This window comes from Chlamydotis macqueenii, chromosome 2, assembly GCF_036417535.1.
Source record: "Chlamydotis macqueenii isolate bChlMac1 chromosome 2, bChlMac1.mat, whole genome shotgun sequence".
NCBI classification, from domain to species: Eukaryota; Metazoa; Chordata; class Aves; order Otidiformes; family Otididae; genus Chlamydotis; species Chlamydotis macqueenii.
This window is the reverse complement of record NC_141557.1, coordinates 53,369,665-53,658,022: the sequence shown is the minus strand read 5'-3', so window position 1 is coordinate 53,658,022 and position 288,358 is coordinate 53,369,665. Positions and strand designations below refer to the sequence as shown.

At 43.0% G+C, this 288,358-nt stretch overlaps 4 protein-coding genes and 1 long non-coding RNA gene across 14 annotated transcripts; 3 read left to right on the top strand and 2 right to left on the bottom strand.

The window, feature by feature from the left end:
• The first annotated feature begins 78,737 nt into the window (after positions 1 to 78,737).
• On the top strand, positions 78,738 to 81,012 carry LOC147601660 (uncharacterized). Its single transcript, XM_086741472.1, has 4 exons — positions 78,738 to 78,782; positions 78,878 to 79,162; positions 80,508 to 80,570; positions 80,681 to 81,012. Exons 1-4 carry the CDS (start codon positions 78,740 to 78,742, stop codon positions 81,010 to 81,012), a joined length of 723 nt encoding a protein of 240 aa, XP_086597598.1. The 5' UTR covers positions 78,738 to 78,739.
• A 6,994-nt stretch (positions 81,013 to 88,006) lies between these two features.
• On the top strand, positions 88,007 to 112,703 carry TARP (TCR gamma alternate reading frame protein). The gene is given in 5 exon segments (XM_086743020.1): positions 88,007 to 88,102; positions 88,105 to 88,378; positions 108,801 to 109,091; positions 110,546 to 110,614; positions 111,571 to 112,703. Coding segments are annotated over 5 exon segments (864 nt in total). The 3' UTR covers positions 111,705 to 112,703.
• A 19,898-nt stretch (positions 112,704 to 132,601) lies between these two features.
• On the bottom strand, positions 132,602 to 190,686 carry LRRFIP2 (LRR binding FLII interacting protein 2). Of its 7 annotated transcripts, XM_086743019.1 has the most exons (27): positions 190,127 to 190,686; positions 181,336 to 181,440; positions 170,610 to 170,696; positions 169,050 to 169,100; positions 166,143 to 166,196; positions 164,479 to 164,544; positions 162,449 to 162,490; positions 161,450 to 161,515; positions 159,919 to 159,993; positions 159,155 to 159,202; positions 159,025 to 159,069; positions 157,563 to 157,610; positions 157,408 to 157,461; positions 153,843 to 153,950; positions 151,484 to 151,528; positions 150,683 to 150,796; positions 150,159 to 150,230; positions 145,553 to 145,723; positions 144,716 to 144,808; positions 142,480 to 142,572; positions 139,074 to 139,175; positions 138,692 to 138,824; positions 138,036 to 138,085; positions 136,634 to 136,754; positions 135,556 to 135,635; positions 134,278 to 134,382; positions 132,602 to 133,523 (listed from the first exon to the last, which is right to left on the bottom strand). In XM_086743019.1, exons 2-27 carry the CDS (start codon positions 181,423 to 181,425, stop codon positions 133,413 to 133,415), a joined length of 2,124 nt encoding a protein of 707 aa, XP_086599145.1. In that variant the 5' UTR covers positions 181,426 to 181,440; positions 190,127 to 190,686; the 3' UTR covers positions 132,602 to 133,412. The 7 variants fall into 7 exon arrangements, with proteins under 7 accessions (XP_086599145.1, XP_086599139.1, XP_086599141.1 ...); XM_086743013.1 differs by lacking the exons at positions 153,843 to 153,950; positions 157,408 to 157,461; positions 157,563 to 157,610; ... (6 more) ...; positions 166,143 to 166,196; positions 169,050 to 169,100 and having other exon boundaries at positions 190,127 to 190,685; XM_086743015.1 differs by lacking the exons at positions 142,480 to 142,572; positions 153,843 to 153,950; positions 157,408 to 157,461; ... (7 more) ...; positions 166,143 to 166,196; positions 169,050 to 169,100 and having other exon boundaries at positions 190,127 to 190,684.
• Positions 190,687 to 192,040: 1,354 nt separating this feature from the next.
• LOC147601659 (uncharacterized) lies at positions 192,041 to 205,942 on the bottom strand. Its single transcript, XR_015257812.1, has 3 exons — positions 205,614 to 205,942; positions 197,299 to 197,378; positions 192,041 to 192,252 (listed from the first exon to the last, which is right to left on the bottom strand). It is a non-coding gene; the product is annotated as an uncharacterized LOC147601659 (long non-coding RNA).
• Positions 205,943 to 210,630: 4,688 nt separating this feature from the next.
• Positions 210,631 to 287,441, top strand: GOLGA4 (golgin A4). 4 transcript variants are annotated; one of them, XM_086743010.1, is made up of 26 exons: positions 210,631 to 210,944; positions 217,934 to 218,029; positions 226,158 to 226,256; positions 230,234 to 230,299; positions 231,471 to 231,779; positions 234,686 to 234,733; positions 235,150 to 235,206; positions 242,003 to 242,101; positions 242,635 to 242,773; positions 244,190 to 244,374; positions 245,499 to 245,582; positions 246,535 to 246,682; positions 255,338 to 255,516; positions 256,573 to 256,704; positions 258,221 to 258,376; positions 259,310 to 263,556; positions 266,927 to 267,048; positions 268,026 to 268,156; positions 272,288 to 272,401; positions 273,746 to 273,766; positions 273,948 to 274,016; positions 274,624 to 274,699; positions 278,137 to 278,240; positions 282,496 to 282,582; positions 285,152 to 285,215; positions 286,697 to 287,441. In XM_086743010.1, the coding sequence occupies exons 1-25, from the start codon at positions 210,858 to 210,860 to the stop codon at positions 285,179 to 285,181; spliced, it is 6,885 nt and encodes a 2,294-aa protein (XP_086599136.1). In that variant the 5' UTR covers positions 210,631 to 210,857; the 3' UTR covers positions 285,182 to 285,215; positions 286,697 to 287,441. The 4 variants fall into 4 exon arrangements, with proteins under 4 accessions (XP_086599136.1, XP_086599135.1, XP_086599138.1 ...); XM_086743009.1 differs by having other exon boundaries at positions 244,187 to 244,374; XM_086743012.1 differs by lacking the exon at positions 226,158 to 226,256 and having other exon boundaries at positions 210,632 to 210,944; positions 244,187 to 244,374.
• Positions 287,442 to 288,358: the final 917 nt, after the last annotated feature.

Genomic DNA, 288,358 nt, shown 5'->3' with positions numbered 1-288,358 from the left:
AGAGAAGAGCCGCGAGGGCTTCGAGTGCGGCCAGCTCGCGTGTGGCCGCGATCATCCGCTGGTCGTCGGTTGGAGGGCTCCTTCCTTCTGTGCGGCTGGTTCCAAGTTGACGGTACCTGCCAGCGTGCTAGCTGTGTAGGACAGCGAAGAGGCTCGACGTTTGTGTGTGCGTAGATCTGCTAGAAAGCGCACGTGAAGAGCAGGAAGGGCTTTCAGAGCAGCCGGTTCTCGTGTTGGACAGTCGCCAGACATCCGCACTTTTAGTGCCTCAGCACCCGGACAGCGTGCAAAACACGGTTGTAACTGTCCCAGCGCAAGCTGTTCAGGAAAGCACAGAGATGCGATGTTGGTGTGCCTTTAGCGCTGCTAGCAAGAAGCCTCCGCAGCAGGCACTTGTCGTGCGGCAACAATCGTGCCTTCTACGATCTTTCTTAGCCTCTTTTCCTCCGGGCAGCAGGCTTTAGCTGATGTGAAGTGTTGGTGGACAAATCCTGCAGAGAAGCGAAGAGTCGCAATGCTTCTGGGCCGTTACCAAGAGCGAGTGAAGAGCAGCAAGAGCTTTCCGTGCTGACCCTTTTCACTTGGGAGATTAGCTAGACATTGGCCGTTTTAGTGCTTTGTTTCTTCTGCGCAGCTTGGACAAAGATCATTGCGGCTTTCGCGGTTCGAGTTGTGCAGCGAAGGCAGAGAGCCTCCTCCCACGGATCCCCGCGGGAAAGAGCGAGAGAAGAGCCGCGAGGGCTTCGAGTGCGGCCAGCTCGCGTGTGGCCTCGATCGTCTGCTGGTCGACGGTTGGAGGGCTCCTTCCTTCTGTGCGGCTGGTTCCAAGTTGACGGTACCTGCCAGCGTGCTAGCTGTGTAGGACAGCGAAGAAGCTCGACGTTTGTGTGTGCGTAGATCTGCTAGAAAGCGCACGTGAAGAGCAGGAAGGGCTTTCAGAGCAGCCGGTTCTCGTGTTGGACAGTCGCCAGACATCCGCACTTTTAGTGCCTCAGCACCCGGACAGCTTGCAAAACACGGTTGTAACTGTCCCAGCGCAAGCTGTTCAGGAAAGCACAGAGATACAATGTTGGTGTGCCTTTAGCGCTGCTAGCAAGAAGCCTCCGCAGCAGGCACTTCTCGTGCGGCAACAATCGTGCCTTCTACGATCTTTCTTAGCCTCGTTTCGTCCGGGCAGCCGGCTTTAGCTGATGTGAAGTGTTGGTGGGCAAATCCTGCAGAGAAGCGAAGAGTCGCAATGCTTCTGGGCCGTTACGAAGAGCGAGTGAAGAGCAGCAAGAGCTTTCCGTGCTGACCCTTTTCACTTGGGAGATTAGCTAGACATTGGCCGTTTTAGTGCTTTGTTTCTTCTGCGCAGCTTGGACAAAGATCATTGCGGCTTTCGCGGTTCGAGTTGTGCAGCGAAGGCAGAGAGCCTCCTCGCCCGGATCTCCGGAGCTCTGAGGAAAGAGCGAGAGATGAGTCGCGAGGGCTTCGAGTGCGACCAGCTCGCGTGTGGCCTCGATCGTCGGCTGGTCGTCGGTTGGAGGGCTCCTTCCTTCTGTGCGGCTGGTTCCAAGTTGACGGTACCTGCCAGCGTGCTAGCTGTGTAGGACAGCGAAGAGGCTCGACGTTTGTGTGTGCGTAGATCTGCTAGAAAGCGCACGTGAAGAGCAGGAAGGGCTTTCAGAGCAGCCGGTTCTCGTGTTGGACAGTCGCCAGACATCCGCACTTTTAGTGCCTCAGCACCCGGACAGCTTGCAAAACACGGTTGTAACTGTCCCAGCGCAAGCTGTTCAGGAAAGCACAGAGATACAATGTTGGTGTGCCTTTAGCGCTGCTAGCAAGAAGCCTCCGCAGCAGGCACTTCTCGTGCGGCAACAATCGTGCCTTCTACGATCTTTCATAGCCTCTTTTCGTCCGGGCAGCCGGCTTTAGCTGATGTGAAGTGTTGGTGGGCAAATCCTGCAGAGAAGCGAAGAGTCGCAATGCTTCTGGGCCGTTACCAAGAGCGAGTGAAGAGCAGCAAGAGCTTTCCGTGCTGACCCTTTTCACTTGGGAGATTAGCTAGACATTGGCCGTTTTAGTGCTTTGTTTCTTCTGCGCAGCTTGGACAAAGATCATTGCGGCTTTCGCGGTTCGAGTTGTGCAGTGAAGCCAGAGAGCCTCCTCCCACGGATCCCCGCGGGAAAGAGCGAGAGAAGAGCCGCGAGGGCTTCGAGTGCGGCCAGCTCGCGTGTGGCCGCGATCGTCTGCTGGTCGTCGGTTGGAGGGCTCCTTCCTTCTGTGCGGCTGGTTCCAAGTTGACGGTACGTGCTAGCTGTGTAGGACAGCGAAGAGGCTCGACTTTTGTGTGTGCGTAGATCTGCTAGAAAGCGCACGTGAAGAGCAGGAAGGGCTTTCAGAGCAGCCGGTTCTCGTGTTGGACAGTCGCCAGACATCCGCACTTTTAGTGCCTCAGCACCCGGACAGCGTGCAAAACACGGTTGTAACTGTCCCAGCGCAAGCTGTTCAGGAAAGCACAGAGATACAATGTTGGTGTGCCTTTAGCGCTGCTAGCAAGAAGCCTCCGCAGCAGGCACTTCTCGTGCGGCAACAATCGTGCCTTCTACGATCTTTCTTAGCCTCTTTTCCTCCGGGCAGCAGGCTTTAGCTGATGTGAAGTGTTGGTGGACAAATCCTGCAGAGAAGCGAAGAGTCGCAATGCTTCTGGGCCGTTACCAAGAGCGAGTGAAGAGCAGCAAGAGCTTTCCGTGCTGACCCTTTTCACTTGGGAGATTAGCTAGACATTAGCCGTTTTAGTGCTTTGTTTCTTCTGCGCAGCTTGGACAAAGATCATTGCGGCTTTCGCGGTTCGAGTTGCGCAGCAAAGGCAGGGAGCCTCCTCGCACGGATCTCGGAGCTCTGCGGAAAGAGCGAGAGATGAGCCGCGAGGGCTTCGAGTGCGACCAGCTCGCGTGTGGCCGCGATCATCCGCTGGTCGTCGGTTGGAGGGCTCCTTCCTTCTGTGCGGCTGCTTCCAAGTTGACGGTACCTGCCAGCGTGCTAGCTGTGTAGGACAGCGAAAAGGCTCGACGTTTGTGTGTGCGTAGATCTGCTAGAAAGCGCACGTGAAGAGCAGGAAGGGCTTTCAGAGCAGCCGGTTCTCGTGTTGGACAGTCGCCAGACATCCGCACTTTTAGTGCCTCAGCACCCGGACAGCTTGCAAAACACGGTTGTAACTGTCCCAGCGCAAGCTGTTCAGGAAAGCACAGAGATACAATGTTGGTGTGCCTTTAGCGCTGCTAGCAAGAAGCCTCCGCAGCAGGCACTTCTCGTGCGGCAACAATCGTGCCTTCTACGATCTTTCTTAGCCTCGTTTCGTCCGGGCAGCCGGCTTTAGCTGATGTGAAGTGTTGGTGGGCAAATCCTGCAGAGAAGCGAAGAGTCGCAATGCTTCTGGGCCGTTACGAAGAGCGAGTGAAGAGCAGCAAGAGCTTTCCGTGCTGACCCTTTTCACTTGGGAGATTAGCTAGACATTGGCCGTTTTAGTGCTTTGTTTCTTCTGCGCAGCTTGGACAAAGATCATTGCGGCTTTCGCGGTTCGAGTTGTGCAGCGAAGGCAGAGAGCCTCCTCGCCCGGATCTCCGGAGCTCTGAGGAAAGAGCGAGAGATGAGTCGCGAGGGCTTCGAGTGCGACCAGCTCGCGTGTGGCCTCGATCGTCGGCTGGTCGTCGGTTGGAGGGCTCCTTCCTTCTGTGCGGCTGGTTCCAAGTTGACGGTACCTGCCAGCGTGCTAGCTGTGTAGGACAGCGAAGAGGCTCGACGTTTGTGTGTGCGTAGATCTGCTAGAAAGCGCACGTGAAGAGCAGGAAGGGCTTTCAGAGCAGCCGGTTCTCGTGTTGGACAGTCGCCAGACATCCGCACTTTTAGTGCCTCAGCACCCGGACAGCTTGCAAAACACGGTTGTAACTGTCCCAGCGCAAGCTGTTCAGGAAAGCACAGAGATACAATGTTGGTGTGCCTTTAGCGCTGCTAGCAAGAAGCCTCCGCAGCAGGCACTTCTCGTGCGGCAACAATCGTGCCTTCTACGATCTTTCATAGCCTCTTTTCGTCCGGGCAGCCGGCTTTAGCTGATGTGAAGTGTTGGTGGGCAAATCCTGCAGAGAAGCGAAGAGTCGCAATGCTTCTGGGCCGTTACCAAGAGCGAGTGAAGAGCAGCAAGAGCTTTCCGTGCTGACCCTTTTCACTTGGGAGATTAGCTAGACATTGGCCGTTTTAGTGCTTTGTTTCTTCTGCGCAGCTTGGACAAAGATCATTGCGGCTTTCGCGGTTCGAGTTGTGCAGCGAAGGCAGAGAGCCTCCTCCCACGGATCCCCGCGGGAAAGAGCGAGAGAAGAGCCGCGAGGGCTTCGAGTGCGGCCAGCTCGCGTGTGGCCGCGATCGTCTGCTGGTCGTCGGTTGGAGGGCTCCTTCCTTCTGTGCGGCTGGTTCCAAGTTGACGGTACGTGCTAGCTGTGTAGGACAGCGAAGAGGCTCGACGTTTGTGTGTGCGTAGATCTGCTAGGAAGCGCACGTGAAGAGCAGGAAGGGCTTTCAGAGCAGCCGGTTCTCGTGTTGGACAGTCGCCAGACATCCGCACTTTTAGTGCCTCAGCACCCGGACAGCGTGCAAAACACGGTTGTAACTGTCCCAGCGCAAGCTGTTCAGGAAAGCACAGAGATACAATGTTGGTGTGCCTTTAGCGCTGCTAGCAAGAAGCCTCCGCAGCAGGCACTTCTCGTGCGGCAACAATCGTGCCTTCTACGATCTTTCTTAGCCTCTTTTCGTCCGGGCAGCCGGCTTTAGCTGATGTGAAGTGTTGGTGGGCAAATCCTGCAGAGAAGCGAAGAGTCGCAATGCTTCTGGGCCGTTACCAAGAGCGAGTGAAGAGCAGCAAGAGCTTTCCGTGCTGACCCTTTTCACTTGGGAGATTAGCTAGACATTGGCCGTTTTAGTGCTTTGTTTCTTCTGCGCAGCTTGGACAAAGATCATTGCGGCTTTCGCGGTTCGAGTTGTGCAGTGAAGCCAGAGAGCCTCCTCCAACGGATCCCCGCGGGAAAGAGCGAGAGAAGAGCCGCGAGGGCTTCGAATGCGGCCAGCTCGCGTGTGGACGCGATCGTCTGCTGGTCGTCGGTTGGAGGGCTCCTTCCTTCTGTGCGGCTGGTTCCAAGTTGACGGTACGTGCTAGCTGTGTAGGACAGCGAAGAGGCTCGACGTTTGTGTGTGCGTAGATCTGCTAGAAAGCGCACGTGAAGAGCAGGAAGGGCTTTCAGAGCAGCCGGTTCTCGTGTTGGACAGTCGCCAGACATCCGCACTTTTAGTGCCTCAGTACCCGGACAGCTTGCAAAACACGGTTGTAACTGTCCCAGCGCAAGCTGTTCAGGAAAGCACAGAGATACAATGTTGGTGTGCCTTTAGCGCTGCTAGCAAGAAGCCTCCGCAGCAGGCACTTGTCGTGCGGCAACAATCGTGCCTTCTACGATCTTTCTTAGCCTCTTTTCGTCCGGGCAGCCGGCTTTAGCTGATGTGAAGTGTTGGTGGGCAAATCCTGCAGAGAAGCGAAGAGTCGCAATGCTTCTGGGCCGTTACCAAGAGCGAGTGAAGAGCAGCAAGAGCTTTCCGTGCTGACCCTTTTCACTTGGGAGATTAGCTAGACATTGGCCGTTTTAGTGCTTTGTTTCTTCTGCGCAGCTTGGACAAAGATCATTGCGGCTTTCGCGGTTCGAGTTGTGCAGCGAAGGCAGAGAGCCTCCTCGCCCGGATCTCCGGAGCTCTGCGGAAAGAGCGAGAGATGAGCCGCGAGGGCTTCGAGTGCGACCAGCTCGCGTGTGGCCTCGATCGTCGGCTGTTCGTCGGTTGGAGGGCTCCTTCCTTCTGTGCGGCTGGTTCCAAGTTGACGGTACGTGCTAGCTGTGTAGGACAGCGAAGAGGCTCGACGTTTGTGTGTGCGTAGATCTGCTAGAAAGCGCACGTGAAGAGCAGGAAGGGCTTTCAGAGCAGCCGGTTCTCGTGTTGGACAGTCGCCACACATCCGCACTTTTAGTGCCTCAGTACCCGGACAGCTTGCAAAACACGGTTGTAACTGTCCCAGCGCAAGCTGTTCAGGAAAGCACAGAGATGCGATGTTGGTGTGCCTTTAGCGCTGCTAGCAAGAAGCCTCCGCAGCAGGCACTTCTCGTGCGGCAACAATCGTGCCTTCTACGATCTTTCTTAGCCTCTTTTCGTCCGGGCAGCCGGCTTTAGCTGATGTGAAGTGTTGGTGGGCAAATCCTGCAGAGAAGCGAAGAGTCGCAATGCTTCTGGGCCGTTACCAAGAGCGAGTGAAGAGCAGCAAGAGCTTTCCGTGCTGACCCTTTTCACTTGGGAGATTAGCTAGACATTGGCCGTTTTAGTGCTTTGTTTCTTCTGCGCAGCTTGGACAAAGATCATTGCGGCTTTCGCGGTTCGAGTTGTGCAGCGAAGGCAGAGAGCCTCCTCCCACGGATCCCCGCGGGAAAGAGCGAGAGAAGAGCCGCGAGGGCTTCGAGTGCGGCCAGCTCGCGTGTGGCCGCGATCATCCGCTGGTCGTCGGTTGGAGGGCTCCTTCCTTCTGTGCGGCTGGTTCCAAGTTGACGGTACCTGCCAGCGTGCTAGCTGTGTAGGACAGCGAAGAGGCTCGACGTTTGTGTGTGCGTAGATCTGCTAGAAAGCGCACGTGAAGAGCAGGAAGGGCTTTCAGAGCAGCCGGTTCTCGTGTTGGACAGTCGCCAGACATCCGCACTTTTAGTGCCTCAGCACCCGGACAGCGTGCAAAACACGGTTGTAACTGTCCCAGCGCAAGCTGTTCAGGAAAGCACAGAGATGCGATGTTGGTGTGCCTTTAGCGCTGCTAGCAAGAAGCCTCCGCAGCAGGCACTTGTCGTGCGGCAACAATCGTGCCTTCTACGATCTTTCTTAGCCTCTTTTCCTCCGGGCAGCAGGCTTTAGCTGATGTGAAGTGTTGGTGGGCAAATCCTGCAGAGAAGCGAAGAGTCGCAATGCTTCTGGGCCGTTACGAAGAGCGAGTGAAGAGCAGCAAGAGCTTTCCGTGCTGACCCTTTTCACTTGGGAGATTAGCTAGACATTGGCCGTTTTAGTGCTTTGTTTCTTCTGCGCAGCTTGGACAAAGATCATTGCGGCTTTCGCGGTTCGAGTTGTGCAGCGAAGGCAGAGAGCCTCCTCGCCCGGATCTCCGGAGCTCTGAGGAAAGAGCGAGAGATGAGTCGCGAGGGCTTCGAGTGCGACCAGCTCGCGTGTGGCCTCGATCGTCGGCTGGTCGTCGGTTGGAGGGCTCCTTCCTTCTGTGCGGCTGGTTCCAAGTTGACGGTACCTGCCAGCGTGCTAGCTGTGTAGGACAGCGAAGAGGCTCGACGTTTGTGTGTGCGTAGATCTGCTAGAAAGCGCACGTGAAGAGCAGGAAGGGCTTTCAGAGCAGCCGGTTCTCGTGTTGGACAGTCGCCAGACATCCGCACTTTTAGTGCCTCAGCACCCGGACAGCTTGCAAAACACGGTTGTAACTGTCCCAGCGCAAGCTGTTCAGGAAAGCACAGAGATACAATGTTGGTGTGCCTTTAGCGCTGCTAGCAAGAAGCCTCCGCAGCAGGCACTTCTCGTGCGGCAACAATCGTGCCTTCTACGATCTTTCATAGCCTCTTTTCGTCCGGGCAGCCGGCTTTAGCTGATGTGAAGTGTTGGTGGGCAAATCCTGCAGAGAAGCGAAGAGTCGCAATGCTTCTGGGCCGTTACCAAGAGCGAGTGAAGAGCAGCAAGAGCTTTCCGTGCTGACCCTTTTCACTTGGGAGATTAGCTAGACATTGGCCGTTTTAGTGCTTTGTTTCTTCTGCGCAGCTTGGACAAAGATCATTGCGGCTTTCGCGGTTCGAGTTGTGCAGTGAAGCCAGAGAGCCTCCTCCCACGGATCCCCGCGGGAAAGAGCGAGAGAAGAGCCGCGAGGGCTTCGAGTGCGGCCAGCTCGCGTGTGGCCGCGATCGTCTGCTGGTCGTCGGTTGGAGGGCTCCTTCCTTCTGTGCGGCTGGTTCCAAGTTGACGGTACGTGCTAGCTGTGTAGGACAGCGAAGAGGCTCGACGTTTGTGTGTGCGTAGATCTGCTAGAAAGCGCACGTGAAGAGCAGGAAGGGCTTTCAGAGCAGCCGGTTCTCGTGTTGGACAGTCGCCAGACATCCGCACTTTTAGTGCCTCAGCACCCGGACAGCGTGCAAAACACGGTTGTAACTGACCCAGCGCAAGCTGTTCAGGAAAGCACAGAGATACAATGTTGGTGTGCCTTTAGCGCTGCTAGCAAGAAGCCTCCGCAGCAGGCACTTCTCGTGCGGCAACAATCGTGCCTTCTACGATCTTTCTTAGCCTCTTTTCCTCCGGGCAGCAGGCTTTAGCTGATGTGAAGTGTTGGTGGACAAATCCTGCAGAGAAGCGAAGAGTCGCAATGCTTCTGGGCCGTTACCAAGAGCGAGTGAAGAGCAGCAAGAGCTTTCCGTGCTGACCCTTTTCACTTGGGAGATTAGCTAGACATTGGCCGTTTTAGTGCTTTGTTTCTTCTGCGCAGCTTGGACAAAGATCATTGCGGCTTTCGCGGTTCGAGTTGTGCAGTGAAGCCAGAGAGCCTCCTCCAACGGATCCCCGCGGGAAAGAGCGAGAGAAGAGCCGCGAGGGCTTCGAATGCGGCCAGCTCGCGTGTGGACGCGATCGTCTGCTGGTCGTCGGTTGGAGGGCTCCTTCCTTCTGTGCGGCTGGTTCCAAGTTGACGGTACGTGCTAGCTGTGTAGGACAGCGAAGAGGCTCGACGTTTGTGTGTGCGTAGATCTGCTAGAAAGCGCACGTGAAGAGCAGGAAGGGCTTTCAGAGCAGCCGGTTCTCGTGTTGGACAGTCGCCAGACATCCGCACTTTTAGTGCCTCAGTACCCGGACAGCTTGCAAAACACGGTTGTAACTGTCCCAGCGCAAGCTGTTCAGGAAAGCACAGAGATACAATGTTGGTGTGCCTTTAGCGCTGCTAGCAAGAAGCCTCCGCAGCAGGCACTTGTCGTGCGGCAACAATCGTGCCTTCTACGATCTTTCTTAGCCTCTTTTCGTCCGGGCAGCCGGCTTTAGCTGATGTGAAGTGTTGGTGGGCAAATCCTGCAGAGAAGCGAAGAGTCGCAATGCTTCTGGGCCGTTACCAAGAGCGAGTGAAGAGCAGCAAGAGCTTTCCGTGCTGACCCTTTTCACTTGGGAGATTAGCTAGACATTGGCCGTTTTAGTGCTTTGTTTCTTCTGCGCAGCTTGGACAAAGATCATTGCGGCTTTCGCGGTTCGAGTTGTGCAGCGAAGGCAGAGAGCCTCCTCGCCCGGATCTCCGGAGCTCTGCGGAAAGAGCGAGAGATGAGCCGCGAGGGCTTCGAGTGCGACCAGCTCGCGTGTGGCCTCGATCGTCGGCTGTTCGTCGGTTGGAGGGCTCCTTCCTTCTGTGCGGCTGGTTCCAAGTTGACGGTACGTGCTAGCTGTGTAGGACAGCGAAGAGGCTCGACGTTTGTGTGTGCGTAGATCTGCTAGAAAGCGCACGTGAAGAGCAGGAAGGGCTTTCAGAGCAGCCGGTTCTCGTGTTGGACAGTCGCCACACATCCGCACTTTTAGTGCCTCAGTACCCGGACAGCTTGCAAAACACGGTTGTAACTGTCCCAGCGCAAGCTGTTCAGGAAAGCACAGAGATGCGATGTTGGTGTGCCTTTAGCGCTGCTAGCAAGAAGCCTCCGCAGCAGGCACTTCTCGTGCGGCAACAATCGTGCCTTCTACGATCTTTCTTAGCCTCTTTTCGTCCGGGCAGCCGGCTTTAGCTGATGTGAAGTGTTGGTGGGCAAATCCTGCAGAGAAGCGAAGAGTCGCAATGCTTCTGGGCCGTTACCAAGAGCGAGTGAAGAGCAGCAAGAGCTTTCCGTGCTGACCCTTTTCACTTGGGAGATTAGCTAGACATTGGCCGTTTTAGTGCTTTGTTTCTTCTGCGCAGCTTGGACAAAGATCATTGCGGCTTTCGCGGTTCGAGTTGTGCAGCGAAGGCAGAGAGCCTCCTCCCACGGATCCCCGCGGGAAAGAGCGAGAGAAGAGCCGCGAGGGCTTCGAGTGCGGCCAGCTCGCGTGTGGCCGCGATCATCCGCTGGTCGTCGGTTGGAGGGCTCCTTCCTTCTGTGCGGCTGGTTCCAAGTTGACGGTACCTGCCAGCGTGCTAGCTGTGTAGGACAGCGAAGAGGCTCGACGTTTGTGTGTGCGTAGATCTGCTAGAAAGCGCACGTGAAGAGCAGGAAGGGCTTTCAGAGCAGCCGGTTCTCGTGTTGGACAGTCGCCAGACATCCGCACTTTTAGTGCCTCAGCACCCGGACAGCGTGCAAAACACGGTTGTAACTGTCCCAGCGCAAGCTGTTCAGGAAAGCACAGAGATGCGATGTTGGTGTGCCTTTAGCGCTGCTAGCAAGAAGCCTCCGCAGCAGGCACTTGTCGTGCGGCAACAATCGTGCCTTCTACGATCTTTCTTAGCCTCTTTTCCTCCGGGCAGCAGGCTTTAGCTGATGTGAAGTGTTGGTGGACAAATCCTGCAGAGAAGCGAAGAGTCGCAATGCTTCTGGGCCGTTACCAAGAGCGAGTGAAGAGCAGCAAGAGCTTTCCGTGCTGACCCTTTTCACTTGGGAGATTAGCTAGACATTGGCCGTTTTAGTGCTTTGTTTCTTCTGCGCAGCTTGGACAAAGATCATTGCGGCTTTCGCGGTTCGAGTTGTGCAGCGAAGGCAGAGAGCCTCCTCCCACGGATCCCCGCGGGAAAGAGCGAGAGAAGAGCCGCGAGGGCTTCGAGTGCGGCCAGCTCGCGTGTGGCCTCGATCGTCTGCTGGTCGACGGTTGGAGGGCTCCTTCCTTCTGTGCGGCTGGTTCCAAGTTGACGGTACCTGCCAGCGTGCTAGCTGTGTAGGACAGCGAAGAAGCTCGACGTTTGTGTGTGCGTAGATCTGCTAGAAAGCGCACGTGAAGAGCAGGAAGGGCTTTCAGAGCAGCCGGTTCTCGTGTTGGACAGTCGCCAGACATCCGCACTTTTAGTGCCTCAGCACCCGGACAGCGTGCAAAACACGGTTGTAACTGTCCCAGCGCAAGCTGTTCAGGAAAGCACAGAGATACAATGTTGGTGTGCCTTTAGCGCTGCTAGCAAGAAGCCTCCGCAGCAGGCACTTCTCGTGCGGCAACAATCGTGCCTTCTACGATCTTTCTTAGCCTCGTTTCGTCCGGGCAGCCGGCTTTAGCTGATGTGAAGTGTTGGTGGGCAAATCCTGCAGAGAAGCGAAGAGTCGCAATGCTTCTGGGCCGTTACCAAGAGCGAGTGAAGAGCAGCAAGAGCTTTCCGTGCTGACCCTTTTCACTTGGGAGATTAGCTAGACATTGGCCGTTTTAGTGCTTTGTTTCTTCTGCGCAGCTTGGACAAAGATCATTGCGGCTTTCGCGGTTCGAGTTGTGCAGCGAAGGCAGAGAGCCTCCTCGCCCGGATCTCCGGAGCTCTGAGGAAAGAGCGAGAGATGAGTCGCGAGGGCTTCGAGTGCGACCAGCTCGCGTGTGGCCTCGATCGTCGGCTGGTCGTCGGTTGGAGGGCTCCTTCCTTCTGTGCGGCTGGTTCCAAGTTGACGGTACCTGCCAGCGTGCTAGCTGTGTAGGACAGCGAAGAGGCTCGACGTTTGTGTGTGCGTAGATCTGCTAGAAAGCGCACGTGAAGAGCAGGAAGGGCTTTCAGAGCAGCCGGTTCTCGTGTTGGACAGTCGCCAGACATCCGCACTTTTAGTGCCTCAGCACCCGGACAGCTTGCAAAACACGGTTGTAACTGTCCCAGCGCAAGCTGTTCAGGAAAGCACAGAGATACAATGTTGGTGTGCCTTTAGCGCTGCTAGCAAGAAGCCTCCGCAGCAGGCACTTCTCGTGCGGCAACAATCGTGCCTTCTACGATCTTTCATAGCCTCTTTTCGTCCGGGCAGCCGGCTTTAGCTGATGTGAAGTGTTGGTGGGCAAATCCTGCAGAGAAGCGAAGAGTCGCAATGCTTCTGGGCCGTTACCAAGAGCGAGTGAAGAGCAGCAAGAGCTTTCCGTGCTGACCCTTTTCACTTGGGAGATTAGCTAGACATTGGCCGTTTTAGTGCTTTGTTTCTTCTGCGCAGCTTGGACAAAGATCATTGCGGCTTTCGCGGTTCGAGTTGTGCAGTGAAGCCAGAGAGCCTCCTCCCACGGATCCCCGCGGGAAAGAGCGAGAGAAGAGCCGCGAGGGCTTCGAGTGCGGCCAGCTCGCGTGTGGCCGCGATCGTCTGCTGGTCGTCGGTTGGAGGGCTCCTTCCTTCTGTGCGGCTGGTTCCAAGTTGACGGTACGTGCTAGCTGTGTAGGACAGCGAAGAGGCTCGACGTTTGTGTGTGCGTAGATCTGCTAGAAAGCGCACGTGAAGAGCAGGAAGGGCTTTCAGAGCAGCCGGTTCTCGTGTTGGACAGTCGCCAGACATCCGCACTTTTAGTGCCTCAGCACCCGGACAGCGTGCAAAACACGGTTGTAACTGTCCCAGCGCAAGCTGTTCAGGAAAGCACAGAGATACAATGTTGGTGTGCCTTTAGCGCTGCTAGCAAGAAGCCTCCGCAGCAGGCACTTCTCGTGCGGCAACAATCGTGCCTTCTACGATCTTTCTTAGCCTCTTTTCCTCCGGGCAGCAGGCTTTAGCTGATGTGAAGTGTTGGTGGACAAATCCTGCAGAGAAGCGAAGAGTCGCAATGCTTCTGGGCCGTTACCAAGAGCGAGTGAAGAGCAGCAAGAGCTTTCCGTGCTGACCCTTTTCACTTGGGAGATTAGCTAGACATTAGCCGTTTTAGTGCTTTGTTTCTTCTGCGCAGCTTGGACAAAGATCATTGCGGCTTTCGCGGTTCGAGTTGCGCAGCAAAGGCAGGGAGCCTCCTCGCACGGATCTCGGAGCTCTGCGGAAAGAGCGAGAGATGAGCCGCGAGGGCTTCGAGTGCGACCAGCTCGCGTGTGGCCGCGATCATCCGCTGGTCGTCGGTTGGAGGGCTCCTTCCTTCTGTGCGGCTGCTTCCAAGTTGACGGTACCTGCCAGCGTGCTAGCTGTGTAGGACAGCGAAAAGGCTCGACGTTTGTGTGTGCGTAGATCTGCTAGAAAGCGCACGTGAAGAGCAGGAAGGGCTTTCAGAGCAGCCGGTTCTCGTGTTGGACAGTCGCCAGACATCCGCACTTTTAGTGCCTCAGCACCCGGACAGCTTGCAAAACACGGTTGTAACTGTCCCAGCGCAAGCTGTTCAGGAAAGCACAGAGATACAATGTTGGTGTGCCTTTAGCGCTGCTAGCAAGAAGCCTCCGCAGCAGGCACTTCTCGTGCGGCAACAATCGTGCCTTCTACGATCTTTCTTAGCCTCGTTTCGTCCGGGCAGCCGGCTTTAGCTGATGTGAAGTGTTGGTGGGCAAATCCTGCAGAGAAGCGAAGAGTCGCAATGCTTCTGGGCCGTTACGAAGAGCGAGTGAAGAGCAGCAAGAGCTTTCCGTGCTGACCCTTTTCACTTGGGAGATTAGCTAGACATTGGCCGTTTTAGTGCTTTGTTTCTTCTGCGCAGCTTGGACAAAGATCATTGCGGCTTTCGCGGTTCGAGTTGTGCAGCGAAGGCAGAGAGCCTCCTCGCCCGGATCTCCGGAGCTCTGAGGAAAGAGCGAGAGATGAGTCGCGAGGGCTTCGAGTGCGACCAGCTCGCGTGTGGCCTCGATCGTCGGCTGGTCGTCGGTTGGAGGGCTCCTTCCTTCTGTGCGGCTGGTTCCAAGTTGACGGTACCTGCCAGCGTGCTAGCTGTGTAGGACAGCGAAGAGGCTCGACGTTTGTGTGTGCGTAGATCTGCTAGAAAGCGCACGTGAAGAGCAGGAAGGGCTTTCAGAGCAGCCGGTTCTCGTGTTGGACAGTCGCCAGACATCCGCACTTTTAGTGCCTCAGCACCCGGACAGCTTGCAAAACACGGTTGTAACTGTCCCAGCGCAAGCTGTTCAGGAAAGCACAGAGATACAATGTTGGTGTGCCTTTAGCGCTGCTAGCAAGAAGCCTCCGCAGCAGGCACTTCTCGTGCGGCAACAATCGTGCCTTCTACGATCTTTCATAGCCTCTTTTCGTCCGGGCAGCCGGCTTTAGCTGATGTGAAGTGTTGGTGGGCAAATCCTGCAGAGAAGCGAAGAGTCGCAATGCTTCTGGGCCGTTACCAAGAGCGAGTGAAGAGCAGCAAGAGCTTTCCGTGCTGACCCTTTTCACTTGGGAGATTAGCTAGACATTGGCCGTTTTAGTGCTTTGTTTCTTCTGCGCAGCTTGGACAAAGATCATTGCGGCTTTCGCGGTTCGAGTTGTGCAGTGAAGCCAGAGAGCCTCCTCCCACGGATCCCCGCGGGAAAGAGCGAGAGAAGAGCCGCGAGGGCTTCGAGTGCGGCCAGCTCGCGTGTGGCCGCGATCGTCTGCTGGTCGTCGGTTGGAGGGCTCCTTCCTTCTGTGCGGCTGGTTCCAAGTTGACGGTACGTGCTAGCTGTGTAGGACAGCGAAGAGGCTCGACGTTTGTGTGTGCGTAGATCTGCTAGAAAGCGCACGTGAAGAGCAGGAAGGGCTTTCAGAGCAGCCGGTTCTCGTGTTGGACAGTCGCCAGACATCCGCACTTTTAGTGCCTCAGCACCCGGACAGCGTGCAAAACACGGTTGTAACTGTCCCAGCGCAAGCTGTTCAGGAAAGCACAGAGATACAATGTTGGTGTGCCTTTAGCGCTGCTAGCAAGAAGCCTCCGCAGCAGGCACTTCTCGTGCGGCAACAATCGTGCCTTCTACGATCTTTCTTAGCCTCTTTTCCTCCGGGCAGCAGGCTTTAGCTGATGTGAAGTGTTGGTGGACAAATCCTGCAGAGAAGCGAAGAGTCGCAATGCTTCTGGGCCGTTACCAAGAGCGAGTGAAGAGCAGCAAGAGCTTTCCGTGCTGACCCTTTTCACTTGGGAGATTAGCTAGACATTAGCCGTTTTAGTGCTTTGTTTCTTCTGCGCAGCTTGGACAAAGATCATTGCGGCTTTCGCGGTTCGAGTTGCGCAGCAAAGGCAGGGAGCCTCCTCGCACGGATCTCGGAGCTCTGCGGAAAGAGCGAGAGATGAGCCGCGAGGGCTTCGAGTGCGACCAGCTCGCGTGTGGCCGCGATCATCCGCTGGTCGTCGGTTGGAGGGCTCCTTCCTTCTGTGCGGCTGCTTCCAAGTTGACGGTACCTGCCAGCGTGCTAGCTGTGTAGGACAGCGAAAAGGCTCGACGTTTGTGTGTGCGTAGATCTGCTAGAAAGCGCACGTGAAGAGCAGGAAGGGCTTTCAGAGCAGCCGGTTCTCGTGTTGGACAGTCGCCAGACATCCGCACTTTTAGTGCCTCAGCACCCGGACAGCTTGCAAAACACGGTTGTAACTGTCCCAGCGCAAGCTGTTCAGGAAAGCACAGAGATACAATGTTGGTGTGCCTTTAGCGCTGCTAGCAAGAAGCCTCCGCAGCAGGCACTTCTCGTGCGGCAACAATCGTGCCTTCTACGATCTTTCTTAGCCTCGTTTCGTCCGGGCAGCCGGCTTTAGCTGATGTGAAGTGTTGGTGGGCAAATCCTGCAGAGAAGCGAAGAGTCGCAATGCTTCTGGGCCGTTACGAAGAGCGAGTGAAGAGCAGCAAGAGCTTTCCGTGCTGACCCTTTTCACTTGGGAGATTAGCTAGACATTGGCCGTTTTAGTGCTTTGTTTCTTCTGCGCAGCTTGGACAAAGATCATTGCGGCTTTCGCGGTTCGAGTTGTGCAGCGAAGGCAGAGAGCCTCCTCGCCCGGATCTCCGGAGCTCTGAGGAAAGAGCGAGAGATGAGTCGCGAGGGCTTCGAGTGCGACCAGCTCGCGTGTGGCCTCGATCGTCGGCTGGTCGTCGGTTGGAGGGCTCCTTCCTTCTGTGCGGCTGGTTCCAAGTTGACGGTACCTGCCAGCGTGCTAGCTGTGTAGGACAGCGAAGAGGCTCGACGTTTGTGTGTGCGTAGATCTGCTAGAAAGCGCACGTGAAGAGCAGGAAGGGCTTTCAGAGCAGCCGGTTCTCGTGTTGGACAGTCGCCAGACATCCGCACTTTTAGTGCCTCAGCACCCGGACAGCTTGCAAAACACGGTTGTAACTGTCCCAGCGCAAGCTGTTCAGGAAAGCACAGAGATACAATGTTGGTGTGCCTTTAGCGCTGCTAGCAAGAAGCCTCCGCAGCAGGCACTTCTCGTGCGGCAACAATCGTGCCTTCTACGATCTTTCATAGCCTCTTTTCGTCCGGGCAGCCGGCTTTAGCTGATGTGAAGTGTTGGTGGGCAAATCCTGCAGAGAAGCGAAGAGTCGCAATGCTTCTGGGCCGTTACCAAGAGCGAGTGAAGAGCAGCAAGAGCTTTCCGTGCTGACCCTTTTCACTTGGGAGATTAGCTAGACATTGGCCGTTTTAGTGCTTTGTTTCTTCTGCGCAGCTTGGACAAAGATCATTGCGGCTTTCGCGGTTCGAGTTGTGCAGTGAAGCCAGAGAGCCTCCTCCCACGGATCCCCGCGGGAAAGAGCGAGAGAAGAGCCGCGAGGGCTTCGAGTGCGGCCAGCTCGCGTGTGGCCGCGATCGTCTGCTGGTCGTCGGTTGGAGGGCTCCTTCCTTCTGTGCGGCTGGTTCCAAGTTGACGGTACGTGCTAGCTGTGTAGGACAGCGAAGAGGCTCGACGTTTGTGTGTGCGTAGATCTGCTAGAAAGCGCACGTGAAGAGCAGGAAGGGCTTTCAGAGCAGCCGGTTCTCGTGTTGGACAGTCGCCAGACATCCGCACTTTTAGTGCCTCAGCACCCGGACAGCGTGCAAAACACGGTTGTAACTGTCCCAGCGCAAGCTGTTCAGGAAAGCACAGAGATACAATGTTGGTGTGCCTTTAGCGCTGCTAGCAAGAAGCCTCCGCAGCAGGCACTTCTCGTGCGGCAACAATCGTGCCTTCTACGATCTTTCTTAGCCTCTTTTCCTCCGGGCAGCAGGCTTTAGCTGATGTGAAGTGTTGGTGGACAAATCCTGCAGAGAAGCGAAGAGTCGCAATGCTTCTGGGCCGTTACCAAGAGCGAGTGAAGAGCAGCAAGAGCTTTCCGTGCTGACCCTTTTCACTTGGGAGATTAGCTAGACATTAGCCGTTTTAGTGCTTTGTTTCTTCTGCGCAGCTTGGACAAAGATCATTGCGGCTTTCGCGGTTCGAGTTGCGCAGCAAAGGCAGGGAGCCTCCTCGCACGGATCTCGGAGCTCTGCGGAAAGAGCGAGAGATGAGCCGCGAGGGCTTCGAGTGCGACCAGCTCGCGTGTGGCCGCGATCATCCGCTGGTCGTCGGTTGGAGGGCTCCTTCCTTCTGTGCGGCTGCTTCCAAGTTGACGGTACCTGCCAGCGTGCTAGCTGTGTAGGACAGCGAAAAGGCTCGACGTTTGTGTGTGCGTAGATCTGCTAGAAAGCGCACGTGAAGAGCAGGAAGGGCTTTCAGAGCAGCCGGTTCTCGTGTTGGACAGTCGCCAGACATCCGCACTTTTAGTGCCTCAGCACCCGGACAGCTTGCAAAACACGGTTGTAACTGTCCCAGCGCAAGCTGTTCAGGAAAGCACAGAGATACAATGTTGGTGTGCCTTTAGCGCTGCTAGCAAGAAGCCTCCGCAGCAGGCACTTCTCGTGCGGCAACAATCGTGCCTTCTACGATCTTTCTTAGCCTCTTTTCGTCCGGGCAGCCGGCTTTAGCTGATGTGAAGTGTTGGTGGGCAAATCCTGCAGAGAAGCGAAGAGTCGCAATGCTTCTGGGCCGTTACCAAGAGCGAGTGAAGAGCAGCAAGAGCTTTCCGTGCTGACCCTTTTCACTTGGGAGATTAGCTAGACATTGGCCGTTTTAGTGCTTTGTTTCTTCTGCGCAGCTTGGACAAAGATCATTGCGGCTTTCGCGGTTCGAGTTGTGCAGTGAAGCCAGAGAGCCTCCTCCAACGGATCCCCGCGGGAAAGAGCGAGAGAAGAGCCGCGAGGGCTTCGAATGCGGCCAGCTCGCGTGTGGACGCGATCGTCTGCTGGTCGTCAGTTGGAGGGCTCCTTCCTTCTGTGCGGCTGGTTCCAAGTTGACGGTACGTGCTAGCTGTGTAGGACAGCGAAGAGGCTCGACGTTTGTGTGTGCGTAGATCTGCTAGAAAGCGCACGTGAAGAGCAGGAAGGGCTTTCAGAGCAGCCGGTTCTCGTGTTGGACAGTCGCCAGACATCCGCACTTTTAGTGCCTCAGCACCCGGACAGCTTGCAAAACACGGTTGTAACTGTCCCAGCGCAAGCTGTTCAGGAAAGCACAGAGATGCGATGTTGGTGTGCCTTTAGCGCTGCTAGCAAGAAGCCTCCGCAGCAGGCACTTGTCGTGCGGCAACAATCGTGCCTTCTACGATCTTTCTTAGCCTCTTTTCCTCCGGGCAGCAGGCTTTAGCTGATGTGAAGTGTTGGTGGACAAATCCTGCAGAGAAGCGAAGAGTCGCAATGCTTCTGGGCCGTTACCAAGAGCGAGTGAAGAGCAGCAAGAGCTTTCCGTGCTGACCCTTTTCACTTGGGAGATTAGCTAGACATTGGCCGTTTTAGTGCTTTGTTTCTTCTGCGCAGCTTGGACAAAGATCATTGCGGCTTTCGCGGTTCGAGTTGTGCAGCGAAGGCAGAGAGCCTCCTCCCACGGATCCCCGCGGGAAAGAGCGAGAGAAGAGCCGCGAGGGCTTCGAGTGCGGCCAGCTCGCGTGTGGCCGCGATCATCCGCTGGTCGTCGTTTGGAGGGCTCCTTCCTTCTGTGCGGCTGGTTCCAAGTTGACGGTACCTGCCAGCGTGCTAGCTGTGTAGGACAGCGAAGAGGCTCGACGTTTGTGTGTGCGTAGATCTGCTAGAAAGCGCACGTGAAGAGCAGGAAGGGCTTTCAGAGCAGCCGGTTCTCGTGTTGGACAGTCGCCAGACATCCGCACTTTTAGTGCCTCAGCACCCGGACAGCGTGCAAAACACGGTTGTAACTGTCCCAGCGCAAGCTGTTCAGGAAAGCACAGAGATACAATGTTGGTGTGCCTTTAGCGCTGCTAGCAAGAAGCCTCCGCAGCAGGCACTTCTCGTGCGGCAACAATCGTGCCTTCTACGATCTTTCTTAGCCTCTTTTCGTCCGGGCAGCCGGCTTTAGCTGATGTGAAGTGTTGGTGGGCAAATCCTGCAGAGAAGCGAAGAGTCGCAATGCTTCTGGGCCGTTACCAAGAGCGAGTGAAGAGCAGCAAGAGCTTTCCGTGCTGACCCTTTTCACTTGGGAGATTAGCTAGACATTGGCCGTTTTAGTGCTTTGTTTCTTCTGCGCAGCTTGGACAAAGATCATTGCGGCTTTCGCGGTTCGAGTTGTGCAGTGAAGCCAGAGAGCCTCCTCCAACGGATCCCCGCGGGAAAGAGCGAGAGAAGAGCCGCGAGGGCTTCGAATGCGGCCAGCTCGCGTGTGGACGCGATCGTCTGCTGGTCGTCGGTTGGAGGGCTCCTTCCTTCTGTGCGGCTGGTTCCAAGTTGACGGTACGTGCTAGCTGTGTAGGACAGCGAAGAGGCTCGACGTTTGTGTGTGCGTAGATCTGCTAGAAAGCGCACGTGAAGAGCAGGAAGGGCTTTCAGAGCAGCCGGTTCTCGTGTTGGACAGTCGCCAGACATCCGCACTTTTAGTGCCTCAGCACCCGGACAGCTTGCAAAACACGGTTGTAACTGTCCCAGCGCAAGCTGTTCAGGAAAGCACAGAGATACAATGTTGGTGTGCCTTTAGCGCTGCTAGCAAGAAGCCTCCGCAGCAGGCACTTCTCGTGCGGCAACAATCGTGCCTTCTACGATCTTTCTTAGCCTCTTTTCGTCCGGGCAGCCGGCTTTAGCTGATGTGAAGTGTTGGTGGGCAAATCCTGCAGAGAAGCGAAGAGTCGCAATGCTTCTGGGCCGTTACCAAGAGCGAGTGAAGAGCAGCAAGAGCTTTCCGTGCTGACCCTTTTCACTTGGGAGATTAGCTAGACATTGGCCGTTTTAGTGCTTTGTTTCTTCTGCGCAGCTTGGACAAAGATCATTGCGGCTTTCGCGGTTCGAGTTGTGCAGCGAAGGCAGAGAGCCTCCTCCAACGGATCCCCGCGGGAAAGAGCGAGAGAAGAGCCGCGAGGGCTTCGAGTGCGGCCAGCTCGCGTGTGGCCGCGATCGTCTGCTGGTCGTCGGTTGGAGGGCTCCTTCCTTCTGTGCGGCTGGTTCCAAGTTGACGGTACGTGCTAGCTGTGTAGGACAGCGAAGAGGCTCGACGTTTGTGTGTGCGTAGATCTGCTAGAAAGCGCACGTGAAGAGCAGGAAGGGCTTTCAGAGCAGCCGGTTCTCGTGTTGGACAGTCGCCAGACATCCGCACTTTTAGTGCCTCAGCACCCGGACAGCGTGCAAAACACGGTTGTAACTGTCCCAGCGCAAGCTGTTCAGGAAAGCACAGAGATACAATGTTGGTGTGCCTTTAGCGCTGCTAGCAAGAAGCCTCCGCAGCAGGCACTTCTCGTGCGGCAACAATCGTGCCTTCTACGATCTTTCTTAGCCTCTTTTCCTCCGGGCAGCAGGCTTTAGCTGATGTGAAGTGTTGGTGGACAAATCCTGCAGAGAAGCGAAGAGTCGCAATGCTTCTGGGCCGTTACCAAGAGCGAGTGAAGAGCAGCAAGAGCTTTCCGTGCTGACCCTTTTCACTTGGGAGATTAGCTAGACATTGGCCGTTTTAGTGCTTTGTTTCTTCTGCGCAGCTTGGACAAAGATCATTGCGGCTTTCGCGGTTCGAGTTGTGCAGCGAAGGCAGAGAGCCTCCTCCCACGGATCCCCGCGGGAAAGAGCGAGAGAAGAGCCGCGAGGGCTTCGAGTGCGGCCAGCTCGCGTGTGGCCGCGATCGTCTGCTGGTCGTCGGTTGGAGGGCTCCTTCCTTCTGTGCGGCTGGTTCCAAGTTGACGGTACGTGCTAGCTGTGTAGGACAGCGAAGAGGCTCGACGTTTGTGTGTGCGTAGATCTGCTAGGAAGCGCACGTGAAGAGCAGGAAGGGCTTTCAGAGCAGCCGGTTCTCGTGTTGGACAGTCGCCAGACATCCGCACTTTTAGTGCCTCAGCACCCGGACAGCGTGCAAAACACGGTTGTAACTGTCCCAGCGCAAGCTGTTCAGGAAAGCACAGAGATACAATGTTGGTGTGCCTTTAGCGCTGCTAGCAAGAAGCCTCCGCAGCAGGCACTTCTCGTGCGGCAACAATCGTGCCTTCTACGATCTTTCTTAGCCTCTTTTCGTCCGGGCAGCCGGCTTTAGCTGATGTGAAGTGTTGGTGGGCAAATCCTGCAGAGAAGCGAAGAGTCGCAATGCTTCTGGGCCGTTACCAAGAGCGAGTGAAGAGCAGCAAGAGCTTTCCGTGCTGACCCTTTTCACTTGGGAGATTAGCTAGACATTGGCCGTTTTAGTGCTTTGTTTCTTCTGCGCAGCTTGGACAAAGATCATTGCGGCTTTCGCGGTTCGAGTTGTGCAGTGAAGCCAGAGAGCCTCCTCCAACGGATCCCCGCGGGAAAGAGCGAGAGAAGAGCCGCGAGGGCTTCGAATGCGGCCAGCTCGCGTGTGGACGCGATCGTCTGCTGGTCGTCGGTTGGAGGGCTCCTTCCTTCTGTGCGGCTGGTTCCAAGTTGACGGTACGTGCTAGCTGTGTAGGACAGCGAAGAGGCTCGACGTTTGTGTGTGCGTAGATCTGCTAGAAAGCGCACGTGAAGAGCAGGAAGGGCTTTCAGAGCAGCCGGTTCTCGTGTTGGACAGTCGCCAGACATCCGCACTTTTAGTGCCTCAGTACCCGGACAGCTTGCAAAACACGGTTGTAACTGTCCCAGCGCAAGCTGTTCAGGAAAGCACAGAGATACAATGTTGGTGTGCCTTTAGCGCTGCTAGCAAGAAGCCTCCGCAGCAGGCACTTGTCGTGCGGCAACAATCGTGCCTTCTACGATCTTTCTTAGCCTCTTTTCGTCCGGGCAGCCGGCTTTAGCTGATGTGAAGTGTTGGTGGGCAAATCCTGCAGAGAAGCGAAGAGTCGCAATGCTTCTGGGCCGTTACCAAGAGCGAGTGAAGAGCAGCAAGAGCTTTCCGTGCTGACCCTTTTCACTTGGGAGATTAGCTAGACATTGGCCGTTTTAGTGCTTTGTTTCTTCTGCGCAGCTTGGACAAAGATCATTGCGGCTTTCGCGGTTCGAGTTGTGCAGCGAAGGCAGAGAGCCTCCTCGCCCGGATCTCCGGAGCTCTGCGGAAAGAGCGAGAGATGAGCCGCGAGGGCTTCGAGTGCGACCAGCTCGCGTGTGGCCTCGATCGTCGGCTGTTCGTCGGTTGGAGGGCTCCTTCCTTCTGTGCGGCTGGTTCCAAGTTGACGGTACGTGCTAGCTGTGTAGGACAGCGAAGAGGCTCGACGTTTGTGTGTGCGTAGATCTGCTAGAAAGCGCACGTGAAGAGCAGGAAGGGCTTTCAGAGCAGCCGGTTCTCGTGTTGGACAGTCGCCAGACATCCGCACTTTTAGTGCCTCAGTACCCGGACAGCTTGCAAAACACGGTTGTAACTGTCCCAGCGCAAGCTGTTCAGGAAAGCACAGAGATGCGATGTTGGTGTGCCTTTAGCGCTGCTAGCAAGAAGCCTCCGCAGCAGGCACTTCTCGTGCGGCAACAATCGTGCCTTCTACGATCTTTCTTAGCCTCTTTTCGTCCGGGCAGCCGGCTTTAGCTGATGTGAAGTGTTGGTGGGCAAATCCTGCAGAGAAGCGAAGAGTCGCAATGCTTCTGGGCCGTTACCAAGAGCGAGTGAAGAGCAGCAAGAGCTTTCCGTGCTGACCCTTTTCACTTGGGAGATTAGCTAGACATTGGCCGTTTTAGTGCTTTGTTTCTTCTGCGCAGCTTGGACAAAGATCATTGCGGCTTTCGCGGTTCGAGTTGTGCAGCGAAGGCAGAGAGCCTCCTCCCACGGATCCCCGCGGGAAAGAGCGAGAGAAGAGCCGCGAGGGCTTCGAGTGCGGCCAGCTCGCGTGTGGCCGCGATCATCCGCTGGTCGTCGGTTGGAGGGCTCCTTCCTTCTGTGCGGCTGGTTCCAAGTTGACGGTACCTGCCAGCGTGCTAGCTGTGTAGGACAGCGAAGAGGCTCGACGTTTGTGTGTGCGTAGATCTGCTAGAAAGCGCACGTGAAGAGCAGGAAGGGCTTTCAGAGCAGCCGGTTCTCGTGTTGGACAGTCGCCAGACATCCGCACTTTTAGTGCCTCAGCACCCGGACAGCGTGCAAAACACGGTTGTAACTGTCCCAGCGCAAGCTGTTCAGGAAAGCACAGAGATGCGATGTTGGTGTGCCTTTAGCGCTGCTAGCAAGAAGCCTCCGCAGCAGGCACTTGTCGTGCGGCAACAATCGTGCCTTCTACGATCTTTCTTAGCCTCTTTTCCTCCGGGCAGCAGGCTTTAGCTGATGTGAAGTGTTGGTGGACAAATCCTGCAGAGAAGCGAAGAGTCGCAATGCTTCTGGGCCGTTACCAAGAGCGAGTGAAGAGCAGCAAGAGCTTTCCGTGCTGACCCTTTTCACTTGGGAGATTAGCTAGACATTGGCCGTTTTAGTGCTTTGTTTCTTCTGCGCAGCTTGGACAAAGATCATTGCGGCTTTCGCGGTTCGAGTTGTGCAGCGAAGGCAGAGAGCCTCCTCCCACGGATCCCCGCGGGAAAGAGCGAGAGAAGAGCCGCGAGGGCTTCGAGTGCGGCCAGCTCGCGTGTGGCCTCGATCGTCTGCTGGTCGTCGGTTGGAGGGCTCCTTCCTTCTGTGCGGCTGGTTCCAAGTTGACGGTACCTGCCAGCGTGCTAGCTGTGTAGGACAGCGAAGAAGCTCGACGTTTGTGTGTGCGTAGATCTGCTAGAAAGCGCACGTGAAGAGCAGGAAGGGCTTTCAGAGCAGCCGGTTCTCGTGTTGGACAGTCGCCAGACATCCGCACTTTTAGTGCCTCAGCACCCGGACAGCTTGCAAAACACGGTTGTAACTGTCCCAGCGCAAGCTGTTCAGGAAAGCACAGAGATACAATGTTGGTGTGCCTTTAGCGCTGCTAGCAAGAAGCCTCCGCAGCAGGCACTTCTCGTGCGGCAACAATCGTGCCTTCTACGATCTTTCTTAGCCTCGTTTCGTCCGGGCAGCCGGCTTTAGCTGATGTGAAGTGTTGGTGGGCAAATCCTGCAGAGAAGCGAAGAGTCGCAATGCTTCTGGGCCGTTACGAAGAGCGAGTGAAGAGCAGCAAGAGCTTTCCGTGCTGACCCTTTTCACTTGGGAGATTAGCTAGACATTGGCCGTTTTAGTGCTTTGTTTCTTCTGCGCAGCTTGGACAAAGATCATTGCGGCTTTCGCGGTTCGAGTTGTGCAGCGAAGGCAGAGAGCCTCCTCGCCCGGATCTCCGGAGCTCTGAGGAAAGAGCGAGAGATGAGTCGCGAGGGCTTCGAGTGCGACCAGCTCGCGTGTGGCCTCGATCGTCGGCTGGTCGTCGGTTGGAGGGCTCCTTCCTTCTGTGCGGCTGGTTCCAAGTTGACGGTACCTGCCAGCGTGCTAGCTGTGTAGGACAGCGAAGAGGCTCGACGTTTGTGTGTGCGTAGATCTGCTAGAAAGCGCACGTGAAGAGCAGGAAGGGCTTTCAGAGCAGCCGGTTCTCGTGTTGGACAGTCGCCAGACATCCGCACTTTTAGTGCCTCAGCACCCGGACAGCTTGCAAAACACGGTTGTAACTGTCCCAGCGCAAGCTGTTCAGGAAAGCACAGAGATACAATGTTGGTGTGCCTTTAGCGCTGCTAGCAAGAAGCCTCCGCAGCAGGCACTTCTCGTGCGGCAACAATCGTGCCTTCTACGATCTTTCATAGCCTCTTTTCGTCCGGGCAGCCGGCTTTAGCTGATGTGAAGTGTTGGTGGGCAAATCCTGCAGAGAAGCGAAGAGTCGCAATGCTTCTGGGCCGTTACCAAGAGCGAGTGAAGAGCAGCAAGAGCTTTCCGTGCTGACCCTTTTCACTTGGGAGATTAGCTAGACATTGGCCGTTTTAGTGCTTTGTTTCTTCTGCGCAGCTTGGACAAAGATCATTGCGGCTTTCGCGGTTCGAGTTGTGCAGTGAAGCCAGAGAGCCTCCTCCCACGGATCCCCGCGGGAAAGAGCGAGAGAAGAGCCGCGAGGGCTTCGAGTGCGGCCAGCTCGCGTGTGGCCGCGATCGTCTGCTGGTCGTCGGTTGGAGGGCTCCTTCCTTCTGTGCGGCTGGTTCCAAGTTGACGGTACGTGCTAGCTGTGTAGGACAGCGAAGAGGCTCGACGTTTGTGTGTGCGTAGATCTGCTAGAAAGCGCACGTGAAGAGCAGGAAGGGCTTTCAGAGCAGCCGGTTCTCGTGTTGGACAGTCGCCAGACATCCGCACTTTTAGTGCCTCAGCACCCGGACAGCGTGCAAAACACGGTTGTAACTGTCCCAGCGCAAGCTGTTCAGGAAAGCACAGAGATACAATGTTGGTGTGCCTTTAGCGCTGCTAGCAAGAAGCCTCCGCAGCAGGCACTTCTCGTGCGGCAACAATCGTGCCTTCTACGATCTTTCTTAGCCTCTTTTCCTCCGGGCAGCAGGCTTTAGCTGATGTGAAGTGTTGGTGGACAAATCCTGCAGAGAAGCGAAGAGTCGCAATGCTTCTGGGCCGTTACCAAGAGCGAGTGAAGAGCAGCAAGAGCTTTCCGTGCTGACCCTTTTCACTTGGGAGATTAGCTAGACATTAGCCGTTTTAGTGCTTTGTTTCTTCTGCGCAGCTTGGACAAAGATCATTGCGGCTTTCGCGGTTCGAGTTGCGCAGCAAAGGCAGGGAGCCTCCTCGCACGGATCTCGGAGCTCTGCGGAAAGAGCGAGAGATGAGCCGCGAGGGCTTCGAGTGCGACCAGCTCGCGTGTGGCCGCGATCATCCGCTGGTCGTCGGTTGGAGGGCTCCTTCCTTCTGTGCGGCTGCTTCCAAGTTGACGGTACCTGCCAGCGTGCTAGCTGTGTAGGACAGCGAAAAGGCTCGACGTTTGTGTGTGCGTAGATCTGCTAGAAAGCGCACGTGAAGAGCAGGAAGGGCTTTCAGAGCAGCCGGTTCTCGTGTTGGACAGTCGCCAGACATCCGCACTTTTAGTGCCTCAGCACCCGGACAGCTTGCAAAACACGGTTGTAACTGTCCCAGCGCAAGCTGTTCAGGAAAGCACAGAGATACAATGTTGGTGTGCCTTTAGCGCTGCTAGCAAGAAGCCTCCGCAGCAGGCACTTCTCGTGCGGCAACAATCGTGCCTTCTACGATCTTTCTTAGCCTCGTTTCGTCCGGGCAGCCGGCTTTAGCTGATGTGAAGTGTTGGTGGGCAAATCCTGCAGAGAAGCGAAGAGTCGCAATGCTTCTGGGCCGTTACGAAGAGCGAGTGAAGAGCAGCAAGAGCTTTCCGTGCTGACCCTTTTCACTTGGGAGATTAGCTAGACATTGGCCGTTTTAGTGCTTTGTTTCTTCTGCGCAGCTTGGACAAAGATCATTGCGGCTTTCGCGGTTCGAGTTGTGCAGCGAAGGCAGAGAGCCTCCTCGCCCGGATCTCCGGAGCTCTGAGGAAAGAGCGAGAGATGAGTCGCGAGGGCTTCGAGTGCGACCAGCTCGCGTGTGGCCTCGATCGTCGGCTGGTCGTCGGTTGGAGGGCTCCTTCCTTCTGTGCGGCTGGTTCCAAGTTGACGGTACCTGCCAGCGTGCTAGCTGTGTAGGACAGCGAAGAGGCTCGACGTTTGTGTGTGCGTAGATCTGCTAGAAAGCGCACGTGAAGAGCAGGAAGGGCTTTCAGAGCAGCCGGTTCTCGTGTTGGACAGTCGCCAGACATCCGCACTTTTAGTGCCTCAGCACCCGGACAGCTTGCAAAACACGGTTGTAACTGTCCCAGCGCAAGCTGTTCAGGAAAGCACAGAGATACAATGTTGGTGTGCCTTTAGCGCTGCTAGCAAGAAGCCTCCGCAGCAGGCACTTCTCGTGCGGCAACAATCGTGCCTTCTACGATCTTTCATAGCCTCTTTTCGTCCGGGCAGCCGGCTTTAGCTGATGTGAAGTGTTGGTGGGCAAATCCTGCAGAGAAGCGAAGAGTCGCAATGCTTCTGGGCCGTTACCAAGAGCGAGTGAAGAGCAGCAAGAGCTTTCCGTGCTGACCCTTTTCACTTGGGAGATTAGCTAGACATTGGCCGTTTTAGTGCTTTGTTTCTTCTGCGCAGCTTGGACAAAGATCATTGCGGCTTTCGCGGTTCGAGTTGTGCAGCGAAGGCAGAGAGCCTCCTCGCCCGGATCTCCGGAGCTCTGAGGAAAGAGCGAGAGATGAGTCGCGAGGGCTTCGAGTGCGACCAGCTCGCGTGTGGCCTCGATCGTCGGCTGGTCGTCGGTTGGAGGGCTCCTTCCTTCTGTGCGGCTGGTTCCAAGTTGACGGTACCTGCCAGCGTGCTAGCTGTGTAGGACAGCGAAGAGGCTCGACGTTTGTGTGTGCGTAGATCTGCTAGAAAGCGCACGTGAAGAGCAGGAAGGGCTTTCAGAGCAGCCGGTTCTCGTGTTGGACAGTCGCCAGACATCCGCACTTTTAGTGCCTCAGCACCCGGACAGCTTGCAAAACACGGTTGTAACTGTCCCAGCGCAAGCTGTTCAGGAAAGCACAGAGATACAATGTTGGTGTGCCTTTAGCGCTGCTAGCAAGAAGCCTCCGCAGCAGGCACTTCTCGTGCGGCAACAATCGTGCCTTCTACGATCTTTCATAGCCTCTTTTCGTCCGGGCAGCCGGCTTTAGCTGATGTGAAGTGTTGGTGGGCAAATCCTGCAGAGAAGCGAAGAGTCGCAATGCTTCTGGGCCGTTACCAAGAGCGAGTGAAGAGCAGCAAGAGCTTTCCGTGCTGACCCTTTTCACTTGGGAGATTAGCTAGACATTGGCCGTTTTAGTGCTTTGTTTCTTCTGCGCAGCTTGGACAAAGATCATTGCGGCTTTCGCGGTTCGAGTTGTGCAGTGAAGCCAGAGAGCCTCCTCCCACGGATCCCCGCGGGAAAGAGCGAGAGAAGAGCCGCGAGGGCTTCGAGTGCGGCCAGCTCGCGTGTGGCCGCGATCGTCTGCTGGTCGTCGGTTGGAGGGCTCCTTCCTTCTGTGCGGCTGGTTCCAAGTTGACGGTACGTGCTAGCTGTGTAGGACAGCGAAGAGGCTCGACGTTTGTGTGTGCGTAGATCTGCTAGAAAGCGCACGTGAAGAGCAGGAAGGGCTTTCAGAGCAGCCGGTTCTCGTGTTGGACAGTCGCCAGACATCCGCACTTTTAGTGCCTCAGCACCCGGACAGCGTGCAAAACACGGTTGTAACTGTCCCAGCGCAAGCTGTTCAGGAAAGCACAGAGATACAATGTTGGTGTGCCTTTAGCGCTGCTAGCAAGAAGCCTCCGCAGCAGGCACTTCTCGTGCGGCAACAATCGTGCCTTCTACGATCTTTCTTAGCCTCTTTTCCTCCGGGCAGCAGGCTTTAGCTGATGTGAAGTGTTGGTGGACAAATCCTGCAGAGAAGCGAAGAGTCGCAATGCTTCTGGGCCGTTACCAAGAGCGAGTGAAGAGCAGCAAGAGCTTTCCGTGCTGACCCTTTTCACTTGGGAGATTAGCTAGACATTAGCCGTTTTAGTGCTTTGTTTCTTCTGCGCAGCTTGGACAAAGATCATTGCGGCTTTCGCGGTTCGAGTTGCGCAGCAAAGGCAGGGAGCCTCCTCGCACGGATCTCGGAGCTCTGCGGAAAGAGCGAGAGATGAGCCGCGAGGGCTTCGAGTGCGACCAGCTCGCGTGTGGCCGCGATCATCCGCTGGTCGTCGGTTGGAGGGCTCCTTCCTTCTGTGCGGCTGCTTCCAAGTTGACGGTACCTGCCAGCGTGCTAGCTGTGTAGGACAGCGAAAAGGCTCGACGTTTGTGTGTGCGTAGATCTGCTAGAAAGCGCACGTGAAGAGCAGGAAGGGCTTTCAGAGCAGCCGGTTCTCGTGTTGGACAGTCGCCAGACATCCGCACTTTTAGTGCCTCAGCACCCGGACAGCTTGCAAAACACGGTTGTAACTGTCCCAGCGCAAGCTGTTCAGGAAAGCACAGAGATACAATGTTGGTGTGCCTTTAGCGCTGCTAGCAAGAAGCCTCCGCAGCAGGCACTTCTCGTGCGGCAACAATCGTGCCTTCTACGATCTTTCTTAGCCTCTTTTCGTCCGGGCAGCCGGCTTTAGCTGATGTGAAGTGTTGGTGGGCAAATCCTGCAGAGAAGCGAAGAGTCGCAATGCTTCTGGGCCGTTACCAAGAGCGAGTGAAGAGCAGCAAGAGCTTTCCGTGCTGACCCTTTTCACTTGGGAGATTAGCTAGACATTGGCCGTTTTAGTGCTTTGTTTCTTCTGCGCAGCTTGGACAAAGATCATTGCGGCTTTCGCGGTTCGAGTTGTGCAGCGAAGGCAGAGAGCCTCCTCCCACGGATCCCCGCGGGAAAGAGCGAGAGAAGAGCCGCGAGGGCTTCGAGTGCGGCCAGCTCGCGTGTGGCCGCGATCGTCTGCTGGTCGTCGGTTGGAGGGCTCCTTCCTTCTGTGCGGCTGGTTCCAAGTTGACGGTACGTGCTAGCTGTGTAGGACAGCGAAAAGGCTCGACGTTTGTGTGTGCGTAGATCTGCTAGAAAGCGCACGTGAAGAGCAGGAAGGGCTTTCAGAGCAGCCGGTTCTCGTGTTGGACAGTCGCCAGACATCCACACTTTTAGTGCCTCAGCACCCGGACAGCTTGCAAAACACGGTTGTAACTGTCCCAGCGCAAGCTGTTCAGGAAAGCACAGAGATACAATGTTGGTGTGCCTTTAGCGCTGCTAGCAAGAAGCCTCCGCAGCAGGCACTTGTCGTGCGGCAACAATCGTGCCTTCTACGATCTTTCTTAGCCTCTTTTCGTCCGGGCAGCCGGCTTTAGCTGATGTGAAGTGTTGGTGGGCAAATCCTGCAGAGAAGCGAAGAGTCGCAATGCTTCTGGGCCGTTACCAAGAGCGAGTGAAGAGCAGCAAGAGCTTTCCGTGCTGACCCTTTTCACTTGGGAGATTAGCTAGACATTGGCCGTTTTAGTGCTTTGTTTCTTCTGCGCAGCTTGGACAAAGATCATTGCGGCTTTCGCGGTTCGAGTTGTGCAGCGAAGGCAGAGAGCCTCCTCGCCCGGATCTCCGGAGCTCTGCGGAAAGAGCGAGAGATGAGCCGCGAGGGCTTCGAGTGCGACCAGCTCGCGTGTGGCCTCGATCGTCGGCTGTTCGTCGGTTGGAGGGCTCCTTCCTTCTGTGCGGCTGCTTCCAAGTTGACGGTACGTGCTAGCTGTGTAGGACAGCGAAGAGGCTCGACGTTTGTGTGTGCGTAGATCTGCTAGAAAGCGCACGTGAAGAGCAGGAAGGGCTTTCAGAGCAGCCGGTTCTCGTGTTGGACAGTCGCCAGACATCCGCACTTTTAGTGCCTCAGTACCCGGACAGCTTGCAAAACACGGTTGTAACTGTCCCAGCGCAAGCTGTTCAGGAAAGCACAGAGATGCGATGTTGGTGTGCCTTTAGCGCTGCTAGCAAGAAGCCTCCGCAGCAGGCACTTGTCCTGCGGCAACAATCGTGCCTTCTACGATCTTTCTTAGCCTCTTTTCGTCCGGGCAGCCGGCTTTAGCTGATGTGAAGTGTTGGTGGGCAAATCCTGCAGAGAAGCGAAGAGTCGCAATGCTTCTGGGCCGTTACCAAGAGCGAGTGAAGAGCAGCAAGAGCTTTCCGTGCTGACCCTTTTCACTTGGGAGATTAGCTAGACATTGGCCGTTTTAGTGCTTTGTTTCTTCTGCGCAGCTTGGACAAAGATCATTGCGGCTTTCGCGGTTCGAGTTGTGCAGCGAAGGCAGAGAGCCTCCTCCAACGGATCCCCGCGGGAAAGAGCGAGAGAAGAGCCGCGAGGGCTTCGAGTGCGGCCAGCTCGCGTGTGGCCGCGATCATCCGCTGGTCGTCGGTTGGAGGGCTCCTTCCTTCTGTGCGGCTGCTTCCAAGTTGACGGTACCTGCCAGCGTGCTAGCTGTGTAGGACAGCGAAGAGGCTCGACGTTTGTGTGTGCGTAGATCTGCTAGAAAGCGCACGTGAAGAGCAGGAAGGGCTTTCAGAGCAGCCGGTTCTCGTGTTGGACAGTCGCCAGACATCCGCACTTTTAGTGCCTCAGCACCCGGACAGCGTGCAAAACACGGTTGTAACTGTCCCAGCGCAAGCTGTTCAGGAAAGCACAGAGATACAATGTTGGTGTGCCTTTAGCGCTGCTAGCAAGAAGCCTCCGCAGCAGGCACTTCTCGTGCGGCAACAATCGTGCCTTCTACGATCTTTCTTAGCCTCTTTTCGTCCGGGCAGCCGGCTTTAGCTGATGTGAAGTGTTGGTGGGCAAATCCTGCAGAGAAGCGAAGAGTCGCAATGCTTCTGGGCCGTTACCAAGAGCGAGTGAAGAGCAGCAAGAGCTTTCCGTGCTGACCCTTTTCACTTGGGAGATTAGCTAGACATTGGCCGTTTTAGTGCTTTGTTTCTTCTGCGCAGCTTGGACAAAGATCATTGCGGCTTTCGCGGTTCGAGTTGTGCAGCAAAGGCAGGGAGCCTCCTCGCCCGGATCTCGGAGCTCTGCGGAAAGAGGGAGAGATGAGCCGCGAGGGCTTCGAGTGCGACCAGCTCGCGTGTGGCCGCGATCATCCGCTGGTCGTCGGTTGGAGGGCTCCTTCCTTCTGTGCGGCTGGTTCCAAGTTGACGGTACCTGCCAGCGTGCTAGCTGTGTAGGACAGCGAAAAGGCTCGACGTCTGTGTGTGCGTAGATCTGCTAGAAAGCGCACGTGAAGAGCAGGAAGGGCTTTCAGAGCAGCCGGTTCTCGTGTTGGACAGTCGCCAGACATCCGCACTTTTAGTGCCTCAGTACCCGGACAGCTTGCAAAACACGGTTGTAACTGTCCCAGCGCAAGCTGTTCAGGAAAGCACAGAGATGCGATGTTGGTGTGCCTTTAGCGCTGCTCGCAAGAAGCCTCCGCAGCAGGCACTTCTCGTGCGGCAACAATCGTGCCTTCTACGATCTTTCTTAGCCTCTTTTCGTCCGGGCAGCAGGCTTTAGCTGATGTGAAGTGTTGGTGGGCAAATCCTGCAGAGAAGCGAAGAGTCGCAATGCTTCTGGGCCGTTACCAAGAGCGAGTGAAGAGCAGCAAGAGCTTTCCGTGCTGACCCTTTTCACTTGGGAGATTAGCTAGACATTGGCCGTTTTAGTGCTTTGTTTCTTCTGCGCAGCTTGGACAAAGATCATTGCGGCTTTCGCGGTTCGAGTTGTGCAGCGAAGGCAGAGAGCCTCCTCCCACGGATCCCCGCGGGAAAGAGCGAGAGAAGAGCCGCGAGGGCTTCGAATGCGGCCAGCTCGCGTGTGGCCGCGATCGTCGGCTGTTCGTCGGTTGGAGGGCTCCTTCCTTCTGTGCGGCTGCTTCCAAGTTGACGGTACGTGCTAGCTGTGTAGGACAGCGAAGAGGCTCGACGTTTGTGTGTGCGTAGATCTGCTAGAAAGCGCACGTGAAGAGCAGGAAGGGCTTTCAGAGCAGCCTGTTCTCGTGTTGGACAGTCGCCAGACATCCGCACTTTTAGTGCCTCAGCACCCGGACAGCGTGCAAAACACGGTTGTAACTGTCCCAGCGCAAGCTGTTCAGGAAAGCACAGAGATACAATGTTGGTGTGCCTTTAGCGCTGCTAGCAAGAAGCCTCCGCAGCAGGCACTTGTCGTGCGGCAACAATCGTGCCTTCTACGATCTTTCTTAGCCTCTTTTCCTCCGGGCAGCCGGCTTTAGCTGATGTGAAGTGTTGGTGGGCAAATCCTGCAGAGAAGCGAAGAGTCGCAATGCTTCTGGGCCGTTACCAAGAGCGAGTGAAGAGCAGCAAGAGCTTTCCGTGCTGACCCTTTTCACTTGGGAGATTAGCTAGACATTGGCCGTTTTAGTGCTTTGTTTCTTCTGCGCAGCTTGGACAAAGATCATTGCGGCTTTCGCGGTTCGAGTTGTGCAGCGAAGGCAGAGAGCCTCCTCGCCCGGATCTCCGGAGCTCTGCGGAAAGAGCGAGAGATGAGCCGCGAGGGCTTCGAGTGCGACCAGCTCGCGTGTGGCCTCGATCGTCGGCTGTTCGTCGGTTGGAGGGCTCCTTCCTTCTGTGCGGCTGCTTCCAAGTTGACGGTACGTGCTAGCTGTGTAGGACAGCGAAGAGGCTCGACGTTTGTGTGTGCGTAGATCTGCTAGAAAGCGCACGTGAAGAGCAGGAAGGGCTTTCAGAGCAGCCGGTTCTCGTGTTGGACAGTCGCCAGACATCCGCACTTTTAGTGCCTCAGTACCCGGACAGCTTGCAAAACACGGTTGTAACTGTCCCAGCGCAAGCTGTTCAGGAAAGCACAGAGATGCGATGTTGGTGTGCCTTTAGCGCTGCTAGCAAGAAGCCTCCGCAGCAGGCACTTGTCCTGCGGCAACAATCGTGCCTTCTACGATCTTTCTTAGCCTCTTTTCGTCCGGGCAGCAGGCTTTAGCTGATGTGAAGTGTTGGTGGGCAAATCCTGCAGAGAAGCGAAGAGTCGCAATGCTTCTGGGCCGTTACCAAGAGCGAGTGAAGAGCAGCAAGAGCTTTCCGTGCTGACCCTTTTCACTTGGGAGATTAGCTAGACATTGGCCGTTTTAGTGCTTTGTTTCTTCTGCGCAGCTTGGACAAAGATCATTGCGGCTTTCGCGGTTCGAGTTGTGCAGCAAAGGCAGGGAGCCTCCTCGCCCGGATCTCGGAGCTCTGCGGAAAGAGGGAGAGATGAGCCGCGAGGGCTTCGAGTGCGACCAGCTCGCGTGTGGCCGCGATCATCCGCTGGTCGTCGGTTGGAGGGCTCCTTCCTTCTGTGCGGCTGCTTCCAAGTTGACGGTACCTGCCAGCGTGCTAGCTGTGTAGGACAGCGAAAAGGCTCGACGTTTGTGTGTGCGTAGATCTGCTAGAAAGCGCACGTGAAGAGCAGGAAGGGCTTTCAGAGCAGCCGGTTCTCGTGTTGGACAGTCGCCAGACATCCGCACTTTTAGTGCCTCAGTACCCGGACAGCTTGCAAAACACGGTTGTAACTGTCCCAGCGCAAGCTGTTCAGGAAAGCACAGAGATGCGATGTTGGTGTGCCTTTAGCGCTGCTCGCAAGAAGCCTCCGCAGCAGGCACTTCTCGTGCGGCAACAATCGTGCCTTCTACGATCTTTCTTAGCCTCTTTTCGTCCGGGCAGCAGGCTTTAGCTGATGTGAAGTGTTGGTGGGCAAATCCTGCAGAGAAGCGAAGAGTCGCAATGCTTCTGGGCCGTTACCAAGAGCGAGTGAAGAGCAGCAAGAGCTTTCCGTGCTGACCCTTTTCACTTGGGAGATTAGCTAGACATTGGCCGTTTTAGTGCTTTGTTTCTTCTGCGCAGCTTGGACAAAGATCATTGCGGCTTTCGCGGTTCGAGTTGTGCAGCGAAGGCAGAGAGCCTCCTCCCACGGATCCCCGCGGGAAAGAGCGAGAGAAGAGCCGCGAGGGCTTCGAATGCGGCCAGCTCGCGTGTGGCCGCGATCGTCGGCTGTTCGTCGGTTGGAGGGCTCCTTCCTTCTGTGCGGCTGCTTCCAAGTTGACGGTACGTGCTAGCTGTGTAGGACAGCGAAGAGGCTCGACGTTTGTGTGTGCGTAGATCTGCTAGAAAGCGCACGTGAAGAGCAGGAAGGGCTTTCAGAGCAGCCTGTTCTCGTGTTGGACAGTCGCCAGACATCCGCACTTTTAGTGCCTCAGCACCCGGACAGCGTGCAAAACACGGTTGTAACTGTCCCAGCGCAAGCTGTTCAGGAAAGCACAGAGATACAATGTTGGTGTGCCTTTAGCGCTGCTAGCAAGAAGCCTCCGCAGCAGGCACTTGTCGTGCGGCAACAATCGTGCCTTCTACGATCTTTCTTAGCCTCTTTTCCTCCGGGCAGCCGGCTTTAGCTGATGTGAAGTGTTGGTGGGCAAATCCTGCAGAGAAGCGAAGAGTCGCAATGCTTCTGGGCCGTTACCAAGAGCGAGTGAAGAGCAGCAAGAGCTTTCCGTGCTGACCCTTTTCACTTGGGAGATTAGCTAGACATTGGCCGTTTTAGTGCTTTGTTTCTTCTGCGCAGCTTGGACAAAGATCATTGCGGCTTTCGCGGTTCGAGTTGTGCAGCGAAGGCAGAGAGCCTCCTCGCCCGGATCTCCGGAGCTCTGCGGAAAGAGCGAGAGATGAGCCGCGAGGGCTTCGAGTGCGACCAGCTCGCGTGTGGCCTCGATCGTCGGCTGTTCGTCGGTTGGAGGGCTCCTTCCTTCTGTGCGGCTGCTTCCAAGTTGACGGTACGTGCTAGCTGTGTAGGACAGCGAAGAGGCTCGACGTTTGTGTGTGCGTAGATCTGCTAGAAAGCGCACGTGAAGAGCAGGAAGGGCTTTCAGAGCAGCCGGTTCTCGTGTTGGACAGTCGCCAGACATCCGCACTTTTAGTGCCTCAGCACCCGGACAGCTTGCAAAACACGGTTGTAACTGTCCCAGCGCAAGCTGTTCAGGAAAGCACAGAGATGCGATGTTGGTGTGTCTTTAGCGCTGCTAGCAAGAAGCCTCCGCAGCAGGCACTTCTCGTGCGGCAACAATCGTGCCTTCTACGATCTTTCTTAGCCTCTTTTCGTCCGGGCAGCCGGCTTTAGCTGATGTGAAGTGTTGGTGGGCAAATCCTGCAGAGAAGCGAAGAGTCGCAATGCTTCTGGGCCGTTACCAAGAGCGAGTGAAGAGCAGCAAGAGCTTTCCGTGCTGACCCTTTTCACTTGGGAGATTAGCTAGACATTGGCCGTTTTAGTGCTTTGTTTCTTCTGCGCAGCTTGGACAAAGATCATTGCGGCTTTCGCGGTTCGAGTTGTGCAGCGAAGGCAGAGAGCCTCCTCCCACGGATCCCCGCGGGAAAGAGCGAGAGAAGAGCCGCGAGGGCTTCGAGTGCGGCCAGCTCGCGTGTGGCCGCGATCATCCGCTGGTCGTCGGTTGGAGGGCTCCTTCCTTCTGTGCGGCTGCTTCCAAGTTGACGGTACCTGCCAGCGTGCTAGCTGTGTAGGACAGCGAAAAGGCTCGACGTTTGTGTGTGCGTAGATCTGCTAGAAAGCGCACGTGAAGAGCAGGAAGGGCTTTCAGAGCAGCCGGTTCTCGTGTTGGACAGTCGCCAGACATCCGCACTTTTAGTGCCTCAGCACCCGGACAGCTTGCAAAACACGGTTGTAACTGTCCCAGCGCAAGCTGTTCAGGAAAGCACAGAGATGCGATGTTGGTGTGCCTTTAGCGCTGCTAGCAAGAAGCCTCCGCAGCAGGCACTTCTCGTGCGGCAACAATCGTGCCTTCTACGATCTTTCTTAGCCTCTTTTCCTCCGGGCAGCCGGCTTTAGCTGATGTGAAGTGTTGGTGGGCAAATCCTGCAGAGAAGCGAAGAGTCGCAATGCTTCTGGGCCGTTACCAAGAGCGAGTGAAGAGCAGCAAGAGCTTTCCGTGCTGACCCTTTTCACTTGGGAGATTAGCTAGACATTGGCCGTTTTAGTGCTTTGTTTCTTCTGCGCAGCTTGGACAAAGATCATTGCGGCTTTCGCGGTTCGAGTTGTGCAGTGAAGCCAGAGAGCCTCCTCCCACGGATCCCCGCGGGAAAGAGCGAGAGAAGAGCCGCGAGGGCTTCGAATGCGGCCAGCTGGGGTGTGGACGCGATCGTCGGCTGGTCGTCGGTTGGAGGGCTCCTTCCTTCTGTGCGGCTGGTTCCAAGTTGACGGTACGTGCTAGCTGTGTAGGACAGCGAAGAGGCTCGACGTTTGTGTGTGCGTAGATCTGCTAGAAAGCGCACGTGAAGAGCAGGAAGGGCTTTCAGAGCAGCCGGTTCTCGTGTTGGACAGTCGCCAGACATCCGCACTTTTAGTGCCTCAGTACCCGGACAGCTTGCAAAACACGGTTGTAACTGTCCCAGCGCAAGCTGTTCAGGAAAGCACAGAGATGCGATGTTGGTGTGCCTTTAGCGCTGCTAGCAAGAAGCCTCCGCAGCAGGCACTTGTCGTGCGGCAACAATCGTGCCTTCTACGATCTTTCTTAGCCTCTTTTCGTCCGGGCAGCCGGCTTTAGCTGATGTGAAGTGTTGGTGGGCAAATCCTGCAGAGAAGCGAAGAGTCGCAATGCTTCTGGGCCGTTACCAAGAGCGAGTGAAGAGCAGCAAGAGCTTTCCGTGCTGACCCTTTTCACTTGGGAGATTAGCTAGACATTGGCCGTTTTAGTGCTTTGTTTCTTCTGCGCAGCTTGGACAAAGATCATTGCGGCTTTCGCGGTTCGAGTTGTGCAGCAAAAGCAGGGAGCCTCCTCGCACGGATCTCGGAGCTCTGCGGAAAGAGCGAGAGATGAGCCGCGAGGGCTTCGAGTGCGACCAGCTCGCGTGTGGCCGCGATCATCCGCTGGTCGTCGGTTGGAGGGCTCCTTCCTTCTGTGCGGCTGCTTCCAAGTTGACGGTACGTGCTAGCTGTGTAGGACAGCGAAGAGGCTCGACGTTTGTGTGTGCGTAGATCTGCTAGAAAGCGCACGTGAAGAGCAGGAAGGGCTTTCAGAGCAGCCTGTTCTCGTGTTGGACAGTCGCCAGACATCCGCACTTTTAGTGCCTCAGCACCCGGACAGCGTGCAAAACACGGTTGTAACTGTCCCAGCGCAAGCTGTTCAGGAAAGCACAGAGATACAATGTTGGTGTGCCTTTAGCGCTGCTAGCAAGAAGCCTCCGCAGCAGGCACTTGTCGTGCGGCAACAATCGTGCCTTCTACGATCTTTCTTAGCCTCTTTTCCTCCGGGCAGCCGGCTTTAGCTGATGTGAAGTGTTGGTGGGCAAATCCTGCAGAGAAGCGAAGAGTCGCAATGCTTCTGGGCCGTTACCAAGAGCGAGTGAAGAGCAGCAAGAGCTTTCCGTGCTGACCCTTTTCACTTGGGAGATTAGCTAGACATTGGCCGTTTTAGTGCTTTGTTTCTTCTGCGCAGCTTGGACAAAGATCATTGCGGCTTTCGCGGTTCGAGTTGTGCAGCGAAGGCAGAGAGCCTCCTCGCCCGGATCTCCGGAGCTCTGCGGAAAGAGCGAGAGATGAGCCGCGAGGGCTTCGAGTGCGACCAGCTCGCGTGTGGCCTCGATCGTCGGCTGTTCGTCGGTTGGAGGGCTCCTTCCTTCTGTGCGGCTGCTTCCAAGTTGACGGTACGTGCTAGCTGTGTAGGACAGCGAAGAGGCTCGACGTTTGTGTGTGCGTAGATCTGCTAGAAAGCGCACGTGAAGAGCAGGAAGGGCTTTCAGAGCAGCCGGTTCTCGTGTTGGACAGTCGCCAGACATCCGCACTTTTAGTGCCTCAGTACCCGGACAGCTTGCAAAACACGGTTGTAACTGTCCCAGCGCAAGCTGTTCAGGAAAGCACAGAGATGCGATGTTGGTGTGCCTTTAGCGCTGCTAGCAAGAAGCCTCCGCAGCAGGCACTTGTCCTGCGGCAACAATCGTGCCTTCTACGATCTTTCTTAGCCTCTTTTCGTCCGGGCAGCAGGCTTTAGCTGATGTGAAGTGTTGGTGGGCAAATCCTGCAGAGAAGCGAAGAGTCGCAATGCTTCTGGGCCGTTACCAAGAGCGAGTGAAGAGCAGCAAGAGCTTTCCGTGCTGACCCTTTTCACTTGGGAGATTAGCTAGACATTGGCCGTTTTAGTGCTTTGTTTCTTCTGCGCAGCTTGGACAAAGATCATTGCGGCTTTCGCGGTTCGAGTTGTGCAGCAAAGGCAGGGAGCCTCCTCGCCCGGATCTCGGAGCTCTGCGGAAAGAGGGAGAGATGAGCCGCGAGGGCTTCGAGTGCGACCAGCTCGCGTGTGGCCGCGATCATCCGCTGGTCGTCGGTTGGAGGGCTCCTTCCTTCTGTGCGGCTGCTTCCAAGTTGACGGTACCTGCCAGCGTGCTAGCTGTGTAGGACAGCGAAAAGGCTCGACGTTTGTGTGTGCGTAGATCTGCTAGAAAGCGCACGTGAAGAGCAGGAAGGGCTTTCAGAGCAGCCGGTTCTCGTGTTGGACAGTCGCCAGACATCCGCACTTTTAGTGCCTCAGTACCCGGACAGCTTGCAAAACACGGTTGTAACTGTCCCAGCGCAAGCTGTTCAGGAAAGCACAGAGATGCGATGTTGGTGTGCCTTTAGCGCTGCTCGCAAGAAGCCTCCGCAGCAGGCACTTCTCGTGCGGCAACAATCGTGCCTTCTACGATCTTTCTTAGCCTCTTTTCGTCCGGGCAGCAGGCTTTAGCTGATGTGAAGTGTTGGTGGGCAAATCCTGCAGAGAAGCGAAGAGTCGCAATGCTTCTGGGCCGTTACCAAGAGCGAGTGAAGAGCAGCAAGAGCTTTCCGTGCTGACCCTTTTCACTTGGGAGATTAGCTAGACATTGGCCGTTTTAGTGCTTTGTTTCTTCTGCGCAGCTTGGACAAAGATCATTGCGGCTTTCGCGGTTCGAGTTGTGCAGCGAAGGCAGAGAGCCTCCTCCCACGGATCCCCGCGGGAAAGAGCGAGAGAAGAGCCGCGAGGGCTTCGAATGCGGCCAGCTCGCGTGTGGCCGCGATCGTCGGCTGTTCGTCGGTTGGAGGGCTCCTTCCTTCTGTGCGGCTGCTTCCAAGTTGACGGTACGTGCTAGCTGTGTAGGACAGCGAAGAGGCTCGACGTTTGTGTGTGCGTAGATCTGCTAGAAAGCGCACGTGAAGAGCAGGAAGGGCTTTCAGAGCAGCCTGTTCTCGTGTTGGACAGTCGCCAGACATCCGCACTTTTAGTGCCTCAGCACCCGGACAGCGTGCAAAACACGGTTGTAACTGTCCCAGCGCAAGCTGTTCAGGAAAGCACAGAGATACAATGTTGGTGTGCCTTTAGCGCTGCTAGCAAGAAGCCTCCGCAGCAGGCACTTGTCGTGCGGCAACAATCGTGCCTTCTACGATCTTTCTTAGCCTCTTTTCCTCCGGGCAGCCGGCTTTAGCTGATGTGAAGTGTTGGTGGGCAAATCCTGCAGAGAAGCGAAGAGTCGCAATGCTTCTGGGCCGTTACCAAGAGCGAGTGAAGAGCAGCAAGAGCTTTCCGTGCTGACCCTTTTCACTTGGGAGATTAGCTAGACATTGGCCGTTTTAGTGCTTTGTTTCTTCTGCGCAGCTTGGACAAAGATCATTGCGGCTTTCGCGGTTCGAGTTGTGCAGCGAAGGCAGAGAGCCTCCTCGCCCGGATCTCCGGAGCTCTGCGGAAAGAGCGAGAGATGAGCCGCGAGGGCTTCGAGTGCGACCAGCTCGCGTGTGGCCTCGATCGTCGGCTGTTCGTCGGTTGGAGGGCTCCTTCCTTCTGTGCGGCTGCTTCCAAGTTGACGGTACGTGCTAGCTGTGTAGGACAGCGAAGAGGCTCGACGTTTGTGTGTGCGTAGATCTGCTAGAAAGCGCACGTGAAGAGCAGGAAGGGCTTTCAGAGCAGCCGGTTCTCGTGTTGGACAGTCGCCAGACATCCGCACTTTTAGTGCCTCAGCACCCGGACAGCTTGCAAAACACGGTTGTAACTGTCCCAGCGCAAGCTGTTCAGGAAAGCACAGAGATGCGATGTTGGTGTGTCTTTAGCGCTGCTAGCAAGAAGCCTCCGCAGCAGGCACTTCTCGTGCGGCAACAATCGTGCCTTCTACGATCTTTCTTAGCCTCTTTTCGTCCGGGCAGCCGGCTTTAGCTGATGTGAAGTGTTGGTGGGCAAATCCTGCAGAGAAGCGAAGAGTCGCAATGCTTCTGGGCCGTTACCAAGAGCGAGTGAAGAGCAGCAAGAGCTTTCCGTGCTGACCCTTTTCACTTGGGAGATTAGCTAGACATTGGCCGTTTTAGTGCTTTGTTTCTTCTGCGCAGCTTGGACAAAGATCATTGCGGCTTTCGCGGTTCGAGTTGTGCAGCGAAGGCAGAGAGCCTCCTCCCACGGATCCCCGCGGGAAAGAGCGAGAGAAGAGCCGCGAGGGCTTCGAGTGCGGCCAGCTCGCGTGTGGCCGCGATCATCCGCTGGTCGTCGGTTGGAGGGCTCCTTCCTTCTGTGCGGCTGGTTCCAAGTTGACGGTACCTGCCAGCGTGCTAGCTGTGTAGGACAGCGAAAAGGCTCGACGTTTGTGTGTGCGTAGATCTGCTAGAAAGCGCACGTGAAGAGCAGGAAGGGCTTTCAGAGCAGCCGGTTCTCGTGTTGGACAGTCGCCAGACATCCGCACTTTTAGTGCCTCAGCACCCGGACAGCTTGCAAAACACGGTTGTAACTGTCCCAGCGCAAGCTGTTCAGGAAAGCACAGAGATGCGATGTTGGTGTGCCTTTAGCGCTGCTAGCAAGAAGCCTCCGCAGCAGGCACTTCTCGTGCGGCAACAATCGTGCCTTCTACGATCTTTCTTAGCCTCTTTTCCTCCGGGCAGCCGGCTTTAGCTGATGTGAAGTGTTGGTGGGCAAATCCTGCAGAGAAGCGAAGAGTCGCAATGCTTCTGGGCCGTTACCAAGAGCGAGTGAAGAGCAGCAAGAGCTTTCCGTGCTGACCCTTTTCACTTGGGAGATTAGCTAGACATTGGCCGTTTTAGTGCTTTGTTTCTTCTGCGCAGCTTGGACAAAGATCATTGCGGCTTTCGCGGTTCGAGTTGTGCAGTGAAGCCAGAGAGCCTCCTCCCACGGATCCCCGCGGGAAAGAGCGAGAGAAGAGCCGCGAGGGCTTCGAATGCGGCCAGCTGGGGTGTGGACGCGATCGTCGGCTGGTCGTCGGTTGGAGGGCTCCTTCCTTCTGTGCGGCTGGTTCCAAGTTGACGGTACGTGCTAGCTGTGTAGGACAGCGAAGAGGCTCGACGTTTGTGTGTGCGTAGATCTGCTAGAAAGCGCACGTGAAGAGCAGGAAGGGCTTTCAGAGCAGCCGGTTCTCGTGTTGGACAGTCGCCAGACATCCGCACTTTTAGTGCCTCAGTACCCGGACAGCTTGCAAAACACGGTTGTAACTGTCCCAGCGCAAGCTGTTCAGGAAAGCACAGAGATGCGATGTTGGTGTGCCTTTAGCGCTGCTAGCAAGAAGCCTCCGCAGCAGGCACTTGTCGTGCGGCAACAATCGTGCCTTCTACGATCTTTCTTAGCCTCTTTTCGTCCGGGCAGCCGGCTTTAGCTGATGTGAAGTGTTGGTGGGCAAATCCTGCAGAGAAGCGAAGAGTCGCAATGCTTCTGGGCCGTTACCAAGAGCGAGTGAAGAGCAGCAAGAGCTTTCCGTGCTGACCCTTTTCACTTGGGAGATTAGCTAGACATTGGCCGTTTTAGTGCTTTGTTTCTTCTGCGCAGCTTGGACAAAGATCATTGCGGCTTTCGCGGTTCGAGTTGTGCAGCAAAAGCAGGGAGCCTCCTCGCACGGATCTCGGAGCTCTGCGGAAAGAGCGAGAGATGAGCCGCGAGGGCTTCGAGTGCGACCAGCTCGCGTGTGGCCGCGATCATCCGCTGGTCGTCGGTTGGAGGGCTCCTTCCTTCTGTGCGGCTGCTTCCAAGTTGACGGTACCTGCCAGCGTGCTAGCTGTGTAGGACAGCGAAAAGGCTCGACGTTTGTGTGTGCGTAGATCTGCTAGAAAGCGCACGTGAAGAGCAGGAAGGGCTTTCAGAGCAGCCGGTTCTCGTGTTGGACAGTCGCCAGACATCCGCACTTTTAGTGCCTCAGCACCCGGACAGCTTGCAAAACACGGTTGTAACTGTCCCAGCGCAAGCTGTTCAGGAAAGCACAGAGATACAATGTTGGTGTGCCTTTAGCGCTGCTAGCAAGAAGCCTCCGCAGCAGGCACTTCTCGTGCGGCAACAATCGTGCCTTCTACGATCTTTCTTAGCCTCTTTTCCTCCGGGCAGCCGGCTTTAGCTGATGTGAAGTGTTGGTGGGCAAATCCTGCAGAGAAGCGAAGAGTCGCAATGCTTCTGGGCCGTTACCAAGAGCGAGTGAAGAGCAGCAAGAGCTTTCCGTGCTGACCCTTTTCACTTGGGAGATTAGCTAGACATTGGCCGTTTTAGTGCTTTGTTTCTTCTGCGCAGCTTGGACAAAGATCATTGCGGCTTTCGCGGTTCGAGTTGTGCAGTGAAGCCAGAGAGCCTCCTCCCACGGATCCCCGCGGGAAAGAGCGAGAGAAGAGCCGCGAGGGCTTCGAATGCGGCCAGCTGGGGTGTGGACGCGATCGTCGGCTGGTCGTCGGTTGGAGGGCTCCTTCCTTCTGTGCGGCTGGTTCCAAGTTGACGGTACGTGCTAGCTGTGTAGGACAGCGAAGAGGCTCGACGTTTGTGTGTGCGTAGATCTGCTAGAAAGCGCACGTGAAGAGCAGGAAGGGCTTTCAGAGCAGCCGGTTCTCGTGTTGGACAGTCGCCAGACATCCGCACTTTTAGTGCCTCAGTACCCGGACAGCTTGCAAAACACGGTTGTAACTGTCCCAGCGCAAGCTGTTCAGGAAAGCACAGAGATGCGATGTTGGTGTGCCTTTAGCGCTGCTAGCAAGAAGCCTCCGCAGCAGGCACTTGTCGTGCGGCAACAATCGTGCCTTCTACGATCTTTCTTAGCCTCTTTTCGTCCGGGCAGCCGGCTTTAGCTGATGTGAAGTGTTGGTGGGCAAATCCTGCAGAGAAGCGAAGAGTCGCAATGCTTCTGGGCCGTTACCAAGAGCGAGTGAAGAGCAGCAAGAGCTTTCCGTGCTGACCCTTTTCACTTGGGAGATTAGCTAGACATTGGCCGTTTTAGTGCTTTGTTTCTTCTGCGCAGCTTGGACAAAGATCATTGCGGCTTTCGCGGTTCGAGTTGTGCAGCAAAAGCAGGGAGCCTCCTCGCACGGATCTCGGAGCTCTGCGGAAAGAGCGAGAGATGAGCCGCGAGGGCTTCGAGTGCGACCAGCTCGCGTGTGGCCGCGATCATCCGCTGGTCGTCGGTTGGAGGGCTCCTTCCTTCTGTGCGGCTGCTTCCAAGTTGACGGTACCTGCCAGCGTGCTAGCTGTGTAGGACAGCGAAAAGGCTCGACGTTTGTGTGTGCGTAGATCTGCTAGAAAGCGCACGTGAAGAGCAGGAAGGGCTTTCAGAGCAGCCGGTTCTCGTGTTGGACAGTCGCCAGACATCCGCACTTTTAGTGCCTCAGCACCCGGACAGCTTGCAAAACACGGTTGTAACTGTCCCAGCGCAAGCTGTTCAGGAAAGCACAGAGATACAATGTTGGTGTGCCTTTAGCGCTGCTAGCAAGAAGCCTCCGCAGCAGGCACTTCTCGTGCGGCAACAATCGTGCCTTCTACGATCTTTCTTAGCCTCTTTTCCTCCGGGCAGCCGGCTTTAGCTGATGTGAAGTGTTGGTGGGCAAATCCTGCAGAGAAGCGAAGAGTCGCAATGCTTCTGGGCCGTTACCAAGAGCGAGTGAAGAGCAGCAAGAGCTTTCCGTGCTGACCCTTTTCACTTGGGAGATTAGCTAGACATTGGCCGTTTTAGTGCTTTGTTTCTTCTGCGCAGCTTGGACAAAGATCATTGCGGCTTTCGCGGTTCGAGTTGTGCAGTGAAGCCAGAGAGCCTCCTCCCACGGATCCCCGCGGGAAAGAGCGAGAGAAGAGCCGCGAGGGCTTCGAATGCGGCCAGCTGGGGTGTGGACGCGATCGTCGGCTGGTCGTCGGTTGGAGGGCTCCTTCCTTCTGTGCGGCTGCTTCCAAGTTGACGGTACGTGCTAGCTGTGTAGGACAGCGAAGAGGCTCGACGTTTGTGTGTGCGTAGATCTGCTAGAAAGCGCACGTGAAGAGCAGGAAGGGCTTTCAGAGCAGCCGGTTCTCGTGTTGGACAGTCGCCAGACATCCGCACTTTTAGTGCCTCAGTACCCGGACAGCTTGCAAAACACGGTTGTAACTGTCCCAGCGCAAGCTGTTCAGGAAAGCACAGAGATGCGATGTTGGTGTGTCTTTAGCGCTGCTAGCAAGAAGCCTCCGCAGCAGGCACTTCTCGTGCGGCAACAATCGTGCCTTCTACGATCTTTCTTAGCCTCTTTTCGTCCGGGCAGCCGGCTTTAGCTGATGTGAAGTGTTGGTGGGCAAATCCTGCAGAGAAGCGAAGAGTCGCAATGCTTCTGGGCCGTTACCAAGAGCGAGTGAAGAGCAGCAAGAGCTTTCCGTGCTGACCCTTTTCACTTGGGAGATTAGCTAGACATTGGCCGTTTTAGTGCTTTGTTTCTTCTGCGCAGCTTGGACAAAGATCATTGCGGCTTTCGCGGTTCGAGTTGTGCAGTGAAGCCAGAGAGCCTCCTCGCACGGATCTCGGAGCTCTGCGGGAAAGAGCGAGAGAAGAGCCGCGAGGGCTTCGAGTGCGGCCAGCTCGCGTGTGGCCGCGATGATCCGCTGGTCGTCGGTTGGAGGGCTCCTTCCTTCTGTGCGGCTGCTTCCAAGTTGACGGTACGTGCTAGCTGTGTAGGACAGCGAAGAGGCTCGACGTTTGTGTGTGCGTAGATCTGCTAGAAAGCGCACGTGAAGAGCAGGAAGGGCTTTCAGAGCAGCCGGTTCTCGTGTTGGACAGTCGCCAGACATCCGCACTTTTAGTGCCTCAGCACCCGGACAGCTTGCAAAACACGGTTGTAACTGTCCCAGCGCAAGCTGTTCAGGAAAGCACAGAGATGCGATGTTGGTGTGCCTTTAGCGCTGCTAGCAAGAAGCCTCCGCAGCAGGCACTTGTCGTGCGGCAACAATCGTGCCTTCTACGATCTTTCTTAGCCTCTTTTCCTCCGGGCAGCCGGCTTTAGCTGATGTGAAGTGTTGGTGGGCAAATCCTGCAGAGAAGCGAAGAGTCGCAATTCTTCTGGGCCGTTACCAAGAGCGAGTGAAGAGCAGCAAGAGCTTTCCGTGCTGATCCTTTTCACTTGGGAGATTAGCTAGACATTGGCCGTTTTAGTGCTTTGTTTCTTCTGCGCAGCTTGGACAAAGATCATTGCGGCTTTCGCGGTTCGAGTTGTGCAGCGAAGGCAGAGAGCCTCCTCGCCCGGATCTCGGAGCTCTGCGGAAAGAGCGAGAGATGAGCCGCGAGGGCTTCGAGTGCGGCCAGCTCGCGTGTGGCCGCGATCATCCGCTGGTCGTCGGTTGGAGGGCTCCTTCCTTCTGTGCGGCTGCTTCCAAGTTGACGGTACTTGCTAGCTGTGTAGGACAGCGAAGAGGCTCGACGTTTGTGTGTGCGTAGATCTGCTAGAAAGCGCACGTGAAGAGCAGGAAGGGCTTTCAGAGCAGCCGGTTCTCGTGTTGGACAGTCGCCAGACATCCGCACTTTTAGTGCCTCAGCACCCGGACAGCTTGCAAAACACGGTTGTAACTGTCCCAGCGCAAGCTGTTCAGGAAAGCACAGAGATGCGATGTTGGTGTGCCTTTAGCGCTGCTAGCAAGAAGCCTCCACAGCAGGCACTTCTCGTGCGGCAACAATCGTGCCTTCTACGATCTTTCATAGCCTCTTTTCGTCCGGGCAGCCGGCTTTAGCTAATGTGAAGTGTTGGTGGGCAAATCCTGCAGAGAAGCGAAGAGTCGCAATGCTTCTGGGCCGTTACCAAGAGCGAGTGAAGAGCAGCAAGAGCTTTCCGTGCTGACCCTTTTCACTTGGGAGATTAGCTAGACATTAGCCGTTTTAGTGCTTTGTTTCTTCTGCGCAGCTTGGACAAAGATCATTGCGGCTTTCGCGGTTCGAGTTGTGCAGCGAAGGCAGGGAGCCTCCTCGCCCGGATCCCCGGAGCTCTGCGGAAAGAGCGAGAGATGAGCCGCGAGGGCTTCGAGTGCGGCCAGCTCGCGTGTGGCCGCGATCGTCGGCTGTTCGTCGGTTGGAGGGCTCCTTCCTTCTGTGCGGCTGCTTCCAAGTTGACAGTACCTACCAGCGTGCTAGCTGTGTAGGACAGCGAAGAGGCTCGTCGAGTGTGTGTGCGTAGATCTGCTAGAAAGCGCACGTGAAGAGCAGAAGGGCTTTCAGAGCAGCCGGTTCTCGTGTTGGACAGTCGCCACACATCCGCACTTTTAGTGCCTCAGCACCCGGACAGCTTGCAAAACACGGTTGTAACTGTCCCAGCGCAAGCTGTTCAGGAAAGCACAGAGATGCGATGTTGGTGTGCCTTTAGCGCTGCTAGCAAGAAGCCTCCGCAGCAGGCACTTCTCGTGCGGCAACAATCGTGCCTTCTACGATCTTTCTTAGCCTCTTTTCGTCCGGGCAGCAGGCTTTAGCTGATGTGAAGTGTTGGTGGGCAAATCCTGCAGAGAAGCGAAGAGTCGCAATGCTTCTGGGCCGTTACCAAGAGCGAGTGAAGAGCAGCAAGAGCTTTCCGTGCTGACCCTTTTCACTTGGGAGATTAGCTAGACATTGGCCGTTTTAGTGCTTTGTTTCTTCTGCGCAGCTTGGACAAAGATCATTGCGGCTTTCGCGGTTCGAGTTGTGCAGCGAAGGCAGAGAGCCTCCTCGCCCGGATCTCGGAGCTCTGCGGAAAGAGCGAGAGATGAGCCGCGAGGGCTTCGAGTGCGGCCAGCTCGCGTGTGGCCGCGATCATCCGCTGGTCGTCGGTTGGAAGGCTCCTTCCTTCTGTGCGGCTGCTTCCAAGTTGACGGTACGTGCTAGCTGTGTAGGACAGCGAAGAGGCTCGACGTTTGTGTGTGCGTAGATCTGCTAGAAAGCGCACGTGAAGAGCAGGAAGGGCTTTCAGAGCAGCCGGTTCTCGTGTTGGACAGTCGCCAGACATCCGCACTTTTAGTGCCTCAGCACCCGGACAGCTTGCAAAACACGGTTGTAACTGTCCCAGCGCAAGCTGTTCAGGAAAGCACAGAGATGCGATGTTGGTGTGCCTTTAGCGCTGCTAGCAAGAAGCCTCCGCAGCAGGCACTTCTCGTGCGGCAACAATCGTGCCTTCTACGATCTTTCATAGCCTCTTTTGCACCTGGCAGCAGGCTTGTGCTGACGAGAACCGGCTGCTCTGAAAGTGGTGGCCTCTATGGAATCTGGAGAATGAAGTGAAATGTCCTTAGGAGGGAGGACTGTTATATTATGACACTCTTCTGCAAGTATCGTTTTTCCTTAGAAGGGAAGGAAAATGGGATGAAGTCATGCAGCCATGTTTTTTTTTTTCCTTCGGGAGAAATCTGAATGGCAGAGAGACTGCGGATTAGTACCCCCTCGGGATCCTATGGTACTAGCCCTAGAAAGAGAAGATAGGAGAGAGTGTAAAGGAAAGTTTTTCCGCATGTAGTATTGGACAACGATGTTCTAAACTAACGAGGAACAAGAGCCCGAGTTAGGTGATTTATTCAACCCATCTTATCGGATAGGAGACAGGGCTCTTCCGGGCCTCCCAATCCATCTCCGGACGAACGGGACATCCCACAAACTATTTCTAAAGAAGTTCAAATGCCTGCCTCCACACAAGGAAAAACAAGAGCCCCCCCCCCACGGCTCCAAGTAGCCCAGTGTCTTCACGCACTGGACAGAAGACTGTCTTACAGGCACCGCTCCGAGAAGCCGTAAATCCGGACGGAGGAACCCTGAAGATAAAAATCCCATTCACGGGCGCCGATCTGAAAGAATGGAAAGAGGTTGCCTGAGAATACCGAAATGTTCCGATAAATACGGCACAAAATTTTAAATCTATGGTGAAAAAACACAATCCCGACTGGCGTGACATACAATTGTTATTGGATTGCCTGACTGAAACTGAGAAACAACTAATTATAAAAACAGCAGGAGAGCTTGTAAAGGAACAGTATGATATAAAGGGAGGTAATTATAGAGAATGGTTTCCCTTATTCGACCCGACATGGGATCTAAACTGCTCTGCTGATATGGAGAGGTTACAGGAATGGATATTCAGAGGGATGGAAAAAGCAATTCCCAGAACAACAAATTGGGCAATGTTATATGCGGTCAGACAGGGTCCTTCTGAAACGCCGGTCGAGTTCCTAGCCCGACTAAGAGATGCGATGCGCCGGCACACATCTCTAGATCCGAATTCAGAAGTAGGCGCACAGCAACTGATATCCCTCTTTTTGGGACAATCACAAGGGGATATTAGGCGCAAATTGCAAAAACTAAGACCTCCTGAAAATAGAGCCTTAGAAAGGTTATTAGAAGAAGCACGGAGAATATTTAGCAATCGAGAGGAAAGTTACAGGCGAGACCAGAAGAAAATACTAGCTGTGGGAAGAGAAAAATGAAAATCGGAAATTTAAAGTTAAACCAATGCGTGGGCTGACGCCTCTGGGTAGGAATCAATGTGCGCTATATAAAAAAGACCGGACACTGGAAGAACGAGTGCCCTGAGCGCCAAAGGAACGCTAGATGGCGCAACAATCAAGGGAAAACGGTAGCTCACGTGGATGAAGAAAATTGACTAGCCGCCCTCTTAGAAAAATAAAGTTAGGGGAAGAACAAAAAGAAATCAAATTTTTAGTCGACACGGGAGCGACTTATTCTGTTCTGAATCAAGCTTTGATGCCTCTGGAAAAGGATTATATTACAGTGAAAGGTGTGACAGGCCAGACTGAAGAGGCTTACTTTTGCAGACCCTTAAAATACAAATTGGGGAAGCAAGTGGGGATCCATACATTTCTGTATATGCCAATTCTCCAAAGGCCCTTCTTCGTAGGGATTTATTAGAACAACTAGAAGCAACAATCAAATTTAAGCAAGGGGAAGTTACTCTGGAGGTAAATGATCACCAATACGTTCAAATTATGAGTCTATCCTTGGTCAGTACTCCTGCAACAGGAGAAATTGGTGCAAGAATTGTTGACCAAGTATATCCTGGAGTCTGGGCAACCGATACACCGGGATGAGCAAAAAACGCACCACCAATAATAGTAAAACTAAAGGAGGGACAGAGTGCCATAAGGATCAAACAATACCCACTGAAAAGGGAAGATAGGGAAGGAATTTGTCCAATCATAGAGCGGTTCATAGAACTAAGACTACTAAAAGAATGTGAGTCAGAATTCAATACACCTATCCTTCCAGTTAAGAAACCTGATGGGTCCTATAGGATAGTTCAAGACTTAAGAGCCATCAACAAAATAACAGAGGACCTGTGGTAGCTAACCCCTATACCCTATTAACCATGCTAAAACCTGATTTAGTTTGGTTTACGGTCCTAGATTTAAAAGATGCTTTCTTTTGCCTCCCTCTCCATGAAGCCAGCCAGAAAATTTTTGCTTTCGAATGGGAAAATCCCAAAAGTGGTTGAAAGACCCAGCTCACATGGACGGTGTTGCCGCAGGGGTTTAAAAATAGCCCCACAATTTTGGGGAATCAGCTAGCAAAGGACTTGGAATCATGGGAACCACCATCAGAAGAAGGGAAGGTGTTACAATATGTAGACGACCTTCTTATTGCAACCAGAACCAAAGAATCCTGTGTCATTTGGACCGTGAGTCTGTTAAATTTCCTGGGACTACAGGGATATCGGGTTTCTAAGAAAAAAGGCACAGGTGTTGTTACAACCCTAGGTCACGTACCTGGGGTACGAGATCAGTGCTGGACAACGGATCCTAGGACAAGCCCAGAAAGAGGCCAAATCCCCCGACCACAAACTATAAAGGAACTACGGACATTCTTAGGAATGACGGGGTGGTGCCAACTTTGGATATGTGATTATGGTCTGCTTGTTAAGCCACCATATTCCCTGATAGCAGCTAACAAAAAGGATCTCCAGTGGGATGCTGAGTCAGATCGAGCCTTCCATCAGCTGGAGAAAGCCGTGATGTCCGCATCAGCATTGGGACTTCCTGATGTGAGTAAGCCATTTTTTCTATTTTCCCACGAAAAACAAGGAATGGCACTAGGAATATTGGCACAAGATTTGGGACCATACAGATGGGCGGTAGCATACTTCTCCAAACAGCTGTTGTGAGGAACGGCTGCAGACTCCAAGGTCAGTAAAGGAGGAGGGGGAGGAGTAATGCGGCTCCTGGCCAAGATTCCTCTGCAACTCGTGGTGAAGACCATGGTGGAGCAGGTTGTCCCCCTGCAGCCCATGGAGGTCCACGGAGGGGCAGAGATCCACCTGCAGCCCGTGGAGGACCCCACGCTGGAACAGGTAGAGGCCTGAAGGAGACTGTGGCCCGTGGAGGGCCTGCTGGGACAGCTGTTCTAGAGGGACTGCACCCCGTGGAAGAGATGACCCACGCCGGAGCAGTTTCATGGAGGACTGTGGCCCGTGGGAGGGACCCCACGTTGGAGCAGAGGAGGAATGCAAGGAGTTCTTCCCCCGACGATGACACAGAGGCGTAAAACAATGCGTGATGAACTGACTGCGACCCCCATTCTCCCCCCCCAGCCGCCGACCCCCCCCCCCCGTGCCGCTCGGGAGGGGAAGGTAGTAGAGATGTTAAGCCCTGGAAGAGGGAGGGGTGGGGGGAGGTTATCTTGTTCCCTGTCTCATTCTCCTGCTAATTTTAGAAATAAATGAATAGTTTTCCCCAAGTCGAGTCTGTTTTGCCTGTAACGGTAACTTTAAAAATTTCTCCCCGTCCTTATCTCAAACCTCGAGCCGTTTTTCTTATATCATCTCCTCCTATTCTCTCGGAGGTTGGGGGGAGCGAGAGAGAGACTGTGTAGTCTGGTCCCGATCGGGGCTGAACTACGACAGTGGCCCAGCTGTCTGAGAGCAGTAGCAGCTGTCATTCTAAACATTCAAGAAGCCTGAAAGTTCACTCTAGGCCAGAAAATGACTGTCCTAGTTTCCCAGACTGTATCTGCGGTCCTTGAAGCAAAAGGAGGGCATTGGCTTTCCCCACAAAGGTTCCTGAAATATCAAGCTATAATGGTTGAACAGGATGATGTTGAAATCGTGACCACAAACATCATCAATCCGGCCTCATTCCTTGATGGGAACATCGGGGAGCCGGTGAGTCATGACTGCTTGGAAACAATTGAAACCATGTATTCTAGTCGAACGGATCTTAAAGATGTCCCTATCGATGGAGCCGAACATTGGTTCACCGATGGAAGCAGCTATATGTTAAACGGAAGGCGACATTCCGGGTATGCTGTTACCACTTTTGAAAAGGTGATAGAGTCCAGGCCACTATCAGCCGACGTCTCAGCCCAAAAGGCCGAGATCATAGCCCTTACCCGAGCCCTGGAGAGAGCCCAGGGAAGGACTGTAAACATTTGGACTGACTCTAAATATGCCTTTGGGGTAGTACATACCCACGGAGCAATATGGAAGGAAAGAGGATTGTTAAATTCTCATGGAAAAACCATCAAACACGCAGAAGAGATTTTGAAAATCCTGAATGCAGTCCAACTTCCCAAAAAGGTGGCAATTATGCATATTAAAGCACACCAGAAAGTGAGCACAGAATTGGAAAGAGGAAATGAGCTGGCAGATAGGGAAGCAAAACAAGCAGCTAGAGAAACAATCAAGGTAAAGGGTGCGCTAACGGACTTGTATTTCTAGAAGGTAAACCAGAATACACAAAGGAAGTCGGCAAACTTGTTAATGATCTAAAGGGATCATATAATGAGGAAGGGTGGGCCAATTACTACCCCTCACACGGGAGGGTAGTAATTCCCTCCTACGTGATATGGTCAGTAGTCCGAGAAGAACATAGAAAAAGACACTGGGGGGAGAGGGGGGGGCAGAAGCCCTATATAAAGAGCTCATCAGGAACATAATAGCGCGAAACTTATACACTACCGTTAGACAAGTAACTCAACAATGTGATCTTTGTCTCCAGACTAATCCTAAAGTTGTAAAAGGGCCAAAACTTGAAAAAATCAGAAAGGGGAATGGTCCGGGACAACATTGGCAGATTGATTTCTCAGAACTCCCTAGAAAAGGGGGGTATCGATACTTATTAGTACTTACGGATGCCTTTTCAGGCTGGCCAGAAGCTTTCCCGTACAGAACTGCTGAAGCCCGGGAAGTAACCAAAATACTGCTCCAGGAAATAGTACCTAGGTTTGGAGTCCCAGCGGTAATGTCCTTGGATAGAGGACCACATTTTGTGTCCAGAATAGTACAAGAAATTAGCCACCATCTAGGGATAGATTGGCAATTACATACCTCTTACCGACCACAATCAAGTGGCCAGGTGGAGAAAATGAATCACCTAATCAAACAACAGATTGTCAAGTTGGGTCAGGAAACTAATCTAACTTTACCATTAGCTCTTATACGAATACGAACCAGACCAAGAGCAAGAGAAGGGCTTAGTCCATTCGAAATTCTATATGGATGACCCTATGGGGTACAAAAGGGAATATCTTCACAAATTGGTGAAGAAATAATGACCTCCTATATGGTGGCACTAAACAAACAATTAAAAAGAATTGAAAAACATGCAATGGGAACACGTAGTAGGGGTCTGGATGGGCCTGTTCACGATATACAACCAGGGGACTATGTATATGTTAAGTCTCTTACAGAAAAAACTCTGGAACCACAGTGGGCCGGACCTTTCCAAGTCCTCCTCACCACCTACACGGCAATTAAGGTAAAGGGACAGAACTCCTGGATACACCATACTCGGATCAAGAGAGCCTCTGCAACCTTGTGGAAAGTAACTCCAGACAATAACGAAGACTTGAGAGTTAAACTCATTCGAACGGATAAGGGCGGGAACAATGTGGGTAACAAGTAAGTGAGCCAAAAGCAGTAGTGAACCGGAGGGACACCACAGCAAACGATACCGGACAAAGAAACCGGGACCGACCAGTAACTAATCTCGCCCAAATCTGTCATCGGTGCAGTTTATATCTTATTTGTCATTTTATTACAGGAAATATAAAACCCATTTTAGTAGGTCACCGAAGGCAGTACATTATCTACAGAAGTAGCTGTACTAATCCACTAGAACAACTAAATCCTAAAATGAACAATTGTTTAATTGGAATTGTGATTGGGCTTACAATATTTTCCTGCATCTTACCACTAACTTGTAATCAAAAGGACACCAAATGGCCGTGGTCTCACGCCTCCCTTGGGTTTACAGGAAGCATGGGACCACCTTTTAAATGGTCGGGCTTAAACTTGGTGTCGTAGTTCAGCCCCGATCAGGACCAGACTACGCAGTCTCTCTCTCGCTCCCCCCACCCTCCGAGAGAATAGGGGGAGATGATATAAGAAAAATGGCTCAAGGTTTGAGATAAGGACGGGGAGAAATCCTTAAAGTTACCGTCACGGGCAAAACAGACTCGACTTGGGGAAAACTATTCATTTATTTCTAAAATTAGCAGGAGAATGAGACAGGGAACAAGATAACCTCCCCCCCACCCCTCCCTCTTCCCAGGCTTAACATTATCTCTACTACCTTCCCCTCCCAAGCGGCACGGGGGGGGGGAAAAGGGAATGGGGGTCGCGGTCAGTTCATCACGCGTTGTTTTACGCCGCTGTATCATCGTCAGGGGAAGACCTCCTTGCATTCCTCCTCTGCTCCAACGTGGGGTCCCTCCCACGGGCCACAGTCCTTCGTGAAACTGCTCCGGCGTGGGTCATCTCTTCCACGGGGTGCAGTCCCTCTAGAACAGGTGCCCCAGCGGGCCCTCCACGGGCCACAGCCTCCTTCAGGCCTCCACCTGCTCTGGCGTGGGGTCCTCCACGGGCTGCAGGTGGATCTCTGCCCCTCCGTGGACCTCCATGGGCTGCAGGGGGACAACCTGCTCCACCATGGTCTTCACCACGAGTTGCAGAGGAATCTTGGCCAGCAGCCATATTACTCCTCCCCCTCCTTCTTCACTGACCTTGGCGTCTGCAGCCGTTCCTCACAACAGGCTGGCAGACGTCTCTCAGGATCCTTTTTACATCTTATTCACTTCTCATCTCCTCTCCACTTCTTGCAGCCAGGCCGGGCCGAGTTGGGCCCAGTCGGCTGCCCGGCGGGAGGCCAGAGGGTGAGGCCTGCAAGGCCCATGAGGCTCGCGCCTCCCCCTCTCTGCCCCCCGCTCAGCTGCTTCACATCTTCTCCTCCTCTTTTTCCTGTTTTCCCCTACTTAAATACGTTATCGCAGAGGCGTTATCACGGGACATTCTGCTACCAATTGGCTCGGCCTTGGCCAGCAGCGGGTCCGCCCTAGGCCCGGCCAAGTCCACTGAACAAAGGGGAGCGACTTCTAGCAGTTTCCTACAGAAGCTACCACCTTAGGCCCCCCCTCACTAACAAAACCAGAACACTTGGCCACTGTGCTTATGCATGAAATGGAAATGTACTCAGGGCATGAGTGGGGCTGGGACAGAGGCAACAGGGATCCTTAATACTATGGTGCACCCCATTGTGATCTTATTGATTAGCTTAGAAATTTTATTAATATTAACTATTGTGCTGTACCTATGGGTTTGGAGAATGTTTAAGAAAGTAACACTGTCGTAGTTCAGCCCTGATCGCGACCAGACTACGCAGTCTCTCTCTCACTCCTCCCACCCTCCGAGAGAACAGGGGGAGATAATATAAGGAAAAACAGCTCGAGGTTTGAGATAAGGACAGGGAGATATCCTTAAAGTTACCATCACGGGCAAAACAGACTCCTCTTGGGGAAAACTATTCATTTATTACTACAAACAGCAAGATAATGAGACAGAGAACAAGACAACCTCCCTCCACCCCTCCCTCTTCCCAAGCTTAACATTATCTCTACTACCTTCCCCCCCGAGCGGCACAGGGGGGAAGAGGGAATGGGGATTGCGGTCAGTTCATCACACGTTGTTTTACGCTGCTGCTTCATGGTTGGGGGAAGAACTCCTCACGTTCCTCCCCTGCTCTGTTGTGGGGTCCTACCCATATGCCACAGTCCTTCATGAAACTGCTCCGGCATGGGTCATCTCTTCCACGGGGTGCAGTCTCTCCAGAACGGCTGTCCCAGCAGGCCCTCCACAGGACACAGCTGCCTTCAGGCATCCACCTCCCCCGGTACGGGATCCTTCATGGGCTCCAAGTGGATCTCTGCTCCTCCGTGGACCTCCATGGGCTGCAGGGGGACAACCTGCTCCACCATGGTCGTCACCACAGGCTGCAGGGGAATCTTGGCCAGGAGCCACATTACTCATCCCCCTCCTTCTGAACTGACCTTGGCTTCTGCAGCCGTTCCTCACAACAGGCTGGCAGATGTCTCTCAGGATCCTTTTTACATCTTATTCACTTCTCCTCTCCTCTCCACTTCTTGCAGCTGGGCTGGACCAATTCGGGCCCAGTCAGCCGCCTGGCGAGAGGCCAGAGGGTGAGGCCTGCAAGGCCCATGAGGCTTGCGCCTCCCCCTCTGCGCCTCTGCCCCCGCTCAGCTTCTTCACATCTTCTCTTCTCTCTTTTTTTTTTTCTGTTTTCCCCTTCTTAAATATGTTATCGCAGAGGCGTTATCACGGGACATTCTGCTACCAATCGGCTCGGCCTTGGCCAGCAACGGGTCCGCCCTATGCCTGGCCAAGTCCACTGAACAAATGGGAGCGACTTCTAGCAGTTTCCTACAGAAGCTACCACCTTAGGCCCCCCCCCCCCGTCACTAAACAAAACCATGTATGATGCTTCATATCATTCAGGGAAACTGTTTAAGTAAAAGAATTTACTTAGTGTGATAAAAAGAGGGGATTGATATAGGGGACCAAGTAGAAATGGGGACAATAAGTTAATCACAACTATATATGTATGCACTTAAAGAATTGTCGTAGTTCAGCCCTGATCGGGACCAGACTACGCAGGTCTCTCTCTCACTCCCCCCCCACCCTCCAAGAGAACAGGGGGAGATTTGGTAAACAAAAGAAAACCAGGAAAAAGAACAAACACGTGGGTTGAGATTGAACAAAAAGTAAATTTAACAGTAATGACAGAAGAAAACAAAACAGTGATGCAATACAAATACAGTATAATGGCTTACAACAAATCTCCACACCTAGTTTCTTCCAAGTAGCAGGAGGCTCCCTTCACCACCCTCCTCACTTATATACTGAGCCCCAGCTGTTAGCTAATTAGTTAACTATCCCAGCCATAGGGGCTACCAGGTTCAGTACTGCACCCAACTCAGGTAAATATTAACTCTATCCTAGCCAGAACCAGGACAAGAATATAGTTATAAAACATAGTCACGTACCCATATAGCTTAGAAAAACAATTAATGGAAGAGGAAGTCTGTTTTTTTTTCTTTTCCTGACGAAGGACTATTTGTAAGGAGTGAGAAACAGTCCCTACTGCCCAGTGGGAAAAAATCTTAAAAATCCTGAACCTTTTGTTACATGGTGACCAGCTCTGAATACCCTTGCTGCTCCTCACTGGCTCTTGCTACCACACATACAGGCTCCAAACTCTGGGGCTCCGGGCTTTCCTAGACCACCAGGACAGGGTGGTAAAGATCTACAGGCATAAAAAAAATCTACAGGCCAGGAAACATTGGGGCTCCGGGATTTCCTAGACCACCAGGACTCCGACGTTTAACACCAGCTCGAGCTGTCCGCCTAGTGTTAAAACACAGCTTAAAAATGATGTCGGACAGCTGCTCCCACACCGGAAGTGTCAGCTCTGGAAGTTCTTGCTGCTTCTCACCAGCTCTAGGCACCACATCTACAGGCTCACAAACATTGAGGATCTGGCATTTCCTGGGACACCAGGACTCTGACGTCTACCATCACCTCAACTCAGCAGTCCCTTTTGAAAAAAATCTTAAAAATCACAAACGTCAGAAGACTGCTCCCACACCAGAAGTGACATTTCTGAAAGCTCTTGCTTCTCCTGCCCGGCTCTTGCCACTGCATCTACAAGCTCACAAATATTGGGGCTGCCAGATTTCCTAGAACACCAGCACTCTGACGTTTACCACCGTGTACTTATGGCCGCCCAGTGAAAACACTCTTATATATCATCAACGTTGGATGATAGATCCCACACCAGAAGTGCCAGCTCTGAAAACTCTTGCTCTGAAAACCCCTCAGTGGCTCTTGCCACCGCATCTACAAGCCCAGCAACATTGGGACTCCGTTCTTCCCTAGACAATCAGGACTCTGACTTTTGCCACCATGTACACCAGTAAACTTTCAGAGGTGGCACTTTTGGTGTTGGAGCAATCATCTGATGTTCGTGATTTTTAAGATTTATTTCTCACTGTGCAGCAGCTCTAGGTGATGGTAAGTGTCAGAGTCCTGGTGGTGGAGGAAAGCCCACAGACTCAATGTTTCTGAGCCTGTAGATGTGGTGGGAAGAGTCTGTGAGGAGCAGCAAGAACTTTTAGAGCAGGCACTTCCAGTGTTGGAGTAATTGTCTGACTTTTGGGATTTTTAAGATTTATTCTCAGAGGGCTGCCAGGACTTAGTGGCAAATGTCAGAGTCCCGTTGGCCTAGGGAAGCCCGGAGCAATCGCCTGACATTGGGGATTTTTAAGCTTTCCTAGACCACCAGGACTCCGACATTTTCCACAATTTCAACCCAGCAGCCCTCTGACAATAAATGTTAAGAATCCTAGACATTAGACGATTGTTCCAACACCAGAAGTGCCACTTCTGAAAGCTCTTGCTGCTCCTCAACGACTATGGCCACCGCATCATAGTTCCTCAAAAATCGGAGCTGTGGGCTTTCCTAGACGAATAGGACTCCGATGTTCGCCACCATGTGCACCCGGCTGCCCAGGAGCAGCAAGAGCTTTCAGAGATGGCACTTCCGGTGTGGGATCTATCGTCTGACCTTAGTGATTTATACAGATTTTGGCTCACTGGGCGGCCGGGTCTACACGGTGGCGAACGTTGCCGTCCTGGTGGTCTAGGAAAGCCCGTAGCCCAGTGTTTATCTACATGTAAATGACATCGCCATAGATAATGAGGAGCAGCAAGAGCTTTCATAGCTGCCAATTCTGCTGTTGGAACAATCGTCTGACGTTCAGAATTTTTTAGATTTATACTCACAGTGCTGCCAGGTTGAATTAATCAGAGTTAGCAAATGTCAGAGTCACGGTCGCCCAGGAAAGCCTGGAGCCCCGGTGTTCGTGGGCCTGTAGATGCGTTGACAAGAGCCGGTGACATTTACCACCACCTACAGCTGGCCGCCCAGTCATCAAAAATCTTGAGAGTGAGACAACTGCTCCTACACTACAAGTGTCAGTTCTGAAAGCTCTTGCTGCTCCTAACTGGCTCTTTCCGCTGCATTCTACATTGCCACAAACAATGGGGTAGTAGGCTTTTATGCACCACCAGGACTCCGGCATTTACAAGCACCCTGAGCTTGCCGCCCAGTGACCAAAAATCTTTAAAATCATGACTGTTGGACAATAGATCCCACTGCAGAATTGGCAGCTCTGAAAGCTCTTGCTGCTCCTTACCGGCTCTTGCCAACGCATCTACAGGCCAGCAAACACAGGGCTCTGGGCTTTCATAGACCACCAGGACCGAATGTTTACCATCACCTAGAGCTGGCCGCCCAGTGAGAAAAAAATCTTTAAAATCACAAAGGTCGGATGACAAATCCCACACCAGAATGCCAGCTCTGAAAGATCTTGCTACTTCTCACAGGGTCTTCCCACTTCATTTACATGCCTAGAAACAATGAGGATTCAGTCTTTCCTAGACCACTAGGACCACAATGTTTATTATCACCTAGAGCTGGCTGCCGAGACAGAAAAAAAAATCTTTAAAATCACAAATGTCCGACGATGGCTCCAACACCAGAAGTGGCAGCTCTGACAGATCTTGCTGCTCCTTGCTGCCTCTTCCACCGTATCTCCAGGCTGAGAAACATTGTTACTCTGGGATTTTGTAGACCATAAGGACTCTGCCGTTTGCCACCACCTCAACCCGGCAGCCCTCTGAGAATAAACCTTAAAAATCCCAAACACAATACAATACGAGATACAGTTTTTGGGGATAAAATGGCAAGATGGGCGTTGTCAGATTCCAATAGATATAGTCAACAAAATAACAGCTAAGGCTGCACTGACTGACAAAAAGGAAACAAAAGCTTTCCTGGGCGTTGTGGGTTTCTGGAGGATGCATATTCCAAATTATAGTATGATTGTAAGCCCTCTGTATAAAGTCACCTGCAAGAAGAATGATTTTAAATGAGGCCCTGAACAACAGCAGGCTTTAGAACAAATTAAACAAGAAATTGTTCATGCGGTGGCTCTTGGGCCAGTCCGGACAGGGCAAGAGGTAAGAAATGGGCTCTACACCACAGCTGGAAAGACTGGCCCTACCTGGAGTCTCTGGCAGAAAGCACCAGGGGAAACTCGTGGTCGACCCCTTGGGTTTTGGAGCCAGGGATATAAAGGATCTGAAGCCTGCTATACTCCAATCGAAAAAGAAATCCTGTCAGCATACGAAGGAGTTCGAGCAGCTTCAGAAGTGATTGGTAGCGAAGCACAGCTCCTCTTGGGACCCCGACTGCCAGAGTTGGGTTGCATTGTTCAAACAAAGGGTCCCATCTCCGCATCATGCAACGGATGCGCCCACTGAAAAAAAACCCCGAAAAATCACAAACGTTGGACGATTGCTCCCACAACGAAAGTGCCAGCCACTCAAGCTCTTGCTGCTCCTCACCGGCCACTGGCAGCGCATCTACAGCACCACAGACATCGGGGCTCCGGACTTTCCCTGACAAACAGGGCTTCGATGTTTACCACCAGCCGTACCTGAGTGCCCACTGAAAGAAAAACCCCGAAAAATCATGAACGTCGGACGATTGCTGCCACACAGAAAGTGCCAGCCACTCAAGCTCTTGCTGCTCCTCCCGGGACACTGGAAGCGCATCTACAGCACCACAGACATTGGGGCTCCGGGCTTTACCTGACGAACAGGGCTTCGACATTTACCACCAGCTGCACCTGCGCGACCACTGAAAAAAAACCTTGAAAAATCACAAACGTCGGACGATTGCTCACACACCGAAAGTGCCAGCCACTCAAACTCCTGCTGCTCCTCAGCGGTCATTGGAAGTGCATCTACAGCACCACAGACATCAAGGCTCCAGGCTTTCCCTGACAAACAGGGCCTCGACGTTTACGACCAGCCGTACCTGAGCGCCCACTGAAAGAAAAACCCCAAAAAATCATGAACGTCGGACGATTGCTCCCACACCGAAAGTGCCAGCCACTCAAGCTCTTGCTGCTCCTCCCGGGCCACTGGCAGCGCATCTACAGCACCACAGACATTGGGTCTCCGGGCTTTCCCTGACGAACAGGGCTTCGACATTTACCACCAGCTGCACCTGCGCGACCACTGAAAACAAAACCGAAAAATCACGAATGTCAGACGATTGCTCCCACACCGAAAGTGCCAGCCAGTCAAGCTCTTGCTGCTCCTCCCGGGACACTGGCAGCGCATCTAGAGCACCACAGACATCGGGGCTCCGGGCTTTCCCTGATGAACAGGGCCTCGACGTTTACCACCAGCTGCACCTGGGCGCCCACTGAAAAAAAACGCCGAAAAATCATGAACGTCAGACGATTGCTCCCACACCAAAAGTGCCAGCCACTCAAGCTCTTGCTACTCCTCACCAGCCATTGGCAGCTCATCTACAGCACCACAGACATCGGGGCTCCGGGCTTTCCCTGACCAACAGGGCTTCGACGTTTACCACCAGCTGCACCTGGGCAATCACTGACAAAACCCCCGAAAAATCACGAACGTCGGACGATTGCTCCCACACCGAAAGTGCCAGCCAGTAAAGCTCAAGCTCTTGCTGCTCCTCCCGGGACACTGGCAGCGCATGTACTGCACCACAGACATCGGGGCTCCAGGCTTTCCCTGACAAACAGGGCTTCAACGTTTACCACCAGCTCCACCTGGGTGCCCTCTGAAAGAAAAACCCCTAAAAATCATGAACGTAGGACGATTGCTCCCACACCGAAAGTGTCAGGCACTCAAGCACTTGTGGCTCCTCACCGGCCATTGGCAGCATCTACAGCACCACAGACATCGGGGCTCTGGGCTTTCCCTGACGAACAGGGCTTCGACGTATACTACCAGCTGCACCTGGGCACCCAGTGGAAAAACCCCCGAAAACTCACGAACTTCAGACGATTGCTCCCACACCGAAAGTGCCAGCCACTCAAGCTCTTGCTGCTCCTCCCTGGTCATTAGCAGCACCTACAGCACGACAGACAATCGAGCTCCGGGCTTTCCCTGCTGAACAGGGCTTCGACGTTTACCACCAGCTGCACCTGGGCACCCACTGACAAAACCCCCGAAAAATCACGATCGTCGGACGATTGCTCCCACACCGAAAGTGCCAGCCAGTCAAGCTCTTGCTGCTCCTCCCGGGCCACTGGCAGCGCATCTAGAGCACCACAGACATCGGGGCTCCGGGCTTTCCCTGCTGAACAGGGCTTCAACGTTTACCACCAGCTGCACCTGCTGGTGACTGAAAAAAAACCCTGCAAAATCAGAACCGTCGGACGATTGCTCCCACACCGAAAGTGCCAGCCAGCCAAGCTCTTGCTGCTCCTCACCGGCCATTGGCAGCATATCGACAGCAGCACAGACATTGTGGCTCCGGGCTTTTCCTGACGAACAGGGCTTCGACGTTTACCACCAGCTCCACCTCGGAGCCCACTGAAAGAAATCCCCGAAAAATCATGAACGTCGGACGATTGCTCCCACACCGAAAGTGCCAGCCAGTCAAGCTCTTGCTGCTCCTCCTGGCCCACTGGCAGCGCATCTACAGCACCACAGACATCGGGGCTCCGGGCTTTACCTGACGAACAGGGCTTCGACGTTTACCACCAGCTGCACCTGGGTGCCCACTGAGTTAAAAAACTGGAAAAATCATGAACGTTGAACGATTGCTCCCACACCGAAAGTGCCAGCCAGTAAACCTCAAGCTCTTGCTGCTCCTCACCGGCCATTGGCAGCGCATCTACAGCACCGCAGACATCGGGGCTCTGGGCTTTCCCTGATGAACAGGGCTTTGACGTTTACCACCAGCTGCACCTGGGCGACCACTGAAAGAAAAACCCCGAAAAATCATGAACGTCACGATTGTTCCCACACCGAAAGTGCCAGCCACTCAAGCTCCTGCTGCTCCTCACCGGCCATTGGCAGTGCATCTACAGCACTACAGACATGGGGGCACCGGGCGATCCCTGACCAACAGGGCTTCGACGTATACTACCAGCTGCACCTGGGCGCCCACAGAAAAAAAACCCCGAAAAATCACGAACGTCTGACGATTGCTCCCACACCGAAAGTGCCAGCCAGTCAAGCTCTTGCTGCTCCTCCTGGCCCACTGGCAGCGCATCTACAGCACCACAGACATCGGTGCTCCGGGCTTTCCCTCACAAAGAGGGCTTCGACGTTTACCACCAGCTGCACCTGGGCGCCCACTGAATGAAAAACCCTGAAAAATCACAAACGTCAGATGATTGCTCCCACAAAGAAAGCGCCAGCCAGTCAAGATCTTGCTGCTCCTACCGGACCACTGGCAGTGCATATAGAGCACCACAGACATTGGGGCTCTGGGCTTTCGCTAATGAACAGGGCTTCGACGTTTACCACCAGCTGCACCTGGGTGCCCACTGAAAGAAAATCCCCGAAAAATCACAAACGTCCGACAGTTGCTCGCACACCGAAATTGCAAGCCAGTCAAGGTTTTGCTGCTCCTCACTGGCCATTGGCAGCATATCGACAGCACCACAGACATTGTGACTCCGGGCTTTCCCTGATAAACAGGGCTTCGACGTTTACCACCAGCTGCACCTGGGCGCCCACTGAAAGTAAAATACAAAAAATGATGAAAGTCAGATGATTGCTCCCACACTGAAAGTGGAGCCAGTCGAGCTCTTGCTGCTCCTCACCAGCCATTGGCAGCGCATCTACAGCACCACAGACATTGGGGTTCCAGGCTTTCCCTGACGAAGAGGGCTTCGACGTTTACCACCAGCTGCACCTGTGTGCCCACTGAATTAAAAAACTGGAAAAATCACGAACGTCGGACGATTGCTCTCACACCGAAAGTGCCAGCCACTGAAGCTCTTGCTGCTCCTCCCGGGCAAATGGCAGCGCATCTACAGCACCATAGACATTGGGGTTCCGGGCTTTCCCTGACAAACAGGGCTTCAACATTTACCACCAGCTGCACCTGGCCGCCCACTGAATGAAAAACCCCGAAAAATCACAAACGTCGGACGATTGCTCCCACACCGAAAGTGCCAGCCACTCAAGCACTTGCGGCTCCTCACCGGCCATTGGCAACATCTAGAGTACCACAGACATCGGGGCTCTGGGCTTTCCCTGATGAACAGGGCTTCGACCTTAAACCACCAGCTGCACCTGCGCGACCACGGAAAAAATACCCCGAAAATCACGAACGTCGGAGTATTGCTCCCACAACGAAAGTGCCAACCACTCAAGCTCTTGCTGCTCCTCCTGGGCCACTGGAAGCGCATATACAGCACCACAGACATCTAGGCTCTTTGCTTTCCCTGACGAACAGGGCTTCGACGTTTACCACCAGCTGCACTTGGGCACCCACTGGCAGAACCCCAGAAAACTCATGAATGTCGGACGATTGCTCCCACACCGAAAGTGCCAACCGCTCAAGCTCTTGCTGCTCCTCCTGGGCCATTGGCAGCGCATCTACAGCACGACAGACATCGGGGCTCTGGGCTTTCCCTGACGAACAGGGCTTCGATGTTTACCACCAGCTGAACCTCAGCGACCACTGGAAAAACCCTGTAAAATCACGAATGTTGGACGATTGCTCCCACACCTAAAGTCCTATCAACTCAAGCACTTGCGGCTCCTCCTGGCCATTGGCAGCGCATCTACAGCACCACAGACATTGCGGCTCTGGGCTTTCCCTGACGAACAGGGCTTCGATGTTTACCACCAGCTGCACCTGGGCGTCCACTGAAAGAAAAACCCCGAAAAATCACAAACGTTTGACGATTGCTCCCACATCGAAAGTGCCAGCCAGACAAGCTCTTGCTGCTCCTCACCGGCCATTGGCAGTGTATTGACAGCACCACAGACATCGGGGCTCCGGGCATTCCCTGACGAACAGTGCTTCAACATTTACCACCAGCTCCACCTGGGCGCCCATGGGAAATAAACCCAGGAAAATCAGGAACGTCGGACTATTGCTGCCACACCGAAAGTGCCAACCACTCAAGCTCTTGCTGCTCCTCCTGGGCCACTGGAAGCGCATATACAGCACCACAGACATCGGGGCTCTGGGCTTACCCTGACGAACAGGGCTTCGACGTTTACCACCAGCTGCACCTGGGCACCCACTGCAGAACCCCAGACAACTCATGAATGTCGGACGATTGCTCCCACACCGAAAGTGCCAGCCACTCAAGCTCTTGCTGCTCCTCCCGGGCCACCGGCAGCGCATCTACAGCACCACAGACATCGGGGCTCCGGGCTTTCCCTGACAAACAGGGCTTCGATGTTTACCACCAGCTGCACCTCAGCGCCCACTGAAAGAAATACCCTGAATAATCACGAACGTCGGACGATTGCTCCCACAACTAAAGTGCCAGCCACTCAAGCTCTTGCTGCTCCTCCCTGGTCATTGGCAGCACCTACAGCACGGCAGAGAATGGAGCTCCGGGCTTTCCCTGACAAACAGGGCTTCGACGTTTACCACCAGCTGCACCTGGGCGCCCACTGACAAAACCCCCGAAAAATCACGATCGTCGGACGATTGCTCCCACACCTAAAGTGATTTCAACTCAAGAACTTGCTTCTCCTCACCGGCCATTGGCAGCGCATCTACAGCACCTCAGACATCGGGGCTCCGGGCTTTCCCTCACGAACAGGGCTTCGACGTTTACCACCAGCTGCACTTGGGCGCCCACGGAATGAAAAACCCTGAAAAATCACAAACATCGTAGAATTGCTCCCACAGAGAAAGTGCCAGCCACTCTAGCTCTTGCTGCGCCTCACCGGACATTGGCAGCGTATCGACAGCTCCACAGACATGGGGGCTTCGGGCTTTCCCTTAGGAACAGGGCTTCGACGTTTACCACCAGCTGCACCTGGGCGCCCACTGAAAGAAATACCCCGAATAATCACGAACGTCGGACGATTGCTCCCACACTGAAAGTGCCAGCCAGTCAAGCTCTTGCTGCTCCTCCTGGGCCATTGGCAGTGCATCTACAGCACTTCAGACATCGGGGCTCTGGGCGATCCCTGACCAACAGGTCTTCGACGTATACTACCAGCTGCACCTGGGCGCCCACTGAAAAAAAACGACCGTCGGACGATTGCTCCCACACCGAAAGTGCCAGTCACTCAAGCACTTGCGGCTCCTCACCGGCCATTGGCAGCATCTACAGCACCACAGACATCGGGGCTCCGGGCTTTCCCTCACGAACAGGGCTTCGACGTTTACCACCAGCTGCACCTGGGCACCCACTGGAAAAACCCCCGAAAACTCACGAACGTCGGACGATTGCTCCCACACCGAAAGTGCCAGCCACTCAAGCTCTTGCTGCTCCTCCCGGGCCACTGGCAGCGCATCAACAGCACCACAGACATCGGGGCTCCGGACTTTCCCTGACAAACAGGGCTTCGACGTTTACCACCAGCTCCACCTGGGTGCCCACTGAATGAAAAACCCCGATAAATCACGAATGTCGGACGATTGCTCCCACACCGAAAGTGCCAGCCACTCAAGCACTTGCGGCTCCTCAGCGGCCATTGGCAGCGCATCTACAGCACCACAGACATCGGGGCTCCGGGCTTTCCCTTACGTACAGGGCTTCGACGTTTACCACCGGATGCACCTGGGCGCCCTTTGAAAAAAAACCCCGAGAACTCACTAACGTCGGACGATTGCTCCCACACCGAAAGTGCCAGCCAGTAAAGCTCAAGCTCTTGCTGCTGCTCACGGGAGACTGGCAGCGCATCAACAGCACCACAGACATTGGGGCTCTGGGCTTTCCCTAGCAAACAGGGCTTCGACGTTTACCACCGGCTGCACCTCGGCGCCCACTGACAAAACCCACGAAAAATCACGAACGTCAAACGATTGCTCCCACACTGAAAGTGCCAGCCAGTCAAGCTCTTGCTGCTCCTCCTGGGCCACTGGAAGCGCATCTACAGCACCACAGACATCGGGGCTCCGGACTTTCCCTCACGAACAGGGCTTCGACGTTTACCACCAGCTGCACCTGGGCACCCACTGGAAAAAACTCTGAAAATTCACGAATGTCGGACGATTGCTCCCACACCGAAAGTGCCAGCCACTCAAGCTCTTGCTGCTCCTCACCAGCCATTGGCAGCGCATCTATAGCACCACAGACATCGGGGCTCTGGGCTTTCCCTTACAAACAGGGCTTCAACGTTTACCACCAGCTGCACCTGGTTGCCCACTGAATGAAAAACCCTCAAAAATCACAAACGTCAGACGCTTGCTCCCACATCGAAAGTGCCAGCCACTCAAGATCTTGCTGCTCCTCCCGGGCCACTGGCAGCGCATCTACAGCACCATCGACATGGGGGCTCCGGACTTTCCCTGACGAACAGGGCTTCGACGTTTACCACCAGCTGCACCTGGGTGCCCACTGAAAGAAAAGCCCCGAAAAATCATGAACGTCAGACGATTGCTCCCACACAGAAAGTGCCAGCCACTCAAGCTCTGGCCGCTCCTCCCTGGCCATTGGCAGCACCTACAGCACCACAGACATTGGGGCTCCGGGCTTTCCCTGACAAACAGGGCTTCGACGTTTACCACCAGCTGCACCTGGGCGCCCGCTGACTAAACCCCCGAATAATCACGATCGTCGGTCGATTGCTCCCACACTGAAAGTGCCAGCCAGTCAAGCTCTTGCTGCTCCTCCCGGCCCGCTGGCAGCGCATCTACAGCACCACAGACATCGGGGCTCCTGACTTTTCCTGACGAACAGGGCTTCATCGTTTACCACCAGCTGCACCTCAGCGCCCAATGGAAAAAAACCTGAAAAATCACGAATGTCGGACGATTGCTCCCACACCTAAAGTGTTAGCAACTCAAGATCTTGCTGCTCCTCACCGGCCATTGGCAGAGTATCGGCAGCACCACAGACATCGGGGCTCCAGGCTTTCCCTTACGTACAGGGCTTCGACGTTTACCACCAGCTGCACGTGGGTGCAGACTGAAAGAAAAACCCTGAAAAATCACGAACGTCGGACGATTGCACCCACAGCAAAATGCCAGCCAGTCAAGCTCTTGCTGCTCCTCACCGGCCATTGGCAGTGCATCTACAGCACTACAGACATCGGGGCTCTGGGCGATCCCTGACCAACACGTCTTCGACGTATACTACCAGCTGCACCTGGGCGCCCACTGAAAAAAAACCCTGAAAAAAAACGACGGTCGGACGATTGCTACCACACCGAAAGTGCCAGCCACTCAAGCACTTGCGGCTCCTCACCGGCCATTGGCAGCATCTACAGCACCACAGACATCGGGGCTCCGGGCTTTCCCTGACGAACAGGGCTTCGACATTTACCACCAGCTGCACTTGGGCACCCACTGGAAAAAACCCCGAAAACTCACGAACGTCGGACGATTGCTCCCACACCGAATGTGCCAGCCACTCAAGCTCTTGCAGCTCCTCCCGGGCCACTGGCAGCGCATCTACAGCACCACAGACATCGGGGCTCCGGGCTTTCCCTGACGAACAGGGCTTCGACGTTTACCACCAGCTGCACCTGGGCGCCCACTGAATGAAAAACCCCGAAAAATCACGAATGTCGGACGATTGCTCCCACACCGAAAGTGCCAGCCACTCAAGCTCTTGCTGCTCCTCCCCGGCCATTGGCAGCGCATCTACAGCACCACAGACATCGGGGCTCCGGGCTTTCCCTGACGAACAGGGCTTCGATGTTTACCATCAGCTGCACCTGGCGGTGACTGAAAAAACCCCTGCAAAATCAAATTGTTGGACGAATGCTCCCACAACGAAAGTGCCAGCCACTCAAGCTCTTGCTGCTCCTCCTGGGCCACTGGCAGGACATCTACAGCAGCACAGACATCGGGGCTCCGGGCTTTCCCTGATGAACAGGGCTTCAACGTTTACCACCAGCTCACCTGGGCGACCACAGAAAAAATACCCCAAAAATCACGAACGTCGGACGATTGCTCCCACACCGAAAGTGGCAGCCACTCAAGCTCTTGCTGCTCCTCCTGGGCCACTGGCAGCGCATCTACAGCACCACAGACATCGGGGCTCTGGGCTTTCCCTGACGAACAGGGCTTCGACGTTTACCACCGTGTGGTGGTTTAACCCGGATCACCACACAGTTTCTTATTCACCCTCCCCCTACCTAGTGGGACAGGGGAGAGAAATTGGGAAGAAAGGAAAACTCGTGGGTTGAGATAAAAACAGTTTACTAAAAATACTAAAAACTACAAAGCTAACAGGATATAAGGATATTAATATATACAAAATATACAAAATGAACAATGTACAATTTCTCACCACCCGATGTCCGAATGACCGACGCAGCCCGTCCTGAGCAGTGATCAGAGGAACAACACCGAGCAGCAAGCAAAGGGGGAGAGCAAGCTAGCAAGGTAGAGGGAACGATGCCAGCAAGCAAGAGAGAAGAAAAGAATGCCAAGGGTGCCCAAACGGATACCCGACAAGAAAAGGAATAACTGAAAATGATGCCCCCTCCCATGGGCAACCCCCACTTATATACTGAGCATGACGTTTATGGCATGGAATACTCTCTTTGGCCAGTTTGGATCAATTATTCTGTCTGTCTTTCACCCAGCTTCCCGCATCTGCACGTTAACGCGACCTTAACGAGACTTGGAAAGCCAGACAGTGTCCTTGGTCTCATTAACAACAACTCGTATCATCAGAATGTTTTTATCAACATTCTTCACACACAAAATCCAAAACACACCAGCTACTGAGAAGAAAATTAACTCCATCCCTGCTGAAACCAGGACACACCGGATGCACCTGGGCGCCCTTTGAAAAAAAACCCCGACAACTCACGAACGTCGGACGATTGCTCCCACACCGAAAGAGCCAGCCAGTCAAGCTCTTGCTGCTCCTCAGCGGCCATTGGCAGCGCATCTACAGCACCACAGACATCGGGGCTCTGGGCTTTCCCTGACGAACAGGGCTTTGACGTTTACCACCAGCTGCACCTGGGCAACCACTGTAAAAAAAACCCTGAGAAATCACGAACGCCAGATGATTGCTCCCACACCGAAAGTGCCAGCCACTCAAGCTCTTGCTGCTACTCCCCGGTTTTTGGCAGCACATCTACAGCACCATAGACATTGGAGCTCCGGGCTTTTCCTGATGAAAAGGGCATCGACGTTTACCACCAGCTGCACCTCGGCGCCCACTGAAAGAAAACGCCCCAAAAATCAGAAACGTCGGACGATTGCTCCCACACCGAAAGTGCCAGCCAGTCAAGCTCTTGCTGCTCCTCAGGGGCCATTGGCAGCGCATCTACAGTACCACAGACATCGTGGCTGTGGGCTTTCCCTGATGAACAGGGCTTCAGCGTTTACCACCAGATGCACCTGGGCGCCCACTGAAAGAAAAACCCCAAAAAAATCACAAAAGTTGGGCGATTGCTCCAAGACCGAAAGTGCCAGCAAGACAAGCTCTTCCTGCTCCTCAGCGGGCATTGGCAGCACATCTACAGCACCACAGACATCGGGGCTCTGGGCTTTCCCTGACGAACAGGGCTTCGACGTTTACCACCAGATGCACTTGGGCGACCACTGAAAGATAATCCCCGAAAAATCATAATGTCGGACGATTGCTCCTACAGCGAAAGTGCCAGCCAGTCAAGCTCTTGCTGCTCCTCAGGGGCCATTGGCAGCGCATCTACAGTACCACAGACATCGTGGCTGTGGGCTTTCCCTGATGAACAGGGCTTCAACATTTACCACCAGCTGCACCTGGGCGTCCACGGGAAAAAAACCCCGAAAAATCAGGAACGTCGGACGATTGCTCCCACACCGAAAGTGCCAGCCACTCAAGCTCTTGCTGCTCCTCCCCGGCCATTGGCAGCGCATCTACAGCACGACACACATCGGGGCTCCGGGCTTTCCCTGAAGAACAGGGCTTTGACGTTTACCACCAGCTGCACCTGGGCAACCACTGGAAAGAAACCCCGAAAAATCACGAACGTCGGACGATTGCTCCCACACCGAAAGTGCCAGCCAGACAACCTCTGGATGCTCCTCCCTGGCCACTGGCAGGGCATCTACAGCACCATAGATATCGTGCCTCCGGGCTTTCCCTGACGAACAGGGCTTCGATGTTTACCACCAGCTGCACCTGGACGTCCATGGGAAAAAAACCCCGAAAAATTAGGAACGTCGGACGATTGCTCCCACACCGAATGTGCCAGCCACTCAAGCTCTGGCTGCTCCTCCCCGGCCATTGGCAGCGCATCTACAGCACCACAGACATTGAGGCTCTGGGCGTTACCTGACAAACAGGGCTTCGACCTTTACCACCAGCTGCACCTGGGCGCCCACTGAAAGAAAAACCCCAAAAAAATCACAAAAGTTGGGCGATTGCTCCAACACCGAAAGTGCCAGCAAGACAAGCTCTTCCTGCTCCTCAGTGGGCATTGGCAGCACATCGACAGCACCACAGACATCGGGGCTCCGGGCTTTCCCTGACGAACAGGGCTTCGACGTTTACCACCAGATGCACTTGGGCGACCACTGAAAGATAATCCCCGAAAAATCATAATGTCGGACGATTGCTCCTACAGCGAAAGTGCCAGCCAGTCAAGCTCTTGCTGCTCCTCACCGGCCATCGGCAGCGTATCGATAGCACCACAGACATCGGGGCTCCGGGCTTTCCCTGACGAACAGGGCTTTGACTTTTACCACCAGCTGCACCTGGGCAACCACTGGAAAGAAACCCCGAAAAATCAGGAACGTCGGACGATTGCTCCCACACCGAAAGTGCCAGCCAGACAACCTCTGGATGCCCCTCCCTGGCCACTGGCAGGGCATCTACAGCGCCATAGATATCGTGGCTCCGGGCTTTCCCTGACGAACAGGGCTTCGACGTTTACCACCAGCTGCACCTGGACGTCCACGGGAAAAAAACCCCGAAAAATCAGGAACGTCGGACGATTGCTCCCACACCGAAAGTGCCAGCCACTCAAGCTCTTGCTGGTCCTCCTGGGCCACTGGTAGCGCATCTACAGCATCACAGACAACGGGGTTCTGGGCTTTCCCTGACAAACAGGGCTTTGACGTTTACCACCAGCTGCACCTGCTCGTCCACTGAAAGAAAATACCCGAAAAATCACGAAAGTCGGACGATTGCTCCCACACCGAAAGTGCCAGCCACTCAAGCTCTTGCTGCCCCTCACCGGCCATTCGCAGCGCATCTACACCACCATAGACATTGGAGCTCCGGGCTTTTCCTGATGAACAGGGCTTCGACGTTTACCACCAGCTGCACCTGGTCGCCCACTGAAAGAAAACCCCCAGAAAATCAGAAACGTCGGACGATTGCTCCCACACCGAAAGTGCCAGCTACTCAAGCTCCTGCTGCTCCTCACTGGCCATTGGCAGCGCACCTAGAGCACACAGACATTGGGGCTCTGGGCTTTCCCTGACGAACAGGGCTTCAACGTTTACCTCCAGCTGCATGTCGGCGCTCACTGGTAAAAAACCCGAAAAATCACGAAAGTCGAACGATTGCTCCAACACCGAAAGTGCCAGCCAGTCAATCTCTTGCTGCTCCTCAGGGGCCATTCGCAGCGCATCTACAGTACCACAGACATCGTGGCTGTGGGCTTTCCCTGATGAACAGGGCTTCAGCGTTTACCACCAGCTGCACCTGGGCGCCCACTGAAAGAAATTCCCCGAAAAATCATAAAAGTCGGCCGATTGCTCCAACACCGAAAGTGCCAGCCAGCCAAGCTCTTGCTGCTCCTCCCCGACCATTGGCAGCACATCTACAGCACCACAGACATTGGAGCTCCGGGCTTTCCCTGAGAAACAGGGCTTCGACGTTTACCACCAGATGCACCTGGGCGACCATGGGAAATAAACCCCAAAAAATCAGGAACGTCAGACGATTGCTCCCACACCGAAAGTGCCAGACAATCTCAAGCTCTTTCTGCTCCTCCTGGGCCACTGGCAGCGCATCTACAGCACCACAGATATCGGGGCTCCGGGCTTTCCCTGACGAACAGTGCTTCGACGTTTACCACCAGCTCCAAGAACCGTTTGCGTTTCATCTGAGCTTCAAAACTGACACCCTGCGGCTGTGCATTTCCTCCTCCCTGCGGTGCAGCTGCCTCAGTTGCTGCAGGCTGATGGGCTCCAGCTGCTTCGGTGGAGGGCAGCACCAGCACAGGGGCACCCCTGGCACTGGCATACTGCAGCTGACTGACTGAGCTGAAGCAGCAAAAAAAGCTCCCTAGCAGGATGGGGGAATGCCTCACCCCAACTTGGGCACTGTGCACTTCTCCACACCCCTTTGGCTGACGCCAGGCACTCACCACCCACCAGTGTAACCTCTGGGCTGAAACCTTCACGCCCCGATACACAGCTGGAGCTGCTCTCACTCATAAGCCTTCCTCAGCGGCCCTGGCTCAAGTTTTCAAGCATCACCATCCTTGGATTTACCAGTGTTTCTCATATTCACCTGAACAGCAGACAGGATTACAACCTTCTCGCCAATTTATGCATTTGCCAACCTGGAGCGGGCTTTCTGCAAACCTGCCCCCGCTGCTTGCGCACAGAAGACCCATCGCTGAAGACCACTGAGCAGTCATCTCCTCCTGCCACACAACACTGTCCCCATCTGGGGTCCATTTCATCCTCCTCTCAGTCTCAACAACAGCAGAGCGTGACAAGCAAACATGCTGCTGCTGGCAGCCCTCATGGCCACAGCTGCTTGGTCTTGTAAGTCCTTCCTTATTTTCCTACCTTTCCTCACAGGCACCCATGGCTCTGCTAACAGGTGTCTTCCCACATCCCTGAATTTCTGCTAATGACATCATTTCTCCTTTTCTCTTTCCCAGATGGATTTGCACAAGAAATTCCCATGCAGAGTCCTATATCCATCACCAAGTTCCGAAAAAGTGCACGGATGACATGTGAAATTAAATCATTAGGGACAGGTTTTGATGGCACCGTCATACACTGGTATCAACAGAAGGAGGGTAAAGCTCCAGAGAGGGTACTGTTCTTTTTTGGAGGGAGAATTACAGTGGAGACCGGCTTTCAAGAAAACAGGTACATGGTTGAAAAGGTTTCTGGCCAGAACCGGTGCGTTCTTACAATAAAAGACGTAGTTCCAGATGACGCTGCTACTTACTACTGCGCCTACTGGGACCCTCACAATAGTAGAAACTCAGAGATCATCAAGGCAAAAACCCTCCCTCGACCTCTGAACCACAGGGTTGTAACTGTGCCCCTGCCCTGATCTTCTCACTCCATCTGGTATGAGTTACTGAAAAGCCAAACCTTCTTCTGCTGCCCAAAGATAGCAGCTAACCCTGCGCAACTCTCCTGTTCCGAGTCTGGGTTGTCATTAGCACTCCGGTCTTCAGACACACATCTGCTCTTTTAAAGGCAAAGGAAATCTTCACTGCCTTAAGACTTAGCACATGACTACTGGGAACTCCCCTGATCCTTTGGTGCTGTTTGCGTAGCCATGGCAGAAAAATAGAGGTCCTTGAGGGAAGCGGATATTGCATTGATTTTTCTAGTCCAGGCACTGTTGTCCCCTAGGAAGGAGAAGGCAGTAAAAGAAAGACAACATGCTGAAGAATGTACCTTGGTGCTGCTTGCTACTGCCTAGCACTTCTAAAAAAAGTCCCCCCCTCTAGTCTTACCTGCTGTCCATGGACGCAACGCTAAGGCCCTGGAAATATTGTTCCCTTAATCTGGATACAGCAAAATCCCAGACAGACCAATTTACATCAGAGATTTACAGTCTCTTCTGTACCACAGCCGGGGATGTGCTGCTTATCCTCATCCTCTTCTTTCACTTCACATTAAGGCAAAGAGGGTAAACAGGGGTTTTTGAAAGGAATGAGATTTGCTGAAACTGTCAAGTTTTATGGACTTATTTAAGATTTGCAGGCAGTTAGTAAGTGGCCTTAGGCACAGAAAGCATTTCAAAGAAGACCCTGAGAGGGATCATCTTTGCTTGTGCCTTTAGCCCAGTATTTGCCTACTCATCAGCTTTGCTTTTCCTGATGAGGGGTGTAATTGGGTACCTGAAATGCTGGACCATCACACAGAATGAGCTACAGGACTTTAGAAAGAAGACCAAGCAAGCTGCAAGGAAGCACTAAAGACCAGTAGCCTCAGCTCTTGAAAGCCTTAAACACAATGTGAAGTTTAAGCAGGCAAGTGCTCTTGAATCCTGTTGGTACCTTCAGGGCTAGTTAGCTAGTTAGCGTGACGCAGAACACTCAGCCAGAAGTTGGTACTGTCACATGTAGTCTGTATTCAGAGGGTCTCATGGTGGTTTTCTGCTTTCCGTGTGCAGTGGCTTCCAGCATCCATCACTACTGTCCTTGCAGTGCTCCAGTGACTGCTGGTGTTTTTCTCAGGGACCGTTTGTTTGTAGTCCTGTCACAGTATCAGAAAGCTTCCTGAAACAGACCTCTTCCTCGTTGAAGCCTGTGGTGTCACTATGCGCATTCTATGATAGCAAAATTGATGTGGACCATTAAGAGACCCATCTCCAGTGGTTTCACCACCTCTAGCACACTCTGGATGTCTCACAGGGGACCAGCACTTAGCGAGCTTCACACCTTCCCACGGTCTGTCCACAGAGCAAAGCCCCATACAGTAGAGAGTCTCCTTCTTCCTTCCCTTCCTTCCCCTTCCCTTCCCTGCCCTTCCCCTTTCTTGCCCTTCCCCTCCCCTGCCCTTCCCCTTTCCTGCCCTTCCCCTCCCCTGCCCTTCCCCTGCCCTGCCCTTTTGCTCCCCTCTCCTCAATGCTTCCCACAAGAGCTTGGGGACACCTTCCCCTGGTTTGACACACACTGGCACCAGCTGACGCCCAAGGAGGTCCCTCCTCCTCGCATGATGCTCACGCTGCACCAGAGACAGATTCCTCCTCCTCTCAGTCTCAACGACAGCAGAGTGTGACAAGCAAACGTGCTGCTGGTAGCCCTCACGGCCACAGCCTCTTGCTCTTGTAAGCTGTGTCATGGGATCCCCTCATGATGTCCAAGCGTCAAAATGAATGGCACAAAATGTCAAAGGAAGAGCTATGGTGGTATTCTCATGGGATGAAAAAATCATCCTACACTTGGAGCCTACAAAACATCCGCCAACAAGGGAGTTAAGGAAAGAAGCTGATGTCTGTCTTGTACCACATCTGGGGAACAAATCTCTGAGAACAGGGCGCTCACTACAACAAGCACAGATATATCCAGGAAGAAAGGAAGCAAGGGGAACTTGGCTAAAACTAAGGCAGAAATCTCTAAGAGTGCAAGAGTCATCTTGCCTATGACTGTGGGTCATGCTGCCATTGGGTGGTGGGAACCTGAGCACTCCTTTCTCTTCCTGAGGTGCCTGCTCCCTCCTGCCCCAGATGGACTCTGCTCCTGGCTGGCTCTGGGAGGCAGGCTCGGCATCGCACCATGTGCATGTTGCTGCTGCAGGTGCTTCTGGCTGCGTCAGCCCTTTGCTGTATGATGTAGATGTGGGTTGCAGGGGCTTGGGAGAGTCCCTGTCCCTGAGCCCCTGGGACTTGGTACTGCTGTCACGACAGTGCTGTTTCTCTGCTTTCCTTGTAGGTGGAGCTGTGCAAAGCCTCAGGCAGACAAAACCTCCCGGCGGCAGAGCTGTGCAAAAGAGTACATGGATCAGGTGCCGTTGTTCTGGGTCAGACACTTTCTGAATACCTTCATCCACTGGTACTAACATAAACCCTGAGAAGCTCCAAAGCACACTCTTCACGTGCAGTCAGGGGATTCTTATTTTTATGAAAAAGCACACAGGGGAAATTTTGTGTCCAAGAAGGAGAGGACAGAGTCCATATGTTCCCCGACAATAGATCAAATCACAAAGCAGCAAAAGGCTACCTATTATGGTGCTTAAGGGTGCAAAGCCTTACAAAACCATTGTTCAGCTGACAGAGAAACGTCCTCTGTGCTCCTGAGGGCTGGAAACCTCCCCTGACTCCATGGTCCTGCCTGCCAGGCTGGGCTCAGCAGCAGGAACTCATTAGGGTGAGAAGTTGTGAAAAACAGCACACAAGTGCTGCTTGGCTGCTTTAGATGACTATCCTGGAAGGGAAGCCAATGCACCTTAAAAATCTGGGAATGAAGAACTGACTTTTAAAGCTAGCACACACAATTCGTATGCTGAGAGAAAAAAAAAAAAAGCCACAAAGATGACTCTTTACTCATCATCTAAGCAAATTCCCTGGGGAGAAAACGAAAAAAAAAAACCAGATGTTTGCTTCAGTAGTGTGCTCTCTTCTTACAAGCGTGCTTCTTCAGAAGCATTTTTGTTTGCCTTCTATCTAAGTGTTAATCAAAGGAAATGGCTTGTGCATAATTATTTAACGCATTCACAGCTCCCACAGCCTCACTGGGTGGTTTTCTGCTGTTCAGATCTGCTTAGCCCCCGCTTGAGTCTGGCCCTCACCCTGTCCCCATAAGGAAGCCATAAGGAGGAGAGTGACAATGTGGCTGCGGAGCGCTTTCCTCCTGATGGCTGGTTTTTCTTGTGCGTGGCCTACTCACCCCACTGCCTGCACCCCTGCCCACGGCAAAGGGGTCGCTCTCATTTTATGTTTTTGCTCACACAGGTGGTTCTGCACAAGTCTTGCAGCAAACCCCAATATCCATCACCAAGCCAGAAAGCAAAACGGTGCTCATCAACTGTCACGTCTCCGATCCAGATTTTAACAACCTTTTCATTCACTGGTACCGCAAGAGGCCCAACGCAGCTCCCAAGCGCATTGCCTACATGTCCTCCAGGATGTTTCTTGAAAACAAGTCTGATGAGGGGAAATTCAGCATCGAGAAGGACTCCGCCAAATCTGTCTGCACCCTGACAGTGACCAAAGTAACTCTGCAAGACTCCGCTACCTACTACTGTGCTAGGTGGGATGCACAGCAGTACAAAGCCACAGGGGACCTGCACAAAGATGTGCTCTGCTTTCTGAACCAGATCCTCAAGTGTTTGACAGCACACAGGAACATCCCCACCCTTCACACACACAAGTTTCTTGATTGACTTTGGTGGGGCTTCTCGTCCAAAAAGCTAGCAAACCTGTAAAACAACCAACCTTGCCTCTGAACAATGACATTGAATTGCACCGAATAGATCCTATATTTTGCTCACCCTAATCATCTTCATTTTAAACAGGCACTGTTTAGCAGCCTTGAACTAGCCTAAAAGCACTGGCAAAATTTGCTTCAGATTACAAAATTACATTGTAAATGAGATAAAGTAATTGTGTGTGTGCATGAGAAAGAGAGCGGGAAGGTGATTTTGTGCAGCTTATGTAAAAGCTATGGTCAGGCTGTTGACACATGGGGGTTCAGTCAGGCCGCTTTCTCTCAGCATCGCCTGCCTGCTGCCAGGGGAGCCTCTCCGGATGATGCCCAAGTGAGTCCTTTCCTTTGCTGAGCCACAGCCCTCTGTCCCTGCTGGGAGAGCTGTGGCTTTCCTCCTGGAGGCAGATGCCAGCGAGACCCTCAGGATGCTGCTGCTCCTGCTCCTGGCCCTGGCTGCAGCCTGGCCTCGTAGGTTCCCCTTGTCACCATGGCACAGGGCAGCGGCAGGAGGTGGCCCCATATTTACGAGTGTGTTTGTTCTGTTTTTCTCTCCTTCTTTCTAGATGGACAAGCCCAAGTGATTCTGAAGCAAAGTCAAGTGTCCATCACCAGAGCACAAGCTAAAACCGCATGGATTGACTGTACGGTCGAGGGCGTACCTGACTTCCAGTCCGCAAATATACATTGGTACCGACATATCCCCTCCAAAGGTCCTGAACAGATTCTGTATATCGGAATAGGTCAAAGTATTTACGATGACAGTTCCCATACGAACAAGTATTATTCTCTGAAGAAAGGTACAAATACCTGCTCTTTCTCAATAAATGACGTCAACTCCAGCGATGAAGGTACCTACTACTGTGCCTACTGGCAGTCTCACAGAAGTAGCAGACCATGGACAGCCCGCACAGAAAGCTGCCTGTGCGCTGAGCGGCAGGGCAGGCTTTCTGTCAAATGCAGAGAAGCACGATTGCACCTTCCTGCCTCTAAAACACCCCAACAGGTTTATGCTGAGTGTGCAAGTAGCAATAACGGACAGAGAGAGCAGCAAAGGAATGCTGTGTGCCACAACTCAGCTGGTGTAACGTGCTGTGCTGGGGTAAAGGAGCTCTCGTGGGGATGATGGTAATGACTGAATTCAGCCACTGACACGGATCGTCTTTGCTGAATAGACAGACTTTCCCAAATACAGTCTGAGCAATCATGCTGGAGATACAGGTGGTACTCATCACTGGTCATCTCAATGATTATGATGGTGATGACTGCTTACAACACCGATATCCCTTACGACCCCTTGTTATAGGAACGGATCTGTTACACTGGACATCTCCTGAAAAGACAGCCCCGAGAAAGCATTGTGAAGACCGTTTGCAAGAGAAAGTTGCAAAGTAAAGCAGGGAATTTATGGAAACAATGAGAAAGCACTGCTCAGCCAGCCACCCGGGAGCAGAGAGGCAGTAAGAGCTCACTCATGTGGCAAGGGCATTCACCACCACATATCCATGTCAGTGTTTCTGTAGTGGACTGCTAATAGAGACAAAGTCTTCAAGACAATAAACTCCATGCTGAATGATTTTTTGGTTGTTGTTCTGTCATCGTAGGTGTCTACACTACAGGACCTGACACAACTCCATGAATCTACCACAAGGACAAGAGAACCATATGAACTTTCTGTACTAGTTGTGAGATGAGATTTAGTTGTGTACACTGAGACAAAGACCCCAGAAATGATCCAGAGGGGATTATCTCTCTTGGTTCAGAAAATGAGAACAGTTTGGAGCTGTTTTAAGGAGGAGTAAGAGAGCATAGTTCACTATGTGTGCTACCAACGCTGGCAGTATGTTCTAGGAAAGGCTGCCGAAATGTGCTTCTGGGATAGTTTTGGGAGTGTCTGCAGAGAGGAGAACAGGGCCAGACTGAGCAACTTGAGTTTTCGAGTGTGTGCTCAGCAGCAGGCAAGTGAGAGGAATGTAGCAGAGGAAGAAATGTTATTTCAGACTGAGTATTTTAGGTACTTTCTACAATGTTCCCCCTGTGGTTTAGCCCGTCAGTAAATATAAACCCTCCATGGCAGCAAGTTGAAGAACGGCCATTGGATGTGCTAAATGAGTCACTTCCGCCTCACAGCTGTTTGACGCTTTCTCCACCTGAACGACTTTACAAGGTTTCTGTCTCTGTCTATTTCATTTCCAGGTTTAACCCACATGGGCCGCATGTTGCTGCTTCCCGTCCTTCTTGCAACTTCATTGTGGTCCCGTAAGCCCTTTTTCCTCTCCCCTCTCCTTCCCATGCGTGGAGGACACAGTCCTGGCTCCACACTGCAGCAGTTTCTTCCCCTCACACCATTTCTCTGCTTCCCCTTTCAGGTGGAGATGCGCAGGTAGTCCCGAAGCAGAACCCAGCGCTGCAGAGGCAGATGAAGGGCAGCTCTGTCAGAATGACGTGCCGCATGAGCACCAACAACATCGTGCACTGGTACAAGCAGCTTCCTGGACAGCCGCTGAAGAGGATATTGTACGTGTCAGGGCAGTCACCTGTTTATGATTACAGCAGTGATGAAAGGAGATTTCGAGTTTCGAAGCATTCTACTGAGCCCCTCTATCATCTCACAATAGATTATTTAACCCCAAGGGATTCTGGCACTTACTACTGTGCATATTGGTTTTATCAAGGCAGCACAGCCTTACATAGGCAATGATAAACCATACAAAAAGGCATTTTGCACTCTGAACCGCCAACTCGGAACTCTGCCAAAAAATTCAGACACTTCCCTATTCTACACCTCTGTCATGATTTTCTGCAGCTAGATAGTAAAAACAACAATTTATCATGACAACTGCTAAACATATGGCGTTAATAATCAGTATATCATTTCAGTACTCTTGTCTATCTGTAAGGCCCACAAGGCTGGCACTTCCCTCTCTGTGCACCTAGAAGTGGTGAGGCAGCTCATCACAGCCATTGCGAAGCCACTATCGATTCTCTTTGAAAGGTCACCACAATCAGTGAAGGTTCCTGACGATTAGAAGAAAGCAAACGTCACTCCTATCTTCACGAAAAGCAAGAAGGAAGACCCAGGGAACCACAGGCAGGTTAGTCCCACCTCAGTCCCTGGGAAGGTGATGGAAGCAACTAGTCCTGGAGGTCATTTCCAGATGCAGGAAGGTGAAGAAGGTGATCAGGAGTAGTCAGCGGGGATTTACAAAGGGGAAGCTATTCAGATATCTTTAGATAATGAAGCTATTTGCAAAATGGGTGTTGGCTATTTCATCAGCGACAAGTCTATTTGGTGATAATTTGAGCCAAATAGACTTTGGAAAGGTGTACTGCCGAAAAAACCTCCAGCCACTGCATGTGTCGTGTCGGCATAAACACCACCAAGTTTGACCTGTAAATATGTCTACTTGGAGACTTGCTGCATGAGAAAGCTACAACACAAAACCTAGACAGCATCTGTAATTTAGACATTTAATTATATGAGACCCAGTCACTACCATGTTCTTCATCTGGGATCAGGTGCCTGACAGATTTCTGCTGTGTGATCAGAAGCATAGCAACCTACTGCTACTGTTTTATACATGTCCTGAGAGTGTTTGGTGACAGGGGCTTGATTTCAGGTCCTCAACAGACAACTGCTAACGCAGTTTTCACTCTCATGATTTAGAGTTGCCCACGCAGGAGACTGCTGTGGGATGCTGCTGGGATGAGTGACCTCTTCCTTGCATCTCCCTCCCTTAAACTCTGTTCCGTAATTCTCTCTTCCTCGTCATTTTGTTGTGCCTGCCAGTCCTCAAGTCATTTCTCCTTCTGATCCAATTCAGGATGGTCTGGTAGGAAATGGGACAGACTTCCCCACAGTTCTTTATTGGGAAGAGAGGGACCCTTGCCCTTGCCACCACACAGAGGCGGAAGTGTCTGCTTGTCTGCCTCTCCCTGCAGCCCTGTGCTCACAGGCACCTCTCCATGCTCGTTAGCAATATGTGCTTACCACTGCCTCGCTGCCAGTGGCCAAGTGCCAGCAGGAGGGAGGCCGAAGCAGCTCAGCTCCCTCGTGCCCAGAGAGCTGCAGCCTGGGCTCATTGGTCACAGGGGAGCACCCCATGGCACCAGCCCCGCTCATCGAAATGCACCTCTGTGATTGCTGTTGACAGCAGCCCTCACTGGGCTTGCTTTTGTTTTCCAGTCTTCCTCTCCAAGAACCGTTTGCGTTTCATCTGAGCTTCAAAACTGACACCCTGCGGCTGTGCATTTCCTCCCCCGATTGAAACCAAACTGGAGGCGCGTCCCTGCGGTGCAGCTGCCTCAGTTGCTGCAGGCTGATGGGCTCCAGCTGCTTCGGTGGAGGGCAGCACCAGCACAGGGGCACCCCTGGCACTGGCATACTGCAGCTGGCTGACTGAGCTGAAGCAGCAAAAAAAGCTCCCTAGCAGGATGGGGGAATGCCTCACCCCAACTTGGGCACTGTGCACTTCTCCACACCCCTTTGGCTGATGCCAGGCACTCACCACCCACCAGTGTAACCTCTGGGCTGAAACCTTCACGCCCCGATACACAGCTGGAGCTGCTCTCACTCATAAGCCTTCCTCAGCGGCCCTGGCTCAAGTTTTCAAGCATCACCATCCTTGGATTTACCAGTGTTTCTCATATTCACCTGAACAGCAGACAGGATTACAACCTTCTCGCCAATTTATGCATTTGCCAACCTGGAGCGGGCTTTCTGCAAACCTGCCCCCGCTGCTTGCGCACAGAAGACCCATCGCTGAAGACCACTGAGCAGTCATCTCCTCCTGCCACACAACACTGTCCCCATCTGGGGTCCATTTCATCCTCCTCTCAGTCTCAACAACAGCAGAGCGTGACAAGCAAACATGCTGCTGCTGGCAGCCCTCATGGCCACAGCTGCTTGGTCTTGTAAGTCCTTCCTTATTTTCCTACCTTTCCTCACAGGCACCCATGGCTCTGCTAACAGGTGTCTTCCCACATCCCTGAATTTCTGCTAATGACATCATTTCTCCTTTTCTCTTTCCCAGATGGATTTGCACAAGAAATTCCCATGCAGAGTCCTATATCCATCACCAAGTTCCGAAAAAGTGCACGGATGACATGTGAAATTAAATCATTAGGGACAGGTTTTGATGGCACCGTCATACACTGGTATCAACAGAAGGAGGGTAAAGCTCCAGAGAGGGTACTGTTCTTTTTTGGAGGGAGAATTACAGTGGAGACCGGCTTTCAAGAAAACAGGTACATGGTTGAAAAGGTTTCTGGCCAGAACCGGTGCGTTCTTACAATAAAAGACGTAGTTCCAGATGACGCTGCTACTTACTACTGCGCCTACTGGGACCCTCACAATAGTAGAAACTCAGAGATCATCAAGGCAAAAACCCTCCCTCGACCTCTGAACCACAGGGTTGTAACTGTGCCCCTGCCCTGATCTTCTCACTCCATCTGGTATGAGTTACTGAAAAGCCAAACCTTCTTCTGCTGCCCAAAGATAGCAGCTAACCCTGCGCAACTCTCCTGTTCCGAGTCTGGGTTGTCATTAGCACTCCGGTCTTCAGACACACATCTGCTCTTTTAAAGGCAAAGGAAATCTTCACTGCCTTAAGACTTAGCACATGACTACTGGGAACTCCCCTGATCCTTTGGTGCTGTTTGCGTAGCCATGGCAGAAAAATAGAGGTCCTTGAGGGAAGCGGATATTGCATTGATTTTTCTAGTCCAGGCACTGTTGTCCCCTAGGAAGGAGAAGGCAGTAAAAGAAAGACAACATGCTGAAGAATGTACCTTGGTGCTGCTTGCTACTGCCTAGCACTTCTAAAAAAAGTCCCCCCCTCTAGTCTTACCTGCTGTCCATGGACGCAACGCTAAGGCCCTGGAAATATTGTTCCCTTAATCTGGATACAGCAAAATCCCAGACAGACCAATTTACATCAGAGATTTACAGTCTCTTCTGTACCACAGCCGGGGATGTGCTGCTTATCCTCATCCTCTTCTTTCACTTCACATTAAGGCAAAGAGGGTAAACAGGGGTTTTTGAAAGGAATGAGATTTGCTGAAACTGTCAAGTTTTATGGACTTATTTAAGATTTGCAGGCAGTTAGTAAGTGGCCTTAGGCACAGAAAGCATTTCAAAGAAGACCCTGAGAGGGATCATCTTTGCTTGTGCCTTTAGCCCAGTATTTGCCTACTCATCAGCTTTGCTTTTCCTGATGAGGGGTGTAATTGGGTACCTGAAATGCTGGACCATCACACAGAATGAGCTACAGGACTTTAGAAAGAAGACCAAGCAAGCTGCAAGGAAGCACTAAAGACCAGTAGCCTCAGCTCTTGAAAGCCTTAAACACAATGTGAAGTTTAAGCAGGCAAGTGCTCTTGAATCCTGTTGGTACCTTCAGGGCTAGTTAGCTAGTTAGCGTGACGCAGAACACTCAGCCAGAAGTTGGTACTGTCACATGTAGTCTGTATTCAGAGGGTCTCATGGTGGTTTTCTGCTTTCCGTGTGCAGTGGCTTCCAGCATCCATCACTACTGTCCTTGCAGTGCTCCAGTGACTGCTGGTGTTTTTCTCAGGGACCGTTTGTTTGTAGTCCTGTCACAGTATCAGAAAGCTTCCTGAAACAGACCTCTTCCTCGTTGAAGCCTGTGGTGTCACTATGCGCATTCTATGATAGCAAAATTGATGTGGACCATTAAGAGACCCATCTCCAGTGGTTTCACCACCTCTAGCACACTCTGGATGTCTCACAGGGGACCAGCACTTAGCGAGCTTCACACCTTCCCACGGTCTGTCCACAGAGCAAAGCCCCATACAGTAGAGAGTCTCCTTCTTCCTTCCCTTCCTTCCCCTTCCCTTCCCTGCCCTTCCCCTTTCTTGCCCTTCCCCTCCCCTGCCCTTCCCCTTTCCTGCCCTTCCCCTCCCCTGCCCTTCCCCTGCCCTGCCCTTTTGCTCCCCTCTCCTCAATGCTTCCCACAAGAGCTTGGGGACACCTTCCCCTGGTTTGACACACACTGGCACCAGCTGACGCCCAAGGAGGTCCCTCCTCCTCGCATGATGCTCACGCTGCACCAGAGACAGATTCCTCCTCCTCTCAGTCTCAACGACAGCAGAGTGTGACAAGCAAACGTGCTGCTGGTAGCCCTCACGGCCACAGCCTCTTGCTCTTGTAAGCTGTGTCATGGGATCCCCTCATGATGTCCAAGCGTCAAAATGAATGGCACAAAATGTCAAAGGAAGAGCTATGGTGGTATTCTCATGGGATGAAAAAATCATCCTACACTTGGAGCCTACAAAACATCCGCCAACAAGGGAGTTAAGGAAAGAAGCTGATGTCTGTCTTGTACCACATCTGGGGAACAAATCTCTGAGAACAGGGCGCTCACTACAACAAGCACAGATATATCCAGGAAGAAAGGAAGCAAGGGGAACTTGGCTAAAACTAAGGCAGAAATCTCTAAGAGTGCAAGAGTCATCTTGCCTATGACTGTGGGTCATGCTGCCATTGGGTGGTGGGAACCTGAGCACTCCCTTTCTCTTCCTGAGGTGCCTGCTCCCTCCTGCCCCAGATGGACTCTGCTCCTGGCTGGCTCTGGGAGGCAGGCTCGGCATCGCACCATGTGCATGTTGCTGCTGCAGGTGCTTCTGGCTGCGTCAGCCCTTTGCTGTATGATGTAGATGTGGGTTGCAGGGGCTTGGGAGAGTCCCTGTCCCTGAGCCCCTGGGACTTGGTACTGCTGTCGCGACAGTGCTGTTTCTCTGCTTTCCTTGTAGGTGGAGCTGTGCAAAGCCTCAGGCAGACAAAACCTCCCGGCAGCAGAGCTGTGCAAAAGAGTACATGGATCAGGTGCCGTTGTTCTGGGTCAGACACTTTCTGAATACCTTCATCCACTGGTACTAACATAAACCCTGAGAAGCTCCAAAGCACACTCTTCACGTGCAGTTAGGGGATTCTTATTTTTAGGAAAAAGCACACAGGGGAAATTTTGTGTCCAAGAAGGAGAGGACAGAGTCCATATGTTCCCCGACAATAGATCAAATCACAAAGCAGCAAAAGGCTACCTATTATGGTGCTTAAGGGTGCAAAGCCTTACAAAACCATTGTTCAGCTGACAGAGAAACGTCCTCTGTGCTCCTGAGGGCTGGAAACCTCCCCTGACTCCATGGTCCTGCCTGCCAGGCTGGGCTCAGCAGCAGGAACTCATTAGGGTGAGAAGTTGTGAAAAACAGCACACAAGTGCTGCTTGGCTGCTTTAGATGACTATCCTGGAAGGGAAGCCAATGCACCTTAAAAATCTGGGAATGAAGAACTGACTTTTAAAGCTAGCACACACAATTCGTATGCTGAGAGAAAAAAAAAAAAAGCCACAAAGATGACTCTTTACTCATCATCTAAGCAAATTCCCTGGGGAGAAAACGAAAAAAAAAAAAAACCAGATGTTTGCTTCAGTAGTGTGCTCTCTTCTTACAAGCGTGCTTCTTCAGAAGCATTTTTGTTTGCCTTCTATCTAAGTGTTAATCAAAGGAAATGGCTTGTGCATAATTATTTAACGCATTCACAGCTCCCACAGCCTCACTGGGTGGTTTTCTGCTGTTCAGATCTGCTTAGCCCCCGCTTGAGTCTGGCCCTCACCCTGTCCCCATAAGGAAGCCATAAGGAGGAGAGTGACAATGTGGCTGCGGAGCGCTTTCCTCCTGATGGCTGGTTTTTCTTGTGCGTGGCCTACTCACCCCACTGCCTGCACCCCTGCCCACGGCAAAGGGGTCGCTCTCATTTTATGTTTTTGCTCACACAGGTGGTTCTGCACAAGTCTTGCAGCAAACCCCAATATCCATCACCAAGCCAGAAAGCAAAACGGTGCTCATCAACTGTCACGTCTCCGATCCAGATTTTAACAACCTTTTCATTCACTGGTACCGCAAGAGGCCCAACGCAGCTCCCAAGCGCATTGCCTACATGTCCTCCAGGATGTTTCTTGAAAACAAGTCTGATGAGGGGAAATTCAGCATCGAGAAGGACTCCGCCAAATCTGTCTGCACCCTGACAGTGACCAAAGTAACTCTGCAAGACTCCGCTACCTACTACTGTGCTAGGTGGGATGCACAGCAGTACAAAGCCACAGGGGACCTGCACAAAGATGTGCTCTGCTTTCTGAACCAGATCCTCAAGTGTTTGACAGCACACAGGAACATCCCCACCCTTCACACACACAAGTTTCTTGATTGACTTTGGTGGGGCTTCTCGTCCAAAAAGCTAGCAAACCTGTAAAACAACCAACCTTGCCTCTGAACAATGACATTGAATTGCACCGAATAGATCCTATATTTTGCTCACCCTAATCATCTTCATTTTAAACAGGCACTGTTTAGCAGCCTTGAACTAGCCTAAAAGCACTGGCAAAATTTGCTTCAGATTACAAAATTACATTGTAAATGAGATAAAGTAATTGTGTGTGTGCATGAGAAAGAGAGCGGGAAGGTGATTTTGTGCAGCTTATGTAAAAGCTATGGTCAGGCTGTTGACACATGGGGGTTCAGTCAGGCCGCTTTCTCTCAGCATCGCCTGCCTGCTGCCAGGGGAGCCTCTCCGGATGATGCCCAAGTGAGTCCTTTCCTTTGCTGAGCCACAGCCCTCTGTCCCTGCTGGGAGAGCTGTGGCTTTCCTCCTGGAGGCAGATGCCAGCGAGACCCTCAGGATGCTGCTGCTCCTGCTCCTGGCCCTGGCTGCAGCCTGGCCTCGTAGGTTCCCCTTGTCACCATGGCACAGGGCAGCGGCAGGAGGTGGCCCCATATTTACGAGTGTGTTTGTTCTGTTTTTCTCTCCTTCTTTCTAGATGGACAAGCCCAAGTGATTCTGAAGCAAAGTCAAGTGTCCATCACCAGAGCACGAGCTAAAACCGCATGGATTGACTGTACGGTCGAGGGCGTACCTGACTTCCAGTCCGCAAATATACATTGGTACCGACATATCCCCTCCAAAGGTCCTGAACAGATTCTGTATATCGGAATAGGTCAAAGTATTTACGATGACAGTTCCCATACGAACAAGTATTATTCTCTGAAGAAAGGTACAAATACCTGCTCTTTCTCAATAAATGACGTCAACTCCAGCGATGAAGGTACCTACTACTGTGCCTACTGGCAGTCTCACAGAAGTAGCAGACCATGGACAGCCCGCACAGAAAGCTGCCTGTGCGCTGAGCGGCAGGGCAGGCTTTCTGTCAAATGCAGAGAAGCACGATTGCACCTTCCTGCCTCTAAAACACCCCAACAGGTTTATGCTGAGTGTGCAAGTAGCAATAACGGACAGAGAGAGCAGCAAAGGAATGCTGTGTGCCACAACTCAGCTGGTGTAACGTGCTGTGCTGGGGTAAAGGAGCTCTCGTGGGGATGATGGTAATGACTGAATTCAGCCACTGACACGGATCGTCTTTGCTGAATAGACAGACTTTCCCAAATACAGTCTGAGCAATCATGCTGGAGATACAGGTGGTACTCATCACTGGTCATCTCAATGATTATGATGGTGATGACTGCTTACAACACCGATATCCCTTACGACCCCTTGTTATAGGAACGGATCTGTTACACTGGACATCTCCTGAAAAGACAGCCCCGAGAAAGCATTGTGAAGACCGTTTGCAAGAGAAAGTTGCAAAGTAAAGCAGGGAATTTATGGAAACAATGAGAAAGCACTGCTCAGCCAGCCACCCGGGAGCAGAGAGGCAGTAAGAGCTCACTCATGTGGCAAGGGCATTCACCACCACATATCCATGTCAGTGTTTCTGTAGTGGACTGCTAATAGAGACAAAGTCTTCAAGACAATAAACTCCATGCTGAATGATTTTTTGGTTGTTGTTCTGTCATCGTAGGTGTCTACACTACAGGACCTGACACAACTCCATGAATCTACCACAAGGACAAGAGAACCATATGAACTTTCTGTACTAGTTGTGAGATGAGATTTAGTTGTGTACACTGAGACAAAGACCCCAGAAATGATCCAGAGGGGATTATCTCTCTTGGTTCAGAAAATGAGAACAGTTTGGAGCTGTTTTAAGGAGGAGTAAGAGAGCATAGTTCACTATGTGTGCTACCAACGCTGGCAGTATGTTCTAGGAAAGGCTGCCGAAATGTGCTTCTGGGATAGTTTTGGGAGTGTCTGCAGAGAGGAGAACAGGGCCAGACTGAGCAACTTGAGTTTTCGAGTGTGTGCTCAGCAGCAGGCAAGTGAGAGGAATGTAGCAGAGGAAGAAATGTTATTTCAGACTGAGTATTTTAGGTACTTTCTACAATGTTCCCCCTGTGGTTTAGCCCGTCAGTAAATATAAACCCTCCATGGCAGCAAGTTGAAGAACGGCCATTGGATGTGCTAAATGAGTCACTTCCGCCTCACAGCTGTTTGACGCTTTCTCCACCTGAACGACTTTACAAGGTTTCTGTCTCTGTCTATTTCATTTCCAGGTTTAACCCACATGGGCCGCATGTTGCTGCTTCCCGTCCTTCTTGCAACTTCATTGTGGTCCCGTAAGCCCTTTTTCCTCTCCCCTCTCCTTCCCATGCGTGGAGGACACAGTCCTGGCTCCACACTGCAGCAGTTTCTTCCCCTCACACCATTTCTCTGCTTCCCCTTTCAGGTGGAGATGCGCAGGTAGTCCCGAAGCAGAACCCAGCGCTGCAGAGGCAGATGAAGGGCAGCTCTGTCAGAATGACGTGCCGCATGAGCACCAACAACATCGTGCACTGGTACAAGCAGCTTCCTGGACAGCCGCTGAAGAGGATATTGTACGTGTCAGGGCAGTCACCTGTTTATGATTACAGCAGTGATGAAAGGAGATTTCGAGTTTCGAAGCATTCTACTGAGCCCCTCTATCATCTCACAATAGATTATTTAACCCCAAGGGATTCTGGCACTTACTACTGTGCATATTGGTTTTATCAAGGCAGCACAGCCTTACATAGGCAATGATAAACCATACAAAAAGGCATTTTGCACTCTGAACCGCCAACTCGGAACTCTGCCAAAAAATTCAGACACTTCCCTATTCTACACCTCTGTCATGATTTTCTGCAGCTAGATAGTAAAAACAACAATTTATCATGACAACTGCTAAACATATGGCGTTAATAATCAGTATATCATTTCAGTACTCTTGTCTATCTGTAAGGCCCACAAGGCTGGCACTTCCCTCTCTGTGCACCTAGAAGTGGTGAGGCAGCTCATCACAGCCATTGCGAAGCCACTATCGATTCTCTTTGAAAGGTCACCACAATCAGTGAAGGTTCCTGACGATTAGAAGAAAGCAAACGTCACTCCTATCTTCACGAAAAGCAAGAAGGAAGACCCAGGGAACCACAGGCAGGTTAGTCCCACCTCAGTCCCTGGGAAGGTGATGGAAGCAACTAGTCCTGGAGGTCATTTCCAGATGCAGGAAGGTGAAGAAGGTGATCAGGAGTAGTCAGCGGGGATTTACAAAGGGGAAGCTATTCAGATATCTTTAGATAATGAAGCTATTTGCAAAATGGGTGTTGGCTATTTCATCAGCGACAAGTCTATTTGGTGATAATTTGAGCCAAATAGACTTTGGAAAGGTGTACTGCCGAAAAAACCTCCAGCCACTGCATGTGTCGTGTCGGCATAAACACCACCAAGTTTGACCTGTAAATATGTCTACTTGGAGACTTGCTGCATGAGAAAGCTACAACACAAAACCTAGACAGCATCTGTAATTTAGACATTTAATTATATGAGACCCAGTCACTACCATGTTCTTCATCTGGGATCAGGTGCCTGACAGATTTCTGCTGTGTGATCAGAAGCATAGCAACCTACTGCTACTGTTTTATACATGTCCTGAGAGTGTTTGGTGACAGGGGCTTGATTTCAGGTCCTCAACAGACAACTGCTAACGCAGTTTTCACTCTCATGATTTAGAGTTGCCCACGCAGGAGACTGCTGTGGGATGCTGCTGGGATGAGTGACCTCTTCCTTGCATCTCCCTCCCTTAAACTCTGTTCCGTAATTCTCTCTTCCTCGTCATTTTGTTGTGCCTGCCAGTCCTCAAGTCATTTCTCCTTCTGATCCAATTCAGGATGGTCTGGTAGGAAATGGGACAGACTTCCCCACAGTTCTTTATTGGGAAGAGAGGGACCCTTGCCCTTGCCACCACACAGAGGCGGAAGTGTCTGCTTGTCTGCCTCTCCCTGCAGCCCTGTGCTCACAGGCACCTCTCCATGCTCGTTAGCAATATGTGCTTACCACTGCCTCGCTGCCAGTGGCCAAGTGCCAGCAGGAGGGAGGCCGAAGCAGCTCAGCTCCCTCGTGCCCAGAGAGCTGCAGCCTGGGCTCATTGGTCACAGGGGAGCACCCCATGGCACCAGCCCCGCTCATCGAAATGCACCTCTGTGATTGCTGTTGACAGCAGCCCTCACTGGGCTTGCTTTTGTTTTCCAGTCTTCCTCTCCAAGAACCGTTTGCGTTTCATCTGAGCTTCAAAACTGACACCCTGCGGCTGTGCATTTCCTCCCCCGATTGAAACCAAACTGGAGGCGCGTCCCTGCGGTGCAGCTGCCTCAGTTGCTGCAGGCTGATGGGCTCCAGCTGCTTCGGTGGAGGGCAGCACCAGCACAGGGGCACCCCTGGCACTGGCATACTGCAGCTGGCTGACTGAGCTGAAGCAGCAAAAAAAGCTCCCTAGCAGGATGGGGGAATGCCTCACCCCAACTTGGGCACTGTGCACTTCTCCACACCCCTTTGGCTGATGCCAGGCACTCACCACCCACCAGTGTAACCTCTGGGCTGAAACCTTCACGCCCCGATACACAGCTGGAGCTGCTCTCACTCATAAGCCTTCCTCAGCGGCCCTGGCTCAAGTTTTCAAGCATCACCATCCTTGGATTTACCAGTGTTTCTCATATTCACCTGAACAGCAGACAGGATTACAACCTTCTCGCCAATTTATGCATTTGCCAACCTGGAGCGGGCTTTCTGCAAACCTGCCCCCGCTGCTTGCGCACAGAAGACCCATCGCTGAAGACCACTGAGCAGTCATCTCCTCCTGCCACACAACACTGTCCCCATCTGGGGTCCATTTCATCCTCCTCTCAGTCTCAACAACAGCAGAGCGTGACAAGCAAACATGCTGCTGCTGGCAGCCCTCATGGCCACAGCTGCTTGGTCTTGTAAGTCCTTCCTTATTTTCCTACCTTTCCTCACAGGCACCCATGGCTCTGCTAACAGGTGTCTTCCCACATCCCTGAATTTCTGCTAATGACATCATTTCTCCTTTTCTCTTTCCCAGATGGATTTGCACAAGAAATTCCCATGCAGAGTCCTATATCCATCACCAAGTTCCGAAAAAGTGCACGGATGACATGTGAAATTAAATCATTAGGGACAGGTTTTGATGGCACCGTCATACACTGGTATCAACAGAAGGAGGGTAAAGCTCCAGAGAGGGTACTGTTCTTTTTTGGAGGGAGAATTACAGTGGAGACCGGCTTTCAAGAAAACAGGTACATGGTTGAAAAGGTTTCTGGCCAGAACCGGTGCGTTCTTACAATAAAAGACATAGTTCCAGATGACGCTGCTACTTACTACTGCGCCTACTGGGACCCTCACAATAGTAGAAACTCAGAGATCATCAAGGCAAAAACCCTCCCTCGACCTCTGAACCACAGGGTTGTAACTGTGCCCCTGCCCTGACCTTCTCACTCCATCTGGTATGAGTTACTGAAAAGCCAAACCTTCTTCTGCTGCCCAAAGATAGCAGCTAACCCTGCGCAACTCTCCTGTTCCGAGTCTGGGTTGTCATTAGCACTCCGGTCTTCAGACACACATCTGCTCTTTTAAAGGCAAAGGAAATCTTCACTGCCTTAAGACTTAGCACATGACTACTGGGAACTCCCCTGATCCTTTGGTGCTGTTTGCGTAGCCATGGCAGAAAAATAGAGGTCCTTGAGGGAAGCGGATATTGCATTGATTTTTCTAGTCCAGGCACTGTTGTCCCCTAGGAAGGAGAAGGCAGTAAAAGAAAGACAACATGCTGAAGAATGTACCTTGGTGCTGCTTGCTACTGCCTAGCACTTCTAAAAAAAAGTCCCCCCCTCTAGTCTTACCTGCTGTCCATGGACGCAACGCTAAGGCCCTGGAAATATTGTTCCCTTAATCTGGATACAGCAAAATCCCAGACAGACCAATTTACATCAGAGATTTACAGTCTCTTCTGTACCACAGCCGGGGATGTGCTGCTTATCCTCATCCTCTTCTTTCACTTCACATTAAGGCAAAGAGGGTAAACAGGGGTTTTTGAAAGGAATGAGATTTGCTGAAACTGTCAAGTTTTATGGACTTATTTAAGATTTGCAGGCAGTTAGTAAGTGGCCTTAGGCACAGAAAGCATTTCAAAGAAGACCCTGAGAGGGATCATCTTTGCTTGTGCCTTTAGCCCAGTATTTGCCTACTCATCAGCTTTGCTTTTCCTGATGAGGGGTGTAATTGGGTACCTGAAATGCTGGACCATCACACAGAATGAGCTACAGGACTTTAGAAAGAAGACCAAGCAAGCTGCAAGGAAGCACTAAAGACCAGTAGCCTCAGCTCTTGAAAGCCTTAAACACAATGTGAAGTTTAAGCAGGCAAGTGCTCTTGAATCCTGTTGGTACCTTCAGGGCTAGTTAGCTAGTTAGCGTGACGCAGAACACTCAGCCAGAAGTTGGTACTGTCACATGTAGTCTGTATTCAGAGGGTCTCATGGTGGTTTTCTGCTTTCCGTGTGCAGTGGCTTCCAGCATCCATCACTACTGTCCTTGCAGTGCTCCAGTGACTGCTGGTGTTTTTCTCAGGGACCATTTGTTTGTAGTCCTGTCACAGTATCAGAAAGCTTCCTGAAACAGACCTCTTCCTCGTTGAAGCCTGTGGTGTCACTATGCGCATTCTATGATAGCAAAATTGATGTGGACCATTAAGAGACCCATCTCCAGTGGTTTCACCACCTCTAGCACACTCTGGATGTCTCACAGGGGACCAGCACTTAGCGAGCTTCACACCTTCCCACAGTCTGTCCACAGAGCAAAGCCCCATGCAGTAGAGAGTCTCCTTCTTCCTTCCCTTCCTTCCCCATCCCTTCCCTTCCCCTTCCCTTCCTCTTTTCTTCCCCTTCCCTTTCCTTCCCCTTCCCTTCCCTTCCCCTTCCCTTCCCCTGCCCTTCCCCTTTCTTGCCCTTCCCCTCCCCTGCCCTTCCCCTGCCCTTCCCTGCCCTTCCCTGCCCTTCCCCTTCCCCTGCCCTTCCCTGCCCTTCCCCTTCCCCTTCCCTGCCCTTTTGCTCCCTCCTCCTCAATGCTTCCCACAGGAGCTTGGGGACACCTTCCTCTGGCTTGACACACTCTGGCACCAGCTGACACCCAAGGGAGTCTCCTCCTCCCATGTGCCATAGCTCGCTCTGCACCAGGGACAGTTTCACCCTCCTCTTGGTCTCAACGACAGCAGAGCGTGACAAGCAAACATGCTGCTGCTGGCAGCCCTCATGGCCACAGCTTCTTGGTGTTGTAAGTCCTTCCTTGTTTTCCTACCTTTCTTCACAGGCACCCATGGCTGTACTAACAAGCATCTTCCCAAATCCATGAATTTCTGCTAATTACATGATTTCTCCTGTTTTTTTTTTTTTTGTTTTCTTAGATGGATATGCACAAGAAATTCCCATGCAGCATCCTCTGTCCATCACCAAGTCTAAAGGAAGCGTACATCTGCAGTGTCACTTTAAAGATGTCTCTGAAGATTTTGATGGCATTGTCATACACTGATATCAAATGAAGGCAAATAAATCTCCAGAGAGGATTCTTTACTTTTCAGGGGGAAAAGCAGTAGATGCCAGCTTCCAAGCACATAGGTATAGTGTTGATAAGATTTCTAGCCAGAAGCTCTGTATTCTTACAATAAAAGATGTCGTTCCAGATGACACTGCTACCTACTATTGTGCCTACTGGCACAGTCACTGGAAACTGAGAGATCACCTAGACAAATACTTGCTCAGCGTCTCAACGCAACTTGGAAGATCCCAGCTCACATTACCCTGGTGTTGAAGAGCTGCCTGGCTTCATATGTAGGCTCTGGAGAAGCAGGATGTGCTCTGTGCTGATCGACTCCTTGGAAGCATCAGCTGCCAAAAGCTACAGATTTTGACTGAGCAAGTGCAAAAGGTCTAATACCTAACCCATTCTCTGCATTCCACCTTCTCCTCCTTTTCACACAAGCATGTCCATGAACTCCTTGCAAGGATTTATTTAGTGGAAAGGGACACTTTTCCATATTGTTTTTCCTGGAAATAGGCCAGCATGTTGTACTGGAGCTCTTCAAAGCCTTTGGCCTGACAAAGAAAACTTAAATAGAGCATATGAGTCTGAAGGTTTGTAAAATTTTAAGCAAAGAAAAAGGAGTCAAGTCTTTGCTCAAAAGTTAGCAGCTGGAGGAGGAGGAGAATTTTCTATTTATTCCTCCTGAGATCTGGAAGTGGGAATTTTTGTTGTTTTGTTTGTGGTTTTTTTTGTTTTTTTTTTTTTTTTTTGAGCTGTATCAGTCCCTTTTCCTATCTTCTTGCTTATCTCTGTCTGTGTTTCACTACTTTTCCTCATAGTGTGGTATAACTGAATGTTGTGGTTTAGCCCTGGTCACCACACAGTTGCTCTCTCACCCTCCCTCTCCCCAGCGGGAGTGGGGGAGGGATGGGGGAGGGAACTGGGAAGAAAGGAAAACTTGTGGGTTGAGATGAAGACAGTTTACCAGAATAGCGAAGGAAAATTACAGTGATAACAAAATATAAGTATTCTAAAATATACAAAATAAACAATGCATGATTTCTCACCACCTGATGTCCCAATGACCGACACAGCCCGTCCCAAGCAGTGGTCACAGAAATGAAACCGAGCAGCAAGCACAGGAGTGAGCGGGAGAGAGAGAGAAAGCCATGCCCCACCCTGGGCAATCTCCACTTTTATACTGAGCATGACATTTATGGCATGGAATACTCTCTTTGGCCAGTTTGGGTTAATTATTCTGGTTCTATCCATTCCAGCTTCCTGCACCTGCACATTAGCAAGACCTGGAAAGCTGGACAGTGCCCTTGGTCTCATTAGCAACTACTCATCAGTGTGTTTATCAATATTCTTCACATCTGAAACATCTGGCTACTGAGAGGAAAATTAACTCCATGCGTGCCAAAACCAGGACACTGAATTACCCCAAAAGTTGGAGACAGTTATCAAAGCTAGTATCAAAGAAAAGAGCTTTCCACAGTTATGAACAAATTTTCATATTTGTGTCTCATGCACAATGCATCCCTCCTAGCTATTGCCTCAAGGTGCACGCTGATCCTCACATCTGAGAAATTAGTCCACAGAGCTTTTTCTCTACCATCCAGCCGCTTCTTAATATTTTCCTTTACTGTGGTACCCTGATACCCTTCTCACTCGGCCCATTAAAGAATATTAGTCCGATGGAGTGAAAAAGTGACACAACAATTTCAAATGTGTATTAGGTCTCCAAACAGCTACAGGTCAGTTTTGTCCTCCTCATACTTGCAAGCCCAGATCAACAAGCTATCTGCAATATGCAGTGTTTCACTTTGTTTCTTTAAATGTGACCTCTGAGCCACTCACTGTCGTGACCATCATCCAACAGCTCCAGCAATTGCAGGTGAGATGGTGGTGACCTCCTTTGCTGTGTGTCTAAGGGCACAGCAGGAAAAGCACCAGTCCGCACCGTTCTCTGTCCACGTCGCTCCTGCTGCTGCTTTGTGGTTGTGATTACGATGTTCCTGCCCAGGAGCCTTCTGAGTAGATAGTTGCTTTTGTTACACCTATTTCAACTGAAAGACCTTCACCCTCAGTTGAGTTCCTCCCTGTAACCACAAATTGTAATTTCTTAATGTTGTTTTGCAGTTGGTGTGCCACACGAGATCCCAGAAGCACTCAAACTCAATTTATTTTACATGGCAAACTAAGTATGGAGGCTGTTTGATTGACAGTAGCAGTGACTCCTCTGATGTTATCTTGGGCTGTTTTATAAGAAACTTGTGTGCAAAGGAAAAGCCTCCTTCTCCCACAGCTGGTATATGAAAAGATGCCAGGAAGCTGCTGTTGCAAAGCGTGGAGCGATTCCAGGAGATGGGCAGACAATAACCATGTACTGGGGACAGAAAATGCAATCTGCAGCACATGGACACCTTTGCGATGCTTACGGTGCTTGCTCTCGCTCCTTTCCCTTTGCTGGATTGTATTAAGACAACTAAAAATGAGCTCCATGCTAGTAGTACTTCACGTCACTTAATTGCAGGTGAGAGCGGGTGTATCCCTTTGGGAAAGAGCAGGATTGTCACCTAAAGGTATGTGCTTTTTAACATGCACAACTCTGTGCACCTATTTGGGTGTCTAAAATTGAAGAGAAACCTTCACCTAATTCTTAGGCCTTAAGCAGAGGGGTTATTTGCAATCCTTTAGGAAAGAGATTTGCTCCGAAGGGCATTAGGTATCAGTTGAACAACAAGGTGCAAGTCTGAAATTCCTGACATCCTCCCAGCAGCCAAGGGCCAGGCCTTCACTCAGTCTCCCAGGGCTGATTGGGAAAAAAACAGGATTTTCTTCAGCAATGGCATAGCAAGAGAGCACGTTAGCTTATTGCAAAGTCAAAATACAGTGTGGAACAACTGGATCAAATACTTTGGCACAGGAACCAAGCTCATTGTCTCTAGTAAGTATCATTTTTATTGATCTGATTTTCACAGAGTCATTCAAGTTCTCAGATAATTAAGAATGAAAGACTGTAGGAAAATTAATTTCAGGCTGATATATCATATTTTATTTGTGAAATGGAAGTGGTGCCCCAGCTGGGTGGGTTTATGGGCAATAAATATATCAACATTCTGAATAGAGAGATCGCTTCTAGAACAATTACTGAATACTTATTGAGGATGGAGAAATGGAAAAATGAGGAGAGGTAAAAATTTAAATATTGGGATGGGTGCATTCCTGTTCTGGGAAAGAAAAGTGGACTGCTTGAAAGTTTACTCTCAAAACAACAAGACAGAAATGCAAAAAGTTTCTTATTGATAGAGGTGGTTCAGTCTAAGTTGATTGGGAAGGAATATTGCCTGGAATGTAATAAATTTCTAGTTCTTGGCCCTGTTGAAAGTAACTGGTTTACTTTTGCATTTGTATTATTCTTAATTATGGTGAAGCGATGCAGTCAATAGGATGAATGTTGTTTTCAGTATAAAGTATATAGCAATGCCTATGGAAATGCTGCTCAGAAAACACATGATCTTAACAAGGTGACTATAATTAAGTCAAATTGTAAAAAGCAGGGGAGAGTTCCAGAGATATTTAAAATATTATCGATATCTCTGACCAAAAACGTTCTCTGCTGCAATTTGCAACTAAACTGTGCCTGTGTAGAAGCAACTGCTTTTGCCAAAAAGATGACAGCATAACCACTTACCAAAGGCATGAACTTAATTATGTGTGTCAGTAAGTTTTGGTTAGAATATGGACTTTGCATTTAAAATATGGGCTTCAAATTACCAGTTTGAGGAAACTTGAGTTAAAATACTTTCACAAAATAAGTTATTCATAAGATAGGACACTTAGGGAAAAAGAAATTGTTTATCTGAATATTTAAATCAACAAATAACTAGTAAACTTTCTTAATTTCCTCTGGGAAACATAATGTAACTGCATTGCTTCTTAAAACAGCAAAAAGAGGTTACTTCAGAGAAAACCTAGCAGACCAGAGGCAACAGATATTTGTTACAGAAATCCCAGAGCTAAAAGGATTAGAGTGTAGTTCTAAAATAAACTTTCTTCTCATAAAATGCTGTGTTTAAAAATCTGAGCATTTTACTCACTATGAAAATCAAAGTATTTCTAAAAATGGCACTCTACTCAATGTTGGAAATTCAGCGATTTAACTGGGACAGATTTATCACAGCCTCTAAATCAGAGAGACTTCTGTAGTCTGTGCAAGAAAAGTGCAGTGCAGGATATATTGCTAAGCATTATCAGACTGTGGGATGCTGATGTCAAAATATTTGGAAGTGGAACTAAGCTTATTGTTTCCAGTAAGTACAAAATGTAAAACTTAATTACTTCTGAAATGTTTTTCAATACAGTTAGATGCTGGCTATGTGAAGTGCTCTGCTATTTTAGCTCCTGCTAGTTTTAACCCTACTAAATGCTTTGCAGGATTTTCATCTTAAACACCATTTCCATATGCAGAACACAACACAATTGTTTTGTATTTATGTATGACATGAGGGAAACACAACAGCTATTGCAGCACAGGTGTATAACTAATCCCATCATTGTTTTATTTTTAAAGATGAACTTAAATATGGCAAAGATAATTTTTGGAGAAGTGAAATATGTTTGTGGCTTTAAATATGCATATTCAACCTTTGTGATAGTTCTAATTCATTCTTGAAGAAAAGTGTCAAACTTTTGGGTTACTCAAAATCTTTGCAAAGCAAAATGTTTTCCTTTGGGACTATGTCTGACTATACCAAGTAGCAGCAGTTATCTGTGATATGCCCAGAACTCTCTCTTCCTAGCTTTTGCAGGAGCCGCTTAGTACCAGTTGTTACTATTATTAAGGAAGAATGCCAAACTCAAAATGTTTTAACCTACTTATTAAAATTATTCTGCTTTAAGTAAACTTCAGGTGCTTTGATACTTGCCTGTGATTTGGCTCAACTGAGCACCTGAGATGAAAACAGTTTGCCTAATTTTGACCATCTGAAAATGGTGTATCTTGTTAGTGGGAGGTTCAATTTGAATCCATGCAGGGTCTTGCTTCATGTTACTGACAACAGAAATATTGGTCAGGGGTCTTGTGCTGCTCAGATGTCAGTATGATGTTCACCAACTGTAAGTCTGATTTTATGGTGTCTAAAAGGAGCAAATTACTTGGCCAATATTTGATCTAATAGAGCTTCTGCTGGCGCTGCCTCTCTCCAGAAAGTAGAGTCAGATTCAAGGTGCTCCTTCTGCACTGTCCATCTAAACTTTCAGAAGACTAAAATTAGTTGAGATGAATCTTGCCCATTTAACAATACATATGCTCTCATAAACTTCCACATCTTTACTTTTTTTTTTAGTTTAGGTGACTGCCCCTTTTTTCACTTTTCTAGGGCACAAAAACTGATTATACAGCAAATCTAATTTTCTTTAAAGAATACAGTTTACCCATATAAAGGTAACAGAGCTGTGCTGTTATTGCAAAGCCTTTATTCACTGTGACTGGTTATTATGACAAGGTATTTGGCTCCAGTACAAAACTCATTGTGTCAGGTAAGTTACATGCTATTTTCCATACAGTAAGCTATAGGAGCTTGGGGTCATCACAGAGATGAGTGTCATAGTGTCCCATTGTGTCCTCCTCAGATTGGCATTCTTACAGTGAGCCTTCCTGTATTTGTAATACAGTGGTTTAAGATCACAAACATTTCTGAAAAGGAGCTATTTTGAGCCACTTTTGATCATACTGCTCCTTGGAAATGTGGTGGAAAATGACCCGTAATAGTTTCCAGAGGCCTCGTGCTTTCCTCCATCTGTACTGAAGGAACAAGCACAGAATCAAGCAGCTGTGAATTAAGTATAAATAAACAAAATCTCTTCCCTATACAGATAGAAAGAGCAGTATGCAACAGCCACTTCTAAATCCTTTTTTTAATTAGGCTAGTGAAAGTGAAATAACTTGTCCCTAATTATTTTTGTCATGTACACAGCAGTTGGGCAGTAGAAATAAAGTAGTACCTTCAAATGCTCTTCTTACTGCTTAATATCAGCTACATGAAGAGGTGATGCATTTTTTTGCCTTTCCTGCAGAGTCATTTGTTTTAATGCAAAGTGGAGGACAAAAGTCTTCTTTTTTCTATCAAATGTGCTTTAAATGCCGTAACCCTGGAGTAAAAAACTACACAAACACATGGCAGAGGAACCATGTTTTAAGTCTGGTTAAGTTCATAAACTTATATCAGCATATGAAGCAAGGATTGTTATTAATTATTTATACCAGAAAGACTAAGTAAATCATAACTAGAATTCAACAGAATTATGCATGTCAGGGTGAGCGTGTTGTTTTTACTGACAATCCTTACCTTGTTAATCAGGTAGCTGTAGTTGTCATGCTTTTAGAATCTAGAGTTTTTTTTTAAAAGTATTTTCAATCATTCTGCTTCTGTAGGATTTTGTCTTTATGTGGGTCAAGGCTTCTGACCAATAAATAGAATAAAAGGGCTGTATATACCTCTTGCTTAAGATCACGCATTTCATCACAGCTTGTGTTTTCAGAGGTTACCTCAGTAAGTTACTCCTAATGAAAAGAAATGGAGAAAACCAGGACTTGGGATAAGTGACATTAACTCAATTGAATCATCAGGGTTTGAGTTTGAGCAGAATCTTTTCCCAGACCTATACTGAAAGCGTCACATATATAAAGAGCCAAACTCCTACCAACTTGTAATGTACTTGATTTTGTTCTCATTGGTTTCTTTTAATTAGTTCTGACCAAAATAAAGTTGCTCTAGGCTTACAATAATGCAGGTAACAGATGGGCTGGGATTGGAGAGACTGGTTTGGAATTTGCGTTTGGTGGAATAGATGAGGCTTTAGAAGTTACAGCAGAATGGCATTATTAATCCAACATAACCTGACAATGCAGGCATCTTCTGTAAGTATCTTTCCAGGCATTCACAAGGTCACAGCAGGGAAGCTGAGGCTGAACCGAAGACTGAACCAGCCTCTCGAACTCCAGGTTTTTTCCTTCAGCACAGAAGCAGAGTAGCTTGCCCCTCTGCCATCTCTTCTGCTACAGCTGCAGCTGGGTCTCCCTGGCAACTCATAAGCATGTTGCTAACTTATTTGAAGTGATAAAAAGAACAATCTGCTAACATTTCTAGGAAATAATTTCATTGCAGAAATTATGGCAGCAATATTTGATTTCTTTAAATGTTATCTCCTAAATATTACCAAAGCATCTACCTTGTTTTCATCAAACGCATTGAAGTTCAGTAGTTCAAAAAGCTCCAATTATTTTTTTGTAATTGAAATGTATATTCCATAAAGATAGATTATACTTACATTTTATTTTTACGTTGCCTGAAGTTGGATTAAACTGATTTTCTACCCCTTTAAGTAAAAATGGTAAAGATCACTGTCTGCATTAGTTTGCATTATTATTTTTTTTTAATAGGGAAAAACATTAAGCCCTGAACAAAAACCCAGTTGATCTGAAAATCTAAACAAGTGTTAGGCAGAAGGATGGAATAAATAAAGGAAGATGTGGCCACTCAAAAGAAATCTGTGGAGCAAAAGCCTCTTGCTGCGATTAGTATTAATAGGTATATTTGCTAATGGCTTTTACAAAAATATCAGAGGTTTCATAGGTATGAAGATTAATTCAGTATCTGATTCTTTTAAGGCAATGTTCATGAACAGGTTTCAGCATGAATATTATCGCGTTCCATAACGGCTCTGTTATTGGAAGTGGTCACAGCACCAAGCCTGTCAGAGTTCAAGGAGCATCTGGACAACGCTCTTAGTCAGGTGGTTTAGTTTTAGGTAGTCCTGTGAGGAGCTGGGAATTGGACTCAATGATCCTTATTGGTCCCTTTCAACTTGAGATATCCTCTGATTCTATGATCCTAAAACCATGGCCAAAACAGATCAGCTTGAACGGATGATAGCACACAGCGCTAGGTTCTTGTTGTAGGATATATAGTCACACACAGATGTACATGCACATATATATAAATGGATTATTTCCCACGTTGTCAAGGTGATAACCTTTACGGTTCCTCATGTTTTCCACAGAAACCTCAGGGGATGCTGAAGGAGTCTCAGCCTAGGAAATTATAAATCTCAGGTGTGCAGGATCTGCTTAAATATTTCCATGACTTTGAATGCCCAAATGTTAAATTAGGTCTCCATTTTCCATTTTGTTAGGTTTTGTGCATGTGCGAGCTTATCTGTTTAAACCTGAAAGACAGGTTTAAATGAAGTCTGTTGTATAAGCAAACACGGGTTTATCCATACACCATTTTGTAAGGAAAGCTTTTATTATAGAAATCAGAGTGTCAAAAGATATAGGTGCATTTCCATTAAGAAAATGAAGCTAGGCTGGGACACAAAATGAGGTTTTAAAAACACTGAGACTAGGAATGTTTTTGCAAAGCACTTGTACACAGTGATTATTACAAAGTCTTTGGAACTGGCACAAAGCTTATTGTTTCTGGTAAGTTTTTTTTAATATCTAAGAAAATATGCTTTATTTTGATAATCCAAAATCGAGGAGAGGCAATGTGATATGCTATTTTAAAAGTATAGTACAAATTAAAATAAAGACTTAAAATTATAATATAGAAAAGTGATGGAATTCGCAGTAGCAGAATTAATTTCTTTAGCACCCAAATGCTTCTGTAAGAGAGATCAAGGTAAAATATAGATCTCACATAAACCATAAATTGCTGAAACATAACTTCTTTTGGATACTTGGGGCTACGCTAGGTCATTCCCTTGTGCATGGCTCACTACTCAGAGTAGCAGGGTTGGGGTAACTAACTCAGAAATGCAGCTGTAGATCATCCTTTAGCCTCAGAGCAGGGAGAATAGAGGAGATATACAGGAAAGCATTGTGTCAACAGATCCCCTAAACCATGGCTGAAGCTCTGCATCTTTCTGTTTGGTCAAGTGGAAGGTCTTTCCTTATAGATTTGTTCTAACAAAGCTGATTTATTCCAGCCAAGAGGAACTGAGCTCTCTTGGGTGTCCTGCAGCACCAGTTAGCTGCATAAATAATAAATAATCAGAATATTAATATGTGGGGGGAAATCCTGGACCTTTAGAAATGCCATCATTGGTTTCAGTGTCAGCAGGATTTCTTCTGAGGTGCACATGGTTTTCCTTGGGGAGAAGCTAGAAGGCCCTGGAGAGGGACGTGCATGGGAAGGATGGAAGTTGATGCTTCTCTACAGTATATGTAGATGCACCTGTGATGCTTCTTTTTGGTACTGACTACCTGCAATAGTACTGTGTAGTTAAGTACAGCAGGTTTTGAGGGTGAAGAGTCCCAATCCCACATTCATTTAAGCAGATCAGAGTAACTTGAACATGCAGAGGATTAGGCTCCAAATGGGTAAATGATCCTCCACTAGGCTTGAGATGAGCTGTGGCCGTTCAGGGCTCCCTTTCATTTATACAGTTAAACAGTGGCCTGGCATGCGTGTTTTTTTAAATAATGTGGTCAAAACCACTCACTATTCTGGAAAAAAAAAAAATTTCTAGAAAAAAAACTGGAGGAAATATGGTAGCTCAGTTAATGCCTCAGACAACAGTTTTGATTTGTTGTGATATTTTTTGAACAAGTCATGACAAAGATTAGCTTGAAATTGAATTTAAAGTACATACCGCTAAAGGCTCTTTAGGAGTAGCAGCATTAGCTGAGATTGAATTCAAATTTTCTGCAGTCATTTAGCCAAATGAATAGAGTCTTATTGTTCATGTGATGGTTGTTAAATCTTTTCCCTGTCTGGTCAAAACGTCACAAGCAGTTTCTGTAAGGGAATGCACCAATGGAGGGTCGCCAATATATTTGGTTCTGGTACAAAATGCATTCTCTCCCCCAGGTGTTTTCAAAGACTTATTTTTTTAAGTTTTGTAATGGGAAAGTTTTGGATTTAAGGTTGACAGCTCTTTAAGGTATCTGGGGAGGCTTGCAGTATGTCAGGACTATACTATGTTATTATCAATTATAATACCTGAAGGCACTGGCAGGCAGGACAAGAATGCTGTTGTGAGCTGACTGTGCTGAGAGCTCTCAGCTCCCGCTGGCTTGAAGGGGAAGTGAGGAGCTTTGAGCATCAGACAAAATTACTTCATTTTGTGGGATCACCCAAGTGATGAGAATTAAAATCTCAGCTTAAGAACACATTGACCTTATTTATAAATCTTATTTACAGACACTTATAAATAAACTGTAGAAAAGCTTCATTAAGAAAACTTTTGACAGTCAATCTAAAAAAAAAAAACTATGTATTTTGAACCCAAACTAATTAATAGCTCATTGATTACGAGCCTAACTCCAGAATTTTATTTGTATAATGTCTTGCAGGCTTATTGCATTATTACAAGACAGAAAAGACAAATTTTAGCATGAGAAATATCTGCACATTTTTACATTTTATTTTAAAAAGATAGATCTATGTCTCTCTTAAAACTTGCCTTAGAAAACTGTTTTACAAAGTAAACTGCAAAATTTTTGAAAGTTTAACTAAAACAAAAAAGACAGTGGAGTGGAAGTTCATAACTTCAAAATTCTTCAGAAAGGATCAGATCATTTGCCCAGAAAAGCCAGTGTAAACTGTTTTGTTGAGTTCAACGACTTTATAGATAGTCTGAAAACACATAAAAACTACAGCAAATCCTACAAGTTTTCATCCTTTTTTTTCCGTAAACATACTTACATTTTATGGAGACAGGTTTTTTTTTTCCCATATGCAAACATATATACACATATATATATATATGCAAAACTTAATCTGTTCAGTTCTCTACTGTCATCCGTTTACCTATGCGTGTACATGAGATTCTCCCATGCAGGCACACAGTTGCATTTACTCAAGCAATATGTTTCCTCAGTATTGTGATATGATTTAGGTGTTTCATTTAAGCTAAGCACCTAGGGTCTTTTTACAGTAAATGAAAAGACATTGGCAATTCCAGAGGTGGAAATTATTACATCTTAATAAACGTCTCTGAAACGGGCAGGATGAACTAGCAGCATCTTTTTCTCCCTCCAAGAGAATAACTTCAAACTAGACAATTAAATTTATCTTACTGAAACTAATCAGGTTAACTGACTAAGCTTTGAAAATCTAAAAGAAACATCTGAAACAGTCATGAAGCTTTGCAGGGTGCAATGTCACTGGGACAGGAGCTACATCATGGTCTTCTAAAAATATAGAACTCTGGAAGAAATAAATAATTTTAGAAATTAGTTTAATCTTGCATCCCTGGGAGGACGGATGAATAAAGAAGATAAAAATAACCCCTAAATTAATGTTAGAGAGCCATAAAATTGTTAGCAATTTCTATTTCTGGTACAACAGAACTCAATCCACATCTTCATTTCAATAAGAAATCTCCAAAATTAAGGAAATTCACCGTATAAGTGTAACTTTTTGAAGGTAGACAGCCTTATACTTTGGTCATCTTTGTTTTTAAACACCAAGTGAGAAATACTTCAAAGACTCATTAAGTTGTTTTAGGAGGGATGCGATGTAGAATATTGCTCTAGAATAGCCAGACTATTTAAAGAAAGGTGGAAGCTTTTTGACAAGAATATGTATTTATATTAATGTGTTTTCTCAGAATGCATGAAAACTGCACCACTCGGCCAGACCACACTTCAAACCCTGTGCATCTAGCTGCTCAAATTCAGTGGCAGAGATTTACATAGGAATCTAAAGAGAAAGAGGGGTGTAAGGAGATGAACACCTAAAATCTCTCTGTTGCATTAAAAAAATAGTCTTAAGTAGTAGCTTCTATATAACAAAAGTTTGAAAACTGTATCTAGTCTTCAGTTGCAGTTAAGCATAGACAAAAATGATTGCCTATAAGCACTGCCTATGCACATACCGCAGAAGTTCACGTTTGACTAAAACAGACTCTTACATTTACTATACACTTTTAGAATATCAGAAAGTCTTTTCTGTGTGGACAAAATCTGGATGATTTGGACTCCACCTAATAACATAAAGTTTAATGCACAGAGGCAAATAAAATTGAGATTATCTACAGTTAGCTTGTGGAAACAGCTCACTTTTCATTTTAAAATATATTAATCTATGTTCATACTGAGCATGTTTAACAAAGCACATCGCCTATGACAACCCTTGTATGGATAGATACACTATTTGGATATAGAAATATTATATAGTTATTGCATGTTGTTCTGCTTTAGTTTAGTTTTGCTTTTTCCTTTTCATATGTATTAATCCAAACATTTAAACAAATGTAGTATTAAAGGAATAGCATTGCCAGCCTTTGGGGTCCAGAGCATTTTGTGATTCCATTTGCCTGTGTTTATCAAGATTTTCAACTGGCAAATACATAGAAACTTTGTTAAAAAATGCCAACAATAAATTTTTCTTGCCTTTTTTTTCCTCAAAAAAAAAATCACAAAATATCAGCTTTTTAAAAACTACTTAGATATAGGAGATGTACATTAATTGGAAGTGGGGTCTTGCACTGGGGACATAAAACTGCAAAGACTTGAAATGTTGGTGATCTACCTTTAACATCCTGTAGACAATATTTTTATTTAGTTGTTTTTGCATAAACATTATAAAGCAATATTAAATTCCTCTTATCACATAAATGAACAAAGCTTTCTCAGGAACTATTACTATTATTTAATAATTGTCAAAGACTTGTCTGACAAATACACTTTCTGACAGTAGTACTTCTTGGAAGGCTGTGGGATATAGGCTCTCACGTAGTTGTCTGAAGTTTTCTAACTCAGTTTCACGGGAGATTATTCACACCTTCAACAATATTTCAGTTTTGTAAAGTTTCTCAAAAATAATTTTTCAGACATTTTTGAGTACGTTTCTAAGGTTTTAAATAATCAGACTTTAATTTTTCTAATAAAATACTCAAGAAATATTTTGTAAGGTACTTTTTAATCTACTCTAGCATCAGAGTATTAAAGAGTAGACTTAGTGTCTACTACTAGGAAGACCTAGTAGTCTTCCTCTATCAGATGTGCTGCTTTACAAGAAGCATGAACAAAGCAGTCTAGATGTTAGCGTTCATTAAACAATTTAGGACTTAATGTTTCTCCATGCACATGGCACAGCATCACAGCTTAGGTCAAACACTCTCCAGACTTAGTAAGACTAGAGTCTAAACCAAAATGAGGTTAGAATATTTGAATTGAGTCTTGTTTTCAGATTTTGAGCTTGATTTTCCGTACCATACTCACAAAAGCCTCTATTCATTTTAGTTTTCTATACAATAACACATTTAAACATTAGGTTAAAAGTAATATTTTCTATTCCAAATCTTTCTAAATAGTATTGTAACTGGTTCTGGCTGAAAATGAAAACTTGCTACTTGAGTCCATTTAAATTGTTTTTAATATAAAGTGTGTCTGAATGCCAGGTTCGTCCAGCTCAGCCAAAAACTTATTTTTACTTCAAGGATGGAAACAGCTGTATTCATCCATCCTATTACCTAAAATTCCTTTCATACATGAGACATTTCTACTCTTATCCTACATATTTCATAACAAATTAGAGAGCTAAAACATCTGTTAATAAGACATTTAAGTTGTTCCTCTTCAGAATTTGTATTTTGTGTCTGCATATTTATTTTGCTGTACACTATTGATCTTCCAATTCTCTGTTTTGTTTGGGTTTTTTTTTCCTCCAATAACCAATCCAGGCAAAGGAAATTCTCCACCAGCAAACTTTGAAATCTTGCAAAAGAAACATGAAAATCAGATAATATATGTTTGTCTTATTGAGAAATTCTACCCAGAAGTTATTCAGGTGAAATGGACTGATGGAGAAAAAGAGATAACAGAAAACGTAGTAAAAGGAGACACTTGGAAGCCTACAAAAGAGGATGAATACTCAATCGGCAGCTGGTTAACTGTACCAGCAGAGAACAAAGACAAAAACTATGTCTGCAAATACGAGCATGAAAGCAAACCACGTTCACTGCCGACACGAGGTATATATATATATACTATATTTTTAAAAATTCATTCTATGATAGACATCACTTTTTCTTTGCAATAAAATTATAGAAATAATGCTTTCTATTACTGTTCCTGAAAGCATCTGCTTTTTGGCACAACAATAGCTAAAATACACATCTGGAGAAACTACCAAATTTTTCCCAGGAAGAGCAACCCAGCCTGTGCTATGCTCCCCAAGTGAACGTCCCTTTGTAATAGGAAAAGAGCAGTTCTGAACCTTGGCAAGTGTAAACTAACTCCAAAAGGTCTGCACTGAGCCATGTCGCTTACTTTCCACTCTACAAATGTTTCTGAAAATAGCATTATGTCTCTGTTACCATTCGCTTACAGGTTTAAGTCCCTCTGACACCCCTGACATTAGTCACAACTATAAAAAACTAAGGAGATAAAAATGAAGTTGCTGGGGATGTAGAGCAAAGTTTAAATATGTTACTTACTCATAGTCCAGCAATAATGAGGTAATAACCATGTATGAAAATAAGATATCTCATTTAATTATGGAAAGATTGATTATGCAAACCAAAATCTGAAAGACAAAGCAATTTTAAAGAAAAAAGTAACAGAGAATCAATGCAAACTGCTTAAATCATGGTAATATATTTAAGAAAAACTGCCTATATTGGTTTAGATTAATCTTTTCTCAGCAACTACTGTTCAATTTACTATAAATTAATGTAACTCCACTTACTGGGAGCATGGCCATAAATAATGATTACATTGGAACCTTCAAAATCTATTCTGCCAAAAATATGATTTAAGTTTATTTAGATGGAGGATGTATTTAGGGATGTAATACGGATATCTTTAAGCCCATGTATCAATGCATACAAACACCATAACCAAGATCAAACATAAATTTGCTGCTTCAAGCACTAAAAGGGTTTATTTCAGAGAACAAACCACCATCAAAATAGCGATTTCCCAATAGGGGAATCTTAGATCATACTCTCCTCAATATTATTCTTTAGTGCTGAGCAACCATTAAGTAGTAGACTAATTAAGGTCCCTTCTGATGTAAATTATTGTGTATTTCTAGTACCAGTACATTGTGAAGGCAAACAGACTCCAGCTACTTCAGTGACAAGATCAGGTGGTCAAATTAACTTCAGTTCCAAATAACAGAGACACTGCCAAGGACCAGCCTAATGGACACATTCCTGAAAGGGCAAAGGCAAAGCTCCCACTTAGGGCAACAAATACCTATTACTTCTCTGTGAGCATTTTTCCCCTTCAAATTCTCTCTGCAAATGAATCCCACCTGTGAACATCTCTGCAGACAGATCTTAAACATCTCTCTTTTGTTGTTTAGTACTAACTTCCCATTTCACTTTTGCTGTACTTTCTCTTTTTTCCCCTTTTTCTCAATTTATGTTTGTTAAAATTAAATAAAAGCCTAACTGGGTCATTTAAACTCTCTTTCCATTAGATCCTACAAAGACGACTCAGGAAGAGGACTGCAGCACATACTCCAGAAACAGCACAGTTTTTAATGGAGGTAATTAAAATGTATTAAAATGTGGGAAAGTGATGCACATCATGCAGGAGTTTGATATTGTTACATATGCTCAGAACGTTTTGAAAATGATCTTTCTAAATAGTGTACAGGAAATCTTTTAAGTCTGGGGTCTGTAACTTCAAAAGTTCAAAAGACTTCAGTGGTATTCTGAATTAACTTAGAATCATAGAATGGTTAGTGTTGGAAGGGACCTTCAAAGGTCATCTAGTCCAACACCCCTGCAAGGAGCAGGGACATACCCAACTAGATCAGGTTGCTCAGAGCCTCATCCAGCCTGGCCTTGAACGTTTCCAGGGATGGGTCTTCCACCACCTTTCTGGGCAACCTGTTCCAGTGTTCTACAACTCTCATTGTAAAAAAAATTTTCCTAATATCTCATCTCTCCTACCTTTATTAGGTAGCCTTATTAGGATGCTATAGATGCTGTTTGGGCTACTAGATTATTAGCCTGCATTAGGTGCCACTTTTAAAAATACCTGAAGTAGTTAAATGCTCAGCACTTCAGCTGATGCTCCATCAGCCTAGCAATTGCCCAGCATTTCTGACAAAGGAATTTTCTTTTAGCTTGAACGGGGATTTAGGAAGAATCGTGAGCACGTATGTCCAAAAAATCGAACACAAAAGGATTGAAGCAAACACGGTGCTACCGATCATCAGTGCTGGAAGCACTAGAATTATGTTCTTGCTTTTGCAGGGAATAATGACCTAGTGGCACTGAGAGGCAGATTAGTGCTAAGAAACCTGCTCAGTCTAGAACTTATTACCAGTGCAAACCCACTCAAAGGACAGTCAGACATTGTATGTGTTTATACACTGTCCACTGGAATTAAGGCAAACACAGCAGTAAACAGACTACAGTCTCAGTTCTGCCTGTCTTTTAGAAGGTTGTACAATACTGACATTAAACAAGACTTCTCTGCTTACATTTGTTACAGATTACTTAATGCACAGGACAGCATATTTAGTGTACATCGTCCTTCTTCTGAAGAGCTCCATGTACTATCTCATCGTACTCTTCTTCATCTACAGAATGTGGGCTCCAACCAAGCATCAAGGAAAGAAAGCATAAACGCTGGTTTAGGAAAGACTTATAAAATCTTCTTCAATTTGCTTTGCTGTATACTTACCCATATAGACTCCCCTACTCTCAGTGTTAAATCTAACAACAACAAAAAAATCCCAAAATAATTTCCTGGCATTAGTGCATAAGGCTTGTTTTGCTTCACTGCTAGTGGTTTTATATCAGTTGAGTTTTCTTAATTTTTCTGAACATTGAACTGAGGTGGGCAATACAAGTAAGGTTACATACCTTAGATTTAATCTGAAGTCCCTATTGCAAAATGAGGAAGGTCCTCATGTTAAAAGTAGTTAGGCATGCTGAAGCTTAGAGGTGTAACGAAGCTTTTGACATATGAAGTACAAGTGCATTTTGTCATTGCGCTTAAAGCTTTATTAGGAGTGCTTAATTCCTGTGCTGTAAATTCATAGATATTTGTTCATTTTCACTTTCAATGATTTATTGCAACTCATATGTATCCATCAAATCAGGACTTAAATATTCTGAAGTTATTTGTGCTTTAAGAGCCAATTCAACACAATTTTAAAAAGCCAACATAATATTAGAAGTTAGATGAGCATGAAAGCAATTATAAGGTGCACACTTATGGAAGTGGAAGAAATCCACCAGGCCCCAGACCAGCACTGTGACATAGACTGAAAACCTGCACATTGTACTTTTAAAAAAAAGCAATTTTAACGATCACAAACATCATCTTGTTTTAAGACACTTTTGTAAGTTGAGCAAAACCTTAAATCCAAAGTTTTGGTAGAGAAAGTGTTTTCAAAACGGAGGAAACATTCTCAGGTGTTGGACTTTGAATACTTCATCTCCACAAATCAGCTCCTTTCAAAATTCTGTGAAAAATTCAGAAGTATATATATTAGGGAAAAACTTTTGTTCAGTTTGGGGCAAAACACCACCACGAGTTTGGAGATAAGTGCCTGCAGTATTTACACTCATTGTATCCGTAATGATCTAGAGAGCAATAAAAGCTTTCCTTCAGGTGCATTTGTGAGGCCTGTGTTTCTTCTGACGGCTAGAAAACTTGATTAATTTCTCTGTTCATATAAATTCCTCAGGAAATCAAAGATCCTTAAAACCATCACTTTTCTGCTCTTCAATGTATTAAACAGGAACACTTTTACACAGAACAATAAAAGCTAGCTTATTACATCTTTTCTATGGAAGTGCTAAACCAAGCCAGGGGAAATGTGGTGCTGTTACAGCAGGACTGACTTCTACGGCTCACACCATCGCAAGGGAAGGAGAACATAAGTCAGGCTCAGTTCTAAGAATCACAGTTAGCTGTTTCACAATCTGCATATTGAAGCCAATTACTGCCTTCAATGTTGTGTTGCTCTTCAATGTGAAAAAAAAGATGCGATGCCTAGTCTTTAGTCAAACTCTTTGAGAAATAGCTGATATTCCATGCTGTTATTTGTTAAGGCTCAGTTCCAATAAAAGTGAAATAAAACAGCTGTAAAGTCTTTTTTTGGAATGCAGGCACTGTAGATTTCAGTAGCGTAATTGATATTATTGTCCTGGTCTCCCCTACTTTATCCCTGCTAGTCCATCAGGCTAGTGAAATACTTGATTGCATTAATGAACCAAGATCTCTTTTATTAAAATGATCCCCACATCCACTTGTGTCTCAGACACAAAGCTGAAAGATACTGTCCATGCCATGCAGGAAGACAAGAGAGAAAACACAGCTTTTTAAGCTTTTTGCACAAAGAACCCTGCCTACATGCAACTCTAAACCATGTTGAGCATAAGTATCACCTCTCATTTTCTGGGGTTCCTCAAGTACTCGTTGCAGGTTTTACATCTGCAGTGGCTCACATGTCCCTGAAGTTTATTTATACAAGCATATATTGTTCATACTAAGTTTTAAATTTTTATTTACTTAGCCTGAATAAGAGGACAAGTGTATTTTTAAGGCTTCTAGGTGCTGGGGCATTTGTTTGCAGGAAGGTTTGGTTATTTAGTGGAAAAACCCCGTAAACTGAACAAGTCATAACTGGTTCAGGAGGTGGGCTGCGATGAGAATGAGTGATAAGCTGAGGACAGTTAGACCACAGCCGTCCTGTCTTTTACCACAGTATACTTCTAAACCATTTCCTTCTAATGAAAATACAAAGTTATAAAAACCACATGCCTAAGTAGCATGTAAATAACAGAGTGAAATTCACTATTCGCTGTGCATGTCGGTCTAACTGCATGCTTGTGATACAGTCGTGTAGGGGCTATTGCTACCACAAAAACATGGGTGCTGCAGGATGTCAGCAAGATTTGCAGTCTTATTTATCATGAGTGCACGCCAGACTTAGATGTTATCTATTAAGCATAAACTTCTGTTGTCAGGACTTTTTAAAAACATGTCTTCTCAAGTACATATCTTACTACAACTGATTTTCAGTGATTTCAAGCTTCTACAAGTGCGACCATTACAGTTGCTCTGCTCCTGTTACCGAGTTGCAGAATTAATGCAAATACTACAAAAAACTGTTACAGGCAATTTGGTACTTCTAACAAAAAGAAGACAGAATGAGATCAACTTTTGCCATGAAAGCACAAAGGAGTAATCAGCACAAATTAATTTATTTGTGGAAAGGGATTTGTAACCTATCTTGCAAGAATAATTTTGTGTCCTTTACTGTACAACAACTTACATGCTTTAGAATGTTGACTTCTCAAGTATCAAAATAACCTGCAACAGGTGATATGGAAAACTACCCATGGATTCCTCTCACATGTAGTTGTAAATGAGAGAGATCTGCATAAGGATTATAGCAGTCTGCCAACAGCTAACTTCTGTTGATACTAGGTACCAACACTAACACATTTCAAGAGAGATTCAAATAGTGGACTATTCAGTTTGAGATTTTGAAACTGCTGGGGCACCAGTACATGCTTAGAAAGTGCTGAGGAAATAAAAAAATCTCAGAGGAATAGTTCGACAATTCGTTCCTCTGCACCTATAGATATTTACAGGGAAATAGATCGAATTACAATTAGCAACAAGTAATTGATAAGTTTTACCTAGTGAGTCCAAACAATCATTAAATATAGTTCCACCATAGATAAGTTTTACTTAATTGTATCACCAGTCCCTTGATAAGGTACACGAGACAACACTTTACAGTAATTACCTAGTTCTTGGAAGATTAACCTCAAAAACTACCGAATACATCTTGGACAAATATTTTCATACCACCTGGGAGGCAACCTAATACACATATATCAAGAAGATACATCTTTGTGAGATAGTACAGCACATGGGAACTATTCCCTTTGTTTTCTAATGAATAAAATTTTCCTGTCAGCAGCTCCACCAGCAAGTCAGCCACAGAATCCGTTGCCACAGTTTCCAAATCCCAACAACTTCCCCCAGAAATTTTATTTTACAGAAGTCAGGATGAATGAAGATGAGAGTCAAGCCAACAGATATTGGAAATGGGGAGGCTCAAAAGAAAAGGCCACCCACTGTTCCCAATGAGCACTAGAAGATTTCAAATCAGAAGCTTCAGCTTCTCAAGATTTAATTCCTCCTCCAGTTGGAGCTTTGCCATTTATGGCAAAGTGAATGCATGGGGCAAGATAATCCTGAAAATAAATGAAGTAATTCCCAAAATGAGGAAATCATCTGTCATATTCAACCAAAGTGCACTACAAAAAGATACAGGTCTGTGCTGGGACAAAGTGTTCAAAGGCCCCCAAAAGGAAGCTTAGGTGGTCAGAGGGCTACGTGCCCAGAGACAGCTCCTGCAGGAAGTACTGCGTTGCAGGAAAGTGGCTTGATGGATTAGTCACTTCAAGGAGACTTTTCCTTCCCTTTCCTGGAATAGCATAACTGCCAATCATTTTGAGGCTCAAATTATAAAATAACAGTAGGAACAAACTATTTCCAGGTTGATTTTGTACATGCTACTAGCAGAATGATTACTCAGCAATTAAGACTTCTTGTCTAATTCCTTCACCTTTAATATGAAGTCTCTAACCATTTTCATGTCATTTAATGCAATTTCATTCCTCATAGCCATAAAGGGTCCTTGAATCAACACTATTTGCTTGACAGTTGGGGCAGATGAGTAGAAAGAAAGTGCACAAGCTGTTACTGAGCATCGAGCAGCAGCTCACTGAGCTCAAAGCAATGCCAGTCAACAGGCCTCTCCCCACCACTTGCAATATCAGGCATTAAGCTGACTGAACTGCCATGACCAACGCATTAGCTCATGCACGTGGGCAGGGAGGAAGAGAAGAGGAACAGAAGGAGGAGGAGTCAGAAACATTAGCCATTTCAATCTTCAAGTACAGTAACAATTAGAGGAAACAAAAGGAGAACATTTCCAGAGTGAGCACACAGTCTTTCAAGATTTCCTGAATCTTAAAGTTTGACTGCTATACTCATAACAGAAGGTTGCATCTCCTCTTAAAAATATTAACAGCTTTTGTTCTGCAGTTTCAATCTGCTTTTTTGGTGAAAGCACCTTGTTTCCACCAACATTCCTCAATCCACCAGCAACCAAAATCAGGTCACCGAGCCTCTGTTACATTTAACTGAAATAGATTTTCCTTTTGAGTTGTTAGAGTGTCAAGCCCAGAGTACTCCCAGGGATCATGCCACTGCATAAGGTTTCGAGAGTGTCCACACAGGAAGGATTGTCTGTACCTGGAGGCCCAGCAGCCTGCCTAGTAAGTAAGCTATTTCATTTGTGACTTATATTCCTGTAAATGAAGTTTTCCCCCTTCCAAGTATCTCCTCTTGTGTCAAAAACAATCCTTCTTTTCCAGTGCACTGATACAGTACATTATACTCTTCGTTGTCCTGATGCTTCATCACCCTTAGATGGAGCTGTAAATCACTTACTATGCCAAGACACTGCAAGGTTTCTTACTGTTTTATCCAGTCCTAACTCCTCTTTAGAAAGCTTTAAACATGTCTTGAATATACTCCAGTTCCTAGTACGTACAAAGCATACTTGCTCACCTTCATATAAGCTTGCAAAACAAATGCTAGCAAACTCCTTAATGCAAGGAAAAACATCGAGAATGTGCACATGGGCTTACAAAGGCCAGGAAATGTTAAGCTCTCTTGCTTCTGTTGTCCTCTACACCTTGGGCAAAGAATCCTCTTCCTTCAGAAAGCTTTTGAAAAGGTTGATGGCTGAGCTCTGACACACTTCTTTAGACAAGATCAAGTGCAGAGTATCAGCTAGACAGCACTTGCACTCTGAAGATGCTTTCTGAAATAAAAATCTGCCAGGAACAAACATCCTATCTTCATCAAAGGGTTTTCCAGCCTAGCTCATCACAGTGAAATGCTAGGTCAGAAAGCAAGGGGCTGCAGAGTTGCAGAAGCCAGGTAACCAGCATCTCCAACACTGCAGCAAGAGAGACAGCTCAGACTCCTGGCAGATTAGTTCTCCAACAGGATGCAGGGCCAATAGTTCTGTTTTTCTTCCCGCTCAACATCACTAAGGGTGGGAATAACCGTTTGTGAACATCATTAAGGCAAGAGCCAGTGCTGTCAAAAAAAAAAAAGAAATCATTCAGAAACTGTTAAGGCAGCAATTAAGCTGTGAAAAATATCACTAACATTTATAACTTTATAATCCAAGATGGCAAAGGATAATTTTAGTGTTTGGTGGTTGCTCCAAAGATGAGAGCACAGCATTCCTGACTGCCACTCACCAGTCACTCCCACTCAAAGGAGGGAAATCTGATCACATCTAATCACCTCCAACTAAGGACTGGGCCATAGAGGACATGCAGTATGAGACCAATAGCTGCTGCATGTTTGAAAGGTGGTGTCACCTTTAGTTTGTCACAGCCACAAGCACAAGGCCAGCTGCCCTCCTCTCACTGCACTTTTCCTTTTGTACTGCACACATGCCAGTGATTTCTGTCACAAACCTCTACAATGCTTCACTGAAAGCTGTTCAAGCCATGTGTGCGCCAAATGCAGAATTGTTAAGGCCAGCTGCTCCTTCCTGCAATACGGGCTTTGCTTCAATTTACCCCACAGCCAGTTCCAGGACAGTTCCTGCAACATTGCTCTGGGGAAAATATTATCTGGTTACCTTAGTACATCATGTCCCGATGAGCTCAGTGCAGATTACTTCAGGTTAAGCTGTGGATTACTCAACACAGAAATTTTAAAGTCCTCAAATGCAGAGACAATGTACATAAACATTTCCACCAAATGGAAACAGGAGACAGGCAATCCTCCACCTCTGCTCTGCAGATGTCTCTTCTGGTACTATACTTATTACTGGGAGGGTGACCAGGAGAAACAAATGGCCTGCACAGACCTTGGGTGCTCAGAATCTAAGTGGACAGCCCTGGAATAGAGTCCAAGGCCCTGTTCTGTGTACTCCAGAAGCAAAAATTGGTTGTCTGAGAGTGAGGACTGACAGAGCCAGTGCCCAGAGAAAGGAGCTAACCTAAGGGAGGGCTCCCAGCCATTCTGCTCCCTCACTCTGGGGCTGACACAGGGCTTCTGCCCAGTATGGCTCTCCAGCCTGAAGCAGCCTTTCTGGAGTGTGGGCTCTTTGGTCTTCCCTGTTCCTGACACTTTTCAGCATTGATGATCGGTTGTGTTTTCCTTTCTGATAAGCACAGCAATTATGGCCCTCCTCACATTTTTTATCTAGCAGGAGAGCGCCCTCAGCTGTCAGATGAGAAGGTAGCAAAGCTTGAAGTAGTCAACGTACATCGGGTGTAGATGTCAAGGTTGGCGGGGTTGGGGGTGTGCACTATAAGGGGCCTGCTGTGAGGAGAGATCAGGGCATTCTTCATTGCTCATCACTCTTGATCCTCTGATCCCTTAGCTTCTCCAAGATCTGCTGTTTCTGAATGTAGCTGTAGAATACATTTTCTTTTCCTTTTGTAGAGGAAGCTATTAAGCATCTGCAGTCTCTCCTATACTTCACTGGATATAGGAACAATCCTACCAAAATTAGCAACTTTTAGGTTCACATGTTGCCATTTTCTTTCTCTGCCTTGTGGGTGCAAAGGTTTCTACTTCTGTGACCCATTGGTATCTTCAGCACATTTTCTTTCTATCTGTGTATTTAAGAGTACAAATACTTTTCTCCTTGTCCTAGTTCCAGCTAGGATAGAGTTAATTTTTGCTGGAGCTGGGAGAGGAGCTGGAGACCCCTGTGCCTGGGGGATACCACTGGGATACCTTACCAATTAGCTAACAGCTGGGGTAGCTTACCTAAATTAGCCAAAGGACTATTCCACACCATCTGATGTCATGCTCAGTATATAAAGGAGTGACAGTGCTAAGGGGCAGGTTTTGCTGCTCAGGAGTGAGCTGGGTATCAGGATCCACTGTGAGCTGTTGTACCATAAATCATGTGCTTAGTATATTCTGTTATTGTTTTCCCTTTCTTGTTTTCTCTTCCTCTGCTGTTCTGTTAAACTGTTTTTATCCCAACCCAGAAGTTTTGCCTTTCTTTTTCTCCCAATTCTCCTTCCCATCCTGCTGGAGGGGCAGGGAGTGAGTGAGCAACCACATAGTATTTCAGGTGCTGAGTGGGGCTAAGCCATGACACTCCTCAGTCTCAGGAGTTAGGGAGATTTACGCTAACCATCTGAATAAATGGTTCAGCAATTAACAGTTCCACCTCAAAGGATAAGAATCTGTAGTGAAGTATTGCTACACAGTTATTAAAATTTTACTTTTCCATCTCTAAGTATCTTTCTTACAGTTTCGACACTAACATTTGTTAAAGCACTGCAGCTAAGCATGTCCTTCCAAACCCTAATTTTAAATCTACGAATTCTTGTAAATGCTTCTGCGAAGTTGCAGAGCTCACTGTCTGCAGGTACCACAGCTGGTGAGTTCAATCTTAGTAAATACTGATACAACATGCAAGACGAGCTTACAGTACTTGATGGGGTTTTCTAATAAGGCTAAATCTGCAAAATAGTAAAAATACTCTAAAAACAATAAAAATATTTATGTGCAAAGAAGTCTGGAAAGTTTAGAAAACAGGTTATAGGCTCCTTGTGCATACCGAGTTGCACATCATTTCGCGATAGCTGTTGTTCTAATATTTGTTACTCTGCAATCAATTTTCAGGAAGAATCTTCTCTGCCTCAAGAAAAATTTTCAGGGATATTAGAGGACTGCTGCAACACAAACAACAGATGTAAGGGACTTTCTACTACTTTATTACCTTAATCCTCCTGATAAATTGAGACACCCTGGATTCCACAGCATAAAAGCTCTTAATATGAAAGTAGTATGAACCTGTTCTATTTTGATACATTGTGCAGGGTACCAAAAATAGATTTAATGTATGATCACAAGTTAAAACTATGGAAGTCTAACTGTAGACCCCCAATTCCATATTGAAAAAGACTCTAGATACAGGTTACTTAACAGGGGGGTAAACACGCTCTGTTTTGTACCAAGAGGTGCTAGTCTGTTACAATCCTGTTACAATGAGCACTCAGGCTCATTTAAAATGTTATTTATTAGGGTTAATGCTATAAGGAGAGAACACTATAGATAATCTTATACCTCTTGAGATGGTGTGAACCTTGGGTGCTGCAGCTTTGAACAGGCCTCTGAGCCGCCAACAGCATGCTGGACAGACCCTGTCAATAAGAGAGGTTCTTCCACTTCAGTCATTGAGCTAGTTTAGAATTTTCTTACAAGAAAACCACTGTATTCATAAAGGATGTTGACAGGAGAACTTCTTGGTGTATTTTTAGATAAAAGCAAAGCCACGCAGGTGTCACAACCACTACTACCAAGTGGAAGCTGCCTGCAGGTTCCTCTGTTACAATGAGTTGACTGAGTTGATCCTGCAGCCGAGGAATCTGTGCAGCACACAGAACCTGAAGGCCACTTGCATGTGCAGCACAGCACAGGCCTGTACCTGTGATATTAGATATCGTAGATATTGTGATATTAGAGATTGTATTAAGAACACAGGGGCTTCTCAAGCCTTAAGTATGAGGTAAAATAGAGCAGGTATGGTCTGTTCAAGATCTCTAGCTCCTTAAATACAGCATCTTCTGCAAAGATCCCAATACACCCTCCCAAACCACCAGTGGCCGCCTGACATGGCAAAAAACCTGCAACTATACCATTAACAAGCCTTTCATGAGGTGTACATACACAGAGCAGCCAAGTTAAGGTTGCTCAGGCCATATTAATTCCAGCAGCATCTAATGCTCATGTGCTATAAGTGACAGCCTGTTGACACACACTGAAAAAAATATATTCATAGAATCATAGAATCATAGAATGGTTAGGGTTGGAAGGGACCTTCAAAGGTCATCTAGACCAACACCCCTGCAAGCAGCAGGGACATCCCCCACTAGATCAGGTTGCTCAGAGCCTCATCCAGCCTGGCCTTGAACGTTTCCAGGGATGGGGCTTTCACCACCTCTCTGGGCAACCTGTTCCAGTGTTCTACAACTCGCATTGTAAAAAATTTTTTCCTAATATCCAATCTAAATCTACCCCCCTCTATTTTAAAACCATTACCCCTCGTCCTGTCAAAACAGGCCCTACTAAACAGCCTCTCCCCATCTTTCTTGTAGGCCCCCCTTGAGGTACTGGAAGACCGCTATAAGGTCTCCCCGGAGCCTCCTCTTCTCCAGGCTGAACAGCCCCAACTCTCTCAGCCTGTCCTCATAAGAGAGGTGCTCCAGCCCTTTTATTATCTTTGTGGCCCTCCTCTGGAACTTCTCCAACTGGTCCATGTCCTTCTTGTGTTGAGGGCTCCAGAACTGGACACAGTACTCCAGGTGGGGTCTCACCAGGGCAGAGTAGAGGGTCAGAATCACCTCCCTCGACCTGCTGGCCACGCTTCTCTTGATGCAACCCAGGATGTGGTTGGCCTTCTGGGTCTTCTGGCCTTCTGGGCCGCAAGGGCGCATTGCCGGCTCATGTTGAGCTTCTCGTACACCAACTATTCATTATCCACAACTCTCCTGCCCTAAAGACTATATATTCTTTAAAAGAGAGAGAGAGAGAACTTCATCAGTTAAAAACAAAGCCTGAGGCTGGGGAAATATCACAAGCATTAAAAGGAACTTCTCAGGAGCACACATGTTTTCAAAATCTTGTAAACAGCTCATGGTGCAAGAAATCAATTCATCTCTCACGAGCTTCCCTGTAAGGACCAAGCAGCCCTCATACTGTTAATTTCAGGTATCTGAGTTAGAAAGGTCTTTTCCCAAATACCCTAGGAGGGCTGCAGGGAAATTCAGTGCTTTATGTGAATTTTAGCGCTTTCCCTTGGGAGGCCAGCAAGCTCACCATTTAGCGGGATATTTCCATTACCTCACACCCAGGACAGCCAAGAACATCACCTCCAAGCTGGCCAAGAAAACACCTAAGAAAGCCACCATGAAACACCACCTGCATTTAGATTTTCTCTCTGCCCCTCCAGGCAGAGCAGCGTTTTACAGGTCCAGGTCTTCCTTCTCTTCCCAAGCTTGACAAATGCACTAGAGAAAACAGAAACACAAAGCAATGTACAAACAGAGAAAATGTAAAAGACCTCCTTTGCCAACAGGTAAGGGACTGAAATACACAGGGATAGGAGAGAGAAGCTGATCACTACCTAGACTCTTTTCTACTAATATCAGCACTACTTGAAAAAGTGAGAGCTTATTGCCTGTATTTACGTGTTCCCCTAATACACACTCCAGACATTGAAAGAACATTAATGGTGCTCCATTAGACACAACAAAGACACCTACCCTCCAATACACAGCTCTTTAGAACTCAAAGAAAGAGGACATTTCTGCTCATCTTTTGGAGCTGTTGCTCCTTCATCTCCCAGGAGAAGTTTACTCTAGGTGCCGTAAGCTCTCAGAGAAACATCCCACAGACAGCCACCAGATGGCTCAAAAGCCTCCCTTGTTCAGAGAGCTTTAATGCTCAGCATTATTCACTGAAAATAATTCAGCCAAGCATGGCTCTTTTAAAGACAATGTCTACAACCAGGCTGGGCACGAACTCACTCCCAGCTGTCCCTTTTGCCATACAACTTGTATTCAAGAAAATGTCAGTAAGTATTTAATTTGATCCTCTCCATGGTTTAATTAGCAATTAAAAAAAAAAACAAACAACAAAAAAAAAGCAACCATTCCCTGGCACAGGGAAGTGCTATTTATTTCACTTCTCTCAGATTATATCTCCTGCCTTTCCCTTACGCTCACCACATCCTGAAACACATCAGCAACACAGCACTAGTTTATTTTTAAGCAACAGTAGCTATTACGTGTCTCAAATTATTCACAGCGTGCTTTCAGTGACTTTTCACAAACTACACTGAGAATAAATTCTACAAATGTGGCACTGTAATGGACAATTTTTTCTATACATAAACAAGTGTGATCGACAAGTGAGGGTGCCTTTCTTGAAATCAGTGTGTTTTATAGCTAGGGATGCAGTTCTGTTTCTCACAAGTTAGTGTTTCAGGAAACTTTCCTGTTCAATTACTAGCACTTCTAAGAACTTTCAGCTTTGCAAACATACAGTGAAAATACAAAAATGTTATTGTATTAAAGTGATGTTTTATATTGCCTTTCATGTCCAAAGATTTTTTTTCATGACCAGTTACAGAGTGCATGTAAAGTGTTATTAGCTACAGCGCAAAATCCCTCAGAACATGGTAAACTGCACATCTGGAAATACGAAGACCACTCAGGTAGCTTAACTAATGAAGTGTCAGGCTGAAAAAGCTTCCCCTCCCCAAATTCTATTTTACTAGAAAATGATCTGATGAAGTGAGGGGCTGAAGAGTTTAAAATTTGAGGTTTTATCTTTTTTTTTTTATGCAGAGTTTTTGAAGAAATAGCCATGTGAGATACACAGAATAACTTCCAAAAAAAACCAGTTTCATGGGTCTTCTATCAAGTCCTAACCCAATGTAAGTACGACTTGCCTTACTTGAGAGCCTGACAAACATTCCACATGAAAATTGTAATCTCATAACCAGTAGATGAAGACAAGTGTCCAGCTAGATATTTCATGCTACATTGATCTAGTTTATGTAGGACATAAGAACCCAAAATGTCTTTGAGAATGTCTTTAGCATATTAGACTTTTATTTAAGTGGCTTCAACAGGATAAGTTTTTGATGTACGCCTCATATCCTGCTCTTCACTGATACATGCTTTAAGTCTCCCAGGAGAGTTATCATACATCATACAGCATGAAACTGAATACACATATATACATATTCCTGCTTCCATTACATCCCAGAAGTAACCCTAACTCTACAGAGACAAACGTGGGCCAAAAAAACCTCATCATGTAACATTTTCTAGTAAAAATTCATAAACAACTCTAATTAAGACTAAAACATACGTTCCATTCTTTGTGTCTGATACTTGCAGATGCTCCACAGGAGGTACCAGGTTGAAAAAAGGACAGCCTTATGACAAAGAACATGACTTTGTGGGAGAATTGTGGGACATTAAATCAGGGAGCTATTCAGCAAGAACGTGTCAGACAGTAGCTAGGAGTCGTCTCAGTGACAAAAATGGCATTCAAAATGCCCATGTTAGAATTGGCTCAGAGCAAACTGTGTAACAAGTCTAACCAACACTTGGATGTATTACTAAACTACAAACAGAACTGTGTTGTAGCCAGTTTGGATACTGCGATCATCCTGCAACTGGCTGGATGTATCTGTTTAGCTTCAGAGCCAGTGCAAGTTGCTTATTTTAAGAAAGTGTACTGAGTCTTCAGTTTCAAAGAGATGCACTGTTTCCCCAATTTTAAAACTAAAAGTTTTAGAGGTACCATGCAACGAAGTCACAGTGACATTTGTGGCTTAGCAAATGCTTCAATAGCTGACCAATTCTGCATTTGTCAAATCAATATATTTTACTGGCACAGAAGCAGTTTAACTTCGGTATAACCAAACCTGAATTACTTTGGACTTCTACTTCTGTAGGTCTGCCTTCAGCATATACTGCTGCTGTGTCACACCTGAATACAGAATCTGCAAGAAGGCAGTTACTTCCCCTTCCAGTGGCCTCAAGGAGTACTCAGAAAGCCCACAAACTCCCTGGGATAGGTCCCCTAAGCCCAAGCATGGCTCAGCCAGCAATTCTACTGGAACAGTAGAGAAGACCCCACACAACATTCATACCTTGTCACAAATTGTACTAATCCCTGGCAACCTTAACACCTCAAGCAACTTGGATTTATCTGCTCAGAGGTCTTGGGTTCTCCTCTGAAAACACATTTCCTAGGTGCATATTTTGCCCACTAAATGCTCCATCATACAAGGAACAGAAACAACATCCTCTCCTTTTGGAGTTTGAACTTACCTACCATTACCTACTGGCATGCATGGTATTTTTGGCACTCTGGAAGAAAACTCTCTAAAGGGTAGGGCTGCATCTGCCAAGTGTTAGAGCGGCGCTCCAAAAAACATGCAAAGATGGGCTGTTATTCATTGAGTAAGACTTAGTCTGGGGCTCAGTCACCTAAGGCAGAGAAAATGTATGGCAAATATACTTACATTTGCTAGAGGTCATCAGGCAGTTTGCAGAGAAAACCCAGCCTTCCTTTCTTGACAGCCCTAGGCACACCAATACAGCAGTGAGAAGCAGCAGCACACTCAAGTTCAGAAGCCTTCCTATGCTTCAGGCAGCCTTCATGCAAAGCCAGCTTTCTAGCCACAGAAAACAGTCGCTGTGGGTTGCAGGGGTGCTAAGATGACAAAAAGCACCTGGAGGGAAAAGCTTACCCTGCTTACATCTTTCTGAGACTACAGAAGGGGACAGCAACAGCAAGTTTACACTTCTTCTGGAATTAATGACTCTATTGGCAAGCCTGTTAGCATTGCATCAACAGCCATAACATTGAATTATGGCAGAACACTAGAAAACATTCTGCGGGCACTGCTTTCATCTGAACTACTGAAACCATCATGGACAAAGAAAGCCTAAAAGTGACTGCTGTTTGCGAGCCACAGAAGGGGAGAAGTCTCGTGCCTCTTCACATGGGACAGGTGAGGCTGGGAATATCTCTAAGAGAAACAGAAGCTGCACACTTGTCCTTTGCCACCATAAACCTGGCCTTCTTCATGTCCTCACTCCAGAAAGTGCCAGATAGACAAAGAAAATATAGCCAGTGCTAGACAGCCTTAAAATGGTTTGACAGTTTTCAGAGGTTCCTCTAACACACCACCTACTGCAGTACTGAGAGTGTCAGTTCACAAACAGAGGGCTCTTCCTTGGTGCTTTGAGGTTATCTTCTATCAGGGACAAAAGCTTCAAGTTTGTGAAAACAAAGCAGGGAAGCTCTCTGCTGCCAACAGCTCACTGTACCCTTACAATATTCCCCCTTCCCATGCCCCAAAGCAGATCACTTCTTGCAGTCTTCACAGGAAGTCAGATATCAAACCAAGGTAGAACCCAGATTCTATTTCTCAGGCCACACTTGTAGCTGTGCCAACTGATTCAGAGAGTTTTCAGCTCCAGCTGGGCAGTCAAACCAGAGCTGACAGACAGGCTAACACAGGTGCTTATATGGATACAACAGGGGACAAAAAGAGTGCACTGGCTGGCATTATGCCCAGATCAGACTCTAGAATGTGGTAGAGGACACTCAAAGCAACCTCTGAAGCCATACAAGAGATGCCAATGAGTTCCCAGATCTCCACTGTACTTCCTAATGCATTTACTACAAGAATCAATATAAAACACCAATCCTGATGTAAACTAGACCTGAAGAGACACAAACACTCAGAATCAAGTGATCCTAGGCACTCCAAATCCACTCACATCAACCAATGTCCTACTTCAAACATGATAGGAAAGTAAACCTCCAACGTTGTGTGGGACATTTCTAAAATGCCAAATAATGAACATTGTTTCCCACAGAAGAGTTTGAATAGAATCACCTCTGTTATAAAGTCACCTTAGGTGTTCCAAATAAAAGCCACCTCCTTAAAAGCAAGTCACTCCTTTGACTAAAGAAAACAGAGAATATGCTGCCTATATACCTAGTTTTGGATGTCCAGATGTGACTGTATTTGTAGGAGTTCTTATACACCATGAACTGCCTAGGTGTTAAGAATGACAGGAAAACTTACTGGTAACTGAAACATTTCTCCTTTATTTCAAGAGATTCTTCTTTTTTTTTCTGCTGGAAAACTGGAGCTGTCAGACAATATTCATCTGCAAGTGCATCTCTTCTAAGCTTCCTGTGAAAACAATGTAGCAAAATTATGTTTGGATTTCATTTTGTCTTCCACTGCCTCCATTTACAACAGTTCAATTCCCAATTACTACATTAGATCCTGCTTTGAACTGTTTTGCACTACTAATATCAGACTTCTTCAAAGGCCATCTTGGAACTTCCTGCCCAAAATAACCCCTGCTATATGCTGCCTTTTAAGAAAGTACTTCATTGAGAATTAGGAAACATGCATAGTTCCTGGGATCACGTTCCCCATGTTTCAGAGGTAGTGGCCTTTCACATGCCGGGTGAAAAACTGTTACCCCAGTGTCGAGGTGGAAGCATGCCATGCTGGAAACATTCTGAAGACATCGATGAGAAGGCTCAAAAGATTCCCCTGTTCAAAGAGTTTCAACTGAACACTTCAAGAAAACGTGGATCTTAAGGCACAATATCTACACATGAAACAGTAGACATTAAGTAGCTGCCAACTGTACCTATGACACTCATCTCTCCATTCAAGAAAGAGTAAGAAATACTTAAGGTGATCCTCTTCAAGTGCTGATCTGCCATTAAAAAAAGAATATCCAGCTTTCTCTAGATACATGCTCTTTATTGGTAGCTCTGATTTCCTGTTCCCCGTTATCCTTAAAACATTGTGAAACACAAACGCCACAGTATAGTTTGGTTTTAAGCAGTTTTTCAAACAGTATCCAGCTTTTTACCTGTTTGCTGACAAAACAAGCAGTTGAATAAATGACACTGTCATATCAGGTTTCCAGCACCACCTCACATGCATTTGTAAGAGAAGCTAGTTTGAAACTGTCTGCTTGCTTAAAACAACAGTCTAGGAAGTACAGAAATCAATTGGGCCACAACCCTTTCCAAACTCCCCTTACCAACTGTCTTTGCCCATGGTGTAGGATGCTCCACCTCTCTTTCATTCTGGAGTTCCTGCTCCAGCTTTACCAGACACCTCTCAGGTCCAAGTCTTGCACGTGTTATGCAAGCTGCTCTTGCTGGGCGATTTATGGGGATAAGGCGTGTGGAGGTCATCATCTGAATCCTCAACACTGCCCAGCTTGTGGATGGGACTCAGATACACCTTCTGTGTCAGCCCCTCTGGGTAGCTGGGTTGGTCACCTTCTTCCATCAACAAGCTGTTACCTGACATTCATTCTGAGAAGTGCGGACCTTACCATGACAGGACTCAGCCAGCACCTCTCACTTTCCTTGCAAAGTCTTCACATGTCATAGGCCTAGTCTGGAGGCTTCTCCAGAACCTTCCAGCTTTCGTTCCTGATACTGCTCCCTCCTTACTCAACAACCTTTTACACTCAACTTCCCTCAGGTCAGGCACATTGTCTGCTTTCAGCTGAGCATCTGCAGAATCTACCTGCCTCAACACCAGCTCCAGTTCTCCCAGTGCTCCTTTTATTGAGAAATACTGGGATTTGTGTTTTCAACATTATGTTCTTCTAGGCTTCCCTCAAGTCTAACCTCCTTTGGCTCCTGTTGAATGAAGTGTTTCTGGAAGGGCAAAACCCTACAGACACACTGTACAAGCTCTCATATCTGAATAGCACTGCCTGATGGACATACTTTTGTGGAACACATGGCCAGATAGCCCACACTCTTCGCTTGAAGAGGTAAGACTCTAGCTCTGGCACTATGTTAACAAGAAGTGGGGGATGGGGAAATAAAAATATTCAACTCCAACGCAGATCAGAGAGTCCTACTGAACCACAGAATAACAACCCAGAGAAGATTTGCTTACTTTCTAAATCCTTCAGTCAGGCCAACTGCCAGTGTTTTCTGAAAAGATTTACAAAACCCAGTATGTAGTCACAAAGATAAGCTCTGTGGAACATAGGCTCCAGAAAGTATCCTGAAATAGGCTACTGTTTAGGTATTTTTCTTACACAAAAAACATGAGTCCCAAAAGCAGGACTCCAGGAAATTTGAGCTGCAGCTCATACCTATTCTTCCAGTTAGGCCTTTCAAATACTGAGTTTTGAAAAAGTGTCTCATCATAAACATCAACAGACCATGGAAAAGGAGATTTCTCTACTCAGCTGTTCAGTAGATAAAGTCACTAGGAGGTAGGGATGCAAGAGTCGGACCTTTCAAATTCATTCCCCATTCTGCCAGGCATCTTTACTTGAAACATTTAGCCTTTGCTGATATTCAAGTCTGCTCCTCACCACACCTAGCACCGCCACAGCTACCACTATACAGAATTCCTCCATTATCTATTATCTATCTTTGCTACAAAGGAGTATTCATGATGTAGTTACAGGCACATATTCCTCCTCCTTACTTTAGGAGGAAGAAATGCCCAATAGATTTCCTTACCACACTCTGGTTCTATTTCCTTTATGGCATCAGCATGGACAGATTCACAGTGATCCTCTGAAACAAAGCCAGTTGGCTTACTGTCTGTTCTGGCCTTCATCTCGCCCTCAGAGATTTCCTCAAGTTCCACAATATGCTCTGGAACTTCCCTAGGGAGCAAAAAAAGACAAGGAATGTTTTTTGTTGCATTGCATTTACCCACACCCCTGCACTGTATGAGAACTGTAAGATAAGTGACAAGACAAATTAATCAGAGGTACTTACACAGAACGCTCTTGTTCAGCAACAACAGGAATTGTTACAGGCACTGAAGGGAACATTCCCACATTCTGCCAACAAGAAAGGTTTCTCTGTAATGAAGCAGCTGAAACAAGACTGATAGTCCCCAGAAGAGCAAGGCTTCAGGTGACTGGCAGCACAGTAAAGAAGAGAAACATAAATTGTGCCAACAATTAGAGCCAACCCTCTCCTTCGCTTCTGCAGGTGAATTGTGTGGATGTCTGCAGGAACAAAGCAATGGAGGTACTTGGAGGGGAAAACTCAAAAACCAGAAGCCTCCCTGACAGACAGAAATAAGGGTCCAGACCAAAGACAGGAAGGTGGGATGACACCACATCACAAAACCCCTGATCTTTCTGGCCCAGTAACCGACTACAGTAATTTCCAAGCAACTTTTGAACATGAGAGCCCATACAAGGCCGATACACTTGCCTAATGGAGGGAGAGTGCAAACCATGTTGTTGCAGTTATGTTCAGCTACACATACAAACATCTCATAATTATGTTATGAGAAAATTGAACTCTATGTAAATCAAGTCACACAGACTGCCCTTTAAACGGAGAGCACTTACTCTCCTTACAGAAGCAGCAGAAGCAAAAAAAGGGAAGCATTAATTACTAGAACTGGGGAAACCCAACAAGACCTCTCCTGTGCAACTAACTGACTTGTCAGGAGTCACTGAAGTTCAGAAAGAGACCTCTGGATTATCTGGAGGCAATTGTGATGCTCCCCATTACCGTAAGACAAAGATAGAGTTCAAAATACCTCCGCAGGTGCCTGCACTTGCTGTGATTGAAGCAGTGCTTGCAAACAAAATATTTGAAATTTCAGGCACTGTTTCTCTCCCTTTAAGCGCTGACAGGCATCTTGGGCTTCTCTTGCTTTGAGTTTCTCCTCCTGCAAAGCCAGAGCGAGTGCTCTGTTGTTAGCTTGGACACTCTTCAGTCGCACAGAGCTGTTGGCTGCAAGAGAACCACCTGTCATTACACACGGGGAAATCAAGAAGAACAGCACTGGACAAACGGTGGCACAGGCAACCAAAGGCTCTTACTCCTGCCACTTGTAGAGGAGGGCTCATAGGCTTTCCCCAGCCCTGTCCATTGCTTGATTCTCGCTTTTATTCTTTCTTTCAAGTTGGCCTGCCTCCTTCTGGACGGCTTTCGCAAGGACTTGACCATCTCCTACCTTCACAAATAAGAGAGGCAACGAAGTCACCCGCAACGGCTGCGGCAGGGAACTGGTCAGCGGCCAGCCGGGCTGCGAGAGCAGCAGAGGCCGCACGGGGGTGGGCCCGAGAACCCCGGCCGCGGCGGGGTCCGCACCCGCCCCTCACCAGGCGGGGCCCCACGCTAGGCGGCCCCAACCGCCCGCAGCCGCTGTGGCAACCGCAATGGCTACCGCCGCCGGGCCGGGAGAGGTGTCCGGGCCTGAGTCACAGCCACATGGGACCTCGCCCCTCCGCCTACACGATTGTGTGTGTGTTGGGGGGAGTTGTGTTGTTGGTGTTTCTGCTGCTCAACCCAACTGGCCTCACCTGTGTAGCTTTATGGAGGGGTAAATCAACAACGTGGTGTTAATGGACTCCTGGTCTTCAGTGGGAAGTGTGGGGTGAAGATCTTCTGGCACACAAAATGTGGCTATGGCAGTTCAACGGTGTTGGAGGAGTATGTTGGACACCACCGAAGCTGCTTTTTGGCATGCCATGTCCCACAAAATACATAAGGAAAATCTAGTTTTTCTCCACCTTTTTGGTGCTGCTGTGTGTCCCCTAACAGACAGGCTGCCATGGGCTAAACAAACCTCCTGCAAACTTGAGAGCAGAACAAAGTGTTCTGGCTGTTTAAAGTCATGCCCCTCAATAAAAATACTGGTATTATGCTATGTTACAATTATCCTTGTGACCACTTTCTACTAACTCACACCTTTTTGTGGGCAGTAATTAGGCATAACCCTGCATTCAAGAGGCACTAAAGGCCTTCTCTGTCCTCTTGGAAGCAAGTTTCTCTAAAATGATCAATATAAGAAAACGTTTTGTAATAGGCTGGTAACTCTAGTCTTAGTAACTCCTTATCTGACTGTCATAGTTTAATGTTGAAATCAGTTTTCCCTATGCCATAAAATGTCCAGCTTCAATGGAGTGGTTTAAAGGAACTGAACTAGAAGATGTGCTCGCCACCACACGCCAAATAAGGTTTTAGCAGAGTTTTGTACATGTGAACACTCTCAAAACCCCCGAAGTATTCTTTTATCTTCAGAATACACACCATTAAGAACAACTAATCAAGACCCTGATAGTTTCTTCTGAACAAGTACACAATGGAATGCAAAGAGCCAATAGCACAAACGATGATCTATGTGATCACCAAACTATAGCTGTCTCCTGTTTCATGAGTAGGCCTAGGGAGATCTGCTACTTACAAGGAGATTTCTCAGCAGGGATTTTCTTTTCCAAGTCCAAGAGGCATCCAAACTGATAAAGACAGAAAGCTTCACTTTTGCACTGTAAAGATGGTTGTTCTTTGCAAAGCAGCCCTAGTACAAGCAGAAGCACTAATCTGCTGGATTGCAAAGGTCCTGAAACCTGCCTCGCTTTGAGAAATATACCTGAAGAGTAGCAATTTGCAACAGGAAAGCATCTGAAACAAGTCCAAAAGAATTATTCCTCTTAGATCAAATGTTGGGCTCCTGCTGGCCTCAAGGAAAGTCCAACACAGGGGCAACACCACTTCAAACACTTCAGAATTGCTGCTGCAGGTGCTGCTCATTTCCCACTTGAGATGTGCCAGCCTAAAAAGAGTGGAAGTTCTTAAGAGCATTCACTGTTTGTGGAGTGTAGGCAACAGATAAAAACCACACTGTTCCAGAAAGCACCTTCTTCCTTGTACTGCCCCCATCCTCCATGGCAGTACTGTCAAAAACTAGATCAGGCTAAGAAATCAGAAAAAAAAATTCAAACTCACTATTTCAAAGCAAAAAATAAAAGATACTTTTCAAGAATATGAAGATTAGAATTTACTACTCTGCAAAGATTTTCCTCTGTCCTGTTGGTATCTCAGTATCTTATTTAAAAGAAAACACAAAACATCTGGGTTTGGTCAGTAAAGTGTCCATTTAATAAACTCCTTAGCCACAATTCCCACCCATTCCTCCCACCCTAAAATTTCAACTCACACTTAAGCAGCAGATGACATACAATTTGATGGTGCACAACAGAAGTTTTTAAATCTGCACTCTTAATACCAAGAGTATCAGGGCTTGTATTTGACAAAATTACCTAGGAACTCAGACCCATGCAAAAAAGCAGATTTTTTTTATATACAGTCCCTATTTCTTTCTTATAAATTTAAATATTTTACAAAAATGCATTTTCAAAATGTATAAAGTTTAGTGAATACCCCAAATGTATCTTAAAATAAAATGTTATCTGATTTCAAAGGTTATTTCAACAATGAAGTCTAAATTGCAGAGAAAAGGCACTTGTGCTGTGTGATGTCTTGAGCAAATATACGTTAGTTTATAATACAGTAAAACAGTGTCTTCTTGAATTCATGCAGTTGTCTCCGAGCACCAAGCATCATTAAAGCAGCCAAAAGAGATCATGATTAAACTTGATTCCACAGTTGTAAAAACATTTTCTATCGCTAAGTCGAACATACAGCATTGTGCTCCAGCTCTGACTCTAGAATCAAACGCTACAGAAAAGTTGCTGTCATTCATATGGGAATTCAAACTACATTTCATTCTCTCATAAGTTACAAAAAGTATGTCATTTAATTATGAAACTAAACCACCAATGAACAGCTCAGTGTTCAAATAGTTTGTGCCAATGAAAGTCTGTATTTAAAAACAAGCTAGGGGCTAGTTATTCAAAGAGCAGTGCATCACATTTTCAATTTCCACTTCACTGCTGAGATAAAAGCGCAGTCCTATTTGCCTTCATCTTCTCCAGCCTTTTCATTAAGTGGCTATTGGTCATCTCCATCTCTTCTATCTTATCCAGTGCTGTTCTTAGCTAAAAAATGAAAGCAAAAGTTAGGATCACTTTAAGTTTACTTGGACTTTCTGTTGTTCTTAAGCTTTGACAGAGGAAATTAAATCAGGAATACAAGTATTATATACTTTATAAGAGTGCTACGTAAGTTAAGACAGAATGCTTTCATTATTGCAGTCAGATGAACTGGAACTCAATTGTTAAAAAAAAAATATTGAGAAGGAATTGAAACATGAAACATGTACTCATTCCACAAGAGGCAGGTGCCTGCAACTCCCTATTACATGCTATTTAAAGGTAAAGTCCTCTCCACCCTTGTTACTTGCTGATAGATATATATCCCCATGTGTAGCAGGCATCATGGTAGTCACACAGCAGCTTTTATGCGAGCATGATCAACAGCTCAGTTAAATACAGCTTCTTCCCAGCTCTCTGTGAGGTGCATGCAGGAAACTTCCCAGGCTGGCACTTGACACTGGGAGCATTCAGCTCCCAGTAATTTTTATGGAAGGATCAGTTTAAAATAGTACAAGTTATCACATTTAGAAGAAAACACAACTTTCTTTTAAGGAAGTACTGCATTGAGTTGTAGTTAATATTACTTCTATGTGCTACAGTTATCTTCTGAGTGCAACACTGATAGACTTAGAGGTCTCCTCCAAAACACTTAAAAGTTGTGACTGAAGATTACAAAAAAACAGAGCTTGGAGGCAGAAGACATGGCAGTTCAAGAGTGAAAGCAGCATAGAGCTGAACAGGAAATTAAGCCAATTACCTCTCGCTGTAGCTTCCTCTTTTCAGCTTTGAGTTCATCTTCTATTTTTTCCGCATTTTCTGCTGCACTTTTATACCTTGCAACCTGCCCCTCAAGTCGACCAATCTGCAAACCCAAACAAGACAAAAAGAATGATTACTCAGGTGTTCCAGCCTGAGCTCATTTGCCACCAGCTGTTCTTCCCTTTCTGAAAAGTCACCATAACACAAGGCATCCTGTGAATTATCCGTATCATCTCCCTCTGGAAAGGGAGTTTAACTGTGTTAGCAGCAGCCATCACTGCAAATAGAGTGCTTAAAAGAATGAATAAAACAGTAAAAGAAACTGTGGGCAGAAACTTGGAACACCCTTCACTGCCTGTTGCTCCCTGGCAAGGGTCACAAAAAACAGTAAAGAATGGAACAGCATAGGACAGCTGAGAAGATAGAGATGGTTAAACAACTAAGTAGAGAGAGAAGAGTTGGAAAAAGAAAAAAAAAATAATCAAGAACTAGGGAACACATGGGATTAAAAACCAAAGCTGGAAAATTGAGAAGTAGAGACCATATGAAAAGGTGCAAAGTAGAAAGGAGACTGTAACTGTTACCAGGAAATAAAGCAGGAGGTCTTGAGCTCAAACACAGAGTTCAGCATTGAAGAGGGGGCTCAAGACAAATCCTAGTTGCAATTTGCAGGTGTCAAAGCCCACTTGTTGGACTATTATATGTATAGCTCCCTGCTACCCCCAAATCCATACAACGTGCTAGTAGCCTGTTGCTGTGCAAGAGAGACCAACTATGCATCTCTGATTCAAATTATAATCCTTTATGTGATTTTTAGGTGATCTATAGAGATGCTGAATTATAATACCATGTTACTAACTTAGAATCAAAGTGCGAGTAAATCAGGGTGAGATATAGATACATGTATAAAACCAAACTCTTAAATTTCAGAGAGTAAATTATGTACCTTCCACAGTCTATACAACTTTCTTACCAGTAATTAAGCTACATGAACTGATGATCTTGAACTAGTAGCTTCAGTTCCTCTTTATATTCTGCTGTACATTCACATCTTAGTAAATTAACTCCAAATTATTTTTCCTTTATGGTTAGACTATGCACAGATATGGGATTGCAAGAAATATGAAAAAAAATACACATGTAATGCCATTTTGTGAAAACAGACAATGAATCAAATGATGAAATATGTTTTCATAGATTTCATTGAAAAAAGTACTGTAAAAGTGTGCTGAGCAAGTGTAATGATAACAATAAATGTGAAGAAAGACATACTTACATTTTGTTCCAAGGTAGTTATATCTTGTTCAGCTTTTGAAAGCTTAAATTTGTATTCACTGATTTGTCTATTGGCATCTCCTAGACAAAAATTGACATGAATATATTACTGTCAGTTTTCCTTTTCATTAAAATTCATTTTAAAAGACCATTTTATTGAGAAACCTGTATACAGGATTATAAAGAGGTAAATGTTCTTCCAGAAATCTTGAGAGTATGAAAAAGAAATAATGTTGATGTTATTTAGAGAACACAACTACTGTTCCTGTAAGAATGTGCATTAGATCTCAGATATATAAATAGATACACAGTTTTCAGAGCACATATTTAGATCAGCAAACTCATCTCTCAAAAAAGAGAATCAACACAATAACAAACACACACTGCAAAATGGGTCAAATCACAATAGACATAATACCAGCAGCATTTAGCCTAGACATCTGTAACAACATTTGAAGGATAAGGAGCACAAGGCTTGAACCTGCCTAACAAACTCCAATGAGCTTTGCAAATTATATTGGTGTTATATTTTAGCCCTGACATTGCCAGTGCTCTGTTCACATTCATTGCCACAAGCATATTAAATGACAGTCTGTCAAACAAGTACAGTTTTCAGCTGAAGAAACAGCCTGCCTGAAATGTGAAGTAGGTTAGTGCTTCTATGTAGCAACACTGAATATTGTGTTAAACTAATATTTTTCATGTTTTGCTTCAGAGAATAATAGTATTTTAGATTAAGTTTCTGTATCAAAGATTCAACAAAATTTAAAAATCAGGTAAATATATTAACAAAATATCTCAGCTGAAATTTTATCATCTACAAATTGAAATCATTCAAGTAGTGGCAACTCATTCTAGGCAAGGTCATCAACTGAAAAATAACTTCCCAGAACATTGTTATTCAACGCTGAAAGAGGCAGATTTTTAAGCTATTCTGCAGTGATAAGTTTCCTGCAAGGAGATAAACTGACAAAAAAAAAAACAAACAAACAGAAAAAAAACCCAAAAAACCTATCTGCTCAACAATATATTAATATACATTCATTCAGAATACCTTTGAACAGTAACCATATACCTACTCTGCATTTCAATTAGCTGCAAGTCAGAACCATTCTCTAAGCCTATGATATCTGGATTCATGACATCACTTTTAGAGTATTTCTGTCGTTCTTCTTCCAATTGCATCTTCAGTTTTCTAACCTGAAAAAGAAGTGTTCTTTTGTGAAAAAGAGACTGCATGTCAATACACAATCCAAACCCACCAGTTTGGTCAGTGCTGCAGGCAATGCTCAAACACCTCTGCAAAACTCTTAACAGAGTTGCCTTTCCAGAAGAAGAGGCAGCATTAAACTCTGTTTATGCATTTCTTCTGCAGTTTACCTTTCACACTCTAAACATGTAGGAAGATAGTGAACAATATCCTGGTGAGTTTACAGAAAGAATAATCCACAACATTTTTGGGGTCCTCTCTTTTACTCCACCTGGAAGCAATGGCCCTAGGCAAGTCTGTAGTGCACATTAGTCTTACACAGTTCAATTTTATGCTACACCAGCGGTCTCGGGATTTTTCCAGTAGTTAGGGAATATAGATTCCTCAGCTATGTCCTCTGTCACTGGGGTTTATGAAAGAAGTGGGAGCTACATTTTTGCCTCTTTTATCAAAATATTGCCCTACAGATTAGTGATATGGTAGTAATACTTGCAGAACTCCCATTCATTATATAAATCAAAATATTTTAACTCTGATTTTTACAATTATATGGTGATAAATATATGTAAAGATGTATATGCATTTATATACTTATATTTAATAGCTTTTGTTCAACACTCTAATTTATTGGCATTCTAAACCAAGTATCTATACTAAAATTAAGGTACATTCCCAACAAAAACAAATGTTGACAACACCACCAATTTGCAATGTGTTCAACTAAAAGCACAAAAACTACGGTATTTCTAACAATTGTTCAATGGCTGTATTTTTTTCTTGAGTTCTCTCTTCCCAATACTGAAGAGTATTAAATAAAACTACTTCAATAATATTGTTTTTCTATTTGAGTAACTGAAATTATAAAAAAAATAGTACCGCTTAGCAATTTGGAAGAAAGTGCCACTTCAGCTTATGAGAATGACATTTTACTGACCTTACTATTTCTGTGTGGGACAAATTAAAAGAAAGAACAACTTTACATATGTGCACTAATAGTAGAGTCATCAGCAAGTTAGATTTCAGCTAACCAGTTTGTTAAATGAGGGTTCTTTACCAACCAAGATCAAAGTCACATGGATAAGGACACTAGTGAGATGAGCTGATAATTCCTGGCACCCAGCCAGTTAAGAAGTTGAGTATTTTATTTTGCTTTAGTGCCTAAGTATTTGATTAAGCCTCTTTGGTGCTTAATATTTCTTTATTGCTAATACATTAATAGACTGCAAAGGGATACACAAAGGTCTATTTCTGAAAATCATAGCTTATTTTACCTGGGACAATAATTCCTCCTTTTCTCCAGCCAGTTTTCGTAGCCGGACATCTAAAACCAAAGAACCCAATTAAAAACCAGAGAAGTCTCTACGTACATATTTTTAATAAGTTTTTCTTAATTTTAAAATAAAATTATCTTCAACCTTAAAGCTAATAGCACTGGGAGCGTAAAACTTTGATATCTCACTAATAACAACATACCAGCCTTCAGTTAATAGCAGAAAAACAAAAAATATTTAATTCAAATCATTAGTTATACTAATATTGTTTTCTATAACAGAAGTTCTTTCATTGATTACACATTCTTTTAATTTTTTTTTTTTCATGAAACACAACAGAAAGCATACTAATCTAAAAGACTACACTTTCAGGCAAGATATTTTCTGTCAGTAATAAAACAGAAATTGGACCAAGAGACCTAATTAGTTATAGACATCCAAGCACATACTATTATTTTTTTTCCCTCAAAAGTTATGTGTGTCTTTTTACTCAGCTTAAAAAAAAAAAAAAACAAACCACAATCTAGAAAATTGTGTAAGCATGTACTCCAGAAGCATCACAGGTGTCTTTTTGTAGCTGTAAATCACAACCCACTGTGAACAGGAGGGAAACAAAGACTTCAAATGTTCTATAAAGTATGTTAGGATATTTTTACCTAGTGGTCCTTCTCCTGCAGATTCCAAGACTTGAGCAGCTTCCTGTGATACAACTGTTATTGTACCAACCACTGATTCATGGTTTACATCCCCATTTGGTGTGCCATCTGGAATTATAACTAATCCATGTTTCTAAAAAATACAAAAGAAAAAACCTACTCATAAAAGAGCAGTGCTAAAATATAATTGGACAGAAAAGTTTTTAAAAAGCTTCTCAAGTTGATCACAACAGTTACAACAAAATGCACCATTTATCCTACCCTAAAGTCAGGTGTTGAGACTGCACAAGAATAGTAACCATTCTTCCTCTTTTTCATTGACCTTGATTTCATGCCCCACTCCTGGATTTCTATTACTGTAAAGTAACTACTACCAACGTACCTCTCCTCTCTTCATTGTTTCCTTCAGGTCAGCCAATTCCTCTCTGAGCTCATCTCGCTCATTCTTAATGCAGTCAAAGTAATCTTTCTGTCTTTCTAGGGCCTGGGTTCAGGCAGATAGCAAGAAAAAGAATGGCACAGAGAAAAAGCATATGACAGACAGCAGAGAGATTTGCCACAAGTAAATACTAAAGAGCTTAATAAAAGTAAAGAAATTAAAAGAGGTATTTAATATATATAAACATACATGTCTGAGAACTACCTTTTACAAGTCACATATCTAGGCTCATTGCTGCGTGTTTGTCATGACACGGTTTTTTCCCAGGTGAGTCTTAGTAGATTCTACAATAGCTTTTAATTAGTGGATTCTACTTTTGGTAGATTTTGGTAAACTAATTTGAATACCAAAAGAGTAAGCAATTCTTCTTGATACAGGCACTCTGTGGCCAGAAATAAAATTTGCTGGAACTAAATTGGCAAAAATCCTAAACTATTACATTAATTGAACTAATTCCTCTACCTTTTATAAGGTACAGAAGTAAAAATCTTACCTTGTACAAGGCCTTGGATATATAAGCCTCTCATCCACTTACAAATACTAGTTTATTTACTACTTGCTTCAGTATTACAACCACCCTTTACTAAAACTGAAGCAATCAGTTTTAGAGGGGAAAAAAAAAACAAAACCAGGGAACACTAGCAGTACTATTTCAGCACAAGAAAGGATTGTAGCTAAAAGTGCAATATGGACGTAGTTGGGTTTGCCTACCTATGCTGGAGCCGTGTTTCCTGACAGTTAATCAGACATTTTCACTTGACTGGGCAGCATCCCAGTATTCCATTCAAATTCAATACTGCATGCATTACAAATAATCCTCACCATACAGTAACTGCAAAAGTGTACACACCTTTTGCCAAGACAACTATCCAGCTAAACCTTGCATCATGCATGAATGTTTAGGAATGGACTGATACAACGAAAGAAATGAAGGTGTATACCTTTGCATTGTAATTGCTCCACATAACTGCAGGATGCTGAATTTTAGTAATTATCTAGAATCTGTATACTACAGACTATTCAAGATGTGTGAAAGCATTAGCTGTCACATCACAGTTTAAGAATTCACAAAATGTCCTTTTATTTCCTAACACATACTAGATCCCTGTAACTATGTTATAAACAGTGTGAAGAACCTTAATTACTGCATCCTTTTGTGTTCCACTCAAGGATAAGATACACCTTTTCCAGTTTTGAAGAATAGCAGAGATGGAAAGGGAAGTAAGCTCACCCACTTGAGAGAACGGACACAAGGGCCCAGAATCACACTGCAGACACAGGTCTTCTGTGCACTTGGCAGTGCCCTGTGATGCTGCTGAACTTCCCAAAACATCCTTTCTGTCCTCACCCCCTATGCACAAGTGTTTGAAATCAGAAATTTTGGATAGGGAAGGAAGTGAAACTGGTACAACCATGTATCTCTACTTATGGAAAGATTAGTAATCATTATTCAATGTTGAAAAATTTTAGTAACACTACTAGTGTTTGTATCCTCAGGGGTTATAATATCTGACATGGATTTTCTACTAAATCTACTCCTGCAATTCTTCTGTCATGGGGCAGGAGGGGGAGGGAATAAAAGTCAGGGTAACTAATCTCTGCAGGTATGTTTTAACAGACCAGTGATTAAAATCTGATCACTTGGCAGAAAGCAGATTTGTCTGGGGTCCTATTCTCTAAATATTAAAAAAAACCTTCAAGAAATCTATACTAAACTCAGACACACCATTGCTAATTTTAAACTGGCAATGCATGTACAATTTGGAACCACCAAACAGTAAAATAACTGTATATTTCAGGAATATAACCTGGAAGCTATAGTTCAGTGTCCTCAAACTGATCTAATTTAACACCAAATACAAGTGCAAATTTCAATCACTTTGTAGAAACACAACAATCTAAGAAGGCAAATGTAAAACAGACTCATGCTATCTCTGTTCTGCTTGCCTCCCTTTCTTCTGCTGAGGCAGCATCAGTCTTACATACATAGTAATACTAGGTTACAATTCTAGTTGTAAACTGCTCCTTTGTGAAGCTTCTCAGAGACTTCTGAAACTGGAATAGAGGTAAAATTAGCAAAAGTACTCAGTACTGGGAAGAAAGACTTAAAAATTGAGAGCTAAGAAAAATATGCACATGTTTTTAGATAACGGAAGTGAGAAAAAAAGCAGCATTTTTACATCTTAAGAACTAAGAAACTTCAATTCCAAGATTGAAAAAAAAAAAAAATCAAAACTAGAAAAAAAATCCAATTATGATGTTTACAAGAACACAAAGTGGCAGAAATATTTTGGCTACCAGAAAAAAAAAGTTTTTTGAACAACAGATAGATTATATGTTCTGTGCTAACTCTAGCAACGTATCTGAAAGAAAAAAGTGCTTGCACAAAAAAATTGCCGGAAGTGGGACAGTCCAGTACACAAAGGTGAAGTATGGAAAGAATATGATTAATTAAAGCAAAATAAACCTCTCAGAAGAAAACTTAAGAGTGTTGAAATATTATTTTATGATGGAAGAGAGGATTGCAGTATGGATTGATGGACTGAAACATGAAATAAATATGGACTGAATAAAGACAGTGTAACAGAGCTTTTTTTAACTGGGCACCATCAGTTAAAAGATAACTTTTCAAAATGACTTGAACTCCAGCAAATGTAGCAATTTTCAAATAAATATGCATTTGTCTAAATCTAGTGTAAAAGTCATTTAGTTAGAGAGAATTGACCCTAGAGTTAATAAAAGGTAGAGGATTCCTTTCTAAAGACTATCCAGCTGTCTCCCTCTCTCTACCAGGCAATCTACTTGTAGCCCAGAACAGCCACAGGTTCAGAGCCATGTTGTTACCACGAAGGATCAGGCTGACTCTGAGACAGTTTTACCACTCCTGTGCTGCCCAGAAGCAAAGCTGACAAACTCTGCCTGACCTACATTAGCTGTGTAGAGCGTATCAACTCAGTTCTTCCTGAAAGAAGAAATGTGTATAAAATTGTATTGTTACTATTTCACTATGGATCAATACACAGACCCAGGTAATTTTAATGTTTGTTAAGAATAAGGAAATGATGACTTTTTCAAGCCCTGATCACAGGTAAAAGTATTTTGTAAGAAAAATTTATATTTATGCATTACAGTTTATTATGTTATAGATTTAATTAGTATTATTCATTATTACGTAAGTAAAGATGAAGTGGAGCTCACTTTCTAAAAAAGAAAGACAGCAAAGCATTTAAAATATTTAAATTGGGAGTGGCCTTCATTTCTTTGCAGTACACAGTATTCCTTAGGGGGTGGGGGGCATCCATCTACTTCTAAAATGAAAAAATACCTTTCCCCCATATTTTTTTCATACCCCTATTTTTTTATCTTTCCAATTAATTGTCTCCTGGAGATCAAACACCTCTTTTGTTACGGAGTCTATATTCTGCTGCATGCGTTGATTCTCCTGTAGTAAACAGGATGAGGAAAGAATAAGAGGAAAGAAGTAAGGAAACAGAAAAAAAAACACATTAAAATAGATAAAGGAAATTAAATACTAAAAGTCAACCAAAGAGTTTATGAGCATGAAGTTAAAGAAAAAGGGTGCTAATAAATGTAACGTAATATTTCCCCTTATAAATTAATGCAAGAGAATGGTAATTAATTTTATTCAATCACTTAATGTTGATGGGAGAATTTAGTGCAACTAGAGCTACTTTTCACTAGTAACAGTTCCCATTGCAGACTCTGAATAACATCTTTTCTTTAGAACACTACTTACTTTGTGCTAATTTCCAGATACCTTCAAGTCCTGTTTGAAAGTGAACACTTATGTTAACAAGTGGTTTTACTAATGCTTTACAAAAGAGAAAACCTTCTTGAAAGTATAAAGAAGGAAGTTTGAATCAAGCATCTAGGAAGTGAAATACAGCTGCTGACTGCTTTCTGATACTATATTAATACATATCAAGTGTGGCCCTATTTTTTATCTGAGTAACACTGCATTTTGCTGTTATCCTGTAAATAACTAAAATTCTTTGCTACGCTTATATAAATATATATGAAGATAATATAAGAATTTTTAGGGCTAGAGATAATTTTTTGCCTTCCTAATGAGTGGACTTTATTTTATATCTTGGAATGGAAAACGTTGTCTTTCTGCAAAAAGCTAAATGGCTTCAGCTAGATTATCTGTTAGTGTTAATAGCTGGGGAAGTTACTAAAATGGTAAATATGGGGCAAACTGTCTTTATCTTTGAAGGGACTGCATGCATTTGGTGAATATTCAAAATACATATATTCTGTACTCTATCAAAGCACAAACTCCAGACAAATCTATTATATATTCTTGATTCACATACTTAAAAAAAAAAAAAAAACAAACGAAGCAAAAACCACCAAAGAAGAAAGTATAAAGTGTTTTTTTCCATCACAGTGAAGTCAAAGAGAATCCAGAACAAATGACAGAGCTACCATCAGAATTTGCCCAGTTTTTGCTTGTCTGTATTAATCTGCAAAATGCTGCTTCTTAGGCTAATCTTACTCCTTTTCTTCTGCTAGTAAGTCATATCAACTCCAGTTCATGAAGTATATTAATTTTCTCAGCAACCATAACAGATCTGGGACTTTTCAGAAGTCTTCTGGAATTACTGTACTACTGCCTTGAGAACACAAAATCTTAATGGGGAAAGAAATTGATCAATAACACACAGTACTATATAGCTTTTGAAAACCAGGCAGTGGAAACTTTGGCCCATACACTTAATCAATTTTTTACTGAAACCCAAAGGCAGTGGGAAAATTATGTACTAACTGAACTACAACTTACAGTGCTAGAACCAAAATCAGTGGGAAACAGTCACCCATTGTTGAATTATATATATACTATATAATATATATAGTATATATAATGTCAATGTTGCTGACATTATATATTATATTGTTGACAATATATATCTTTGTGGATCATTTAAAAATTAAGACTGATAACAGCTCTGGGATTTCGGGGCACATTTCTTCTGGAAACAAATGAAAGGAGGGAGAGGGGAAAAGAAGAGGGGGGAGAACGGAAGAGAAAGTAACACACCACATATCCAGCAACATGGTTATGACCCAATAACATGCTGACCAATGTTGCTATGTTTATGCTTGACTGATAAGCAAACAAACATTTGCTACTGCAAACTTCAGTGGCTGATGCTCACAGAAATCTGAAGTAACTGAAAAGGAAACTTTTGGGAAAGGCAAAGAGTAACATTTGGTATTATCCATGCGTCTGAACTTCTGGCTATGCAAAAAGGTTTTGGCCATACAAACATTAGTTCTGCCCCAACAAAGAAGGAAAGATACAAGGAACGTTCATGAGAACCACAATTGTCACAGGAATTAAGGATCTTTACACATCTGAAAACCTTGCAGAGACATTTTCAACTCTATAAATTAAGAGACTGATAGCTTAAATGCTACCCACTGAAACAAGATAAATTCATTCTTAAAAATGAAAGATAATACTTAAGCTCATTCTGTGTATGTTGGTCGTGTTCCCATTCAAATCTCACATCATATTTATTTGCAAAAGTTCTATCATGCACTCTCTCATATGAACATACCTCTATCAATTCATCTCTCTGTCGAAGGCCCTCTTTAAGTTCATCCAGCTTATGCTGTAGAACACTGCACATGTGTTTCTGTCTTTCCAACTCCTATAATAAGTAAATTAATGATTTATTTTTATTTATTTGGGGTTTACACTCATTTTCAATATAAAGTTTAAAAAAGTTAGTAATAGCACTTAACATAATATTACCTAAGAAATTACTGCAAAATTTGAGGAACTCTTTGTACCAAGTGGCTAAAAATCACAGAATCACAGAAGTTCTGCAGATACATAGTATACAGAAAATCTCATTTAATGAAATTTAGAATGGAGGGAAAAGATGCCATAAAGGTTTAAGCACAATATAAACAAGAAAAGCTGAGATACTGAATTTATCTTAATATTGCTGGAAAAAGCTACCACACAGATCTTCCCTTACAAAAAAGGCGGGACTGATCATGTCCTATTTGATTCAAATGTGTATTTTATCATTAGTGTACTTCATTAATAAAATACAATTTGCATTTAATTGGGGTAGTGGGGCTGAGGTGGTGATGTGTGGGGTGGCTGGAATGTGTTTTTTGGGATGGTGGTTGGTTTAGTTTTTGGGAGGAGGGGGGAGGGAGTCATATTGTTTTTTTAAAAAAACAAAACCAAACACTATACTGAAGACATCTTTGGCCACTGAGATAGACAGACTTTTCTACTAATCCAAAAGTTTTCAACTGTTCTTACTAAGTAATCCAGGCTTCTATGGTTTATCTTTACAATTAGGAAAAAAGGAAAAAACAAAACAAAACAAAAAAAAACAAAACAAAACAAAAAAAACCCAACTCTTACAAATCAGTACCTTTGACTTCTCTTCATTCTCCCTATAGAACTCTGCTATCTGTTCTTCTTTCTCCTCAATGACGTCCTTTAAAGTATCCACTTGGTAAACCAGGTTGTTTTTCTCATTGTCTAGTTGAGCATTGGAAACCATAGCTTTCTTGTACTTCTCTTCAACTTCAGCTAGTGAATCCTATAGACAGTAGAAAGGCTTACATTAGTCTAACTTTTTGATGCATTATGTTAAAATACCACTGTAATGCTGAAGAGTGCTATTTCTCATACAGTAAAACTATGCAACCATTTTTTTTCTGGAATTATTATTCATGCCTTCTCTTTAGAAATACTAAGTCACAGTTCAATTTCCATTATTCAGGTTAAATCATACACAGAAATGAAAAGTTATCATTACAAAAGTATGACAATTACAAGATAATATTCCACTTGCATTTTCTACACTGTTACCTTCACAACTTAACTCACAGGGACAAAGTAGTAATATCACAGCTTCATTGTATTTTCACTGCATGCACAAGAAAACACCTCAGAATGAGACAACAAAACTGACAGAGAACTCAGACAATTAAATTACAAAAAAAAAAAATCAAAGAAATATCTAAGAGTAGTATTATCTTAATGCTTGCCATTTAAGTATTGCTCGATGCCTCAGATTCAAAGTTTTAAGGTAATCACACTTTTTAATTAATAATGATTCTCTGTTTAAGCAGACATGTTGTCTATTTCTTACTAAGATTAAAAAAAAAAGCACGTAAAGATTCATATGCTTGATTCTCTACCTGAAGGTGCACGTATGCCTTGCTATATACCCTCTTATGAAATTCTCACATTTACCAAAAATATTTTTATCCTATTATTTTTTCAGTACTGTAACAAATGCCAACTATTCAAACAGTAGAACAACTATCACTCCAGACGCTTTTAAACATCCAATGATTTCAATATGCATGCTTTTAAAAATACAAAAAATTGAGTTTCACAGAGTCTAAATTTTAGAACTGAAAAAGAACTATTAAGCCATTCCCTTTCCAAAGTAGATGTGTACCCTACTACAAATCCCCTAGTACTTCATGTAATCTGTTCTTTGAAGGCATAACCTCCATGTTTAATTACTTGTTTTATGACTGTAGAAGTATTGGCACAGGAAGGGCACTAGGCTTGGGTTTTCCAGAAAACAGGACAGTAGGACTAAGGTCGAAGACATCAGAGGAGAAGGTGGTAACAACCTTAAGCTTCCTAAGAAAACTTTAAAAACCCAATCCTCAAACTCTGTTCCATGTTATAAAACTGCATTTTGAGAAAGCTGTCCTTAAAGTACATATTTTAACATTTATGATTTTATCAGAGTCACATGTACTTATATCTCTCAGTTGCATTTACTAAATACTGGAATTTTGTGCTGGAGAAAACCAGAAACCCCAGGAAAAAATAATTTAAAACAGATCAGAAGAGACAAGACAGTATAAGTAGTGAAAAGATTAAAAAGGTACCATTATAATCTGGGAAGCAGTAAATAGCAAAGAGCAAATAGCAAACAGCAAAGATGATTCATGATAACACAGAAGAAAATGAAAAAATAAAGAACACATGTAAATGCATTCAAGTAATTCTTATGTTTTAGATTAAAGCCACAGAAAACATTTTTTGTGATGGTATGAATATGACAAATCTTGTAAAGATTGGTGAAACAAAATGTTGGAGACAGTAAACCTTCCAAAGACTTTCAAAGAGTAATTAAATTTAGAGGACAAAAAGGAAAGCACTAGGATTAAAATGAATATTATAGTCATTTTTTGGGGAGATACAAAATTTAACGAGAAGTACAAGTGTGGTGGGTGGTGTGTGGTGAGTGGAGTCGTATAGTAATTTAGGTTGGCAGAGATCTCTGGATGCCATCTGGTCCAATCTTCTAATTAAACAGGGCCAACCAAGATCAGGCTGCTCATAGCTCATCTACAGTTCATTTTAAATATCTCCACTGGACGATAATTAAAACGTATGGCTGAATGACCTGTTCCAGTGTGTGACTGCCTTCCTTGTGAAAAGTCTTTTTCTTGAGGTCTAATTGGAATTTCTGCCCTTACAGTGCAACTGTGTACCTCTGAAAGGAGTTTGCTCTGTCTTCTCTACAGCCTTCTATTAGGCAGCTGTAAACAGCAATGATACTGCTGCCCATGCCCCTAAGACTTATCAAATCCAGTTGTCTCAGCCTCTTATAGTATGCCATGTGCTCCTGAACTCCAGCTTTTAAGAGGAGACTAGGTTGGGGCTTAAAAGACTGGACTAAAATGTCATTAATCAACAAGCTAATGGAGGAAAAAAAAGATCTGCCATTACAGAAGAGGAATAAATTGATTTTGAGACAGAAATGAGAATTGCTTCCCAGAAAGAAACCAAGCTATACTCAAGAGTCTCCAACCAGTTAAAGAAACTGGAACATTGCTAAGGCTTCTTTGGAACTGTTCCTTCTTTCCGAGTAAAGTAGTTTACATGTTGCCTGTGGTTCAAGAATTCAATGTAGTTCCAGTAATCTTCCAATTTGATGAGAAATAATATGGATTTGGAAGAATTTCTGAAACACTTGAATGAGGCAGTGGGATGCCTAAGGATGAAGCAATGGGAATAGGCTGGAACAAAAATGGATAAGGTTCTGCACATAACCTAAAGCTATGAAGAAACACCACCAACAATTCTATCAGTAAAGCCAAAGGGCTATGGAAATTAGCTTGCTTGGCTAGAACAAGATGATTAAACCCAGCAGACATCAAGAGAGTACATCCCTTTCTAGGTTATGCAAGGGAATATAGAAAGAACCAACAAAACTGAATCAAACTGAGACATGAAAAGATTTGAAGACCTAACTAAATCAGAACTATCCACATTAGACTTTATTCTGCTGACACCCAGCAGATTTGTAGTCAGGTAAAAACCACACTCCTAGCAGCACAAAGGCTGGGCAACCACAGAGATACCAAGGCAGCGTGACTACAGATCACTGTTACTCAACCACTGAAAACACACTTCAAAGAAGTGTAAAAGCAGGTATCCTAGTAACTCTTCTAATGTACATAAGACAAAACTGCTAAAGTAGAAGTTGAGAAAAAGGCAATACCTTCCTAAACAGAAAGAAGCGTCCTTCTCTCTATTGGAACCTCTATAGAAGGCAAATTAACTTAGGAACATATTATTCACTATTAACAATAGCATCAAATGCAATTCATTTTTGTAAGCCAAGCAATGACCAAGATCTTTCTGTCTATTACACACTTCTGTTTCTTGGTAGCTGTAATGGATTACAATAAACAACAGCTCACTAGTGATGATTCACAACAGTAGTCATGAGATGCTGGCAAATATGCAAAAGTGTGAGAGTTAGATCCATTCTGAAAATATGAAGCAATCTCATGTCTTATTCAAATTTAGTACTATCATAGTAATGTTGTAATGTACTGCTCTGAAGTTCTTTCAATATTCATATGGCAATATGGTTAAAACAAGACACACTTCGTCTAAGCATATGGCTATCAAAGATTCAAAGTTACTCATCCTCTGAAGAGGAAATAATTTTTGCTACACTGAACAGCCCAAATTACATGTTATCTCTTTACTATACCACCTAATATGTTGTTTAATCAAGGAATTTCAAGGAAGCTGTTAAATACATCCCTGTTACATGCTCTAGTACTAGCAGTATTCATTAAATTCAGTCTCTATATGGATGTAAAACAAATATGGAAAGATCTCTTTACTTTTATGTGAAACCATTCACAATTAGATAACACGAAAGAGAACAGCACAAATATCCTGAAAAGGATTTGTAAGTCATATCATTTGCTGTATTCAGTTTCCCTTCAACACGGAAGAGGGGAAAATAATCATACTTTAAATTAACTGCAAACTGTTACTTGTGTGAGAACTTCCAAAAGAAAAGCATACATACTAATTTTAAAAAGTCAAAATACAGACAAATCTCATTAACCCAATACTGAAAATACCAACATATAATTTAGACAAAGATAATGGGAAAGTAAAGCATAAGCATAAAAAAAAATCCCTTCATAATGGCAAAGGATTTAAACAAAATTAATGTCCTGCGAGCAATATGCCTGCCCAGATTAGTTTCAGCACATCTTTCAAAAATTATTACTCTGGTTTGGCTTTATAAGATGTAGTATTTGCTGAAACTTGGAAGACTAATTCTTTATTTCTTAAGTCCTTTATCATAACTGTATCTCATTTCTTTCTTCCTCATTCAATACAAAATAATTATTTTGAATATCCATTTATTTGCTAAAAAACCCTGAAAAATATAAATTGATTGTTCTCATTATCTTACCAGAAAACACCTGCTAGAAATATGAAAGTTTAATACTGCTTTTTAACATAAACCAGATAATGAGCATCTACTATCTCAAGTTCATTTCAATCATATCGTAATTTACTCACATGACAAATTTAAGCTGATGCTCTCTATGCATTAAAAGTTAGATACATGCTTTAAAGAAATGTAAAACTTGTTAGTAAAGCCTTATATAGTTAGTGGAACCAGTGGTATCTTCATTACCCAAAAATACCCATACAGAATGCATGCTTGGGAGGAGCCCTGATACCTTCAGTTCTTTAAGTCCCTGCATGTATCTCCCTTCTACATCGTGTATCTGGTCCTTAAGATCATAGATATCCTGCAGGACATAGGAATGAACCATTGCATAAGAAGTATGGGCAAAAAATTTATTGTCGGAAAAGCATTAAAAGGTTTACATGCGTTTCTGTCAAATGCCAGAGCCTGCAATAATTCACAGAAATAATAATTAATCCACAACAACTTGCTGGAAACTAAAATTTTGTTTATATCCCTGAATCCAAGCGATCTCAAATAGGACAGAACTGTCTCAAATTTGACATTAAAAAGTCTTATTTTAATATAAGCTAAACTGTTAGCACCATAAATATTTATGAGCACAACAAATACAATTACCAAGATAAATAGAGAAGTCTTTCATGATTAAAAGTTACATCCTTGTAACTTTTTCTTACTATTTAGAAACTAGAAGTTCTGTAGCAAAGAAAAATTCCTCCTAACTACAGACAGAATTTTAAACTAGCTCCAGATTTTCTGGAAATGCAGTTTTACCCGTAATTCACTGAGGGAGGCATCAGGATCCACCAAACTGCTTGTGTCTCCACTTCCTCTCCTAGAGGAGTTGCCACTCAGAGGAGTTGCACTCACTGAATTGCGAGATGATGGCTTAAAAAGGGAAAAACACTGTATCAGGACTCATACTGTCATTTCTGCTATACTCAGCATTACTCTATAAATTGCTTCACACTCATAGAACACTTTTCTCTCTTTTTTTTTTTACCATTTCATATTAGCTTGTAGACAATATTTTCCATTGATTATTTTCCAGCACTTATGTTTCTTCCTGGGGAAATGCTGGTTTCTGTGATGACTTATAAATTATCATAACATTGCAGTTTCGATTCTTCTGTTCAGAAAACTTTCATAAAGAGGCTGTTTGTGCTGAAAAACTGTACAAGCTTAAAATGTTTCTAAAAATTATAATTTCTGCCACTCATGATTCAGAAGAAAGTCTCCAGTGGAATCTAGCATATGAATTTTTATAGCCTTAGCCTCTTAAAATTCAACCTCTCCTGCTAAATATTTCTCACACAGAAAATAAATTCTATAAGAAACTAATACTTGCTAAAAGTAAACTAAAAAATAAAATTATTTCCTTGGGAAATAAAAGACGCAAAGTATTCATTTTGTTGTTAAAAGTATGTCTAAAATATCTCTTTGTAAGCTCTTAAAAATGACTAAAATACACTCTACTAAAAACATACTGCATTTATACTTTTTGAAGTATTTTGATACTTGTAAACTTACGGTTGAACACAGGCTTTCAATAATTTTTAAATTAAAAACTCTTACCCTTGAAAATATTTCTGAATGTGATTTTTCACTCTTTTCTTCCAGCTGAAAGAGAAAACAGAAAGTCATCACAATACATCTTTTGCAATGAGACTACTGAATCACCACCTTCTGTTCAAAGATACTAAGAAACATTTAAGCATGAAAAATGAAACAGTGAAAAAAAAAAAATTAAGAAATTCCAGACGTTAGCGTAGATCAAGGCAAGAAAAAAAATTTCAGCCTGAAAAAACTAGTTTTTACCTCAACTGCAAAATAAATTAATGCTTGTAAAGAAAAAGTCAGGGTTTTTTTAAACATTTTTAAAAAGCTGTTACTAATATTAAGTACTGATCAACACACATTTCGCCATTTTGAATTTCAACAGAGTAGTGACTACAGCACTTGGTGGCATAACAAACATGAAGCTTCATGCAAGTGCACTTCAGACAATCAGTGACACCAGTGTGAATGTCCTAGTTATTAGAAAACACATTTGTTCATTCAATCTCTTTGGGGAAACCTGCAGTTACATCAGGACAAAACCAATTCAGCTAGAAGCCTATAACTGAAGTGTACTAGTAGCAACCCACAAAATAATTTAAATTCATATTTTATGCATTGAACTCAAAGCAGGAGAACTGCCACCTTCCCTTCTTATTTGGGAGACTTTGATATTACATACTTACATTGTAGACTTCCACATATTCTAAGTTTCTATGAATCAAAATAGGTGGAATTAAATGACAACATTAACATGTTGCCATATTTCCTAAAACAAGTATGATACCATACTCAATGTATCTCAAATATCTGGCTTCTCCAACAACACCTGTTTTTCTCCCAGCCCAGGACAAGAAATTTGGAAGTCTGCTACAATCACAGTAGAAACAAACATTACTTTAGCAGAGCTTTTTTCCTTCTATTGGGGTTTCTACAAAAGCAACATTGTATTTCCATGGCAAATTCACCATGTCCACTGATACACTGAAATTGTAAATTGCAAATCTTTGTCACCACTGTAATGGTAAAATGATGTTAAGAATCCAAGTGATCTGAAGTATTCATTTAGAATAACTTAAATAAAAGATATGATTTTGGAATCTAATAGTATGTAATAATGATGATGATAAAAGAAGGTAGTATAATTGCCAGTCTCAGCCTCCACATTTTCTTTCAGCAGAGCATTAGTTTTAGAAAAGCAGGTTTATTAGAGAAGAAAAAAAAAAAAAGCTAAAATTTAAACGGGAGAAATGATTGGTCTATGCCATGCTTTGAGCATGTACAGATGACAAATACTATGCACTATTACAAGTTACATAGCACCGTAAGAGTATTGCGTCATCTAAATGCAGAATCACAGAAACAGTGGTTGTCGTGGTACTCTAGCAGTCACCACCTACTCCAGCCTCCCTTCCAAAGCAGAACTGCTGCCAGCAGTTCAGGTTAGCTGTGGCTTTATCTAGCTAAGTCTCACCAGCTCCTAAGGATGGAGGTGCTCCAGCCTTGCTGTAACTTGTCAGAGTGGAACACTAACCTCCTTCTGGAGCTTCTTGCAGTGGCTCCTCTGAACTTCCTAAGCTTCCTAAATGTGAGGCTGCTGCCGCCCATGGAACATCCCCCTTTGCCCAACTAAATAAGCCCAGTTCTCTCAACCTCTCCTCCTACTGCATGTGCTAAACACTGACTGTTATTTCAAAGATATGCCTAAGAACAGAAATTTTCCTACTGTTGCCACTATGAAACACAGAAGTTCTGATTACAAGAGCTTCTAGAACTTATAGCAGCAATAAACAGAAGGCAGCTAGGTTTGTTGTAAACAATGTTCAGACTAAAGGGATGCATGACAAAACCATAATTATTTTCCTGTAACTCTTGAGATTCAGTGCAAGAGCATAGCCAAAAATGAGTGCTCCAGAAGTGGATCTTTACAAAATCTCATCCTGGATGAACACTAAAATGCACTAATGAGGTCACAGTTTTAAGAATTTATTTTTTTTTCACTAAACCAAGTAGCAGTATTCCAAAAATACACAAAACACTTAGACATTGTTAATTTCCACAAGAAAAAACCTAATATTTTACATTTAAGAGATGCTTAAGTTTATCACACACACACAAAAAAGTGAAGTGTTAACACTTGTCACATGCTTCTGGCAACAGGCAAAGTTTCCTTTAAAATAAACAAAGCAGCATGCTCTTAAAAATTCAGACTGCAGACATTTTTATACAAAAAACAGCCCCAATCCCTCAAACCTATTTGTCATGAAATAACTCTGAATGCTTTTACAGTATCTACTCTTTCAGAGTATAAAAAGAAGATCTATAGTTAGTAAGTTGGCTGTGTTCACCACAGTATAACAACAAGCACTACACTCACACTATTCAAACCTTGGACATCGTCTGCATCAGAAACAATGCTTCCCCTGCGGTTGGAACGACTAAAATAGTCAGCAGCAGTTTCACTTTGATCAGAAAAATCAGAAGACTTCAAAAGATAAGGAGAAGGGTGAAAGAGAACTGAAGATGATACCACAGAATGAACAGAAGTTTATTTAAAAAGAACAAACAGGAAATCCTATCTTAAACCTCCATTATTGCAATTTGTTCTAGCTTTTCTAACAGTTTAACAGTTGTAAAATCTTAATTACTCTTTTAGATTTTTGCTATTTTAAATGTGTTTACATGAATAAAATTTGTACCACACCGATATGAATACTTCAGTCAGCATATACATTGTTTTTAAACACTCTCTTCACATGTTTATTATTCTTATATTTTAGAATATCTAAAAGTAAAAGCAATGACCATTTATTGGTTGATTTTCCTAATTTGGAGTAATATAAAAAAATACAATCAAAGATACAAAAGGGTTTAGGACTAATATAGTGCCTAACACAAGACACAAAAATTACTTTTTTGAAAAGTTTGTAATTATAAAAAAATAGAAGACAAGCTTACTCCCCAAAGCTATATGTCAGACAGGCACCTAAAAAGATGAGGAAAAAATACTAAAGCTACACATTGCTGGTAAAAATCACAAGATATATCTAACCAGATTACAGTCATTACAATGTTATGGGAATTCAAGTGAAATATTTAACTAAGAAAACATTATGCATGTTAAACATAGTATTTAATGAGAATAGTAGGTTTATCAAAAGTGTTGTATTGATAACATTCTACTTCAAAATGCAGAAAGTTGCTGTGAACATTATATTTAGTTTTAAAAGTGATTATATGAAAGAAAAATCCTTAAATAAACAGTTTGAAAACAGTCCTTATCCTATTTTCACCATTTAAAAAAATAATTCTTAATTTCTTTGTACTTGAGGTACATAAGTGATGTAGCCTCATCTTATTCTGATTAAAAGATAGTAAGAATTTTATTATGCAAATATGACCAGTTACATATAAAACAGTTTGCTGATGAACACCCATCTCAGATTATGCATGCTTATGACTAGAGAATTTGTATTTTTTGACACTGCTTGGTTACATTCTGTTTCTCTGACAAAGAATTTTCCAGCTACAACTATATCTACACTTTTAATAATATTTTCATTTTTCAAAACAAAAAAATCAAAGTAAATAAATTTTCACAGTTTGAAGGTTGGCTAAACTTTATGTCACTTGCATTGCACAAAGTATAAAGATGCTGAATAGAATTCTGCTTACATGAATTACGCTTACAGCAAAAGAAGAAATAACTCAAGGCCTACAAACATAATTTATGAGAACATTGCACTCTTTGTCATTCAAAACCAACTTATCTTTCCTGTTGAAAAGTCTGTATGTCTGATAAACCTTACTGTTCCTCCTTCTATACCTTTTGCACTTCTAATATCTTTCTCAAGGAGTTTATCAAAACCAATACAGTTTAAGATGGAGATGTACCACAGAGTTTTTCACCAGTGCTTTCTACTCTGTTTCCATCTTCTCTCCTAATTTCTCTTGATGTCCAATGAGTGCTGAACTTACTTGCAATGCACTGCGCAGTGAAGCCAAAATATTAACCATAGAAAGAGTAGAAAGTTACAAATAAGATTTTTACTTCATGTCCTCAATATGCTTTTCAGAATTATATCATTAAACAAATACTTCAAACTTTATTAAACATTCACTAGTGTGAGTGAATGGTAGCTTGACATTACTGGTATCACATATACATACTGCGATCTTTTATATATATATATATATATATATATATATTTCTTTATACATATGAAGTATATACTTTCGAGAAATGAATCTTAATGTTAAGAGAAACCAAGGAGACAAGTAGTATTTTCACAATGCAAGAGGCTTTACAGATGTATGTCAATACCTCTTAGGTTTTGGAACTTCATAAAGCAACAGCAAAATTCCGTTTTTCCTACACCCTCAAAAATTCACTCTAACATCTTTTGTAGCCTCTATAACATTGTTAATAATACAGGACAAATCAAAACAGGACAGAATATTTCAATTTAACCTATAGCAGAACACAGAGAAACTTTTGTGCAGCATGACAAATAAGCAGCTGTACCAATTAAACTAAGACAGTTGTTTTGTGTCAGAAACAGGGTAGAACTACGTAATATAACTCTGCAGCATGAAAAGCCGTCTTTGGAACAACCCTTCCATCACTGTTTTGTTTTCTTCTGTCATTACTGTTAAATTTACTTTTTGTTCAATCTTAACCCATGTGTTTTGTTTTTTCTGGTTTTCTTTTGTTTACCAATTCTCCCCGTTCTCTCGGAGGGTGGGGGGAGTGGGAGAGAGACTGCGTAGTCTGGTCCCGATCGGGGCTGAACTACAACAGTTATTTTGGCGCCCAACATGGGGCTCGAGGAATTTGAGATAAGGATTGAGTTTAATTGGGAGCGGTAACCAGCAAAACAGGGCTTTAACTCAATAAAAGAGTGAAATGATTATGGGGAATTTATGTTCTGATTGTGAATTGTTTGTTAATTGTCTACTCACTGTTGGTGTTGTGAGGATATTATTTTGATTTTGGTGCTTCTGTTGATGTGTGTGTATTTTACTTATAATACTTAAATACATAATTTGCAGAGGCAAGGGGTGGAATGTTCTGGTTTTGTTTAGTGAGGGGGGGCCTAAGGTGGTAGCTTCTGTAGGAAACTGCTAGAAGTCGCTCCCCTTTGTTCAGTGGACTCGGCCAGGCCTAGGGCGGATTCACTGCTGGCCAAGGCCAAGCCAATTGGTAGCAGAATGTCCCGTGATAATGCCTCTGTGATAACGTATTTAAGAAGGGGAAAATGGGGAAAAAAAATGAGAAGATGTGAAGCAGCTGAGCAGGGGCAGAGAGGGGGAGTTGTGAGTCCTTCTCCCCACTATGAAACAGCATAAAACAATGTGTGATGAACTGACCACAACCCCCATTCCCTCTTCCCCCCTGTGCTGCTCGGCACGGGGGGGAAGGTAGTAGAGATAATGTTAAGCTCGGGAAGAGGGAGGGGTGGGGGGAGGTTACCTTGTTCCCTGTCTCATTCTCCTGCTAGTTTTAGAAATAAATGAATACTTTTTCTCAAGTAGAGTCTGTTTTGCCTGTAACGGTAACTTTAAGGATTTCTCCCTGTCCTTATCTCAAACCTCGAGCCGTTTTCCTTATATCATCTCCCCCTGTTCTTTCGGAGGGTGCGGGGAGTGACAGAGAGACTGCGTAGTCTGGTCCTGATCAGGGCTGAACTAGGACAACATATTACAAACACTTTAAAAGTTTAGAAAAGCAAATACTTCACTGCTTCTACACTTCACTGTCTTCCTGCTAAAACTTAACATCTTGCTAAAAATCACCTCTCTGTCAAATTACAGTTCCTTGATGCAGAATTGAAAAATCAAGTCTGAGTGTTGGTCAGTAAAATGATCCCCAGTGTAAATACCCATAATCATTGTGCATTAGTATCAAAGCATTCAGCAAATCATGCAAGAGGAATGCTCACCACAGGGCTACTTCGAATTGAGCTTGTTCTTGAAGAGTAACTGTATGCAGATGGCTGAAGAAAAATTATGAAGGAAGTTTTCACAATTTTCATAGAGTTTTGTCTCCAGAAAATAAAGACAATAAAAGAAACAACCCAAAGCCTATTACACTTACAGTGCGAGAACTATATGAGCTATGTAATCCATCACCACGTAAAGATGCCTGAGAAAGAGGGAATTAAATATTGTTTATATTCAGTCTCAGAAGTGATTATGGCACACTCTTACACACTGTAATTCTTACACACCATAATGTACTCTGCCTTATCCCATGTATGCATGTTTCAGTTAACATTTTACTTTTCAAAGGATGAACAATTTTTAAAAATTTCAAGCAGCATTTCCTATTAGGGATGTCTATTTCCAAATATAAAAATAAGAATTTCCTTGAAAAAAAGCAATTTTTTTTTTTTAAATCGCAACTATTTTCAGGAAATAAAAGAAAAAATTAAATTGCAATTTGGTTTTCATTGTTCTGAAGCCTTCCGAAGTTTTAATCCACCCTGGGAACTGAAGCTATATTATATACTTATCAGTTTCACTTTGTGCTCACCCATGCAGGTTTTCCCAAATGAGAATGCATTATGGTTGGACTCGATCTTAAAGGTCTTTTCCAACCTAAATGATTCTATTACTCTAAGGTGCAAGGCTGAAGTCTATTTATGCAGTAGATAATAAAAGCAGCTCTGGGTAACACAATCTAAAAAAAAAAAAAAAAGAAAAAATTCTCATGCTACTTTCCCCCCTACCTATGAAGAAATCTTTAGTAGAAAACAGAATTATATTTATATTAGAATTATATGTAATAGGAGTCATTATGGTCTTCTCTCACTGGATCTTCTAAAGTTTTCTCGAGAATATGCAAAAAGTCAAAAGAGTAAATTATCTCTGTTTTCAATCCAAGTGCAGAACAAGACCTCACTAACTACATAAAAATATTACATAAGAATACTTAATGATTTTCTATATTGGTTTAGTATGTCTTTAAATGCAGTACAAGTTGGATTTTAACTACTGTAGCAGCAAAAGGCATAAGGTTTCAGGCATGCATGTCACTTTTTAAAGACAACAGCTTTTTGTAGAGTTATCTTAACCATTCTTACAGCACTTCAAGCTACTTTTTATTTTGTAAAGATGCATATTAGGTTTTCATTCTCTTGTATTTTCATATGATTATTAAATACAGCATCTTATTTGAAAGTATTTAAAGTGTATTTACCACAAATTTCTAATCTCGATTCCCGTTCGAACACTTAGCTTCACTTTAAATACTTTTTTTTAGTATTATGCATGCAGTTGTTACTTAGTATGCTTGTTCTAACTCTAATATTCTTCAGTATCATAGTTGTATTCATAAACTTTATGCTTGTCTGTAAAAAGCTCTGTAAAACTGCAGCTACTAGAATAAAGAGGCAATATAACAATATTAAAAACATTAAACTGAATACCTCCACAAAATGACACACACAAGCTGCAGCTTTATTTTAAAATACAAAAAGAATGCACAGGTAATACAGTCAAGCCTCATGGCCATACAACACAAATTTAAGGCAACCATGCAAATGGTGCTTACGAACCAAACTGATATTTCTTATCAAACCAGTGTTTACAGAAGGAGACACCTATGAAGAGAAGTGTAATTTCGTATTTCTGAGGGCCATTCAAACATCTAAAGATAAGCAAGATATTATTTGACATTGTACTAACCCTGTAACTCCTAGTTGTTGCCACTGGATCACTGTATAGAGAAGACGACTGTAGTGTGAAGAATAGAAAAAGTCAGAAACTTTTTCTGCGTACATTTTTTTTATCTATTGCTCTATATTCCCCAAAAGTTCTAAAAGATTTCAATAAGAAATTTTACACCCATAATAGACAGGAACTTCAATAAAAGTGTGGATAAACATTCCAAGAAAAAACATTATCTTTGAAATCATAATCTAAAACATTAAAGCAATCCAGTATTTTTATCAGAAGATTTGTGGAAGAGAATGATAAGAAATTAAATAGTTTTCAAGACATATCAATTTCCTCTAGTTGCTTATTTAAACCTGACATGAGAGTAGCTACAGGTACTGGAAGATACTGTCCATACCATGACAGCCCATTGATTTAATCACTTATACTGTCGAATGAAGTAGTACAATGGCGCTGAACTTAAAGAGTTCTTCTGTTGAGGTTTTTTTTAAAAACAGGACTTTGAAAAAGCAACTGCCACAGCTGAAACAGAAATTATTTAAAATTTAAAACCCCATATATGCAGAACACTAGTAACTTGCATGTTATCCATTCATTTTATAAAATGCAACCCTTAAAAGCAAGAAATACAATTCTAACTACTGTTAGCTGCAATAATTTGCAGTGTTATAGAAGGAAAGAGAGACAAGTTTGCTTCTTATAGCACAAGTAAGCAAGAAGAAATAAATGTATTTTTATACATTAAAAAATTAATGTAGAAAGACGAGACAGACCCGAGTATGGTAGGAAGGAACTGGTTTACTATGTCTAAGGCTGCTATAATTTCTTTGATCATAGTAAATTCCACTCTGTGGGGAGGGGAAAAAAAAAAAGATAAAACAAAAGTCGCATATGTAGATCTTGTAAATAAAAGCTCAATCTCAACATTGCCCACATGTTCCCCAGCTTAGAACTTGTACAGAACGTTCTAAAGTTTTTCCCTATAGTTAACTCAAAATCCATGTAACATCCTGAAACAACTAAGTGTAAAAAAACCCCAAACCTACTTATGTACTCTGTATATCACCATTATCTGTATATCACCATTACCATGAGTATTTTAATGTCTGGTCCAACCAAAGGAGTAAATTGTTTTGGGTTTTCTCCCTAATAAATACAAAAACCCTGGAAAGTTTATCTGAAGTCTGAAAAGCACAGCATGAAATGCTTGAAAAATGTAATTTACAAAACTTGCTAATAATTAGTACCATGATTTGATTGATTTTTTTTTTTCCCATTAGATACCATCCTGAATCAGAGCATTTGGTGAGAGAGGATAGAAATTCCTAAGAATTTAACAGGGGATGGATGTGTGTATGATCAGCTTAGTCTGTACTCTACCACACCAAGTGCACATGCTGAAAGCGTAGCAATTATAATTTGGCTTATTTCTGTTGGTTTTTTTGACACTTCTTACACAGATTGCATATAAATGTGTATGTGAGGAAAGATTTGATGTGCACATATAAAGAAGGAAAAACAGATGAAGTAGTGGCAAAAAGTAGTGCTTTCAGAAAGTAGTACTATCTCAATAGGCCATAGGAGGCAGAAAGATTCATATAACTCATTTATTTAAGAGCTGAGGGAACAGGAAAATAGCACCTCAAAAGTCCATAGAGAAATGTTGTAATACAAATAATTACGAGTAAATATAAAAACTATTTCAGCCTTGTAACACGGGTGTCTGCTGCTGCTCTAACTCCCCCAACTCTTGACACAACTGCTATTTCATTGTGCCAAAACTTTCTGAAAAGTTACATCAATAATATTTCATTTCTTGGCACTACAGTCACATGCTGAACTTTCTAGAATATTTTTTGAAAAATCATAATAATCCACATGCCTTTCTCAACACTTCACTGGGTTAACATCAAGGTTTATGGTAAATTCAATCTGCTTTACATCTACATTTAAAATATAGGTAACTGACAGGATATATGTTCTATTATTTATACTTTGTATCTTCATCCTGACGGAATAAGCTTAAATGCAGAGAAGTGCCACTTTTAAATATTTCCAAGAGCTTTCCACAGGCCTTCAACAGAACATGATTTCTATTTAGTTGATTCCATTCATAGGATTCCACTTCCATGAGCACAGTTTCAAACATTCAACCTCAGATCAGAATTTGTTCAATACTAGAGGTTTTTCTCCTGAAAACATTTATGCTTATGTCAGCAAGCTAATAAATTTATCCATAAATGTATTAGTATGTAACTCTGTACAGTTAGTATATTTATAAAAATATTATAGTAGAAAACTAACCAATAAATCTTTATGGGAATAAGCAGCTTTCTTCTTTGAACTATGAGATTCACTGTAAGCATGACTCTAAGAATAAAATTTATAAAATTAACACCACTACATAACAGCATCTTCAATCTTAAAATATAAAGAAGTCAAACACAAGGATTTCAGATATTTACCACTTATGATGGAAACACCACAGAAAATTTTAACTACATTATTAGAATAATAGGCCATACTTCTATTGCTGTGTAAAAGTAACTGATTAACACAGATTTAGCTTAAGCCAGTGTTCACATTTCGCAAAAAAGTAAAATCAATAATCTCAAAAAGTTTAATGTTACAGACTATTTTAAGGACTATACTGTGTTTGCCTATCTGTAGCTAATTCAGATAACACCACTGTTTAAACAAATTCAGATTTGTAAGCTGCTTGCCTGTTCCTTTTAGTGGTACTTGGTGCTTTGCTTTGCTTAAGGAGACACACACAAATCTTACTTGGTGTAATCCCAGTGAGAATGTGCTTCACTCTACTATCACCTCATAATGATAAGAAGGAATTTTTTTCAAGTAAAATTATACAAACCACCTGCTTTTTCTCAGGATGGAAATAATTTTCCATTAAAGTTTCTATATGAAAATAGAGAATAAAAATACATGCATAGACACACAAGTATGTCTTCCAAGTCTATTCCGTATTATGTCACTTCACTACAAAGCCGAGAAATAACAAGTAACTTAAAAGTGCTAGAAATAATAGATACTTAAAAAGTGCTTACTGTAATATAGCTGTTTATAATATGTGACTTCATCAGATTTTCTCCCAGAGAAAGTTTATACATGCATTGTATGGAAAGTGTTAGAATCATACAGCTATTCTATGTCTGTAAGTGTGATAGTACAAATTTCCATTTTTAAAAAAATCAATAATTTAAAGTAGCAAGTTAGTGTCATTATACTGTAAAAACCAAGCACAAAAGCAGTCTTCACTCAAATACACACAAAATGTTAACATACAGTGACCAAGTATCTTGTAGATCTATCCTTAGCACTGGCATACTGAAGTAAAAGAAAATTAAATCAAAATAATGAAGTTAAAAACATATATAAAAATTAGCCTTTTTTTTTTTTCCAAAGAATGACTAAAAAGATTTAAAAGGAAATTACAAGAAAACATATTATACTAATTATGAAAATTTATCCATGAAGGAATGCCATTTATCCAATCTACAGGGTATTCCGAGGCTGGAACATTTTTTAATAAAAACTATTTTTTCCCCTCATCAGCATCCAAATTTCTGAAAAGTGAGATAATTTTGGACAGCAGTAGGTTATATGAAATATTTCATGTGGTTTTGGTAACAGAATTTTAAATAATTAAGCAAAGTCTGATATGGTGGATTGTATTAAACTGAAACAGTATTTATTAGGTTATGTGATAAAAGGCTCATCTCCACCCAAGCAAAGGAGCCCAGAGGACCAGTCAGCCCCACTGTCAAGGTGTGAAACCCATCACAATGCAAGGGCTCTCCAGTGCACCTTACAGACTGAGGGAGATTACTGCCTACAGGGCGTAGAAGACATTACAGGATGCAGGGGAATAGCACCTCTGGATCAGGGAGGGATCAAAGGTGGAGAAAGCGAGGGATAAAGGTGTTTTCAGAAGGCGCGAGTGTCCAGAAAAGGAGGAAGAGTGGGATGAAAGGGCAACCTGTGAGTAAAGAGACTGCTAATCTACCAGATTTGGCAACTCTTAACAATACTTACGTAAACAGGTTTGTAATAATTGCCTAGCCAGTGTCCTCATGCTTCTTGTCACTCAAAAATGACAACATTTGTGGAGTTTATACGTATATCTTTTTTTTAACATACCAATCTAAAGTTTTCAAAGGAAGCTTGGTTTTTTCCAGTTCATTTAAAATTTCACAGGTATAATTCAGCTATTCTGACTGTAAAGTAATGCACAATCCAACATGTTACTTAGTATCATCCTAAGCTTTCTTAAAAAAGAAAACAAAATAGAAATTGAAGGTAGTTTGAGAACATTACATGCTAGAGTATTATCCAGTGTAATTTTCAATGTGAGAACTACTGGGAGGATTACAAGAAAAATAACTTATTCTTGTCTATTGATACGTCTGAAAATTCCTTCTAGAGATCAAATTAACATCAAAAATTCCATGGGTTTAGATTTTACACTTGTTTATAAATGAATATAGGCCCAGTTTAGTTCATATTATTATATATTGTTTCCATATTATCTCAATAGTTCCAATATAGCCAATATTCATACTCTATTAAATAATAGTTTTAATATCTAATTTACAGACTATGGTACCTTTTTCTGTTGCTAAAAGTATTACCATACAGGACTTCTAGGACTCTGTACCAGTTTTAACCAAGATAACTATTTACTGGGTTTTTTAAACAGTTTTTATCTTTAATTATTACCTACCAATAAGCACCTTGCTATCAGAAAATGGATACAGATCACTCTGTATCCATGGATACAGATCACAATCATTATAATCAGAACATTTAACATATACTTTTACTTAACTATTAACAGCTTAAAATATTTAAGTTGCCTAAACTAGGAATACCACAGAACATACAGAAATACTAATTTTGAAAAATTATAATTGTTTGTACTCCAGCCTTGACTGTAGGACTAACATCACAACAGAACTAAGAAGAAAGGTTTCCTGCCATAACTTCTAGCAACATCTTCGTACCTATAAAGGTTGATGCACAACCTTTGCCACTTTATTTTACTTCTCTTTTGGAGACATTAGACAAGACTGGAGAGACTAATTCCCTTCAAACTTGAAATTATCTTCAAGACAGAACACTTATCACTTAACACTTGCTTTGAACTATCAAATTTGCAATCACAAAATGTTCGATTACATCAATTACTGCAGCAGTCCCATTAATACCGTCTTCTATAAAGAAGCATGCTTTCACCAAACTATTGCTTTGGTAAGTAGACACAGAAAACGTTATAATGTGAACACATCAAAGCATGCTCATTCCAGGCTACAAACCACAAGATCTCTCCTTCTGGAGGTACTTGCTCTGCTCCTGTGAGACCCACTGACATCCAAAGAACTCTTAAGAATGAAATTGTAAAAGTATATCAATACATGAAACAATGTTAAAAAGCTCTAATGATAACTGTTGATTTTCACTAAAAGGCACAAAATAACCAAGGCAAAGAAATTCTGGCTAAGTCCCCCCTAAAATGGGCTCAGTTATCTGCCGAGTTCAAGCTCTATTCTTTAGTCAAGTGTAAATTACTTAATCTCTGTCTTAGCATATTTTGTGTGTTAACCAAAGCAAGAGTAGATCTGAGCAAACCTGTACTAGTTCACAAGTTTGTAAGTGCTGCCCATAGCATATTTTACATGCTTTCTCTGTAAACCATTTACTGTTTGCAAAGTAGTCGACACTACCTGATTTAAACAATTTGGTAAAAATATCTGTGTGATAAATGGCAGAAACATTTACTTAACACCAATACTTGCAAGACATTACACAAAATTCAGCTAATCAAAGATGACATTTTACTGCTGAAACCTCTTAGTAAGTGGCAATCACTTTTTTTTTTGAGTCACAGAAAGAAACAGCTTATTCTACCTGCCAAAATAAACAAGTAATAATAAACAAATTAATAAACAAATTTTAGTAATTTATCCCTCTCCTGGCTTATATATCCAGATCTATGACAAGTTGATTTCTAAGCAGATCTACTAAAATCAGGAAAATGTTTACAAACCCTCAATACAACCACATTCTTAAAGAGGATATAAGGAAGGCTATACAATACAACAAATACTTTTATTAGCAGTCTTTGGGATACCTTGCATCATTCAGGTGAGTCTTTGCCACTAATGTATAATACATCCCCATATTCTCAAAGAAATAAAACATTGCATCATACCAAACTCTTCTTCAAGTTGTATCCTAAGGTACTACTACTTTTTCTTACACAAATATTACAGAAACACATTAATACTTAAAGTGCCAGAAAAGTCACATCAATGAGCAGATTACCATCAACATCAGTTTGGAATAAAAGCCCAAGTTACAAATCAGTATTATTCATCTTCAGTAAGTGGCACTGGTTCAGGATGACTCTGAGTTGCAGTAGTATTTACTTTATTAATTAAAATCTGCCTGTTTGCAGAATTGGAGACAGATAGGGAAAATAGGAATTTTTTTTTTTTTTTTACCATTAGACTTACCTAAACTAGACCAGTGTTTGGACATTAATAGCACCTTCACATGAGATTTGATGCATAGTAGAAATCATAAGATAATTGACAACTTAATGTAGGAATCTTAATACTCTACCATTCAACTTACTCTATTTTCAGCAACAAGAATATACTGTAAATAAACATATGTAGTATTGGAAAAAAACATGAGGTATTTATAGAAAAAACATAGTCAAAAAATTCAAATGTGACAACTGAGATTCTTTCTAAATGCAGAGATTGAAATACATAAACTACCTTGTTAAAAGACTGATGGAAATGAAATACTAGACTAACTTTAACACTGTGACTTAAAATACTGACTCTAAAACTGCTTGTACTTGAAGACATAAAGCATCATCTGCTCCCTAAGAAAGTGAAACCAAAACCCTTTTTTTTTTTTTTTTAAAGGCCGTCATTGAGAAGAAAAAGTATACAGTTTGAACACAAACCAAATATGAATGTCGACTGGACCGCTGAGAATACCTGGCCCTCTCTGAATCTTCCTGAGAAAGAAGAAATGTAGAGTTATTTCACAGGAGGAGAAAGAGAAAAAAAAAACAAACAAACAAAAACCCCCAAAAAACAGAAAGTGAAAGCAAACAAAGGTGAGTAATATGCTGTTAGCACTATGTATTATTTTGAATAATCGATTGTGGCAAGTGAACTCATTCAAGTCAGAAGAACTGTGATTTTCACCTGATTTAGTTAAGTATGCCAACACATTCCATTCAGAGATATAAATAATGGAGGTTAATATGATTAATAATTAGCGCTCAGTAGTCAATCTTTCTTCCGATTACTGTATTAATGCAGAAAGTAGTACAAGATTTTTTAAATGAAGAAATTAAGCTAAAAAAAATAAAAAGCTTTACAAAGTTACAAGTGCATTAGTAAGAAATTTATATACAGAAATATATATGTAGTTACTACAGTCAGATTGTGAACATTTTACAGAGTTATTTTAGCCCTAATAGAGATGATCATTCTCAGTTTCTTCACACATAGTTCAGATTTTCTCCTCTACTACAGGAACAAAGCTGCTTAAGCAAATTGATCAATTATAAATTGTATACGTAGTTCTGCTCTACAATGACAATGAAAATAATAAACTCAACTTATAAAATTTGGGGGAGGACAACTAGGCGAGGCATCTTAATATCTTTTGGTTTGATGAAAGAGCAGGGAATGTTCATTTTGGCTCACACAAAGAATATGTGAGAAGCAGCAGGACAAAGATACAACTAATTTAAAATTATATATTAAAATGTTTCACATGCCATAAGCTTCTCAAATTTTTAGTTACTGTAGGTAAGCATGTTAATAATAAGCTTAATTTTAAATTACCCCATTTGAAGGCTACAATAGGGCTCTTAAACTAGGAATTGTTCCTTAAATGTCTACAGTTTTCAATATGTCAAACTATTCTAAAGATTGTATGCCAGTTATCTTCAGACTTAAAAGCTCAGCCTCCAGATCATAAATGGATATCTAAAGTCCACAGCTGGCTTTCATAATGCTTATGGTGGTTATTTTCTACATTATCACTGATGCATTAGCTCGTATAATATTATTTTTTGACTATTCAAGAGGCCTAGTTAATACTCTGCAGGAAAATAATTTCCCAAACTCTGGATGGGAGGCAAGAGGTTCATTTGATAATGACATTTTAGTCCTCCTCTCTATAGTGTCTACTTTGAGGATTAAAATGAACATTTACACTATATAACTTTTCAACACATTATAGTCAGATCACTGTCAATTTTACATAAACATTGTGCCTGTGGTCTAAATGGACAAATATCTGTTAATAACATTTGCAGCTTGCAAGCAGACAGTGTGCTATTTATAATTGCCCATATAACACTCCAGTTAATAACACGCTCCTACAATGCAAAACTTCAGCTTCTGATACAATTTTCTATAGGTAATTTACTTAGGGGAACAAGTCTCTTCCTGACATACAATCAGAAAATAGAAAGCCAGTGTTATGTGTCCAGCATATTCAGGTCAAAGGATAAAGTACTCCAGTATAGATTACAAGTAGATAGCTGCTGCTGGTAGCTATCAAGTTTGGTTTCTAAGAATTTAACTTTGAAATATGCGCTTTAAGACACAGGTTAGGTCTCCTGATCCAGAAAAGGAGTGCACATCCGCTCAGAAACTTCCTATAGCAGATGTGCCTCTTACGAGTGCAAAAAGAAGGTGGCATTCAATTGGGAGACATTAATTTTGAAGTGAGGTTGCTCACAAATGCCATCCATTTTTCACAGTTTAGAAACCCTTGCTCTCCAACAAAAAAGCATTCAAATGTACGTTCCAACAAGAGATAACAGAAACCTACATTGTTCTTTGTAAGTGACATGAAACCTAACATACACACAAATGTCAGCTAGGCAAAGACACAATATAAAATCAGCACAACTTTTGCAAACAAAATTCTAATGACAGCTCTAGGATTTCTCAAAAGAAGTGCCAATTAACTGTCATGGTAGTTTTAACTATCTGAAATTATGGTTAGTCTCAGCATGTATTACTTGATTCAAAATGCTCACACAGTGAACACTTCCTTAGAAACATAAAAAGAAACTCACATCTCCTATGTGCCTTTTTAAGAGGCACATGAAGTTTGTGAAAGGAACTCTCTAACGAAACATCACACTAAGTTAGTATAAATTGAACAGCAGCTCTCTCAGATTGTAACTCAACTATCTCTACTTCTTCCTACTTAGTGGGCTTAATCTAAATAAATGAACAGTCAAATATTTTATCATTATTAATTGAAAGCAAGGGGGAAAAGGGATGCAAGTGATGCATGGGGTTTTTTTACCTTTCAGGGTTTGTTTTTTCTTTTTCTTTTTTTTTTTTTTATAAATCTTTTACAATTAGTTTTTTTGTAAGTCACAGAAGTGACTTAATCATCAGTGAAAAGACAAGCATTTGCCACATTACTCAAAGAGGAAACATATAAGTGCAAGTTTGCTCAGGGAAAACAACAACAAAAAGTAAAATACCCAAACCCCCAAAATTAACCAAAATAAAAACATTTACTATTGAAAAGATGTTTACCTAGACTGAAACTAATATAATTTCAATTTAAATAGATTCATGACTTTAAGCCCGCACATAGTGTAAATAAACATTTAATTTTAAGAAAAACATCTCATTTCATAGTTTTCTGTTGCTGCCATGAGAAGTACCCTGTATATTCACATACATATGTAGTGTATATGTAATCGTTTTCAGTAATAAAACACTTGGAAATGACACACAGCAAACCATTAGTAAATTACTTCCTCCAAATCCTATGTTAGTGCTCTGAGTGGCAAACACATGCACAACAGGTGGTTTTAGCCTACCATCCATTTCTGGATATGAGCCCATTTTCTATCATATGAATGCTGAGAAAACTACAGAATGTAAAAAACAAAAACAAACAAACCATTTACAATATAGTCACCACACAATACTGGATTCCTAAATCAAAAATTTGGAAAAATCTAAGTTAATTTCCATGTAATCTTAAGTATAATACTGGATATCTACAGCAGTTTGAAAATTGAAAGTACAGATTAATGAGAACCATATAAAATTGTACTCCTTATTATCACAAAAAAAAAATCCCCCAAATATCAGGATTAACACGGATTTGAATGTAATAATGATAAATAATAAATTGGCAATCTTTTGCATGCTATAGCAAAATCTGAATCAAATGCAATAACCATGAAATAATCAGACTGCTGATAATCTAGTTTCTAGATTTTTTGGCTCAGGAAATGCAAACTTTTTTTTTTAAATGTGTAGAGCAACACACAACCATGTATGTAAATATTATCTCAATTCTTTTTTTTTTTTTAATAAAGATCCTGACAATAGGTACTTATTGTGAACACTGTCAGCATAATCCATATGGGAAGAAATTGACTGAAAAACTGCATATCCAAAGTCACACATCCAAGTTACCCAACTACTAAGTATATTATAAAAACATTTAAAATAGAGCAAAGTAATTCTCTCTACTTTTTCATAGCTGTTTATCCTATACATTAGGCAGTGTATATTTTGGGTACAATTATGCTTATTATTTATGCTGTGCTGTCAGTTATCCATCTTTACATGGACCTCTGGCACAAGAACAACAAGCAATGAAACTGCCACATGTTATAAAATCTTACAAAATCTTATAAAAGATTATAAAATCTTATAAAATCTTATAAAAAGATTCTTATAAAATCACAAAAGTCATCAGCTGACTCGGCCACAAGTCTAAAAATTCAAATCCAGATAATATCAAACTTCACATTAGAAAATGAAAACTGTTCTTCTCTATGTAAAATTATTTATGTAAGCCTGAGTTATGGACATTATCATTATGTTCTCTCTTCTGCCCTTTTAAAATCAAATAAGCAGTAATAAGAAAGCCTCAGCCCTTTAAATAGCTAAACATTTAGATTCATCTTTGTTTAATTTTGATTGCTAGGATTGAATTTATTGCATTTGTTAAAGATAAAACATCCAAGCATCTGATATTGCTTGTAAAGCTAGAATTTAAAATCACATTAAAAATGTTCTATTTTTCATTTGAAAGCCAGAGTGATAATGGTCTATTTTCTATAGCAGTTTTTTCCACAATATGAGCTCAACTATCAAGGTAGCTCAAAATGAATGTTCAGATTAAGATTTTGCGAGGTGCTATCCACAGGTAAATACAAAGCAAGTTGTCCTTGTAGATACATAACCTTAGGGGAAAGAGGAGAGTATGTGGGGAGAGAGAGAAGCCAACAGTTACTTGATGCTAAAAATACTAGCATGCAGCTGAATTACACCAAAAGACAAAAATCTGATGCAAATATGGAAATAAAATACATTAAAAATTTTAATAAAGGTTTGCAATAATTCCTGATGATTTACACTACCTCTTTTTGCTGTCGCTCCAGCTCTCTCATACGTATATCTCTTGCTTCTGCTCGAGCTGCCCGTTTGGCTGCAAGCCTGGCTTCTGCCTACAAGCAAATTGAAAACATGGACAGTTAAAAACACATTTTTTTGTATACCGGCTTGAGTACTCAATTTAATAATCTCTTCACAAAAACACATTAAGATTCTAACATCACAATAAGTAGTAAAGAAATCAGAGTTCTCAGAATGAAGTTTCAGAAAGCATAGGTATCTAAGTCTGTACAGATACCATTACTAGTAAAAAAAATTACATGTTGATAAAAAAACTGAGTTCAGAAATACTACTATCACTGAATCTAAAAATTCATGTCTTGCAGACTGTATGGGAGTTTGCCTATGCGTTGTATTTAAACGGGCACATACGCAGCTGGAGAATCTTTAGCCACAGAAAGACATAAAATAAGAAAGAATCAAAACAAAGATATTAAACTATTATTGTTCATGTCACATTTAAAGGCTTTGGTATCATCTGGAATTATTTCAGAAAGCAAACATCACTTAGAAGTCGAACTACTTCAAATAGCAATCATAAAATCAAATTGATTATTCAACAAAACATAAGAAAGACATTTAAGTTTGCAGTTCTTCAAGAATTAAGACATCCACCATGACCTAAAAGGGACTTCCCTACCTTTCCATTCAAGCCCTTATACTCCCAGCACCTTCCCTGGACACAGCTCCAGCACTCAGAATCTGCTGTAAGCCAATTTAACTAACTACCATAATAGAAAGTTAACAAGAAGTAATTTTTTGCTGTATTAGTGAAATGAATTGCCTTGTACAAGGATCTTAGGAACACCAGACCCAGCAAAAGGGACGGGCAGGACAAACAGTAGTGAGAGCTCCCCCTTTTGAGTGGCAAAAAGCTGTTACTTCTGTGATGCTTGTGAAACCTTGTTATTGACAAATAAAACTATGTATTTTCTCCACTTTCTATCTAGTTTCAACCAAAAAAAAAACCACATTATCTTTCAGACCACAAATGCTACCTCAAATTGAGTCAGTTAATTACATGAGGCAAAAAAAATTTTACATAAAGCTAATAGTTGAGCAAAACACAAGCTTAGTTTTCTCATGTTTGAATAAAGAGTTGATGGCAATTTTATCTTAAATTCTTGAAATATTAAACTAACGAAAAAAGGTTTTCAACCAAAAATTCCAGTTGTCCATCTAATGTTAATTAAAAACATGAGAAACACCAGCAGTCAAAAATGCAGAACTCCTAACATCCAAAACAGTCAATTTTACAGAACTTTTAAAAAAAAGTAAAATTCAATGGTATTTTGCCTTTGGTTAAGGAGTTTGTTTTTTTTTTTCTCCTTTTTCCACTATAACAGCATAGGTTTACGTAAAACATTAGAAGCATACAAAATTCATGACAATTGCAAATAACTATATTTTACTGTGCTTCAGGAGAAAGGGAGGGGTATTTAACTCAGAGTTTAACTTTAAGTTATGATTAAACTACAGGTACAAAAATATCTATCAAATAATGATAAGAAAGAAGGCAAACACATTACAGCTTTACTACTTGAAATAGTTTGTCTTAATTTCAAGTTACTCTCATCAAGACTGTTCTTTCTATGTTTTGCATACTCAGATGATATTATTCCAAGTCCATGTCAGCTCTCTTGACTGTCATGATCTAATAATTTTTCAGAGCAGCATAAAGCCACTCTTCTTCCTACGTGATGACAGCACACAAGAAAAGCAAGGGAATTCCCATGCAACAGGAAGTCTTTTCTCACTTGCAGCCCTACCCTGTAATTGTCTGTAATCACAGCTGTGTGCCATGTAAACTGTCACACAGATATGTATGCAGCACAGAAAGGCCCCAAACAGGTGATACGTCTGGGTTTAGTTCTGCCTATAGATCAGCAGACACACACATCTAGCCTTTAGACTCTGGCAAGGCTTTACTGTTAAAGATAGAAAGTTCATTCATTTACTGATTCACGCTAAAAATCAATTCACATTTCATCACGCTCTCCTAGTCCTACAGCCAAAGACCTAACTTTTATATCCTTACAGTAGAATGTAAACTTCATTTCTTCCAATTTACTAAACTCTTCATAAAATACAAGAGAATTCTATAAACATTTGTCATAAAACAGGTGCCTGAAATTGAAGAAAAAAAAAATCTTACCTTTTAAAGGAAATTTTTTAGAAAAAAAAAATGGTTTGGTATTACATTAATTATTAATCTTAGGAACTAGATTCCTCTAAAAAGTACACAATTTCAAAAAGACAAAGAAGTTGGCAAGATAACTGAAAGCACAATTCTCAGGCTTGCTTCACAAAAACTTAGAGCAAGAGACAAATCACACTACCATTTGAAAGGCCATCACACTCAATAATTCTTTATTCTCAGCAGAATTGTTAGAGAGCACACCTCATCTTATGCATAGAGCACTCATACAGATCGTGATAACTACGTAATTTAAATTTGAAGTTACCATTAATAAAGAAATAACTATATTTCAAAAGTACATAGTTTTCTTCCTGGGTACTGCTGTTCATTCTGTTGCGTTACTGAGGAAAGTCCATAAAAGTTGTGAAATAATTTTCCACCAACACTCTCACAAATTAAATTTCTCAGCTACATTGAAATAAAGCTTTTAAATATCTGCTGAGGAAAATATAGTGCCACAACAACTTTGGATAGAGAATTGAGTTGAAAAGATGAAGTTGTTTGGACTACAGAAGCACCACAGAAACAAAACCTAGACTACTTTTTGAGGGTAAAAAACAAACCAACCAACCAACCAGCAACAGACAATCATGTTATAATGCTTTTCTAATCCAATTAGTATTTGAATTGAAGAGCATTCTAAATATGTCACAATTCCTTGCTCATAGGGGCTTGGGAGTCAGTACAGGTTGCTTTCTACAGCTTGCATTAAACAAACTCCAGTCTTAGAATACTACAGACTGGCCACTACAGTCTTGATTTCAGTTTCATTGGTCATTATTCTCTATACAGCCTTTAGACCAGATATATGCAAATAAAACATATTATTTATGATAAAGATATACTATAATAACATCTAATTGTAGCACAGCTTTTTAAAAAGTGATACAACATACTAAACTCCTATTTTCCTGAAGTAAAAATTAAACTGTGGACTGTCCAAGATCTAGCAAATCTGACACTTTAAATGTTTCTAAAGAGAACTTCCGACTGCTGAAAAGAAATGTGACAGCTGAAGTTTCTTAAACACTTCAACTGCAATTAAGATATGAGGTACCCAAATCTGTTAGAGTTATACCAGTACACGTACATTGGTGGCGAAATGGAAAGAAATCGCTTGGTTATGTATTCTGGAAGGTGAACAGGAGACATGAAGTATAGATACAACAATTTTGCATGGAATTTATTCAGAGAAGGGATCAATAAAGGAAATAGAGGGCTACAGAGAAGATCTTTGTAACAAAAGAGATTGAGTAGAAAAAAAACTCAAGTAAGAGGCCCTGAAGACATTGTTCAGATAGAAAAAAAAAAAAAAGACTAATTAACAAAGATTAAATAATAACTAAATCTGAGGTTTTTTTATATGAACATACCCATACTACTCCTTATCTTTTACCTCCTACCTAAGGACAAATATGTGATTTTAAACCAAGTGCCATATCTGCATTTCCTTGGGTATTAGCTCTGTTCTGATTAACAAAACAAAGCCATCTGTTAACCGCTGAGTTCTGGAAATCTTCATTTCAAAACAGGTACCAAAAAGCATTACATGCAAAAATAGAAGTAATGCTTCCTTGCACCTGCATAAACAGCATTTCGTTCTAGAAGAACATGATGATTCTGGCTGTTTTCAAGCAATTAAGCTACCACCTTAAAGCAGTACTCAGATTAGGTTATTTTATTGCATATGTTTATTAAACACATGAATAGCAAGAGAATGTTCTCCTGCCATTATAGGTGACATGGTCAGTTTCCTCATTTTCACCTAAAAATCAATTACTAACAACTACTACAGTCATTTAGAAAATTGTCACTGCTTATTCAATTTTCTTTTTTTTTAGAATACATATTACATTTAGTTCTTCAGTTAAATCCAAGATATTTTTGGCAAAAAGAGAAAACGACCAGATTTTAATTTGAATGCCTTTGTAAAGACTGAGTCTGTAGTCTCTCCCTTCTGGTGTGTTTTTTATTATTCTCTTCCACAGCATGGAAGCTTCCTTCCATGTTGAGCAAGGAGAAGCACAACATCTGTCTCCATAGCATAGACAGGCATCTTTCTCCTTCCTCTTGCTTGCAAGAAGAAATTCACTAGAAAGCAACAGTATTTTGATTTTAAATTTTCATACTGTAGAGAAAGTGATTCATTGATTAGCTCAGATTCAGCATAAAAGCTTCATAAGGATAAAATACAGGCTATACTAAAATAAGTTATTCACCTTTGAAAAAATATTAATGCTCTTCATTGAAAAATTGGATCGGCTACAACACGTGTAACTCATTTCTCTCTCTATCAAGGGATATGCAGTGTTTACAATCCTGGGAATTTCCAGCATAGGAGGCCCAGGCAGGGAAGGTTCTTCTCCCACCAGATGGCAGCGGTGAGGGCACCGGGCACCCCGGCCCAGGTACCCGCCCGGCTCCGGTCCTGCCGCAGGGCGTTTGACAGAACACCAGGAGATTCTGTCAGCCTTGGCAAAGCATCAGGATGCGCATTTCAAAAACATTCACCGTATTTCTTAATCACTGCTACACACTGCAACATAATAAGAAATGATGAAATAAACTTTAAGTGAACACGCATTATTTCTCTCTTCTGTTGCTCATTTCTTCTGTATTCTCATTTCCACGCTTTTCACCCTCATCTCCTTACTGTCTCACAGACCCAAGACAACACCATCACTCCTATGCCAAATGTATTTCTTATACCTCCTCAGAAATACCTTCCTTCCGCTAAATCTGGTATGCCTACTCTTTCTCCAGTTGCCTACAAAGCAAGGACTATAAACAACAAAATCTTAAGGTTTACATGACAAAGGTTTAGGATTCTTTATTTTTCATGTCTCTTATTCTTTTTCCATTTATTATACAGATCCATATACAGACTAGAAAATCTCTAGAATACCTTATATCCTACAGAATATTCTTAACCACTACTAAAAAGAACAGCAAACATTTTTTAATTAATACTAAAGTAGAAATAGCTGATTTTAAAATATTTAGAGTGATCTCTTATTAAAACATAAATTAAAAGATCACCTAGCTTCTACAAAGACAATCTCTATGAGGCAGAGTTCTTTGGGGTTTTGTCTGTTTGCTTTCTTAAGACAAACTGAAACTGTATGCAGAGCGAAACATGTACTGAACTTTGAATAAATTCAATATGACAAAGACTGTGCTGTTCACTGCTTTTAAATTCATGATATAGCCTTGAAAATTTTTAAAATATTGAACTCTTGGCTTTTTCTACCCTGGCAATTAAGCATCATGACATTTTTACCAAAGAAAGAACGGCACTCTACTCAAAGATTAAGCCACTAGAGAGTAAATATTAAATCCAAATAAATCTTTATTCTCTCCCATGAAAATAAGCCTCTTAAGAGTTTCCAGGCTCCTGCTATACAATGAAAACAGAGTCATCAGAACAGTTCCTGAAAAAATACAGACAAGATGTTACAAGGAGGAAATGAGCAGTGATGCACATGTTATCCATGAGCTCTAGTTTTTATCATCTAGAGTTATTCAGCCCTGAAGAATGGAAGAGTTGCTGACACAAGCATGGAAAGAAAATATATAAAAGGTAAATCGTGATTGTCCCTTGAATCTGCTGGTTACCAGCTTGAGGCTGGTAAGGTGACATGAGTTAGACTTCTCACTTTCCGGCATGATGTTCATTGTATCTGTGCGTGAACTGAAGTCAATGTAAGAATGCAGAAGTGACTGAAACCTCTGTGCTTGCATCTATGTCTGGTCTTGGAAAAAGAGGTCTCAAGTAATCATAAGAGATACCTGGTGACAAGAAGTTACTGCTGAATACTTAAAATCAACACTACTTGTCCGTAAATTACGGACAAGCAAAGCAGTGAAGCAAGCGTCAGCTGAAGATACTCTGTCCATAAAACAGCTTTGTAAGCAGAGAATCTCCACAAAAAAAAAAAAAAATGCAGGGAAAACAGATCTTCAGAGCATATCAGCTGTATCCAGTGTAAACTGTGAATACAGACTTAGGAATATGAACCTCAATTTTTATTTATTCAGTTATTTGTTGAACAAAAATAATTCTGACATAAGAAACTAATATTGACAGCAGCTCAAAGTCACACTAGACGATCCCTGTCTGTTACTTGGAAAGGCAAACTTTCCACAAGACAGAAGAAACTTGTCTTCCACACCAGCTGGCTTATATTATTTGTCAATCTGAGAAAGGTACAGCTTCAGAACCCATTACAACAGCTAGAGAAGGAACCAGAAGGTGTTATAAAGGAACTCTTCATATATTCAGGAGATAGGCTTTTTAATTTTTTTTTTTTTTTAATAAGAGATTAGCTGACTTCAAATTAACCTTGCTGTAATCAGAAGACACTTGCCAGTACTCCACTTTAATGCAGTTGGGTGCAAGTAACACTCAAGAGTTCCTTTTCTCCTTTCAGGGGACACCTGAGCAGTATAGCTACACCTGTTCCCACAGCTTTTGAAAAAAACATGATAAACTGGTAATCCTCTCTGTTGTACCAAGGTAAGACTTCCAAACTGATCAACTCCAACTAATCTCACTTAAGACACTGAATAATACTGAGAGTGCACTGCTTCCAGAAAAGGATGCACAGATCCCTGTCCCTGGATACGTACATCAACTTTGCTCTTCCTTAGTTTCAGTGAGCACAGGGAATTTGATGCCAGGAAGAGTAACACAAAACAGTATACAAAGCAGATCAAAAATAAAGAGGTCTGGTTGTTCAGAAGTGCTCGGAATAAGGCAATAATTCACTCCAATGTTGATGTTCTAGCGTACTTGTCCCTTATTAGTGCAGAGGCATTGCAGAAGAGCTTGTTTCAATCCAAACTCACACAGCAAGGAAAAGATATGAAAGAACTCTACATAACAGTGCTAGTGCTGCAAGAAGTGAAGGGGAGGAAACTGAACCAACAGAGGAACAGTTTTCTGATGCAGAGGAAAGATAGAGAAAATGAAAGGTTGAGGGAGGTGATTCTTCCCCTCTACTCTGCCCTGGTGAGACCCCACCTGGAGTACTGCGTCCAGTTCTGAAGCCCCAACGTAAGGACATGGACCTGTTGGAGAGGGTCCAGAGGAGGGTCACGAAGATGATAAGAGGGCTGGAGCACCTCCCTATGAGGACAGGCTGAGAGAGTTGGGGTTGTTCAGCCTGGAGAAGAGAAGGCTCCAGGGAGACCTTATAGCAGCCTTCCAGTGCCTAAAGGGAGCTTATAAGAAAGATGAGAACAAATATTTTACGAGAGCCTGTTGTGACAGGACAAAAGGCATAGAAGGAGGTAGATTTAGACTAGATATAAGGAAGACATTTTTTACAATGAGAGTGGTGAAACACTGGAACAGGTTGCCCAGAGAGGTGGTGAATGCCCCATCCCTGGAAACATTCAAGGCCAGGTTGGACGAGGCTCTGAGCAACCTGATGTAGTTGGGTATGTCCCTGCTTCTTGCAGGGGTGTTGGACTAGATGACCTTTAAAAGGTCCCTTCCAACACTAACCATTCTATGATTCTATAAGGAGGAAGTAGTTTGACCAAACCCGCCAGATCCTATGATAGTGCCCTCGTCTTCCATTAGATATTTTCATATAAGATGACACATTAGATTCAACTAGTGCACAAAAATGACTATATAGAAATGAGTTTATAGATCAGTACCAAAATTTACATGAAATTTCCTAGAATGCAGATGTTTGTTGGTACCAAAAGGAAGGTATCACATTTTTTTGACATGTACAAAGAAACCTCAATTTTTTTCAAGTTAGAGTGGTGAAAAAGAATAAGATTAGTACTTTCTGAAATCTGAACTTTGGAAGAAAAAACCTGAAACTTTATAGACTACACTAGAAGTGTTTGCTAGTATTACAAACCATGATAATTCCTAGTGCCATTCTTTGACTTTTCCAAATCCCAAAGCACTTCTATGCAGTTTTGCCATGCAGATTATGCTGAGTGGCAGTCTTTTGTTTCAGCATATTCTGTTTGCCGTCTCTTGATACCTAGAACACCTTTTAGGAACATTTTCCTCACAAGACATCTGACTTCTGGATTACAGGACTCAATTCAACTGTTTTAAGCAACATCTGCTAAAAAGGTAATTTCAGAAGAGGAAGCTGAAGAACAAAACATCCTTTGACAATGAAAAAGATAAGCAAGCCATGTTGCTGAGATAATGGCCTCAGAACAGTAAAGTACATCTACTCTGTATATTCATGTACTGAGAACTGGCATGCCCTGCGTCAGCATGGTAACTGAAAGCTTTTCCCCAGCTTCAAGTCATAAGGCATATGCATGGCACAGTAAAATCAGGTGTTATTTTAAGACAGAACTTAGGTTTGTTAACTGGCCTCTACTGTTATAGCCGAAGAAATGCATTCTGTTCCTTTAAAGTAAAAGTTTTCTTTAGAATAAGCTGGCTAATACTACGAATTACAGCTACCAATTCAATGACAACAGCTGCTGTCTGACATGGGATCAGAGGGCCAGCTTCTCCTACACAGATCAAGGGATTAACAGCCTGACAGTAGTACATATATTCATTATGACCTACAACTTTTCGCACTATTTGAAAACTCGATAACAATTTTAAATTAAGACTCTTAAAGTTAAACCTCGATATGGCAACACAAAAGAAAAAATGGTACTATACACAGCCTCCAAGACATGTATGTAAAAGTAATAAACCATTTTATTCTGAAATCTGTTTAATTATCTTCTCCCTAACAAGCCATGAAAGGTGATCTTCAAAATACAGAAAAATGCCAGAACATTAGAAAGGGAAAAAATAATTCTAATAAGAAAATTAGAAGGAATATTTAGAACAATTCAATTCAAATAGGTTTTAAGAATTATTAATAGATATAAAACAGTTAAAGACAATATGAAATGTCTACCCCTTAAATGATATGCTAATCAGTATAAAAATTTTAGTTATCCTCAGCACATTCAGATGAATATCACAATACCGAATAAGTTTTACGAGCTTTTCAGCAAGTTGTTTTCCAGTTCATTTCTGACAGAAGACTTAATGTATATTAATCCCTCGAATAAAAATATTCAACTCAGTTATCACTGAGATAACACCTCTAGCTGTGAGACCTAGTATTAGTTCAATTTAGCATTAAGGGAGGAAAAAAAAAAAAAAAACCCAACCAAAAAAAACCCAAAAAAAACCAACACATCTTCATTTTTAATTTATACTCATGCTCTAATTTTATTTGAAGGTATTAGCAATGTAAGATAAAGACCTACAATAATTTTAAGTAAGATAATACTTGCTACATTTTGCTATTGAGACCTTTTTTCTGGGCTAGACTTGCAAACTGATGTTACTGTACTGGAATGAAGCAGAGAATACTCAAAAGAAATTTAAAGCCACATTTCTTCTTCATTAACTGTTTTCCCCAAAAATTGGAGATGGAGCTTGTATGAGACCATACAAAACCAGAGCCCAACACAGAACATATCTGATAGGGCAAGAACTTCCATTAGACTTGGTGTGAATACAGCTTTCTGGAAAGTTACCAACTAAATGAAAACTGGATTTTTGCTGGCAGAGCATTTCCTTTGCCTACAGTCTATTATGGCTATGTTTGAAAATGCATACAGAAGCTGTGTTTTCAAAGATCTATCACCTACCTATTTTGTCTTACACACACACATATAGACAACAGTTCACATTACAAAGCCAATTAGAACCTGCATTTTGCAGTTCTTTATGTCAACTAGGGTGAGCTGCTTTGTACACAGCATAGCTCAAAACTTCTGTATCCCCTTGCACACAAACAGTACTAAGGCTTTTGTTTCCAAGTCACAGCTTTTCCTCCCAGAAAAACTCAAGTCCAAATAGACAGCTGTAAGACTAAACTCCAGCTGCCTCCTTCCTATATCCGGTGGGACAAAATTCCCCTTTGTATCCAAAATTCCCCTTTGTATCAACTTCTTGTTAATTGCATTTTTGGTTGCTTAACTCCAGCTCTCTATTTTTCAGGTGGTGACTCTATTAAGAAAGTCTTGGTATAGTGTAAAAACTAGGCTTATTTTGACAGAAATATGGCTTTTCACATTTGAAACAATATATTACAAATGCTATTACTCATTCAACACTAATACACTATACTTCCCATCTTAAGAATACTACACACTAAAATGGGATCAATGTGGAATTTTTTTAGTTTTAGACCCAAGATAGCAACTGGACTTTTCACTTATCTTTAGCTAAGCATAAAACTATCTGGAAGAAATACCTGCTAAGCTTAAGTGTGATTCAATGTAGTTACACTAATCATACAAGTAATATGTAACTGTGACAACACTTCAATAAACGTGATTTTTTAAAATCACAAATACTCTTTGTATTAATTGCTGTATTTTTGGCTAATCACACTTTTTAATGCACAGCTTTAAAAAGTTAACTTTTTCTGGATAGCGAGACTGCTTTCAATCCCTATTTCTGAATTTAAGACAATTTGAAATTAACAAACCTCTCTGGCAATGTTACTCAGAGCTTCATCTTCTGCAGAAAACCTGTCTTTCACTGGCGTTCTCTTCCGTCCTGATCCAGGAGTTCCCATTTTTATTTGCTGTTTCTGTATTTGCAAAAATAAGATAGAAAAAAAGCTCAGCTTTCGATCTGGAATTAAAAACAAACCGAAGAACAATCCACACCCAAAATGTAATAAATTTTCCAATTCTTTCGCTATAGAATACTCAAGAAATCTACATGTCATTGGTACAAATTTATCTACCAGTTGTATTTCTGGAAAAACTTTGTCACAAAATCTTGTGGCAGCTTTACAGAACACCACTGCATCCTACAAGGTGCACAGCACACACAGCACTTTTCTACTGAACAGAACCCATCAGTTTACCTACTGCTTCCAAGTTAGGTACAACTGTCAACTACTTCTAGCTCAATGATGACACCTATGTACCCTGTCTCTTTTCACAACTCATAAAAATAAGTATTCATTTAAATAAAACCTACAGGCAACAACAAGTTCAAGAATTAAACTTACACAATCATTGAAGCTCTCTCCAAAACAGAAAAGATAGATTCAGCAGATAAAATTTTCAAAGCATCCAAACAGGTAAATGGGGCTTAATTACATTTTTAATAGAGCTGTTCTCATTCAGCTGCAACTGTATGAGAACTGTAGTCTTCTACTAAAGTAGAAGTTTTACTATAGTAGAAATAAAGACATTTCTAGACAAACAAACATTATTTTGCCTAACAAGATTCCTAATTTAGGAAATTAAGAGAGAAACATACTAGCATCATATACCCTGAATAATACATAAAATACCCTCTTCATCTTCTTCCAGAAATCTCTGTTATCAATTGCAAGAATATAAAAATCACCACAAAATCAAAACAGCACATACAGCCACAGACAGCAAAACATTACTCAAAAAGCAAAATCAAAATTAGTTTGTTCAAATATCCTAAAGAAACCCTACTTCCAGACATTCAGGTCCTTCCAAATTTCAGATCAGAATTTGGTGGTAGTCCAGCTATTTGATATAAATGAGAAGTATCCCACATAGGGTTTTGGAAAACACCTTATTAGAACATTTTTTTTTTTCATGAAAATAGAAGAGATCTAGAAGGAAACTATTATTGGCTATCCTTTTGAAACTGAAGTGGTGCAAGAACTATCTTTCATAACGAGTCTAACCAGCAAACATTCAAGAATTCCTTACAGTTTCATCAGAGAGGGAAAAAAAAAAACAAACCACCAAAACCAAATGTGACAGAGGTATTTTTTGTGCAAGCATATTTTTTACTTTATTATATTTTATACAGTAACTAGAAAGTCAAAATATATTGAGGTATTTTCTGGCAAAGTCTCGCTGTAGCGTAATTGTGCCAAAGGCACTGTGCAGGAACGTGAGCATGGCATCCCTGCCAGCCATCTGCCACACTTCCCGCCTAGGATGAGCACAGAACTTCTGACTGAGCCCAAACCCAAAAGAGGAAGCAGGGACAGATTACCTGGAAGGTATACAAAGATGTTGCCTTTGTATACGAGGAGTTAGAAAAGCTAAAGCTCAGTTGAAGTTGAAATTAGCAAAGGCTGATAAGCACGAAGAGAAAGGCTACTGTAAGAATATTGGGAACAAAAGAGAAACTAAGACAACTGTAGGGCCATTGCTTAGTGACTCAGGGGACACACTGGCGGGTGCTTGCAAGGCTTACCCTTGGCAAAAGGGTCTGGATAATAACAAATGTGAAGATTGGAATTTTTTAAATGTGTGAATCAAATAGGCAAAATTGTATGACAGAATATTTGCTCAAAATTGTTCACGTTGAAGTGCAAGAGGATCATCAGTTAGATTAAACAGTAACCAAGGAATTAGAAAGACATGTTTGAAATAAAGGAGTCCTCTTGAAAAGAATTACAAAAAAATATGAAAGTCTGTACCAGTGGGAGAGACCTTGGAGAGGAAACAGCACCAGTCAAAATCTCTTTGACACTGCCAGAAGTCACCCGGTTGACAGCATAATATCTGTCCAGGCCAGACAGCACAGCATCCCTCCTAGAAGATGCAAGCTCCTGCACTCCAGTTAGCAGGTGGTCAAAACAGGGTGCAGCAAGAGAGGAGAATCCACACCTTAGATGCACAAATGTGAGCTTGTGAGGTGCACTCTCACAAGCATGTGCATTAGGGCACTGCAGGGAACAGCATAGGTACACAGAAATCCAGAGCACCCACACCTCCAACAGGAATCGTGCAAACAGGGGACACTGAGGGTAGTTAAACACTGGCTTAGAGAGGCTGTGAAATGTCCAGCCCTGAAGAAATTCAAAATTTGACTGGACAATGCTCTGAAAAACCTGCTTTAACTGACGACACTTTGGGCAAGGGGTGACCTCCAAAGGTTCCTTCCAAAATAAAAGATTATATGATTCTATAGTTAATTCTTGCTGTCAGTTTTGAAACTAAACCTCAATATAAGCTTTCTTTAATAATATTTTCCTTCATTTTAATATTCCTTCAACGGTCTTGTCACAATTTCTTTCATTCCATGTAACTTTTAATTGAGCTGATGTATGTTGGAGTATTTCATGTCTTATTATACAGTTCAGTACGAAAGATACGCAGTCCTATTGCTAATAGGCTAATTAGTCTAATACTGAATGTATCATCATGTTGCTTCTCCGAAAAATATAAAGGTGCCAAATTTTTCACATGCATACAAGAATATTTCTTAGGTGCTTCACTTCCATAACTTGGTAATTACAGGAAAAATTTTGTTGCTGCTTGTTAAAAATAAATTAATATATGCATTAGAATTTTCACAGAAAATAACTGAAGAAAACCCGAAAAAAAGCACAACCACACAGTTTGTTACACTGGCCTTCCTAAACTATAAAAGATAGTAAAAGGAAAGTACATTATAATATGCTGCATTTACAGTTCAGAATTCCTGGGTCACATCTATTACATGCTTATTTCTTACTATAGGCTGGATTACACATTGTATTACATGACTGATGAAGTGACATCCTGTTGTATTTCACTCCAAAAAACTGAAGTGTCCAAAGTCCCCAAACCAGAAGACCTGTGAGGAATTCCCTCAAGTTCCCTCTCATTCATCTTCACTTCAGGCATATATGTATTTTATCTCTTCCCTAAGTCTTTGCTGTCTACTCTTCTTCCTATTACCTTCTGAAAAAATGGTTCTCTTTGTTTCTTTTTTACTTCCTAGAAAAAAGTGTGACCCATCTTACATAAAACAGAAGCTACACTACAACTTAAGGCCCTACCACTCACCACCTTCAACGGCACCACCTGTTCTGATGCCTGGGTCTCTGCCAGTGTATTTGGCATCACGTACATGCAAGGCATTCAAATACTACAGTGTGAACAGGCTATAAATAAACAGATTTAAACTCCCCTTTTTGCTTTCAAGTAAGACTGCAGGATAATCAAAATTCACCTGTGTAGAAACAATCTCTGTGTATTTGATCCAAATCCAGAAAAGAGCAGCCCTGTTCTAGATTCACTGGCAGTTTCCAAATTAATACTGGAATATAAGCTAGCAGCCCCTGCATTTCAAGTCCAAAGTCACAAATGCAGCAGTTTATATCTTTAAAGTAGTAAACTCTTTTAATCATGAGAAGGAGTTGCAGCTTTTGTCCATAATATTCAGACAAAGCTTCTCGCAGTTTCAGTTGTTCACTTGCAAAGTTTGTGGTTTTATCTGCTACAGACCATTAAACATCTGAATGGAGTGGACCATAAAGGAGGTTCTGTTGAATACTGCAACAGTGCTAACCGCCCTTGTTGCTGAAAATTGATATTTTTGACATGTGATAAGACAGATAAACACTACTGGGAAGTTGTTAATTGTAAAATATCATCTGATTGTAATTCCACAATATTAGACTACATAAATACCTAGGTTTGTTACAGAATTTTATCTGTCTCTTAACAAACATGACATAGCACTAAGCATTTCCTCAACAAAAGCCAAAGATCTATAGAATAGATAGTAATAGTCTGTGTGATCAATTTCAATGAGAAGTCGATTCAATGTAAATTAGTGTCTAAATTCTTTGATTTCATAGGAACAAAAAGGCAATGAAGCCAGTGGGAGAAGGGAACATTAACACAGAAGGCAGCTGGAATTTTTTGAAATCAAACAGTCTGAAAACCCAAAAGAAAGAATCTGAATGAATGTTACTTGGACAAATAATGTTAGAAACACAAAAATAAATAAGGAGGATGAATGTAAGAAGCAGGAAGAAAAAAAAAATATTCCTCACCAGCAAACCAATCAGGTTGCTAATAAAGTACAAACAGTGGAAACTGATTTTGATTTTTGACAGTTTCACAAGTAATATACTAAAAAAATACTCTAAAGATCAAAAGCTTTTTCAAAAACCTAACTAAAACAAAAGATTTAAGAAGCAGGAGTGCTATGAAATGATGATGGAGTTTAATTTAAAGAATCTAAATATACTTCATCAGTTAACTGAATACTTGCTCTTCACTTCAACAAATGAATACTGCTGATGAGTGAAAGTATGGAAGCTACCATACCCATAATTAAAGCAAAGTTTAAAAGTTAATGTGCTCAGAAGAACAGTGGAAAGCCCAACCCAGCAATTTTAAAGAACTGTCTCATGAAACTGCAGCTCCAGCAACACAAAGCTAAAAATAAGCCAGAGGTATTATTACTGCAAAACAGCAGAAGTAGCATTCATATTTGAGAACAGAAGGGGGGGGAAAAAAAAAAAAAAAAAAATCACATTCTTACTTGCTTAACTTTCAGTGCTTTGTCAAAGCAAGCTCTAAAGGAAACACAGAAATAAATGGACACACAATAAAAATACATTACTTCAGTTGAAATTATGCAAGACTAACATAAAAGTCTTCACCAGAAGAATGCCCCTACACAAGAGTATACACTCTTTGGAATTACCATTTCTGTCCATGGGCCCAAAAGCACCTAAGAAAGAAAAGGAGCTGCACAATCACAGGGTAACCATGACCCAACAACGGAGTGTGTGGGGAGTGAGAGAGGGAAATAAACAGGGTTTTAATGGAATAATTTTAAAGACTCATTTAAAATTTTCACTCAGAATAACCTTGTTCAGAAAAAGATCAACTGAAACTAGAGCTACTGCAAGAAAAAAAAAAAGCTGCTAATATGAGTACAAGAGTCTAACATTAAAGGGAAAAAGCAAAGACTGAGAAAAGCATATAATTACTGTCTGCCAAAAGATTACAGTGCTCGTTACTATGATGGAAGCAAAGTTATTTCAGTTCATGAATAGTGTTTCCATTTAAAAAACAAAAAAACACCAACAACCTGTTTATCTCTAATCACAGCCCACTTCAGAAACTACTGGCACAGTTTCTGTTCTGAGTGGACAAGCTCGTGTCAGCTTCTTCAGGAAAAAGAGTTACTCTTTGGATAGTTGACAGTTAATCCAGTACAAGCTGAGGACTGCACATTCTACCCCTTCAGTGCAGCATATCTGCAGTTTATTTGCCATTTTAAAATCTGAGAAATACCGCTTCTTATGAGCTCCTGGTGTTTAGTAATTGAATGACAATTCCTTAGAGGGGGTTGAAAACCCTCAGTTTGTTGGTGTTAGGAAGCTATAGATGAACAGGAAGTTATCAGTTAAGACAATCAAAAAGCCATTATGCACTCTGTAGAAGCGTTGCCTGATACAGCTATGAAGTGTAACCATGCCTGGTGAGCGATGGTAAACTTAGAGCAATGCAAGACAGTAACTGTACCGAGGTATCCTACAGCCCTACCTAGAGGTACCAGGCACTTCTAGACCCATCAAGCTATCCTCGGTGACCTTCCACAGCAAATTATCAAAATTCCAAGACAACATCATGCACTGATGCAACTTCAAGCAGTGGCGCTTATTTTATGAAGTATGAGTTCTCTGTGAGTCAGTTGTTAACAGGTGCACTCGGAGATAGCATTGCTTCACAAAATAAAACATTACATACAGGCTATTATCATCAGTGACAAAAAGCATCTGCAAAGCTCTAATAATGGTCGCTCACCCACAGGATCTCCCAGGGCGCAATGTATAGCATATGTAGATTTCAGAGCAGCATAACACACTGGGACTTTTCTAGAATCAGTGCTGCTATAAATGCTCACGATCCAGAAATAAACTAGGAAATCTAATATGATTTTAAAATATGAGGAAATGACAGTATTATAATGAGCACCATGAAAGATGACAGGAATGCATAATAAAAAAAAAAACAAAGTCACAAGAATCTTCCCTAAGTTTTTATTCTAAAATGGAACAATCATAATTTTTACACTGTCAGCTTTTTCAAAATGAGTATCCTTTCTGTCATTCTGCAAAAGAATGATTATATTACTCATTAAAAAAAAAAACAAAAACAAAAAACAACCAACCAACCCAAAAACAACAAAACAAACCACTGCTACTATATTGAGGCTCCATTTTTCCTTAATGAAACAAACAAAGTGCCCCATGGTAACAACCTACGTTCAGTAACAAGCTGCAACTATTTAAGATATTTTTACATTACCAATTTAATACACTCCTACACTCTTTTCTACTACTGCTACAGTTTCAGTACAACGAAGAAAAGCTACTGAAGCAAGCAGGACAAATTCTGCTGGGTACCCCTTAGAAGAGCTTTCTCCACCTGCTGTATCTTCGATCAGCTGACATCCCTTCTGCTGACTAGCCCTCTGCTGTGCTAGCAGGCTGGTAGGCTTAGAAACACTTGTTCCCACCTGGCCCTTTGGGAGGTGCCCCTTCACCTCTTGCCTTGGAGCAGCTCTAACTTTGCATGCCTAACACAAGAAAAGAAAAACTAACAACTTCATCTTCACAAGCAGACAGCATTATTTACATAAGTTATTTTCAAGGCCATGTAATGCATAAACACAAACTGTCCATTACATACACTTATATGTTACCTAGTTTCCAGATATTCAAGATAATAAATTTGGATTACTCTCTCAGAAAGCATCTCTAATAATGTTTTGTAACGCTACTGGACTGTACTGACCCATAACTATCATCACACACCTTCACATTAGGATCTTACAAAGGCAAACAACATACTATCAAATTTGTTACTGTTTTCTAATCCTCTGCTGGCACTGTATACCAGAGGTATTCAACTATACACGACAGAAATCTATGATTTTTGGGTATATGCACATGATAATCTGCATGCTACATGAAAGTCTAGACCTTGACATGTTCTACAGATCCTCACTACTTGTAGTTCAATTTAAACAGCACTGTCTAAAAATTCACGTGTTAAAGTAATATGCCATCTTCTGAGACCACAAGAGTAATAAAAAAAAAAAAAGAAAAAAAAAATAAGCTCCTTTGCAGTCAGTTTACAAAAAGCACTGACAGTTAGGGCAACAAGCTTACACCTGACATTTCACACAACTGCCTTCACAAGTTCTCAGCTATAGCCAGGAATTCAGGCAAGATTGACTTCACACTCTAAGGTAAACATCTCCAAACCCAAGTAACATAAAACAATGGAAAAAGTATGTCATGTACGTCAAACTATTTTGTACTGCTACAGCACCTTTCATCTGTTCTTACATCATCACTCAGCAATTACATTGACCTAGGAAGCAGAGGTATATTAAGAAGATAACTGTTTCTGGGCCCCAATACATTTAGTTACATCACTTTACAGTGAAGACACAATGAATGTTTAAAGAACTTATCAGGGACGTGTTGATTTAGTCTTACAGGAAATTTGTAACAAAAAAAAACCCCACACATCTCCAAAGACGTTTGGTGGTAACATTAATACTTTAAAGGGATAAAACTGATCCCAGACCTTCCTCTTTTCAAGCCAAAAGTGCCTGTAAGTCTCTCTAAAATGAGGGAATCGCTGAGTAGATCATACAAATTCAACATAGTATTGCTTCATCTACAAAACGTTTTTATTATCAGTGAAATACGTAATGCTGCCCTTCAAAGTATCATGCTAGGATTCAAACTGGGAATCACTTGGAACACACGGAGCAGATCACAAGCCCAGAGCGGATTTCAGGCTCCTTCCTAAATCATGAATGTACCTGCCTCTCTTATCATCATCAGTCTCTTTGCAATTATAGCAGCAGGGCATAAGAGTAAATAAATAAAAGTGCTGTGAAATAAAAAAAAAAAAAACCCACAAAAAAAAAATCAAAAAAGCCCGACGGAACCCCATCATAACTCTCCACCGAGGGGCACGCCCTACAGCTCCGAGGAGCGATGAAAGGGGTGGTAACGTGCTTCGAGGAAGTGGGGGAGAGAAAGGCACCGAAATCCACACAGCCGTGATTTCAGGACATCTTCTTTTCTCTCTCTCTTCTTCCCTCACCTCATTCCTCCGTTTCCACTCAGAACCGAGGCGTGAACGGCACCTTCCCTCAGGCCTGCGGACCCGCGGGGGGAGGGAAGAGGGTGGATCGGGCCAGCCGTGGGGGTGCAGCCCGCCGGAAAGGCTCAGGCGGTCCCCGCTTCCCCTCGCCCGCCCGCGCCAGGTCTGACAGCGGCCACAAAGAAGGGGGCCGCAGGCCGCCGCCGTTACGGTTTCCCTTTCTGTTCGCCTACCTGACGAGGGAGTCCCCGCTGAGCCGCCGTGCCCTCCCCGCTCCTCTAAACCCGAAGAACCGGGTTCCCACCCTGCTTCCCCGCCCCGTCCGGGTTTCTACGGCTATGACACCCTCCTCCCCCCCCAACCCCGTCCCGGCCCTCACCCTCTTCTTGCCCGGGCCCCAAGGAGCCTTACCTGCGGGCCAGCCTGCTGCAGCACCGGAACACCTTAACGGGGAGGGGGGACTTTGCTTCACTCTCCCCTTCCCCAGGTGCGAGGGGCCCGTGGGTGCCCGAATGGCCTCAGGCTCCTTCCTTCCCTCACTCCCCACGCCCCGAGTCCAAGAAACAGCGGCAGATGCCGCCCCGGGGCAAGCGAGGGTGCCCGCCGGGCACGGGCCGTCCAGGGGCCGCGGCAAGGCAGCTGCTTCCTCACCTCACCCTTTACCCCTTCCCGGTGAGGGGGGGGGGCGCAGGAACCGGAGCTTCAGGCAAAGGCGAGCCGCAAGGCTCCAGGCCTCGCTCCTCTTCCCCGCCCCGCACTCTCTGCCTCCTCCCCTTCAATGCCGGGCAGTTACATCCACACCGGGAACGCGGATAGGAAACAGCGGGTCATTTCGAACCGCCCGTGGGGTCCTGAGGAAGGAGGAGGGAGGGGCTGGCGCTGCAAGGAGGTAGGACCGCCGGCAACCGTCGCAGGAGCAGCACACAACCCACGCTGCCGCCCAAACCGGCGCGCACCCCCACTGCCCCCGGTCCCAGCCCCTCACACGGGCCGATGAGGCGGACTGCGCAGGCGCCGCACCCGCCACCGAAGGGGCTAGGGGGCGGGGCGCGCGCATGCGCAGAGCGGGCGGGGGCGGTGGCGGGGTGTTGGGGGTCCGGGCACAGCCTGAGCGGTCGGCAGGCGGTCGGGGCTGGGGTGGGTGTCTGTGTCCTGAGGCGGCCTTTCAGCTCAGGGAGGGCAGGGTGGCGGTCAGTTCCCGGCAGTAAACGCGTTGCCGGAGGAGAAACGTCCTCCTCTTGTCCCGTTTCTCTTTTCCTCAGCAAAGGGAGGGGGCCTGCGGTGCCCGCCGGCCGTGCCCAACTCTCCGCCTCGGGCCCCCCCTTATCACCGCGCGGGCCGGGTGACCCACTGCTGTGGCGGGGAGAGGTAGGTCTGCGACCTTCTCCTTTGCGTTTGCTTCTCGGTTTTAGCCGGGGTTTGTTTTTATCGAGTGGTGTTCCCCAGGGAACGGCCTAGCGACAGCCCCGCCGGCTTCAGCCGCGGCCAGGCCCGGCCCGTGGAAACCGCCCTGCTCGTTCTGAGCCCTGCCGAGTTGTGCGCACTGCTCCCACCATTTTCAACTGGCAGGGCACGCAAGTGGTGCGGGAGATCTGCGTGGATGGGTGCCAGGCAGGGTTTATGGGTAAAAATCCCGTGCAAGCATTTACACCTTATTTTATATGCTGGCCCAAACGCTACAGGACATCTGTATTATCAAATTTTAAACAGAGTCCCTAAGGATGATATATAGAAAAGAAAGAAAATGCTATACCGTTATTCCAATTTATACACAAAGAGCCAACTAAGGTTGGCTGTGAAGTAGACTTGGGATCAGATCTGCAGTCATTTGCTTTTCAACACCTCTGTCGGCGAGTGTAAGAACATAGATGTGATCAGAGGTCTGGAGAAGGTGGTGTTTCATATCTTAGAAATCACATGGGAATGAAAAAGCACTGTTAAAATAACAAGCCTAGTGGTAGGGCTCAAGAATATTCGCCAGAGCCCTTGGCAGAGGTCAAATGTTGTCTTACTAAAACAAGTTCAAGTGGATGTGCATAAAGTAAGGAAAAAGAGACGTGCAAGTGAATTGTATCTATCACAGTAGACATAACACTTGAGTTTCATTAGAATTTTATAACTCTCTGTCTGGGAAACGCTGTCCTGTCTCAATCTCTTTCCTCAGTTGATCATACCGCATAGCCTTACCATGCCTATTTTTAACAACATATTAATTACTGTAGTAATAGAGGATGATCTCACCACAGGGAGATCAAGTAGAAAGTTTCTCTTGGAACATCAGCAGGAAAGGCCAAAAAAAAAAAAAAAGAATACTGGCTGAAAAACTACATTTTTGTTTGAAATTTATTCTTAAAGAAGGACTTGCTGATTTTCTGGGCTTTATGGAGAGTTCATTAAAAACATCTTGGGTCATTTCGGTTTGATCTAGCTGGTGGGAGCAGTCTTTCATTCCCTCTTGAGTGGAGAGTTTGTGCAGAATCTTCTGAAATGTGGGATGTCCCAGGTCTGTGTGGGATGATTCTCTTGTTAATATAGTGCTATATAAAGGGGAAAAATGTTTTCAATTGTTTGTACATTTTTCTCTGATGAAGTGTTGGTATTTGCATACGTGTAGTCTTTTGGTATCATAGGCTGCACATTTTTCTTTAATGATGCAGTGAAACACGTGTCTCCTTGAGAGCAGACATGTATTTTTGTGGCTTGAAAGAGCAATTGTTTACGTGACTGACAAGCGGTGCACAGTGCAGTGTATACACAGTGCAGTTACTACAGGCAGTGGTACAGGATGTCACAGTAGTAATTCTGAGTTCAGCATCATTAATGAGTAGTTAAAGAGTCAAGTTATGTACAGTTTCATTATAAACCTTTAATTAGAAGACAGAAAATTAAAATGATGTTAGATTTTTTTTCTGTGAAATCGATGCAGTTACAAAATATAAAATGATTTCTTAATCTGCCTTGAATAAATTCTTACAGAAGCTTGTATAAAGCCTGCTCTGTTAATAATGATTTTCTGCTAAAAATAAATACATGAATGGATCAACTATCACTGGCTCTGCCTTTGAATATATTTTCTCTTCACTGTTGTCTTGTTATATGGTAGATTAGTATAGATTCCTTGTCATATGTAATTGAACCTGCTGATTTACTCTCTCTGTTTTCTCTGGAAAGCTCTCTCAAAAACTGCTTTACTCAGTTGAGGCACTCATCTTTTTAGAGTGATGCTCAACTAGGAAAGTATATCTAGGATGAATCTGTAGATCTGTTATAGGGAACGCTTTCAACAATGTCAACTTCCTGCAATAATTTGTATACCATTTTAAAGACATTTTGTCACTGAAACAACTTTGATGAGAGTTTACAGGAAAAGGTGTTTTCCTGTGTAATGTTTGCTATTTTTGCCATTTGGAATATGTTCTCTTTTTTGTCACTTTCTTTAGCAATTCTAATCTTCTCATGAAGCTTTTGTTTCGTGATTATTGCAGCTTCTGGCTAAGAATGGCACACATGTAGGATTACAGTCTAACTTAATCCCTGATGTCATTCCATGTTTCTCTTCTGTGTCCTCCCTATTTAACCCCCCCATCCCCTTATGGAAATAATAACTTCCAGCTATTAGTTTAACCGGTGGATTGGTTTACAGATGAAGACTGATTGGTTTAACATGTCATTTTAAGAAATTCTGACCATCTGCATCCACCTATTTCTTGCCTTCTCATTTTGTCCGCTTCCTTTCCTGTAGTTTTCATCTCCTCAGTTCAGATACCATCACCCAACAATTCATTTCCCTCAACTGAGCACACTTGTTTTATTCCTAGCTGTAGTAGATCCTCTTTTGGAGATGCCCAATGGTGTTAGCAACTGCTTGTTCCCGCCACCTCCTCCCCAAAAAAAGAGTGTTATACTACTTCCTTGTGACAGGTAGAAAATCAACTTTGTGTTGCTATACTGTAAAGTAAGTGCAAAGCCCTTTTGTAATGCAAGGAGCAACTTTTTCTGGTTTGTTTTTCAAAACAGTTATGGATGTCTTTACAGGAGGTTTGTGCCAGGCCCTGTCAGTCCTGTTCTCCCTCACCTTTTGTTAAGAGTTTAATTTCTGCTAAAGACAAATTTCTGTCATCAGATACACACACACTAATGTGTATTACATAAATGTTTTCAATCTCAGCATTTATGTATTTTTTAAAAATTCAAGAGGAAAAGAAGAAGGAAAAAAAAGATACATTAACTTCCTTGGATGACCTTTTGCATGTGATCTCTGCACCAGTTTTTTTTAACTTGGAAATTATTAGGAGGCAGAATATATCTACAAAATATAAGGTGTGGGGAACCATAGCAATCAGACAGTTTCTACCATAAGTTAAATGTAAAAGTTACATAAACAGACACTGGGCAGTTCATAATTCAAATTACTAGACTAGTAAACTATATTATTAGTTACTGGAAAACTAAATAGAGAAAAAGAATGAGTAATCCTGTGGCACAGTCAAAAGATCTTTAAAATTATTCAGTACCAGCTCTGTTGAAGCACTTGTCGTTATTCAAAGTCATGTTGATTTTTAGTTACATTCCAAGCAATAAGCAAAGGGTTGCATGACTTAAATGTAAATAAGGGGAAACAATTTGAAGTTAATCTTTGAAAAGTTATAAGGCAGAATGCATGCAGACTGTATGCTGAACGTAATCACAGCATTGTTTAAATCTTTTGTAGAATTCATTGGAGTACTGAGGGACTATTATCAGGCTGCTTCTGTAAGATTTTTGCATACATATGACATTTACCCAGTAGTGGAAAAAAACCAAGCATTCGGAATCCCTGGCTGCTTGTTGTAGGGCTACACACGTTTCACAGCTGTTCTTGTAGGGGTTAATAGAGACTAGAAAGTTGCTGGTAGTGCTAGGTAACTGCAGAATCAGTGAGATTTAGTTTTTCCCTTTACCTCATTTACTTTTAATTGTGCAAAAATCTGTAGGGCACAGTAGGAATTATGCATATATGATGCATTTTGATGGGGATTAGCACCCACAAGTCTTTTCCGTGCTCTCCAGTGGTAGAATTGCGTGAGGAGTTCTGGTTCAGATATATTGCATCCTCAGCAGGGAAAGGATTAGACTGGCTGTTGAATAGCTGTGGGTAGGACTAACTGAAAAATTTGTATTCCAATGTTTTCCCAGAAATCTAGATTTCCCAGTAAGTGCAATCTTTTGTAGAAAACATCTGTATTAACATAGATTTGTTAATTGATCAAACAATTGAAAACAGAATGCTCCCCACTTTCTAGATTTTTATTTTCGATATTTTGGTCATTGTTGTTTTGTTTGGGTTTTTTTAAAGTCTTCTAGAAATAACGTAAGCACTAGAATATTGTGGTTTATGTTTAGAATGTATTTGTGGGAAGATTTTTTAAATTGCTATGGCTTAATATCCACTTTTATACAGTAAAATTTTAAGTACTAGAGTGCTCTGAACAATGTCCAAAGATATAAGAAATAAGGAGAAGATACTGGCATTATTTTAATCAATCCCATTTAGGTGTAGATAAATTATGAAATATGTTAACAAGGTTTGTGGACTGAGACTTTCTGAGAAACTTTTTTTTAAGAAAGTGAAGCTATATTTTGAAAAAGAGAATTTGAGAATTAAAGTTTTACTGTAAATTTTGAAGGTTTTTGTATTATACATAGCAGTATATTTAGTTTTTCCTCTAGAGCTTTTCAGTATTATTCCATTGTAAAAATAACCAGAGATCCAAGTATCATCATCCTTACAGACCTGATAGATTGTACTTCTAAATGTCTTTATGTTCTGTTTGATATATATAGAAATATGACAGTTTCCTATGCTAAACATCGTTTTTGAAAACTCAGTCTGAAGTCATGATCTATTCTTTTTGTGTTATATATCCCCCAAAAGAGACTGTGTAAATGTTAGTTGACTTCAATGACGCACAAGCCAGACAGAGGAAATCGTCTCACTCTTACATAGTTGTGTTGAGTTTGTGAAACCAACGAGCAGTGTCTATATTAAGCATAAGTGAGTAAACACGCAGATCTTTTAGTTTGTACTCACATGTTTTCCTTAGTCACTTTTCTGATGCCCATTATATTTTTTTATTGTAGAAATGTCATTAGAATGTAAAGTTTGAATATGACTTTTCAATACATTTAGATTTTATAACACACTAAAATCTAACGGGCATTTATCAGAACTCTCCTATGCCAGGTATCCCTACAACCCAAATTATGTTCATGTGTTCCCACCAGATATGCAGAGGTGAAAAAATTATTAATTTAACTAAGACTTAGCTACTATGATTTTTTGTCTTCTTTGAAAAATAGAATAAAAATTAAAATACTCTCTTAGTTTTGCTTTCTACCTGAAGGAACCCCTTCTTTACGATTCTCTTCAAAATCTCAAGTGCACAGATTCTCCATATAACAATAATAGCTTTCACTGAGCCTTCATGTAATTTTCTTCAGCAATAAAGTTGACTCTCTAACGTATTTAAAAAACAACTGAATAGAAAAACTGAGAGCCAAACTAAGAGAGATGCTTCTTTTCTGTCAGTATTGAGCCTCTATGCTGCATGCTGCTGCTTGCTGCTTCAGTGCACTTCTCTGTTGGTGTATGTCTGACATTAATGTACATCACTACTCGAAGGTGAAGGTGGATGTTTCCTTCAAACAAGTACTGTTAAATTGGAGAAACAAAAGCACACTGAAATGTAAATTTTAAATGTCAAACTCTGAACTACGTTTTACTTCGGAGATTGTCAAATATCTATATGCTTACAGAAGCCAGTCCATGGTGACTTTGTATCTTTAGACTTAATCACTATTGCTTCTGGTCCAGTTTTTTAACAGCTCCTGAGTAGACACTGCCACTTCCATCAATGGCAGCTATGGATGCTCAGCACTCCTGAGAGAAGCAGCCCATTGAAATTAAGCAGATTTGGTTTAATAATTCCATTTACTGAACTGAAAATCAGAAGACTGGGAATTAAGTAATATTTGTCTATAAGGTACATGCACCCTAGATCTAGAGCAAAACCAGCTTTGCCATTATCATAATTAGAGCAGATAGTAGCTCCAATGCTTGACATTTTAGGACTATCATACATGCATTTTTTTTTTTTAAAGGTAAGTTCCTTTTCTTAACATATTAGAGAAATACGATGTTAATGGCATTCAAACACTAGAAAATGAGGAAGAAGAAAGATGTGAAAAGTTTACAGAAATGTTCATAATACTTAATTCATTTAAATTAAATACAGTTTAAACCATGTCTTACTTGTCTGTAAAGTCTAACCTGTTGACGTTTGTCTTTAATCATTTACTTTATACAGGATTTTAATCTAGCATATCACTCTTCAGTCTTTCTTAGGACAATATGTGATTCTTTTATTCAGCTAGAGAGTGAAGGTACAGGAATATTTGAAATGTCTAATTGTAACACTAGAACTGACCGAACTGAAAAGTGGATATATAATTTGAAAATGTTTAAACAAATTAATTAAACTAAATGAAATCGATAATATTCCTTTAAATGTACATTGCATTTTAGAGTTTGAGCATAGGATTACCTAGATTTTGTAGCAAATTTATCTCTACTTGTCCTTCATGTTGAATCTTCTGAGGGTTATGGCAGCTCAACCTTTGTGACCTGGAAGGAGTAAAAAGAAGTATTTATGTTTCTCTATGTAATGTGCAGTTCTGATCTAAAAAACCTTAAACATTGTAGAATTCTGTATTTGATACATGAACAAGAAAAGATAATTTCTAAGGTTTTGTTTTGCCTTTTCAGGGGTTTTTAAGATGATCATACAAATAATCATGGTTATTAAGGGACGTCCTAAATTACACCTATGCATGTTACCTGTGCAACTCTGTGAGACTTCTTGAATTATATTAGTGAAAGTCAAACCAATTGAAAAGAGTAAACAAACCTATAGATGATGTAAGAGAGACAATCTGTCTTTCGACTGTTTCTGGGCTGACAAATGTAAAAGCAATACAAAAGCAAGCAGATGTCACTCTAAATATAGCCTGGGCAATTCTACTTCCAGGCATGATTTAATTCTGAAGACTGACACAACAGTCTTGCTCAACATTTCTGTATCATTTGAAAGGAGATCCAGTAACTTTAGTGATGATTCATGCCTGAATATTTTGTACACTTAGTAACTATCTGACCAGCTCAGCTAAAAAAGAGAGAGAGCGCACACACAAACTGGATTATAGGTTCTTGTGCAGACTTGTTTATTAGGATCCAGTCAAGAGAGCTAGTTGGTTACTTATGCAACCTCAGCTCAGCTTGCACAGGTGTCACCAAGGGCATCACTTTTAAAAAACAGGATTACACAACTGTAATGAGGACACTGTTTGGCAGGGAGAACTTTTGTTACAAGAAGTGAGACATGAGCAAGAAATAACACTGGGTGACTACAGGAGCCAAGGTTGGGTTTGTGGGCCTGGCAACTTTGGGGGTGGGGGGAACAAACAAAAATCCCACCACCCCCAACTCTCTACATGACTACAAAAAGCATAGCTGATGTCAGAACCAAGGCACAAAAATACAGATTTTTTTTCATACTGTTTTTACAGTAATTTTTCAGAGCAAAGCTATACTTTGAACCACACCTCAAGCTTTTATGCAACAACTTAGTTTGCTACTTTGTTGTAGACATTGGATTCTTTAATCACTTAAGTCTGAAAACAAATATTTTTAGGATTTAGTAATGAAAATAGAACAAGTTAATCCACCAATTTAAGAATCCTTCAAATCACCAACAGAAATCGTAAGTTTTGTTTATATATACAAAATATACATAGATGCAATGTGTATAAACCAGAATACCATGTACTAATAAATTAAATATTAAAACCAAGGTAAATAGAATCTCAAACAGGTTGCAGTGTCTAATGACAAGCAATTATTTAAATAACCGTTTCATGCTGTGAGATTAGTCCTTCACCAAAGGTATCACAGTATTCTCCTAACTCTTCATGTCTGCTTTACTTCAAAACCTTTGAGAAGAAATTTAAATAGTCACCAAACCAGTGTAAGAAAGATGTATGCTGACTTTTCAAGCTTTGCCTGTTTCCTGAGAGAAATACCACAGTTCTCAATTCCTGGTAAGCGAGACAGCTATGTTCATTTTTAGAACAACCACTTCTGCATCTGCGGTTATGTACTTTTTTTATATTATGGAGAGGACATTTGGCTGGGTTGCTTGTAAAAGAAGATATCAAACATAACCAGTAGGATGATAAGTGCTATCTAAACCTAAAAGTATAGGTTGATACAACTAAAATTTAGTTGCTTGAAAGTACGTAATAGTTATTGTGTTCCTTATTATTTGTCATCAATAAGTGTAGAAGTAATGTCTGGAATATAACCTAGAACAGGGAAAAAAGGTGGCTTGCTAAGTGTAGTATACTGTTACTGTTAAAACATGCACACCTTTTCCTCACATGAAACAGAAAAAAACAACAACGGAATTATATCAGAGTAGCTGTTTGAGGGTTGTACTTGTTCATGTTTGTCAGATTTAAAGGAAGGGCATCCAGGAAGGCTACTAAGAGATGTTTTGTAAAATGTTACTCCAGAAGTTAAGGAAGACACTGCTTGTAAACTACTAGTATATCACTTGTACACTACTAGTGTAATGAATACATTTATCAGTATGTACAGACCAAGTGAAATTGATGTAACCTTTTCTTATATGCAATTATTTTACTTGCTGGCTCTGTTTTTGGCAACTTATTATAAAGTGAAAGAGCAAACTGAATGAAAGTATTTTACAGCTGCCCTTGAGCATGCTAGGTTAAGATGAGAAATTGTTAGAGTTTCGCTCTGAGATTTTTGTTAAAAATCCAGAGGCTTTTAATTTGAAACTATTCCCTTTATAATGACAAATAAAAGTTTAAAGCCTAACACACAGCCTGGAAAGTAACACGGGTGGCTGACCCAGCCGTCCTGACGCCAGCCCATGACTGGCACAGTGCTAAGTCTGTACAAGGTCAACGGTTCGTGGGAGGCACTGTGGGCTGCCAGATGCCCCAGCAGCCAGCGAGGCGAGCGTGAGGGTGCAAGGCAGTGGTTACTGGCCAGCCAGCTGGGAAGCAGCTACTCTCCACCCCAAACCAGGCAGCTGGCCGAAACCCAGGACTGAGAACTCCCTGGTTTAGCACAGAGAAGACAAAGGAGTGGAGCATGCAGGAGTATAGTAAAGGTAAGAAGAGAGAGAGGTAGGTGCAAAAGTATAAGCTGTTATCCACGATCAGCTGATGAAAGCTGGTGCTGTTTGCAGCCTCTCGTTGGCGGGCTGTAGGCTCTTGCTGCAGGTTGCTATAATAAAAGCGCTCAAAAGGTCAGGATCACAAAGATGTGAAGGTTATTGCACTGAAGAGCTGATACTTGTATCCTTAACATTAGGGAGTACCACTGCTCTTGTTTCTGAATACTGAGCTGTTATCTCTACAGTTATGCCATTTTCTGATCCTTTGTCTCTTCTGTATTTGCACTGTGAAGTCTGATTTTGAGCCCCATGTTTCAAATTCTGTTAAAGTTTATATTTTCAGTATTTATACTGTCCTCTATCTCCAAATATGTCTACAAACAAAAATATACTTAGGTATTTGAAATATAACAGACAGTAAGATGATGTTAAAAAGCAAACAATTACTGGTTTTGATTTAAAAACTAGAAATATTTTCTGTCCTAACTCACGTACCTGATACGTTTCCCATTCTTAAAGAAAGCGTTTATTTCAGTCAGCAATCTTTTTAAGTGTATTCAGTATTAACATTCTTCTCCCCTCCTAGAAAGCATCTTTTCTGGAAATACTGGAGGCAAACCTCAGTTTTCTATGCTTTCAGTATTTCTATCTTTGAGTGGCCTTTGTCTTTGAGCAGTCTTAGTGTTAGACTAAATTAAAATTAAATTAAATTAAAACAACAACTTTCTTCCACTACAGCAAAAATTAAATTAGTTTCACTAACTAAAAATGAAATTACAAGTGTCATTAGCAGTTTAATTCATAGGAGTTAAATTTCTTGTCTGCAGTGGTAAGCTTCTCAAATAAGCATAAGGGAACTCTCTTCCCCTTATTTTCTTTGTACTATGTAATAAAGCTTTTGACTTGATCCTTTCTGCTTTTGTCTTCTTAGGGTTTCTCTACATGAATGATGCAACTGGGTTTATTTTTATGTAGATCAGTGCTAAAAAAAGACAAAACTGCATTCAAAAAGTACAAGTCATTGAACTTAAAATGCAGAAATTTTATTCACTTTCGGACAAACAGTGATTTGAAGACTGTTCATATACTCATCTCTCTGCTCTGGATTGTGTTTGCAGTCTACCAGCTATCTGTTCTCTTTCCTCTGAGGCTCGTGTTGAGCAACCGCTCTCTTTACCTGTATGATGTCTGCTTTTCCAGTTTTGGTTTTGGAGACTAGGTATTCTCCTGAAGGAGCAATTTCTCCTTTGAACTCCAGAGACGTACCACCTTGATTCTGAAGTATTTCAGGCTTCTTAGGTAAGAGAAGTCACTTCCAAAACTGCTCGATAGCTTCATGGCTGTTTTGCAGCATGTAAGGTACATGAAATAAGAGAATGTTTTATAAGTATGCACTGTGTACTTTAGATTACCAACACCGCAGAAGCTAAAGCAGCCTCATTTATGGTGGCTTGTTATTTCATAATAGTCCACAGTTATCTCCCTGTACTTAACCTTCCTGTGTGGCTCCTGCTTGAGCACAGGCTAAATGGAGTACACCAGAAGATCCCAAACCCTACGTGTCTTGTGGGCAGTATATTACCCAATAAGACTTTCTGGTATTGTTCATAGCTATAAGAAATTAAAAGGTTGTAACAGAGGTAAGCAAGAACAAAATTCGATCTTACCTGCAGTGTGTTTCTTGCTTAGTATCGTCCCTAATGGACTAGAAAAAGTTTGAACCACTAGACTATAAATATCTAGAAAAATATTTCAAATAATAACATTAATGAATGTATGAACTTTCATATTATGCTTAATTAGACTAACTTAAAGCCATTTTCAGTACATGGAGGAAGAGGAGAAAATACTGTATGAAACATTTTCAGTGCAAACTGTTAGATTTGGAGTACGCTTTGAACAAGAATTATATAATAGCATGATGATGGTTAATGCATTATGACAGCAAGTGAAAAGTTATCTTTCTTACAGTATCTGAACAGAGCCAAAAGGAAATTGCGCCTTCCTTCTAAGTATCTGTGTGCATATTTATAGTATAATTATGAAATTTTAACTGTTTGCAACACTTTTTCTGACCGTAATGGGGTTTTTCTTTTCTCTCAGTGGCCTAACTGCAAGATTATCTTGGTGCTTTGGATTGTGGCAGTTTATATTGAAGAATTACTTGAACAGAGGTCTAGGGAGCTACATGATGTAGGGATAACATTTCTTGCTATTTTGGATAGTTACAGGGATGAACTGACTAAGATAGAATACTAGAAGAACAGTACATGACACTTTATGCTTGGAAATCAAAGACTAAGTAACATCTCTCTCTTCTAGTCATTACTGGTAGGAGATAGAATTACGTCTCAGTGTTTCCATGAGTCCTGTGTATTCTGACCCAAGTATCTACAGCAGGCACCCCAACTTAAGCACAAGGTGTGGACTTCATCTCTGGTAAATAATTCAGTGTAGGACTTCTGTGAATAAGCATTATCATATGTGTTTAATGTAAAAGATTCACAGAGTAAAAATCATACTGTAAATTCTTTAGTAAACAGTGACTTGCATCGTAACTCTGAGTTTCTTCAGTTACATGCAAATTACTGCGAAATCAGAATAAGAAGGTTCCAATATGGCTTCTAGTTTCAAAAGAAGGATCTGGCAGTGTGGCAAATAATAATAAAATTGCCTGAAATCCTTTAATTTAGCCAGAGTAATAAATGATATGGTTGTCTTGCTCTTCTTATGCCAAGCTAGTTTGCTTTATGTTGCAGTACCAAACAAACTTGTAAAATTGCTCATATCTTTCTAGAGCAGAACTTTCAGATTATGACCTCTGTCTGACCCAAAGACGCTGAATGCAGTTTAATACTGAGGCAGTCCCCACCAGCTCAGCATGTCTTTTGTTTTATCTCCCACGGGTTATTCCAAAGGAAGCTTCAGGTGCTGGAGGACAAGTTGAGGGCAGCTTAGTTTTCCTGATAAAATACTTGAGTTCATATTACGTTTACTATAAATTGAACTGCATAATTGCAACCCTTAGGTTAACACCCCCTCCTCTTTCAGAGCCACAGGAAAGTCCAGGTAGTTTGAAGCAAATCACCAGAGGAAGTACTTGTGTGGAGACCTGTCACTGTTTTGTGGTGATAGGTTTTATTTTAAGCATTTTTTTTCCCTCTGTAAATGTAACATTGTAATACTTCAATTACAGGTATCAGAGTTTATTTTGGATAGTTGGAAAACTGGTATTTTGCCATTTAGAGGTTAAGTGATCCATTTTAACACACACACTCATCAATAAGGAATATTTTATATTAAAAATTCAAAAAGGACTATTTTATATTAGTAAATCAAGAAGGTATACTTTATATTAATAATTAACTATTCTGTGAGCTGTACCTGCTATTTGCTAAGCCAAACCCAATGTCTCTGGCCTTTTTGAAATAAGCAGGGAAGAACGTTGTGTGTGTGAGAGGTGTATGTTGAATCAAAGTGACAAAATAAGGTGAGTAAAGTCTGAGAGAGAACAATTTGATGATTAGAATTTGTTTTAATTTGAAATAATACATGTTAACAGATGAAGATGCAAAATCACACATTTAGTTGGATCATTCTGAGCAGTTTGGTAATTGCTTCCTTTTAAATAATAGTTTTCTCAAGTCAAAGAAGTGGTTCACATCTCAAGATTCTGCATTGGCAACATTTCTGTGCAGACAAGGAGGGATGTTAAACAGGAAGCATGTCTGCATGTCATCCTTACATACAGGTGAGCTCCCACAGACATTGAAAAAAGCACGAGAATACTACAGGGGAAGCATCTGTTTTTATTATGTGTGTATGCAGTTAAGTAAAGATGTCCTCTAGACCACAGGGTTAAAAATATTTTAAATGATAAATCTGGGAACAGTATCAAACAGTCCATGTCCATCTTTCCATCCCATATCCACCACTGTGTTGCTGTGCAGCATCTTGAGTTTTCCAGAACTCACTTTACTCGGCTGTAAAATGACTTGTGTTTATTTTGTGAGCATACCATCAGACCTACCAAGCCTTTGCTTCTAAAGCACTTCAAGAAAGTCAGGTATCATGTATGCAAATCAATACTGAATAATAACTCTGCTCCTATAGTAGTTCAGCAGAAGTGAAGCAGTACTCACTATTTTCAACTGAGAGATAAGTTCTTCTTATGTAGAAGTGCCCTATGGGCCTGTCATTGAGAAGTAAGTCAGACATGAAAGGAATTTCAGGCCTAAAGCCCTCGGGTCTCTTCAACCAGAAATTCCACTGTACTCAGTGGGTGGCAAAGCTTATAGTAAATCCTGGGAGCTAGAAAAAGGAGTTAAGGAGGATGAGAAACTCTTCCTTCCAAAACATTTGAAAAATAAGAGTAGTAAGGAATTTAGAGTACAACAATACTCAAGCAACAGTATAGCAGTATCCAGGATATTATCTTAAATGCTGACAGACTCCTAATCTGAAATTGGTTGAGTGTTGTTAGAGACCTGTTAAATTCATAGCCTTCACATGTCCTGAATTCAAGCACTAATTGATCGATCTAGCCACGTACCACTATTGTCTTTGTGCTTTTATATGTAATAACAGAACAAAAATGGGTATTTGTTCTGTTTTGTAGATTCTAGAAACTGTGATGCAGGGAAGTAGTATAATTATTCCTAAATCACTATTTTTCTGTATACTGAATCCATCAGTTTCATAAATGTGATGTTGCAGAAAGATGAATGTTTTTCTTAATGACAAATTATACGGTATTGTAATAGAGAAAAATACTCCTGATTCTCCTTGAAGTAGGTGCTCACCTTGATAGCTGAAATGTTATTCAGTATGCCTCTTTAAGAATCTGTCATGCTGTGACTCAGTGACTTTCCTCAGCAGTGAATTCTGCTGGGTGTAGCATCTCCAGTGATGTGGTTTTAGATGTTCTGCACCTTAGTTAAAGGGATCACAGAAATTAAATTCTTTTTTTTAGCCCTTCCCAACTGAAAAACTTCAGTGTCTCAAGATCTTTGCGTGTATTCTTAGCCCTGCTGACTAGAAATTATTAAGCAAGATAATTTGCTGTTTCTTAGGGACAGTGCTTAAGGGAAAAAATATTACTATAGAATCAGAAAAATCTCAGCAGGGAGATAATTGTGTTTTACGAATGTGTATCTCTGTATTCTTAAAAAGCGTCTAAATAAGCAGTCATTGCTTTAACCTTTCTATCAGCATCTGGGTAAGCAAAGAGGAAAATGAACTGTGTTTGCTGGAAATTGGGTAGCATCACTGTTCTTGATTAAAATACCAATAGAAGCACTGAGATGCAAAATAGCTTGCCTAGGGTGGGTAAGCAGGGCACTGGGAAGTCTGAGAATAGATTTGTTGGTGCATTTGTGTTTGTTTTTTTTTTATATTACGATTACAGAAATAAGAATGAAAGTGGTTTTTTTCTCTCAAGTGAGAGTCTGTTGTCAGCTAATTTAAAATCAAACTCCTGACAAGCATCACTCTTGATATAAAGGATCTGCTGTTTCATATAGAGCTTTTAAAGTACAATTAAAGTGAAATGGAAGTTAGAAGAAAGGTTTTCATGCTCTAGACAAAGCAGAAAGGAAATGCCACTTAACAAGATAGTGATAAAATGAAGATTTGTTTTAGGAAAGTAAGACACTAACAGGATTGAATCCTGCCCCTCGCTTTTAAATCTCTCCATGTCATATATTCCCGTTCACAAAAAGATGACTCATGGTCTTTCAGCTGAGTAAATCCAAATAATTTTCCTCCTCCTGCAGTCCTAACTAGTGAGCCAGTTTACTGCAGTTTCTCAGTAGTCTTCAGTGCCTGAGCTTGCACTTTGTACTTTTGGAAACAGTGGTGTGTGGCTTGAAATGTGATCTCTCAATAACTGTTCCACTAGAGCAGAGAGCTTCCTTTCCCTCCGAAAGAGCAGAGCAGCAATGCCTGTCATCTTTTCCTCACTCTGAAGTGAGTTAATTCCTCTTTTCCTGTCTTTTTCCTTTAGGCTACCTTTCAGCTTTCTCAGACACTGCCCTTGCTCTTTACATAGCCTTGTGCATTTTGAACAAGCTCGCAACTCTGACTTTTCTCTCAAGTCACTCACTATCTTTATTCAAATGGCTATTAATGAACTTTTTTGCTCAGTTTTACCTTCACTGAGATCAGACCAATATCTGGGTACCACCGGTGAATATAAGAATCCACAAACAGACAGCAAATAGACTGTTTGTTTGCCAAGCAACCATGCAGTCAGCCACTTGGTAAGGAAATTTAGTATTTGATATCCAGCAAGTCACTTAGAGCAGCCCATACTTTGTACACGGAAGGATTATACAGCTGGTGCAGAAATTCCCTGACCTGAATGTTTTTAAACTCTCCTCCCACTGTTGGTATAGTTTTGTCTTTGTAATGCTGACAATGACGCAGTAGAGGCGTAGTCATAACCTTCTAGAACACTGCCATCGGCTGGTGGTTTTAAGTCACAACATTTAGATACGAAAGTAAAAATGACAATCAAATCAGGCTAGACAAGGGCTCTGATTATCCATTTTATTCATATTAAAGCTTTTAGGCTTCTAATAACAGCGCTTATAAAGGATTTACCTCGCACAACTATTTCTCCTCATTACATAGGCTGCAGGTACAATGAGTTGTCACCTGCAGGTACAATGAGTTGTCACAGTTTTCACTGGGCTATCAGATGATGTGCTGTTGTTTATAACCTTTGTGCTGAAGTAAAGATCAAAATACTTCCTAACTGGATTACCTGTGCACCTAGGTATGTATGGTACAGTCTGCTGTACAGTGACTGCTTTAACATCAACATTAGTATTTTGAATTTTATGAGTAGGAGTAAAAACTGCTATTATTACTGAATGCAGCTTTCCGTAAACTAGTTTGTGAAGAACAGTGGTGTGTACAGAAGCTCTGGACAGTAACTCCTGTTATATGATTAGTGCTCTCTTCTGCTTAGGTTTGTTTACTCCATTACCAGTTCATGTCTGTTTATTTTTAAAGTAATTCCCTCAATGTCAAATATTATCCAGCAGGAATAATAGGAATATTTTGTATTAGACATTATTTTAACAGCATCATGATGATGTAAGGAAAATTTCAAACGTGGCAAGCCTCCTTTCCAAAAAAATTTGAACCAACATTAAAAAGTTATCAGAAATGCTACATACGTTGTGTTGCTTTCTTTTATGTCTTTTCATATTTGTGATGGATGACTGGATTGAAAGAACTAGCTGCTAGCAAATTCATACATTTTTTTCACAAAGTAATGGGAGTTGTAGGTGTGGAAAAGAGTATTGAAAGCCATATTCATAATTCATGGCCATGGCTTTTTTGTGACCTCCAGAAAGCTGTAGTAACTTAAAGAGAGCATTTTAAAAATGAGATTAGACTGGTTGGAGGCCATAGGCATGAATACTTCAACCATTATTAGCAACTGAGATGGTTACTGGTTGAGATAGCATCAGTTCTTTCAGTAACAGAGTTGCTTGTTAGCTGAACTTGAAGTAGCACTTCGTGGGATTACTTCAGTTGCTCAGCAAAGACTGTTCCTGAGCAATCCGAAAGAACTCTGGCAACGGAAAGCTATCCAGCTCCTGCCTCCCTCTGTCTCTCTTACAGCAGCTCCTGTACTCAGGGGACTCAGCACAGTAAGTCAGCAGAAAATTATTTGCTCTTTGTCGGGTTTGTTTTCTGCAGACTCAACATGCAGGAATGACTAAGGGAAAGGTCTGACAAGCACTGGAGCCAATACAAGGCAAGGAATGGGACTGCAGGGATGTGTGGGCAACTGTCCCTGACAGTTAGGGAAGTCGAGACTGCTATGAAAACAGTCTTTTAGGTTTATGCTCTATTCCCTTTCCCATGGAAAAACATTAATGACTGCTATAGATTTAATTTGGAACAGACCTTAATTATCTACCATAACCAGTGCTGTTTGCAGAAATATATTTATCTTTCACAGGCAGTGCAGTAATGTCATTATTTATCTTGTTTAGCCTATGTTAACTGGTGTACTGAAGGAAGATAAAAATGAAGGGGCAAATCTTTGCTTTCAACTACTACTTGAAACTTCACAAAGAAATCTACTAAGATGAGATTGACCCTCTAGAAATAACGTACTATTCGGTAATTAAGGGATTTTGACACTGTGTCTGTGTGTGTGTGAGAGAATATAGTTCCAGACATTTCCCCTAGAACTTCCATGGGTTTTAGAGTAAATGCTTTATTTATTTTAATCTAAGTTGCCCAGGCGCTAAAACACTTAAAGCCCTTTTAGAAGCTTATGATAGTATTTTGCAGAGTTATCATATATATCTTCAGAATTTGCATACTACCACTTAGTGTGGGATACCACTTTGTATTACCTGAGCAACACCACACACATAGCCGTGTATCACAAAATATTGCTGTTTTGTGCCAATTCAAAAGCACAGAAATTCACATTGTCCTTGATTTTTTTAAATGCCACCAATCTATCTATGATTAAAATATTACTTCACCTCTTTCTAAAACCCAGATCTGGCATCTCCTGTGGAGAACAGGAGGTGATTACGTACATTGAGATTTACACAACAGAAGACCTTGCTGTAGTAAAAAAAAATCCCCTGGAAAATATCTAACTGCCATATCATTACCAAGTTGGGTCAGTATTATTGCAACCCATTAACAGAGTTCAAATTAATTAATCCCCTTACTATTTTCTGTAGTAACTAAGACTAGTATAGGAAAAATTAACATCTTTTATCATAGTTTCTTGTCTTGTACTTATTCTCTTCTGCATAGCCTTTAGTCCTATGAAAACATCTGCAGTATGGGAAACAGAAAATACTATCTATCTCAAGCTCTAAATTTTCCAAGGAAATAGTACAGAGCTCTCTTTTTGTGTTGGATACATTTTATGAAATAATTGAAGTTCTGCTTTTCTATTTGATAGCCGTAGGAGCTAGTGTCCTTTCAATTATGTATCTATCCATCAAACTCACATACTACATTTAGTGACTTAGGTTTAAAATTGGAGTGTAATCTGTAGGTGCTGAAGAGAAGAAGAGAATGTGAGCTAGCATTTGTAATAGAGCACATAGATGTGAGAGAATCATGGATTTATTAGGGAACTGAAGGTTGTTAGGAGGGTTTTCTGAAGCATTCATCCAGCTTTGCCCCTCTTGCATGCTAAGCTCAGAATTGTGCAGCCATGCTGCTGCATGTCATATTTAGAGGGAAATACTTATCTATTACTGCTTGTAGTTCGGACTAGCTTTTTTTGACAGTGTTCCAAATCAACAGTTGTTCTCAGTAGAAATCAGTAGAGTGTGCAAGTCATTGCAGCCATTCAATTAATACATAGTAGTCTTAGGGGGAACACAAAAGAAAAGGATCACTACCAGTCTCAGGTATCTGTAGCTAAACAGACTGCTGATTTTTTTTTTTTTTAATGTAGCAAAAAATTAGGAAAAACTTACAACAGTTTATGTTTGCTGTAGATGTACCTCAGTTATTTTTTTTTTTGGTCAGTGTACAGCAAGCAATCCATTTCCTATCCACATTTTTTCTCAAATTACTTGAAGATGACAGGAGTGTATTTCAGAGAAAACATTTCTGGACGTTTGCGATTACCGCAGCAGCAGTATGCTGCTGTACGGAAGACCACATGGTTCAGCATTTCTTGCAAATAGCATAATGTATTTCTAGCCTTCATACAACATCACTGTCAACACAGCAAGTTTCAAAATAGTCCCATTGTTGGAAAATGAATGCCAGTGACTGCTGACAGCTCTCTGCGTCTACACTGACAGGACTGAACACACACACACGCACACACACACAAATCTCATCCAACAAGGGCTCTAAAGGCATAGATTTTAACGTAAAGTGGCCAAGAACATTTCCCCCCTAGTTTCAAAGCGATAATGATAAAAACAACAGTGGCAAACACTGCCTTTCCACCTTTAATGGTACTCTATTTGTGGACGGTGTAGTTCAGGTTTACAAATAGAAGAGTACTCCAAAGGTTTTACAGGGTGTGGAGTAAATAGAAACAGCGCGACTTTCTTATGAGCAGATAGGTTTTCAGACAGTTTCAAAAAGCAACTTTTGAGCATTTTTTTTTTTTAAGTCAGAAGCTTCCATAAGCCCTTGTAATAACCAGGTGCCCGATTCCTCGGCCTTGTGGGAGCTTGTGCGTGAGACTGTCACGAACCGACACAGAGCGACTGCGTCACATAAGGCCTTACACACCCCGTTATGTGCCTTCTCGCAAATGAAGTCTTTGCACTGATTTGCCATAACCCCCGCAAGATGAAAAGGATTTATTTGCACTCGCTTATCCACCCACTCAGACAGCGGCCGCTGCGGAAGCAAACCACACCCGCTGACGCCACACGGCCTCCCGCTCCCCGCCCCTGCAATTGCTAAACACGGCGCCGCCTCCTGCCCCGCGGCCCCCGGGAGGGAATCGAACGGCAGGAGGAGGCTGCGAGGGCACCGCCCGGCCGCCGCCTCGCCGCCCAGTCCCGGCGGGGCGGCACACGGCCCGCCCCTGGAGCGGGGGGGAGGGATGGCGCCGGGAATTCCGTCGGCAAGTTTGTGCCTCGCCGCACCCTGTACTGTGCCGAGCGCTGGGGCTCTATGTTGGCTGCGCAAGCGCAGTAGCTGCGGCGTTCACCTGCTCCGTGGTGGGGGAGGGACGGCCTAGGAAGGAGAGGGCAGCGGCGGCGGCGGCTCGGTGGGGCTGGGGTGACCGGAGTTCGGTCCCACCACCGCCACCCTTCTCCCACCGGCGCCCCTCGCCCGCTGCGCGGGAGGCCCTGCCTGACCGGCCGGGGCGTCGTGCCCCGCTCCCTTCGCCGCCGCCCCCCACCCCTCCTTCCTCCTTCCCGCTCGCCACCATGTTCAAGAAGTTGAAGCAGAAAATCAGCGAGGAGCAGAAGCCGCCGCGCGGGCCGGGGGGATGCGCGGCCCCGCTCCCGCCGCAGGTACCGCGGGCCTTGGGCGGGGGCGGGGGGGGAGGCGTCCCTCGGGTCGCAGCGGGGAGGCCGGAACGGATCCCTCGGCGACTTTGCGGTGTCCGGCCGGGCGTCAGTGGCGGGGCAGGGCCCCGCTGCGAAAGTCTCGGTGTCTCGCTCACCGCGGGTCGGACCGGTCCCGCCACCGCCCCGGCCGTGGGGAGGGTCGCGCAGCGCGGGCCTTGGCGTCCCGGCGTCGCTGCGCTCGGATTTGGAAAGCCAACTTTGTCCCGGTAGCCTCTCCAGAGGCTTCCGCGACTGCTCCTCCCTTTGACCATCCGACGAAGGCTATCTTTTGGAGGAAGGCGAAAGCAGTCTCTTACTTCAGCGTCGAACAGAATGAAACAGAAGGGAGTTTGTTCTTTGGCGTTTAAAGGAACGACGCTTCCGTGTGCACTGGATGAAAATTCGGCATTGAATTTTTTTCTCTCCTCTTAATGTTTGTTCTTTACGTCCCTTCTGTTTTCATCGTTTGGAGGGCTGTTCTGCTTACTTTAACCTTATTATTATTTTTTTTTAACTGTGGAAAAATTGAGAATATAGTATAAAGCTGAGAGCAAGGCATCTTTCTTTTTATTCATAATTTAATTGGCCATTTTTCTCTTCTGTGTACTTTCATAAAATTATGATTAGTATTGGGTTGTAGCAACTACTGTGTTGTAGTGCACATTAGATATGATATGGGTGCAGAGTATTTCTGACAGTGTCAGTGACCAAAAAAAATGTTCTAATGATTTCCTGCATGTGTCAAAGAAAATAAACTCTCTCTGCTAGGCCAGGTTCGAGGCCAGGTTGGACAGGGCCCTGAGCAACCTAATCTAGTTTAAGGTGTCCCTGCTTCTTGCAGGGGCCTTGGACTCGATGGCCTTTCAAGGTCCCTTCCAACCCAAAGTATTCTATGTTTCTACTAGTTCAAATTTCGGTAGAAGTACCTTGAGAAGTTAACTTTGTATTGGCAAACTCTGTGTTGAAAAAGATAATGTCTGCCTATGTATCTTTGGCTTTTTGCTAGTTCAAGTATCATTTGCATCTTGGAATCTAAAAGAATAAAACTGATATAAACTCTATATTCTGTGAATGTTAAGCTAGAGGCAGATAGTTTGGTTAATTGTACAAATAGGCAATCAGTTGTATGGGCTTGATCTGAATGTAATTTGAACCACTGGAAGATCTGACACTGCATAGTCTCAGTGTTAGACTATGGTTTCAAAACTGCTGACACTCAGCTATATAGTATTCTTTAAATCACTCATTTGTCAAATAGGGGCAGTATTTTTGGAAATGGATCTACTGTAAAGCTTTATGTAACTTATTGAGTTTTATTTTAAGCCATTTCATAGTTATTAACTCTGTGTCTTCTCTAGTGAAGTTTTTGTCAGTGACAGTTCAGAGTGCTGTCCTGAATTGGCATATGTGGTGAACTTTCAGTACAATGCCAAGAGATTGAGCTGCAAAGCTTGCTGTTTTCAATAAGCCGCAGCTAAATTATATTTTGCTAAAGTAATTCAGATCCTTAAAATGCATTCTACTTATTGGGTACTCTGTCATCATATGGTTTATCAGCTACTTTCTATCAATACGTTTTCAAACCAAATTTTCCAAACTTTTTCCAGACTTCCTTTGCATTCATTTTTGCTCTTTTCTTACCTGTAGCCTGTTGTAGGGAGATGTCACTCACCGTACCCTCTCTACTCTGTTGATATCTTCTACTTTGAGACCTAGATCATGTCATATTTACTCTGGTTTGTAGTGTCTGAGACTAAATTTACTGACCTAGGACTGATTAAATCTGGAGGTAAAATTCCTCAAGTGTAACACTTTTGCTGAGGAGGCTTTTAGGCTTCCCTCTTTCATATGAATAGTTAGCTAACTGATGGCATCTGTCGGTTTCAGAATACCTGTGCTCTGCCTCTCACTAGCTGAAGAACACATCTGTTTATAACTGCTGACAGGGAGGGAAAAAAAGTGCTATTGCAATTCCAGGTGTCTCTTGGTCCTATACTTGTTGAAGATGGTCACCTAACAAATAGAGATGAAGAAAAAGGAGAGGCATTCAGTGTAATTTTTTTTTTGCCTCAGTCTTTTAATAATATTGCTACATCTTGGAGTCCACTGAGTCGGAGGACCGCAACTGTGGGAACAGTGGCTTTCCATTTGTGGACACTGAAATTGTAAGGGACCAGCTGTATCAGCTGAATGTTCTCAAGTCCGTGAGGCCTCATGGGATTCATCCTGGAGTACTGAAGGAGATAGCAGATGTTATTGTGGGGCCCCTCTGAATCATCTTAGGAGTCTGGGGAGGTCTCAGCTGACTGGAAGCTGGACAACGTTATTCCAGTTTACAAAAAGGATGTGAGAGAAGACCTAGGAAACTACAGAACTGTTAGTCTAATCTCAGGATCTGGAAAAAATATGCAGAAGATCATACTGGGTGCTACTGAAAGGCATTTAAAGAACAATGCGATCATCAGGTGCAGCCAACATGGATTCACAAATGGAAAGTCCTGTTTTAACTAATTTGATATACTCCTAGGATAAGGTCACCCACATAGTGGCTAAAGGGAAGGCAGTGGATGTGGTTTTTCTGGATTTTAGTAAGGCTTTTGATACTGTCCCTCACAGCATACTTCTGGCTAGAGCTGCCTGGTGACTAGTCACGAGGGGTGTTCCTCAGGGCTCAATCCTAGGGCCAGTTCTGTTCAATATTTTTATCAGTGATCCGTAGGCGGGAGTTGAATGCGCCCATGGCAGGTTTGCTGATGATACTGAACTGGGAGGTGCTGTTGACTGTCTTGAGGGACAAGAGGCCTTACAGAGGGATCTGGATAGACTGATACACTGGGCATCATCAATGGCATGAAACTGAACAAGAACAAATGCTGGATTCTCCACCTGGGATGGAGTAACACTGGACACAAGGGTAAATTGGGAGAGGAGTGGCTGGAGAGCAAACCTGCAGAAAGGAGTTTGGGAGGGCTGGTTGACAAGGAGGCTCGACTGGAATCAGCAATGTGCCCTCGCAGTCAAGAGGGCAAACTGCATCCTGAGGTGCATCGAACACAGCAAAAACAGCCGGTTTATGTGCTGATGTGGCCTCACCTTGAGTATTGTGTGCACTTCTGGGTCCCACCACTTAAAAAGGCTGTTAAGATCCTTGAACACATCCCAAGGAGGGCACCAAAGCTGGTGAAGGGGCTGGCAGGCGTGCCCTCTGGGGACCAGCTGAGGACTCTGGGTTTGTCTAGTTTGGAGTGCAGGAGGCTGAGAGGCGGCCTCCTTGCTCTCTCTCCAGCTTCCTGAGGAGGGGAAGTGGAGAGGGAGGTGCTGATCTCTCCTCCGTGCTGCCCAGTGCCAGGGTGCATGGTAAGGGCTCCAAGCTGTGTCCATCAGGCTTGACAGGAGGAAGCATTTCTTTATTGAGAGGATGCTCAACTACTGGAACAGGCTTCCTGGAGAGGCAGTGGATGCTCCATGCCTGTCACTGTTCAGCAGGCATTTGGATAATGCCCTTAGCACTATGCTCTAACTTTTGGTCAGCCCTGAAGTGCTGAGGCAGTTGGACTAGATGATGGTTGTAGTTCCCTTCCAGCTGAACTATTCTATTCTGTTCTATTCCCTGTGCTCACCGTTAGTCAAATAATTATGAGATTGTTATTTTCCTGAAATACCAGGGGTTTTTAATCTCTAAAAGCACTTTCAAGGACACATCATTCAAAGATTACAAGTTGAAACAGGATATTATTTTTGTTTTTCTGACTCTGTTTTGGAGCTGATGCTCACAAGCATTAACACAGTGCCCATGTGTAACCAGGAGCAGGCTGATGCATTCTTCACTTCAGCTTGAAAAAACATCCCTTGCAGTCTGGCAAAGGCAAGCCACAGAGCTCCAGAAAGCAGCCGCAGGAACACAGGCCCAGCAGTCCCTGTGTCCTGAAGAGCCAGAACGTGAAGGATCAGGACCCACCACGCACAAAAGAAGAAGAGGTGTGTGGTAGCGTGGGGGTATTTTCCAAAGAACGCCACACAGTGATGACAAGCATCCTCTTTGCCTTCCAAAACTTGCTCCATGGCTGTGCTTCTTGGCCAGTGATGCATGAAAAGCGCTCTCGTGCCTGCCCGGCGCTGGTATTGCGCGCAGGCAGAGCTGAAAAGTGGCTGCTTGTGATGGTGCAGCAAGGCTGCAGCCCTCCCAAGCACGGGCTGTTTTGCAGAGGCAAGAAGCCCTGAGGAAGTGGAGGCAAGGGAAGAGCAGAGCTTGCTCCTGCTGCCAAGCGGCTAGGGGCAAGAGAGGCTGAGAGAAGCAGGGCACGAGTGGCACCTTGGAGGGGCCAGAGGCCAGAAGAGCAGGCAAGAAGTGGGCAGCAAGGGCTCAGAGGAGCCCTGAGAAGGGGCTGTGCTGAGTGCTGCAGAGGAAGGCAAAAAACCCCCGGAGACATGTGCTAGCCCAGCGTGGGGGAAAAAAAGCCTTTCTCCCCGCAGCTGCAGGGCCCGAGAGGCCATCTGTGTGGTGCACGAGCAGCAGGTGGTAAGCCAGGCCAAATGGAGGGAGCAGAGGAGCCCTGACAGGTGGTCATGCTCAGTGCTGCAGAGGAAGGCAAAAAACCCCTGGGGACCACTGCCAATCTGGGGGAAAATTCCTTCCTGACCCCAGCACTGGCGATCGGCTATTCCCTGAGCACCTGAGCAAGACCTGCCCCCTCCTCCCTCAGGCTGCTCACGCCTCCCAGGAGATGATGCCCAAGCCCACTTCTCCCTCAGCCTGAAGCCATCTCAGGGGCTTCCCAGAGTGACCAAACGGCCCCGGCCTGATGGACCTTGGGGGCAAGAATCCTTCCTGGCACCTGCTGGGACACGAGTATCTGTTCCAAAGCACTACGACCCCTTGAAACGTCCCTGCATCCCATTCCTTACGGCTGCTGCCCCGGCTCCATGGGGGATGAGGATGGCGAGCTTTGCGGTGCTCCTCAAGAAAGCGTTCCCTTGCTCTTGCCATGGCTATACAGCTTGAACAGGATTTCTGTCAGATGAGCATTGAAGTTGGCCCCACTGGGAGCTGGCCTTTCAGCAGAGAACCTCCAGCAGACTTGTCCAGCTTCCACTCTTCCTCTGTCAGCCTCCTCCAAGTAATTTCACCAAGTCCTCAAGGACCTCCTCTTGAATTCATTTCTGGGCCAGCTCTGGCAGCGGAACACAGGAAAATGCTCGCCTTCCTCCTGCCCCAGGACATTCTTACTGCTGCATTGCCAGATGCTGGCACTGTGACACAGGGGTGACACAGTGACATGCGCAGCCTTGCCCACTACCTCTTCACTCAGCATCCTGCACACAAAGGCCTTTGGGGTGCTGGTCGTGAGGCAGTCTCTAGCCTGGGAGGCTGTTTTTGCCCTTGGTGGCCATCCACAGCATCCTCTGTTCTAGCCAACTTCATTTACGTTGGGTTTTTTTGCTCATTGCTGCAGAGCTTAGTGCCACTGAAATAGCTGTAAACTGAGAAGAAGTCTGAGTGCAGCAGTGAAAACTCTAGAATCGTGAAGGGCCCAGTGAAGAGAGAGATCTTCACACACCTTCTAAACAGCAGCAAAGTGATGATGAGCTTTTGGAAACTGTTTTCCTTGTGTGTGGTGAGGGCCAGAAGCTGTTTCTTTAAATCACTGGCTTCAGACTAGGGAGTAGGTCTGAAAGGAGGGTCGACTTTGGTATGAATAGATCATTGTTGTTTTTCAAACCCTATGGATACTTTTAGTGTGAATTTTTTCAGCAGGACATAGGGCTTTCAAAGTGAATGGTTATTTGGTACTGGGTGAAGGTTTTGACTTTTGGGGTGTATTTTCAAGTGGGAACATTGAGTTGACTTGATCAGACCTGTAACTATGACTGATTTTGGAATAATTTTGTGTTTTGTATGATATTGGAGTTAATTCATTAGTATCCAAATTTTACTAAATGTACCCATAGACTTGGGCTATAGAATGAGTGTAGTTCTCTGGAAAACTTTAGGTTTTGGTAATATCTTTTCAGCGGTCTGTCAGCCTGTCAGCCATGATTTAGAACATCCAACTCCATCTTGTGAGACAGGCATTTTGCAAGGCAGAATTTATGTGTGCAACCTCAGTGATGATGCTGCAACAAAGTGTTAAAGAATTTGCAGTATTTTTGTTTTGTTTTGGTTTGGTTTGGGTTTTTTTTGCAACACTTTGTTCTTTCTGGTTATATTGTAGAATCTGTGTAATGAGAGAACTTGCTAATTGGTTTCTTCGTACATAAAAGCTTGTTGATATTTTAATGTTCATTACATTTATACTGTAATTTTATATTTGAATTTTGAAGTATGAGGCTGGCAAGGTATGTTTGGGTTGGGTTGGCGTGGCTTGTTGCAGCCTCACTTAGTGTGAAACTGAAATTTTTTTGAATAGGTGTTCAGTGCCGACAGGGACAAGAAGTTCATTTTGACATGATAAAACGTGTCATTTTCTTCTGTCCTTTTTCTTTGTTTAGATTCAATTTTATAAGTGGGCTTTTTTTTCCCCTCCTTTTGTCAGGTTTTTTTTTTTTTTGTTAATTTCTTGAAAGGAATCGAATGTTATTCCATATGTAAATCATAGAATCCCTGGCAGTTTGCAGAACTTTTAAAACTTAAGAAAATGTACTGTGTTGCTAAAGTATTGGGAGGCTTGAGTTTTAAATATGGTCTAAGGACCATGGTCAGAAATAATCAAAATAACTATTTTTGTTACATGCTCTCATGGCTGATTTGTGACATACTGTACTCCGGAGACTTTGTAATAAGGTAGAACCTGTCTCAGACAGTATGTGGAACTGGTTGTTTTCTTTAAAAGGAAGATTCAAACTAGGCTTTACTGAGATGTTATAGTTAGTAACTGTTGAAGTAAATTGTGATACGAGATAATTAGTTTTAGACTTAATATTATTACTTACTGATATATGTGATCTCTATGTAGGTCTCTTGCAAATCCCCTCCACCAACTGGCAACAGAACGAAGAAATCTTCATTTACAGATCAGAATGATGAGTGCACTTCAGCATCAGATGAAGAGGTCAGTTGAGAACTGTTTTTCTTTATTTTTCGACTTAAAAAAAAAAATCTATATCCTTGATTAACTTTTTTTTTGATTCCTCAATCTCACTGTTTTCTGTGCACTTATAGATGTGAATAGTCTCAGTTTTAGATTAAATAGTGAAGTGTTTAATATTAGTAAAATAGACAACAAACCGAACTGAGTCTAAATTATCAATCATAAAATGTCTTTAAAATTTCACTGTCAGGATGATGAGTAACCATGACTTGCATAATAGAGCAGAGGTGATAATGTACACTCATCTTTTTTTGTATTGAGTCGTATAGCTTTTTTGAATTAGCTTGATTAAAAAAGAAAAAACAAGCAAACAAAAAAAGCCCTGACTTAGTGAGCGTGAAAATAGGCCAGTGGAGTAAAGCAGGGAACTTCTGTGATTCTGTGAACTTTGTGAGAGGAAAGGTTGAGTTCCTAGCCAGGAAATTCAGTTGCTGGGTTTTGCTACAGAAAAGATATGTTTTCTTGCAGTGGGACAATCCACTTCAATTTTTAACACCATATTTTCTTCAGGAGAAGAAAACCTACACCTGAAATTTGTCTTAGATTTCATTATGAATGCTACCAGTAATTACAGCCTGACAGTTTACTTCCTGCAGTGATAATAGAAGTGAAAGGAGGAGTACCTCATGATTTTGTTTTGTATTTTGGAAATACAGTATTGAGTTTTCTAGGAAATGCTGATTTTCTCTACTGTTGTATATATATATTATATGAGTATTTAATGACTTCCTTCTGTTCATGCAGAGAGGTTTTCTGTTGACTGATGCTCCAAAATGTCAGCAAGCAGTGTCACCCAGGATAAATTAAGTGTTTCAGTGAGGGGAGTTTGCAGGGGTTTTTTGGATTTTAGTTTTGTGTGGTGTGGTTTCTTTTTTTTTCTTTCTTTTTTTTTTTTCCCTTCCTCCAGAAAAGCAGCCTGCATTTCTCTTCTTAATGCAGAGTGTAGAAGTGCCATAATGTTGCATGAGAACTACCACTGTGGCCTAGAAAGAATGAGGAATGAGTTGGTGCTGAGAGTTGGTGTCATCAATGACCAGTGCAAACATAAAGATTCCCCTTTAAAAAAAAATAATGATTATATGTATCTATTGTAGAATGTGTGCTAGAGGTTAAAGAACTGATTTGTTCAAGGTTTTCAGCTCTTTTAAGAAGCAAAAGCTTAGTGGAATATGAGATATTGAAGCCATTAGACACACTGATATTTGTCTGTGCGACTGATTCACTGTTTTTTGTTGATCATTAACTTGGTGCTGCCTACACAAAAGGAAGAAATCTTCCTCTCTCTTTTCAGTAGGAAATAAAGGGAAAGATGAAGTAGTAACACTGCTCATCCCTTTATCAACTGTTTTTCTGCTCAAACACTGTAGCTCACATATTGAGTGAAAGGCAGAATACTTTTCCTTAACTTGTATTAATTTTTGAGGATATCTCCTTTTATTCCAGATTTGAAACAGGTTTGTGAGCCTGAAGGCATATCTTCTTTTTCAGTTTTATCAATTGATTTAGTAAAAAAATACTATCTCTCTTCACAATTTGGATAACATAATTTGAAAAACAAATACATTTCCAAATGTTGTTGAGTGCTACTGATATATCACCTGTACGTATCAATACTTTCTATAGTGTTCATCATTTCTATGGAGAACTACATTTTGTCTTGTGTTGCTTCACTAGATACATGCTGCCCCTCAGCATACTCTTTTTTTTTTGGACTGCTTTTCCAAACAAACAGAAGCAAAGAATTCCCCACAGGACATGCCAGGTTATGTTGGAATAACATTATACTCTAAATACAGTGGTTATACTGGAATGATCAGAGAGGCAGAAGGAGAAATAAGATTAAGAACGGAAACAGTATTGAAGTGACCTCACATTTACAGTTATCCTTGGGCTCAGGCATTTGCTGTGAGAATTTTACTTGTGAAACATATCCTGTAGTTAGAACTTCAGAAAGTAGTGAGACTGCTAAGGGAATGAAAATATCTTCCTTTTTTTTTTTTGTAAAGACTGGTTTTCTGTCAAATTGAAAATTTTAAATTTAAATTATCAAGACATCAAATCTCCTTTCTCCAAATATTTATAAGTGTTCCAGAATGATTAAAAGCAAATTGTCTTTGTCTTTGAAACTTGTTAGATTAGATTTTCATAAAATTCAGTTCAGCAGCAGTACTGCTATGTCTAAAAAAAAGTGCAGATATTGCATACTATCTCTGAAAGTATATGGCCTGATTATGTGGGTGCGTTATGTCTTTTGGGGGCATTTTTTGCAGCATTCTCATTTGATCAGGCAGACTTTTTGTCTACAGGTGTCAATGGCAATGGCATTAAAATGAACTAAAGTTGGACGACATTTAATACACTGAAAATGTTCGGGTTTTGAAGGGTATCATATGCTAAAACATTCTTGCAGTACATGCATAATTGCTAACCCTTTTGGTACTGAAAACTAAGCGAAATTAGTGTCTCATAGTTCTTTTTTATGTTATCTGTCCTCCCTCTGGGCTATTATGTTTTAGTATGTCTTTGATAGATCATGGGTTTGGATTTTCAGTGCTGTAGTATCAAAGTTGCAGGTATTACATGTGAAAGCTTTGATTTAAACTCTGAATATTTCTAGAATAAAAACAACTTCAGAGTGAATTACAGTTGTAAGTGACAGCATTGTTGTGATCAAAGAATTATAGTATAGCATACAGGCAAACATTCTTGCTTTATAATCTGCAGTTAGAAGTTTTTTTAATTTTTCAAAATTCCAAAACATTCTCAGTTAAAAAAAAAAAAAAAAAAAAAGCCACCTTGTATACTCCATTTGTGGAGTACTAGGTAAGTTTCTTTTTCATGCCCACTTTCTTCTTCAGCTTCTATTTTTGTGGAGCTGTGAATCTCCAGAGGCAGTGTTACAGAGAAGCATGCAGTTTTTTCATGTATAAGGAAAAAGCAGAAGTTTGTCTAGTGCTGTATTCTGTTCTTACAAGTATCCCATAAAATATGACTACAGTGTGAGGTAAAAGCATATATGAGTACTTCCATAGAACTTCAGATAATTTGCATATCAGATGCTTTCTGAGTTGGTCTTGGTGTCATTTGAAACAGCCCTGGATGATTAAAACATGTTTACTTAGCCCTGCCAGTCTTTTCTAAGGAAGAATAGTGTTTGGTTTTCAAACTGTTACTGCGCTGGCTCTTGAACAGAAGTTGAGGTGAAATACGTGAATCATTCAGTAGAGTTCCTACAAGTTCAAAATTTTCTTTCTGTTCTGTAATATACTTATTTACAAGTCAGACCCACCTGTAGAAGATAACAAAGCTAATTTGGAGCCATAGGTTGAGAGGAGACAGCTGATAGCTTGCTGTGGATGACCTGCCAGTCACGCAGATCCAAGTATCACTCACATACCTCATAAGTGCTATGGAAGTGACAGCAGAGCACAGTGTATATATAGCTCTTCTTAGAGCTAAAGATAAACTAGCCAGGGTACTTTTCAGTCTCACTTTAGTGCTGTAATGACTATGTTTTTAAATTAGTTGAAATGTTTTATCTAGTGTGGGCTATTAATAAAGCAGGACAAGTAGGCCGAAATAATATTCCTACAGTACCTTTGTTAATGCTGCATCTTTCCTGTATTCATATACTTAAAATTAAGTGCTTCTAAATAGACATTGCCATGGAAAGATGGTAGTGGTTGAGATATGTAGATATATATTCTTTTTTTTCCTTTCTGACATGCAAATTTAGAACTAAATTTTGGAGGCTATGTAACCTAGTTTGTATCTTAAGCCTGGATTTTACAACTCCTGATGCATACACCAACATGTTTAGATTACTCATCAGAATGAAAAACAAACCAGAAGAGAGTTATGTTTGATTTCTATACTACCTCTTTCTGAAAATGCAGTTCTGCACTCTTACATTCTAGCGCTTTTTTAATTGCAGTGATGCAATTAAACCTTGAACTTCCAGCTCTTCAGTTTTTCTTATTCCCTGATCACAGTACGGATGAGGCATAAAAAGTTATGTTGCAAATTGCACGGGCCTTCTATAAATAAATATTTGTGTAAATCAGCAAATTACTGAATTATTCACAACTTTTTTTTTTTTCTGGCATTCCTCAACTTGGACAAATAACCAAATCTATTTATTTATTTATTTATTTTACTGTGGGGAATGAGTTACTTGTCAGGAAGAGTTGAAACTCTATAAGCATTTAGCCTGACAGCTGACATTCCCCACCTCCTTGAACTAGATGAACAACTAGTGGCTTGTCTCTCAGACAAGGTTATGGTCTGATCCCTTTCCCTCTTTCTTACTGTGGTTGTATACTACATAGCAAAACTGTCTGTGTTCAACTATAAAACCTTTTAAGCATTAGCATACCTCAAATGCACTTATATCATGGTGCACTTTGCTAACAAAATGTATGAATTTTCAGATATGCTTGATAACAGGTTAATCTGAAATTTGGAACCACCAATTCTTTTTTTCTGAGAAGAAAGAATGAGTGCCTTTGGCAGTCAAACATGTATTATATGTATGTAACATGGATTGATTCAACTACTGCCATCTCCAAAGCAATGAGACTTAGGTCAAACTCTAATCTCTGTTAAATTCTGATTTTTGTTTCACAGCATGTTAAGGAAGCCCTTTGGTCTAGGGATCACGTGTACTTTGGCCTTTGTGCCCCACTCATCAGAATCTTAGCAAAGGAAGATTTGAGCACGGTAGTTCTCCAGAGGAAGAATAGCAAGAATAATATGAACACATTTGGTTCTGAACTTCAGAAAGTCCATAAAGAACAAGTAAGACTGCTTAACTTAGGCCACCCTTGAGGGCTACAAAAACTGTTCAGAATTTTGGAAATGCAAAGGTTATTTAAAAAAAAACAAACAACTTTACTTATTGTTCTTTGTTAACACTAAAGGAAACAGAGCGTCATCTGGTTTCTAGCTTCATCACCTAGTTTACCTTATTTGTAACTCCCTCTCCAAAATAGAAATGTTTCTTGTTTTAGTAAGATTTTACTTGAAACAAAAAAAAAAGAATAGGAGTTAAATATTATGACAAAAAAATCAGCAATATTGTGGCCTTAATTTGGTGTCTGAGATTAAGGTCAGTGTGAGGTAGGGAGTTCATTTATCCTGGAGTATGTTTGAAACAGAATGTTGGAAGATCTTAGTAGAATTTCTATAACAAGCTTCAAGTGTGATTTGGTGGCACTCGGAGGACGAGAAAAGGTTAGATAAAGGATTATTTACATCTTTGCACATTCTGTCTGTTTCCAGTATGCTTCAGCCCAGCTGGATTCTCTGCTTGTCCAGGTTTATTGATCACATTACTGGCGTAGCACTAACGTGGTGCCAGTGATACATCAGATAGTATAGCACCAGATACGTTTAATGTCTCTGGCACTATGAAGATAAATTAGATTGGGTTTTGGGCCAGATCTTGAAGTGCAAAAATCCATTGTGGAAATATTTATATCTGTTTAATTTTGGCAGACTAGTGGGTTGTTCCTTGACTTTTTTCCAGGGATAGGTGAATCATTTTTAGTGACTTTTAATACCCCTTCCCTCACCCCCAGCCCAGCTAACTAGACAGCTAGTTTTAAAGCCATACTGAGTAGTTGATTAAAAAAAAATTAAAAGTGCAGATAAAACCACAATGAAAAGCGTTAGGTAGTGTAATTATATTAGACATCTTTATTTATAATATAGCTGTAAAAATGTAGCAGGTAATGAGCTACTGGATTAACGAAAATACTGTGAGCAAGTACCTAAATATTTTCAATGCTGGACACCCAAGATCCAGGAATGGAGGATGAACTTACTAGTGAGAAAATGCAGCCAGTTCTAAATATGCTAAGGAAATTCCCCTCTTGGACCATGACTGAGTATATTCTGTCTTTGGTAGCTATTTGAAGGCTTGCTGGTAGTACTGCTGCTGCTATGTTTGTCCACTTGTGCATACATAGTATTTGCCATGTCTTTTTCTGGTATATACCTTTTCAAGAGGTATGTGTACAAAATGCATAGCACGGCCAAGGCTATGAACTTCTACAATAATCACCACTTAACAAAGATTTTTGGGAATCATTAACACTTCTTATTTTTGTTTTCCCTAAAAACTCAGATGAGGAAAGCCATTTACGTGGGTTTTACAAACTTGAATAAATATATAGCAGGAGCTTTAACACAGCTTCCTCTTAGGAATTATACTTCTAACAGGCTGAGAGAGGGGGACTGATGACCAGTCTAACCAAACTCAGCAAGTGGTTCCAACCAGAGTGGATGCACTGGGCAAGTGCGTTCAGGTTAAGGGGAAGAAGATTGGGAGCAGGAGAAATGGGACCATCTCTTTTGTTAGCAGTTTGTGTTTGTAATAGGTTTAAAGTGAGAAGTTTCACCTGAGTTTCTTGGACCTAGCTAGTTCTTGGCAAATTAAGTAAAATACTGGAACTCTTGTCCCGTGACAGCTTTGGGAATGCTGTGACAAGGGCAGCTGAATAATAGAAGTCAGAATTAATTGTCACTGAACTTACCAGTCTGAGAAGTAAAAGGTGGGTGTAAGTTTTAAAATTAGTGCTCTGCAGATACCCTGTCTGTAAAGACAGTTCCTAATTACTTTGTAGTGTTTTGTGTATGTTTTTGGTTTTGTTTTTTGTTTTTTGTTTTTTTCTTTTTTAAAACCATGAACCAAAGCTGCTTTCCCTTTGTAGCTCTAGAAGGTCTGATATGACTAGCAGGATTCTCCAGCAACAGATATTTGTTCTAGGGGTGCGTATATGTGTGTGTATATATGTATGTATATAGTACAGTGAATCAAATGGAGGCAATAAAAGCATATTCTTTAAGTTTTTATTTTGCTTTATTTTCTGCAAGATTGGTAATTTAGGTCTCAGTTACTCAGATTTTTAAGTAACTACTTGGGTTTTTTTCAGCATAGAAATACATTACAGAAAAGACATAGGGAGTCAGTACCAACATTCAGAGGCTATCGTATATAGCTATCACTTAACATTAAGGGCTCCATACATTTTCTGAAAGAGTTTTGTGGACACAAATTGCAAGTCATGTAGCATTCCAGATCTTACACATTAAAATATTTTTCCTCGCTTGTTTTGAATTTATGCAATTCATCTACTGGAGCACTGGAGTCAGTGTAACAGTCACCAAAAAAAAAAAAATAATAAAAAAAAAAAACCTCAAACTTACATTGTAATAGATTTGATTCTTAAAAATACTATTTAGTAAGTTGAAATAAAACAAACTATTCTGAAATAGAAAGAAAAACCATATAAGGTTTTGGTTCAGTCAGCAGACAGCACAGTTCTGAAATCTCAGGCCTTGAGAAAGTTGAACCTTGAATTTTTGTGAGTAAAATCGAATGAGGAATATTTTTAAAAAATCTGGTACAGCATCCTGATGGCATTAGATTGCATTACATTACATTTATATATCCAATTTGAATTCAAATTCCAGTCTCTTTCTCTTCATGTTTTAGTCTGTACGAATTTAAATCTCTCTTTGATACTGACTTCATAAAATGGTTAATTCAACTTGTGGTGTTTTTACAAAATAGTCCGCTAGTAGTTTGAAATATTTTCTAAGGATTTCTTTTAAATGTAGTTAGAATTCTAGTGTATAAGAGCATTAGAAGATAGTCAAAAGCATGCAATTTATATTGTTTGTAACAGAAATACTGATAGAATTTTTAGAATAATGATTTTTTCCACACATAGCTGAGAGCAAGAAGGCTCAGTGGTATCTGAAGATCAGTCATCCACAGAAGTTTCAAAAAAAATTACAGTATCAGTGCCTGAAATATTGTCTTAATCTTTGGCTAAACTCCAATCTTTTGTGTGTGTGTGTTTCTTTACTTCTAAGTGATCGAAATTGTGTTTTGGCTGTTTTGAAATGATCTAATTTATATTTTCTGGTTATGTCCTGCCTTTATATATATCTATTGTCTCAAACCCCTGTGTTGTTATATGATGTTTTCAATAGCATGGAAAATTTGAGTAAAATCATACAAGGTTCTTTACATTATTACTTGATTTATTTTAATTTTCCTACTTTTTGCATTGAATGACAGCTGCTAGCCGGGATGATAGCAGAACCTGCTTTTCTCTCTGAGTATACTATCTTTGCTTTGGATCCCACCAAACAACCTAAGCCACAGAGTGATGGTGTGGTGAGTCCTCCCACTCCTCTAAGTGATGCCTTTAGTAGGGGGAGGAGAGTACTAGAAGGCAAACCTAGTGTTGCTTGTGGCTTCTTCTCACTAAGGCATCTATCTTAATTGCCCTGTTGCTAACCCTGCACTAAATTTCACAGAGGTAGTACCCAGTAGCTCCTGGCTGGTGTGCTATATGATGTGAATTTTTATTGTAATGTAAAAAAATTAACACATTTTCTGTTACACAGGTAACCGTACTCTACATAACTTTTAAATAATCGTTGCACAAGTTTATACATTTGTTGCTGAGAATTAATTAATGCCATCAAAAGTCTTCCCCTTCAGTTTTATGTATGCTTGTATGTATGTCAAGATAAATGGATATGATAAACATTGAGATTGTTTTTGTCTAAAAATTACATGCTTTTTGCTGTGTACAGTGAAAGCCTTACAATGTCACTTACTACTAATGATAGCAGGAAATAATTGTCTCACATAGACACTGAAATTCAGCTACTTCTAGTTAGTAACCTGGCAGCTATTGTTGTAAGCATAAGTAGTCTTTTAATAAGCAGATTTTATTTTAAATGTATGTTTCTTTACCTGGTAATACTGTTTTCATAGTATACAGGTCGAGTAGCTCGGAAGAGAACAAGGAGCAGAGAAAGAGGAGGTATAGGGAGGAAAGCAACCTTCTACTTTCTAACACATGTAAATGCACAGCTATATTCTTCTCATTATTGTCACAGGACTGGAATGGCATCTTTCACATTCCTCAGAGGCATGGCATTCCTGAGTCCATAGTGATTTAAAACAGAGTGATCTTTAGAGTCCCAGTTCATCTTTATGCTTCATTATTACTTTGCTTTTCCAGTTTAGCCAGTGCTTTTTTGCTACTTCATGCAGAGGCTGAAAATGGTAAGTCACTGAATGCTACAACAGGATAGAAATTTGATAATGAGATCAGCACACCATGTTGTGTTGGACTTGTCTCTATCAAGCTAAGCAAGATTGGACAGAAACAGTAATTAGAAAGGTGATCTGTGGAAAATCTTCGTTTGTGCTAAAGGGTTATGCTTATTTAGAGCATGCCCTTAGAGCACGGGTTTGTTACTCGCTCAGTCACAGTGTTGTCAAGATTGAGCTTTTTGATGGAAGGACTTACAGAGGAGGACAAGGAGGACATTCAGGCTGTACTGAAACCTGTAGTTTTGAAATAGCTACTACATTATTATTTTTTTTAGCTGTAAGTATTTTGACCATGTTCCAGATCCAGTGATGACTACTTAAAGTTTCACTGCAGATACAATTAAGCTTTTCTACACTTAAAGTGGTAACCAGTTTTGGGCTATTTTTCACTGTGGAATATCCCTCATTGCCTTTCAAAAAATACACTTCTGCGAATGCTCAAATGTTGCCTTTATATTCGCTTTAGTATATACTTCTGCGGCAGGAATCACTGACTTGCATAGTTATATGCAAGGCTGTGTACATAGCAAATAATTTTGATGTAGGAGTTATTGTCAGTGTGTATTAATAATATGTTACCTGTAAAACTGTTTTTGTTCTCTGAACTTTTTGAAAACTCTACAGCTATGCTCCCACAGTAAGAATTGTGAAGTGGAGGGGGCAGGGGGAAACAGTGGTACAAAAGTTTTCAGGGAGGAGGACCAATTATATACCAATATTAAAAAAAAAAGTATAAATTTGGGAAACCTAGGTAAACTAAAGATGCAGGAGAGGGAAAGTTTCATCAGCTCACATGAACGTGCATGAATAAACTCTGCTAAAACAGACCAGTATTGTAACTGTGTGTGTGTAGATGATGTGTGATCCTAGAGAGTGGATGTAACAGAGAAGTGTCTGTAATTGTGGGCTGTTTTTGGCATGGATGAAGTTAGTATAAACTTTTAGTAATTAAACTGCATGGGTTTTGTTGCATGAAGAAACAGTTTAAATATTCTTGGGTGGAGAGGACTGATTTTTTTTTTTTTTTTAAGAAAAATTAAAACAAAATCGGGGAAGATGATATATACTAAACTCTTCTTCCTTTCTCTAGTGACGTGTCACTAGAATACCGTAATGTGCTCCATTTAAAACTGAGCTCGGGTTTATATGTCATAATAACAAAAAGCAACCTTTTTATTAAGAGATTATAATTTGGGTACAGATATAGTTGTTACATTTTATGGATTAGTAAAGGAAGGAATTGAGTTTGTCTCCAGAAAACCTGACATAACTCTGCTGGTTTTAAGACTTTCAAAGTGCCGGCCAGTGCTCTGTGATTCTAGTTTTGCTGAAACATCTCTTAAGGCTTATGAAAGACTAAGGCTTATAAGCTCTCCAGAGCCTGTTGAATCTGTGTTTATATTTAGCTGCTTCCATTCATAATTACCTTTCACTGTGTGGAAACCAGAATATGACCCTTTGCCCTAGAGTGCGGCGACTTAGAATTGGCAAGAGCTAGATACCTGTGGTGGTCCCGTTTTTATATAAAATATTACCAGTGTATCCCTTTTTATTATTTATGCCAATAGAAAATGTAATCCCAAATATAGGTTATACTTTTGTCCATGCAGATTGAATACAAAGATGAAGGCACAATGAAGAGGAAAATTTTAAAACTGATGACATTAGTTTTAGTTTTGAAATGATGTTTTTTAAGGATCTTCAGAGATCCTTAAATGGCAGCTTTCTAAGGATCTTAACAGAAAAGAACAGCATTCTTGGTTTATCTATTCATAAACACCTTAATATATTTAATAACTGTACTTAGTCTTGTGTTTTAAAATAGGTCTTAAATATTATTAACTTATTTGTGTGGATTAGATGTACAAACCCTTCATAGTTTCCTTTAATTCTTTTTATAGAGATCAGAATATATGACTTTTTACAGAAGTTTTTGTAGTTCGTTTGAAATTCTTGGTAAATTGTCTTCTTGTTTTCAGTCCAGTGCTAGCATGGTAGATGCTTTGTAAATTATAAAGCAAAAAATAAACTTTTATTTGGATTACCTTTATTATTAACTTTCCAATTAGAAACTGAAAAAGAACAGGCAGTGGAGTCAAGAATAAAATCTAGGAGTGCTTTAGTTTAAAACCCCATAAGAACTCTTAATCCACTGGGAATAAATCCACTGCAACAGGATAGTGCTCTGAAGGAGAATGCCGGTTCTGTTCAAGCCAGTTGAAGTGCAACTTTGAAATCCAAACAGACTTCTTGTATGGAAAAGCAGGATGGACAGACTAGGAACAGAAATGTCTGAACTCTTAAAAAAAAAAAAAAAAACAAGCAAAAAAACTGCAACAAACAAAGAAAAAAAACCCCAAAACAAAACCAAGAAACACAAACAAAGAAAAACTATTTTTTTCTTCTTGTGTTGATTTTGGGGTATGAGGTGGCTTCTTTTTTTTTTTTTTGCCTTTTTTTTTTTTCTTTTGGAGTACAGAGGAATGTATGTATGAAGTTTTGCTGAGGATGTTTTTTGAGAAAGTCTAATTTTTTTTTCCTGTGCTTGTTTGGAGTGTTAAACAGCTTGTAACCAGCACTTTTTTCCCAGGTAGTTTCCTACTACCTCCTGCCTAAAATATACTTAAACAGAGACTGTGATTCCACTGTTACTTGTTGGCTGTAAACAACACTGGTCATTAATTAGATTTTTCCTGCTATCATTTTGTCTTTTTGGTGTTTCTTTGATTTGTGCATAAATGTTACATAAATAATCATTATGAATAATTTAATTGGAGATGTCAGTGTTTGCAGATGTCTCATACTAATCCATGCACATGTAGCTGCTTTGTAGTTCTATATATTGCAGCAATCTGTTTTGAATTTAACAAACTAGCTTGTTTGCATGAAGGCTTCTTAATAAATATTCAAAAGAAAGTACTAAAAACACAGGCAAGGAAAAAGCACAAATGCTATTTGTAGGAATCGGTGAATTACAGTCCTTGTAGTCTATTCCTTCTAACAGTTGTTTTTTCCTCCTGTAGGACTTAAATAACCAACTGCCTCCCAAATCCACAGAAAAAAATGAAAGTGGACCAGCCTCCCCAAAGGTATGGAGAAGATATGAGGGGTTTGTTTCCTCTTTCCTGCTGTGTTTTCTTTCTGTTATGTTGGCTTAAGTGCCCAGTATACATCTTTGTACTGCAGTGGGGATGACAAGTACTTGCCTGTCGAGATGCACCAGGGTGTTTTGTTTGTGTCTGTTCCTGTTAGCTGGTATTAAGTGTGTCACTGATGCATGGAGCTTTCTTTGTAGTAACAGGTTAGCAGTATCTGACGGCATGCTGCAGGCTGTCTACGTTGAGGTACATCTCATTGCTCATGGACGCAGCCAGCATGGGGATAAGAGTGTTAACCTCACTTGCAAAAGTAGAGGACATATTGCACAGCTAGAAAACTAATTTCTAGCTGAAGGAAAAGAATTTATAGGCTTGAAAAGTTGTCACTGGTGAGGAAGGTGGAGGTCATTCTTTAATATGTCTCAGAAAAAGTTTAGTTTGCTGGAGTGGGATTAGCAGTGGTTCCTGGCATGTGTGTCCCAGCATTTGATTGTGGGTGCAACATCATGCAGTAATACTTTCAAATTACTTCTGTAGCACCAGCAGTATAGGGTATCATAGGACAAAACCTTTTGTTTTAGAACAGCAGTACTTTAGCTGAATAAATCAGTAATTCTGTTTCATGTAAAAATCATATAGCCATTTAAAATAAAATTAAAAAAAAGAAAAGGCCAGTTTAAGATGGCATACTAGAACTATCATGCAAGGACTGTCATACAAGGACTTTACAATAAATTTGTTTTCTTAATCATAGGAAAATATCTTTGTGTCTTTGAGATAAATACAGTCTTCTGTTTAATACATCAAGAAGTGAGTCACACTTTTTTTTTTTAATTTGGGACAGCAGTAAATGCAACTACTTTAGTTACATATTCTTCACTTTTTGAAGGGATTACACAGAAATATATTATATTAGAAGTTTAAATCAGAGCTATAGTTTATTGTATTTAGTTTCTGTGTGAAATTACCCACATCTGGTAGTTGCATGGTTGATTTTTTCGCACAAGGAGATGATTCTTCTAAGGGAGCGGTCAATATTTGGTGTCATGCATGTGTTAGACTACAGTTGTTCCTTTGCCCAGGTCAGGTCTCTGTTTCCTGGGCTTTAGTGTCTGTCTGCTTAAGCAGTGGAGAAGTAATTACTTGCTTTGAATTCTTGCAGCTGAGTCACACACAGTCTTTTACCCAGAGGCTTCGAGTTCCCTCCATGGAGTCTTTGTTTCAAAGCCCTGTAAAAGAGTCCCTGTTCCACTCTTCTTCTAAGGAGTCCCCGGTACGAACTTCTTCAAGAGATTCATTGACTCAAGTGGACTTGGATTCAGCTGGTCCCACCTTTGATCCAGCTTCCGACATTGAAAGTGAAACAGAAGAGCCCCTGAGAAATAAAGACAGCCTCAGCAAAGAGCAGTTGCTGCAGCGGCTGCGCAGAATGGAGCGTAGTTTGGGCAGCTATAGAGGAAAATACTCAGAGGTAGGCACTGTTACTAACTTACCTGGGTGGAGAGGGGAAAAAGATGAGGCTAACAGATACTGTAGGAGTGGATAATCTTTTTGTTTTCCTGTTTGGAGCAAATGGATCAACTTACAGCTAACATGGAAGTTAAGTTATTGTTGTAGCTTATTTTTTGCCTAGACAGGCCAAATACTTTTCTGGTAATGAAATGTGGAAGTCCTTTTCTTCCCCTGTTTGTAAATAAGTCCATGCTATCAGATTAATTAGTAGCTACTCACAAAAGTAGGCCTGTGATGGTTTCTGCTGAAAGCCCATAGCAAGGCTGGACTTCAGAACAGAAGTGAGCATGGCTTGTGCTCGTATGACAGCAAATTTACTTTTCTTACAAAAATTGTTCTTGAGATACACAATGTATATTCCATATATGTGCAATGGGCAAGTGTTTTGTTTTCAATTAGTTATACTCCCTATAATTTCCCAATATTCCCTGGAAGGAATCCATTCAAGAACTATTTATTTTGCTATTTTAGTGAAAACCAATAGTATAAGTAGTTTTGCTACTCATTTTCCAAATTGTTGGGAAAAGTGAAGCTTTCCAAGCAATGGTGTTAGATTTTTCTTTTTCTTTTTTTTTTTTTTTTTTTTTTTAAAGTATGTGTCTGGTTTGCATTTAAAACTGGCCATTTGCACTGCTTTTTACAGTTCTTTAAATGTTTGCTGCCCTGAAATACAAAAATTCCTGTGTAGACTTTTGGTTATTATTCTCAAAATTCCCAGAATCTAAAAAATGCATATGACAATTACAGTTTTCAGCATATGCCTGAAAAAGCAATTGTCTTCTATTAATTCAGTAAGTGTTATCTCACATTAATTTTTCATTCTCTTCCAGATAGTATAAGGTGATATAGTTTTTTAAAGTTTACATAAACAGTGTTGCCAAAATTAAAATTCTTCAGTTTGTAGGTTTAGTTTGGGTTATTTTTTTTTGTTTTGTTTTGTTTTTTAATGTAGTCTGTCCAGGAAGTCTTAATTTTGTCTATCAAAGACTTGTGGCTTTTTTTTCTTTGTGTTTCTGTAGTTCGGTTGTAAAAAAACTGGGTTTTTTTCTGGAGCTTGGAAGAAAGTAGTTTCAATATGTAAAGACTATTTAAAATGTTAGATTTTTTTTCCCCTCACTTAAAATGGGATGCAAAATTAGCATCTCAAAAATATGATAGGGAAGACGATCAATAGTAGTTTTAGTTTTCTTTTAAGTGCAAAATAAGTATGACTTGGAAATTAAAAGTAGCTTTGAATTCTTATAAAACCTAATTTATTTTCAATAAGAATTTGAAGGTATCTTTTGACTTAAAGATTTCTGGGTTTGGATTTGTTTTCCTTTAATTTTTCAGCAGTTTTAAAACGAAATATTCTAGTTCCAAGTGCCATTATGTACTTCAGCTTTGGACAGCTTAGGCAATTGTGATCAAATTTTTAATGGAACTAAATTGTGCAGTTACTCATGAAGTCCTTTTGTCAGCTTACAATGAGAAATGTTGTCCACTTCCAGTCTTTCTTTGTCTGCTGGGTATATGCAAAGCACATGGGATGAGAACATTCAGTTTTACAGAGACCTTTTTTTCCTAGGTTTGTAATTGTATTTTTTTCATGCATACTCATGGTAAAATTTGTTTTAGTTAAGCTCTCTGGGATATATAGCCTTAAAAAATGTACATCCTTGTGGGGTAGCTGTCTGGGATGTAACTTTCTGATACAGTTGTGTTTTGACCACCTGTGTTGAAGCATGACTGTTCTTAGAGGGCTTTTCAGTGAAGGGAAAACTGCATGAATGCTGAGTAATCTCATTATTTTGTCATGTAGGCTTTTTTTTAACACATTGGAGATATTGTATAAATGGAAAAAGGAAACACTGAGAAAGTTTGTTTCTGTCAGAAGAGCTTTCTCAAGTAAAGTGAAGAGTTTGAAAATGCAGATAGTGATACAAATAAGCAAATTATTTCGATGGCTATAGAATCATAGAATGGTTAGGGTTGGAAGGGACCTTCAAAGGTCATCTAGTCCAGCCTCCCTGCAAGGAGCACGGACATCCCCAACTAGATCAGGTTGCTCAGAGCCTCATCCGGCCTGGCCTTGAACGTTTCCAGGGATGGGGCCTCCACCACCTTTCTGGGCAACCTGTTCCAGTGTTCTATAACTCGCATCATAAAAAAATTTTTCCTAATTTCTAATCTAAATCTACCCCCCTCTATTTTAAAACCATTACCTCTCATCCTATCGCAACAGGCCCTACTAAACAGCCTTTCCCCATCTTTCTTGTAGGCCCCCTTGAGGTACTGGAAGACCGCTATCAGGTCTCCCCAGAGCCTCCTCTTCTCCAGGCTGAACAGCCCCAACTCTCTCAGCCTGTCCTCATAAGAGAGGTGCTCCAGCCCTTTTATCATCTTTGTGGCCCTCCTCTGGACCTTCTCCAACTGGTCCATGTCCTTCTTGTGTTGAGGGCTCCAGAACTGGACACAGTACTCCAGGTGGGGTCTCACCAGGGCAGAGTAGAGGGGCAGAATCACCTCCCTCGACCTGCTGGCCACGCTTCTCTTGATGCAGCCCAGGATGTGGTTGGCCTTCTGGGCCGCAAGGGCGCATTGCCTGTTCATGTTAAGCTTCTCATCCACCAGCACTCCCAAGTCCTTCTCCTCAGGGCTGCTCTCAATCCATTCTCTGCCCAGGCTGTATTTGTGCCTGGGATTGCCATGACCCAGGTGCAGGACCTTGCACTTGGCCTGGTTGAACTTCATGAGGTTGGCATGGGCCCGCCTCTCCAGCCTGTCAAGGTCCCTCTGGATGAAGTGGATGCTTTATCATCCACTATCATTTTTCTGGATGAAGTGGATGCTTTATCATAATTACATGTGATTTCTGTATTTTAGCTAGTGTCTGCTTATCAAGTTATCCAGCGGGAGAAGAAGAAGCTACAGGTAAGGATTACTTTTCATCCTCTTTTACCTGAATGCTTTCCTGAATCCTAAAAGTGTAGTACAAACACAGATGTAGTTTTCAGTGCATTGTGGGTGTATGTGTGCTTACACAAATACATTGTGTCTATATATGTGTGTATGTGTATAACAAAATACCTTTTTAGCTAGGATTTGGTTTGTCAGAATAACTGAAACTATTGTACTACAGCCTTCTTTGTTGCATCAGCTGAATTCAGGTGGTAGATTGCCAACCCACAGCTGGTGGTTTATGTTATTCTTACACATCAACCTTGACTTTAAAGAGAAATACAATCACTAATTCTTCTGCTGAAATACAATTCTATGAATTTATTTGTACTTTATATATAAAGTTACATTCAATACACTAGATGTTTATTCTTCCTTTTTTTTTTAAGGGCATTCTGAGTCAAAGTCAGGATAAAGCACTTCGCAGAATTGGAGAGCTGAGAGAGGTAATTTATTTTGTTGATTGAATACTGTATACTGCACATGTAGGATCTTTCTCTGCCTAACTTTTTTTTTGTTCACTTTACAAAATATTTTCTATCGCACAGCAGCGTTTTTTTTACTGCTTGTTTTAATTTTATAATATGGGGTTATTTCTCTGGCCTGCTTCCCATTCAGCAGCTTATTTTCATACTCTAAGACAGAGCAGTTCATCGCACTGACTGAACTGCTTTTCTATTCATTATGAAATAGGTAGAAATATGTGTGGTTCTTGCAGTATGTTGGGCCCAGCAGTACATGTCTCTATGGAATTTGTTGCTCTTCTAGTATTGAGAAATACTGATGTTAGGCAAATACAAATAATAGGCAGTTTTTAATAAAGATTTTAATTACTATCAGTTAAAAATTTAGGATAAAATTTAAAAAATACTAATCTTCATCTCAATTATAATATTTACATTGTTTTTATGGATTTGTAGTACAGTTTGGTTTCAGTCATAAGATCAGGTAGGTTGTGTTATGACTATTGTCTCCTGAGGTTATAGTGAAATTAAAAGGAGAAGCTCTAATGTATTTGGTATTGATAATAAACATGTTAGGCTTAATGAAAAGACATGTACAAATTATTGGGCAGAGCAGATTAAAAGGGCACGTTTACAGAAGCCATATTGTCAAGCCCTACTGAAGCAGAATGTGAAACTGAAGCCTTGTTACTGATCCAAGAGCCAGTGCAGCATCAGATTGGGAGATGAGTGTGCAAGGACCTATCTGTCTATGCTCTTACCTTGCTTGGGAGCTGGATACCAGCTCGCTCAAAGCCACAGGCTTTCTTTATGGCTGCACTCGTATTTCTGGCATGTGCTCTGCTGAGCAGCAGCGCTGGCGTGGAGGTTGCAAGAACTATCGGACCATGGCGAGGTCCCACCTTTGCCTGAAGGCAGACTAGCTCCAGACAGTTGAGCATCTTGCCCACAAAGAGGGGCCAGGATCCATCACTTGAGGGCGAGGGACAGCGACTGCGAGCATCTGGACGTGCATGTACCCAAGGCTCATGGTCACCCACACAGGGCTGCCCGCGTGCGACCATTTGGGCACCTAGTCATTTCAAAGGAAGTCACTGACAAATTACAGGCACTATTCTTCAGCTATGCGGGCTGTAATCCAGGTAAACAGGTTTTGAATTGTGCATGCCACAGGGTAGCATTTCGGTTTGAATCTGTGCTGCTTCTGCCCCAGCAGCTGAGAGCAGCGGGCCAGAGCTCTGGGTGTGCCGTGCTCATCTGAGCTGGAGCCTCTGCCTGGGCTGTTACCCTGTCCTAAGCTAAACTGCGGTCCGTAGGTGGGGAAGACCCACAGCATTAGTGACAAAAGTGGCTTGTCAGTATTTTTTTCCAGTTCACTACAAGGTCGAATGAAGGAAGCACATTCTATATTAAGTCGGTTTCACTTCTCCTGCTTACTGGTAGTTGGTAAAGTTTGGAAGGCATATGTATACCCGAGTTAAAGCTTTAGGTTATGAAAAAGGGTTGCATGCATCCATACTTGTTTTTAACGTCTTCTGTCATAGTCTTTCTGATTCTTGTGTATATATAGAATAGAATAGAATCTTTAAGGTTGGAAAAGACCTCCAAGGTCATCAAGTCCAACTGTCAAGCTAACACCACCATGTCCACTAAACCATGTTGTTCTGGTTTTGTTTAGTGAGGGGGGGCCTAAGGTGGTAGCTTCTGTAGGAAACTGCTAGAAGTCGCTCCCCTTTGTTCAGTGGACTTGGCCGGGCCTAGGGCGGACCCGCTGCTGGCCAAGGCCAAGCCGATTGGTAGCAGAATGTTCCATGATAACGCCTCTGTGATAATGTATTTAAGAAGGGGAAAACAGGAAAAAAAAAGAGGAGGGAAGGTGGGAAGAAGCTGAGCAGGGGCAGAGAGGGGGAGGCGTGAGCCTCATGGGCCTTGCAGGCCCTCACCCTCTGGCCTCTCGCCAGGCAGCCGACTGGGCCTGGCCTGGCTGCAAGAAGTGGAGATGTGATGAGATGTGAATAAGATGTAAAAAGGATCCTGAGAGGTGTCTGCCAGCCTGTTAAGAATTTTTATTGTGAGAGGAACAGCTGCAGACGCCAAGGTCAGTGAAGAAGGAGGGGAAGGAGTAATGCGGCTCCTGGCCAAGATTCCCCTGCAGCCTGTGGTGATGACCATGGTGGAGCAGGTTGTCCCCCTGCAGCCCATGGAGGTCCATGGAGAAGTAAAGGTCCACCTGCAGCCGGTGGAGGACTCCACGCCGGGGCAGGCGGATGCCTGAAGGCAGCTGTGGCCCATGGAGGGCGCGCTGGGGCAGCTGTTCTAGAGGGACTGCACCCGTGGAAGAGATGACCCATGCCGGAGCAGTTCCACGAAGGACTGTGGCGTAGGGGTGGGACCCCACAACGGAGCAGGGGAGGAATTCGAGGAGTTCTTCCCCCAACCATGAAGCAGCGTCGTAAAACAACACGTGATGAACTGACTGCAACCCCCATTCCCTTTTCCCCGCTGTGCCGCTCGGAGGGGAAGGTAGTAGAGATAATGTTAAGCCTGGGAAGAGGGAGGGGTGGGGGGGAGGTTATCTTCCTCTCTGTCTCATTATCCTGCTGTTTGTAGTAATAAATGAATAGTTTTCTCCAAGTCGAGTCTGTTTTGCCCGTAACAGTAACTTTAAGGATTTCTCCCTGTCCTTATCTCAAACCTTGAGCCATTTTTCTTATGTGATTTCTCCCTATTCTCTCAGAGGGTGGGGGGAGTGAGAGAGAGACTGTGTAGTCTGGTCGTAGTCGGGGCTGAACTACGACACATGCCCTGAAGTGCCACGTCTACATGTTTTTTGAACACCTCCAGGGATGATGACTCCACCACTGCCTTGGGCAGCCTGTTCCAGTGACTGACCACTCTTCAGTAAAGAAGTGTTTCCTAATATCCAATCTAAACCTCCCCTGACACAACTTGAGGCCATTTCCTCTCGTCCTATCACTAGTTACTTGTAAGAGACCAATGCCCGCCTGCCTACAACCTCCTTTCAGGTAGTTGTAGAGAGCGATGAGGTCTCCCCTCAGCCTCCTCTTCTCCAGACTCAACAATCCCAGTTCCCTCAGCTGCTCCTCATCAGACCTGTGCTCTAGACCCTTCACCAGCTTTGTTGCCCTTCTTTGGACATGCTCCAGCAACTCAATATCCTTCTTGTACTGAGGGGCCCAAAACTGCACACAGTATTCGAGGTGTGGCTTCACCAGTGATTTTTAAAATATGTATGTATGTGTGTATATACATGGAATAAAATTTAATTTGTTTCTTATAAATCTTGTAACACTGAAATTCTTTTCTCTTAATTCAAAAAGTTCAAAGTGTAGTTTTTTGGCCTTTTGGAAGGGAAAGTGTTATAGATTTAGGTAAAACAGTCTTAAAAGAAAAATTACAAATAAAATGGTACGTTTCCATTGTAGAAGCCAGAATGGTACAAAATAGGTCATTCATTGATGTAATAATTTGTTGTCAGAAATTAGTTTAAAAAAATTATTTTCTTAATCATACGGTCCATTTTTCCAATGAATATGTTGAATCAGACAAGTTTCTTCTAAGAGAGCCACGTAAGAATAAACTAAGTCTCATTTGGAGCCAAGTTGTGAAATAGTCCCTGGAAATCAATATGTCTTTTGCTTACCTTAGTTAAGGTACTTGTTAAGAGTAGTTCCTCAACAGCAGTCTTCAACTAGTCTTCAGTGTTCTCCTTCTCAAGGCAAGAATCTAAAGGGAATTTGGGATCAAGAGAGTTCTATTTCTCTGTTGGTTTCAGTCAGTCTCTTTGGCACTTTTTCTTGCACTTGGAAGGAATTACTTCTAAAGCTCAGAAGCACAAGGCAGAAGTGTGATCAAGTAGCAAGTGAGAACCTGAGGCAATGGACAGTTAAAAAATGGATATATTTCTTGGGAAGAGGGAGGAATAGTTTTCCCACTGGTGCCTTCCAGCACTGTCCTGCCTGTGCATGGTTGAGCAGGATTAGCTCACACAGCTGCAGTTCTCAAAGCTGGTATCAGGGTCAGCTATGGCAGCTGTGATTCACTGTTAGAAGTTAGGGATAGCCAGCAAGAGAGCATAAAAGCAGGATTCAGAGTTGGAGGAGAGGCATGCAGGAAATATCTAGTGCCCTGTATTTTGTCTTTTGTTTGCTGTTTCATCCTTTCTTTCTGTCATCTTCTGGCTAACAGAATCTATCCGAGGGGTAATGGTTTTAAAATAGAGGGGGGTAGATTTAGATTAGAAATTAGGAAAAAATTTTTTATGATGCGAGTTATAGAACACTGGAACAGGTTGCCCAGAAAGGTGGTGGAGGCCGCATCCCTGGAAACGTTCAAGGCCAGGCCGGATGAGGCTCTGAGCAACCTGATCTAGTTGGGGATGTCCGTGCTCCTTGCAGGGGGGTTGGACTAGATGACCTTTGAAGGTCCCTTCCAACCCTAACCATTCTATGATTCTATGTTTATGGGCAGTGCTTGCTTTTATACAAGCGATCTTTGCAGAATAATGGTCAGAGAAGCATTAGTTTCCTGGGGTAAATCACTGAGAAAATATGTCTAGATGAAGTAAATACATAAATAACATCCCAAACTTGTAATTTTTTTTTATTATTATTTACAGTGCAAGCATGAAACGAGTGTGTTTCTGATTCTCTCAATAAGCAACTAGATGTGAATTAACTTAACTTTAAATACATTCATTTTCTATTAGAGCAGAAATTATTTAAAGAAATTAAAAAATTTAAACTTTAAAAGCATAGGAAGTAAATAAAAGAAACATCCCTAAGGCAATATTTTATAAGATTATGCCTATGAATACATTTAGGCAACATCTACAAGTTTCTAAAGGTGTTCATCCAAATGAGTGCAAGTAAATAGCAAGTAAAGCCATATAGCCTTCTACAGGAAGGGCCAGAAGGAGGATCCAGGGAACTACAGGCCTGTCAGCCTGGCCTCAGTGCCAGGGAAGGTTACGGAGCAGTTCATCTGGCACATGCAGGACAACCAGGGGATCAGGCCCAGTCAGAATGGGTTCATTAAGGGCAGGTCCTGCTTGACCAACCTGATCTCCTTCTATGACCAGGTGACCCACCTAGTGGATGACAGGAAGGGTGTGATCTGCCTGGACTTTAGCAAAGCCTTTGATACAGTCTCCCACAGCATTCTCCTGGAGAAGCTGGTAACTCATAGCTTGGACAGGTGTAGCCTGCAATGGGTTAAAAACTGGCTGGATGGCCAAGCCCAGAGAGTTGTTGTGGTGAAGAAAGTTAAATCCAGTTGGTGATTGGTCACAAACAGTGTTCCCCAGGGCTCAGTGCTGGGGCTGGTTCTGTTTAATATCTTTGTCATTGATCTGGATAAGGGGATTTGAGTGCTCCCTCAGTAAGCCTGCAGATGACACCAAACTGGGCTGGACTGTCAATCTGCTTGTGGGTAGGAAGTCTGTGCAGAGAGATCTGGACAGGCTGGACCAATGGGCTGAGGTGAACTGTATGAGGTTCAACAAGGCCAAGTGCTGGGTCCTGCACTTGTGTCACAACAACCTCATGCAATGCTACAGGCTTGGGCAAGAGTGGCTGGAAAGCTGCTGGGCCGAAAGGGACCTGGGGGTGCTGGTAGACAGCCAACTGAACATGAGCCAGCAGTGTGCCCAGGTGGCCTTCTGGCTTGTATCAGGAACAGTGTGGCCAGCAGGAGTAGGGAAGTGATTGTGCCCCTGTACTCAGCACTGGTGAGGCCACACCTCAAATACTGTGTGCAGTTTTGGGCCCCTCAGTACAAGAAGGACATTGAGTTGCTGGAGCGTGTCCAGAGAAGGGCAACAAAGCTGGTGAAGGGTCTAGAGAACAGGTCTGATGAGGAGCAGCTGAGGGAACTGGGATTGTTGAGTCTGGAGAAGAGGAGGCTGAGGGGAGACCTCATCGCTCTCTACAGCTACCTGAAAGGAGGTTGTAGGCAGGCGGGCATTGGTCTCTTACAAGTAACTAGTGATAGGACGAGAGGAAATGGCCTCAAGTTGTGTCAGGGGAGGTTTAGATTGGATATTAGGAAACACTTCTTTACTGAAGAGTGGTCAGTCACTGGAACAGGCTGCCCAAGGCAGTGGTAGAGTCACCACCCCTGGAGGTGTTAAAAAAATGTGTAGATGTGGCACTTCAGGGCATAGTTTAGTAGGCATGGTGGTGTTGGATTGACGGTTGAACTTGATGATCTTGGAGGTCTCTTCCAACCTTAAGAGTCTATGATTCTGTGATTCCATAATAGTTAAGTTCTTTGGCATTCTCTGTCTTTCTCATTTGAGCGGGGGGGGCGGGGAACAACTTTCTGCGCTTATAAATGGCCTTTGTCATACTAGAATGCTAGCATATTGAGCATAAGATAAATTTGCATTTCTGCTGTTTATGTTGACTTAATCTAGTTTATCAAAATGCAGTCTTCAACTCCCAAGAGAAATGTGTGCATAGAAACGGTTTTCAGAAGCAGGCTTGAAGTGACCCCTACATAAACTTATTTTAAGGAAGAAAGAATCCTTCATAATTTTGAATCAAATATAGAGTCTTACTGTTTTAATGCTGGTATTATAATGGGATGTTCTTATTTATGTTTTGTGGAGTGTTTTATAGTGAAATATATGTCCACTTTATGGTTGTATTCTGGGCTCGCAACTCTAAAGAGGGATTTTTAATATTATTTCATAATATTCTGATAACCTTTTAAATTGACATTTCAGTTTTGAGAGGCATTTATTTATGATTTTCAGGAGCTCCAGATGGATCAACAAGCTAAGAAACATCTTCAAGAGGAATTTGATGCTTCCTTAGAAGAAAAGAATCAACTTATTACTGTCCTGCAAACTCAGGTAAGATACCTTGCCCAAGAGATGCACTTTAAAACTGCTCTTGCTACTTTTTTTTTTTTAAGTTCTATATTTCTTATAATGCATGTCCATGTTTTATTATAATTACTGTGGTGTTGTAAAGTGTCTTGAGAATTATGATTGTCTAGAAATTAAGTGCATCTTTGTGGTAGAGGATACTTTTGTAAAATCTCATTCATGCTAAATGTGGTTGATCTGCACTTAAATGTCCTTTGCAATACCTTTGCAATGTCTTTGTTATCAAGAACCAAACATTAGCAGATGTTTGAGCTAAAATTGCTTTGGCACAATTTCTGAGTTTTGCTTAATTGGTCTTTGTTTCTCCACTCATAATGGTATTTTTGTTAATTAGAAACATAGTTCTGATTTTTAAAAATGCTAAAAACTTCAGACAGATTTTTCCTTTCTCTACTTGCTGGTAATCAGTCTTATTTAACTCTTTCTAGTTTTGAAGATGAAAACACGGTCTACTTAAAATCCTTGGATTTTTTTAACAAAAAGAACCTTTTGTTTAGGTATCACTGCTGAAACAGAGGTTACAGAATGGTCCGATAGACACTGAATTGCCTGATCTAAATATCCAGTCTGGACCACAAGTTCAAAGTCCAACAGAAGAAGTCATTACAGAACATACTGTGAAACTAGGAAGCAATGGTAGGTATTGTGGCTTTTTCAAGAGGACTTGAATTTTGAGGAGTAAGCCTGCTGGTTTTTATGATGGAGTAACAATACCTAGGGCTCAGCATGTGAGGATATATTTTCTAGGAGGAGACAATTGTTTTGGAAACAGTGCAGCAACTAGGGGATAGGATAACTCTTCTAAGATACTTGATATTTGAATAAGAATTAAAATCTGATCCGTCTTGCCCTTGTCAATAATGATGATAGTATTGTAACTATTGTCTGTAGGGGTTGTCACTATCCACGCTTAATATGATTAAGAGATTCTGTCCCCTGTAGGCAAGGAACCTATCCCTGGAGTTTAGGGAAGAGACTGGTTTCCAGTTTCTCATCTTTTTTTTTTGCGTTCTCAGGAAAATGTAAATGCAAAGATAAATTTTGTATTCAAGCTATTGAGTAATCTAAGTGTTCCTCTCATTGGGAGGTTGTTTGAGTTATGGGACTATCACTGTTGTGTAGATTTGATTATACTGACCAAGGGACATTATAATGCTGATACGTAGTGAAAGGGTCGTTCATTGGCATCCTTCATAGAAGGTAGAGTTCAGACAGAGGTGAAGATGCATCTTGAAATGATCTTTGTTCAGTATCTGCCATGATTTTCATATGTTAGAATACTATGAAGGGTTAGGTCAGAGATTTTCTTATCTAACATCGTGTCTTTTGTAGTACTTAGGAAATAACATAAGTACCCAGTCCCTAAAAGTCAGGGTTCAAGATGTTTCCTGTAGTGAAGTCTGCTTCTGGACTATAGTGTGTAAAACTTATAGTCATGAACTGGACCTTTGTGAATTTGTCTGATCATGTTTTCATGCCAAATACTCTTACAGCCTCCAGAGGATCTGAGCAGAACACAGAGTAAAATATTACCCAACATGCTACATATACAGGGAGGGGTACAGCTCGGAAAGATACTAAACATGGCTTTTATCCTGCTGAATGTGGTATTACCAACCTGGATATTTTAGAATTAACGTCATACCCAGCCCTGGGAAAGCAGGAATCTATCTGTGTGGTTAACACTTCAGAGATGTGATTTGCTTTGCTTTGCACTTTTTCCTGCTTGTGGATATTCTGTTAGTAGCAGCAGTCAGGTTTATAAATCATGATAACTTTTTTAATTGCATAGAAGATCTTGTTGAATAATAGTTTGGTTTTGAAGCTTGTATAGTAACTGAAGTTTTGTAAATTAATTTGAAGTGAAAGACTGTATTTGCTATTCTGTATGTGTGTAGCATGTTTCTGACAGTTATAGTAGTCACTAGGAAATTTTGCACACTTTGCACAACTTGTAGAGTTGTAAGTCGCCTGCGATGTGAATGCTGAATGGAGATCTACATTTTGGAAATTATGTGTGTATGATAATATTGGTATGTTGTCTTGTAGAAGGTGATGGAGATTCTGCTGAAATACTGGCAACTCTTAATCAGAGCGCGAAGCACCGAGAGAACTTGCTGCAACATTCTAAGGAGATGATTCGGTTACATAAGGAGCGCTGCGCTCAGTTAACCAACGAGAAAGAGACGCTTCAAGAGCAATTAGAAGAGAGGCTTCAGGAGCTGGAGAAAATGAAGGTATGGAAAATGCTGTATAACTTTATAGGTAGCTACTAAAACACAGTAAGAACTGCAGTGTTTCTACAATCTCTTAATAGTTTGTTTAATGGTCTGCCTTATCCGTGTACCTTTTTTTGGAGTTGAAGGTGCAAAACCCACCTGGAATGAACACATTGAGCAGTTACTCAAAAAGCTGTAAAGAAGGGTATGAAACCTTCCTGTATGAATAACCTTCAAAAAGATATCAGAAATAAAGTAGCTGTGGGAAGCTGGGATGAGGAAAACACTACCCTAGCACAGAAGACAGGAGGTAAAGTGAGAAAAGTGGAGCAGAGCTAAACCTTTAAGACATAGTGGAAGAAGTGTCAGTTATGTAAATGAACAGAAAAAACAGCAAGGCAGGGCAGTGGAGAGCGCAATATAGTGAAGATCATATAAGTGCAGTCCCAAGGCTAAATTAACGTTTTGCTCAGTTTTCTTTTTAAGGCAATTAATGCTGAGTGTGCAGTAAAAGAAAAATTACTAGTAGTAATGGAAACATGAAAATATAAGTATAGCTGTACTTAACTTCAGTTCTGGAGATCAGATTCTTTTCTCTGTCTCAGTCTCTAAGCATTAGCCTGGTTTGAAAGAGCTCTGAAAGACTAAAGTATTTTAGAGACCTTTACAAGAACAAGGCCAGTAATGAGCAATTGTAATGTTGCAGTGCTGAGATCCTCTTGTAAGCCGAGATGCAGGTAATAGAGATGCCTTAGGCATGTGTCTTGCCCATTTTACTATAGCAGCTCTGACATCCGTGAGGGAACCTGTGAAGGCTGAAACAAAACCTTCGGATATCTGAATTACTATGGAAGCCATGAGGCAGCCTGGCTCTGGATTTAAAAGTAATTTAAAGCTGCCTACTTTAATTTCCGTGGATTCTGTTCTGTGCTCTTCCTTCAAGGCATAGTTCAGGGTCTCATTCCTAGTTCAGGGTCTCATTCCTAGCCTGTTTCACGTTTTTAATGTAATGACAACCTTGTTGGTCATGTGCTAATCTAGGAATGATTCTTTAAAAGAGCCAAACCTAAGCTGTTTGTCTGAAGAGGGTATTTTATTACAGATGACAGTGCTTTAAACTTGTGGTTGGGATCTTTGTTTAGGACCTTCACATGGCTGAGAAGACTAAATTGATTACGCAGCTGCGTGACGCAAAGAATTTGATTGAGCAGCTAGAACAAGACAAGGTAAACAAAAATTTTCTTTAAACTCTGTGTAGTTTTTGAAGAAGAGAGTTTAAAACTCAAAATATCTGGCCTCTTGGTATTAGAAACTGTTCTTAGTTGTGTGATGTGGTTTGGTTTATGTTTTAATGAGCAAATAATTTAAGCTACTTGAGAATTTTGTTATGTAGATACTTTAAGATATTTATCTGTTAGGTTATCCTAATACTGCAATATGATGTTATTCAGGATGGAGCAATTATGCTGAATACCCTCCTCAATGCCCACTCTAAAAAAAAAAAGACAAAAAACCAAAAAACAAACCCCAGCAAAAACAAACAAAAACAACCAACAAAAAAAACCCCCCACACCCCCTCCCCAAACAAACCCCCTCAACACTAATGAAGATGAGATACAATATAAATTAATTTTAAAATTACCAATGAAGTAAAAGTAACTGTAGGTTCTTAGGAATATGAGGAATTTCTTAGTTTTTGTTCCTTAAAGTTGTTTTGTTTGTTTTTTTTTTTTTTAATCATAGTCTTGGTACTTTGAGTAACTTCTGGTGGTTTAATAAGCAACATGACTTACGCTCATTATATGTGCGTGTTCTCTAAAGAGAAGCTCGGACACTACACACGCACACACGCTTTTAGTTTTTGTTTGTTTACAGAATGTCTATTTTACAGAAAAGTATCTGTACCAGGAGGAGAAAGTTTTTTGCATGGTCCTTGGTTGCTGGAGGAGTTCTTTTCACCACCGGATAAATTTTGGCTACTCTTCAAAATAATCCCTATTCTTACCTTCTTTTTGTTAGCATTTTCTGTTTTCTTACATAGAAAAATACCATGATCTCTGTTATTGTAGTAATAGACTAAGGTTTATTCCTGACAAGAATTGTGTCCTGGCTTGAAATTATTTTAGATACACGATTTATTTATTTGCTAGCGTTTTATCACAAGGACCTTTTCCGTAGGGCATGGTAATTGCAGAGGCAAAACGACAAATGCATGAAACATTGGAAATGAAGGAGGAGGAGATAGCCCAGCTGCATGCTCGAATCAAACAAATAACTACAAGAGGCGAGGAATTAAAAGAACAGAAAGAAAAATCTGAAAAAGCTGGTAAGAAATTCTAGGGATTATTAGCTTTCACATTTGAACATGAAAAAGCTTCAGCGTGGTCTTTTTGCACTCTTTCATCAGTTGTTGTTTGGAATGGATATTAAGAAATGCTCTTTTTCCTAATGTTCTACATATCACCTCTGCTAGCATCATTACTAACTTCACTTTTGGTCAGCAGAGTTTAGGGATGTTTTTGACTGGTTTGTCTCTGTTATCAGTTCAGCTGGAGATAGGAGTGAAGTGGCTGAAGGGCACCTGTACTTTCCTGTGTATAGGAGAAAAGATTTATAGGCTTTTGTGCTGGTGTAACTTCAGTAGGGAAACTTGAATCTGTCTGTAAGTTATCATTATAATGCCACCAGTATTTTACATAAAAAACATGGCAGTGAGTGCATAAGAGCTTGGGAAGAAGTAGAAACAAGAGGATGTGTTACAACCGTAGCAAGCAGTTTCTTTCAATAAGCATTTCTGTTTTCCTTTTAGTCAAAGAGCAGTGATTATTCCTTTTGCTTCAGGCTTGGAACCTAGCAATTATGTAATTATTACACGCTGTAGTTTGCTTTTGATGGAAATTAGGATGGAAATTTAGCTTTGGAAATTTGTATTTCAGAAGTAAGTCAATCCTGCTAAAGTTGGATTTTATTGAGCTCTTGGAGAGTAGGAAGCTTTTCTTCATGATTAAAAAAAAAAAAACCCGAAGAATATTTTAACACTTATGTAGATACAAAATTATTGTCATAGTTGTTTCAAACACAGCAGTTTTTTAAACAGTAGAAACCTCTAATTATGAACTAATATCTATACGCTCTGATTAATACAGTCGTTTCCTCAGATTTGCATAGCCAGAAGCTGAAAATGTGTTACAGATGATGGTCTGGATACCTGGAAAACGTAACTATTTTAGTGAGAAGTAATTTCACTTATGAATAACATGTTGAGTACACTGCCCTTTCTAGGGGGATATTTGTGTGTTAAATGTACTTTCTTTTAAATAAAATTTTCAAGTACTTTTGGTAACTTTTATGGTGCATAAGCATCCGCTTTGCCTTTGAATGCATTTATTTTTGTACTCTGTTAAGCATGGATATATAAATGTTGGAACCCTTGGAAAATCAGTTGCTTCTAAGACAGACAAAATCATAAGGTGACCTTTATTAGGTTTTCCTATTACTTCCTGGGCTTTACGCATTCCAAAAATATTGTGATGTACAATGGAAGTGTAGTTCAATACAGTTGAACTAAATTGTTCAGGCATTTGAGAAAACCACCGTTAATATTGGGACAGCCTGCAATTACTTCTAGGTCACAACCTTTGAGTTGTGCCAGTTTTAAGAATTTGGCAGTTTCATGTATTTGAGGTCAATGTGTTTAAAGTTATGTTTCTTGGATAGTTAATGTGAGACGACTTTAAATTCTGGACCTCTTTTTTTTTGTATTGTTATTTAGTGAAGAGTTGACTTCATGGGATGTTGTACTTGTAAAAAATGTTAATTTATGTTGTGGCAGAATAAAGATAATCATAATAGTTGGCATTTACTTTCACCATGATATATTGTAGACTAAAAAGTGGTATATTTTCCCCTTTATGTTTTTAACTTGCTTAGAGTTACATGTCTGGCTTTTTTCTTTGTAATTGAGTGACTTTAGTGAAATGCTCCAGTGTTTGATTCAATGTTCATGCATTTTTGTGTATTGAAATAGTGAAAAGATAGGTGTGCTTATTTTGTGCGTATTGTGTAATCTGTAACTTGGTCTCCCCAGTTGAAGTTCATTTTTTTTGTAGTTAGAGGTACATTATGTTGAAATCTCACAGAGCATCTTGTTTTTGTGCATCCACACATGCCAATAAGTGAATCATGGTGCCTTTCCCAAGCCTTGTATGAACAGGACTGGGGTAAGGGCTCTTTTTTCTTACATCACACGTTGGGTGCTTGAAGTGGGCTCTAAAAAGTAAATTCTGTGCTTCTCAGGCACTTTTACTTGAAGTAACTGCAACTGATTTTTTTTTTTTAAATGCTTTAAATGTACATAGATTATTTACATTTTACTTCAACAAAGTTATTTATAGTATTTATAAATTTACTGGTAAACTGAAGTTTGTTTGTCCTGAGAATACTTGGCGTAAGTCCTTTCTGACTTCAGGATGCAGATTATTGGCATATTTGTATTCTGCTCAGTGAACAACAAAAGAAAAGTCTTTAGAAAGCAAATTCAGTTTGCTTTACTTTGACGTTCTGCATTGTAGGTGACATTTCTTTTGCAAGCTTTGTAAACTTACGATTTGCATCTTTCTACAGAGAAACAAAAATCTTGGACTGTGAACTTAAAATCCTGCCTAAATGCACAAATTAGCTATAGGAAATGAATTCAACCTTTATTTCTCAAACTTCTTACAAGATGCCTACTCTTAGCCTTCAGTAAGAAAACATGTAAATCCCTTCTTTGCTGTCCTGTTTAGTGCTTTCTTCACAATTTTCAGCGGCAGATGGCACTGTAGTTGAAGATAATACATCTGTGGTGCTAGGAGAGTAAGCAAGAAGTCTTCGCAGTACGAGCTGATGTTACGCTGGATATGAGAGGCGAGGCAAAGGGAACCGAGACTGGTATTTTTGAGTAGCGTATGTAAAGCAGTCGACTTTCTAGCACATGTTTTATAAAAATCAATTTTGCCACCTTGCACTTCTTAAACTCTGCTCAGGCTCTTTTTGTGTAATTTATATACTTCACAGGAAGGTTTCCCATTGGTCTGGCTTGGTCACCTGAATGGGATTTTGCAAGTCTCATCTGAGACTCTGTTGGTGTGCTTGGTACTGTTTCTGATTTGCTACTGTGTCTTTGTGAGACTTCACTTAACCAGTACCTTGGTTAAAAGACCTTCCCTCTACAGTACCTCTGCTGTTGGGGAAGAACACAGGCAGTGCCTTTACTCTTTCAATTCAGAATAGGTCTATTCAGATAAAAACACAGACTTTTATTCCAGGCTTTTATCCACAGTAGAATTAAAATCTCCTGTAGATTAAAAATAGTAATTTAAAATCATGGTATCATAGAATACTTTGAGTTGGAAGAGACCTTTAAAGGTCATCTGGTCCAGTCCCCTCCCCTGCAAGGAGTAGGGACATCTTCCAGTAGATCAGGTTGCTCAGAGCCTCATCCAACCTGGCCTTGAATGCTTCCAGGCGTGGGGCATCCACCACCTCTCTGGACAACCTGTTCCAGTGTTCTACCACCCTCATTGTAAAAAATGTCTTCTTATGTCCAGTCTGAATCTGCTTCCTTCTATTTTAAAACCATTACCTCTCGTTCTATCACAACAGGCCCTGCTAAAAAGTTTCTCCCCATCCTTCTTACAAGGCCACTTTAAGTTTTGAAAGGCCACAATAAGGTCTCCTGGAGCCTCCTCTTCTTGAGGCTGAACAGCTTCAACTCTCTCAGCCTGTCCTCTTGGGAGAGGTGCTCCAGCCCTCTAATCATCTTTGTGGGCCTCTTCTAGGGCCTCTGGACTCGCTCCAACAGGTCCTTGTCCTTCTTGTGTTGGGGGCTCCAGAACCGGACACCGTACCTGTGGGTGAGGTCTCACAAGAGCAGAGGAGCAGGATCACCTCCCTTGACCTGCTGGCCATGCTTCTTTTGATGCAGCCCAGGATACAGTTGGCTTTCTGAGCTACAAGTGCACATTGCCAAGTCCTTCTCCTCAGGGCTGCTCTTGATCCATTCTCTGCCCAGCCTGTATTTGTGCCTGGGATTGCCCCAACCCATGTGGAGTACCTTGCACTTGGCCTTGTTGAACTTCATGAGGTTGGCACGGGCCCACCTCTCCAGCCTGTCAAGGTCCCTCTGGATGGCATCCCTTCCCTCCAGCGTGTCGACCACACCACACAGCAGCTTGGTGTAATTGGCAAACTTGCTGAGGGTGCACTCTATCCCACTGTCCATGTTACTGACAAAGATGTTAAACAGGGCTGGTCCCAACAGCGACCCCTGAGGAACACCACTCATCACTAATCTCCACTTGGGCATTGAGCTGTTGGCCACAACTCTTTGGGTGCAGCCATCCAGTCAATTCCTTATCCACCAAGTGGTCCATCAATCAAGTCCATGTCTCTCCAGTTTAGAGAGAAGGATGTCATGTGGGACAGTGTCAGATGCTTTGCACGAGTCCAGGTAGATGATGTCAGCTGGTCGTCCCTTATCCACCAAGGCTGTAACGCCATTGTAGAAGGCCCTCAAATTTGTCCAGCGCAATTTGCCGCTAGTGAAGTTATGCTGGCTGTCACCAGTCACCTCCTTATATTCCATGTGCCTTAGAATAGTTTCCAGGAGAATCTGCTCCATGGTCTTGCCAGGCACAGAGGTGAAACTGACTGGCTAGTAGTTCCCTGGGTCTTCCTTGTTTCCCTTTTTTAAAAATCGGAGTTATGTTGCCCCTCTTCCAGTCAGTGGGGACCTCACCAGACTGCCATAACTTCTCAAATACGATGTGGACAGTGGCTTGGCCACTTCATCTGTCATTTCTCTCAGGATCTGCCGATGCATGTCATTGGGTCCCATGGACTTGTGCACCTTCAGGTTCCTTAGATGGTCTTGAACCTTCTCTTCTGCTACAGTGGGCAGTTCTTCATTCTCCTAGTCCCTGCCTTTGCCTTCTGCAACTTAGGTGATGTGGCTAGAGCCATTGCTGGTGAAGACTGAGGGAAAAAAGTCATTGAGTACTTCAGCCCGTATCCTAGGTAACCAGGTCTTCTATTTCCTTCTCGAGACGGCATCATTCTCCCTGGTCTTGTTTTTATCCCAAATGTGCCTATAAAAGCTTTTCTTGTTGCCCTTGATGTCCCTGGCCAGTTTTAATTCTGTCAAGTCTTTAGCCTTCCTAATCTGATCCCTGTCTGCTCAGACAATCTCTCTGTATTCCTCCTGGCTACCTGACCTTGCTTCCACCTTCTGTAGGTTTCTTTTTTGTTTTTCAGTTGGTCCAGGAGCTCCTTATTCATCTATGCAGGCTGTCTGTTTTTTTTTTTTGCCTGGTTTCCTCTTTGGTGGGATGCATCACTCCTGAACTTGGAGGAGGTGATCCTTGACTGTTAACTAGCTTTCTTGGGCCCCACTTCCCTCCAGGGCTTTATCCCATGGTACTCAGCAGAGCAGATCCCTGAAGAGGCCAAAGTCTGCTCTCCTAAGGTCTGGGGTAGAGAGATGTCTGTGCACCCTCCTCACTTCACTAGGGATCTTGAACTCCATCGTCTCATGGTCACTGCAGCCAAGGCTGTCTTGAGCTCCATATTTCCCATGAGGCCCTCCTTGTTGGTGAGAGCAAGGTCCAGTATAGCACCTCTCCTCATTGGCTCCTCTATCACTTGAATGCGTGGATGATAACTTCCTTCTCACAGGAATCTCCTGGATTGCTTGTGTGCTGCTGTGTTGTCCTTCCAACAGATATCAGGGTGGTTGAAGTCCCCCATGAGGACTAGGGCTTGTGACTGTGAGGCTGCTTCTATCTAGAAAGGGCCTCATCTGCTTGGTCTTCCTGGTCAAGTGGTCTGTAGCAGAATTCCACTATAATGTTGCCTGCCACTGCCCTCCTTTTAATCCTGGCCCAAGAGCTCTCGTCAGCTCCTCGTCCATCCCCAGGCAGAGCTCCATGCACTCCAGCTGGTCCTTGACACAAAGCAGGATACCCAGTCCTCATCTCCCCTGCCTGTCCTTCCTAAAGAGCCTGTATTCCTCCATTCCAACACTCCAGTCATAGGAGCCATCCCACCACGTCTCCATGGTGCCAATAAGATCATAGCCCTGCAGGCATGTACATGTCTCTAACTCCTCTTGTGTATTCCCCATGCTGTGTGCGTTTGCATAGAGGCGTTTAAGTTGGGCCCCTCATGAAGTCAACTGGCTGACTGGAGTGGCTTCAATTCCTTTCAGACCATATGCTGTCTATCTGATGATGGTTTAGCCCTCTGCTGTTTGAAACTCGGTTGTGTCTTACTACTCTAGAATTAACTACTTCGAGTAAAATGTTCTGTTTTGCTTATGTGCTAAAAGTGCCTGAGATACATATAATTTAACTTTTAGAGAGCTAAGTGTGTTTCTGTGAAGTGTTGCTTCTTTGTGCTTTCATACTGTCTTAATGTTTTATCCATCAGCTTTTGTCTAGCTTTTGTATTAGCATCCTGCTTGCCATTACGGTGATGCAGCTGTCATACTGCATGATGCTTAGCTATTACATATCAATAGTCAATCCTAGTGTGAACCTGGGTCTTCTCTTTAGTGGATTTGTGGGCTGTGGCAAATGCATTCTCTTTCCTTTCTCAGAAGTAATGGGTTTTGCAAAACAAAACGAGGTGTATGTTGCTCAGAAGAAGTGAAATAACTTCATCCTTTACTCACAGGCTTCATTTTCAAGCTGTACTTTGTGAAGGTTTGTAGGGTTGCTTTTTTTAAAAGCCATTTATGATACTGTAATACTGAAGGATTTGGCCATTTTTGCTGATTGTGCATAGTTTTGTTAGGGCAGTAAGGAGCACCAGGGAAGTCGGTGCCATTCTCCAAATGCAGGCTGTGTTCATGACTGAGTTGTGCCAGGGAGGTGTGAGCAGGGGGAGACTTGAATCCTGCAAGTCCCAGGTGGCAAATGCCTTGATGGGAACTGTGAACAACTGTGCTTGGAAAGTAAGGAGCTGTAAGCCTTGTGCATGCTTGTATTATGTTTTAGACTGTTTTGCTCTTTGGCATAATCTCTAATGCTCTCAATTTTTTGTAATGAGTTCCAGTATTTATTATTTAAGTAGAACTGGGAGTGAAAAATTAGATACAGTAATGTGCTTTGGTATTGCCAGGGTCAATAACAACACTCTAAAACATAGTTATTGTTGTGAGGAGTCAGATAAAGGCTTCGTCAGAAAACAGAAGAAAATTCTGCAAAAAGTTAGAATTTGGGTGAATGCAATTTTATAGAATTAAATTACTTTAAAACATATTTGCAGCGTTGCCTCAAAAGTGTAGGTTGTGGTTAAAAAGCTTCAGTTTTGAATGTTGTGAGAAGATGTGGAATGAAAATCATTATTCACTTTTCAAACTCATGCTTGAATGTTATTAAAGATAGTTTAAAAAAAACCAGAGATTACAAGAATTGTTGTGAATACCTACTAAGTAATGGTGAATCAAGGAAACTAGAGATGTGTGTGTCTATTATGATTTTATTTTTGGGATAGAACTAAGTGGAAGAAAGGTTAGCATGCTAAACACTTTAAAAATTACTTTGTTCTATCTGCTCCCAGAATAGTATTCAAGTAGTCCAAGGTACAGTAGAATAATATACTTTTAGGTTTCTTGTGCTCTGATAAATTATAGTCTTGATATTGGCACTGTGGTTTTGAATTTTACAGAGGTGTTCTGCGAAAGTACTTTTGTGCAAAAAAATGAACCACACAGACTGTTCTGAGACTGAATTTTCCTTTTTATTCTGGGCATGATTTAGTAGGTATGGTGGTGTTGGTTGACAGTTGGACTTTATGATCTTGGAGGTCTTTTCCAACCTTAAAGATTCTGTGATTCTATGATACGCAGTAGGGGTTTTCCACATTCATGATCTATTCAGGAAGAGAGTTTTCCCTAATAGTGATCAAATTCTAGTCTTTTGTAAATCTATGTAGATTTTGCAATCTGTTTCAATGAGGAACTCAGATACTAGTATTGAATAATAATAAAAAAAAACATTTTACAACACAGGAGATTATTTGCTTTTTTTTTTTTATATCTCAACGATCATCTATGAAGTGAATAAAGTATATTAGAATACTTCTGCTCAGCATGGGAAGAAGCTGTGGAATTACCGCTTCCAGTTCGTAAATGAAAATATGTTTCAGCATATTTTACACAAATGTAAATACATTTCATCACTGCATCTTGAGTGTTCTTTTGAAACATCTTATACATGTTCAAGTTTTCTGGGAGCAGATTTTTTTCTTAATTTTTCTTACATTTTACTTGCAAGGTTTAGAAGCATAGGACAGTCTTCATAACACACAAGCATTTTACCAGTTTTTCTGAATTACTTTGATAGTAGTTTACATTAAATGTAAATAGAGAAATAATGAAATTAGCAAAAGCCATCTATATGGTTTCCACCAAACCCACAGTTGAAAGATAAGATTATCTACGTTGTGCAGTTTGAAATTAACAACTCTTAAGTAAATAAAGTCCCTGGTATTATACTTCAGTATTCTATTCAGGAAGAACTCTTTCATTATTCAGTAAAGACTGAGTTGCATAGCAATCATTTCTGGTTTATGCTTCCTTCCATTTGTTTAAGTGGAAGAACAACTTGTGAACAGCCTTTCTTCGTGCAGCTTTTTTCCTCTTCTTCAAAGTTATTCAGCACATATTGCCAGAAGAGGAGACATAGTTTATTTATATGGTTTCTGTATTTTGTAGTGATTCTAGGGGAAGAAATAGAATATTGTATTGGAAGACATTCACAGCTATTTGTCAGTTCTCTTCACTTTCTAAATAGTAAACCCATGTGAATTCTTGATGGACTACTAAGTTCATTCTTCTGTGATTTACAGTTCTTGTGTAATTTACAGTTACTGAGAACTCTGTTCTTCTATCAAGGGACATAGATATTTCTTGACTATCATATGCTTTTTTTCTTTGCAGCTTTTGAAGAGCTTGAGAAGGCTCTGAGTCTTGCCCAAAAGACAGAGGAAGCCCGGAAAAAATTACAGGCAGAAATGGATGAAAAAATAAAAGCAATAGAAAAGGCAAATGAGGAAGAAAGGGTAAATCTTCAACGGGAGTTAACCAGAGTTAAACAAGAGGTGGTTGAGATTATGAAGGTAAAAGCTGAAACTCACCCTGTATTGTTTGCTTTTAATCTAATCATTCAATTACAATTAAACTACAGTTTAAAATACATTATTGTATCAGAACTTTATTGGTTTTTTTTAATTTAATAAATTCTATAACAATTAATTTCTGGTATTAAAGACAGAATAGAAAACTCCCTGTATAGATTTCTTTCCTCTAACAATTCAAAATCAGTATGCTATGTGCATGTAAGAATGACCAGTATTACTCTTTGTTTCACAGTATTTAATAAAATTATTTACTAGAATTACACTTGAGACTTCAAAGGGAGTCAAGAAGAAGAAACTAATGGCAGTCAGCTCACACATCTCCACCAGGATTTTGGATGTTAATACTAACTGCTTTTAATTATTATCCTAGGCCATTATGTGTGAATGTTTAAGAACTTGTCGCTAAACTGTTTGCTAGTTAAGAGTTGCTAAGATTTGCTTCAGCTGGGATATGCAGGTAGGGGTTGCAGGAGTACTGCACATGCCTTGCAAAGCTGTAACTTTGAACATCTCTAAATTGCAGTTCTTGTGTTGACAGTTATGTTACTAATTTTTCTAAGAGAATACAATGATGCTTTAGGGGGATGACTTACTTGCATTACATTTTTCTCGAATAGAACACATATTTAGGTTGTAGATAGCCGTCTACATAGAGTATCACCATTTGACTTCTGGCTCATGAAATAACAGGAATGCAGGGAAAGCTACAGACAAATTCCTTTTCCAATTTATTATCACATATGAACTGAAACTGAAAACACTAAGTTTGCCTTGGTAAAGAGTCTTTAGAAAATGTGGCATTTCTTCTAGTACAACTGTGAAAAACTTAAAGAACATGGATAACTTCAAGCTTGAAAATAACAGCTGTCAGGACTTGATATTAAGTGTTCCAAGTGATTGTTACTTATTCAAGGGGAGCAAAGAGATAGTTCTGGTTTCCTCTCTCTGTTGCACTGCTTTTCGTATTAAGAGCTAATACAAAGTGTTTTGTCATTTAATATTTTGAAATTCGTTTTTTTTTACTTTGATTCGCAGAAGTCTTCAGAGGATCGTGTTGCTGAACTAGAAAAATTCCATAAAAAAGAACTAGCTGCCAAAGATCAGGAGCTAAATGAGAGATTACAGGCCCAAGAAAAGAAGTTCGAGAAGAAGATCAAGATGGCTCTTGTAAGTGTCCCTAAAATGTGCAGAAAGACATTTCTCCAAGCGTGAGGTGAGACTGGAAGTCTTAATCTGACCCTATTCCACAGTGAGAGTCCTTCTGTACTCAAAGGTATGAGTGTCTTCCAAAAGTCAAAGAGCTGAGAGACTTCAGCAACGTGAAAGGAAAGCATTGCTCGCTAACAGCTGAATCTTGTGGGAAATACTTTTTTTTTAAAAAAACTGTTTTCAATAGACTTTTTTTTTTTTAAATTTCTTTCTCTGGATCATTGGAGATTAGACACAGCAACTAGAGTAAAAAAGATACAAAGAATGACAGTGTTACTTGAAAAGTGTTGGTATCATTATATCTGCTTTTATTGTATTATGTGAGCAGGGTTAAGTATTTGTAGTGTTTGACCTCCAAAAAAGAACTTTCTTCTGCGTCAGGCTGGGAGTAATCATTGGGATTCTTTGCTCTTTTTCATAAGCTATAATCCACTTTAGATCATTGTGTAATTCCACCTAACAAATAGTAGATTCTCTTTTATGTTCCTCCATGATGGTTGGTAACTAGGACTAAGGGACTTTGACAGTCCCTTCCTGACTATATTTTTCTACCTATTTCTCAGGTTATTTTTTAATCATAATTAATAGAAACTTAAAAATACATTAGCAGTGGAATTAAGTGAGGACAAATCTTTGTTCCTTTAAACTGTTACTCTCAATTAATTGTGGTAAACAAACCAAAATGAAAGACTGAAATGTATTACATTGATCAAACAAAGAGTAGTAGAAGACAAATGGTTGCCAAGAAGAGAAAATGAAAGTGATTTCTAACAATTTTGTTTTCACAGATGAAATACCAACTATGTGTATATGTGTAAAAAATACAGGTGATTAGTGTATGAATCTTAAAGTCATAGAATAGTTTGAGTTGGAAGGGACCTTTAAAGGTCATCTGGTGCAACCGCCCTGCAAGGAGCAGGGACAGCTCCAACCAGATCAGGTTTCTTAGAGCCCCATCCAACCTGACCTTGAATGTTTCCAGGAAGTGGGCATCCACCACCTCTGGGCAACCAATGTTCCATCACCCTCAGCATAAATTTTTATTTCCTTATATCATGTCTGAATCTACCTCCCGCTATTTTAAAACCGTTAACCCTAGTCCTATCACAACAGGCTCTGTTGAAGAGTCTCTCCCCATCTTTCTTACAAGCCCCCTTTAGGTACTGGAAGGCTGCTATAAGGTCAGCCCGGAGCCTTCTCTTTTCCAGGCTGAACAGCCCCAACTCTCTCAGCCTGTCTTCATAGGAGAGGGGCTGCAGCCCTCTTATCATCTTCATGGCCCTCCTCTGAAGCCTCTCCAACTGGTCCATGTTCTCCTTATGTTGGGGCCTCCAGAGCTGGATGCAGTACTGCAGGTGGGGTCTCACAAGAGCAGAGTAGAGCTTAGTAATGGGTTTGTAAATATCCTGTTATACTGTTTTGGAAGGTGTCATGACTACACAGTTTATTGTTTTAATCATAATTTTTGATACAGGAAAGAAATCAGAGCGAGTGTTTAAAAGCCCTTCAAGAACAAAAGCAGCAAGAATCCCTAGCCTTAGAAGAATTAGAGCTGCAGAAGAAAGCGATACAATCAGAATGTGACAAGAAAGTTCAGAAGATGCATCAAGTAGTAGAGACTTTTAGAACTGTGAGTAGAGATTCCAAAAGGGTAGATGTTTACAAGAATTCCTTTCAGTATATATTTAACTGTGACAGGTTTACAAATACTGTAGATTTATTGTGATTTGATTTGTTTTAATTTCACAGTGCTTCTTGTAGTGACAGAAATGTAATGTACTGCTGTGGTATGATGCAGCTCCTAGTGTTTTACAAGATTAGATGGCAAAATATAGAATTCAATTCATACCATGGCACAGGGTATGAATTTGTATACATCTGCATATTTTTTATGAACATTATGTAGGAGAGTTAAGCTTTAAACTGTTTAACTTCTGGGTACTACTGCTGTACTTACACTAATAAGGAGTCTTGAGTAAGTAAAAAAATTGCTTAATTTTTTATGTGTCCTTTGCTTTATGTAATGGGTAAAATTGGACTATCTGCTACTCTAAGTTTGTACGTTATTCCAAAACTCCCAAACATTAGTTTGGAAGTTGTGCCTATAGAAGCATTTTTACTTTACAGCAGCATTTCAATGAGAGGTGGAATTAAGGTAGATCAGTAAATATGTACAAAGCTCCATACTCCATAAGACTCTTGTAGGCTCCCAATACCTTTCATCCTATGTATTAGCACTTTAGCTTAATAAGAAAAAGTGAACGTATCTCTCATAAATATAATGTGAATTATTTTATTTGAATTAGTTAATTTTTTTACAAGTTTTTATTGTATCTCTTTTCACTGCAGTGAAATAGAAAGTCTGTTTATTAATTAACTAACTCACTATAACAGAAGCAAAGTTGAGAACAAACTCCATGAATGAAAGACATATATAAGGTTTGACTAAAAATAGTGGAATAAATGACTTGTAGTTACGTGAACCTGGTGGGACTTTTAAAATTATGATCAACTTGTTACCTTTTGAGTATTAATATTATTTTGAAATTATATTCTCTAACAGAGGATTCTTGAACTGGAAAGCTCTCTTGCAAAGTATTCACAAGATGATAGAAAGCAGTCAGAGGAATTAAGTACTCTGGAGTCTGAAAAAAAGCAACACAATAAGGAAATCAGTGATATGATTGAAAAACACGAGAAGGAATTGGAGAACATGAAACAGCAGCAGGAAAAGCTTTGGACAGAAGAACTTCAGATCTTAAAGCAGCAACAAGTAACTGAAATAGAAAAGATTAGAGAGAAACAGGAACAAGAGATAGATGCCATTTTGAAAGAGAAAGAAACAGTTTTCCGTGCACATATAGAAGAGATGAATGAAAAAACGTTAGAAAAACTTGATGTGAAACAAACAGAATTAGAAGCACTGTCTTCTGAGTTATCAGAAGCACTAAAAATGCGTCATGATTTAGAACAACAGCTCTCAGAATTGAATAGTAAAGTGTGTGAAACGAAGCAAGAATGGGAAGCGAAGTTGGAAGAAGAGAGGAAACGGCACAAAGAAGTTGTTGAAGTGATGTTAAAAGAGCATGAAATCTCTATTAAAGGAGCTGAGAAGGTACTCAAAGAGGAACTCAGCCAACTCAAGCAATCATTTGAGGAGAAGGACAGACATCTCCAGGACCTAAAAGCACATGAACAGGAACTAAAGGAATCTGCAGAAAGGTCTAAAGCTGAACTTGTCCAAGTGTCTACAAAGCTAGAGCAGCTTTCAGAATCTTACCGAAGTACTTCTGATGAGCAGGCAAAGATTTATGAAGAGGAATTGGCAAAGCTGCAGCAAAAGCTGACAGATCTTGAAGGTGAAAAATTGCAACTTAGTGAGCAGCTGGAAAGAACTGAATCCCAGCTGAATGAAGTCAAGAATGACTTAGAGGCATACATCTCTCAGGTACATGACCTGAAGCAGCATTTGCAAGAGCAAAGCAATGAAAATACCCAAAAAGTAACCTTTCTGACACAACAATATGAATGTCAACTGAAGGATCTACAAAGAGAGGCTGATGAGACAAAGAGAAGTAAAACTGAGAAGGAAAATGAAATTGAACACATGAAGGAGTTACAGAACAAGAAGGTGGAAGAGCTTGAACACAAACTGTTAGCAGCAGAGGAAAGAATTAGTGCTTTACAAGGAGAATATGAAAGTAAAATGAAATGTCAGGAGAACAAAATGGAGAAAATTAAACAGAAATCAAAATATATGCAGGAAGCTTTCAAACAGACACTTGCTGAGCAGGAAGCTAAACTAAAAAAAGAGCTTGAAAACAAACAGTTGGAGTTCACTCAGAAAGAGAGCGAATTCAATGCTAAAATGTTGGAAATGGCACATGCCAGCTCAACCGGAATCAGTGATACTGTATCAAAGCTGGAATCTAATGGGAAAGAGCAACTAGAGAGTCTTGCTGAGGCTCATAGGAGGGAGTTGGAAGAAATTACCCAGAATTGGGAAAAAAAACTCAATCAGCAGGTTAAAGAGCTCCAGGAAAAACATGAAATGGAACTACAAGAGAAAGAGCAGGAAGTTGGAGACCTGAAACAGAAACTTGCCACCTTCAGTGCTGAGAAGGAGGACTCCAGAGCAGAAATAACCCGACTGAAGGAAGAGCAGGTGAAAACGGAGGAGTCCCTGAAGGAATTGCAAGACCAACTAAGGCAGTCAGTGGCTAAGGTGAACACTTTGACAGATCAGGAAAGTGATCTGAAAACACAGTTGAAAAAATTGGAAAGTGATCTTAATCAGTCCCTGAAAGAGCAGTCAGGACTTCAGGAACAGCTCAGTAAACAGAAAGCAGTTGAAGAAAAGGACAAAGCCAAAATTACTGAGCTGGCTGATATGCTGAAAACACTTGAAGAGAAATTCCAAACTGTGCAGTCTTCTCAGTTTAAAGGTGATGAAAATTATGAGAAAAAAGTAGAGGCAATTCAGCTAGAAGAAACTGAGTGTAAAAGGCGATCAGGAGAACTTGCAGCCCAGTTACAGGCTTATTGGAAGAACACTGAAGCTTTATTGCAAACAAAAAGCAATGAATTAATTGAAAAATGTAATGAAAAAATTGGCATAGTGGCATGCAAAATAGCGGATTGTGAGCACCGAACTGCAAAAGTTAAAGAAGTAGTATTAATTAAAATGAAGAAGATTCCTGAGCTAGAAGCTCAACTTAGAGAAGTAACAGAGCATCATTCTGCTGCAAGTACTTCTTTGCAGAAGTCAATGCAAAGGCTACAAGAGAAGGAGAATTTAATTATGTCCATGAGAGCTGACATTGAAGGACTTGTAACAGAAAAGGAGCAGTTGCAAAAAGAGGGAGGACATCAGCAACAAGCAGCATCAGAAAAAGAAACTTGCATAACACAGCTGAGGAAAGAGTTATCAGAAAATATCAATGCTGTCACCTCAATGAGGGAGGAACTCCAGGAAAAAGAATCTGAGATCTCCGCTCTCAACAAAACAATTAACGACCTTAATGTTAGACTTGAAAGCACCATAAGTTTAACAGAGAAGGAAGCAGCCGTGTCTCTGTTAAGCAAGCAACACCAAGAGGATCAGTTGCAGTTGTTAAACCAGGTACAGGACTTATCGTCCAGAGTTGAGACACTGAGTCAAGAAAAAGCATCAGCTCTTGAGCAGGTAGATCATTGCACGGCCAAGCTGTCAGAGTGGAAGATGAAAGCACAAATCAAGTTTACGCAGAATCGTGATACTGTTAAAGATTTGCAGAGCAAACTTGAATCAAGCAATACTGAAACAAGTAAAAAAGATGATGAGCTAAATAAACTGAAGGAGCAACTGGCTAATCAAAGCAAGAATCTAGATAGTTTAAAAAGTGAATTGGAACAAAACCAGAACAGGAGGGAAAAGCAAGAAAGTGAATTAACTGCAAAGTTAAAAAAACAAGCAGAAAGAATTGCTGAATTAGAAGAACACATTGCTCAAAAAACCTCTGAAAATGATTCTTTGATGGAGGAACTTAGAAAGTATAATGAACAAAAAGACACAGAACAAAAAGAGATAGCTTGGCAACTCCAGCAGGCAGAGAAGGTGGCTTTTGAAAAGGACAGTAGGTTTAAGGAGGCTGAAGAAAAAGTGCTTAATCTTGAGAAGCAAATAGGATCACTGAAAGCTGAATTGGAAGCAAAGGAGAGGGAATTTGATCAAATTAAATCAGTGATACTTAAAAGCAAAGAGGAAGCACTGAAAGAATTAGAGGAGAAACTAAATGCAGAGAACAGCACTAAGCTGGCAGATCTGAAAAAGAAGGCAGAGCAAAAAATAAGTTCTATTAAAAAGCAATTGATGTCTCAGATGGAAAAAAGAGAGCAGCAATTTAAGCAGGACCGAGAAAACGAGTTAAGAGACTTGGAACAAAGAGTGCAGGAGAGAGAGGCCAAAATTGAGTCCTTGGAAGAAAAAATTAGGTCAACAAGAGATTCCACAGAATTAGAGAAAGAGATGCTGCAAAAAGTAGAGGGTGTAAAAGCTGCTGTAGAGCAAGAAAAAAATAAAATGCTTGAGAGTGTCCAGCAGACATATGAAGATAAAATGCATGTGTTACAGAAGAGCTTAAGGGAAAAAGATGAATTATTGCAGAAATATGAAAAAGAACAACAAGAGAGTAATGGCTGTCGTCTAGAACTGCAAAACAAACAGGAAGAACTCCTTAAAAAATTAGAATGTGTTGAGAAGAGCCATCAAGAGGGGTGGAGTAGGACTGAAAGCCTCAGGAAAGAACTTGAGGAGCAAACTAAAAAATACTTGTTGTTAGTGGATGAGCATGCTCATTGTGGTAGTGATTTAGCACATGCTAGGGAAGAATTAAAAGCTAAAGAAGAAAAACATCTCGATCTGGAGAATGTAATTGCAGACTTCCAGAACAAACTGCAGGAGAAGGAGGCAGTCAGTCAGTCTTTAGAACAGAAGATAAAAGAGTTGGAAGAGAAGAATTCAAGATATGAAGAAAAGCTGAGAAGTTTACAGCAACAGTTGGATGAAAGAAATTACCGTCTCAAGACTTTTGAGGAGAATGCTGAAGAAAAGGCTAAATCTGATTTGGAGTTGCAGACGTTAGTAGGTGATATGCAGAACCAACAGAAGGACTTGCAGATTAAACTGGAAGAGACTGAAAGGGAGAAGCAGAAACTACGCAAAGAAGTGAATAATCTTCAAAAAGACTTACGTACTCTGCGAAAAGAACATCAGCAGGAGCTTGATGTATTAAAAAAGGAGTCCTTAGAAGAAATGGAGCAGAAAATCAGGTAAATTCTTTGTTCTTGGTCTTGATACCATTTCTCTGCTTTATCTTTAATCACCAAAACCTCAATAATACCTTTTTGAAGCTCAATTTGTAACAATGAAATAATGACAGGTATTTTTCGGTCATTTTTTCTAAATAGGCTGAGAGAAACAGCATGAAAAGAGCTACTTGAAAGTAGCACTTAATGAACACAGAAAGCACTATTTGAGTCATCAGTTTAAAAAGTGTTTTATCTTTTTGCAAAGTAATAGCACTTTTGATTTGGTTCAGTGGTGGTCAATTTTCAGCATTGCCAGAACATAAAATATAGTTCTATTTTCCTTGAACATGAAACAAAGTTTATTAAAACTTAATACTGAGAGCTTATGGATCAAGATTAGAGGACGGGGACGGACAGGGGACATTACAGTGGCGGTCTGTTACAGGCCGCCTGGCCAGGAGGACAGAGCAGATGAAGTGCTCTATAGGCAGATAGGAGCAGCCTCACGGTCACAGGCCCTGGTCCTCATGGGGGACTTCAACCACCTTGACATCTGTTGGAGAGACAACATGGCAGGGCACAGGCAGTCCAGGAGGTTCCTGGAATGCGTAGATGACAACTTCCTCCTGCAGGCGATAGAGGAGCCGACAAGGAGGGGTGCCATGCTCGACCTTGTGCTCACCAACAGGGAGGGGCTGGTGGGGGATGTGAAACTAAAGGACAGCTTTGGCTGCAGCGACCATGACATGGTGGAGTTCAAGATCCACGGGGCAGCAAGGAAACTACATGGCAAGCTCTCTGCCCTAGACTTCAGGAAGGCGGACTTCGGCCTCTTCAGGGACCTGATGGGCCAAGTGCCATGGGAGGCGGCCCTGGAGGGAAGAGGGGCCCAGGAAAGTTGGTCCATATTCAAGGAGCACCTCCTCCAAGCTCAGCAGAGATGCATCCCAATGAAGAACAAGTCAGGCAAAATGGCCAGGAGGCCGGCGTGGATGAGCAAGGAGCTCCTGGACCAACTGAAAGTGAAAAAGGAAGCCTATAGAGGGTGGAAGTGGGGACAGGTAGCCTGGGAGGACTACAAAGAGGCTGCACGAGTGGCCAGGGATAAGGTAAGGAAGGCCAAAGCCCTGGCAGAACTGAATCTGGCCAGGGATATAAAATACAACAAGAAGAGCTTTTATAGGTACGTAGGGGACAAAAGAAAGTCCAGGGTAAATGTAGGCCCCCTCCAGAAGGGAACTGGTGTCCTGGTTACCCAGGACATGGAGAAGGCTGAGGTTCTCAATGACTTTTTTGCCTCAGTCTTCACCGACAAGAGTTCCTGTCCCACCGCCCAAGCTGTAGAAGGTGCAAGCAGGGACTGCGAGAATGAAGAACTGCCCATTGTACTCGAAGAACAGGTTCGGGATCATCTGAGGAACCTGAAGGTGCACAAGTCCATGGGTCCTGATGAGATCCATCCGCGGGTCCTGAGGGAACTGGCGGATGAAGTTGCCAAGCCACTGGCTATCGTATTTGAGAAGTCGTGGTGGTCTGGTGAGGTCCCCGATGACTGGAAGAGAGGGAACATAACCCCAATTTTTAAAAAGGGGAATAAGGAAGACCCAGGTAACTACAGGCCGGTCAGCCTCACCTCCGTGCCTGGCAAGGTCATGGAGCAGATTCTCCTGGAAACCATGCTAAGGCACATGGAGAGTAAGGAGGTGGTTGGAGACAGCCAACATGGCTTCACCAAGGGCAGATCGTGCCTGACCAATTTGGTGGCCTTCTATGACGGGTTGACGGCATCGGTGGACAAGGGACGAGCAACTGACATCATCTACCTGGACTTGTGCAAAGCTTTTGACACTGTCCCGCACGACATCCTCTCTAAACTAGAGAGACATGGGTTTGATGGACGGACCACTCGGTGGATAAGGAGTTGGCTGGATGGCCGCACTCAGAGAGTGGTGGTCAACGGCTCAATCTCCATGTGGAGACCGGTCACGAGTGGCGTCCCTCAGGGGTCCGTGTTGGGCCCGGCCCTGTTCAACATCTTTGTCGGGGAAATGGACAGTGGGATAGAGTGCACCCTCAGCAAGTTCGCCAACGACACCAAGTTGTGTGGTGCCGTCGCCACGCTGGAAGGGAGGGATGCCATCCAGAGGGACCTTGACAGGCTGGAGAGGTGGGCCCGTGCCAACCTCATGAAGTTCAACCAGGCCAAGTGCAAGGTCCTGCACCTGGGTCATGGCAATCCCAGGCACAAATACAGGCTGGGCAGAGAATGGATTGAGAGCAGCCCTGAGGAGAAGGACTTGGGAGTGCTGGTGGATGAGAAGCTTAACATGAACAGGCAATGCGCCCTTGCGGCCCAGAAGGCCAACCGCATCCTGGGCTGCATCAAGAGGAGCGTGACCAGCAGGTCGAGGGAGGTGATTCTGCCCCTCTACTCTGCCCTGGTGAGACCCCACCTGGAGTACTGTGTCCAGTTCTGGAGCCCCCAACACAAGAAGGACATGGACCAGTTGGAGAAGGTCCAGAGGAGGGCCACAAAGATGATAAAAGGGCTGGAGCACCTCTCTTATGAGGACAGGCTGAGAGAGTTGGGGCTGTTCAGCCTGGAGAAGAGGAGGCTCTGGGGAGACCTTATAGCGGTCTTCCAGTACCTCAAGGGGGCCTACAAGAAAGATGGGGAAAGGCTGTTTAGTAGGGCCTGTTGCGATAGGACGAGAGGTAATGGTTTTAAAATAGAGGGGGGGTAGATCTAGATTAGAAATTAGGAAAAAATTTTTTATGATGCGAGTTATAGAACACTGGAACAGGTTGCCCAGAAAGGTGGTGGAGGCCCCATCCCTGGAAACGTTCAAGGCCAGGCTGGATGAGGCTCTGAGCAACCTGCTTTAGTTGGGGATGTCCCTGCTGCTTGCAGGGGGGTTGGACTAGATGACCTTTGAAGGTCCCTTCCAACCCTAACCATTCTATGATTCTGTGATTCTATGATTCATGTTCAGATGATATCGATAGTTCTTCATATGTACTGCACCGAAATATAGTATACTGCTCAGCACTCTTAATAGTTTCTCAAGCAAGAAATTTCCTAAAAATTCTGCTTTTATGCAGCACATTCTTTACCTCCAGTTCTTCATCTTCCTCAGCAAAACCTCCATATCTTTTGGAAGGGTTCAGTTCTGGATTGTTTTTTAAATGAAACACCTATGCCTTCCAGGTGAATTCAATGAGAGGGGAACAAAAAGCCTCCATGAATCACATAGAATTCATATAATTCAAAACTATCCCATTCTAAAATAGTTTTGGAGAAATTCCCTGAATTCCTACCTTGCTAAACTGTTCTCACACTCTCTTTAAGCATTTTATTTCCTCACTATATTTTTTTGACATTTTTGTGTAGGAGTGAACAAGAAGACATTGAGCTAAAGCACAACTCCACCTTAAAGCAGTTAATGAGAGAGTTCAATACTCAGCTGGCTCAAAAAGAAAGAGAATTGGAAACAGCAGTAAAAGAGACAATCGGTAAGTGAAATACTAGTATAACTGTAATCAATAAAATAGCCAGAAAACCAAATCTTCACATATTCTGGGGAAGGAGTTTTACCTGGGACTCGGATAAAGACAAAATGTGTTTTATGACTGCCTGGAGAACTCAGGGAAAGAACTTCTCTTGCTCAGGAAATAGCATATAAATGTTAATTGTAGCACAATTAGGAAAACACATATGTAGCTGTCTTTCTTACCCTATAGGGTCGATCTTTGGTCTAGCATTCTGCCTGTTTGCATTGGTTATGGCAAGAGTTACCCATGATAGCCATAGATAACACCTTTTTATCATATGTACAAAAGAAAAAAAAAAAGAGAGTAGTGTCTTAGAGGTGAAAGCACATTGGTAAGTTTTCACTGTAAGACTACTTTGGCTTCAGCAATACAAGCATTTAACACACCGTAGTTGAATGTATGGCACTGAAGGGTGGCTTTTAGAGAAACATAGATCCATCTGGGAATCAGACTTGCATTACATTTTTTTTAGCTACTTCTTGCAGACTTGCACTGTAACCACTAACAGGTGCCAACTGGATATCATGTCTAATTGCTGTACCCTATGGCTATAACTAGAGTACAGTGTATTTAAGCTTCTCTGTCCATCTTTTGCCACCATAGAGTAAGCTGGAGGTTGGAAAAGCGAGCAGAAAGTGTCTTTTGACTCCACAGTTACTGGAAGTACCCCTACAAGTGAGGAATTTCTGAAGATAAGTTCCAGCATCAGGTAGAAAAAATTGCTGTGGATACCAAGTTGCAGACAACAAAGTTCATACATATTAGGATCAACTGACATAATTGTCACTGACTGAAAAATTATTTTTCTTGACAAGTTTTCCTTATAGGTGCCTTCCACAGTTGTCTTTTCAGCTTTTTTAATACTGTTGTGACATAATTTCACAAAATAAATATGCTTTTTTATATTGCTTGACTTTTTTTTTTTTTTTTTTTAATAGGTAAAGCCCAGGAGGTAGAAAGGGAATTGATAGAAAATCATCACATAGAGACAACACAGTTGCATAAAAAAATTGCTGAAAAAGATGACGATCTAAAAAGAACTGTGCAGAAATATGAAGAAATCCTTGAGGTATCTTTCTGAAAAGTTATATGGCTACACACATTTCAAAATAACTCTTCCCCTTTTTTAATTGCATAACTAGACAGAAAAACTCATTCTTTCTAGTAAAGGTCTTACTTATTGAATTACACTTCATATATGTGGTGACCTAGCTTGCAATTGAAATGTTTGATTCTGTATTTTTTGAACTTGAAGGAACACCAGAAATTAAGCTCCCACTGTGGTCATTCAGTAAAAGTTATACAGTTAAGTCCTTATGTTCACAAGCAGTTTGTGTTCCAGGTTGAAATGAGGAAAGTGAGTGAGTTAACTTTAAGCTTTACTAGAGTTGTGGTGGTGGTGTGTTGTTTGTTTTAAGGATATAAATACAGTGTTTATGAGTCAGCCTCACTGTCTAGCTCCTTTCTCTGATGCCCTGTCTGGATTGGCACCATAGCCCTTCAAATAAAGTTCTGTTCTACGCAGGGTACAGTCTGTTTGCATAATTTTTATACTAGTAAAGCTTTAGCTTTTACTTGTAAGTGAACAGTTTATCTGCATATTATTTGCAGATAGGCACAGTTTTGCTCCAGTAAGATTTCAACCAGAAGTTAGCAGCCAGCTTTCGTCTAAAGATACTTTACCATCTAAGGAGACCCTCTGTTTTAGTCAAGTAAATTGTACCAGCCCCACATTTATGGCAACAAAATGTTGAATGGTTTTCAGTGCTCGACTGTACATCACATTGGGATGCAGGCTTTAATTTTGCTGATCTTAGTCCTGTTTGTACAAATAGTTTAATAAAAAAAGAATGTCCCTTGAGTAGAGCCAGTAGTAATAAATGTAAGTGAATTTCTGTTTGTTTGTGCTCAGTTACTAGCCCAAAGAGTTGTGTACTGAGCATGACTGTTTAATACTAAAAATTTCCATCTTGTAGGCAGGTTGGTGTGTTCCACTCTTATTTTTGAACTTTAAGCAAGTAGGATGGAGATGACAGGATTATAAATTTAGAGTCCTCTTCTTTTGTTTCCTAATTTAGAAAAAATGCATTATATAAAACAGTTGAGTTGAGGTGTTTTGGTTTGGGTTGTTTTTGGTTTGGTTTTTTTTTTGTTTTTTTGTACCCTAGATCTAAATTCTGCATTTCTGGAGGATATATATTTCCCTTACCTGAATGTGCAGTGTGTTGCCATTCAGTTCCTTACTTTACAGGCCCGAATAGGTTGTAATTTGAAGTCATGCAGATGTAATTCCTCTCTGTTTTCTGATGCATTCAAGTCTGTGTCTATGTCAGAAACATGCATGCTTTACTCGGTGTATGATCTTGAAGGTTTAGGCTAATTTGACTTCTGTGCAATTGGAGGACATGAACAATATTATTTTTTGCATGTCATTGATGATGGCAGTGACAGTTGCCTGGAAGTGCAATAAGCTGTGGCTTGATATTTGAAATTTCAGAGTACATGTTTCTTTTTTAGGTAATGGTATGTGTGTGAGTGTGTGTTTCTGTTACCATAGATGAGAGAAAAAAATTCAGATAATTTCTTACCTTTTTTTCTTGAAAAAGTATTGCAAGCATTTCAAAAGTTAAGAAATATTTATGTTAAATTGAGTGTGTATCATATTGAGATCTCTGATAGAAATAGGAGCATGTGTATCAGCAGATCTATAGGTTTCTCAAATTAGCCTAAAGTTACCAGTTATTGCCCCACTTATACCTGACTTGGCTCATTATAGGTTTGAGAAATTTCGCATCAAGACATTTGTGCAGAGAGATTTCTCTGACATAAATGGTAAGAAGATGAAGCAAAAATAATGCCCATTGCAAAAATGAGTTTTGCTCATATAACTTTGTAGCTGTTTGTTGCATTTTAAACATGGTTAATGATGCTAAAAATTAGTCTAACTTGATTTGAGTATATATCCTTAAAGACAAGCAGGAATCATTCAGTCTGTTAATATGATTTATTTGTGAAGTGCTCCCCTGGTACTTCTCCTGCTTTATGTGATGTTTGCTTATCTTTCATAAAAACTTTCCTCACATCTCTGTAATTAAAGGACTTGTAAATCAGCATAGCCTGTAATTTGAGGCCTAAGTCTTTTTTCTTCAACTGAAGTATGTAGAGAAAAATTGAATGTTGTGCTCCTGCTACCTTATTTTAAGCCTATCAGTGAGCTAAAAGTAAAATACCTAACTTCAGATGTGTATTCTTTCATTGTCCTAATGCCTCCCATGTGAATACAGGGATAGGCCTTGTGGTTAAGATTTGAGAAGTTACAGCTTTATTGAAGTCTTAGTCTGTAACTGTAATTGAATCTGAATAGCATGCTGTTTATTTTCAGAGTATGCCAGACGCTGTATAGAACAATAAGTTCTTATTGTATGTACAGATTCTGTAGCATGTTGGAACCTCACATGATCTCTAATTATTTCAAATTTTAAATTAGAATCTCTATTCAGTGATTTATAAAAATAAGGGCTCACAAGTAGGTCCCTTTTTACAGAAGTGTCATTCATAATTTTGAGTTTAATTTCTTTTCTGCATTTCAGCTGCCTTTTATGACTGAGAATGATGTGCATGCAGGTTTTATTTCAGTGAACAGTAGTCTAGAAATCATAAGATTTTATATTCTTGATGTAAAAAAAAAAATCCAAACCCAACCACCACCACCTCCCTACCCCTGCCCAAAAAAAAACCCAAAACAAACAAACAAACAAAAACAAACAAACAAAAAAAAAAACAAAAAAACCAAACCAAAACCCTCAAACAAGGGAAACAGAAGGAACTGAATATGCCAGGTATTGAGGAGTTTCAACTAGAGTAGTATAACCATCTCTAAAAAACATCTTAGAAAAAGGTTAATCAGTTATGTATTTTTGAGGGCATAGAAAAATCATATGAATGAATAAAAAATAACACTGTTTGGAGGTCATGATGTTTGAGCAAAGTTTTTATGGAAGATGGATATTCTTAAAACTTCTGGGTTGTAAAACTTGCTCAGGTACTGTGTCTTCCCATTCACCAGCTTTTGGGAACAGGCAGGTGCTTTGTTTCTTTTTGGTGGTGGTTTTTGGGCCGAGAGGCTGCGTTGGGAGGGTGTTTTATTCTTAAGTAGGGTGCAAGGAACACATTTAAAAGTGGCCTTACAGGGAAATCATTCTTCTTTTACTTATGGCATACCCTAAATTTCTTGTCTGGACCAGCTTTCTAGTTCTGCACTTAGTTTTCCAGTGAATATTCTATATCACTATAGTTTGAACTCATGAGATTTTGAATAGAACTACATTTTTATTAGCAGTTCTGTTCTAGATAACAGCAGATTAATTGTACTAATTTAATCTGAAGTACTATTGCATCGCAGAGCGGACTACTTACTGCCCTGAATGCTTAGCGTGAGTGAAACTGGCGTTTTAGTTTGGTTCAGTGGTAGAGACATGCAGTTTGAATTGGAGTGCTGTTTTAAAGCTCCCTAACATGTTATCTCAGAAAAAGGCCAGAGGGGACAGAATTTTAAAAAACACTCTTTTGGCAAAGTGCCATTTAGGTTGATTAACTTGCTAGGATTTAGGTCATAGTGTTTTTCTCCTATAAATGTACTCTGCACACTGTCTTAAAATATCCGGGGAAAGTTCATTTCCTCCCTGCCATTCTTGCTGCTGCTGCTTTGCTCCATGCTGCTTAGTGCCTTTGTGAAAGGGAAGTGGTTGTTTCTGAAAATGTGCTTAAAACTGCTTTAGAAACATCCTTGTGAGAGTGAGTGAGAAAACTTCCAGAGTATAGGAAGTGACTCTGTGTCATAACGTGTCCTTTTCATGAAGGTTGTGTAAGCAGGAACAATCTCTCCAGTAATACACCTACTGGATTATACTCAAATGCTGATTTAGTGCCAATAGAAATATCTCTTTCTTTGTAATTCACTGTTATCCTAACTATGTTGTCTTGATTATCGAAAGCCTGCAAAATCTTGTTAAGCCCCTATGTTTGTTTGTTGCTCTTTTCTGTAGTCCTGTAGTGTAGCTAGCCTTTATACTGAATTTTAACCCTATTCTTTCTGTGTGTAGCGTAACTCTTTTGTTGATTGCATTGTGTCCACTGTAGTTAAGGTTTAGAGTGGTTAGATGATTAATTGTATAAGTAATTTTTTTCCTGTATTTTGAAGGCTCGTGAGGAAGAGATGACAGCGAAAGTTCATGAGTTGCAGGCACAGATAGAAGACTTGCAAAAGGAGTACAAACAAAGGATGGCAGAAGAGGAGCGTTGGAACAGTGAAAAAGTAAGCTGTAACTAACATTTATTTTCATATCTTTAGATGTGAAATACTTAGTCTTCATAAAATTCTGTCGTTTGCTCGTAATTGGATTTTATTTATTTATCTGGACTTCACTTTTCCATACAGTTTCTATTCCTTTAGATGTTAACTTCAAAAGTCAGTTTCTTTAGAATCTGCAGTATTTGATACTACCTTTTTAAATTATATGTTAAAAAGTCCAGTTGTGTTGTGATTATTAAGGTGAGTTTTTTGGCCTCTACATGTGTCTTTTATGTTGGTTTTACTAGAAGCCCTTTAGAAGGAAAGTAAATCGCATTAGATCATTTTTAGCGTTGGGTTTTTTTGTTTGTTTGGTTGGTTGGTTGGTTTTTTTAAATTCAGATTCCAAAGGGCTCTGAAATAGTGCCTTGAATGTATCAATTCTGGACAGAGGGGTCTTCATTGAAAGAAGACCGAGTGCATGCTTTTTTCTTTCTGAGACCACATTTTAGTTTGAGGAATTCTTTGATGAAAATGTTACTAGTTACTTTTCCTTTTCTCAGTGTAATTGATGAGAATTAATATTAATCTTACTTTTAAACTTTTCATTTTGACAATGGGGATACAAAATATATTTATTTGACACTACAGACTTACAGTCCAAATTATTTCATTGTCCAGTGTTTGTCCCTTCTGCCTTGCACTTGCTTACAACACCCTTTATATTACTTTTATTAACTGTTCCATGACGTAAGTAGTGTTTTCATAACAGAAAAAGCAGAAATATTTGTATCAGACTGCCTTGTATTCTTAATCAACTCTTGTCCACCCACTGATGATAATCTTACATGATCTTGTTATCTGGAGGAAGATTCTTTCTGAGAAACTCCTAAACCCTAAAACATGATTCTGAACGGTATAAATACTACTTTATCTTTAGAACCTGGAGAAGAAAGGAAAAAGAGACAATATTATGAATAGTATTAATAGTAGTTAGGATTTTCTGGGATGTGCTTCATACTCGTTCAATTATCATTCATCTCCAATGTGCATTTTGTAAAGATTTGGAAATACTCGGTTCTTCAAGTTATATTTATGATAATTGTCTTATAGAATCAAATAATAAACAGTGCATAAGCTTTATGTACTGTCAGTACAAATAAGTTAAACTGCATTTATGGGACTACGTATTTTTATAAGTGTACATGTGATTTGGTCATTTCAATTTTTATCATCCTCAATAAACACACTTTTAGCAGAACTAGGTGATTGATACTTCTTTCTTTTTTTTTTACCCATGTCCAGTGCTTGATGTCTTCAGTGTTTTACATACATTTTAATCCACTTTTTTTGTTGTTGTTTTTCTAGGTCACAATAACAGAACTTCAGGTAAATCTTAAGTTTTATTGATTTTGCTCTCTAGATAATTCCGTTTCACAGCAGTTTGAAACCAGAAATACTGCTTGTAAGTTTGTGCGTGTTAAAAGGGAGAAAGAAGTTTATTGAAAATGTACCTGTGCTATATCTTCAGCAGTTTCTTGATGATTTCCATATGTAACTGTTCTTTCAGGCACAGCTTGCACAGAAGACAACACTAATCAATGATTCAAAACTGAAAGAGCAGGAGTTCAAAGAGCAGGTAAAGGTGCTGCTTGAACAATTAAAAATAACTCTTTTTTGATACTTTGTGTTTACAGTATTACAAGCTTTGTTATTTTCAAATGTAGCACATCTCCATGCTGCAGGTACTATGGAAATAATATGCATGTAAAATAGTTTTGACTCATACTTGCTCTCAGGAGATCTTTGCGCTTTTCAATGTACTCCTCTATCCTCTGAGAATGAAAATACCACATGCTTGTGATAGAGGTTAGCAGAACATTTGCACAGTGAAAAATGGAACAATGCACTTCATGAAAATATGGATCTCTTATTTTTCTAAACTAAGTCTTTTTGGATATTAAGTACAATTTTTTCATTTTTTTAATGTATGCTTATGTGTATGAAATAGACGTGTGTATATATGTATATAAATATATATATGCATAACATTCGCTATAGTTATATGTATATACACATGTACACATTGAGTAGATTAGAGACAATTTTTAATGTTTTCCGTCCTTAAAAGGCAAATGTATTTTGCTTTCATAGAAGGTGATGATGTTTAGCTGAAAACTGTTACAATTGTGCTTATTTTAGCTGCTTGTGAACACCGTTTATCATTTTGACTATTCTCTATTTAGATTCATGTCCTGGAAGACCGGCTGAAAAATTATGAGAAGAATATATATGTCACATCAGTTGGAACACCGTACAGAGGTAAGTACACAGTTTTCATCACAAATATTTTTTTTCTTTGTTCGAAGATATGCTTTGGTTTAGACAATTTATTAAAATGTCCGTCTCTTTAAAACACTCATATAATATTTTTATGATATCTTATCCTTGTTCTGTCTTGTCTGTTATAATAGAGCCTGATGTGTGATTTCAGATGAGCAGATCACACAGCGTTTTGTTTGATGTTTGATTTTATGCCATACAGTTAAAAGAGCTCTGTGTTAGAGTTCTTAAGCTTTCTGTGTCCACAGAGCGAGTGCACTAGAAAGCGGGAGGGGAAGAATTATCCATTTATCTTGGCTAATTAAATGTACATTTTTATGACTTTAACATTCTTAACACAATTAGATTAAAATTATAGATTTTACAGGTCTTTCTTGTGTTACATGTCTGTGCTTTTACTCTTCTTGTGACTAGATTTCCTTTGCAAGATGTCCTGCTGTGACATTTTCGTAACAGTAATATTACTTTTCTTGATTTAGTAAATGCTGTATTCATATCTTTTAAGAACACTCCATCCATTTTTACACCATGTTACTTTAACCAGGTCACTTCATTGTTCTTATTACTTTTAAATTCTCTGCAGACTACCTCTTAATTTCAAGGCCTTATTCTCTATATTAATGTAAGACCTAATTTAATTTGCTGTTAGCCCATGATACTGGCCTTTTATTAAACGATGCATCTTTCTGCTTGGTAAAGAATAATCAAAACTTCAGTCTCCATAGGTATTCCTTCTTAAAATTTTCCTTCACTGTTGTCTGTTCAAAACTCAATTACTATAGTTGTAGTTTGGTATACCACTGCCTATCATATTCACCAGTGTTGCCTTGTTTTACTTTGTACTTTTTGTATGCTCCATCTCCTGTCTTACGCGTTGTCTGGAAGACTCATAAAATTTTTCTCTTTGTCCTATGTACTACAGTTGTTCATATTCCTTGACAACCCTGTAAGTGCCCCCCGGGGGTTGCTTCTTGGCCCTTGGAGCACTCAGCACAGCCCCTTCTCAGGGCTCCTCTGAGCCCTTGCTGCCCACTTCTTGCCTGCTCTTCTGGCCTCTGGCCCCTCCAAGGTGCCACTCGTGCCCTGCTTCTTTCAGCCTCTCTTGCCCCTAGCCGCTTGGCAGCAGGAGCAAGCTCTGCTCTTCCCTTGCCTCCACTTCCTCAGGGCTTCTTGCCTCTGCAAAACAGCCTGTGCTTGGGAGGGCTGCAGCCTTGCTGCACCATCACGAGCAGCCACTTTTCAGCTCTGCCTGCGCGCAATACCAGCGCCGGGCAGGCACGAGAGCGCTTTTCACAGATCCTTCACATTCTGGCTCTTCAGGACACGGGGACTACTGGCCTGTGTTCCTGCTTTCTGGAGCTCTGTGGCTTGCTTTTGCCAGACTGCAAGGGATTTCTTTTTCAAGCTGAAGTGAAGAACGCATTAGCCTGCTCCTGGCTACACATTGCACGTTGTGGAAATGCTTGTGAGCATCGACTCTGAAACAGAGTCAGAAAAAAAGAAGAAAATAAAACAAAATTAAATAACATATTGTAAAATATCATAACACAAAATAAATCAAAATCCTATTTCCACTTGTATTCTTTGTGTTATGTGTCCTTGAAAGTGTTTATGGAGCTAAAACCCCCCTGGTATTTCAGACAAATAATCTCATCATTATTTGACTCATTGTGAGCAGATAAGGTAGAATAGCATTGCATCACATAGGATAGCATAGTTATGCTCCATTATGACTAGTGTTGTGCCTGACAAGCTCTGATCTAGGTCTGCAGGGTCCATCCAGGAGAGCAGCTCTCTGGAGTGCTGGTCCCAGGCCCCAGGCTGAGCTGAGACATGTCCCCATGGCCGTTGGCAGGACACAGTGTGGCTGGGGGTCCCAGGGAAGGGCTGGTCCCAGCCACTGAGGCCTATGAGCAACTTAGGACCCTGACAGAAGCAGACCTGCACTACTCATATGCTCTCCTTTAGACATTTATGGTTGGCCACTTTGGAAATGAGTACTGGCCCAGATGGACCTTCTCTATCAGGGAGTACTTTTGTTCTCAGGCTCTTTTGGTTTAGCATGTTTTTCCAAGGCAACCAGCTCAGGCATTTCTAAAAATGAGTACAAGGAGTGGAAAAAAAAAAAAAAGAAATCCATGGGGAAATGAACAGGTGTTGCTCACCTCCAAAAGATTTGCAACCATTTACTTGAGGAGCACGTCCTGCTTCAGAGTGAGAGCTTGTTCTTTGAGCCTCACTAGTGTCAGGTATGTGGGGGTTTTGCCTTCCTGTGGAAATGCAGCTCAACTGGATGAACACAGAAGACTTCTAAAAACCACACTTCACGTGGTTTTTTTGCAAATTTATTCAGATAGTCCAGTTTTCTTGAGATGATCCACAGCTCTCACTCCCAGCAGAAGGAACATGCCTCCTTCCCACAAGGTGATGGAGACAGTGCCTAGGCTGGGACATAGTTATGGGTATTAAATGGCTTCTACTACTGCAAGGCTGGGAAGAAATTACGTCAGAGATTTCCTCAGCATGTACTGCTAGGGAAAGGAGGACGTAGAAAGAAGAACAGAATAGCATAGTTAAGATGGAAGGGACCTACTACAATCATCACGTCCAACTGTCTGACCACTTCAGGGCTGACCAGAAATTAAAGCATGTTGTTAAGGGCGTTATCCAAATGCCTGTTAAACAGTGACAGGCAAGGGGCATCCACCGCCTCTTCAGGAAGCCTGTTCCAGTGGTTGAGCACCCTCTCGGTAAAGAAATGCTTCCTCCTGTCAAGCTTGAATCTCCCCTGATGGACACAGCTTGGAGCCATTCCCATGCACCCTGGCACTGGGCGGCAGGGAGGAGAGATCAGCACCTCCCTCTCCACTTCTCCTCCTCAGGAAGCTAGAGAGAGCAAGGAGGTCGCCTCTCAGCCTCCTGCACTCCAAACTGGACAAACCCAGAGTCCTCAGCTGGTCCCCAGAGGGCACGCCTGCCAGCCCCTTCACCACCTTTTGTGCCCTCCTTGGGATGCGTTCAAGGACCTTAATATTCTTTTTAAATGGTGGGACCCGGAACTGCACACAATACTCAAAGTGAGGGTGCACAATTGCTAAATAAAGTGGGATAATCACCTCTTTTGACCAGCTGGGTATGGTGTGTTTGATTTACATCAGGATCGGGTTTACCCTCTTGGCTGCCAGAGCCCACATTACTGACTCCTGTTGAGCTTCCCATCAACCAGCACCCCCAGATCCCTTTCTGTAAGTTTGCTCTCCAGCTGCTCCTCCCCAAGTCTAGACTTGTGTGCAGTTGTACTTTGTCCTAGGTGCAGAATCCGGCATCTGTTCTTGTTCAGTTTTATGCCATTGCTGAAACTTAGATTCATATAAGTGACTCTCTGTATAAATATTATCTTATTTTTGTTTACACAGATGGAAACCTTCACCGTACTGACGTTTCCCTCTTTGGGGAGCCTACTGAGTTTGAATACTTGAGGAAAGTGCTCTTTGAGTATATGATGGGTCGTGAGACAAAGGTATGGAAAGTTGTATAGGATGACATGCGATTCAGGTTAGAATGCAGTTTATTATCCTTGCTGTATAGATTTGAAGTACCATGTTGTGATTCGTTACATGCTGTTTATTACTGACACAGGATTCAACAGACTTCCAGGTTTTTTTCCAGAGAGGCATGATCCCTACCTTTAAAAACTTTGTCAGCATGCCAAGATGACTGGCGAGGGGAGGGGGGTTATCACATCTCTCGCCAGTTTACCTATGGAGACAAATGCCTTTGTAGGCAGGCATGGTTTTACTAGCAAAAGTCCTGTTGTCAGTCAGGCTTAATATACTGTGAAAACTGGCACGCACAATATTAGCAAAGTGCTCTTTTGATGTCACCTTGATGCAAACATGATAATTAGCGGATTAAATAATAGGTTGTTAGTAGCTCTGAAGATGGTGAAATATCTCTTTTTGATTGTTTCTTAAAGATGTTTTATAGTATTCCCAAATGTATATGCTTTCTCTGCATAGTATTAATTTACTCCTAAAAGTAAAAAAAAATTGCACAGTAGGCAGCTTCTTGTATGCTGCAAGCTTGTGAAATCATTCTTACATTGGAATCTTACTAGCTTGCAACAATACTGATGCTTAGAGATAGACCAGGTTCAAAAGAGGTATGTCATAACACAGACATTTTTCTTGGATGATAAATGCTATGTGGGTGATTTTTTTGTGTGTGTCTTTGTTTTTTTTCTCCTCCTTGGTGTTTTTCCATTCTTTGTTGCACTGTTTTCAACTTGGACTACTATTAAGCAGAGAGGTTTTATGTGGCTTTCTATGTTAATTAGCTTTGTTGTCATTGTACTCTGTATAGAATAAAACTTGGTCTGTACAGGACATCTTGTCCTTATGGGATTCCTCTTTCTCTATTTTTATGCCATTTTTCAGTTTGATATTAATTTTTTTTTTTATTAAAAATACAAATCCCTTATCCAAAAAACCCCAGAATTGCTAGTTAGCCTCTGTTCAGAAGCCTATGACTCATTGGATGGCTCTGCTACTTTAATAACAAACAACTGAAATAATTAAAAAATGATTTTATGATTTTGAGTTGTGAGAAACTTAGACAAGAGAAAATGCTAAAAATCATTGTCAGCAATGTTTTAGCTTCAAACAAGTCTCGAGACAGCAGTAGATGATTATTGCAAATAGCTGATGCATGTAGCAAATTTGCATTCAGGAAAACGTAGTGTGAATCCTCTTTTGTCACTCATTAAGGCTGTTTCTTACTGGTCTTCAAAACATTGCTATAAGTGCCTCAGAACTTTGGAATATAAAATTGTGAGGGTTTTTTTTCCTTTTTAACAGATGTACTAAAACTTGCAGTTGACTTCTTCACTAACAGCAACAAACAATAATCAGTGCTAAAGTAAATTGACTTTAGATCTCTCTTCTGTCTTTCTTTCAATTGCTTTAATTAAAAGCTATATGAATAATAAATTTATGTATGTATACATTTGTATGTATGTATACATTTATACATTTGTATACATACATACGTATTTATTTGCCATAGAGAGTATTTTTTATTTAACCAGAAGATGCCATTACAGCATTGCCAGCACACTGGCTCCTAAAAGCAGATGAATATTGGGAGGAGAAAAAAAGAAATCAGATAAGATAGACGTCAAGTTCCCACAATAAGTTGAGAGAGCATTGTTTATAAGTTGATATGATTGAAAGGGGGAGTATATTTAGAGCAAACAACCAGCAGGCATAATTTTCAAAGCACTACAATTTTTAGTTTTGGGAAATTAGATGCAGATATGTAAGGCAGAATGACAGAGTTCTTAAAATTGAATGTGATTGTATTCTTCTCTATTGTGTGTTCATACCCATTTGATTACCTCTTAGCAATTTTTTATTGAGGGTAAATGTCTTAATGTATTGCAAGAAGGGAAGAATTTCTGGTATTGTCTAGTTCTCTGTTATTAGCTGATCAAGATTGTATCTGTACTGGCATTCACTAATGGAAAATTAAAATTGAATGAAAGTTAGCATTTTTATTAATTTAAATATGAAGATACTTAAGTCTCTTCACTTTTACTTCAGAAGTGTTTTCAAGCGTATTTCATCTGTTGTTTTTTTCAACCATTAGATGTGTTGCTGAAAGACACTAAGCTTAGTGTCTACTTATCATAGGGGCTGTGTCATATAACCTTAAATCTACTGAACTGTGTCTTTAAATCTGTTTTCATTCTGCTGTGCTGACTGGAGAACCATGAGCAATGCCAATGTGATGGATAATATCTTTTAATACAAGGTCTAAGTGTGTTAGTAAAGTATTAACATGCACTTTTTTCCCCAGCACAGTCCTTGAGCTGAAAGATCTGTACTCAGATTTGCCTCCTTGGTACAGACATACCTTTCTCTTAGCTTTTGTTTTCCTGGACCAGATGAGGCAATTTTTTTTTTTCTAATTTTCTCTTTTAAGATAATTCTGGTGGCCTTTCTCTGTATAGAGTCTCCTTTTATAGTGCAAATAAATATGCCATGTCTCAAAGGTGGTTCAGCATTGGAATTGATAATCTCTATAGATGTTATTTCCTTTTTATTGAAAGGAGTTCAAGAGAATCTGTGCAAACTGGCTAGGATGGATTGCCATTTATGCAGCTTGGTAAATGGTCCCGTAATGATACTACACAGAGACATTAATGAATGCATCAGTTGTGTTATAGTGCTGGAGGCTTAAGCGAAATGTTGAGGGTTGATAGTGGCTCAGTATCTAAGAGTGGAGGATTATGGTCGTAACATGTAACCTGTAACCTATGACATTTTTTGTAAACTGCACATGTCTTTACTAGGAGATTTTACTGTCTTGCTCTGCAGTCACAGTCCAGCTTTACTTTTGCCTCTTCCTTGGCAGGATATATGAAATAAATTGCCAGCTTTTTCTAAGCATGCACCTTGTTCAGAATATCTGAATCAGGAAATACATGGCATACACCACTAGGTCTAATAAAACAATATTTTCTACAAGCATGAGAACAGTTGCACTGTCCAGCTGTACTGCACACTAAATATTAAGTCTTGCAGAAATCCTAGATGCTGTACTTGTAAATTCATTATGGTGTTTGGAGTCTGTTCTGAGGCCAAAAAATCAGTCTGAGGTTTGTATGTCTGTAGTAGATGTGTGTGGTGATAGCAATTAGGTGCATGGAAGAATGTAATGGATTACCTATGCTTTGGAGATAGTACATTTATGCAGATCTTTTTCTGCACCTCGACATGCTCTTGTGCATGGCAGAAAGACAAGGGGTATTTCTGTAAAACTTTGATTTTGAAAGTTCTACCTTTGACCAGCAGCTCTTAAATTACACAAGGGACTGATCGGTATCATTGTAAAAGTATTATATTCAGGGGTGACATATGTGAATATATCAATCTCATAAAAAGAAATGGGAATGCAAACTATAATATAGCAGGTGAAAGGATTCACCAGGGCTTGGTTTGTTTTGTGTTCTTTTCATTTTTACCCCTAGTCAATATATATACTGAAACAATTGTTGCAAATTAGAGCTTTTCCTCTCACTTTTAGCTGCAGTCATTTTTGTCCTGCAGCTGCTTTGTTGCTACAGCCTCACTCCTCATTCCACAGGTGAGACTGGTAATAAAGAGTAGACATTGAGAGCAGCAGTCTTATCTCATCCACATTCTTTAAGAGTAGCAATTACTGGTTTTGTAGCAATCACCTTCTCTTTGAGCTGCACTACAACTCTTACTTTGACGTTTCTTGTAAAAGTCACCTGAACCTTGTTTTGTGCCCTTTGGAGTTTTTTTTCTTCCCACTCATCTGTTTATAAAATGGAAATAATCATTGCCTGTTTTGCACAAAGCTTTGATATTCTTACATCTTCTATCTGAGGATGTCTAAATTATTTGGTATTTAAATATGAGGTTACTATATACCCACTCAAAATATTTGTAACATTATGCTGTCTTATTAATAGACTTCAAATATTTAAGTGTAGATACCATAGAGCTTACATTGTGTTACAGTAGCTTCAGTTTGTAACAATGTGAAATGAAGACTCTTCATGGTTTTCATATAATTCACATAATGTCATGCATATGTGATGTGAAACAAGTAGTTATATCGTACTGGTTTCACTATATTTTCCATTGACATTACTAAAAATAGTATCCAATATTCTTAAATGCATTTAAAAATATTACAAAGCATTTAGTGCATATAAAATTACTTAATGATGACATACTTCTTTTTAGACAATGGCCAGGGTTATAACAACGGTGCTGAAGTTCCCAGCAGATCAGGCTCAGAAGATACTAGAACGAGAAGACGCTCGACCATTGGTAAGTTAAGTAAACCAAAAGGTTGTGGAGATCAGGTTGCAAGAATAAGGAATGAGAAACTTTCTTTTAAGTCTCCTTCCTTTTTCCCTTTGTCTGCATTCAAGAAAACTCCTTTTCTTCCTCCTTCCCTTTTCTTCAGTGGAATGTCAAATTCTAGCTGTAGGTTTGAATTTATAGCAAAAGTGAGAAAAAAAAGCAAGCGGATTTTCTTAACAGATATTTCTCATCATAGGTTAAGCCATATTTCTGATGGCTGTGGGTACAAAAGAACAAAGCAAGTTCAGTCATCACTGCTATTCTGCAGATGAATGTTCTAATTAAAAAAAAGTAATCTGATAGAAAACGTGTTTCTTTAAATTCAGAAGTTTCTGCGGAGTCATACCAGTTTTCATGAAAAATATGAGAGATTTTGCAGCCTTGGGATAAAATCTCTGGCAAAAAATAAGAACCATTTTACTTGTAGAATAGAAAACTGATTAGCTCAATCACCTGGGATATGTGTGTTTGAAGTGAGATGTGTACATTTAGGTCATTCTTACCTTAAGTAAGTGTCCTAACAAGATTATTATTTTTGTAGTGAAAAACCATCAAAATGTGTCAAGTTAACTCTGGGTCAGGACAGGTCAAAAATAAGAGTCTTCATATAACTTTGGTTTTGTTTGGTTGTTTTTTTCCAGTTTAAATACACTTCTTATTATGTGACAGTTGCTTGGTATTTACAAGATGATCTGTTTACCAGAAAGATGAATTTGGGTTTGAGAAGCAGACCCAAAAAAGAATATATGAGCATAAACATGTATTTGGTATCACTGATATTGTTTTATGTATTGGAGCAATTTTTAAAATTAAGATAAAAACTGCAGCAGTAGTTTTCTTTATATTGTATCTGAAGTCAACACTTCTCTTTGTGTGTCGGCTTAGTAAAATGCTTAGGAGTTAAAGTGAGAGGAAAAAATTGCATTTTGTTTCTCTCACTGGCCTTACATATGTATTTATTTAAGACCAGCAGAAACAGAATAAGATAAAATTTTGAACGTTTTTACATTTCAATTGAAGTAATTACGTTGAAGTCCTGTTGATCCATTGAAACAAATAAAAAGTTCTAGTATTTGATCTGCTTGAAGTATTAAATATGAGGAAAGTGTTTAGTATTTTAACATTTTTCTGTACACTTAGTAGGTTTGGGGAGTGTCTTGCAATCTTAAATATTTAAAATACTTTTAGAATCATACAAATGCTGACAATACTGCAGCTCCAATAAGTATCGTACATCCCAAACATTTTTTTTTTTTTGTCTTACTTGTTTAAACAAAAAAGATTCCTTTCTTATCCTTGCAACGTTGTTTGAAATTATTGACACTATGCTTGCTTCAGAAACAATATGACAAGGTGTGGTTATTACTTTCTTTATGTTACCTCTCTCTAACCTTCATGTAGAAAGCTGGCATTTTTTTCTGTTGTTGTTTTAGCAAGTTTGAGTAATATTTAGGTAACATTTTGAGTTCTCTGGCCAAAAGTGAGGTTAGAGAGAGATGGACCTTTTTTGCAGTCCCTTCAGCTTTTTAATACTTGAAACCTGGTCTTCCTAAAACAGACATTCACAACTTCTGTTACTAAATAAAACTTTTGACTTTGATTCATCCAACAAATTTTGGTCCTTGGTATTAAATTATGGCTAGAGAGTTTTGTTTGGGTTTTTTTTTGCAGACTGTAAGAGCTTTGGTTTTTAAGGATATTGTAGTTCCAAGATCTTCATGTCTTGATCAAAATCTTCTTGGGTTTCACATAGCAGTCCCTTCTTGGGTCAGATCTAGCCTATGAATTTTCTTCTTTCCAAATCCACAAACAGATTAAATTAGAGATCTAGTGGAAACTCAAATGTTAAGGCATGTTATGTCTATTATGGAGGATGTAGTAATTTTTTTCTTCACTTTCAGAGTGACTAAGTGTGTTTACTGGAGCACAAATAAATATTTCTGATGAGTCTTTTGTAATTCTGTTTAAGACTAAAAAGTTGGAGGACTATTCATAAATTATTCTGTCAAGAAAAATGCTTGCTTTTTTTGTTTTTTATCTATTTACAATTACTAACACGACACTAGTGTTTCTCCACATGTAATATTGGAGTGATGCTGGTATTTGAAAATATCCAGTATTTAGATCTCATAAGCAATAAAGTTCTGAATTGCAACATAAATGTACATTTTTAATGCACATTAAGCCTGGCTGTTTCTGTATTTTAGTTTATGGCTAAAAGATCTATAACTAATGAGTAAATTGTTAATTAACTGTGGTACTGGAAAAGAATAATTGTGTAGTATCTGTGAGTTATTATTTACCCTCTTAATGAGCATATTTTTAATGTTTTTGAAAACTTTTAACAAATTCCTAGGTCAATAAACATGTATGGTAGATCAATGTATCTCCTTTACTAATCTGGCTTTATCTATGTAGTTATTGTGATCTAACTGCAGCAATCTCGTGTGTAAGCAGTAGATGTCCACAGAGTTCTTACCTACGTTACTAACAAAGTAGTCCAATAAACTGTTTTCTTCCTGGCTTTTTGTAGTTTGCCTCACCTCGCAGTGGTATTTTCTGAATATCCCATCACTCTGTGCTTAGTTAGCATGTGGGTGAGTGAAGCCTAATACATACTTGTTTTATTTAAAGATGAAACCTGTAAATGAATCATTCTTCTGCTTTTCTTGCTTGCTTGCTTTTCTTAGTTTAAAAATTGTCAATTTTTTTGTTCTATATGTGTATGATAAACTTTATTCAACTCTTAATCGTGTTTTGCTTTACAAAGCTAAGTCTGAAAATGATAAATATTGATTTGAAACCAGTCTTTCTGAGTTATAAGCAAAACTTGAAATGTTGATTGAACTACAGAAATCTCAGATGTAGGAAAAAAAAACAAAACTGTGTGGTGACGGGGGCTAAACCACCACAGACAGTTGCCAGGAATTAATTCAGTGCATGTGAAGCAATTGCTGTCAGTGGGCTGAAATGCAGTGGTTGACCTGTGCGGCTGCTGGAGCAAAATGGATTCACTTCAGCTGCTTTCCATTGCCCGTTATTACAATGCAGTTGACAAGCTATCTTCCCCTCTTGTAATCATGCAAATATAGCCTTCAGTACAAAATAATATCTGTTTCAAAGGAAAAAATCTATTCATCTGAGCAAACAATCATGGTTTATACTATTTGGTGTTCTTTTAAACTTTTGAATACGAAAGTGGATGCACTTTATGGCACTTAAAACGCAACAGAGTTTGGACTGTTTGCCTCCTAGCCTTGATTGCTACTTGACAAAATCAGCAACTGTTTTTTCTAGCTCTGTTGAAAATAATTGAATTGTTGGTAATGATAGGACAAAGCTATTTACAATGGTATTGCAAAAAGCATGTTTGAAACTTAAATTCTTATAATGCTGTCTGTAATACTGGTGTAAAAAGTTCAGACGTTCTTATCTGAGCTGCAATTGAAGCATATCACAGAAGGACTTGATTTTGACCTTAATTTCAGCAATTACCTGTTGTACTTTCGTAACTTAAGCAATATGTATGGAAACTGTTCAGACCTCATTATTGGATTGTACTTTCTTACTTTATGTCAAGTATTTTTCTGATTTATGTCAGTAGATAGCCAGCAAGTGGGATAATATTCTTGCATGTATAAAACTTGGAAATTAAGATGATGCTGACTTAACTGTGAAAGCAATAAATATTTTCCTGGTAGAGTAGAATTTTTTGCTAGCCCCGAAATTTTACTTCATCATTTCATGACGGGCCTTATGCAGAGAGGACAACTTTGGTTTTAGTTGGATTAAGATGCAACAGTGTAGTAGACTACCTGTTTCCAGCGAGACTCCTGACTCTTTTGCTACAGGTTATTTTGTTTTCATCATAGTTTCTCAACTGTTTTGCAGATACTAGAATGGAATTCCTTGCTGGAAATCAGTTAATAATTTGGCAATTTGACTTATCTGATATTCTTACATCTCTTGTTCCTATCAATAAATGACAATGTCATTATTATTTTAATATTACGTGCTCCTAAGTTGCTTTCAGTAATGTAATATTTGTTAATTTGTTCTAACTTTTTCATTCTTCTAGTCATGGCTCCAACTCTCTTGAAGAAATTGTGATGAGAATGTTTCATGACACTGCTGCTTAGAAATACGTTCATATCTCTGTTGTTCCTGGAGAAGAGGCAAGAAGAAAAAGCTATGATCCAAGGTCACAAATGGAACAGCAAGAACCAAAACTCAGCACCATCTTTGGACCATGAATATAATTAAAACTGCCTTGAAAGAAATGCTAATCAGGGGTTATCTGGTGATGAATCTTTTTTTCTCTTGTATTGAACACTGTCTTCTATTTTGTGTTAAAGCTTATTTTTTTAAAGGAGAGAAAAGACTATCCTAGGAATGAATTGCCCACTACTGTATCTCTATACAGGCTTTACTGGGTGTTTTTTAAGAGATTAAATAAATGGTTTGTTTCTTCTATTTATTTTTTTATTTTTGAATGAATTGTGCAATACATTTTTGGATGGGTAGTGGTTGAGGTGATTTTCCTGATGAACTAGGCACACTTGATGACTACTCTCTCCCAATTTGATCTTATGGTTGTTTGCTAAAGGTCACTTCTATATGCTTTTGCCTACAATAAATCCAAATTGCAGTACCTCATTTGTTTACTCCTAGCTTTTGTACTTATATTTTCTGGAGAAAAAGTATGCTACTGTAAATTGTAAATAGTTAATGCATAACTGTATCATATGTTGATCTGTGACTGACAGCACTAATCTGAGAAGAGCTGAGATGAAATAAAGTTTATTTACTGTATAATTTTGGAACTTTTTTGATATGTTTTTTCTTTTGAGAAGATCCACCAGTTTTGTTCTTATTCCTGTTTGAGACATCCTTAGCTGAGAGATTTGCAGGCTGAAGTCCCTCTCATACGAAGAGCTATTCAAGAATATTGAACTGTAAGAAGTCAGTGGAGACCTTCAGAGTTTCAAGAGATCACAACCTGTGAAACAGAGCATGATGAGCTGAAAAGCTGGCATGAGAACATAACAAGTAGGGACGTTTGTTTTGTAGAAGTTTTAAATTATGTATTTTTGTTCTTTTAAAGTAATGCCTCTCTGATCATTTTGGCGTATGAGTTGTGATCCTTTGAAGCGATATGCTGGTATGGATAAACTTGTTCTCCAGCTACTTTGATACTTAGCATATCAATAACAGTCATCTGTACTGTGTGCTGGTTTGCCAAGATGGTTCAAGGTGATCAGTCCTCCATGAAGATTATTTTTAACAAGTGTTTATAGGAGCAACAGTCCTCTAGATAGATCATCGCTGAGCATAAGCAGGTCTTCTGTCCAGTTAGCTTACCCTCAGACCAGAACACAGAAAGCAGCCGTTGTGCATGGCTCTCAAAAATAAGTACAGACCAATTACATGTAGGATATTGGATACAGTTGGGGTTTGTTTTGGTGTGGGTTTTTGGTTTGTTTTGTTTTTTGTTTTGTTTTCTTTTGTGGGTTGTTTTTTTTTTTGTTGGTTTTTTTTTTTTTTTTTTTTTTTTGCAAATGCTCTGGGATTCACCTTTTATTGTCATCTGCAGGAAAAGAAATGAAGAAGCTGAGTTTATTTGCACAGTTTTGTATCTTAAGGAAACTGGGAAAAGTAGAACAATTTGAGTGCTCCAAGGTCTACTGTCATGTAGACAGCCACCAGCTGTCTAAAGAACACATCTGGTTTAAAATTACTG

What these genes read in the sequence shown, in the direction of transcription:
- LOC147601660 (XM_086741472.1), top strand. Translation starts at nt 78,740, where the DNA reads ATGCTGCTGCTCCTGCTCCTGGCCCTGGCTGCAGCCTGGCCTC. An exon ending in CCTGGCTGCAGCCTGGCCTC is followed by an intron (nt 78,783 to 78,877) that starts GTAGGTTCCCCT and finishes CCTTCTTTCTAG; the next exon opens with ATGGACAAGCCCAAGTGATT. An exon ending in TGCAACTTCATTGTGGTCCC is followed by an intron (nt 80,571 to 80,680) that starts GTAAGCCCTTTT and finishes TTCCCCTTTCAG; the next exon opens with GTGGAGATGCGCAGGTAGTC.
- LRRFIP2 (XM_086743019.1), bottom strand. Translation starts at nt 181,425, where the DNA reads ATGGGAACTCCTGGATCAGGACGGAAGAGAACGCCAGTGAAAGACAGG. An exon ending in CTACAAGATACTTGGTCACT is followed by an intron (nt 161,516 to 162,448) that starts GTATGTTAACAT and finishes TTTTATTCTTAG; the next exon opens with AGTCATGCTTACAGTGAATC. An exon ending in AGAGAGATGAATTGATAGAG is followed by an intron (nt 142,573 to 144,715) that starts GTATGTTCATAT and finishes TGTTTACTACAG; the next exon opens with GAGAATCAACGCATGCAGCA.
- GOLGA4 (XM_086743009.1), top strand. Translation starts at nt 210,858, where the DNA reads ATGTTCAAGAAGTTGAAGCAGAAAATCAGCGAGGAGCAGAAGCCGCCG. An exon ending in ATAGAGGAAAATACTCAGAG is followed by an intron (nt 231,780 to 234,685) that starts GTAGGCACTGTT and finishes TCTGTATTTTAG; the next exon opens with CTAGTGTCTGCTTATCAAGT. An exon ending in TGTGAAACTAGGAAGCAATG is followed by an intron (nt 242,774 to 244,186) that starts GTAGGTATTGTG and finishes GTTGTCTTGTAG; the next exon opens with AAGGTGATGGAGATTCTGCT.